Source organism: Bos mutus, chromosome 3 (genome assembly GCF_027580195.1).
Source record: "Bos mutus isolate GX-2022 chromosome 3, NWIPB_WYAK_1.1, whole genome shotgun sequence".
NCBI lineage: Eukaryota > Metazoa > Chordata > Mammalia > Artiodactyla > Bovidae > Bos > Bos mutus.
The window spans coordinates 24116505-24404862 of record NC_091619.1 but is presented as its reverse complement, the minus strand read 5'-3'; the positions used below and the strand labels follow the sequence as shown (position 1 = coordinate 24404862).

Below are 288358 nucleotides of genomic sequence, written 5' to 3'. Positions count from 1 at the left end.
TTATATTTTTTAATACTAAGAATATATTGCTCATAACTTTATAGTGTTTCCCCAGCCATCCCCCAGAGGATCTTTCCAGACTCTTCCTGTTGACTCCAGGGTTGTGCAGTCTGTATCCTAAACACAAGCACCCAGTCCAGGGGACAAGTAAGGGCTGAAATCCAGCCTGAGGTGTGTTTGTCTGGCTGCAAACCCCAGCACCAGGTTGCATACACACAGAGACTCATCTTTCCCTAAATTCTAAAATGTACCATACGGGCTGGTGGCAGCTCTGCACAGCTCTTCATTTTACCTTTCACTCTTTGCAGCACAGTTTGATTTGGTTCTCGCTTCCAACCTGTCCCCCTCAACTTACCTCTTCAGACCATTTTTCACATCCCAGCCGCCTACTGCCTAGTCTAGGGCTCAGTCTAACTCCAGAACCACCCACTGCCATGCCCAGCCTGAACTCAAGTAGCATTCAGGGCTGTAAATGTAGCTATGTACACAGAATGTTCTAGGGAGAAAGCTACTCCAAGCACATGCATATCTGGGCACAGTGGGAGCAGGGGTCTGGGGTTCAAGGTGGGACCGAATATGGCAGGCAGGGGAAGGGTTTGGGAGGTGGCAGAAACATTGCTGGGGCCACCTGAAGGCTTCAAGCAGCTTGGATGGGAGGTCTCTTGACTTACCTGAAATCAAGTTAGCGAACAATTTCATGTTGCCCCAACTTCTGCATGTGAATGTGTCAATATTTATCATGCACAGAGTCAGTTCTTAATCAGCCACACAAACGGCAGTGAGCATTGGCACGTATCATTCAAAATAGCAGATGATCACAAAATTAGGGCTTTGGAGAGCTGTTGTTGGAATGTAATTGGTGATTCTTTTTAATGTAGATGTTTTCCCACCATAGATTTGCTTGAATTACAATTAATGTGTATTCCCTGTTTTATATCTACTGATTATAGTAGGACTGAAGGAAGTTAGAGCAAACCTACCAGAAATTAAAGATTTGTTTTGGATAATCTGCATGAAAGGGCTGAGTTCACTCTATTAAAACATACTTAGGTTTCTCTCTCTATTATAACATAGCAGACTTTCTGTGAAACTAAATATTCAACCCAAGGGCTAAATAGCATTTCTTCAAAATGTTTTTTTGTTTGTTTGTCTTTGGGCTGCGCCCTGTGGCTTGAGGGATCTTTTTTTAAAGCAGTACTTTTCATTTCTTTTTTTAAAAATTAATTTTTATTTGGAGGATAATTATAATATTGTATTGGTTTTTGCCATACATCAACATGAATCAGCCATAGGCATACAGCTGTCCCCTCCCTCTTGAACCTCCCTCCTACCTCCCACCCTATCCCATCTGTCTAGGTTGACACCAAGCACCAGGTTTGAGATCCCTGCTTGAAGGATCTTAGTTCCCTGACCAAGGGATCAAACCTGTGCCCCTATGGTGAAAATGCAGAGTCTGAACCACTGGACCACCAAGGAAGATGCTCTCCAAACCATTTTCTTATCTTTAATAAAATTCTTTTCTGTGTGTGGTATTAGTAAATATGATTTTACAAAGCATCCCAAACCTTCTCTTATTTTAGTCGTATCCACTTGAATCTCTAAGTCTTGTGGAATCTCAAGCCACTTTCTCCGATCTAATCTTCAGAGGGAAGCATCACTAGCTTATGCATTTTTCAGAATGTTGACACCAGATACCACTGAGTAAGACTCGCTGCATTGTCATAACTAAATATAAACAAAACTTCACATTTTACCGTGGATTAGGGTGTCAGAAGAGTGGGATTTTCCAGTATATTGATTGTGTATCCTAGCTCTGTGTGTGTGTGTGTTTACTCACATGTTGTGAAAGTTATGCCTGTCATAGAAAATCGGCACATTTTCTCAGGTAACATACCCACCGACCAATAACTGCTCCTCACATGACAAATTAAGTTCACATACGAATGAATGGACCTATCAGCATGACCCCTCCTCTAAAAAGTATAAAAGCTCATTGCTTTCTATCAGAGTATTATTGCAAGTGTTAATTGCCCAGTCGTTTCCTATTCTTTGCAACCCCGTGGAATGTAGCCCACCAGGCTCCTCTATCCATGGAATTCCCCAGGCAAGAATACTGGAGTGGATAGCCATTCCCTTCTCCAGGGGATCTTCTCGACCCAGAGTTCAAATCCGTGTCTCCTGCATTGCAGGCAGATTCTTTATCCTCTGAGCCACCAGGAAAGTCCATCAGAGCATTGAGAAGCAGTAAGTTTTCCTTCTTTCTCGTTCATATTTTCATGGGGCCTCCACTGCCCCATACCCAGCAGTCTATTTCCTACAAGTGACCCCAGGCCTTATAACTCAGGAAGAGATGGGTAGTGTCAGCCTAGCCCAGATACAGGCACATGACTTGAACACAAGCTGCAGCTTGGGGCACACCAGATGAGTTTGTCAGGAGAGAAATGTCAATTTGAGCAGATGTGTTTTCTGTTTTCATAAGACAATTTAGAGAAATGGAATGATTGTCACAGTGTAGGAGTTTTAGTAAGAGTTTTAAATTCAACAGAGAAGGAACCAAGAGGTACCTACACAAGCAAGGAATGAGAAAGGCGTTGCAGAATTTAGCAAGAAACTGATTCTTCTCCCCCATTCTTCACTGCATAGATTTTTAAGAAGCAGTGATAATAAATCCAATTGCTAACAGCAAATGCCTTGCAGAGGTGACCAGAGTTGTTTTTTTTGATTAGAGGAGACTGGCTTGTTACCAGCTTACTATTTCATAATTGAGAGTAAGAGTGGCCAGGTCAGGTTTGGCTGGATTTAGAGCCAGAATTGGCCACTTACTGGATATGTGATCTTGGACAAGAGTCCATTTCCTTGCCCATAAAATGAGACTAATAATAGTGCCTATATAATAAGGTGTCTAAGAGGATTAGGGATGATAATGTAAAGAGTTTCGCATGGTGCCTAAATGCATAGAAAATGCTCAATAAAAATTTACTTATCAATATGCGTATTTGAGGGCTTCCCAGGCAATGCTAGTAATAAAGAACCCACCTGCCAATTCAGGTAGATGTAAAAGATGTGGGCTCAATCCCCGGGTCAGGAAGATCCCCTGGAGGAGGGCGCAACAAACCACTCCAGTATTCTTGCCTGGAGAAGCCCTTAAACAGAGAAGCCTGGCAGGCTACAGTCCATGGGGTCGCAGAGAGTCCGACTTGACTGACGCTACTTATTACACACGTGCACACATGCATATTTGAAGACAGTACTTCCTCTTAAGTAGATTAATCCGCCTTGAATCTTTTTCATCAAATGGTCTCTTCATAGAATATACACAGATAAGCTCCAATCAATCCCAGGTGAATTGATCATAAATTCCAAGTTAGTGGTGGCTTACATAAATGTGGTGTCGCTGTTTTCTATCATCTGTGTTAACACTTCCCTCTATTTGTACAGATAATTGACAGCTGAATGCAGTCTCAATAAAATGTTAAGGCTGTAATGCCCAAGTGGAACTTATTTAAGGAGTGATTATGGCTTGAAAATGGTCTGTAAAAATAGCTCTCGTCCTTACATCACATCGCTTGTTCCCAGCAGCGCCTTCAAGCCTTTCTGACAAACAGGCCTGCCCTCCTGCAGACCTGGGATTCTATTCTGCCTCACACATCCCCAACACAACTGCCAGCTGAGTTCTAATTGCAGAATCTTCATTACCAGGGATGATTGAAACTATAAAAAGAACCCAGCTGAATTTTTCACATCCTGCTGGGTGAGCACAAGGACCGGCCCTCTGGTTTCTGCCTCCTCCTCCCCCCAGCAATTATCCTTGGTACACGTGTGGTCCTGACTGCAGGAGGCTCCTAGTAGTTGATAGATGTTACCTCCCTTCTGCTCTGAACCTCCTTCCACAGAGCGCAAGCCGATAATCATGATAGATATGCCTAGCCATCCTGCACAGCTGCAGACAGGATCTTCATTTCTTAGCCTTTGCACCTAAGTATCTTGCTTGCCTGCATGCATGCTCAGTCACTAAGTCATGTCTGACTCTTTGTGACCCTATGGACCATAGCCTGTCAAGCTCCTCTGTCCATGGGATTTTCCAGGCAAGAAAACTGGAGCGAGTTGCCATTTCCTTCTCCAGGGGATCTTCTCAACCCAGGGATTGAATCGGCGTCTCCTGCATTGGCAGATGGATTCTTTACCACTGAGCCACCAGGGAAGCCCAAGTATATTGCTTAAAGTGACCTAGACGTGTGAGACCAGAGGGAGATGAGGCATTTCTCCTGTCTCCACAGAGCTTTATGACAACATATCAGTGACTCCATCTGTAAACGAGCATTTTCTAATTATATCCTTTCTTCCTGTTAGTCTATCAACAAGCATGCACAAAGCTCCTACTCAGGGCTCAGTACTGAGTAACTTGCAATATGAAGGGAGATATTCAGAAGCAAGAGGCCACCAAGGAATTTTAAATCTAGTTGAAAGGCAGAACTAGACAGGACTGCTCCTGCTTCTGTAGCTAATAACTATTAAGAATCAAGGGAGTGATGTATGCAAATTTTATATGAAGTTGATGCAAAACTTTCTATCTACAAGAGTATGTGTCTGAGAGAGACAGCCGAGAGTGGGAGGGAGAGAGATGACAGAGCACATGTATCTGTATATCTAGAAACAGAAAGACACAAAAAGAAACATCTGCAAGGATGTTGACCAAAAACATTAAGATGCATCTCTAAGACCTGAGTAGTGAAATACTTCAGAGTGTAGTCTCTGAAGACACAAGTCACGTTTAAATTGACATTCTGCCACTGACTGTTACCTTGTCCATGTTCTATTTAGCCACTCTGAGTTTCTGTTTTCTTAAAGCCGGATAAGAATTGTTGTCTCTCATAGCGTTCTCATCAGGATTAACTAGAGCATTGCCTGGCATTTAACTATAAGCGCTCAATAAATATAATTGTTTACAGGAGAGGATGGGGGGGAGTCTTAGAAAATGCAAGACTTAACAGGTCCTGGAGAACAATGAAGATGTGATAAGCTGGAAGATAGGGCTAGGAGTGTTCAAGGTTAGGGGAACATTCTGAGCAGAGGCAGAGGCAGGAAGGGGCCTTATTTGTTCTCCAAGAAAGAAAATGATTGTGTGAAGTGAGAAACAAGGCTGCAAAAGAAGGGGACCTGATCACGATGGTGTGATCACTGACCTAGAGTCAGACACCCTGGACTGCAAAGTCAAGTGGGCCTTAGGAAGCATCACTACAAACAAAGCTAGTGGAGCTGATGGAATTCCAGTTGAGCTATTTCAAATCCTACAGATGATGCTGTGAAAGTGCTGCACTCAATATGCCAGCAAATTTGGAAAACTCAGCAGTGGCCACAGGACTGGAAAAGGTCAGTTTTCATTCCAATCCCAAAGAAAGGCAATGCCAAAGAATGCTCAAACTACCACACAATTGTACTCATCTCACACGCTAGTAAAGTAATGCTCAAAATTCTCCAAGCCAGGCTTCAACAGTATGTGAACCATGAACTTCCAGATGTTCAAGCTGGATTTTGAAAAGGCAGAGGAACCAGAGATCAAATTGCCAACACCCACAGGATCATTGAAGAAAAGAGAGAGTTCCAGAAAAACATCTACTTCTGCTTTATTGACTATGCCAAAGCCTTTGTGTGGATCACAATAAACCATGGAAAATTCTGAAAGAGATGGGAATACCAGACCACCTGACCTGCCTCCTGAGAAATCTGTATGCAGGTAAGAAGCAACAGAACAGGACATGAAACAACAGACTAATTCCAAATCAGGAAAGGAGTACCTCAAGGCTGTATATTGTCACCCTGTTTATTTAATTTATATGCTGAGTACATCATGAGAAATGCTGGACTGGATGAAGCACACGCTGGAATCAAGATCGCTGGGAGAAATATCAATAACTTCAGATATGCAGATTACACCATACTTATGGCAGAAAGTGAAGAACTAAAGAGCCTCTTGATGAAAGTGAAAGAGGAGAGTGAAAAAGTTGGCTTAAAGCTCAACATTCAGAAAACTAAGATCATAGCATCTGGCCACTACTGAGTTTTCCAAATTTGCTGGCATATTGAGTGCAGCACTTTTACAGCATTATCTTTTGACAATGAAGTTGATGTTTTTGCACTGTGGTGTTGGAGAAGATAAGTCCCTTGGACTCAAGGAGATCTTCCCCTAAAGGAAATCACAATTGAAGAAGGAAAAATGGGCCACCTGATGCACTCTGGAGAAGGAAAGTCCAGTGTTTCTTGCCTGGTGGGAATTCGCACAGTGGACATGGAGGAGCCTGGCAGGTGACAGTCCATGGTACAATTGAAAAGAAAGTCAAACATGACTAATGGAGACTTCACTTTCTTTCACATACAGCAATGATATTTATGGGTTGTGATAAAGCTATTAGCTACCTCTTTGGTCTTAATTATTTTGCAACATAAAAGTGCATCAAGTCACCATTCTGTACATGTTAGAACTAAGGATATTATATGTCCTTAACTAAGGAAATTATATTTCAATACACATGGAAATTAAAAAAATAAAATCACCTAGTTTTATTATCTTTCAAAAAAAAAAACTGACTCATTAGAACTAGGAGGATATTACAGAGGATGAGATGGTTGGATGGCATCACCGAGTCAATGAACATGAATTTGAGTAAACTCTGGGAGTTGGAGAAGGACAGGGAAGCCTGGCATGCTGCAGTCCATGCGGTCCCAAAGAATTGGACACAACTGAGCAACTGAACTGAACTGACCTCAGGGATTTTGGGTGTTGTCCAATAAGGAAAAGAAAGCTAAACTCTTGAAAGTATTTGAGCCATAAAAAATATCATCTGTTTAGTGTATCAGAAAATTTTCCTGTCATTGAGATGAAACAGTGAAGATAGAAGTGGACTAGAGGCAAGATGGTGGCCAAGATGATGTGATCTTTGATTTTCCTGACTATCCCCCCACAACAAAAGTAGAGATGACCCCTAAGATAGCAAAACAAACACACTAGCAGAATGGAAGGCAGCAGAGGGAAGATAGTTCTAAGAGCCAGAAAATGTAGAGATTACTAATAAGTACTCATCTTCACCAGGAGGGGATTTCATAAGGGTGTTAAGTTTGACAGACGTGTGAGGAGCGTTTTCAGACTCCAAATGCCAGCATAGTTGGCATGTGGCCAACTCTCCCCTGAGAGGAAGAGTCAAAGTGAAGAAAACTTTTCCAAAAGATTGCAAAAGAGAAGAGCTTTGAGGTGGATTGTTGCTCACCCCAACATTATTGAGAGACAGGAAAATAGAATCTCAGGCCAGCAGAGGTTTGGGGAATTAACATTATGTGAGTCTAGAAGCCTGGTGTGGGAAGGAGGGAATGGATGGCCATGGAGGAAAAGTTTAGACCAAGGGGTCCATTCTTCCTGCCCTCCTGCTGAGAAAGTAAAACTCCTGTTAAAGCAAAGACAAAGAAAGAAACAAACCAACCAGTGCAAAGGACAGAAGCACGAGGACTCAGACGATGGGGACACGATCACCTTATTAGAAGGCGGCAGTCAGAAACAGTCAAAGCCAGACTCTGATCCACTGATTCTCTTCCCTAGGAGGCCACCTCATCCTCCTTTAAATCTGCAGGAATGACATAAATGAGAGGCTGAGTTTAGGCTTCTCTCCACTAAGGCCACATAAACGAAGAGCTGACACCTAGAAGGTAAATGGAAAGTACCCAGATAGCTAAGGAATGCAGTCACTAATCAAAGAAAAACAATAAACTAAATTATTCATACTAGATGAGATAGATTTTAAAAATTGGAAGAGTATGATATATACAAAGAGGGAAAAATAATATAATAACATGAAGTGAATACAGTAATTTTTTAAAGATCAAGTAAAAATACCAGGTAGGAAAAATATAGCAGTTTAATTAAGAACTCAAAGAGATTAAAAAACAGTATGGATACAGACAAAATTGAACAAGTGAACAAAAGATAAGGTTGAGCAACTATCTCACAAGGCGTTAGGAAAAAATGAAGTGAGGAAAAGTCAGAAAAGGTAAGAATAATGGAAGCCAGAAGTGAGGATTTTAACAGGAGTTCCAGAAGGAAAGATAAAGGTGACTAGAAGGAGATGAGGTAGGTTGTGGGCTTCCCCACTGGCTCAGCAGAAAAGAATCTGACTACAATGCAAGAGACGCAGGAGATGCGGGTTCGGTCCCTGGATTGTGAAGATCCCCTGGGGGAGTGCATGGAAACCCACTCTAGTATTCTTGCCTGGAGAATCCCATGGACTGAGGAGCATGGCAGGCTACAGTTCATGGGGTTGCAAAGAGTTAGACATGACTGAAGTGACTGAGCATACACGCACACATGGTAGGTTGTAACACTGTGGCCCCCATTGAACCACACCTCCCACAATGTAGAATAGTTTCCTCTCACATGGATGCTGAGCTTGATCATGGGCTTTACTTTGACAAATCAGATATCAATAAAGCAAGTAGAGATGTAAGAATCTGTGCTAGAGCACATGTGATCATGTGACTTACCCTGATTTATATCAGTACTCTTGAAGGAAGCAGAGACTTAAGAAGTGCTTGTGCACACTGCCCAGACTGTGTGAGGAAGCCTAGCTGAGCCTCCTTAAGGATGAAAGACCCATGATGAGAGAAGCCTAGTCAGCCCAGCTGACCAGAGGATCCTTGTCCACTGGATTCCCTTCAGCTGAAGGCAGATACAGGAGTATGACCCATAAAACCAATAGAACCACCTGTTGCTGCTAAGTCGCTTCAGTCGTGTCCGACTCTGTGCGACCCCAGAGACGGCAGCCCACCAGGCTTCCCCATCCCTGGGATTCTCCAGGCAAGAACGCTGGAGTGGGTTGCCATTTCCTTCTCCAATGCATGAAAGTGAAAAGTGAAAGGGAAGTTGCTCAGTCGTGTCCAACTCTAGCGACTCCATGGACTGCAGCCTACCAGGCTCCTCTGTCCATGGGATTTTCCAGGCAAGAGTACTGGAGGGGGATGCCATTGCCTTCTCTGATAGAACCACCTAGACAACTCAGAACCTGAAGAAATCATTGTTGTTCCTTTAAGCCACTATGTTTGAATGAGTGAGTGAAGTTGCTCAGTCGTGTCCAACTCTTTGCGACCCCATGGACTGTAGCCTAACCAGGTTCCTCCGTCCATGGGATTTTCCAGGCAAGAATACTGGAAATTCCCTTCTCCAGGAGATCCCTTCTCCAGGAGATCTTCCCGACCCAGGGATTGAACCCAGGTCTCCTGCATTGTAGGCAGACGCTTTACCGTCTGAGCCAGCAGGGAAGCCACTGTGATTGGGGGTAATTTATTATGCAACAATGTATAATTTGTATAGGAAGTATAAGTAAATAGTGATTGAAAATTCCCAGGGTAAAAGATTTTAGACTGAAATAAAAAATATTTCAGACTGAAAGGCTAGAACAGTGCCAAAAGGATAAGGAAAAAGAAGTTATCATCTAAGAATTATAGTGGGTGTAATAACTTCAAGTTCCAAAAGGCAATTCTAAGAGCATGTAGCAATAGAATATATATCTTACAAAATAACCTGACTTCACTTGAAGTAATGCTATTTGCGGCAACATGGATGACCTAGAGATTTAGATATTAAGTGAAGTCAGTCAGAGAAAGACAGATATCATATTTATCACTTATATATAGATTCTAAAAAAAAAAAAGATACAAATGAACCTGTTTACAAAACAGAAATAGAGTCACAGACATAGAAAACAAACATGCTTACCAAAGGGGGAAGAGGTGGAAGGGATAAATTAGGAGTTTGGGATTAACAGATACACACTACTATATATAAAATAGATAACCAATAAGGTTCTACTGTATGAGACAGGAAACTATATTCAAAATCTTGTAATAACCCATAATGGAAAAGAATCTGAAAAAGAATAAATACATATATGTGTCTGTGTATGTCACTGAATCACTTTGCTATGTACCAGAAACCAACACAACATTGTAAATCAATTATACTTCAATAAAAATAATATAAAAAATAAAGCTATAACAATAAATACATGTATACACTGAAAAAAGAAACCTCAGTGAAGGTAGACTGAGAACAGTGAGATCAGTTGCAATCTCGGGTGATTGCAAGAGAGCAGGCAAAGAATGATGAGGGTTGGCAATATCCTGGTGGAACAGCAGTGGGAACAGCATAGCAGGGTGGCTAGGAGGTATATGTTGTAAACATGTCAGGAGGAATATCTGACTGGATGGATGGATTTGGGTGTTAAGGAGAAGAGAAGAATGAGTTGTGATGGGAATAGAGGCTGGCCAGATGGATCAGGGATCAACTGTGTAGATCCTTTGTGAGCTGATCTCGGGTTAGGTGAAGGAAGGGGCAGCAGAAAGGATGAGGAATCATAATAGAAGGAGACCAGTTAGGCTAATTGGAGAAGCACCCATTAAACTATTATGATAGTCAGGTGGAAGGACTGAACTAAGATGGTGGGAACTGGAAGGGGAAGGGAGAACTAAAGACAGGAGCTATTTAAAATGTTGAATCTGAATGTATTGGTAGTTAGTTAAAAGCGGATGGTGAGGGAAGGGAGGGGTTTAAGGAAATTGAGTTTTCTAGTTTTGTTAGGAGGTAAGTTGTAGCAGTGTTAACCAAGACAGGAAACTTAAGAGGCACTGTTTTCGCTAGAAATATCTAATTTTGAATCAGTCAGTACGTTTGTTTCCAATTACACATGTCTAGTGGGTAATTCTGGAGAAGGCGATGGCACCCCACTCCAGTACTCTTGCCTGGAAAATCCCATGGACGGAGGAGCCTGGTGGGCTGCAGTCCATGGGGTCGCAAAGAGTCGGACATGACTGAGTGACTTCCCTTTCACTTTTCACTTTCATGCATTGGAGAAGGAAATGGCAACCCACTCCAGTGTTCTTACCTGGAAAGTCCCAGGGATGGGGGAGCCTGGTGGGCTGCCATGTATGGGGTCACACAGAGTCAGACACGACTGAAGTAACTTAGCAGCAGCAGCAGCAGTGGGTAATTTGGAGAAGGCAATGGCACCCCACTCCAGTACTCTTGCCTGGAAAATCCCATGGATGGAGGAGCCTGGTGGGCTACAGTCCATGGGGTCGCTAAGAGTCGGACACGACTGAGCAACTTCACTTTCACTTTTCACTTTCATGCATTGGAGAAGGAAATGGCAACCCACTCCAGTGTTCCTGCCTGGAGAATCCCAGGGACGGGGGAGCCTGGTGGGCTGCCGTCTCTGGGGTCACACAGAGTCGGACACGACTGAAGCGACTTAGCAGCAGCAGCAGTAGCAGCAGTGGGTAATTAGAAATGTAGGCCTGGAACTTAGAGACAGGTTAGGGCTAAGGATATAGAATTCAGAGTCACTAGAGTTTAGGGATGTAACTAAAGCCATGGCTATGCCTAAGATTTCACAGAAAGTGAATATAGAAAGCAAATGTCAGGTGGTTGAGTTCTCTGAAAGTCTGTGGTCCAAAGACAGAAGTTAGTTCTGCCTTTGAGAGGCGCAGGGAATGCTGGGAACAGTGAGAGCCACATTTGGCAACTGTCAGATCACATCTGCTTTCTGTGGCGTGGTTTCCTCACTGACTGACAATCAGAACACAAAAATATATGCAACACATCAAATAGACAAACCCACTCTGCACGGATCTGCCTAAATATTTAGACACAGCCAGGAAGTGACAGAAATTATTAAGAAATTGAAATTCCAATCACTAAAGGTGATCAGTGAAACAGAAAACATCTCTCATTCCATCCCGACTCTCCTCATCAGACCAGTGGTTGATTTGTCACATGGAGAATGGGGAAAGGACAGTTCAGCAAACATGGAAGGCTCTCTATTGAACTAATACCTCATCCCTTAATTTTTCCTTTGGTGAATTTTCTTCTTAAGATATCCCAACATGAGAGGGTAGCCTGAGAAAGTGAATATAGGTAGAGTTAAAAGGATATTAAATTTGACATCAGAAGGTTGAGTTCAAGTTCCAGCTCCATTGGTTACTACCTGTGTGACCCAGCCTCCCTGAACCTTATCAGGAAAAGAAGAATATTAATTTCTGACATATCTACTTTATAGGGCATATGATAGTCAAGAGCTAATATAAGTCAATTTTTTAATTGCATTCTTCTGGGTTCCAGGTTTCCTGAGTGGTCCCTCAGAAGCTATGGCTTTAATAGGGGGATGGGGCAGTTGGAAGGGAGGAATTATCCTCAGGGAGAGAGCTCTAGTGTCTCACGGTCTGGCTGCACCAGAGCAGCTCCACTTTTATCTGCTTTATATTATGAGATGCTACAGGAGATTTTGTTTGATACTATATATCTGCTGCTAAAAACATCCTTGAAACTCACTCATACCTATGATACATGACAGGTCACACATAAACATGAACTATTATCACTAGAGAGTAAATTCACTGCCCTGGATAAATGTTGGATGATAAAGAACATGTATCTGAAATTAGCTTTTCGGATTATCTGTGCTTTGCAATTCTGGTATCCTCTCTTGAACTTCATTATCAGATAATTAAGAATTCACTGTGTGTGAATTTTTATTACAATAATTATAACTTGGCTCCTACTACTACCCTGAATTACATCTCCTATAAGACCCCTGACTTACTTATCTTGATTACATCTGTGGACTTCTGAGCAGCCAGGCAAGGACTGCAACCATCTTCTATGTTCCTAGTTTAATCACAATCCTCCATCCTGCAGCCCAGGAATTGTTGGGGAGAGGCACTGTGTCAGCCTTTCTCAGCTGCAGATACTGCTCAGGAGAGAAAACTTCCCCCCACAGCTCAGAGCTCCTGTAGGAGAACTCAATTTCCCCCCAAGATCTGGCACATCATTGCACACCATTAGACAAGGCTCTATCACAAAGAAGGGTATCAGGATGAGAAGCAGAGCTTAGGTTTTCTGCAGGCAGATCATTAATGACTTCCCTCTGGTGTGTCTTAATAGAATTCCCAGGAGCTCAGGATCTGAATGGTCTGTAGTGCTGATCTGCCAAAGAAAGGGAAATGGGTTAACAAAGGAAAATTTTCAGAGCTGCTCTGGTTTTCAAAAGAGTGGTATAAATCCTGATTGCGTATAGTGACCCTGGAAGCCAGAGGTAGTTAATTATTATTCATGGATAAGAATATTGTTACCCACAAGTCCCCTCCTTTTCAGCAATAACATCCAAGAAATGCCAGTCAGAAATAAAGGGAACATTTAATTTAAGAAAGCTCTTAAATTCTTAATTATCTTAGCCTCTGAAGACTGCAGGCCTTTCAATCAACACCTCTCTAGGCGGTAGTTTTTGTATTCAACTTTTTCCAAAATCTGCTTCCGCCTTCTCGGGGATGTGTCACATAGCATCTTGTCTCTCTCTAAGTGTTGCTTTCTCTAATGGTACCTGGACATCCAGTCAAGACAGTAGAAGGAGGGATTGCAGAAAGCTGAGCACTGAAGAACTGGTGCTTTTGAACTGTGGTATTGGAGAAGACTTTTGACTATAGACTCCTTGGACTATAAGGAGATCAAACCAGTCAATCCTAAGGGAAATCAGTCCTGAATATTCATTGGAAGGAGTGATGCTGAATCTGAAACTCCAATACTTTGGCCACCTGATGCAAAGAAACGACTCATTGAAAAAGACCCTGATTCTGGGAAAGATTGAAGGCAGGAGGAGAAGGGGACAACAGAGGATGAGATGGTTGGATGGCATCACCGACTTGATGGACATGAGTTTGAGCAAGCTCTGGGAGTTGGTGATGAACAGGGAAGCCTGACGTGCTACAGTCTATGGGGTCTCAAAGAGTCGGACACAACTGAGCAACTTAACTGAGCTGAGAGAAAGGGCAGGATTGCAATAGTGTTTCCTACGCTTGTGTTTAAGGCCTACATGACCTCTGCCATGGTAGGAAAATAATGGGAAGCAGGGAGATCTCATATGAATTGAAGGGAAATCCAGAATTTTTCACTGTAGGTAAGAGAAACAGAGCCCTATTGGGCCCTAGGAGAGTCAAAGGATCCCAGCTCCATCAGCTTATATCATAGAGGTGAGAACAATGTTAAATGAATTCTGGGACAAAAGAATATGGTCCACACTGTCAGAACTCATCTGGGAACTTCCAGGCTTTTACCAGGAACAGCTGATTGCTTCCTCAGATAGCTTAAGAATTGCCACCTGAACCCCAAACATGGTCTACCCAGCCTGGAAGTTGCTTTATCATGAAAATTCTGGAGATGTATATTAGGGGAGGACAAGTGGCCCCAAAGCCTTTAACCCCAATGTTTTTAGTGCCCAGCATGAGTATCTCTAAGAGCTAAGTCTTCATAATTCAGAAGAGCTTTTGTGCAGTGTGAGCTGAGGAAACAAGAAGGAAGTAGGGGAGAAAACCAGTCTTTGTAGAAAATCTATTTTGTACAAAGCCCTCTGATAGGTGCTTTTACACTGACCACCTTAAAGGCTCCCAACAACCTTACAGATTAGGTATTACTACTCCCAATTTTCTAAATGAGGAAACTGAGAATTGGGAAGTTCCTGCACTGTATCCAAGGTCATGTCAGTAACATGCGATGGAGCGGAGTTTCTCTCTCTCACTCATTACGTCCAATTAACTAATTGTTAAATCCTATTAGTTCTGCTTCTTAAATGAATCTCAGATCAGTGTACTCTGACCAGGCTTATAACCATAGTCTAGTTCAGTCTGGACCATTGCAATGACCGCTTAAGGGGTTTTCCTACTTGTTTCGTAGGAAATAAGACCCTTACCAGGAATCAGCAGTTCCTGGTAAGGGTCTGGAAGGTCCCAAATGGGTTCTGACAGTGGGGAGCATATTCTTTGGTTCCATCTGCCTATTCCCCTGTCCCCACCTCCAGCCAGCCCCCCATATTGTCCTCCACTGGCCATGTTTTACTTTCTAACCTACAGAGCTGTCTTATTACTCTATGCCAGCTCCTCCAGCCTCTTCTCTGGCCACACCTATTCTAACTTTAAACTCTACATATGTTAAACTCTCTTGTAATTCTCCAACATGCTGTTTCCTGTCTTGGTATATGTCCTTGAATTATGGTGCCCATCTACCCTAGACTGTCTTGGTAAAATCATTTTTCTCCTTTCAATTCCAACATGGAAGATCACATCCTTTGTGAAGCCTGTTGTGCTACTCAGCCACAAATGCTCCCCCTCCAGGGCAGTAACTTGTAAATAAGTCCTTTATAGCAATGGTGACATTATATCATAATTGGGTTTTTAAGGATATGTCTGTATCCTCACCAGCCTAAGCTTTTTGGGGACAGGATTATATCTCTTCATCCATTTACTGCTTGCATTTAACAGTGTCTTGCCCATCAGATCAGATCAGATCAGATCAGTCACTCAGTCGTGTCCGACTCTTTGCGACCCCGTGAATCGCAGCATGCCAGGCCTCCTTGTCCATCACCAACTCCCGGAGTTCACTCAGACTCATGTCCATCGAGTCAGTGATGCCATCCAGCCATCTCATCCTCTGTTGTCCCCTTCTCCTCCTGCCCCCAATCCCTCCCAGCATCAGAGTCTTTTCCAATGAGTCAACTCTTTGCATGAGGTGGCCAAAGTACTGGAGTTTCAGCTTTAGCATCATTCCTTCCAAAGAAATCCCAGGGCTGATCTCCTTCAGAATGGACTGGTTGGATCTCCTTGCAGTCCAAGGGACTCTCAAGAGTCTTCTCCAACACCACAGTTCAAAAGCATCAATTCTTCGGCGCTCAGCCTTCTTCACAGTCCAGCATTCACATCCACACATGACTACTGGAAAAACCACAGCCTTGACTAGATGAACCTTTGTTGGCAAAGTAATGTCTCTGCTTTTGAATATGCTATCTAGGTTGGTCATAACTTTCCTTCCAAGGAGTAAGTGTCTTTTAATTTCATGGCTGCAGTCACCATCTGCAGTGATTTTGGAGACCAAAAAAATAAAGTCTGACACTGTTTCCACTGTTTCCCCATCTATTTCCCATGAAGTGATGGGACCGGATGCCATGATCTTCGTTTTCTGATGTTGAGCTTTAAGCCAACTTTTTCACTCTCCTCTTTCACTTTCATCAAGAGGCTCTTTAGTTCTTCTTCACTTTCTGCCATAAGGGTGGTGTCATCTGCATATCTGAGGTTATTGAGATTTCTCCTGGAAATCTTGATTCCAGCTTGTGTTTCTTCCAGTCCAGCGTTTCTCATGATGTACTCTGCATAGAAGTTAAATAAACAGGGTGACAATATACAGCCTTGACGTACTCCTTTTCCTATTTGGAACCAGTCTGTTGTTCCATGTCCAGTTCTAACTGTTGCTTCCTGACCTGCATATAGGTTTCTCAAGAGGCAGGTCAGGTGGTCTGGTATTCCCATCTCTTGCAGAGTTTTCCACAGTTTATTGTGATCCACACAGTCAAAGGCTTTGGCATAGTCAATACAGCAGAAATAGATGTTTTTCTGGAACTCTCTTGCTTTTTCCATGATCCAGCAGATGTTGGCAATTTGATCTCTGGTTCCTCTGCCTTTTCTAAAACCAGCTTGAACATCAGGAAGTTCACAGTTCACATATTGCTGAAGCCTGGCTTGGAGAATTTTAAGCATTACTTTACTAGCGTGTGAGATGAGTGCAATTGTGCAGTAGTTTGAGCATTCTTTGGCATTGCCTTTCTTTGGGATTGGAATGAAAACTAACCTTTTCCAGTCCTGTGGCCACTGCTGAGTTTTCCAAATTTGCTGGCATATTGAGTGCAGCACTTTCACAGCATCATCTTTCAGGATTTGGAATAGCTCAACTGGAATTCTATCACCTCCACTAGCTTTGTTCGTAGTGATGCTTTCTAAGGCCCACTTGACTTTACATTCCAGGATGTCTGGCTCTAGGTCAGTGATCACACCATTGTGATTATCTGGGTTGTGAAGATCTTTTTTGTACAGTTCTTCTGTGTATTCTTGCCATCTCTTCTTAATATCTTCTGCTTCTGTTAGGTCCATACCATTTCTGTCCTTTATCGAGCTCATCTTTGCATGAAATGTTCCTTCGGTATCTCTGATTTTCTTGAAGAGATCTCTAGTCTTTCCCATTCTATTGTTTTCCTCTATTTCTTTGCATTGATCGCTGAGGAAGGCTTTCTTATCTCTTCTTGCTATTCTTTGGAACTCTGCATTCAGATGTTTATATCTTTCCTTTTCTCCTTTGCTTTTCGCTTCTCTTCTTTTCACAGCTATTTGTAAGGCCTCCCCAGACAGCCATTTTGCTTTTTTGCACTTCTTTTCCATGGGGATGGTCTTGATCCCTGTCTCCTATACAATGTCACGAACCTCATTCCATAGCTCATCAGGCACTCTATATATCAGATCTAGGCCCTTAAATCTATTTCTCACTTCCACTGTATAATCATAAGGGATTTGATTTAGGTCATACCTGAATGGTCTAGTGGTTTTCCCAACTTTCTTCACTTTAAGTCTGAATTTGGCAATAAGGAGTTCATGGTCTGAGCCACAGTCAGCTCCTGGTCTTGTTTTTGCTGACTGTATAGAGCTTCTCCATCTTTGGCTGCAAAGAATAGAATCAATCTGATTTCGGTGTTGACCATCTGGTGATGTCCATGTGTAGAGTCTTCTCTTGTGTTGTTGGAAGAGGGTGTTTGTTATGACCAGTGCGTTTTCTTGGCAAAACTCTATTAGTCTTTGCCCTGCTTCATTCCGTATTCCAAGGCCTGTTACTCCAGGTGTTTCTTGACTTCCTACTTTTGCATTCCAGTCCCCTATAATGAAAAGGACATCTTTTTTGGGTGTTAGTTCTAAAAGGTCTTGTAGGTCTTCATAGAACTGTTCAACTTCAGCTTCTTCAGCATTAATGGTTGGGGCATAGACTTGGATTACTGTGATATTGAATGGTTTGCCTTGGAAATGAACAGAGATCTTTCTGTTGTTTTTGAGATTGCATCCAAGTACTGCATTTTGGACTCTTTTGTTGACCATGATGGCTACTCTGTTTCTTCTGAGGGATTCCTGCCCACAGTAGTAGATATAATGGTCATCTGAGTTAAATTCACCCATTCCAGTCCATTTCAGTTCACTGATTCCTAGAATGTCAACATTCACTCTTGCCATCTTTTGTTTGACCACTTCCAATTTGCCTTGATTCATGGACCTGACATTCCAGGTTCCTATGCAATATTGCTCTTTACAGCATCGGACCTTGCTTCTATCACCAGTCACATCCACAGCTGGGTATTGTTTTTGCTTTGGCTCCAACCCTTCATTCTTTCTGGAGTTATTTATCCACTGATCTCCAGTAGCATATTGGGCACCTAATAGGTACTAAATAAGAACTTACTGAACACAAGAAATTGATTAAGTAATAAGTGAAATTTTAAAAAACTCAATGAGTGAAATAAGTGAATAGGTGGAATTAAAACAGGTGTCTCTGACTCAAAAGCTGCACTAATAAAGGAATTCTGAATCATTACTGGAATGTTTTATTTCTTTTATAAACATAAAAGGAACAAGAAAAATAATTATATAATAAACCTGATGTGTAAATTTTGAATTTATAATAGACAAGGTAATATTATTACTTATTTCAGTTCACACAGGGTATACACAGAACTGTGATAAATTATATCATGTAAGATTTCATAGTCTTCAAAGGATACTTTAATATTCTACTTTATTTGAGCTTAATGGCAACCCATGGGGTGAAATAGAGAAGGTATTTTTCAGGTGAGGAAACCAAGGATCAAAGAAGAAGAAAGGACACAGCCAGAGTCGTATAGAGCCAGGGAGAGAACAGAAGCCAAGAATTCTGAGTTCAGGTTCAGAATTCCTCCCTCTCTACGGGTGACCTCTGATGGCAGGCTTCAGTCATTTGACTGATGGTGAAAATGTACTGTGAGTTTTATTTCCTGTCTGATAGACTTCCTAAATCCCTTTCTGACAACAGGTAGTAGGGTCCCAGGCCTCTCAAGACCCAAAGCAAGGAACCCCCTTCAGAGTCAAGATTCCATTCCCTTAACCTTCCTAGCAAACAATTGGCCCTGAGATTGATTCAAAGGCCTCACTGTCTCAAATTTTAGAGTCACCTTTCTGAAGACTGTAGCCAGAGAGGGTTTAGGCAGGGCAAGGACAAAGCAAGGTGGGGAGAGAGGTAGTGTGAAGGGGTATAGATGGAGGCAGACAGACCTAGGGTCAAATTCTAGCTCTGCCTACTCACTTTTCCATACAGATGTCCAGTTATTCCAGCATCATCCCTTGAAAACAATTCTCTTTCCTCATTGGGCTGTTATAGTGCCTTTGTTGAAAATCATTTGACTGTATAAATGGTCTTATTCTTGGGCACTCTGTTTGGTTCCACTGATGTATTTTTTCTCTCTTAATAGTACTTTGTCTTGATAGTGTAGCTTTATTCTAAGTATTGAAGCCAGTGTCAGTCCTTGAACTTTTTCTTTTTCAGCATTTTTTGGCAATCTAGGTACTTGGTATATAAACTTGAGCTAGTTTGAGAATTTCTATGAAAAACAGCCTTGGTGGGGATTATGAGTGGAATTGCTTTGAGTTGATAAATCAATATGGGGAGAATTGACATCTTAATATTAAATCTTCCAATTCTTAAACATGGTACAGCTATCCATTTATTTAGATCTTTTAAAATTTCTCCTAGCAATGTTTTGTAATTTCTGTTGCAGAAATCTGACACATCTTTTGTTAAATTTGCTCCTAAGTATTACACTATAAAAGCTAAGTGTTACAGCTTTGGCTGCTATTGAAAATGGAATTACAGGTTTTTAGTTTTTTTCATTTCCCAGTTCTACATACTAAGAATAAATGTGAATTTACCTTGGGATTAATTACAGCTAAGCTTCAGAGTCCTCCCTTACAGAGATCCTTAGACTTTTGGAGGTACCCTAGCAGTTTAGTTTCATAATCATAATTTTGTACATTTTTCCTAAATAGGGTACTTTCTTAAACTGTAAAAAGTTCAGACCGCACAAAACTTAGATTCACCCCCTGTCTGATGGCAATTTCCTTGATTTCTCTTAGCACCTCAGTCTTCTTATCTGTAACGTTGGGATAATGAAACCTACCTCCTAAGATTATATATGTTTTTTATTGTGATAAATGACATATAACAAAATGTACCATTTAAACCAGTTTAAAGTGTATAGTTCAATGGCATTAAGTACATAATGTTGTACAATCATTACCTCTATCTATTTTCAAGAACTTTTCATCACCCCAAAAGGAAACTGCCTCCATTAAGCAATCACTCCCCATTCTTTTCCCCTCTAGCTTCTGGCAACCACCAGTCAGTTTTCTGTCTCTATGGATTTGCCTGACCTTTCACTTAACATAATGTTTTTAAGGTTTATCCACATTGTAGCACATATCAGTATTTCATTCCTTTTAATGGCTGAGTAATATTCCATTGTAATAGACCATATTTTGTTTCACTGTTCATCTGTTTATATACACGTGGGTTGTTCCCACCTTCTGGCTATTGTGAATGGTGTTGCTGTGAATATTTGTGTACAAATTTTTATTTAAGCACCTGTTCCCAGTTCTTTTGGGTATGTACCCTGGAGTGGAATTTCTGGGGCATATGGTAATTCCAAGTTAAACTTGTTGAGGAAACACCAAACTATCTTTCCTTGAAGGATTATTTTCAGGATCAAATGAGCCAACACATTTGTAAAGCTTTTAGTATAGTGCCTGGCACATAGGACTCAATAAATCACTGCTGAAAGATAAAATTCAAATTGCTTACAAGTTATTGGCAATAGAGTACATCTGTTGTAAAATATGTTATGTGTTGGAAGGAACAATTAGTCCCTACTCTTCATCTTTTTGTGTGGAGGGACTGCCGTAAGGATAACATACCAAGTCTTTGCTCCATCCCTTTTCTTACCTCTTCCAGGAAAATAGGCTTAACTTTCTATCTGGCAGATTTTCCCTCTTCCTAGGGAGCTACATGTCTGCAGGGAGCAGGCACTCAGGCTCCTATAGTCTGCCATAAATTTTAAGGGGCAGGCCCCTGTGACAGAGATCTGTGGCTGTTCCGTTTTGACTAAGGCTGCCATAGCAGGGTGATGGGCAAACTTAATCTGGGGCACAGTCTCAGCAAGCACGCTTGTTAACCAACCTAAGCACCTTTTCCAAACACCTTCCTCATGACTAATAAAGATTTTATTTTTGACTACTTAGCCATAAAAAGGAATGAGATAATGCCCTTTGCAGCAACATGGAAGGATCTAGAGATTATCACACTAAGTGAAGTCAGACAGAGAAAGACAACCACCATATAATATAACTTATATGTGGAATCTAAAATAAGACATGAATGAATTATTTATGAAACAGAAACAGACTCACAGGCATAGAAAACAAACTTCTGGTTACCAAAGGGGAAGGAGTGGAGGGAGGATAGATTAGGAGTTTGGGATTAGCAGATATAAGCTACTATATATAAAATAGATAAACAACAAGGTCTTACCATATACATGGGGAACTATGTATAGCTTAATGACTTTGCTGTATACCAGAAACCAACACAACACTGTGAATCAACTATGCTTCAATAAAGATAAGTAAATAAATACAGATTTTATTCTTTATTCACATTTGCCTGACCCTCATGTGTCTCACACAATTTGTTCTTATGTCAGTGAAAAAGATAAGGGTTTTATATATTTTGTTCTTCTACCTCAAACATAAGTAGGTTAAAAGACAAACTTTAAACTGAGATCAAATATAATGAGTGACTATTTGTGCTTTTCAGAGAGTCTTTATTATTTGATCTTGGAAAATTGGGAATTAGAATAGAAAACCTTTGGACTATTCTGTGGTATTGTTATAGTAAACTTTGATATAGAAAATGTTTTGCAAGCAATTCTCCATTGTGGAGAGGTTTCATTTCAGAGTCCCCACATTCTTAAATTAACAACCTTGAGATGGTATTTGTTTTCATTTTTGCACTTAATAGAGCATAACATCACATTTATTCTTTTTTTCTCTGGGGGTGAGTATAGAATTGATAAGTAATGAATGTTTTCTTTTTAATTCAATTCAATAAACATTTATTGAGCACCTGCTATGTGCCAGGCAATGCGCCAGGCATTTAGCAGGAAACCAAGATGAGTAACCTTCAGTGTTATATGCAAGGAGCTTTTAATCTAATGGCAAATGAAGGAAGATGTTTACGTAAACAAACATGAGGCAAAATTTAGCTGATCTGGCTTTCAATGGGTTTCAGCCATTTGGTTTAGATGATTAAAATCTAATACATCTTACCAAAGGAAATTGGATTCAGAATTTTTATTTTATTATCTATTCCCATGTTGGTTATCCTCCCTTCTGTCAGGCTGCATTTCTCTCTCCCTTTGGAAAATGACGTATTTCCTATAGCTGCAGACATACCGTGGACTATTCAACAAACAGTTTATCATCATGAGCCATCCTTTAAGTAGCTTAATTGTTTAGTTTTTGCTACTGCTTCTCAAGGAGGTCACAGGCAACATCAGGCTGATGAACGAACACACTAATGAATAAATGGAATCCTGAACTGAGACTCAGAGACTGTGAATTTTAATTTCATCTCATCTATATCCTTACAAATTCCTTTCTTGAAAGCCACTTCCCAACTCATACTGCCTAACCTCACACAATGGAAAGGAAGAGAGAGCAATGACATCAAGAACATCTATGTCCAGGCAAAGCTATGCGTGAACGTATCCTGAAGGACAGATATAGGTAAAGTCAAGTTCCCAGAGAGAGGCAGCTGAATGATTTAGGATGAAGTTTTGAAGCCAGACTGCTCAGCCTTGATGCTTGGCTTCTTTGCCTATTAGCTGTGTGATCTTGGGCAGGTGAGGTGACTTGATTTTTTCCATCTGGAAAATAAGGGTAATCATAGTGTTTGCTTTTTAGGTTTGCTGTGGGGGATAAAAATGAGTTAATATTTGTATGCATGGTGATGGGCTCCTGGCACAAGGTAAGGACCCAGCGAGATCACCTGAAACACAGTCATATGTGTGGAATCCAGGAGCAGGGATGAGAACGGAGCCCCCAGAGGACACCGAGGGGCAGAATGAGGGGGAATGAAGTGAAACAAAAGAGTGGTCAAGATGAAGGGAAAGTTTTAAGATGGAAAAGAATATGAGAAAAGACAGGCTCAGAGTGAGGTGATGACCCCATTGCAGAGTGGAGAAAGAAAAAATGTCACCCTTCTGCTTCCTGTTCCATGGCATCTTGTACAACTCAACCTTGCTACACTTCTGAATTTTTCTCTGCAAAACAAATGAGAGGCAGTGCTTCCCTGGTGGCTCAGACGGTAAAGAGTTAGCCTGCAATGCAGGAGACCTGAGTTCAATCCCTGAGTCAGGAAGATCCCTTGGAGAAGGGAGTGGCTGCCCACTCCAATGTTCTTGCCTGGAGAATCCCATGGACAGAGGAGCCTGGCGGGCTACAGTCCATGTGGTTGCAGAGAGTCAGACATGACTGAGCAACTAAACACAATAGTGATTAAATGCCAGTGTCACCACTGATCAGCTGTGTCAGGAGTCCTCAACCCCCAGGGTCATGGACCAGTGCAGAGGATACACAACAGGAGGTAAGCAGCAGGTGAGCAGCAGGTGAGCAAGCAAAGCATCATCTGTTTACAACCATTCCCCATCACTCAAATCTGCCTGAGCTCTGTCTCCTATCAGATCAGCCATACCATTAGATTCTCATAGGAACATAACCCTAATCCTAAAGTCAAAGCAGAATATCCTGAGGTTGCCACAAAATCAAATAAAGTGTACAATAAATGTAACGCCCTTGACTTATCCTGAAACCATTCCCCCAACCCCGGTCCATGGAAAAGTTATCTCCACGAAACCGGTCCCTGGAGCCAGAATGATTAGGGATCACTGAGCTATAGAAACTTGGGCAAGTCACTTAATCTCTCTAGGCCTTAGTTTCAACTGTTCCATGAGGATACTAATAGTTCCTACCTTTACAGGTACTATGGGATTGGGAAGTGTGTATTTAACTCGAGGTCTCAGGATATGTTTGTATATAAAGGCATTTTATAAACTTCAAAAAAGCTCATCCACATAAATGTTAGGAATTATGATGGCCTTCAAATTTACTTACTAGTTTTCATTTTGAAAGCTCTATGGCCTAAATTTTCTTTTTCTCTTCATCCAAGTGATTTTTTAAATTAATTGAGAATCTCGGTCAGTAGAGAGATTTCATAGCTTCCTTCTCCTCTCTGTGGGTTGACTTCCTAGCTAATTCTCTCTCTCTGGATAGCTGTAAAAGCAAGAAGCACTGCCAGGACAGCTCTTATCAAAATATTTTAGCACTTCTGCATCTGGTCCTGGCCATAAAATAGAAGTGAAGAAACACTTATGTAAAGCTTTCAGAGCTGTGAAGGAAAAAGAGAGCTCTTACTTTATTGGCTTTGGTTCATATATCTCCAGGACAAGAAGGAAAAAAATAACTTAAAGATTGAAAGCAAAAAGGCAATCAGTGAAAGAAACTTAAAGACATGACATGAGCACTAGCAGCTAAGATAAACAAGAGAGGAAAAAAGAATGAATGCTGTTGAGTGAATTATCTTTCCCCTGGACTCTGTTCAGCTTTGTGTACCAAGTGAACTAATGAGCTGGGCCCGTGGGAGAACTCAGCAACCCATATGCTAACAAATCAGCTTTCCATGCCAGCCTTCCCACCCTTGCCCACCTGCTGTGCTGGTGGCCCACATCCATCCCAACCAGTCTCCTCGGCCCCAAACCTTTTCCTCCTATTTTCTTCTGCAGCCCAATTCTTTCTCTCCCAGCTTTTCCCATGATCAAATAGGAAATGGGTAAGAAAGACAGTATTCCTTTAATATTTATTAGGCATCTACCAAGTTCCAGACACTGAGCCAGGATCTGGGGTATGAAGATGAATAAGACAAAGCCCTGCAGTCAAAGAGTTCCCCAAGTGATGGGAGAGACATGTGCAATGCTCATGGCAAGAAATAGCCCTGGGGGCTGGGGGATGCCCTGGGGCACAGATGGGGTGTTAACACTCCCTGATGGCCTAGGAAAGACAAAAGCTTTTACTTGGCATTTCTCATATCAATTGTCTTGTACAGTCCTCATATCCATAATGTGGGAGGCGCAGGTTTGTTTTTTTTTTTATAGATTAGAGAACCAAGGCTCTGTGTAATTAAGTAACGTATTCAAGGTCGCAAGTGACTAAAACTAAACACAACACCAAAACCTCTGTTCCTTCCAATAACCTTGTGTCATTGGCATCAAACAGGATGATAATGCTGTTGAGATTCGGAGAACAGGGAGGAAACCCTAGGTGAACTTGTGGGTGACACGTGGCAGAGAGGAATGCTGACTGCACAAGAGAGGGAAGAATGGAGGGAGGGAGACTGCACGCAGGAAGAGAGAGGAAAGCGATTGTGTGCTGAAGCCTGGTCGTACTGATTCTCACATTTAGGAATTTTGCTGGCAGAATCTGCCATAGTGGGAGGATTTATAGAACAGAAATTGCCAAATGTTACAAATCAGTTCTTTTTTTCCCCCAAAGAAGCCAGTTTACCAGCATATCACTGGAAAGAAGGCATGAGAGAAAGAGTGACTGGTCACTGGAGAATTTACTGTAAATGTCTTTGTCGCAGAAACTGAAGTCTCAAGTGATACACATCCCATCTGTTCGCATACCCTATTTCTAGTGAGAAAGCCTAGAGAATGTGTATAAATGTCAACAGACTTTCCTTTCCCCTCTTTAACATACTGTAAGAGCCAGGATGGGCTTCCCTGGTGGCTCAGTGGTAAAGAATTCACCAGGAGACTCAGGTTCAATCCCTGGGTTGGGAAGATCCCCTGGAGAAGGAAATGGCAACCCACTCTGGTATTCATGCCTGAGAAATCCCATGGACAGAGGAACCTTAGCAACTAAACAACAATAACAACAGTAGTCAGAATTCTTTGGTTTGTGAGTGACAGAAACCAAATTCAAACTACTTTGAGCAAAAAAGAGACATTTATTTGATCAGGCCCTCCAACCACGAAGTCTAGGAAGAAGTTGGCCTCTGGGAGAGTTAGGAAGTGAGGAAGTGTGTCAATTGCTAGCTCTAGATCGTTTTCTCTCTCTCCATTTTCAGCTTAATTCTGTGTGTTCACCTTATTCTTCCCAATTACACAGTGACTCTATGCAGAGGTGAGAATAGAAGAAATCTAGAGTAGGAGAGGGAAGAAGTGGTCACAGATGTTGTCATGCTTGCATCATCCCTGTTTGGTGACCCCAGAGGATGGAGACAGTTTTTCCCATCCAGCATCTACCTGTATTAGGGAACAAACGTGATAGCTCTGGCTTAAATCATATACTCCTGCCTGGGCTAGTCCCTGTGGCCAGAGGAATGGGACCCTGATTGGCCTGACTTAGGTGATATGTGCATTCCTGAGGTCAGAGAGAGTCAGGTTCTGTTCAGTAGGTGTCCCTGGTTTGGGGTAGGTCAAGTGGCTACAGTTACCAGAAGAAATGGGAAAGGTTAGTTAAATGGACAAAACAAGAATATGTCCTCTCTACCTGCTACATTTTTTAATTTTTTAAAATTTTTATTGGAGTGTAGTTGCTAAACAGTGTTGTATTAGTTTCTACTGTACAGCAAAGTGAATCAGATATACATATTACCTGCTAATCTTATTTCCAGGCACAGGCACAATCATTTGATTTCAAGCTTATTTCTCTATCAAAGTTGATTTCCAACTACACTTAGAACAAAATTCAAAATCCTGTAAGGACCTACAAGATCAGGCCACCTGCTTCCAACTGCGTGTCTAATCTCTATCATTCACTAGCCACTCCAATCTCTCCTTCATCTACTCCATTCCAGTCACATGAACTTTCTTTCTGCTTCTAGAGAAAGCTAAGTTCATTCACATCTCCCAGATTTCTAACTGCTATTCTTTCTGCCAAAAATGCTCATCCCCTATGCTGGCTTCTTCTCTGAATACCACCTTTCAGAAGGACTTACTTTAACTATCATAGGTAAACGAACTTTCCCCTGACTTTAAACAATATCTACCTCTATTCTGTCTAATTTAACTCACATATATCACCACCTCACACTGTTTTCTTTTTTTTGATGACTTGTTTCCTTGTTAAGCAACTGTCTCTCTAATAAAAGGTAAGCTTAATCAGAGCAGGAAACATGTCTGTCTCATCCACTGCTATGCTCCCTTGCCCTGGCACAGTGCCTCATATAGAATAGCGCTAAATAAATACCTGTGGAATGAGAAAATGAATGAAATTGTCTGTATTATAGTACTCCAACCAGCAGAAAGAACACAGAGCAAGAAAAGAGGTTCAGGCTTTGTGAGATGTTAACTCCATTTCCTTGGTACAATCCCCACCCATCACTTCTATCCTTATTTCTGCTCCACTTAAACTGCTCAAAAGTAAATGATGCTCACTTTCTGATGAAATCTAATGATGTCTCTTTGATTTATTCATCTTGTTCTTTCTGCTGCCTTTGGCACCGTTGCCCAACGACTCACTTGATTTTTCTCTTTCTAATTTCAGACTCCACAACTTGATTTTCCTTTCCTTTCCTTTCTACCTCATCTGCCTTTCCTCATGTCTCATTTGCTGGATGCAGTCTTCCCATTAAATCTGGACATCCATCAAATCTCAGTCTGTTTTATTTGCATATTCATCATCATGTGACACAATTCAGTCCAAAAGAAACTTCCAGAAGCCAAAAGATTTACAGGAACCAAAGCTCAGTAAACCAAGTAAAAGCAGGAACCGGAATTCACCAGTGTCATTGACATGAGCCTGTAACAATTCTTCCAGGAACTTTAATATTGAAATAATTTATATACTGACTAGAATAGATTTAGGAGTATTACTAAGAGAATGTCAATCTAGTCACAAAATCTGACATCAGGAAATATGACCTTAACACAAAGAAAAAAAATCAGAGATGAGCACAAGTATTTATGCCTAAAGTTCTGCATCAAAATCTTATTCATAATAAGAAAACACTTGTAAGAAAAAGTCAGAATTCAAAAAAGGGGGGAAGAAATTAAGATGTTTTTAAAATCTAGATTGTTTAAAAACATGCAATGCATGTTTATGCATATAATCACATTATATTATTGAGTGAAAATGGACACAAAAAATGTAAACATATATATGTACTTATTCTTATATTTGGTATATGTATGTATACACGTATAGATCAGTTCAGTTCAGTTGCTCAGTTGTGTCTCTTTGCAACCCCACGAATCACAACACGCCAGGCCTCCCTGTCCATCACCAACTCCCAGAGTTCACTCAGATCCACGTCCATCGAGTCAGTGATGCCATCCAGCCATCTCATCCTCTGTCATCCCTGTCTCCTCCTGCCCCAATCCCTCCCAGCATCAGAGTCTTTTCCAATGAGTCAGCTCTTCGCATGAGGTGGCCAAAGTACTGGAGTTTCAGCTTTAGCATCATTCCTTCCAAAGAAATCCCAAGGCTGATCTCCTTCAGAATGGACTGGTTGGATAGATAGAGATGTATATATATGTGTGTGTGTGTGTGTATATAGAGAGAAAACAATGAAAGGTAGATTTATTTGTGGGTGATTTTCAGTTATGTTATTAGATTTTTAACTTTCAACATATTTTATAAACTGTCTATAATAAGCAAGTGTGATTTTATGATACCATTAATTTTTGAAAGAGCAAATCACTTTTCTGTAAACCCTTATATATATTTTGTCATATATAATATATTTCTCAATGTAATTTTTAAAACCTTGACTTTGGATCATTTGTGAGAACTGCTTTTCCTTTTTTTGTTTTTTTAAAAATGAAATACATATAAAGTTTTGCAGGACTGTGCCCAACACAGAGGTCAGGGGGTTGTCAGTGCTCATATAAACAGGGTAGAGTGGCTATAACGACACTAAGGCATGGGCACCAAATGTCCAGGTATAGGGAGGAAGTCGCAGGGTTAACAGAGAATCAAATTCTGTTTCCATCAGTGAAGACCGGCCTTGTTCAATTAGTGAAGGAAATTGTTTGTCAATAGTAGTTTCCTGAGTCTCGTAAACAAGCCTCGAGATTAGAAAACAACTAAAATTACAGATGATGGGATGAATATTTAAAAGACAAAAAGAGCTGATATGTAGAAAATGAGATGCTGATTCACAAGTTGAAATGAATAGTTTAATTATTAGAGATAATCAGTAAATCTATATCCACTAATGAATTACATAGTCAGCACAATTGAGTGCTTACAAGCTATGAGGATAATGCAAAACAATAAAGAACAGCTGCTAAGTTAATTGACCATTTCCATTTTTATTAATTGGAGAACTATATGGTAATCATTTAAATGGAAAAGAAGTGTGTTTTGTGGATAATATGTTTAACCATTCCAGATACTTTCTTCAGTGCAACATTTATTTTCATCCTATTATCAGATTATTTTTATTTGGGGGACATTTCATGTTAAAAGCCCAAGTGGTTTTACACAACACCTCAAGGGCTTCATTTCCTTATTAGAAAAATAAGGATGTTGGAACACTGGTTCTAATACTTCATTCTATGGCAGTGGGGCTGCCGGGGCTACAGAAGTTAACACTGCATGGAAGTTGATGCTACCTAAGAATGTGATGATCATCCATATCTTTTCAGTTCTAATTTTTCTTAATCAAGCAGCCTGAGTGAGAGAGTGAAAGTCGCTCAGTCGTGTCCGACTCTGAGACCTCATGGACTATAGCCCACCAGGCTCCTCTGTCCATGGGGTTCGCCAGGCAAGAATACTAGAGTGGGCCATTACCCATAGGACCTTCCCGACCCAGGGACTGAACCTCGGTCACTTGCGTTGTAGGCAGATTCTTTACCATCGGAGCTACCAGGTCAAGCAGTCTTAGTGATCTCATTTACTCTGATGTTTTAAAATTGTTTTACTTACTGGGTAGAGATCCGTGTAAGATTTTGTTGGGGGAAAACATGGCTTTACTGTTTTAACAATTTTGAAAACTTATGAGCTAGAGGAGCTCAAGATTATATGTAAGAGCATCCCAGCCTTCTGGTTTCAGAAAGTATTATTAACAGATCCAGGCCTTGCCCTAACTTACCTCATCACCTAGAACTAATACCCTTGCAAGACCAGGGTCCATTCCCTACACTACTTTTCACTTTAGAAAAATCACTCAAACAATCTACTGGTCTCTTTGCACTTTTAAAACTTTCATACAAGGAAAGAAGTTCATGTAATGTCATTAAATGAAATAAAACAAGCTACAAAGAAATAGGAACACTTCTTTCTCACTTGATAAAAATAGCTGAATCTAGATAGATGAACGCTAAATAAAAAGAAGTAATATTATTTTTTACAGATCTTACCATGCAACATCACTATTCAAAGCACTTTGTGTATATTAACTCACATTTTGCCCTCACTGTATGAGGTAGATCATATTACTATTATCTTCATTTTACAGATGAGGAAACTGACATACAGCAACTAATTACATTACCTACTTGAGATTATACAAACACAGAGAAAGAAATTTCTGAAAGTATTTGCTTCAAAAGTTGTAAGACTATGGGTAATGTTTGCACTTTTGCCTGTGTGTAATTTCTAGACAAGAATTTGTATTATTTATGTAACAAAATAAGAGACTGTCAGAGTTCCCATGCTTATCTTTCCTGGAGAAGCTCGCATTTGGAGTCTGGGTGGTAGAAGAAACCCCAAGATCATAGACCTGCTCTATTTGGGAACGGGGCAATGATCCATTAGGATCTGCAGACATATCTTTGTTCTGCATGTACAGAATGGTAGCAATTTTTATTTAGTTGGCAGGAAATGGTTATGATAAAACGTCCTTGGAAAGAAAACTTGCTCTTACGGGCTGTCTCCCTTTTAGTAAGAGGGAGTCTTCAACCTGCCCTACCAGGCTTCAGTGCCAGCCCCAGATAAACCAGGCTTGCAGAAATGATGTCTTCATCCACTTGGCTCCACGAAAATCGGGCATCTGGCGCCAGCTTGCACCAGAATTGTGTTGAACTACTTATTTTTAAATTGTATTTATTGCTTTTAAGTCTCTGTGTTTAATTTCCCCAGTGAGACTGTGAACTTGTGAATGTCAGTGATGCTCTGGGAAATACTTTGTTTTTCCCAGCATGCATTAAGCACAGAAAATGTTTGATAAATGGTAGCTGAATGAAATAGAGTCAAATATATTAACATATATGTATATATATGTATAGATTTTTGGCACCCTAGAATATTTATTTTCTATTTTAAACCAATGGGCAGCACATTCTTAAGTACATTCATCATTTCAAATAATACCCCATTCAAAAAAGGTCACTTGGATATGTGTTCTAAAAAACAACAACACAAAGCCCTGGTTGAACTGACTGGGCTATGCCAGGTCACACTGTTGCTGTCAGCTGTTTTATTGGTGTATGTGTCTGCTCACTCAGTGGTGTCTGACTGTTTGTGACCCTATGGACTATATAGCCCGCCAGGCTCCTCTGTCCTTGGGAATCCAACTGCAAAGGTGGATCACTCTGATGCACACTCAATAAACAAACAGAAATAAATAAACAGAAAGGGCTTTTCTTCTTTTCCTTTCCTCTTCTTCTTCCTTTCCCTTTTCTGATGAATTCAGTCCTAAAGCCATCATATGGGGCAAAGCAAGGTAGACATTGATTCAGATGTATGGCCTGATGTTGGGTATCAGAACTCAAGTAGGATGAGAAGGGCTCTATTCAGAGAAAGGAACAGCCAACATAATGTGAAGATGATCAAATAAATAAATACATCAAAAATAATGAAAAAAAAATAATGAGAGCTGTTTCTCAGTGTCATACAAGAGACTTAAAAATAAGGTAAAGGAGAAATAAACCCTGTGGTGTTGAATTGATATTGGAGGTATCAGCATTAGCTCACAGATTTCAATAAATATATAGATATGGAAATCAATTTAAATGTGTATATTCATATACCTTGGGGGCCTCCCAAGTGGCTCAGTGGTGAAGAATCCACCTCCCAATGTAAGAGCTATAGGAGACGTGGGTTTGATTCCTGCATTGGGCTGATCCCCTGGAGGAGGAAATGGCAATCCACTCCAGTATTCTTGCTGGGATAACCCTATGGACAGAGGAGCCTCATGGGCTACAGTCCATGGGGTTGCAAAGAGTCGGACATGACTGAGCAACTGAACATACATAAACCCATTCATATACCTATGTGCATGTGTATTAAGTTGCTTTAGTCGTGTCCAACTTTTTGCAACCCTATGGACTGTAGGCTGCCAGGCTCCCTCTATTGAAGGGATTCTCTAAGCAAGAATACCGGAATAGGTAGTCATGCCCTCACCCAGGGGATCTTTCTGACCCAGGGATCTAATCCGCATCTCTCTGTGTCTCCTGCATTGACAAGTGGATTCTTTACCACTAGTGCCACCTGGGAAGCCCTCTTACACATATATGTATATGTATACATATGTATATACCTATTCCTTATCTAAATAGTTTTATGACTTTTTATATTTTCAGCTTCACATTAGCTTTATCTGGAATTTACTTTTGAATACAGTGTGAGATGGGGTGCCACATTTTTTTTTACCACAAAACCAGCCAGTTTTATCAACAATATTTATTGAATAATTCACCTTTCCTCATTGATCTGAGATACTTCCATTTCTATATTTTATGTTGACTTTCAACATCTTTAAAAAGCAACTTTGATCATCTCATTAATGACAGGTGAATGCTGACATGTCTCTACTTCTTCTGACATCTTCTTAGAGATCAATGCCCTATTTCCAACTGAGTGTCCAGAAGACATGCTTAAATTCAACACTTCCCTGACCAAACTGACCCTGTTTGTCTTCCTGTATTTCTGACCTCAGGAAACATCACTTAACTGCCTAGCAGACTCTCAACTACCTCTGACTCTGCGCTCCCCTCACTTTTCATCTCTTCTTCCTTCCCCATTCCTCGGCAGCTCTTGAGTTTAGACTGTGAGGACATCTCCCCTGAGTTCTTACAACAGCTTTTAAAATGCTTACTCCTACTAATTCATCTTTTGCACTGATTTCTGAATAATGAACACAAATAATGAATCAGTAAACCTAATATCAATAACAGTCTGCCCCTATGACTCAGCAACTTTAAAACCTTCAAGTATGTGAACTGTCAAACGCTACAGTGGAACACTCAAGGTAGCCATGACTGACCTTCCAGATACTCTTTCTTCTACCAGACTTGCACTGTCTTTACTCACACTAAGCTCTGGTCCTGGAATATTACTTACAAACACTTATCCCATTTTGTGTTTTTCTTTCCCCCCAGCCTAGAAAATCAATTCTCTTAAAAAAAAATCTATTTTCTTTTAAGGTCCAACATAAACATAGCCCTCTTCCATGAAATAAGTCCCTAATCCTCTAGTTGAAATTCATTATTTCCCACTTGCCCCCAAAGCACTTTATTTCTTCCCTGATAGCTCAGTTGGTAAAGAATCCGCCTGCAATGTGGAAGACCTGGGTTCGATTCCTGGGTTGGGAAGATTCCCTGGAGAAGGGAAAGGCTACCAACTCCAGTATTCTGGCCTGGGGACTCCATGGATAGAGAAGCCTGGCAGGCTACACTCTGTGGGGTCACAAAGAGTCAGACACAACTGAATGACTTTCACTTCACTTCACATGTGATACCATGGATTTTGTTATGCTTCATATAGAAGTGCTATACACCTTAGCTTCTAGATCCAGATTCCAACCTCAGAAAGCAGGACCACATTTTTGTTACCTCTGACCTCCACTTAGAGCTAACAGCTGTAGCTACTTACTAATTGCTCTAACTCCTTTCCTTCCATCCACCCATCCTTTCTTCCTTCCTTCTATACTGATTTAATAAGTGGCAATTGCACACCAAGCACTGTCCTGGCATTGGGGATAGATACTGTGATTAACAAGACAAAGTTCTTGTCCTCATGGAGCTTGCAATATGCAAGGATCCATAGGGGCTGTTATTCTCCCCCTTTAAGCTATTCCTCAAGAAAAGTCACATACTTGGTAAGTGGCAGAACTAGAATTCAAACTCACATCTGCATGGTTCCAGTTGTCCCAAGCACCATAACTTGCTGAAATATTTGGGGAACCAAAAAGATAAAGTTTGATACCTCAAGAGGATTAAATAAGATAACTGAAGAATCTGCCTGCAATGCGGGAGACCTGGGTTCGATCCCTGGGTTGGGAAGATCCCCTGGAAAAGGGAAAGGCTACCCACTCCAGGATCCTGACCTGGAGAATTGCATGGACTGTAGAGTTCATGGGGTCACAAAGAGTTGAACACAACTGAGTGACTTTCACTTTCACTTTCTTAAGCACTGACCAGAAAGGAAAACAATTACATGTCATTGCTGAAAAAGCCATGACTCTTTTGCCATGTCTGTGTGCTCAGGAACTAAAGAGAAACCAAATCAAAGACCCCAATTTGATGCTTGTTCTGAGGGCCTACAAAATTTTTTCTACAAAAAATGCTTTATTGTACAAAATTGAACAGAAAGAAATTGTCATTTATTGAGGTAGAAGCATCTCCATATTTTGCACTTAAAATCTTCACAAGACTGCTGCAAGGTAATGTAGTCTTGATTTTTATAGGTGGGGAAACAGACTGAGGAGGAGCATTTAAACAACTGTCCACAACCACATAGCTGTTTCGGTAATTATGTTTTAAAAAGAACCTTTATAAATGCATATATAGAGCTTATATAAATTGAATCATATTAAAATGTACATGGGGAAGTTTGCTATTTAAAGGACTTCTTTAAAAGGTAGATTATTCAATAAATGGTAATCGGATTGACTAACTTGCCATTTTGGGTGGGTGGGACAAGTAAAACTGGGTCCCTATCTGAGTTCTTATACCAAAATAAGTTCCAGATGGATCAAAGATATACATGTAGAACATAAAGTCACAGACATCCTATAAGAACACATGGATGCATATTTTTGTGATTCTAGGATGGGCAAGATTTTTAAAAATATAGCACAAATCCCAGAAGTTATAAAGAAAAGATTGATACATTTGATTACATAAAACTTACAGTTTTATATAGCAAATTTGGGTCCCTTAAAAGAAGGCAAAACACAGATCTCATAAAAGAACTGCAAAAGCATTTGGAGCCCAAATCTGCTATAAATACAGGACTGCATGGCCTGGTATGTCTTCTGTACATCAGTCTTGCATGATAGACTCAAGTGATGGGGAATCGAATTTGGCCCACAGCAGTGAAAGTCCCAAATCTTAGCCACTAGATCACCGTGGAACTATATCTACACACATATAACAAGGACTAAACTTTCCTTCTAAGAACTAGAGGGAATTGGTAATCGGAAATGGCAACGACTTTGCGGGAGATCTAAATAGGTGTGCATTCTCTGTTTGTGAGTGCCAGTGAGTAGCAAGAAAGTTGACTTTAAAAACGCCTGACAGTCTTCTTTAAGGATCCTGGAAAGGGATAAAGTGCTTGGCAAGTTTCTTGGAAAGGAAGAGGAAATAAATGCAGCTTTGCTGGAGCTTAATTATTTTGCACCCCTTGGAGAGATAAGTGTTGGGGAGTACTCTCTCAGTCCTCTCCTCTCTACCTTAAATACTGAATTTCTATAGAGACTGAACTTATTCCTGGATCAAGACATGCAATAGATGTCAGACATGACCAGAGTCCTTGGATAGAAAGTTGACCAATGGATTGAAAACCCAATTGGACCACCTGCCACCATACATGTATAAGCTCATGTTCTGGGACAGACAGTGGTGGAATCCATGGGGGATGGGGACAAAAGGTGGCATATTCCTCAAGAGTATTACCATAGCACTGGGGGAAAAAAATTAGACTCTGGCTAGGGAAAACCACTTAGACACTGCAAAAATGGCAGGTATCAGAAGTGAAACAGCAACAGCACCAAACACAGTAAATGTGACAATAGCTCACATTTACTGATTCCTTACTAAGTGTCAGGCATTGTGCAAAGCACTTTACAAGCATTGCCTCATTTAGGAAATTGAGTAACGTTAACAGAGAGCATTCAAAGCTTGACAGTTGAGATTCATAGATAAATTAAGTCATGTGGTACTTTGGAAAGACTGCCTAATGTTTGAGAACTCGAGCAGGTATTTGGGAGTATTATCAGCTGTAGAGCTATGCAGACAAAATTGCTAAATCATCGGTGAGCCAGAAAAGGGGACAAAATAAAGCTTACTTATTAAAATTGGAGACCCTATGATGGTAATAAAGAAGATATAGATCAGGCTCTCTGTGATCAAGTAATTATTGGGGCTGCCTTGAAAAGACTGCATCAGTCAAACTCCAGCTGCCAGTCTAAGAACAAGCTCCTAATTTCCTCCAGCTGCCAAGAGTAAGGACAGGAATCCAGGGATCACCCAAATCAACTGGGACAGATACTGAACTGCCAGGAAAGCAAAGTCTTGACCTCAGATCTAAGGCTTCTGAGAAGACCTATAGGTGGCCCTTTGCCAGTCACAAGGCTCAGTCTTCAAAGAAAAAATGCAAGAAACGGTGCTCAGAAATCTATGAAACATAGTTGCCTTTTAATGGGCTGTCACTGTAGGGAGCAAGGCTACACTGCAAAGACTGCCATCAGGAAGAAAACCCATCTTTAGTATTCCCAAGGTAAAAGCAGCGCAGAGAGTCAGACACGGCAAAGCAGCTAAAACAAGAACTGGCCCTACCCCTCACCAGAGCAGTCATTAGGCGTGCAGAGATTTAAAGATATCAGAGTAGACGCAAAAAAAAAACCAACAAGGATGGATTTGGTGTCAAGTGGTGTGGGACAGTGGACCACAAGTAATTATTACCTTGCAATCACTCTATGACCTATGCCTGACCCACTTCCTCTTACAAGAATTAGGTGGGTTATGGTTTTAACACAAAGGTTTGACCTGTACCTACTTTGGAACCATGAGGGCAAGGCCTGACTTTTTTGGAAGGAAAGGAAGAGGTGGGTGTGGATGGCAGGGACTCTGTGCCTGAAAGAGAAGGCGGGACAAGGATCAGCTGCATAGATGCCAACCTGGTCTGGTTTATTCAGAGGGCTTGCTCTATACTGGGCAGCAGGTTGGAACGGAGATCGGGAAGTTCTCTCCCAATGTCTGCAGACTGAAGCCCACCTAGATATTTTCAGGGGGTGCCAAAGGCCTCTGCTCTTGAGGATGATCCAACTGGACCTCCAAAAATAAACTTAGACATCTTAGAGAGTTTTCCTGCTGGGTGAACAGAGAGGTGGAGGAGAATATTATTCTCTAAGACCAAAATTTTCCTTTCTATAGATGAGATTGAGTAGTCTTCAAAAGACACATGACCTTTTTCTCTTTAGAGAAACATTGCAGAGTTTGCATTGCTTGGGATTAGTGAGATCACCTTGAAGAATTCTTAATAAATGTCAAACTCTTAAAATCCTATGGCTTTATCTTCTGCCTCATGGCAGAAGAGGGAGGATGATTTTTTTTTTAATAAGTACAGATTGTAGAACTCTAAATAGTTAATTAAACCAGAATACTTGCCCTAGTCTGCCAAATGGAACATCAGTGATTTTCAGTGTCTATTTGAAGAGAAGCTTGTCAAAACCCTGTGACTAAAGGGAGTTAAAAGAGACCATGATGTAATCAGTGTATAATTTCAACTGGAGAAATTCAGAAGTAGAATGACTTGTGTCTAGACCTGGATATTATTAACAAGTATGCTTTGAAAATGAACTATAATTCTGTAAATCAAGAAAAAAGTAACAAATGTTGAAGAAGTGATTCTAAGCCATTATCTCCCAAACTTTAACTGTTCCCATGCTACCACCCTTAATATTTTTTCCATTTCTTTGTGCTTACTTCATTTAATGTTTTTCTTTCAACCATTATGCATTTAAAGTTACATATACTCTTTTAAGGACTTCCCTGGTGGCTCAGCAGTAAAGAATCTGCCTACAATTCAGGAGATGTGGGTTCAATCCTTGGGTTGGGAAGATCCCCTGGAGAAATACATGGCAACCCACTCAGTATTCTTGCCTGGAGAATCCCATGGACAGAGGAGCCTGGTGGGCTATATAGTCCATGGGGTCACAAAGAGTCGACTGAAGTGACTGAATGTGCACACATACTCTTTTAAAGAAGAGACTTTATATCATAACTGTTAAAAAAAAAACTTGCCATAAATAGGAGGTAACAAGAAGAAAAAGTATATATTTATATAATAAAAACCAAAACAATCCTTAAAAAAACAACTCTAGCTAGGTACTATCTCATGCCACAGGCTTTCAGCTTGAGGCCTGCACTCTCTTAAAATGCTGCTGCTGCTGCTGCTAAGTCGCTTCAGTCATGTCCGACTCTGTGCGACCCCATGGACTGTAGCCCACCAGGCTCCTCCATCCATGGGATTTTCCAGGCAAGAGTACTGGAGTGGGGTGCCATTGCCTTCTCCGCTCTTAAAATGGGAGACTAGGAAATGATAGATGAAGAGAGACCAAATGGAAACTTTCCCTTGAAGTAATCAGCAAGACTAAGAGAGAACTGGAACAACTTGCTCACTGTGTGATTCAGTGTCATTGAATGTCAGCATCTGGGTATGACTGATCAGTCTCCAGGGCCACTTAAGCCCACATATAGTTTGTATGCTGTGTGCTTTGGGAAACACAGTTCTTGACCCTCCCAAGGTGACCTAAACCACATCCACCTTGAATGGAGTAGAAATTAGATAGGGAATCAGAGAAAAGAAGGTATAAAAACTGTCTAGAAAGCAGATTAGGAAAATTATGAAGCAGAAACGAAGCAGAAGCAAAAAATGAACAACCATAAGGCAAAGTATAAAAAAGCTGGGAGGATAAACTCATTTGAATGCAAGCAAAGACAACTAACAAAAGGAATATGGAAAACTCTTTAAAGACTGAAAGCAGCTACCAAGTGACATCACATCTAACCAACACTCAACCAAGATGAGCAAGAGAAGAAATTATCCAAATAAGCATGGGGACTGACTCTGTAGGCCACATCAACTGTCATCTGTTGCCCTCCTTTCTTTTTTTCTAGATTAATTAGCTATTATTATTCTATTTTTATTTTTTGTTGGGGTATAGCAGCTTTACAATGTTGTGTTAGTTTCTGCTGTACAATGAAGTGAATCAGCTCTATGTATACATCCCCTCCCTCTTGAACCTCCCTGCCACAGCCCCTTCTCACCCCTCTAAGTCACCACAGAGCGCCAGGCTGAGCTCCCTATGCTATACAGCAGGTTCCCACCAGCTATCTCTTTTACACATGGTATTGTATATATGCCAATGCTACTATCCCAGTTCTTGCTACTCTCCCTTCCCACCCTGTGTCCACAAGTCCATTTTCTCTATCTGTGTCTCTATTCCTGCCCTGCAAATAGGTTCATCTCTACCATTTTCTAGATTCCATATATATATGTTAATATATGATGTTTGTTTTTATCTTTCTGACTTATTTCACTTGCTCTCTTTTCTTGAAAGGGAATGGAGGTGATATTGGCAAGATGGCCCACATACCACTCTGACTGTCCGCTGGTATTTTTTCTCTTCTGGCTGTGCTACAGGGCTTGTGGGATCTTAGTTCCCTGACCAGGGACTGAACCTGGGCCTTAGGGGTAAAAGCACTGAGTCCTAGCCACTGGACCGCCAGAGAATTCCCTGCCCACTGTTACGTCATCTCAAGTAACAGCACCGACTGTTAAGTCACCTATTTCAGCTACTTCAAAACAAACACATTCTTCATCCCTTTCCCCCTTCTCCCCGCTCCCATCAGTGGGAAGAATGGGAATTTGTCCAGCTGAGTCTTACTTCTCAGTTTAGCCATTTTGCATATGGAATGTGAATTGCCCATCAGTTAATTTGTTTTTCTAGAAGGTAATAAAATGTAATTTATAACTGGTAGGCTCAATGGCCAGAGAGAGTGATAAAATTCCAAACCCAAAACATTGGTATTCAGTACCTTTAGCTATTCTGCTATATAATCGAGTTTATAGCAAAGCAAAAATGGGTCAGTTGGGGCTCCTATAGTTGTCATTTATGCCTCAGAAAATAATTTCTAAGGATTGGGGCAGGGTAAATAAATAGAAGACCAATAAAGCTCAAGGTAAAAGATATGTTTATATCACATCAGAAGCTGCACGTATGCTAACTAACATAAAACTGTGTTTTGTTGCCTTAAAAATTCCACCGTCTGGGTTATAACAGTGACTCAACATAATAACCATAAATATATAATAATATATTTAATATATACATAAGAAGATGTACATATGTGTATAGTTTTAAAGCTTCAAAATAGTGTTTCTCAAGTACTATTCCAAACGTGATTTTCTGAATTTTCAAAGTTCCTTGTAAAGTTGGTTTGACCTCACACTGACAGAATGAAGGAGAATGATAAGACTTCCTAGATTTTAATGTAAATTAAAAAGAAGTAATCAATTACACTTACACAGCGCTCTGCAGTCTGTGGAATGTTTTCACCACTGATCGCCACTGTGACCCTGTGAGATAGGTAGACTGTACAGAGAAGGTAACTGGTCCAACAAGGTTTAGGGACTTACTCGAGCCCACAGAGCCAGTAAACGACACTACCATTCAAAATGAGCATGGGTTGAAGCTGGTGCATTCTCTAGGGAGGAGAGTCTGTCTGTCTCCTCAGAGACCTCACAGGTGTCCTGACTCTATCGAGTCAGCAAGTTGTAAGATCTGTCCCTACCTGGTCAACGTCCCAGAATTGTGCTCTCAAAGTCAACTGAAGTGCCCGGACCAAACCCATGAGGGACCAAAGTCTACACCAAAGGGTTGATTATTATTGTGAGGAGTGTTCTACCATCTGAACCAAATAGAATGCAGTTGCTGGCAAACTACCATACCCTCTCCCTGTGGCAGCATCACGTGGGCTGACAAACTGCAGCCACGGGGTTCGATGATGGGCATGAAGGGAGGGGAGGATGTTGAGAAATGGGCAAGGAGGAACATATACCCACATGTCCTGGCACAGTGTGCCTAGCATTATTTCTAATTCCATCATTACCAGTATTTATTATCATCAACTGTTCCATTCTAGAAAGGGGAAAGATTAGACACAGGTTAATTAACTTGCCCATAGTCACACAACTATTATGAGAGACAGGTTCAAACCCAGGTCTATTTGCCTTCAAGACTCTCAGACCCTCTAAAAGGGAATGTGGTAGTGATGATAAGGATGGTGGTGATGGTGTAGGAGGCAGAAGAAGGAGGGGAGGTAAAGGAAGAATGAGAAAGGAGGTGAGGGGAAGGAAAATGGGGAGAAGGGGGAGAGGGAAGAGGGAGGGAGAGAGAGAGAAAGAAAGGGGATCGAGAAAGAAAGGAAAGTGGACAAAGAAGAGACAGAAGGGAAAGAGAGGAAGGCCGGGATACAGCCTCTAATGGATGTAAATATCAACATTTCCAATGGCATCTCACAGTAACCCACGTGTGAGCAATTGGTTGGACGGGATGGAGAAAGTATACCTCTGTTAGTCTAGGGAGCATGGCTGTTCTTCTGGGGGCTGAGATGGGTGAGAGGATTAGGGGACAGAGCCAGGTAAGCACTGCAGGAGGTGGTGCCAGTGTGCAGACCTTCCTCCCATTTGGAGAGAAGACTGGACTAATCAGCCATTTAGGGATGTGCAGAACAACCAGTGACAAGAAGCAAACTGTAGACCATCTCCCTTAGAAGTAACTGCACTGTATCACTATACTACTAATACGAGATTCTTGCCTCATTATTTTCTAACTTAAATTCATCATTACTTCAACTCTCTAAGCCTCAGTCTCCCCATCTGTAAAGTGGAACTAAAGCTATTTGCCCAGTTGTACTTATTGTCCGTAGCATTTCAGAAGCCCTCACTGGGGCCGGCAGTACACTCAGCACTCTCTCTACAGGCATCACTGTTCTAAATACTTAGAACAATCTAGTGATTTATTAAATAAATTATGACTTACTTGTTTTATAAATGATTAAAATGAGGCTTAGTGAGGCTAAGGATCTTGATGAAGGTAGGGTTAGGGTATCTCTGTTAGGAAAATCTCAAAGATTTAGCCTGAAAGATTTTTTGAGTTTTAAGTGTAACTTAAAAAAATTCTAGGACTTCCCCGGTGATCCAGTGGTTAATACTCCACACTTCCACTGCAGAGGGTGCAGGTTCAATCCTTGGTCAAGGAAGTTCTGCATACTTCATTGTACCGCCAAAAACTTAAAAAAAAAAACAAAAACAACTCTAGTTCATGGGACCACTGGAACCTCATAAGGAATAAGACATTTGTTTGATCTCAATTCTAGGTACTGCCTCTCCAGATGGTGTTGTCATACTGGAGCCAGAAGCACCTGCTCTGAACTGCAGCAGAAAAAAGTCAGGAAAGAGCTTTTCCTAGAGCAGGTTGGAACCTAGAAGCTTGCAAGGAGTAGGTCTCTCTATGGGTAAAACCCGCATGTTAAGGGCCAGGTTGATTCCCTTTGACTCTCGACTCTTTGACTTGCAGCATCCTTGAATTTTTTTAGTAGAACTCTTCATACAAAGGGCTTCCACAGGCAGCTCAGTGATAAAGAATCTGCCTGGCCATGCAGGAGATGCTGGAGATGTGGGCTCAATCCCTGGGTCGGGAAGATCCCCTGGAGGAGGAAATGGCAATCCACTCCAGTATTCTTGCCTGGGAAATTCCACAGACAGAGGGGCCTGGTGGGCTACGGTCCAGAGGGTCACAAAGAGTCACACACGACTGAACAACTGAGCACAAGCATGCTTCATAGAAAGCTGAAGACACTTAAACGATCCCCTCCTAGGTAGCGCTCTCTCGGAGTGCCCGTTGGTAGTGAAACAGACAAGAAGTGGTTCAGGATTTGGATTTAAAGTTTAAAAAAAAAACTTCTTGACATTCCTTTTTAAAGAATGACATCAATACCCTATTACCAACATAAAATTTGATGAGCTGTAGTAGGGAACTCTGATCCCTTCTCCTTTTGTCATTTTACAGCTTCCACATTGTTTTCTAGAAGTTTAAATATATCATCACTTCAAGACTCTGTAGATTTTAATTATCAAAGCAGCTACATCCATTTTTTGCCAAAAGCAGAGTGACCTTATTTTATAATGGAAACAAAGTCCATAGCTTGGTCCCAGCAGCAAGCAGTTAATAGGTCATTCCATAAAGATTTATATATACTTTGTGAACAGAGAAGAATTTCAAATAGGTAAGTCAAACTTCCGGACTCACTTATATTTAATCACTTTAGGAAAGTTAGATTTACTTCAATTAGAGGCTTACAGCTTCACTAAATGAGGTTTGTTTTTATAAAGACTCCCCCAAACACTTGCCATTAAACAATTTAGAGAATAGGAAATTCAGTAACTAATTTTAATATACCTACAGGGGAAAACCAAAACAACAGTCACATTTGTTGTTGTTATTGTTTTAGTATGGAGATAGCCTCACCGTGCGTTAGAGAAACGGGCAGTGTTTCGTAATTGGATTTATATACCTGCCGTAACAGAACTGGGCATGGAACAACAGACTGGTTCCAAATCGGGAAAGGAGTACATCAAGGCTGTGTATTGTCACCCTGTTTATTTTACTTATATGCAGAGTACATCATGTGAAATGCCAGGCTGGATGAAGCACAAGCTGGAATCAAGATTGATGGAAGAAATATCAATAACCTCAGCTGTGCAGATGACACCATACTTATGGCAGAAAGTGAAGAAGAACTAACGAGCCTCTTGATGAAAGTGCAAGAGGAGAGTGAAAAAGTTGGCTTAAAGCTCAACATTCAGAAAACTAAGATCGTGGGCATCTGGCCCCATCACTTCATGGAAAATAGATGGGGAAACAATGGAAACAGTGTCAGACTTTATTTTCTTGGGCTTCAAAATCACTGCAGATGGTGACAGAAGCCATGAAATTAAAAGACGCTTGCTCCTTGGACAGCATATTGAAAAGCAGAGATATTACTTTGCCAACAAAGGTCCGTCTAGTCAAGGCTATGGTTTTTCCTGTGGTCATGTATGGATGTGAGAGTTGGACTGTGAAGAAGGCTGAGCGCCGAAGAATTGATGCTTTTGAACTGTGGTGTTGGAGAAGACTCTTGAGAGTCCCTTGGACTTCAAGGAGATCCAACCAGTCCATTCTGAAGGAGATCAGCCCTGGGAATTCTTTGGAAGGAATGATGCTAAAGCTGAAACTCCAGTACTATGGCCACCTCATGTGAAGTGTTGACTCATTGGAAAAGACTCTGATGCTGGGAGGGATTGGGGGCAGGAGGAGAAGGGGACGACAGAGGATGAGATGGCTGGATAGCATCACTGACTCGATGGATGTGAGTCTGAGTGAACTCCGGGAGTTGGTGATGGACAGGGAGGCCTGGCGTGCTGCAATTCATGGGGTCACAAAGAGTCAGACATGACTGAGCGACTGAACTGAACTGAATTGAACTGCACCTTGGAAGAAAAGCTATGACCAACCTAAACAGCATATTTAAAAGCAGAGACATTACTTTGCCAACAAAAGTCTGTCTAGTCAAAGCTATGGTTTTTCCAGTAGTCATGTATGGATGTGAGAGTTGGACTTTACAGAAAGCTGAGAGCCGAAGAATTGATGCTTTTGAACTGTGGTGTTGGAGAAGACTCTTGAGAGTCCCTTGGACTGCAAGGAGATCCAACCAGTCAATCGTAAAGGAAATCAGTCCTGAATATTCATTGGAAGGACTGATGCTGAAGCTGAAACTCCAATACTTTGGCCACCTAATGTGAAGAACTGATTCACTGGAAAAGACCCTGATGCTAGGAAAGATTGAAGGCAGGAGGAGAAAGGGACAACAGAGGATGAGATGGTTGGACGGCATCACCGATTTGATGGACATGAGTTTGAGTAAGCTCTGGGAGTTGGTGCTGGACAGGGAAACCTGGTATGCTGCAGTCCATGGAGTCACAAAGGGTCGGACACGACCAAGAGACTGAACTGAACTGAATTGAACTGACTTGCCGTAAGAAAATTTACACACCTGGGGCTTCCCAGGTGGCACTAGGCGGTAAAGCATCTGCCTGCAATACAGGAGATATAAAAGATGCAGGTTTGATCACTGGGTTGGGAAGATCCCCTAGAGGAGGGCATGGCAACCCACTCCAGTATTCTTGCCTGGAAAATCCCATGGACAGAGGAGCCTGGTGGGCCACGGTCCATAGTGTCTCAAAGAGTCGGTGACTAAGCTGGCACACACACATGTAAGAAAATACTCCTTCAAAGTGAAAGCAAAACCTTGAACAGAAATAGTTGGAGGGAGGTGGGTATGTGTGTAAGAGAGGGTGAGGGCACTCTTTTATTACCTTTTGGATTCAGCAATATCAACGTATCTGCTCACTTTAATGCTGTGAAATTCTGGGGGAAAAAAGTTAAAAATCTGTGTTTCAAATCCTCAATCTCTGCATCCCTATTCCCACACCTGCTATCCTCTTTTCTCAAAAAAAAAAAAAAGAAAGAAAAACTACTGCCGGTGCCTTGGCTGTGATCCTTGCTTGTGTGGGTGTTCTCTCTGGAATAGCAGCTAAATCAAGAAAGGTCTTGGCTGTGGCTCACTGCATTGGTGACTGCCTTGAGGCCAGCCAGGGACAGTCTCAGACTCTGGCCAACGGCCACAGATGCAATTGCTTTGAGAAGCAGGTCTCATCACCACTAACCCCGTGCAGAAAGATGAAAATGGGAAACACAGTGATATTTTATTCAGTTTCCTCCTGCTCATTCTAGGAAGTAGAACCAAGGCAACGTAGGATAGGAATGAAAAGAGGTTTTTCTTAGCAAAGAAACAGTCCACATGCAGAATCAGTACAAAAATGTGGCTTAGAGAATTTTCTCAAAAATATTAAATGACCATTCTTTATCTTCCTATCAGTGAGGGGGTTAATCCTAACCTTAATGCTAATCCTAACAGACTGGATGGCGGTGGGGTGAGATGAGGGTTGAGCGTGGGTCGTAAGTGGTTGACACTTAGAGAATAAACCACGTTAATCTTGTTTTTGAAACTAGCAAGTCAAATGCATAAAAGCTTTATAAATTGTAATGTAGTTATTATAGACAAAAGTATCCTATAAGCATGATTCGGGTGAGACATGAGGAAATGTGATTGTTATGATATTTTGAGATCTCTTAATTAAGACTAAATTAGAACTTTTTGCAAAATAGAATATTCTTCACGTGCAATGTGAAGCCCGGAGCAACTTTCCTCTGCTGGAGGGAGCTCAGGAGTCAGTGGGCCTCTAAGTGAGAAAGACACCCAGTGCAAATATAATGGAAGTGGCAGCTTGCTACCAACTATAGTCCACACTCTTGTAGCGCTGACTCAGTGAATGCATGTCCCTAACAACCCGCCTTGTTCCTGGCTCTCTTTCTCCCCTAGAGCTCATGCTGTTGGTTAATAGGCTCTTTTATCTGCCTGAGTGGCTGTGTTCCCTCAGTAAGGAAGCATGCTGGAGACTGCTTGCCTAAATAAATAAGCAGAGAGACGAGTTATCCCCGTGGAATCCTGCCATGAAATCACAGCACTCTCTTCACCATGGGAAGGGCAAGGGCCAGCCTCCCTACAATTCAGATGTGTCATGAACCTGCAGTAAATATCAGACAGATTCATCAGACTAAGAGAGAGATTACTAACCTCAGGGACCAGAAGAGCTCAGCCTCAGGAAGACAGACACCAGAATGAGATGGGAAATCAAAATGGGGACCAGACCTGCCCGGTCAGCTGGGGAGAAGGCTAGTTTCTGATGGGGCAGTTTAGTGCAGTAGGTACGAGTCTAGGCTGTGTGTGTGTGTGGAGGTGGGGTGGGGGTGGTGGGGTGGGGACAGGCTGGTTCTTATTAACCAAACAATCTGGGGCACATTTCTAAACCTCTACACTTTCAACAGTGGCCCTGAGTTTCCTTATCTCTAACATGGAAATAACTGTGTTCTGATAGTTATAAGAGAGAACATATCAAAATGGTCTGTAGTAGGCACTCATTAAATGCTAGATATTATCATCAAAGGCAAGATGGATTTGCAACATTCGTTAGTCAAACCATTATACCATACACCTTAAACTTACGCAGTGATGAGTGTCAATTATCACTCAATAAAAATGGGGGAAACTGAATAAATAAATAATGATGCATTATTAAGAAAAAAAAAGCAAAACAGACACAGATTTTTCAAATGACATCTGATGTGTGCTTGATGATCCTTTTGTCCCTGACCCCAGATTCTCGAATAGGGAAGAGAGACAAATTCAGCTGAGCTTTAAATTATGTCTTATACTCGAGTTCTGCAAATGTTGATTTTGTGTTGGATTAATTTCTGTGCAGAGGAGCTGGTATGAAAGTAGGCTGAGCTCTCAGTTGGCCATTTTCCCTTTATGCTCTACCTGGTCTCTACAAGTTGTTTAATGAATATTAATTAATCAGAATTCATTAAGTGTCTACCTGAGAGAATTAACCTCTGACCTTTCATCCTGTCTCCCCTGTTTTCTGGGGTTTTGATGGTGACGATTATGGTTGTAACATCCATTTTTATTAAATAAGGAAAGAGACAAAATTAGGAAAATAAAAAGCTTGGGTGCACTTGGCTGTGTTGCTTTTCTAACTGTGTATTAACTATCAATATTAACTTTGGTCTGAGCATTGTGCCAGCTGCTTTTCTTATGCTCTATCCTTTAGTCATTGCAAGAACCTACAAGGAAGTAATCTTAGCTTGACTTTGCTGAGGATCAGAGAAGTCAAGTAGCCTGCTCCAAGTTTCACAGTAGCAAGTGGCAGAGTCTGAAACTATCAATACTGGAGTGGGTTGCCATGCCCTCCTCCTGGGGATCTTCCCAACCCAGGGATCAAACCCAGGTCTCCCACACTGTAGGTGGATTCTTTACTGTCTGAGCCACCACGAAAACCCAAACCATCAATAGCTAGATCCCTCCTCAAATGTTTTGGAGTGTTTGCTGTACAAATTCTGGAAGATAAACCATGGGTTCATTCTCTGGCAATATATAGAATAAAACCATTTACAGGCAATCTTGTAAATAAATTTCCACCACCCACCCCACCCTGAATGCTTTTGACTCATACACCCTACACCTTCATCAAACAATAGGGCATTTGTAAAGCTTGTACTTTCAGAGCAGCAGTAACCACCCAAAACTTGGCTCCTCAGAAATGAAGGGTGTCTGCAAGAGGGTGTCTTTTTCACCCAACCTGGAATCCTGGCTCATCCTCAGGAGCTCTAGAAATCCTCAGTCTAAGGTGGATGGCAGTGTTGCAGGAAAGAACCAATTCTGACTCCTTGTTGGATCTGTTTCTTTGACTTTAACCTTTGCTTTTCATTCCTTTTCTTATTATAATCATACATGATGCCTTGCCTCAGCGAACCCTGTCCTTCCGGCTGACTGTTAACTAAAAGTGCTTTTGTTCAGCTCACAGGGAGATAATCTAGCCCTGCCCACCTGTGAATGGCTGCAAGAAAGAAGAGGTGAACACATCCCCTCCCTGAGGCTGGCCATTCCAGGAGATATTTGCAAGATAATAGCCTTTTTGCTTTACTTCCTCAACTCTTCCCCAGCATACAGACCCCAACAAGATGGCTATTTTGAGACATTAGTCTGCCATCATCTCAGTCAGCCTGCTTTCCAAATAAAGTTGTATTCCTTGCCTTAATATCTCATCTCTGATTTTATTGGCCTGTCGTAGCAGACCAAGCTTGGACTCAGTAACAGCAGGGATGCTACAAAAGACTTTTGTTCCAGGGAAGTGTTTTAGGGTTCATTACATGACCATGTCCTGCCCTCAAGCAATTCTCATTTAGTGGTTCAGGGAAGGAGGGCCTTGCAGATTGAAATCACCTTTATCAGTAATTATGACCTACAGCTAGAATTGAGAACCCAGGGAATTGGTTAATAAGATGGGAGTCATTAATCTCTCTGGTTAAAAGAAAAAGGTGAAGAATGCTTGACATCAGTAATGGTGAGGATATGATAATAGTAATAAAATTAGTTGAATGAATGAATGCTTCAGTGAAATCTTGGGACTTAAATGCTCCCAGACTATTTGGTTATTTCATTAGAAATAAACATAGTTCCCTACCTTTGCTGTGCCATAGTCTTGCCAAGAAACCCATCTCATTTTTGGAGAGTAACAACTTGGGACTTCTGTGTCTCTTACCCATAATTGACTTGCAGCTCTATGCCCTTTGGTCCATCTTCCCTCCAGGTTTTATTTAGATTGCTCTCTGGTGTTCTTTTTTCTATATTTGTGCAGTACTCAGTTTGATTGCTTGGGGTTAATGGTTTCTCCCCAGCTCTGCATTTATCTCTATGAGGAATTTCCACTTCTCTTGTTACATCCACCTAAATGAACCTGATACCCAGGAGATCCTGTGACTATCATTTTCCCCTTGGCCTATAGGAATCCCTGGTAGAGAAGTTAAGACAGGAAAGAATTTCAAGTTAGATGCATAGAACAATTTTGTATAAAAAAGCAAGACAGCCATTTGAGGTGTCTTCATCCTCCTCCGATTCGTAAAAATCAGATAGTCAATGTCTTATGGGGACACTGTACATATTTTCCTGAAAAATAAAAGAAAGTACTAAAGACTTTTTTCAGGTTCTTTGGCATTACATTAATGTAATGATTAATATTGCTATTGTGAGAATGACACAATTAGTTTTTGTCCTGTCAGCTTCTGATCCTATCTTCAAATCTTAATGTAGTTGCAGAGGTAGTAGTAATTGTTGTGGTCTGGGCACGGGTGGAAAAGAATTTCCAGACATTAGACAGAGGGAGAGGAAAATTAAGTTTATTAGAATGGGAGATGCTGTTAGAACAGCAGGGTAGCTCAAGGGAGAACTGACCTTGAACAGGGTCCTTCGTCCACTTTTATACCCAGGGTACAAGGAGTGGGATAGGGGTCTTGCGGGTCACTTGCTGATTGGATGAGGCAAGTATACTGGGTGGCGGAAGAGTAAGGCAAATACCTTCTCCCCATGTGGTAGGAGGGGAGACAGGTTATACTGCTTTTTACTCCTTGGGTCACCACTTTCCTCCCTCTCTTTATTTTTAGGGCCAATTCTTTTGCCCCTCTTGATACCCTGATCATGTTGAACTAATTCTTTCCCTTCTCAGGCATTTGAGAATCCAGTCTCAGGGGAAAGGGGGTGATGACCACTCTGGCTTTGTCAGGCTGTACAGGGGCATCATGGGGCTCTGGATTCCCTTTGCCTGCTCTCTCAGGGTGCATTTAAGGAGGGAGATGAGAGTCCATGGAATGATAAGGTGACTTGTTTCAGCATCCTCTAAGTGTTGGTCAGGGAATATCCTTGTTGTACTACCACTTGGATATCTGTTGTATTCTAGACGAAACAAATTTAACAAGAAAGTTAAATGTTCAGTTCAATTCAGTTGCTCAGTCGTGTCCGACTCTTTGCGACCCCATGGACTGCAGCATGCCAGGCTTCCCTGTCCATCACCAACTCCTGGAGTTTACTCAAGCTCATGCCCATTGAGTCAGTGATGCCATCCAACCATCTCATCCTCTGTTGTCCCCTTCTCCTTCCACCTTCAATCTTTCCCAGCATTAGGGTCTTTTCAAAGGAGTCAGCCCTTCGCATCAGGTGGCCAAGGTATTGGAGTTTGACTGATCTCCTTTAGGATGGACTGGCTGGATCTCCTTGCAGACCAAGGGACTCTCAAGAGTCTTCTCCAACACCACAGTTCAAAAGCATCAATTCTTTGGTGCTCAGGTTTCTTTATAGTCCAATTCTAACATCCATACATGAATACTGGAAAAACCATAGCCTTGATTAGAGGCAAAGTAATGCCAAGAAAGTACTTTGTTGGCAAAGTAATGTCTCTGCTTTCTAATATGCTGTCTAGGGTTATAACTTTCCTCCCAAGGAATAAGTGTCTTTTAATTTCATGGCTACAATCACCATCTGCAGTGATTTTGAAGCCCAAAAATATAAAGTCTGCCACTGTTTCTACTGTTTCCCCATCTTTTGCCATGAAGTGATGGGACTGGATGCCATGATCTTAGTTTTCTGAATGTTGAGCTTTAAGCCAACTTTTTCACTCTCCTCTTTCATGTTCATCAAAAGGCTCTTTAGTTCTTCACTTTCTGCCATAAAGATGGTGTCATCTGCATATCTGAGGTTATTGATATTTCTCCCAGCAATCTTAATTCTAGCTTGCAGAATTAAGATGTTGAATTCTTAATGGCAGAATCATCCAGCCCAGCATTTCTCATGATGTATTCTACATATAAGTTAAATAAGCACGGTAACAACAGCCTTGACATACTCCTTTTCCTATTTGGAACCAGTCTGTTGTTCCATGTCCAGTTCTAGCTTTTGCTTCTTGACCTGCATATAGATTTCTCAGGAGGCAGGTCAGGTGGTCTGATATTCCCATCTCTTTCAGAATTTTCCACAGTTTATTGTGATCCACACAGTCAAAGGCTTTGGCATAGTCAATAAAACAAAAGTATGTTTTTCTGAAACTCTCTTGCTTTCTCGATGATCCAGCAGATGTTGGCAATTTGATCTCTGGTTCCTCTGCCTTTTCTAAAATCAGCTTGGACATCTGGAAGTTCACAGTTCCATACTGTTGACGCCTGGCTTGGAGAATTTTGAGCATTACTTTGCCAGTGTGTGAAATGAGTGCAATTGTGTAGTAGTTTGAGCATTCTTTGTCATTGTCTTTCTTTGGGATTGGAATGAAAACTGACCTTTTCCAGTCCCATGGCCACTGCTGAGTTTTCCAAATTTGCTGGCATATTGAATGCAGCACTTTTACAGCATCATCTTTTAGGATTTGAAATAGCTCAACTGGAATTCCATCACCTCCACTAGCTTTGTTCGTAGTGATGCTTTCTAAGGTCCACTTGACTTCACATTCTAGGATGTCTTGCTCTAGGTGAATGATTACACCATCATGATTATCTGGGTCATGAAAATCATTTTTTGTACAGTTCTTCTGTGTATTCTTGGCACCTCTTCTTAATGTCTTCTGCTTCTGTTAGGGCTATACCATTTCTTCCTTTATTGATCCTATCTCTGCATGAAATCTTCCCTTGGTATCTCTAATTTTCTTGAAGAGATCTCTAGTCTTGCCCATTCTATTGTTTTCCTCTATTTCTTTGTACTGATCACTGAGGAAGGCATTCTTCTCTCTCCTTGCTATTCTTTGGAACTCTGCATTCAAATGGGAATATCTTTCCTTTTCTACTTTGCTTTTCATTTCTCCTTTTCACAGATTCTCCTCAGACAGCCATTTTGCTTTTTCGCACTTCTTTTTATGGGGATGGTCTTGATCCCTGTCTCCTGTACAATGTCACAAACCTCATTCCATAGTTCATCAGGCACTCTGTCTATCAGATCTAGTCCCTTAAATCTATTTCTCACTTCCACTGTATAATCATAACATATTTTATTTAGGTCATACCTGAATGGTCTAGTGGTTTTCCCTACTTTCTTCAATTTAAGTGAGAATTTGGCAATATGGAGTTCATGATCTGAGCCACAGTCAGATCCTGGTCTTGTTTTGCTGACTATATACAGCTTCTCCATCTTTGGCTGCAAAGAATATAATCAGTCTGATTTCACTGTTGACTATCTGGTGATGTCCATGTGTAGAGTCTTCTCTTGTGTTGTTGGAAGAGGGTGTTTGCTATGACCAGTGTGTTCTCTTGGCACAACTCTATTAGCCTTTGCCCTGCTTCATTTTGTACTGCAAGGCCAAATTTGCCTGTCATTCCAGGTGTTTATTGACTTCCTACTTTTGCATTCCAGTCCCCTATAATGAAAAGGACATTTTTTTTAGGTGTTAGTTCTAAAAGGTCTTGTAGGTCTTGATAGACCCATTCAACATCAGCTTCTTCAGCATTACTGGTTGGGGCATAGACTTGGATCACTGTGATATTGAATGGTTTGTCTTGGAAATGAACAGAGATCATTCTGTCATCTTTGAGAGTGCATCCAAGTACTGCCTTTTGGACTCTTTTGCTGACTGTGATGGCTACTCCATTTCTTCTAAGGGATTCCTGCCCACAGTAGTAGATATAATGGTCATCTGAGTTAAATTCACCCATTCCAGTCCATTATAGTTTGCTGATTCCTAAAATGTTGATGTTCACTCTTGCCATCTTCTGTTTGACCACTTCCAATTTGCCTTGATTCATGGACTTATCATTCCAGGTTCCTATGCAATATTGCTCTTCACAGCATTGGACCATGCTTCTATCACCAGTCACATCCACAGCTAGGTGTTGTTTTTGCTTTGGCTCCATCTCTTCATTCTTTCTGGAGTTATTTCTCCATTGATCTCTAGTAGCATATTGGGCACCTACCGACCTGGGGAGTTCATCTTTCAGTGTTCTATCATTTTGCCTTTTCATATTGTTCATGGGGTTCTCAAGGCAAGAATACTGAAGTGGTTTGCCATTCCCTTCTACAATGGACCACATTTTGTCAGAACTCTCACCATGACCCATCCGTCTTGGGTGGCCCTATACAACATGGCTCATAGTTTCATTGAGTTAGACAAGGCTATGGTCCATGTCCTTAGATTGGTTAGTTTTCTATGATTGTGATTTTCAGACTGTTTGCCCTCTGATGGAAAAGAATAGCTTATGGAAACTTCCTGATGGGAGAGACTGACTGAGGGGGAAACTGGGTCTTTTTCTGATGGATGGGGCCATGCTTAGTAAATTTTTAATCTGATTTTTCTGTTGATGGGTGGATCTGTGTTCCCTCCCTGCTATTTCAGTTCAGTTCAGTTGAGTCACTCAGTCATGTCCAACTCTTTGCAACCCCATGAACTGCAGCACTCCAGGCCTCCCTGTCCATCACCAACTCCCGGAGTTTACTCAAACTCTTGTCCCTTGAGTCGGTGACGCCATCCAACTATCTCATCCTCTGTCATCCCCTTTTCCTCCTGCCCTCAATCTTTCCCAGCATCAAGGTCTTTCCATATGAGTCAGCCCTTTGCATCAGGTGGCCAAAGTATTGGAGTTTCAGCTTCAGCATCAGCCCTTCCAATGAACACTCAGGACTTATCTCCTTTAGGATGGACTGGTTGGATCTCCTTGCAGTCCAAGGGATTCTCAAGAGTCTTCTCCAACACCACAGTTCACAAGCATCAATTCTTCAGCGCTCAGCTTTCTCTAAAGTCCAACTCTCACATTCATACACGAATACTGGAAAAACTATAGCTTTGACCAGACAGACCTTTGTTGGCAAAGTAATGTCTCTGCTTTTTAATATGCTGTCTAGGTTGGTTATAACTTTCCTTCCAAGGAGTAAGCATCTTTTAATTTCAAGGCTGCAATCACCATCTGCAGTAATTTTGGACCCAGAAGAATAAAGTCTGACACTGTTTCCACCGTTTCCCCATCTATTTGCCATGCAGTGATGGGACCGGATGCCATGATCTTAGTTTTCTGAATGTTGAGTTTTAAGCCAACTTTTTCAATCTCCTCTTTCATGTTCATCAAAAGGCTCTTTAGTTCTTCTTCACTTTCTGCCATAAGGGTGGTGTCATCTGCATATCTGAGGTTATTGATATTTCTCCTGGCAATCTTGATTCCAGCTTGTGCTTGATCCAGCCGAGCATTTCTCATGATGTATTCTACATACAAGTTAAATAAGCACGGTAACAATATACAGCCTTGACATACTCCTTTTCCTATTTGGAACCAGTCTGTTGTTCCATGTCCAGTTCTAGCTTTTGCTTCTTGACCTGCATATAGATTTCTCAGGAGGCAGGTCAGGTGGTCTGATATTCCCATCTCTTTCAGAATTTTCCACAGTTTATTGTGATCCACACAGTCAAAGGCATAGTCAATAAAGCAGAAATAGATGGTTTTCTGGAATTCGCTTGCTTTTTCGATGATCTAGCAGATGTTGGCAATTTGATCTCTGGTTCCTCTGCCTTTTCTAAAACCAGCTTGGACATCTGGAAGTTAATGGTTCATGTATTGTTGAAGCCTGGCTTGGAGAATTTTGAGCATTACTTCACTAGCGTGTGAGATGAGTGTAATTATGCGGTAGTTTGAGCATTCTTGGCATTGCCTGTCTTTGGGATTGGAATGAAAACTGACCTTTTCCAGTCCCATGGCTGCTGCTGAGTTTTCCAAATTTGCTGGCATATTGAGTGTAGCACTTTAACAGCGTCATCTTTTAGGATTTGAAATAGCTCCACTGGAATTCCATCACCTCCACTAACTTTGTTCATAGTGATGCTTCTTAAGGTCCACGTGACTTCCCATTCTAGGATGTCTGGCTCTAGGTGAATGATCACACCATCATGATTTTCTGGGTTGTGAAGATCTTTTTTGTACAGTTCTTCTGTGTGTTCTTGCCACCTCGTCTTATCTGTGTTTTACTTACCACCCTGCTATTTACCTGGGGCCAAACTATGGTGGAGGTGATGAAGATAATGGTGACCTTCTTCAAAAAATCCCATGCATGTACTGCTACACTCAGTGCCCCCAACCCTGCAGCAGGCCGCCACCAACCCCTGCCTCCGCTGGAGACTCCTGGACACTCACAGGCAAGTCTGGGTCAATCTCCCATGGGGTCACTGCTCCTTTCTCCCGGGTCTTGGTGCACAAAGTTCTGTTTGTGCCCTCCCAGAGTCTATCTCCCTGTCCTGTGTTAGTTCTGGCAGCTCTTTGGTGGGGTTAATGGCAACCTCCTCCAAGAGGGCTTATGCCACACCCACGTTTGCTGCACCCAGAGCCCCCATCCCTGCATCAGGGACTCAACAAACTAAAATGGACTGGAATGGGTGACTCTTACTCAGATAACCATTATATGTACTACTGCGGGCAAGAATCCCTGAGAAGAAATGGAGTAGCCATCATAGTCAACAAAAGAGTCTGAAATGCAGTACTTGGATGCAGTCTCAAAAACAACAGAATGTGTACATGGCCCAAAGATTAATAGAAGCAGAAAAGCTGCTCAGGGGCAAGTCAGGAGAGCCAGGACAAGACAGTGGTTCATGACATTAGTGTCTCTCTAGGTGTAAGAAGATGCAAGAATTTGGGCTCATAAAATCTTTACCTGAAAACATCTGACTATCTGAAGGCCAGTTCTTCTGGGTTTTTCCCAGAGCAGAGTGCCTTATTTCTGATCTCCACCCTGAACTCCTTTCAGGGGGTGTTGAAACTCAGCAGCTTGCAGTGGTCATGATGTAATCTTTGTAGAGACAGCTGGCAAGTGCCAGGTGTCTGCAAGTCAGCAGGGTCCGTTTATAGCCACACATATTGACCAAGCCTTGGGGGCATTTCATGGCCGTTGTGTCCCGTGGTGCTGGGAAGGCTCATTCACAGGTCTAACGAAGATTCCATTGACAGGCCACTCAGTGTGCTGTTACTAGACCAGACCTTGCAAAGTAGCAAAAGTCTCTGGACCATACCTGTCTTACTAGCCTCTTGGTCCAGGAAAATATTCCCTCTTGTTCTTCTTCCCATATCTAGAGTTATATTGTCACAATCATTGATCTCATATGGAGTAAGGTAAGAAACAATCCTCTGAAACAAATGACATGGAAAATAATATAGCTAGCAGTTATTAGTAAGGTCACAAGCAAGAATTTAAGTCAGGAACTTTCATCAGATATAGCCCAGTATACCCCAGGTCATCTGACTTAGTTAAATGATTATAGCCAGGTATGAATCTCCTGCTTGTATATCATGGAGCATCTGACCTTTATCCAAAGATTGGTTATTGAGATAAGCTTTAGAAACAAACTTATAGTGTCCTTTTTAATAACTTAATTAATTAAACCTTTTAGCAATATAACATAAAAACAAGGAACTATCTCAAAAATGAGTCATAGTAAACATAGACCTTAATTAACAAAACTAGAACTTAATATTAAGTGATATATAATTTTTTTGTCATTGTGAGGGCATTAACCCTGTAGTCAGGGAAGGCTTTAACCCATCAAATAAAAATGAGGTTTGTCAGGGAGCCAGGAAAATCCAAGTGGCCGTCTTGGATTTCCCAAAGCCCTGACTCTATGACTTACAGCTATTGTTTACCCATTTTTAATTCCTAAGTTTAGGAGTAGACTTGTCATAGTTTAAGGACATCAGAATAGCAAAAGTCTAACAGTGAGGGTTTATTTTTTATAGAAGCAGAAGGAGCTTTTACATGTAACATTATCTTAAATAATGGTTATTTACTTTACCAAAGTAACAAAAGACTTTAAAAAAACAAATAGAAATCACTTAAAGGCAAAGAAAGCTGCATTCTAAGAAAACTTTTCGCTTAACATAGAGAGTAAGAGTTGGACATGACTGAAGTGACTTAGCAGCAGCAGCAGCAGACTAAATTCCAGTCTGTTACCAGTTTACTGGATAACAAACAAACAAAATTTGTTTATCAGTTAATCTTAGAAACGTCTTTTCCATAAATCTTGAAGTCAGTGTTCTTGCCTGGAGAATCCCCAGGACGGGGGAGCCTGGTGGGCTGCCATCTATGGGGTTGCGCAGAATCGGACATGACTGAAGTGGCTTAGCAGCAGCAGCAGCAGTATTCTTGCAAAGGCATCGGAGTGAAACCATACAAGGCATGTTTAAAATCTGATTAAATTGCAATTGACAAAGTAGCACTTTAATATGATAACTAGAATTATAATTGACCACATTTTATCAGAGCATATCAGATCTATATGAATTCCACAGAATTTTAGGATGTCTACCCAGGGATTGAACCTGGGTCTCCCACATTGTAGGCAGACGCTTTGCCATTTGAGCTACCAGGGAAGCCCATATTAGTAATATCATACAGTATAACCTGAGAAGATTTATCACCCCTTCAATAGTACTTTGCATATAATTTAACATGTCCAATGAACCCATGCACTTTGGGATGTCTCAGGGACCCTCTGAAGCATCCCAACGTTAGCTAGAAGTCAAGTTATTTAGGAAGCTTTGTTGATAAGTATCAAAAGGGTTTATAACACTCAGTCAGATGGAATCATATAGATCACTGTGAAACAATATATTCACTTAACCAAAGTAACAAAGATTTCAAAGGTAAACAGAACAGATCACTTCCGAGGTAAAGAAACTTAAAATCCATTATCAAAGGCAGTTCAACATCTCAAGAAAACTTTTATTTATGCATAAAACTCTTGGGGTTCACTTTCCATAAAACCTTCTTATCACTTTCTGTACCCATTACTTCATTCTCCCATGAAACAGTCACCTGTATGTCAGACCTACTTCCTTTTCCCTCCATAAAATGTAATTTCATTCCTCATACCTTCTTTACTGAAAACACACATCCAACTTTCCTTAAGCAACCAAGAACTTACCTTTATATTAGCATTCTATAGATTGGTGAAGATAATTACCAGTGATAATTTCTAAAAAAATTCTAGAGAACATCTCAGGATGGCATCAAACATTATTCATTAATAGTCCAAAATCTCTAGTTTCTCTGTAAGAGGAAGTTAGTTTTCAGTAATGAATGTTTCAGAATCTTATTTTATTTCAAAGTGACCTAACTATTCAATAAACTTCCATCGCTTAGTTTAGCACAACCCTTGAAATTCAGGTTACCAATATCTAGAGAGACTGTTTTAGGCAGAAATTTCTAAAGTATAATTATTCTTAATAGTTTATCTAAAAGCTCTTATCTCATTTATATATATATTTAAAGTTTCTTCACTAGAATTACTTTCCTTGCTGACAAACTTGTAACAGATATAACAGTTTAACAATATTTAACTTATGATAAACCTAGGCACAATGAAAATATATGCTTAATGTTAATGACTCTTAGACATGTCTACATTAGATTAGCAAACAACATTAATATTAGATATTTAGTATTGAATATTTCCCAGTTTACATAAATTTGAAATTCATTTAAGTTAATTTCTCTTGTATTTAGAATTGTCTGATTTGTAAATGCTTACTTTTCTTTAGGCCAATTAAATTAGTGCTCATCTACAACTTCAGCAATATTATTAAAAAAAAAGAGACACACTGAAACATATATAAATCCAGACAGACAGGCAGAGATTTCATAGTTTTCTGCTTGAGATTTAAAATATCTCTTTGATTCCCCCCCAACTCCCTGTTTTTTTTTTTTTTGAAGTTCTAATTTGTCCAAGGCTGAGGTCTCAGGCAAAGTGGGCTGTGTATTTCAAGGACATGGAAAGGGTTAACTTCAAACATTTCCCTAGGCAGGCCTTTTAACAAGCTAGTTGTTTTTAATTGCATATGCAAAAAGAACCAGTTTTGCAGTTTCCAAGAAACAAATTTCATTTTAACCAGTTTTCTCCAGAATCTAAAGAATATCATGGCCATCCTGTGTCAAAAAGTCATCTTTCCTTTCTGTAGTCATAGTTTCATGGCTAAAATATAGACCAAATGGTGCTCAAATTGACTCTGATATCAGGGGCAGATCAGCTGATAAAAATCTTGGATTGTCCCTCTGGTTGAGAAGTGAGGTCTTTATTCCATCAGGAGATGGAAGGGTTAAGGGAATTTGCAGGAGTGGGAGAAGCTTGGTCCTTCTCCAATCTGAGAAACAGGAGTAGTTAGAAGGGAATTCTTTAGAATGTTAGGAGAGTTTTTTGATCCCTCAGGCTTTTGAAACTAGGAGAAGGACCTGAACCAAAGGGAACCTTAGAATTCTTTCCTAGAGGTCATGTGGATATGAAAGATCAAGTAGAGGTCATCTGGGAAATCTGATGGAGAGAGACAGAGGGGGACAGGAGATAGGGAGGCAACAGAAAGACACATGCGACATGAGTTCCTGAAATCCGGATTCTGACTGAGGGCCATGAAGGACTGAACATAAGGAAATTCTGAGTCCTTTCCCTGCTTTTGGCAAAAGCTAGTGTGCCATTGAGAGGCCATGTTTTTTGGGTCCCCCAGTTTGTATTGGGGCCAAGCCTTTTGCAGGGTCAAAATATTCCAGTTTCTGAGAATGTAGCCAAGGAGTGAGCCTGAGAGAGTCTCCTGAGACATACCAGAACCCATCCTTAGCCTATATGCCATAGAATGGGGGTACTGAGAGTCACCAACTGGCAAAAAGGCGTCCCTTTTTGTCTCAGGGACATCTCTGTGCAACTAATGGCACAAAAACGGGCAACCGTCCCAACAGTCACGTCCAACAATGAGATGTGACCTCTGAGAACCATGTGACTAAGACATCATGTGACCCAGGCAGAGAAAGACAGAGATTCCTGGGAGCAATCAGGTGACTCACCATTCTGGGATTCCCTGAAACATGGAAGGCACTCTTGGGATGGCTCAGAGGCAACACCTAGGCTCCTGTAAATCAATCTGGAAGGAAAGGTAAAGAAGTGAAACGGATAAGGAAGAAGGCTGAGGAATCTGCCTTACAATCCTATTGGGAGGCGGTGGCCAGGGGAAAATGGTCTGTTTTGCTTCAACACTGACATGGTGTTTAGAAGTTGTCTTGCCAAGGGCAGATGCCCTTGTGGCCTGATCCGTTCCGTGTCCCCCTCATCCTCACACGGGAGTCTTCATGTGGCAGGCGCCCTAATGGATTTTCAGTACCTGACCTGTGCCCACACAATATTGGTTTGCCTAGTCCTCAGTTGGAAAGAAGTTGAAAGGAGAGACCCTCAGCCATTCAGACGGCAGCTACTGGTGAGAGTGGGGCCTTTGGAACACAGCAGAGGGTAACCCTGGCCAGAGTTCCTCAGTTTCTTCCACAGCACTTGCCTGTTCTCAGAGGGTCCCTGTGAAAAAGGAGAAGTGAAGATGTGGGGGAAGAGACCCCAAGTTCCCTGTACAGTTCACCAAAAATGTCATGGTCCAGGCGTGGGTTGGAAGAGAATTTCCAGACATGAGACAGAATGAGAAGGAAATAAAGTTTATTAGAGTGGGAAATGCTGTTAGAACAGCGGGCCAGCTCAAGGAAGAACCGACCTTGAACAGGGTCCTTAGCCCACTTTTATACCCAGGGTACAAGGAGTAGGGGTCTTGTGGGTCATTTGCTGACTGGATGAGGCACATATACTGGGTGGAGGAAGAGTAAGGCAAATACCTTTTCCCTATGGGGTAGTCAAGGCTATAGTTTTTCCAGTATTCATGTATGGATGTGAAAGTTGGACTATAAAGAAAGCTGAGCACCGAAGAATTGATGCTTTTGAACTGTGGTGTTGGAGAAGACTCTTGAGCGTCCCTTGGGCTGCATGGAGATCCAACCAATCCATCCTAAGGGAAATCAGTCCTGAATATTCATTGGAAGGACTGATGTTGAAGCTGAATCTCCAATACTTTGGCCACCTGATTTGAAGAACTGACTCATCTGAAAAGACCCTGATGCTGGGAAAGATTGATGGCGGCAGAAGAAGGGGACGACAGAGGATGAGATGGTTGGATGGCATCACCAACTTGATGGACATGAGTTTGAGTAAACTCCGGGAGTTGGTGATGGACAGGGAGGCCTGGTGTGCTGCAGTCCATGGGGTCGCAAAGAGTCGGACACAACTGTGCAACTGAACTGAACCGACTGATGGGGTAGGAGGGGAGACAGGTTATACTGCTCAGGAGGACCTGAAATCCATTAATAGTTACAACATGGGGGAGGGAAAGATGATAAGGGACTGGTTTTTCCATTCCTGCATTTCAAGACCCTCCTTGGTTTTATCTACTCTTTAGTCCTTGGGTCACCTCAGTAATTTCTGTGTACCATGTTTAAATCTTCAACGTTATTCACATCTTCTGGTGCATCAATTCTCTCCTTCCTTGCATATGTATTTCCAGGAAGTGTAAAGGTTAAAAAAATTACCTAACACAATAACAGAAATGAAAACTGCCTTTAATTTTAATACATATCTGGCTCATCTAGAAATATAAAGAATTATAATTTTATTGATGTGGCCTAATTTTTATACTATTTAAAACTAACAAGTTACTATAATTTTAATTAATATTAGGAAAGCATAATACATCCGTTCTTTCAACTTCCATGATAGGGAAGAACCCTACAACATCTTGGTAGTGGAATCTCTGATTATAGCATTTCTCCATCAAGACAGAGATGTCTATATAGCATTATGGTAACCAAATTATGTTTTAAGTAGAGTGATACAGCAACTGGCCCAAAAGGAGAAGAGCCCAGTTCACTATTTTGCTTGCATTGCTCCTGAATGCAGGGTGCTGCAATTGAAGAAGCAACGTGGTCTGAACTGAAACTAAAATGATAATGGCTCATAATAAACAGCAGAATCTGTGTGTAAAATTTAATTCAATATTAGCATTAATTAGCTCAAATAAGTGTTAACTTTAAAAACCAGACACAAAAAGGGTTTTGTCTTTTCAAAACACATCCTTGCCATCACTTAAGAGGCAATACTGGAATCACATATCTCCTTATGGCTCTATCCCTACCAGGAATCTTCCAGTCTGCAGACTTTCAGGCAGATTTCCTGTAAGGATCCAAAGGGTTTCTCGACAGTTCAAATAGTCCTGTTTCTGTATTATAGGCTCACACTCCATTCCATGCATTAGAATACTAGGCTGAAATTGCATAGCACATTTGGAACTCTGAACCTCATTTGCATTTGGAATGACTATAAAAGAAATACAAAACCTTAAAATTCATAATTGGAAATCTGTAAGTTCTTTAAACTTTTTCATGCTTGTAGATACTGAATAAAGTGCCTTTGGAAAAATAGCTCCTTAATTTCCAGCATTTGTAAGTAACCTCAGTTTGGCTGTACAATATGTACACCCTTCCCAGCTTCAGTCAGTGCAGAATCATTGTTCTCTGAAAGATAAACACACACTGTAAACTTGGAATTAGCTTAAGATAATTAAGAACAACCAGGAAAAGAAAAGGAGTTATGTGCCATGAAATCTATGACTCTGTAAAAATTCACAGGTCAATAGATTGGAATTCCTTGTTCAAATTACCAGCTGCACACTAAGGAAAGCCCTACCGACTGTATAATACTGTTAATAGTTGGGCAAATTAAAGTCTATTATGTACAGAAAAGCATGAAAATCTGCAATAAAAATATAAATAATCTTAAAGGACTATTATTATGTGAAAAATGATTATTTCAAATATACACATAGTTTTCTGATATTGTTAAAGTATCATTTTTGCCCAGATTATTGAAACATTCCATAAGCACCAATAATTTAAAATAGTCTATTTTTTGGTAGACACCTTTTAAAATTGACTTGTATACCACTTGTATATTGAATATAATTTACTCCCTTTTTTTTGTCCCCATGCAGCATGCAGAATCTTCCCCAGCCAGGGATCAAACCTGTGGCCTCAGCATTGACAGTGCAGAGTCTTAACCACTAGACGGCCAGGGAAATCCATAATTTAACCTTTTTTAAAAATGTATGTATTTTGTGTATTTCTGGCTGTGCTGGGTCTTTGTAGCTGCACCGGGCTTTTCTCTAGTGGCAGAGGTGGCGGTGCTACTCTCTAGTTGCGGTGCTCAGGCTTCTCTTGTTGCAGAGCGAAGTCTCTAGGGTATTCGGGCAGTGCAGGGGCTTAGTTGTCCTGTGGCATGTGGAATCTTCCCAGACCAGGGATCGAACCTGTGTCCCCTGCATTGGCAGGTGGATTCTTAACCACTGTCCGCCAAGGAAGTCCCTATAATTTAACTTTTTAATGAATCAGTTTGAATGTCAAAACTGACAGACTAAGAGTTAAACAGCGTAATCAAAAACAAGGACACAATATCTCCACCTTTCCCTACCACCCCCACTTCCTCTCCCTATCCTTGGCAAAACCCTGCTCCTCCTCTTCCTTGCTATGTATCAGGTTTTGTAGAACACAGATACAGATATTGTCTTTGATCCGCCTCCTCTGCCATTTGATCAACAATGCCATCTGAATGTCTCTTGAAATGTCTGGGACATTTCACCAATGACTTTTTCCTTTACCAATGACTCTATTATAGTTCAGGTTTAATATCTCTTGGCTAGAGGGTAGGAAGAGTTTTCCAAAATAGTCCTCTTGTCTTAATGAGTCTGATCATCCTGAAGTCCATTCTCCATTTTATAGCCAGAGTGATCCTTCTAAAAAAGGACATCTGATGTAATCATTATTCTGTTTAAAATCCTTTAATGGCTTCCTATTGCTCTCAGAATAAAACCCAGCTCCTTAATGTAGCCTCTTAGAGGCCCTTCATGATTCAATCCCTATTACCTCTGTTTTGTTTGTTTTTTTTTTTTGGTCCGCTTAATCTATTAGGTTGGTGCAAAAGTAATTGCAGTTTTGCATTGTTGAACTTCCGCATTTCATTTGGAATACATTCTTAAATAAATGTGCTTATGTTAGACATAATTTTAATGCACATTTCTCACTTTTTTTTTTGCTAATGACATTACTTATTGTTTATTTTATATTTATTTTACACTAGGGAAATGATGTTGGGCAAAAGCAAATTTGAGTACTTTTCTTATTCAAATTCAAAATAGATTGTAAAGCAGCAGAGATGACTCGCAACATCAACAATGCATTTGGCCCAGGAACTGCTAATGAACATTCAGTGCACTAGTGGTTCAATAAGTTTTGCAGAGGAGACAAGAGTCTTGAAGATAAGGAGTGCCATGGCTGGTCATCAGAAGTTGATGACAACAAACTGAGAGGCTCATCGAAGCTGATCCTCTTACAGCAACAAGAGAAGTTGCTGAAGAACTCAGCGTTGACCATTCTATGGTTGTCTGGTATTTGAAGCAAATTGGAAAGGTGAAAAAGCTCAATAAGCGGGTGCCTCGTGTGCTGACCCAAATCAAGAAAATTGTTGAAGTGTCATTTTTTCTTATTGTATACAACAATGAACCATTTCTCAATCAGTTTGCGCAATGAAAAGTGGATTTTATATGACAGCCGGTATGTCCAGCTCAGTGGTTGGACCGAGAAGCTCCAAAGAACTTCCTAAAGCCAATGTTGCACCAAAAAAGATCATGGTCACTGTTTGGTGCTCTGCCACTGGTCTGTTCCACTACAGCTTTCTGAATCACAGTGGAACCATTACATCTGAGAAGTATGCTCAGCAAATTGATGAGGTGCACCAAAACTTCAACACCTGCAGCTGGCATTGGTCAACAGAAAGGACCCAATTCTTCTCCATGACAATGCCCGACCACACGTCACACACCAATGCTTCAAAAGTTTTACAAATTGGGCTATGAAGTTTGGCCTCATCTTCCATATTCACCTGACCTCTCACCAACCGACCACCACTTCTTCAAGCATCTTGCCAACTTTGTGCAGGGAAAATGCTTTCACAACCAGCAGAAGGCAAAAAATACTTTCCAAGAGTTCATGAAATCCTGTAGCATGGATTTTTATGCTACAGGAATAAGCAAACTTAATTTCTTGTTGGCAAAAATGTGTTGATTATAATGGTTCCTATTTTGATTAATAAAGATGTATTTAAGTCTAGTTATAATGATTTAAAATTCACAGTCCAAAATTGCAATTATGTTTGCACTAACATAAAGTTGTGTCTGATAGATTAAAATCTCCCACTCAGACAGTGGGCTTGTCAATTTCTCTTTGTAATTCTGGTGGTTTTGCTTTATATAACTGAAAACTATGTTATTAGGTACATTCAACTTCTTGGTACTGATACTCTTAATTAGTACATTTGATTCAAAATACTTTTCTGTCTCATATTAATAATTTTCATCAACTTTTTTTTGACAGTATTTTGATAGCTTCTTTTTTTAAATCTCTTTTTATGTAATATTTCTGTGGTTTAGTTTTGTGTTTTTTCACTAATGTTATATGTCTGAATATTATTCCAAACAATCTGATAATCAGTCTTTTAATAAGTAACTTAAATCTGTTTAGTTATTGCACTTGCTGATAATAGGATTTAATTCTACTATTCTATTTAATTTGGGGTTTTGTTTGACATGCTTTTTTCTTCTTTTCTGCCTTCTATAGAATGATCAGTTTTCCATATCAAATCTCCCCATCCCTTGCTACTCTTTTTTCTTTGCAGGTTTAGAAGCTCTAGATCAGTTTTTTATTAATAGAAAATATCTTATAGACAAAGCATTCAAACACAATCATTTATATTCCTCTTCCAAACATGACAAAGGACTTAGCATGTTTTAACTACCCATTGAAAATATTTCTTTTCTTCTTTTTCAATACTAAAGTATTATTTTTTTTAATTAAAGTATAGCTGATTCACAATATTGTGTTAGTTTCAGCAAAGTGATTCAGTTATACATATGTATTTTTTCAGGTTATTTTCCATTATTGGTTTTTATAAGATATTGAGTATAGTTTCCTGTGTTATATAGTAAATTCTTGTTGCTTATCTATTTTATGTGTAGTAGTCTGTGTCTGTTAATACCATACTCCTAAAGTAGTTATTTTCAATTCTACCATCACATTAATTTCTTCCCACACTAGAATCTTTTGTATCCTATGCTTTCCCTCTGGGCTTAATTTTCTCACTGGGGGAAGTAGTTCTTTTAGTTTAGGTCTGTGGGTGAAAGACTCCCTAGTCTTTTATGGTTGAAAATGTCTTTGTTCTGCCCTCTCCTGAAATGGTAGTTTATCTGGAAATCAAATTCTTGGTTGATAATGTTCCATTCAATACTTCCAAGATACTCAATTGTTTTCTTTTTTCTGTTGTTGCTTTGGAGAACTCTATAGACTCTTTAGGAGAAGGCAGTGGCAACCCACTCCAGTACTCTTGCTTGAAAACCCCATGGACGGAGGAGCCTGGTAGGCTGCAGTCCAGGGGGTTGCGAAGAGTCGGACACGACTGAGCTACTTCACTTTCACTTTTCAGTTTCATGCATTGGAGAAGGAAATGGCAACCCACTCCAGTGTTCTTGCCTGGAGAATCCCAGGGACGGGGGAGCCTGGTGGGCTGCTGTCTACGGGGTTGCACAGAGTCGGATACGACTGAAGCGACTTAGCAGCAGCAGCAGCATAGACTCGTTGAAGGTAATCAGTATTTTCCTCTTGGTAACTTAAGATCTTATCTTTATCCTTATTTCTCTGTAGTTTCACTATAATGTGACAGAAGTGGTCATTTACTTTTATTTATCTTGCTCAGTACACATGGTGTTCTGATGTTTTTATTAGAAAACCTTCAGTCATTTCTTTATTTTTAAAGTATAACTTGTCCACTTTTCCCTTCAGTTTTTAGTATTTCCTTCTGGAATTCTTAAGAGACATATGTGGAAGCCATTCAATATAATCCCATGAATACCAATTTTTTTCACATTTTTAAATAACTTTATTTTTCTATGTTATGTTCTGGGTGAATTCTTCTCTACTATGTTCTGGGTGAATTACTTTTTCTCTTCAACTTTGGCCAGCTCCAGGGTTAACCTGTCCATTGATTTAAAAAAAAAATCTCAATGACCATATACTTATTTTCAAGATTTCTATTGTCTTTTCCCCCCATATTTACCTCATTTACCTGTTCTTCATGCAGCTTGTATCTGTTTCCTAATTTCTTTTCCTTTTAAAATGAGTGCTGGGCCTTCATTTATCACTTTGATAATGCGAGACATTAATTTAAAAAATCTTTGTCACATAATATCATAGTGTAATTTTATTTGGAGTAGGTTCATATTCTGAGTGTTCATTTTGTTGGCCATCTTTCTTAGTATGAGACTTCTGTATATCTTTGGAATTTGGTGGTCAGACTCATTTTGAGTGAAGTTTTTATTTGCTTTTTTCTGTCTTATTTTAATTTAGTATGCTCCCCCCTCCCCTGCCCTCGTTGTGGTCACCCCTTCAGGCTCAGTGATTTTTGCTTCCAGATGCCTGCATGAACTTTTGTTCTGGAATCAGGATTACTGTTGGCATTTTGTACTCCTACCCAACAGTGGTGTTGGGGGTATTGCAGAACTAGTCACTTGGCCACCTACTTGGCTTAGCTCCTGATGCCAAGGCTGTGCCTTTTTGTCCTTCTGCTTCCCCAGGCAGTGGGCTGGCAGCAGTTTATTTTCAGTATCCTCTCATAAGTTCCTGACTTCAACAACTAAGACTGTCCTCCACCTTTTGGAGCCTATTTAGTTGCTGTCACTTCAAAGGAGACACAAATTTTGGGTTTCAAACTTTCTACCTCAGTGGGTCTGTAGCTTCAGACTTGCTAAGTGCTTTCTGTTTCAACTCCATTTCTGATCTAAGAAAAGAGTTATTTTATTATGGAGCTTGGTTACATCATTTTGGCTTTCTCTTTCTGTATTTTCACTATCATTACTATTTGTGTGAAGTAAAGTTTGTAGATCAAAGCATGACCTTACTATACCAACTTGAGCAGAAATCATTCTAACGTTTAATCTTCTGGCTTTCAGTTCAGTCCAGTTTAGTTCAGTTGTGTCTGACTCTTTGTGACCCCATGGACTGCAGCATGCCAGGCTTCCCTGTCCATCACCAACTCCCAGAGCTTTCTCAAACTCATATCCATCCAATCGGTGATGCCATCCAACCATTTCATCCTCTGTCATCCCCTTCTCCTCCTGCCTTCAATCCTTCCAGCATCAGGGTCTTTTCTAATGAGTCAATTCTTCACATCAGGTGGCCAACGTATTGGAGTTTCAGCTTCAGCATCATTCCTTCCAATGAATGTTCAGGACTGATTTCCTTGAGGATTGACTGGTTGGATCTCCTTGAAGTCCAAGGGACTCTCAAAAGTCTTCTCCAACACCACAGTTCAAAAGCATCAATTCTTTGGTGCTCAGATTTCTTTATAATCCAACTCTCCCACCCATACATGACTACTGGAAAAAAACTAGCTTTGACTAGATGAACCCTGGTCGGCAATGTAATATTTCTGTTTTTCAATATGCTGTCTGGGTTGGTCATAGTTTTTCTTCCAAGGAGCAGGTGTCTTTTAATTTCATGGCTGCAGTCACTACCTGCAGTGATTTTGGAGCCGAAGAAATAAAATCTGTCACTGTTTCCATTGTTTCCCCATCTATTTGCCATGAAGTGATGGGACTGGATGCCATCATCTTAGTGTTTTTAGTGTTGAGTTTTAAGCCAACTTTTTCACTCTCCTCTTGCACTTTCATCAAGAGGCTGTTTAGCTCTTCTTCACTTTCTGCCATAAGGGTGGTATCATCTGCGTATCTGAGATTATTGATATTTCTTCTGCCAATCTCAATTCCAGCTTGTTCTTCATCCAGCCCGACATTTCTCATGATGTACTCTGCATATAAGTTAAATAAGCAGGGTGACAATATACAACCTTGACGTACTTCCCGATTTGGAACCAGTCTGCTGTTTCATGTCCGGTTCTAACTGTTGCTTCTTGACCTGCATACAGATTTCTCAGGAGGTCGTAAGGTAGTGTGGTATTCCCATCTCTTGAAGAATTTTCCACAGTTTGCTGTAACCCACACAGTCAAGATTGCCAGGAGAAATATCAATAACCTCAGATATGCAGATAACACAACCCTTATGGCAGAAAGTGAAGAAGAACTAAAGAGCCTCTTGATGAACGTGAAAGAGGAGAGTGAAAAAGTTAGCTTAAAGCTCAACATTCAGAAAACTAAGATCATGGCATCCGGTCCCATCACTTCATGGCAAATAAATGGGGAAACAGTGGAAACAGTGGCTGACTTTATTTCTCTGGGTTCCAAAATCACTGCAGATGGTGATTGCAGCCATGAAATTAAAAGACGCTTACTCCTTGGAAGGAAAGTTACGACCAACCTAGATAGCATATTGAAAAGCAGAGACGTTACTTTGCCAACAAAGGTCTGTCTAGTCAAGGCTATGGTTTTTCCAGTGGTCATGTATGGATGTGAGAGTTGGACTATAAAGAAAGCTGAGTGCCAAAGAATTGATGCTTTTGAACTGTGGTGTTGGAGAAGACTCTTGAGAGTCCCTCAGACTGCAGGGAGATCCAATCAGTCCATCCTAAAGGAAATCAGTCCTGGGTGTTCATTGGAAGGACTGATGCTGAAGCTAAAACTCCAATAATTTGGCCACCTGATGCGAAGAGCTGACTCATTTGAAAAGGCCCTGATGCTGGGAAAGATTGAGAGCAGGAGGAGAAGGGGACGACAGAGGATGAGATGGTTGGATGGCATCGCTGACTCAATGGACATGGGTTTGGGTGGACTCCGGGAGTTGGTGATGGACAGGGAGGCCTGGCGTGCCGTGGTTCATGGGGTCACAAATTGTCGGACACGACTGAGCGACTGAACTGAAACTGAAACACAGTCAAAGGCTTTGATGCAGTCAATCAAGCAGAAAAGAAAGAAAGAAAGAAAGAAAGTGAAGTTGCTCAGTTGTGTCCAACTCTTTGCGACCCCATGGACTGTAGCCTATCAGGCCCCTCCATCCATGGGATTTTCCAGGCATGATTACTAGAGTGGGTTGCCATTTCCTTCTCCAGGGTATCTTCCCAACCCAGGAATCGAACCATGGTCTTCTGCATTGTAGGCAGACCCTTTTAACCATCTGAGCCACCAGGGAATTCAATAAAGCAGAAGTAGATGTTTTTCTGAAACTCTCTTGCTTTTCCTGTGATCCGATGGACGTTGGCAATTTGATCTCTGGTTTCTCTGTCTTTTCTAAATCCAGCTTGAACATCTGGAAGTTCACGGTTCACGCACTGTTGAAGCCTGGCTTGCAGGATTTTGAGCATTACTTTGCTAGCGTGTGAGACGAGTGCAATTTTGCAGCAGTTTGAACATTCTTTGGCATTGCCCTTCTTTAAGACTGGAATGAAAACTGACCTTTTCCAGTCCTGTGTCTGCTGCTGACTTTTCTAAATTTGCTGGCATATTGAGTACAGAACTGTAACAGCATCATCTTTTAGGATTTGAAATAGCTCAACTGGAATTCCATCACCTCCACTAGCTTTGTTTGTAGTGATGCTTCCTAAGGCCCACTTGACTTTACATTCCAGGATGTCTGGCTCTAGGTGAGTGATCACACCATCGTGGTTATCTGGGTCATTAAGACCTTTTTTTCTATAGTTCTTTGGTGTATTCTTGCCATCTCTTAGTATCTTCTGCTTCTGTTAGATCCATACTATATCTTTCCTTTATTGTGCCCATCTTTGCATGAAATGTTCCCTTGGTATCTCTAATTTTCTTGAAGAGATCTCTAGTCTTTCTCATTCTATTGTTTTCTCTATTTCTTTGCATTGATCACTGAGGAAGGCTTTCTTATCTCTTATCTCTTATCTCTATTCTTTGGAACTCTGCATTCAGATGGGTGTATCTTTCCTTTTCTCCTTTGCCTTTGGCTTCTCTTCTTTTCTCAGCTCTTTGTAAGGCCTCCTCAGACAACCATTTTGCCTTTTTGCATTTCTTTTTCTTGGAAATGGTCTTGATAACTGCCTCCTGTACAACGTCATGAACTTCTGCCCATAGTTCTTCAGGCACTCTATCAGATCTAATCCCTTGAATCTATTTCTCACTTCCTCTATATAATCATAAGGGATTTTGTTTAGGTCATACCTGAATGGTCTGGTAGTTTTCCCTAATTTTTCAATATGTCTGAATTTTGCAATAAGGAGATCATGGTCTGAGCCACAATCAGCTCCCAGTCCTGTTTTTGGTCACTGTACAGAGCCTCTCCATCTTCAGCTGGAAAGAATATAATTAATCTGATTTTGGTATTGGCCATCTGGTGATGTCCATGTGTAGAATAGTCTCTTGTGTTATTGGAAGAGGGTGTTTGCTATGACCAGTGTGTTCTCTTGGCAAAATTGTTAGCCTTTGCCTTGTTTCATTTTGTACTCCAAGGCCAAATTTTCCTGTTACTCCAGGTATCTCTTGACTTCTTACTTTTGCATTCCAGTCCCCTATGATGAAAAGGACATCTTTTTTGGGTGTTAGTTCTAGAAGGTCTTGTAGATCTTCATAGATCTGTTCAAGTTCAGCTTCTTCAGCATTACTGGTTGGGGCATAGACTTGGATTAGTGTGATATTGAATTATTTGCCTTGGAAACGAACAGAGATTATTCTGTCATTTTTGAGATTGCACCCAAGTGCATTTCAGACTCTTTTGTTGACTGTAAGGGCTACTCCATTTCTTCTAAGGAATCTTGCCCACAGTAGTAGATATAGTATTTTTATTTGTGGCTTTCTCTCTCACCAACCTTCCCTCTACCATCTATGTTACAGCCATAATTAATTATTTGAGAGGATCAGTAAATTGCATGTCCCACCCTTTTCCCCCACTGATTTTGAATGAAGACATACAGGATAGTCAAGTGGAGGGTTTTTTTTTTTTTTTTCAAATGTCAGCTCTATTACAGATAAGCTAGTAAAGAACAAGGTCTAGATCTGTAATCCAAAAAAGCTTCAGACACTCTCAGCTGACCGCTCACTCCCACAAAACTTGGCCTCAGGACAGCCCACCAAAGGGGAATGCTGGGTCTGCCAAGCAGACATGTTCACAAAAGATGGTTGCACTAGTTCTGGGGCAGAAAGGGAACAAAAGAATGAATCCTCAGTAATTGGGACTTTTTAATAGATTAGTCCCATTCAGTCAAGGCCTATGAGCCAATGAATGTTAGAGTACTCCCCAGTCAGGTAGCTCACTCCTGAGTGTGAAGGGGTGTGATATAAGTACCCAAGTGGTGGCAGTGGTTTGCCTGTCAGACTCCTCTGTCCATGGGATTTCCCAGGCAAGAATACTGGAGTGGGTTGCTATTTCCTTCTCCAGGGGATCTTCCTGACCCAGGAATTGAACCCATGGTCCTGCATCTCCTGTGTTGGCAGGTGGATTCTTTACCACTGAACCACAGTTTTGCTGAAAGTTTTCACTTTTGTCTCAGGTTCAAAGTTTTTAACAAAATAAGCCCCTCATTGTGTTCTGCGTGCTTAGTCGCTTAGTTGTGTCTGACACTTGCGATCCCATAGAAGCCTGCCATGCCAGGCTCCTCTGTCCATTGGATTCTCCAGGCAAGAATACTGGAGTGGGTTGCCATTTTCTTCTCCAGGGGATCTTCCCAAATCAGGAATCGAACCCAGGTCTCCTGCATTGCAGGCAGACTCTTTACTGACTGAGCTACGAGGGCTACAAGCTACTGAGCTACAAGCCACTCATTACATATATTTAAATAATCCAAATACTTATTTGAGAACTATCTAGCTTACTTTCAATATACTAACATTAAAAGAGAAGTAGAAAGAGCAGAGGATACATCACCAAATCGGCTTTTGACCAACATCCAGACTTAAAACAGCACTGGAAAGTCCCATGTCACAGCACATCCAGAGTCCAATTGGGAAAAGGCCCCAGGCAGCGCATCCACTCCCTGGGTGAGACTTCAAAGATTGCAGTTTGAGGTTCCCCCTTATAATCCCACAAATTAATATCATCATCAGTCTGTGAGCAAATTGCAAGCCTGGTTTCATGTTAATGCTGTTTGTTTTGTCTTGTAAAAACAAGGGTCTTCCCTGATGGCTCAGATGGTAAAGAATTTGCCTGCAGTGGGGGAGACCTGGTTTCGATCCTTGGGTTGGAAGATCCCTTGGAGAAGGAAATTCTCCAGTATTCTGGCCTGGGGAATTCCATGGACTGTACAATCCATGGGGTCACAAAAGTCAGACAAGACTGAGCAACTTTCATTTGTCTTGTAAAACTTGGAATGTTGCTAAGCCTGGGGCTTGCTTGACCAGACCTCGTGCAGGGGCTAAACAATCTCAAAATTAGTTCCCTATCTTCTCTATGGTGCTTCCAGTGTTAAACTCACAGCAGGCAGTCACCCACAGTCACTCACAGTTGGGGCAAAGTCCAGGCAGGTTAGAAGCAAGGTCAGAGGCCTACTCTGCTTTGTTTTTGAAGCCTAAACATGACTATTTATTTAATTTCTCTAACAAGCACCAAGGAAATCCAGGAGCCCCTATGGAACGCTTCAAAATTGGATACTCCCATCCACCTTTATAAAGAGCAATCTGATGCCGAAGGAGGTTAAGCGTTCTTTGTAAAGCCTCATATTAAAGCTGTTTTTAATCCACTCAAGGCAGTTATCTTGACAATATATGTCACTGATTTATACATTCATTCATTCATTAAATAGTATTGCACATCCACTATCAGTGATATACTACGTTCTAGATATCAAAAGATAAAGGAAATATGGAAAGCAGCTACATATAATGAAAAAAATCCAGGCTCTGGAATTGGAGAATCTTGGACCTAATCCCGCCTTTGCCACTGACCTGTGTGAACCTGGAAACACTGGAAAACTTTATTCCTATTTCTTCATCCATAAGATTAAAATAAAAATACATACCTCATAGGGTTGTTATGAGAATTAAATGAGATCATGTACCTGATAGTGCTTCCCCCATAGCTGGGATTCAGTAAATATGAGTGATAGTTTTTACTATAGGCATCAGGAGTTGGCAGGTGAAAAAAAGTGGGAAGAACCTGTGAAAAGGTTGGAGGAAGGAGAAAGAACATGGCATGTGTTAGGGGCAACTCCTTTCCTTTGGCCCCACTTTTCCTGTGGTAGGGGAAGGGTGGGTAGGAATGTTTCATTAGAATACAACTCCCTGGTATACAACACCCCGCAGGACTCTTGCCTGGGACATCCCATGGATAGAGGAGCCTGGCGGGTTACAGTCCATGGGGCTGAAAAAAGAGTCAGACACAACTTAGTGACTAAACAACAACAATAGGGGCTGCTAGTTTGAGATACCTTCGCTGTCACTTGTGTCCAGTCCTTTCCATTTTAGGCCTTCTCCCCACTTTCATCCCTGACCCAAGTCTGATGGTTGCTTGAAAGAGTTCCTTCTGGTCCCTTATCCTTTTATACCTGTGGAACTATTGATGCGTCATATACTAGAGAGAGCCACAGCACCTCCATGCAAAGATATCCTGGGTATTCTTTACATTGTGCGTCACAGAAACTAATTATGACTGTAAAAGAAATTTACAGGTTTGTGTAACTCAGAACTTTAAAGGATGAACTAGCCTTAGGTATAGCTGGGTTCACAGAAGAAGCAGATTTACTATGTGGCCAGTGATGCTGAAGCATCTGGCTTCCTCATTGCTTGGCCCTGATTTAGGCACTGGTAGAAGGCAATGGCATCCCACTCCAGTACTCCTGCCTGGAAAATCCCATGGACGGAGGAGCCTGGTGGGCTGCAGTCCATGGGGTCGCTAAGAGTCAGACACGACTGAGAGACTTCACTTTGACTTTTCACTTTCATGCATTGGAGAAGGAAATGGCAACCCACTCCAGTGTTCTGGCCTGGAGAATCCCAGGGACGGGGGAGCCTGGTGGGCTGCTGTCTATGGGGTCACACAGAGTCGGACACGACTGAAGTGACTTAGCAGCAGCAGCAGCAGCAGCAGCAGCAGAGGCCTTAGTCATGTGTTTACATAGTCACGTTTTTCTAAAATTTGAAAATTTCATTTTCCTTCTTCAAGAGTATTGGGCTTCCCAGGTGGCTCAGTGGTAAAGAATCTACCTGCCAATGCAGGAGACACAGGTTCAATCCCTGGGTCAGGAAGATCCCCTGGAGAAGCAACCCACTCCAGTAATCTTGCCTGGGAAATCCCATGGACAGAGGAGCCTGGTGGGCTATAGTTCATGGAGTTGCAAAGAGTCGGACATGACTGAAGTGATGGAGCAAGTATGCATGGTTCAAGAGTATTGAGAGTTTAGGTCAAGCAACATATTTACTGTAACAGAGCAGGGAAGTATCTGATTAAGCGGCAGTAACAAGTAACTCTGGATGCCTGTGCATGTTCTGCATGTTCTGGATGCCTATGTTGGAACACTAGCCTTCTTCCCTGTTGCTTAAAGGCTCAGCTCAAACATTTGATCAAGAAACCATCCTTGACATACTTCCAGTCGCCCTCCCCTCACTTTGGTGCCCTTTCAGTGAACCCATGGGCCCTTGAGGCTTTAGTTTGTCAGGTAATTGTCAGTGCTTACCTATTTCTGCACATCGGACTGTGTGCTCATTGAAACAGGGATTCCAACTTATTTCTCCAAACCTCTAGCACCTAGTAGAGGCTATAGTACATGGTAATCCTTCAACAAATGTGTCTTTCATAAGCAAATGTGCCTCAAATATTTTGGCTCAGACAGGTGAAGTTTTTTGGACTCTCCTGACTTGTTTAGTCACCAAGTTGTGCCCAACTCATCTGCGACCCCCTGGACTGTAACCCACCAGGCTCTTTTGTCTGTGGGATTTCCCAAGCAAGAATGGGAGTGGGTTGACATTTCCTTCTCCAGGGGATCTTCCCAACCCAGGGATGGAATCCAATCCGCGTCTCTTGTATTGGCAGGTGGATCCTTTACCACTGAGCCAGCAAGGAAGCCCCTAACCTGCTCCTTTACCTTTATCAAGGTAAAGGATATCAACAAGTCAGGAGAGTCCAAAAAACTTCACCTGCCTGTCTGAGCCAAAATACTTGAGGCACATTTGCTTATGAAAGACGTATTTATTGAAGGACTGCCATGTAACATAGCCTCTACTAGGTGCTAGAGGTTTGGAGAAATGAGTTGGAATCCCTGTCTCAATGAGCACACAGTCTGGTGTGGGGAGATAGGTGAGTATTGACAAGTAGCTGACAAACTAAAGCCTCAAGGGCCCATGGGTTAGGGGCTTCCTTGCTGGCTCAGTGGTAAAGGATCCGCCTTTAGTTAAAGGATCCTTTATCCTTTAGTTCCAGAGAGCTAACTTGAGAGTTTCATAACCTTGAATTTCAGCTTATCCCTGATCTCTAGGGAAAAAACTTTACAGAAGAATGCAAGAGTGGAAAGAGCTGACCAAAACTTGGTAATTTTTCTACACATTTAATGGTGATGTTGTAATTTCTCCTATAACATCTTCCTTGGGAATCAGTTGAAACTAAGAAGAAACAGGTTATATAAGTAAATCAAAAGCCTCTTTTTGCATTCCAGCTATATTTTTTCTCTGTAGTATATGACTTCAGTTTCACTGAAAACAGAGCTAGATGGTGTATATATATGTGTGTGCTAATAGATGTATGTGTTAATAGATGTTAAATTGTTTCAATAATGGAAAAGGTATGATTGAACAAATAGCTGTTACACTGTAATACATAAGTAGATCTCAGTAATGGTCCTATAAATCTGAACCGTCGGGATAAATTTTGTTTTATTATGAACTTAATAATTCCTATTTCCTAAAATATTAATTTATATGGATTTATAAAAGGGAAATTCATCTGCAATTTTGGAATCTTGTCTATGTCTGGGTGCATGCTCAGTCATATCTGACTCTTTTCGACCCCATGAACACTCAGGTATTCTTGCCTGGAAAATCCCATGGATGGAGGAACCTGGTAGGCTACGGTCCATGGGGTCCCAAAGAGTTGGACGTGACTGAGCACCTTCACTTTCTTTCTTTCTTTCTCCAGGGCATCTTCCTGACCCAGGGATTGAACCCCGGTCTCCTGCATTGTAGGCAGATTCTTTACCATCTGAGCTATAGGGAAATGCCACCTGGGAAACCTATATATATCTATATATCTATCTCATGTGGGCTCTGCTTCCTGTTGATTGCCCTCAGATGTGTGTTCATCTTGATACAACTGTGTCCACTTATTTGAAATTTGACTTTAACTTTCTCAAATATCAGTCTGTTTAAAAATTTTTATTTAATTATAAAAGTAACACAAACAGAGCACATGTGGAAAAACCATATATACCATCTTAACACAACAGGTAGTCTTTTTCAAATATTCCCTTTAAATTTTTTATACACATAATTTTATATACTTGTAGTCATAATTTATGAATATATTTTTGACTTGCTTTTAAAGATCAACAAAACAAAACAATACTGATTCTTTTAAAAATCACTTCAGGGACTAGTCTCTAGAATGAACACACACACACTTTTGGATGCTTGTGCAGGATTACAGTAAGATAATCAACAGCATCATCAATGGACTTAGATTGCAGACTGCATTTGCAATAATCTCGAACTTAAGTAATGATGTTTTTACTGTCCTGAAGGAAAAGTGAATTTTTCAAAACAGCCCAGGGCAAGAAAGAGGGATACAGATAAGTCTTCTCCACCAGCTATGAGTCATACCTGTCTACTAGGTTAAAGCAGGTTTCATGATTGATATGTCTGTGGTTAACAATTTGGTGTCAATATAGATAATATTTATCCTTTAAGGTTCATATAACTTGCTATTTCATTTAGAAATCAAATTTATTTCCCCTGATCTTTCCATGGAAAGTAATGACCTCAACAGTTGGAAAAACAAGTGTTTCTTTTCCTTTGGCTTACAGAGAGGCTCAGCATTAGAAACTTATTCATAAAATTGGCACACTTTATAAAGAAACATTGGGAAGGCAGGGAGTTTCTTACATCTACTTTTCACAATTGTCCAACACAAATCTCACTTTGGATTGGGCTGCCAGCCTGAATGGGTGAGAGGTGGCACATAACATTTTTATGTCTTTGTTTCATTTGGTGAATCAATGACAATGACTTCTTTTGTCATATGGTAGGTAGTTAGATATGCAGAACTTCTAGAAATAGTGCAGACTGGAATGTACTTTGAATTGTGTCAATGAATGAGGATTTTTTGTTTGATTTTTAGCTAAGGCTGACCTTTTGTCCCTGCCATTTAAGGGACTCCTTTCCAATTTCCAGTTATCACTAAGGATGTGTAGAGGGAATGACATCTTAATATCAAACACAATCTCAAAGTTGGAAGTAAGAGTATTTGTGTATCATAGACATTTGTTCTTAATCACAACACGGGGGCTTCCCTCATAGCTCAGTTGGTAAAGAATCCACCGGCAATGCAGGTGACCGGGGTTCAATTCCTGGGTCGGGAAGACTCCCCCTGGAGAAGGAAATGGCAACCCACTCCAGTATTCTTGCCTGGAGAATCTCATGTACAGAGAAGCCTGGCAGGCTACAAGACTTAGCAACTAAACCACCATCACCAATCACAACATGGTTCTTAACATTATGGATAACAGAAATCAATTCAGGTTGCTTTTCAGGCTTAAACAATATTGTTGTCTTTTGGGGTTCTAGCACCTCCTTATCTATACTTATTATCTCTTTTGCAGGAGCGGTGGTGGTGAGGAGTGTGAAGATGATGGGAGAATGTCTTCCAGAAACTGAACGACGACAAGGCTGCTGTCCTGTGGGGTCCTATGGACTGCTGCAGGAGACTCCTCAACCACGACACCTAAACGAAAGGTCGCCATTTTAAACACAGAGCCAGGCACTTGGTTGATGCTCAACAGAGATGACTCGAGCCTCGGGGGCCCAACGACGTGCATAGGGGCTGCAAAGAAGTTGGAGACCCAGTCTTTGGGCCCTAAGGGATCACGGTCCACAACTGAAGACATGATTTCCACAGAGCAAGATTAAACGTTAACCTTGGCCATGAGATCCTTTGAGTCCCAGTAACTTGATTGCAGCGAAGCCTTGGTGACCTGAAGCCTCCCCGCCCCCGCCCCAAACGCTAGGTCAGTCCCACGAGTGACGATGGCAAAGCCCAGCACGGCGGCAGGACGCTTCCGGGGGGCGCCCCGGCGGCTGGCTGGAGGGCGGCGCTGGAGCCCGCAGCGGCGCGAGGCCGGAGCGCGGGCCAGGCGGGGCGGGGGAGGGGCGGCGGCGGGGCCGGGAGCGTGCGCGCGCACCTCACACTCCGCCGCCCGGGGACGCCCACTCGCGAGTCAGGGCCGAAGGCCGGCCCGCGCCATCCGTCCCACTCCAAGACGCCGGCTCCTCTCAGGCGTGTGCCCAACGGTGAAAGCCCCCGGTGGCTCCGCGCCTTCGGGGCCCAGAGTGCCACAGGGCGAGGACCGGGCCGCAGCCCCGCACCGCGTGGACGCGCTGCCTCTCCCGCAGCCGCCGCCACCGCCAGCAAGAGCAGCTGCGAACGACCCGAGGCTGCGCGGCGGAGGCCCCCAAGGCCCCTGGCGGTCGGGGAGGAAGGAGACGGAACTGACCTCTGCCCGCCTGAGGCGCGGCTGCTCCCGCGCGCCCGGGGCCGCCGCCGCCCCCGGGCTGAGGGAGGAATGAGCAGGCGCCTGCCCCGGGCTCTCGGACCTGAGGGCCGCGGCTCGGCTGCTTCTTACGCCTCCGGTCTGCGGAGGCTCGGTCGCCGGGCCCGGGTGCGGCGGGGTCAGCGGCGGCCTCTCTCGGGGAGTCGGCGCCGGGGTTAACTTAACCGGCCGCCGAGAGGAGGAGGAGCCGCGCGGGGGCGGTCGACGCACCTCCCCTCCCCCAGCACTCGCCGGGGCGTCTCAGAGGCCGCGGAGGAGGAAGTTCCGCTCTCTGACAGACCCGAGCGGTAGCAACAGCGGCCGCGGCTGGGAGGGCGCAGGTATTTTGGACGCGAATGCCCTTCGCGCCGACTGTCGAGGGGGCAGCGTCGGAGCTGTCGCCTGTCCTCGGAGCCGGGGGACAGGGTCGCGAGGCGCGGGCGTAGGAGCCCTCTTTCCTGCTTTTCACCCAGCGTCGCGCTGAGGCGGGAGACCTCTCCTCTCGGTTGGCCGACTTCCAAAGAGCCCCTTGTTTTTCAAGCACTGAGATTAAGAAATTCTCCAATCGAAGCATCAGAGGAGCCCAAGTGAACCTTCTACAACTCTGGGATCACGTCAGTCACCCTTTTGGGGCGGGAGACCACGCTGGAGCATCTCCCTGAGGTGCAGGAATGGAAGCGCCCACCTTGCATCCTTTCTGCGGTGTTGTTTGCCTCATCTACCCTTGGGAATGAAGAGGAGACTTGTAGTCACCCGGTGAGGTACCGAAAGCCAGATGGCAAAAGAAAATATCACAGGACTTAAACTAGTGATCGTTTGGGGCCACACGCGTTTCTGCATGTAATTGAATGAGCGTGAAAGAGGTGCCCTATTGAAAAGCACAACAGTCCTTTAAGAGGAGGAAAAATTGAATTTCCCCATTTTTGCCAAGATTCCGAAGACTGTTCAATGTATCGTACGTTTGATATAAGATGAGAACTTTATAAAATATTTTGCCCAAGAGCTTAAACGATGACTACCCCAGCGCTGCTGCCCCTCTCTGGACGAAGGATACCACCTCTGAACCTGGGGCCGCCTTCCTTCCCGCATCACAGGGCTACCTTGAGACTTTCTGAGAAGTTTATCCTCCTCCTTATTCTAAGTGCCTTCATCACCCTGTGTTTTGGAGCATTCTTCTTTCTTCCAGACTCTTCAAAACACAAACGCTTTGATCTGGGTTTGGAAGATGTGTTAATTCCTCATGTAGATGCCGGCAAAGGGGCGAAACACTCTGGAATCTTCCTGATCCATGGACCAGATGAACATAGACACAGGTTTGTTTATTTCAGAAGTTCTGGTATTAACGTTTGGCAGAGCGAGGTATGGTTTATTGCATCAGATCTGTTATTTTTTGGCAGTAAAATGTAGCTTTCCCTGAGTTGTGAGAGCTGTATTGTGATTTCACAACTAGTTAAATAGAGAACCACAAACTGGAAGGACTCCAGAGCCCCATCCAACGTCCAGCTCCTTCCTTTTATGTAGGAGGAACATTTGTGTTCAGGGGTGTTGGGTCTGATGTGAACAGTTGGGAGTGGAGGTATGAAAACTTAACTTGAAGAAATAGTGAAATAGGCCGTGCCTTCATTTATTAAGAAGGTGTTGCTTTATGTCATTGTGCCACCCTGTGAAATAGATCCGTGGAATCCTGACATGCTACGGATTTGTTGTCTCTCAAAGGGCCCTCGTTCTCTGGCTGGTAGTTAACCTCAGTAGTGAAGCTTAAGCATTTTAGTAGGACAAGCGCAGGTACAGTAGATGTATTTTGGTGCTCTGTGTGCAATCAGTTAAGTTAAAGGTCTCACTGAATCTTAAGTCACTCACTTTCTGAGTCTTGTAGACAAGATTTGGTTATGTTTTTAAATATAATTTTGTTCTCACCTTCCCCCCGGCCCCTTCCCCCCCCCCCCCATGTGGAAGGTAGTGTTTATCAAGTAACTCTTGAAATTTGCTTAATTTAAAGGGTTCACATTCTTTCCAGTCACTAAATCTGAAGTGAGCTCTTGGGAGAATATATCCAAATTAGGATAAAATGGGAGCTCTAGCTCTCTTTAAATCTTTTATTATATCAAAAGAAGAATCTGGGAAAGTAGTTTGCTTTCTTTAAACCTACAGTTTTGTTTTGTTCTTTTTTCCCCTGCTCCATCTTTCCCCCTTCTGCTCTATTTCTTAAATTAATTTTTGAGTATGTTTTAAATTAAAAAAAAAAGGCTTATATTCTGTTCTCAATTGATGTTAGTTTTAACTTTTCCTCAAGCACAAAGTTTTTGAAAAACCTTGTGTTCAAATGTTATCCAAAATTAAATACTTTAGGAATATGTACTGTTGTAATGAGAGCTGATTTTTCCTTTTTCTCAGTCTAGTCTTTGCTTGCTGTTTCTTTGACTTTTGGCTGAACCTTATGGAGTAGTTACTTCTAAAATTATTTCATACCATTCGTCTGTAGCCAAATTAATTTGAAATTTTTGCCATCATCTTCAACTTTTGTACTCTTTTCATTTGTTTATTTTCTCCTTTGCTGTTTGTGACTTGGAGAAAAATCTGATGTGATCTGTGAAATACGTTGCTGAAAAATTAACACTGAAAATTAACACTGAAAAATTAACACTGCTTTCCTTGAAAACCTTATTTCCCATGGTAATTATAATGATGTTTTTTTTTAAAGATGGTAAAACTGACTTCAGAGTTCTTTGAAGCCACAAATTAACATTATTTAACTCTCTTGTAGTTATTTGTCATATACTTAACAGTTTCCTTTATAGTTTAAATTGGTTTAAAAGTTAAGAAATGTGGCACATTCTAGTTTAAAAATGTTCACATAGAAAAATTCTGTTAAGTGGAGTTTAAATTTCAAATTTGAATGAAAATACATATATGTGCAATATGTGCGTTTTTTCCACATCTTAAAAACCTATTTAAATCTGTTAAAACAAGAACTCTTAAATTTATATAGCCCTTGAATACATATGCTTTTTGTTTTGCTGTACAAAACTGTTGGATTTCTGAGTTTGGAGTGAGAGATTGGTTATTGAGTTCTCTTAATAAGGTATGGCGAGTGAGCCATATCTTAGGTTTTGGATAGTAAGAGTCTGGACGACAAATCATTTATATGAGACACTTATTCAAATCTGTTTGGTTCTTGAGTTTTGGAAAGCACGAATTGGAATAGAGTTCAGGTCTTAAAGGATCCCTTTATTATCTCTGAGCATATTTTATGTGGTAGTTTATTTTTATATTGATTGTCACCATATCTGAAAACAGTGTATAGTTATAAGTAATTTTTTTAATTTGAGCAACAAAATACATTCCAAATAATATATCATTCAAATAATCAGATTTCAATGTAAAATATGAAACATTAATGTATAAACATTAGCGTTGTTGTTCAGTGACTTGGTTGTGTCCAACTCTTGGCCACCCCATGGACTACAGCACCAGGCTTTTCTGTGACTGTCTCCAACAGTTTGCTCAAACTCATGTCCGTTGAGTTGATGATGCCATCCAACCATCTCATCCTCTGTCTGTTAAAATGATGTCTCTCTGAATTAACATTAACATATTCAAAAGTAATTCAGGAAGAGGATTTTTTTTTTTTTTATGCTTTAAGGTTAACAAGTCATTTAATGTATTAACATTTTCACTTATAAGGAAGATGACATTTTTTTAACAGATACTTTTGGTACTAAGTTCATGCCTATTTTGGATGTGGTCAAAGGATCATCTTTCTTAGTTGAGAAAATACAAATGATGATTTATCTTAATTTTGTGTGTGTGGAGAAGAGTGTAGGATAGAGGGATGAGGAGCCTTACTTTAATGGAGAAGTAATGAGAAATAAATCTTGGCCATTATTTCTTATTCACAGTATTTAGCGGATACTTGTTGAATTGGCTTTTCTTGATTACTTAAGTTTAGTGTAGTAGTTTGGTGCTTAAGCTCTGGAGTCAGACTGCATGGATTCATACCCTACTTTTTCATTGATTAGATATGTGATTTGGAACAGATTTTCAAACTCTGTGCCTTAGTTGCTTCCTCTGGATTACAGATTGTTATATTGAACGAGATTTAGTGCATGCAAAGTGCTCAGTGTAGTTCCTAGCATTTAGTAAATGCTCAGTAAATAGTAACAATTATTAATAATTATATTTTGAGTATTTTAATTCTGAGTCTACTTACATGTACCTTTAAATATTGTACATGTTTCTGAAAAGTTGGGTGCAGATTAATTTTTAAAAGTGCACCAGAACCTTATTATCTAAAGGAATATTTTATCATCAAATTATTTAGCAATAAATGTGTGTTGCATGTCTGCTGTGTATTGGGCCCTGCTTTTATGGCACTTCCCACCTAGGGGGAGGGGAGGGAAGGGATGACAAACATTAAATGAACAAATTTATTTTTTGGGTGTGATGAGTGTTACGAGATACATTCAGTGTTGTCAGAGCATAGAATGATGTGAGTTAGCCTGTGGAGTGGGGGACAGGCAGTGGGAGCAGGGAAGGCTTTTTGAGGAAACAACTGCTCAGAAGCATACAAGTAGGAGATTGCTAAGTCAGGTAGAGTTGTGGGGGAAAAAAAGATCAAAGCAGAGAATATGACATATGTGAGAGCCCTCAGTAGTATTACTGTCGAACCCAAGTTCATGTGCCTGATGCACAATGAGGCCGAACAAACGTTAAGAGTTTGCAGTGGAGAAAAGTTTACTGCAAGGGCCAAGCGAAGAGGATGGGGCAACTCATGCTCCAAAGACTCAAACTGCCTGGTAATTTTCAGGGAAGAGTTTTATAGGCAAAAGTGCTGGGGAGAGGGCTGCAGGTTGTGTGACTTCCTCTTAATCTGTTGGTGGTGAGGTAACAGGGTGGTGTTCTAGGAATCTGTCATCAGCCTTCTGATTCCAACCAATTAGGGTTGGAGCCAGAACATGCTTGTGTTCAGCCTGAAGATACCGTCTTCCACCTGGATGGAGGCCCTACTTCCTGTCAGAACTGGGAGATTTGTGTCATATTATGCACCTCCCTGAGGAGGATCACTGCTGTGTTGTTTCTTTCTGCTGTTCCCTCACTTCCCTGGTTAGTAACTGAATCTGCCCTGTGGACTTAGGAAAGGTCATGGAGGTGAAAAGCCTTTTTCCTACAAACAAGGAATGGGACCCTGAAAAGGGTTTTGTGCCCTGGAGGGCTGTGCAGGATCCTGGTTGGTTTCAGCATTGTTGAGGATCTGAGAAATACTCAGTGTGGCTCGTATGGCTCATATGGAGATTAGTGGTGTGGGGCTAGGTGAGGAGTCATATTCGGCTTCCTTATTGTTTGAAAAGTTTGAATGAGTTGCCAGCATTGACATATGAGGGAAATTTCACACAAAGTCTGGATTTCGAATTTCTCTTGAAAAAGTAGAGGATATAGCAACATCCAAGTCTGTATTTTCAGATGGCAGTGCTCAGCTGGATCCAGGCAGCTGCTGCTCCCTCTAGAGGGGCATTGGCTCCTCATTTTGTGCCACTCAGTTAAGTTGCCAGATAAGTAAATTTAATGAATCAATATTTAACCTGGTTGTTGTTGAGTTCGGAATCCCTAGGCAGAATTCTGTAGTTTTTAGTCAAGTATTCTGATCTTAAGTACTGTGGGAAGTCATTGAAGAGTTTTCTTTGAAGCAAGGGACTGTTATTGTCAGTCAGTATTTAAAAAATATAAACAGTCACTTTGGTTACAGTGTAAACACTGGGTTGGAGGGGAACAGGAGGAAGTGTAGTGAAATCAGTTAGGAGAGCATAAGTCACAGAGAATATTGGCTTAGACCACAGTGGTGAAAGTGGAGGAGAGAAATTAGTGGAGAAAAGCACTTGATTCAAGAGACATTCAAACTGTTAAGTTGTGTGGAAATTGGTGGTTGGTTGAGTATGGAGTCTAAAGGAGGAGGAGGAGGTAGTCTCAGGTAACTGTTTCTAAGTGACATGGTTGTGGATTGCTAAGAAATATACACTATATTTAACTAATACTTTATATAATTGATATTACATGAATTTAAGATAAAGTGTTTTCCTGAGAAAACCTATGTGTTCCCTCCCATTAAATGGTTCATAAATAATACAGAGTTTTCAAACAATATATACTTTGCAGATGATAATGACATAGAATGTATCATTTGATGTTCATGATACATGTTTAGCATCTGTGATTTTAGTCATATTTAGCATCTGTGGTTTTAAAGTAACCAAAACATTTAGCTAGTGGTTATAGTATACATGAACTATTATAAATACACACAGATATACATAAAGTATCATGTTCATAATTTGTGTACATAACAGGCCCATCTAATAAGAATTTTACTTATTAATTTTCACTTTTGACACTGACATTTGTTTTATATGTTGGCATTATATAAATGGGCTTTGTGTTTTTATTTTTTGAAATATTTATTTGAACTACCAATAAATTTCATCCTCCAGTCAAAATTTGCAAGTATAAATTGAATTCTTGGGGTTGGGTGTATGTTAACTTCTGATAGTTTGCTCAAAAGGAAAGATTTGGAGTCAGAAGGACTTAAAGTTGCATCTTGGTTTTACTAACTAGCTGTGTGACATTGTACTAGACAGAATCACTTTAAACCTGTGTGACATTGTACTAGACAGAATCACTTTAAACCTGTGTTGGACAATATCGTAGTCACTAGAGTCCTGTGGCTTTTGAATGTGACATGTGGCTAGTCCAGATTGTAGCATGCTGTAATGAGAGTTCCTCAAGTTTTTCATGTTATGTTTGTATTTTTGGCTTGATTCACTTTTCTTTTCTGTTGCAGGAGTAGAGATTTTATATCTCACCATTATGAGTTTAGCTTTCTTAGTACCTTTTCTCATCTCATCTCCCATGCCTCCTCTCCCTGCATCCTATTCTTTATTTAGGGCTTACTGCTTCTGTTTTAGAGAGGTTGCACATTTATTTTATCCTGTATGTCCTCTGGGTTTTCCCTTGTAATATATTTCCCTAATTGTCTTGTGGTTATTTTTCCTACTTCCTTTTTTTTTGGCTGTTGTTCGGTCACTCAGTCATGTCTGACTCCTTGAGACCCCGTGGACTGCAGCATGCCAGGCTTCCCTGTCTATCATCAAATCCCGGATCTTGTTCACACTTATGTCCATTGAATCGGTGAAGCCATCCAACCATCTTGTCTCCTCCTTCTGCCTTCAATCTTTCCCAGCATTAGGGTCTTCTCTAATGAATCGGCTCTTCACATCAGGTGGCCAAAGTATTGGAGCTTCAGCTTCAGTCAGCATCAGTCCTTCCAATGAATATTCAAAATTGATTTTCTATAGGATTGACTGGTTGGATCTCATTGCAGTCCAAGGGACTCTCAAGAATCTACTCTCAAGAATCTTTTGAATCTGCAGTTCAAAAGCAGCAATTCTTCAGCGTTCACCTTCTTTATGGTCCATCCATGTGTGACTACTGGAAAAACTTTAGCTTTGGCTATTTGGACCTTTGTTGGCAAAGTAATGTCTCTGCTTTTTAATATGCTGTCTAGGTTTGACATAGCTTTTCTTTCAAGGAGCAAGCGTCTTTTAATTTCATGGCTGCAGTCACCATCTGCAGTGATTTTGGAGCCCAAGAAAATAGTCTGTCACTGTTTGAGTTGTTTCCCCATGTATTTGCCATGAAATGATGGGACTGGGTGCCATGATCTTCATTTTTTAATTGTTGAGTTATAAGCCAGCTTTTTCACTCTCCTCTTTCATTTTCATCAAGAGGCTGTTTAGTTCCTCTTTGCTTTCTGTCATAAGGGTGGCATATCTGCATATCTAAGGTTATTGATATTTCTTCTGGCAATCTTAATTCCACCTTCTGCTTCATCCAGCCTGGCATTTCACATGATGTACTCTGCATATAAGTTAAATAAGTAAGGTGACAATATATAGCCTTGACGTGTTCTTTTTCCACTTTGGAACCAGTCCGTTGTTCCGTGTCCTGTTCTAACTGTTGCTTCTTGAGCTGCATACAGGTTTCTCAGGAGGCAGGTCAGGTGGTCTGGTATTGCCATCTCTTGAAGAATTTTCCACAGTTGTGATCCACACAGTCAAAGGCTTTAGCATAGTCAATGAAGCAGAAGTACATGTTCTTCTGGAATTCTCTTGGTTTTTCTGTGATCCAATGGATGTTGGCAATTTGATCTCTGGTTCTTCTGTCTTTCCTAAATCCAGCTTGAACATGTGGAAGTTCATGGTTCACGTATTGTTGAAGCCTGGCTTGGATAATTTTGAGCATTCCTTTTACTAGCGTGTGAGATGAGTGCAATTGTGCAGTAATTTGAACTTTCTTTGGCAGTGCCTTTCCTTGGGATTGGAATGAATTCTGACCTTTCCCAGTCCTGTGGCCAGTGGCAGAATTTTCTAAATTTGCTGGCATATTGAATGTAACACTTTAACAGCATCCAGCATCGTCTCTTAGGATTTGAAGTAGCTCAGCTGGAATTCCATCACCTCCACTAGCTTTGTTTGTAGTGATGCTTCCTAAGGCCCACTTCCCTTTACTCAGATGTGAATAAGGTAAGATCAGTTTATACCGGACATTTATCAATAATCTGTGGTATAGATGTCTTTGATGCTTTTTTTTTTGGATCTGCTTATATATTGAGTGAATACTTGTTTGAGCTCCATAGTTGGAGGACAGAGTGATTTATATAGCTTTCAGTCTCTTTTCTTCTGCTCTAATATCTTTAGTCCTCTCAACTTGTAGCACTAGAGTAGATTTCACAATTTTGGGTACAGTTGACATCATAGACAGCTACTGAAATTCTTCTTGTTCTCTTACCAGCTAGAATACAGTGTTTCATTCTGTTTCCCCTATCCTCCAGGAGTTGTTCTCTGATATAGCCTAGCTAGGTAGATAATAAGGAAAGAATTGGGAAGATACTGTGGGGAAGGCAAGTTGAACAGTGCTCAGACGACATGAAGGTTTCTATCCCATTTTATGATTAGGTCTCTGTGATAAGTTACAGTTGGGGTAGTGTAGTTTGGACATTTTTTGTTTAATGAGTAAGATATGGTTATAAATTACTGAAAAATTCTTCCAGATTCTGACATAATGGCTCTTATTTCTTTGATAGCCTGAGTTTTATTCTCTTCTGCATCTTTCCTAAGTATTAATAGTATACTGTATTTTGGGGCTGCTTACCAGATGACATTTGTGTACTCTTATTTAGAATCTAATTTTGATCCTAAGCAAAGTGACAGTGACTTTGCTTTTACATTATAAAATCACTGTTATAAAATGAGTATGTTTTTCATTTTTCTCAGAAATGAAAAAAGAACTAGTATGGTGTGATTAAAATGCAGAATGCCAAGGTGTAAGTCCTGATTTTCATGTTGGTCAGCATGTACTAGAAATTGCTTGCTGTTCAGTGCCCCAGAAGTTGAATGTTAATAAGTAAGCATTATTTATTAGATGAAGTTAAATGTTTTAAGGAAATAAAATTTGTTCAAATATAGTTTATTTGCTTTAAGCTGTAATAACCATTCCAAAATTTCTTTTGGGTTTTATAACAAGTGTTTTAGGCTTATGAAATGTTTATTTACTCTTATTTATTAATATTTCTTTTGATTTTTCTTACTAATGGATCAAACATACAATCTCAGAATATTCCTTCCATATTATGAATATTTACATAGACTTATGTAGCTTATGTAGCATCTATAATATTAATATGTAGTCTAAGATTAGATTTTGTCATTATTTAATATTATAAATCTGTGCTTGAATTACTTTGATTTGCCTTTAATTTTATTTTGTAATAGTGCTCTCTGATCTGCAGCTTTCTGGTTAATACTAATTTACCCATTAACATCTGAGATTGCCAACACCCAAGAATGAGTGACTTTCACTTTCACAGACAAATTTATTCCTTTACTGTTCCTGCCTTTGGGTTGTCTTTTTCCCATGTACTTTTATCTTTCTCCTATATTGTCTGTGATTGCATGTTTACAGTCATTTGCTTACTTGTTGCTCCCAACAGAACATGGGTTCCTTGTGAACAGATGATTGTCTTTTAATTATTTTTGTCTCTCCAATGCTTAATGTTCATTTGACCCTTAATGAAAGTGTATATATATTAAAAAAATTGAATTGTAGTTGATTTACAGTGTTGTATTAGTTTAGTTCCTGGTGTACAGCAAAGTGATTCAGTTATATATATATATATATTCTTTTCTATTATGGTTTATTACAGTATATTGAATATAGGTCCCTGTGCTAGACAGTAGGGACATTTTGTTTATCTATTTTATATATAGTAGTTTGTATCTGCTAATCCCAAACGGTAAGTTTGTTTTCCATGTCTGTGAGTCTGTTTCTGTTTCATATATAAGTTCATTTGTATCATATTTTAGATTCCACATATAAGTGATATCATATCTTTCTCTTTCTGACTTACTTCACTTGGTATGATAGTCTCTCTAGGTCCATCCATGTTGCTGCAAATGGCATTATTTCACTGTATTTTATGGGTTAATAATATTCCACTATGAAAATATACAACATCTTTTTTATCCATTCATCTTTTGATGGACAGTTTAGGTTGGCTCCATGTTTGGCTGTTGTAAACAGTGGTATTGTGAACGTAGGGGTCCATGTATCTTTTCAAGTTAGAATTTATACATGCCTAGGAACAGGATTGCTGAATCATATGGCAGCTCTAATTTTAGTTTTTTAAGGAACCTCCATACTGTTTTTCATAATGGCTGCATCAGTTTACATACCCACTGACAGGACAGGAAGTTTCCCTTTTCTCTCTTTCTAACATTTGTTATTTGTAGATTTTTAAATGAGGTGGTACATCATTGTAGTTTTTATTTGCATTTCTCTAATAATTAGTGATGTTGAGCTTTTTTCATATGTCTGTTGGCATCTATATGTCTTGGAGAAATGCCTGTTTAGGTCATCAACCCATTTTTTGATTGGGTTGTTAGAATTCTGAGTTATATAAGCTGTTTGTATATTTTGAGATTGAAGCCCTTATCCATTGCATCATATGCAAATATTTCTCCTAGTCAGTAGGTTGTCTTTTTGTTTTGTTGAAGGTTTCCTTTGCTCTGCAAAAGTTTGTTAGTTTGATTGGGTCTCCTTTATTTTTGCTTTTATTTCTATCGCCTTGGGAGACTGACTTAAGAAAACTTTGCTAACATAAATTGTTTTGTGCAAAGAAAATGCTTTGCCTGTGTTCTTTTATAGGAGTTTTATGGTATTATGTGTTATGTTTAAGTCTTTAAGCCATTTTGAGTTTGTATAGTGTGAAGATGTGTTCAAACTTCATTGATTTACATGCAGTTGTACATCTTTTCCAGTATCGCTTCCTGAAGAGACTATCTTCTCTGTTGTATTTTCTTGTCTCATTTGTTGAAAATTAATTGACCAGAGGTGTGTGGGTTTATTTCTGGGCTTTCTATTCTGTTCCATTGATCCATATGTCTGTTTTTTGTGCCAGTACCGTGCTTTTTTCCCACCTTTTTGGCCACGCCACCTGGCATGTGGGATCTTAGTTCCCTAATCAGGGATTGAACCCTGCCACGGCAGTAAAAACACTGAGTCCTAACCACTGGACTTCCAGGAAATTTCCAGATCCACACTGTTTTGATTGCTGTAGTATTGTAGTATTGTTGGAAGTCTAGGAGACTTATGCTTCCAGCTTTATTCTTTTCTTTAGGATTGCCTTGTCAATTCTGGGTCTTTTATGGTTCCATATAGATTTTAGGATTATTTGTTCTAGTTCCATGAAAAAGTCATGGATAATTTGATCAGATCAGATCAGTCGCTCAGTCGTGTCCGACTCTTTGTGACCCCATGAATCACAACACGCCAGGCCTCCCTATCCATCACCAACTCCCGGAGTTCACTGAGACTCACGTCCATCGAGTCAGTGATGCCATCCAGCCATAGGGATCATATTAAATCTGTAGATTGCTTTGGGTAGTATGGCCATTAGTTAAAATGGCCATACTACCCAATTCTACTACTACTACTCAATTCATACTACTAATTCTTCCAATCCAAAAGCATAGGATAGTTTTCTATCTTTTAAAATCATCTTCAGTTGCCTTTATCAGTGTTTTATAGTTCTCAGCATATAAATCTTTCTCCGGTTTGGTCAGGCTTACTTCTAAGTGTGTGTGTGTGTGTGTATATATATATATATATATATATATATATATATGTATATATGCAGTTTTAAAAGGTATTGGTTTTTAATTTTTCTTTCTGATATTTCATTGTTAGTATAAAGAAACTGATTTCTATATATTAATGTTGCATCCTGTTCCCTTGCTGAATTTATTAGTGCTAGTAGTTTTATTGTTGAGTCTTTAAGATTTTCTGTATATAGTGTCATCTCATCTGCATATAATGACAATTTTACCTGTTGTCTTCCCATTTGGATACCTTTCTTTCTTTTTATTGTATGATTGCTATGACTAGGACTTCTGATACTAGAAAGTGGGCATCTTTGTTTTATCCGGAATTTTAGCAGGAAGGCTTTCAGCTTTTCACTATTGAATATTATGTTAACTGTAGATTTGTCATAGAAGAAAGTGTTAGTCGCTCAGTCATGTCTGATTCTCCAGACAAGAATACTGGAGTGGGTTGTCATCTCCTTCTCCAGGGGATCTTCCCGACCCAGGGATCAAACCCAGGTCTCCTGCATTGCAAGCAAATTCTTTACCATCTGAGCTCCCAGGGAAGTCTAGATTTGTCATAAATACGCTGAGAATGTATTAATAAATGCTGTTATGTTGAGATACACTTTCTTTATACTCACTTTGGTAAGAGTTTTTATTCATAAATGGATGTTGAATTTAACAAATGCTTTTTCTGCATCTGTTGAGATGACCATGTGATTTTTGTCTTTTCTTTTATTGATATGGTGTATCATGTTGTTTGATTTGTGTATTTTGCACCATCTTCATGACCCTGGGATGAATCCAGTGTGTTCATGGTGTATGATTTTTTTATGTCTTACTGAATTTGGTTTGCTAATATTTTGTTGAGAATTTTTGCATCTATATTCATCAAGGATACTGTCCTATAGTTTTTTTTCTTGGTGTTGCTTTGTCAGGTTTTGGTATCAGGATGATGATGGTGGCCACATAGAATGACTGTGGGAGTGTTTCCTCCTCTTCAGTCAGGAAGTAGAGAAGGATCAGTATAAGTTCTTCTTTGTATGTTTGGTAGAATTCCCCATTGAAGCCATCCAGAATAGTATGTATCTTGAATAAATGATGTCCATGGCGAGGTGACGAATTCTGCAAAAGGAGATATAAACAATGTAAGACAATATTGAGAGATAAGATGCAAAAGTAGGATGAATAATGTCTTAAAGTGAAGACAATGTTTAATAGAGGCCCTTTATTAAAAATAATTAAAAAAAACTTGCAAATTATTCACTTTGGCCCTCTCTAGAAAATACTTATCCATACACATGTATCTAAGTTATTTTGGATGCCCTTACATTGAATTTTTCCTTCTTTAGGAAAAAAAGAGAAAATAATAGTATGTGATGAATATTTTCACATATTTAGCATTTATTCTTTACATCAGACCTGTAAGTTAGGTATTAGTAACCTTATTTTTACAGATATAGTGATCATGACAGTGTTGGAAGTTGGTATCACAGAAACTAAACATCTATATGAAATCTATAGTACATGGTAAACATTGATTTAATTGATTAACTGGGCAAATGTTATGTTTACTATTGTTTGAAAGTTATGAAAAGTATTTAAATTATGGTTTAGGCTGGCTAGGTAAATCATTTTGCTCTTTTATTTTTCATAACTGTGCATGTTCTGTCAGAAAAGTTTATTTAGATTACCATTAAATTTTTGCTGGAATTTTTTCCTTTTAGAACACAGTTAAAATAAAGCATGGATGAAGATTTATATACAGATTGGCTTTTAGGATTTATTATAAAGGGAAAATCTCCTTTAAAGGCATTCATTCCAATATCTATCTTGGAATTTTATGTAGTCCAGAACGAAGACATCATTGTATATTTAAAAGGGCAGTGGGCTCAGTGTTAAGAGATAGGGGCTCTAGTTTCAGTGTTGTCCTTACTTGATGTATTTCTTTGAGCTCTTTAACTTCTTTGTGCCTTGTTTATCAAATGAAGGAATTGATTGAACCTTCAAAGATTCCTTCCAGCTCATGCATATGAAATACCAGTAATTTTATGAAGTGGGGACCGAAGAATGCGTAGTAATTTAGTTCAAGGCATGACAAATACTTTGAAAATAAGGTGCATTCTGAGTAGGAATTAGTGTTATTTCTATCTATAAAAATTAAGGTTTGAAAAATAATTTTATAAAGGTCTAATTCATTTATAGATATTATGGTTATTTTTATAATGAAATGTGTGCCAGTTTAAAGAGTGTAAATGACTGAAATGGTGTTTTTATGCATTATTTCGCATAAGTTTAAAAGTATAACTTACTGAACATTTTTTTACACCAGCCTGAAGGTAATTGGTGTATTTACAAAAGTATTTCCAGATGTCATTTTTGAGCTCAGTTAACAGTTACATATAAAGTTTTATATAACCATTTAATTTGTTATATAAAACTTTAGGATAGATTCTATGGAAGGCAAGAGTTCTTGAATAATTCAGGCCTCAGACCCTGTAGGGCTCTTATTACCCCAGTGCAGAATTTTCTTTGAGATAATAATTTCCTAACCTTAATGTGGAAAGATGCCATTGAAAGTGTCTGTTCTTTTGTCTTCCATATCAATAGGAACTTTAGAGATAAGTTATATAGTTTTAAAAAAGAAAGGATATGATGTAATCTGGTGCAAAGAAAAACATGTGTCTCGTTTTTCTTTTTACTTTTTGACATTTACATATTTATGGTATCAACTGCTATTACTTGTGCAGATCTCTTGGCCTCTCCCTAGTGATAACATATTTCATTTATTCAGCAAGCGGTTTTTTTAAGTATTTAGGATGCACCAAGCATTATACTAAGTATTGGGGTTCAGTTCAGTTCAGTTCAGTCGCTCAGTCGTGTCCGACTCTTTGCGACCCCATGAATCGCAGCACGCCAGGCCTCCCTGTCCATCACCAACTCCCAGAGTTCACTCAAACTCATGTCAGTCGAGTTGGTGATGCCATCCAGCCATCTCATCCTCTGTCATCCCCTTCTCCTGCCCCCAATCTCTCCCAGCATCAGAGTCTTTTCCAATGAGTCAACTCTTCGCAGAGGTGGCCAAAGTACTGGAGTTTCAGCTTTAGCATCATTCCTTCCAAAGAACACTCAGAACTGATCTCTTTCAGAATGGACTGGTTGGATCTCCTTGCAGTCCAAGGGACTCTCAAGAGTCTTCTCCAACACCACAGTTCAAAAGCATCAATTCTTTGGTGCTCAGCTTTCTTTACAGTCCAACTCTCACATCGGTACATGACTACTAGAAAAACCATAGCCTTGACTAGACGGACCTTTGTTGGCAAAGTAATGTCTCTGCTTTTGAATATGCTGTCTAGGTTAGTCATAACTTTCCTTCCAAGGAGTAAGTGTCTTTTAATTTCATGGCTACAATCACCATCTGCAGTGATTTTGGAGCCCCCCAAAATAAAATCTGATACTGTTTCCATTGTTTCCCCATCTATTTCCCATGAAGTGATGGGACCAGATGCCATGATCTTAGTTTACTGAATGTTGAGCTTTAAGCCAACTTTTTCACTCTCTTCTTTCACTTTCATCAAGAGGCTTTTGAGTTCCTCTTCACTTTCTGCCATAAGGGTGGTGTCATCTGCATATCTGAGGTTATTGAGATTTCTCCCTGCAATCTTGATTCCAGCTTGTGCTTCTTACCGCCCAGCATTTCTCATGATGTACTCTGCATAGAAGTTAAATAAACAGGGTGACAATATACAACCTTGACGTATTCCTTTTCCTATTTGGAACCAGTCTGTTGTTCCATGTCCCGTTCTAACTGTTGCTTCCTGACCTGAATACAGGTTTCTCAAGAGGCAGGTCAGGTGGTCTGGTATTCCCATCTCTTTCAGAATTTTCCACAGTTTCTTGTGATCCACACAGTCAAAGGCTTTGGCATAGTCAATAAAACAGAAGTATTGGGGTTATTGGAGAATATTATAGAAGATAAACTTTTAGTTGGACACTACTGAAAATGTTCAACCTGAGATTCACATCTTAACATTGTCTTCAAGCATAAATTATCTCTGGAGTCAGATTCTAGGGATCTTAAGATACTTTTTCACCTAGGTGAGGCTCAGGTATGCATTTAGGTCGTTGTTATTTTTTGAGAGTTCAGATAAGTAGTTGTCTTTTTTCCTTTCTTTTTTCTCCTAATGAACATTTGTGTCATTAATTTATGCATTTCTGGCATATGGACTGGGTTATCTGAAAGTGAGGTGAAGTGTTCTGAAGCTTTTTTCAGTAAGGAACCAGACCCTGTCATCTAAAAAAGTATGCCAATCATTGTGCTAAATTGAGATCTCACACAATTATATATCTTCAGGTATCTAAAACTATATATATATAGCTGTATAGAGTTATATTCATAAGTCTATTTAAAATGTTTATGTATGTACATGACTTCTTCCATTACTTTGCAGTAAGGTGGCATCTGATACAAAGTTTATATCTTTTTGGTGTGTATAATAAATATAAATTATTTTTCTATTAATTTGTGATGCTGTTAATCAACATTTACCTTTTCATGAGCTGGGGTTTTTTTTCCTCTACTTAAAAAGATTGTTTATATCGAGGGGCAGTGTATATTGAGCAGGGTGGCTCCACTTGCACTTACACTGTTGGTGAAGGTGTAAAGTAATAGAATTTTTGTAATGAACAATTTAGTAATCAATTAATTTAATAAATACCAATCAATTTAAAGTACATATTCTTTGATTTAGAAATTCTTCTAAGAACTAATCCTAGTAAATCTTTACATCAGTGCACAAAGAAATGTTTAAGAATGTCCCTGGAAGCTGTAACAGGACATATGGCGAACGATCCAAATGTCTGTCCTCAGGGAATTGGTTAAATAAAAAATCATGTATCCCAAGGATTTCCCTGGTGGTCCGGTGGCTGGGACTCTGTGCTCCCAATGCGGGGGTCCAGGGTTTGATCCTTGGTCAGGGAACTATAATAGATCCCACATGCTGCAATTAAGAGATCACATGCTACAACTAAAAAATCCTGAGCACTGCAACTAAGATCCAGCAACCCCAATAAGTAAATAAACAAATACTAAAAAAATAAATAAATAAAAAGCTAATAAAAGATAATATATCCCAGAGTATACAGAGTTCTTTTTTTCTTTAAACCCCCATGGATCTTTCTGATTACTCCCTAAAGTAACCACCATTTGAAGTCTTACAGTATGTTTTGATATCAGGTATAAGTCCTCTCATTCTTTTTTGTTTGTTTGTTATAAGCATACATAAAAGTCTTTTAACAGCTAACATTGTCACTGTAGCCACTGTTTCAGATCTTGACATTTTTCTGTTTTAGCTGAAGATTACCCTTCTTGAGATAAACCTCTATTCTGAGTTTTGATACTGTCTTTCTCAATACATGGTTTTATAATTATGCTCCATATATATTGATATGTTATATATACAAACAATTGTAAAATATATAATTATATTCTGCATGCTCTTAAACATTGTATATCTCCTTCAGCAAATTTTTTTAATTCAACATTTAAAAAATGATTTATATATATTATCATATCGGGCTCTGGTTCAATTATTCACTTAGATATTCTATTGTATGACTAAACCTCAGATTATTTACATATGCCCCTGTTGATAGATTTTTTTTTTATGTTAATTCCGTATTCTAACTGCAGAAGCATTCTTGTACATGTGTACTTGGGCACATGTGTTTTTTCCTCCAAGGTAAAAGCTTAGTAATATAATTATTGAGTTGTAAATTATATGCATCATTGACTGCATGTTTTGCTGCTAAGTTAGTCTCTAAAGGGCTTGTACCAATTTACCTCCCACTTGCATCTTTGTAAACCGTGGCTTTGTTAAATTTTAGAACTCTTTAGCAATTTGATACAAATTTTAGTTTTTATTTCTTGATTACTAGTAAGATGGAATTTTTTTAAAACATATTTATTGATTGCTTGAGTTTCCTAGTCTTTGAGTTGCTTGTTCACTTTTTGGCCAATTTTTCTTTGAGATTGTTCTTTTTCTTACTCATTTGTAGGAATTATTTATATATTCTAGATGAATTCTTCATTACTTATATGCATTAAAGATAAATTCTTGCAATGGATGTCTGATTTTCATGCTTTGTTTATTTTTATACTCCAGTTTTATAGAAGTTTTAAATTTTAATGCAGTTGATATTTTTCCTTTATGATATTTTGCTTTTTGGATTTTTATGTAGTTAGTGTCGTGTCCAACTCTTTGTGACTCCATGGACTGCAACACGCCAGGCTTCCCTGTCCTTCATCATCTCCCAGAGCTTGCTCAAACTCATGTCCATTGAGTCAATGATGCCATCCAACCATCTCATTGATAATAATTTTTCATATTATTATCCTTGTTTCTGGTTTCTCTATGTCCTTCTGTATATTTGTTTAACTAGCATAGCATTCTGTTTAAATAATAGAAACCAACCTGGCTGCATACTAGGAGGTAAGGAGCTGGCGAGCAAGTGAAGCTTCATCTGGGACTCCCTATTGCTTTTTGCATTACCACCTGAACCATCCTTCCCCCTCACCCCTGCACTGCCCCAGTCCATGGAAAAATTGTCTTCCATGGAGGAGCCTGGGTGCCGCAGTCCCTGATGCCAAAAAGATTGGGGACTGCATTTAAGAGGCTGCCTTTGCTCCATCGTGTATTCTTGCCTCTTTTGTCAAAGATAAGGTGCCCATAGGTATGTGGGTTTATCTCTGGGCTTTATATCTTGTTCCTTTGGTCTATATTTCTGTTTCTGTGTCAAAATACAATATTGTCTTTATGACTGTAGCTTTGTAGTGTACCCTGAAGTCAGAAAGATTGATTCCTCCAGCTCTGTTTTTCATCTCAAGAATGCTTTGGGTATTAGGAGTCTTCTGTGTTTCCATCAGGTATTCTCTTTTCAATTAGGAATTCTTTAATGGCTTGCTTTGCCCTTCAGTTGCAAAACAAACTTTATTCATGGTTGAACTTTTCTTCTCTGGTTTTCTTACCATGCCCAGTCTGTTCTACACTACTGCACCTTCTCCACTCTGCACACTATATTCTAGTGGTCATACCAACTTATTTCCTAACTGGTATATTGTTTTGTTTCTTCTTTGTACACTATCACTTCTATCTAGTATGCCCTTGTTTTCTTGCTCTGCCTGGCAAATTTGCTTTTTTCTCCTTTTAATTTCTATTTGAAGAGTATGCCTTTCTAATGCTGTTTTCCTATGTAAATCTATTTTCAAGTCATGCTCATGTTGTTGTTCAGTCGCTCAGTCACGTCTGACTCTTTGTGACCCCATGGACTGCAGCACCCCAGGCTCCTCTGTTCTCCACTATCTCCTGGAGTTTGCTCAAATTCATGTCCATTGAGTTGGTGATGCTGTCTAACCATCTCATCCTCTGCTGCTCCCTTCTCCTTTTACTTCAGTCTTTCCTGGCATCAGAGTCTTTTCCAGTGGGTTGGCTCTTTGCATCAGGTGGCCAAAGTATTGGAGCTTTAGCAATAGCCCTTCCAATGAATATTCAGGATTGATTTCCTTCAGGATTGACTGATTTGATTTCCTTGCAATCCAGGGGACTCTCAAGAGTCTTCTCCAGCACCACGATTTGAAAGCATCAATTCTTTGGTGCTCAGCCTTCTTTATGATCCAACTCTCACATCTGTGCATGACTACTGGACCATAGTTTTGACTATATGGACCTTTATTGGCAAAGTGATGTCTCTGTTTTTAATACACTGTCTATGTTTGTCATAGCTTTTCTTCCAAGGAGCAAGCATCTTTTAATTTGATGGCTGCAGCCTCTCTCCACAGTGATTTTGGAGTTCAAGATGTTAAAATCTGTTGCTGCTTTCACTTTTTACCCTTCTATTTGCCAGGAAGTGATGGAACCGGATGACGTGATATTCATGTTTTGAATGTTGAGTTTTAAGCCAGCTTTTTCACTCTCCTTTTCACCCTCTTCAAGAGGCTTTTTAGTTCTTCTTCACTTTCTTCACACCTTAGGTTGTTGATATTTCTCCTGGCAATCTTGATTCCTACTTGTGATTCATCCAGCCTGGCATTTTGCATAATGTATTCTGCATATAACTTAAATAAGTAGGGTGACAATATACAGCCTTGTCTTACTCATTTCTCAAATTTGAACCAGTCAGTTGTTCCATGTCTGGTTTTAGCTGTTGCTTCTTGACCCACATACAGGTTTCTCAGGTGATAGATAAGGTGGTTTGGTAGTCCCATCTCTTGAAGAATTTTCCAGTTTGTTATGATCCACACAGTCAAAGGCTTTAGGGTAGTCAATGAAGTAGACATAGATGTTTTTCTGGAATTCCCTTGCTTTCTCAGCGATCCAATAAACATTGGCAATTTGATCTGTGGTTTCTCTGCCTCTTCTAAACCCAGCTTGTACATCTGGAAGTTCTTAGTTCATGTACTGCTGAAGCCTTGTTTGAAGGATTTTGAGCATAACCTTGTTGGCATGTAAAATGAGCACATTTGTACAGTAGTTTGAAATGTGTTCAGTTCAGTTCAGTCACTCAGTCGTGTCCGAGTCTTTGCAACCCCATGAACTGCAGCACGCCAGGCCTTCCTGTCCATCACCAACTCCCGGAGTCCACCCAGACCCATGTCCATTGAGTCTGCGATGCCATCCAACCATCTCATCCTCTGTTGTCCCCTTCTCCTCCTGCTCTCAATCTTTCCTAGCATCAGGGTCTTTTCCAATGAGTCAGCTCTTCGCATCAGATGGCCAAAGTATTGGAGTTTCAGCTTCAACATCAGTCCTTCCAATGAACACCCAGGATTGGTCTCCTTTAGGATTGACTGGTTGGATCTCCCTGCAGTCCAAGGGTCTCTCAAGAGTCTTCTCCAACACCACAGTTCAAAAGCATCAATTCTTCTGCACTCAGCTTTCTTTATAGTCCAACTCTCACATCCATACATGACCCCGAACAGTTTCCTTTTTATCTTTGTGTCTTAGTGTTTTCCTATTAAGATGGAGAACAGTGTTAAGTATAGGGTGCCTCATAAATTGGTGTGAGGACTAAATAAGGTAATCTTGTATAGGGAAAGAAAAAATAAAAACAAAACGAGACAACAACCTAAAAAAATGCAAACCTAGTATTATTTATGGCATATTAAAAAGTGATTTAACTCTTACACATAGGATATAATTGAAAAAGTAATTTCAAATCTCATGCAAACTTGCAGATATAAGATTAGATATTTTTTGGAAATCTTTGAAGGTACCCATAGTTAGCCATTCTGCAAAGTTTGAGGGCACAGTCCTGCACAAGACTACCCTTACTTCTGATACCACCTAAAATTTCAGGGGACTCCAAAGTCACCCTCAGGTTTGATAATTTGCTAGGACTCCCAAAACTCACTAAAAGTTATCCATTATAGTGAAGGGATGGAGTTTAAAATCAGCCAAGGGAAAGAAGCACATAGCATATATTCCAGGAAGGTTCCAGATGTAGAGCTTCTAGTGTCCTCTTCTTATAAAGTCAGGACATCAAGTTGTGACAGTGTGTATTGTCACCCAGGTAAGCTCATGTGAGCTTTGGTGTCCAGAGTTTTTGAGGAATGAGTAACTGATTGTCTCCATGAATGAGCAACTTAGTCTCCATGTTGGCTGATACTTTATGATGCAGAACCTCACCCTAAGTTGTTTTGTTGGACTTATTTTGTTTTTTTTTTAGTATGGCTAGCCCCCACCCTGAGACTGTTGGATGTGGCCAACCCCACCCTAAAAGCTGGTGTGGCCAGTACCCACCATAAATAAACAAGGACACATGTATGAAGTAGACAGATTACCTCCCATAAAGTGGCCAGACTTGTCTTAGGACAATGCAGAATTCTTTACTACACGGAAAGATATAAGGCACTGATGAAAAGCAAGAGACAAATGGAAGTTCACCATGATTATCTGTTGAAGATATCAAAGTTACAAAAAAAAAAAAATCTTAAAAAGATGTAAGTAAAAGGTCATTCAGGTGAAAATAAACATCTAGAAATTTGATCCAACTGATGAAATTTAAAATCTAGAAATTTGGGCACTAAAGTAAAATTTGAGGAGCCTCTTGAAAATGAAATTGAAGTGAGGACAGATTACCTCAAGATGGTGGAGTGAAAGGACATGCGCTCACTCCTTATAAGAACACTGGAATCACAACTAACTGCTGAACAGTCGTCAACAAAGTCAATTCTGGAACCTGCCAGAAAAAATACCCTACACCCAAAGTCAAAGGGGAAATCACAGTACGACGGTTGGAGGGGCATAATTGTGATAAAATCAAATCACATACCCACTGGATGAGCAGCCTACAAACTGGAGAACAATTGCAGCACAGAAGTTCTATTGGAATAAAAGTTCTGAGCCCTATGCCAGGCTGTCCAGTGTGGGGGTATCTGGCAACAGGAGGAAGAGTCCCTAGAGAATCTGGCTTTGAAGTTTAGTTGCAAGACTTCCTCAGGACAGGGGGTGGGGGGAGGGAGACAGAAACTCTGCTCTTGGAGGGCACATACAAAGTCCTGTGTGCACCAGGACCCAGGGGAAAAAAGCTGTGACTCCATACAAGACTGAGCCAGACCTACCTCACCTCAGAGGTGAGGGGTATCTGGTGGCTCATTGCTGGGACCAATACACTGGTGGCAGCAGTTCTGGGAATTACTCATTCATGTGGCCCCTCTAGAGGCCACCATTAGCCTCACTAAACAGCCTGTAGGCTCCAGTGCTGGGACACCTCAGGACAAACAATGAACAGGGAGGGAACACTGCCCCATCCATCAACAGATAAGCACATTAAAGTTTTACTTAGCACAGCCATGCCCACCAAAGGGATAGGGCCAAGCTCTAGGGTACCACCAGTCCCACCCATTAGGAAGCTTGTACAAGCCTACAAGATAGCCTCATCTACCAGAGGGCAAACAGTAGAAGCAAGGAGAAGTACAGTCTTACAGCTTGTGAAACAAAAACCACAATCACAGAAACTTAAGACAAAATGTAATGGTAGAGGATTATGTCCCAGTTTAAGGAATAAGATAATAGCCTAGAAAAACAACCAAGTGAAGTGGAGATAGGCAACCTTTCAGGAAAAAAATTGAGAATAATGATAGGGAAGATGATCCAGTCTTGGACAAAGAATGGAGTCAAGGATTGAGAAGATGCAGGAAATGTTTAACAAAGACCTACAAGAACTAAAAAAAGGTGTTTTTATTCCAACCCCAAAGAAAGGCTATGCCAAAAAATGTTCAAACTACCACACAATTGCACTCATCCCACACGCTAGCAAAATAATGCTCAAAATTCTCCAAGCTGGGCCTCAAAGTATGTGAACTGTGAACTTCCAGATGTTCAAGCTGGATTTAGAAAAGAGGAACCAGAGATCAAATTGCCAACATCCATTGGATCATTGAAAAAGCACGAGAGTTCCAGAAAAACATCTGCTTTATTGACTACGCCAAAGCCTTTGACTGTGTGGATCACAACAAACTGTGGAAAATTCTTCAAGAGATGGGAATACCAGACCACCCGACCTGCCTCCTGAGAAATCTGTATGCAGTTCAAGAAGCAACAGTTAGAACTGGATATGGAAGAAGACACTGGTTCCAAATTGGGAAAAGAATATTGTCACTCTGCTTATTCAATTTATATGCATCATGTGAAATGCCGGGCTGGATGAAGCACAAGCTGTAATGGAGATTGCCGGGGGAAATATCAATAACCTCAGGTATGCGGATGACATTACCCTTTGGCAAATAGAAAAGAACTAAAGAGCCTCTTGATGAAAGTTAAAGAGGAGAGTCAAAAAGTTCGCTTAAAACTCAACATTCACAAAATGAAGATCATGGCATCTGGTCACATCACTTAGCAGATAGATAGGGAGACAGTGGAAACACTGACAGACTATTTTTTTGGGCTCCAAAATCACTGCAGATGATGACTGAAGTCAAGAAATTAAAAGACACTTGCTCCTTAGAAGAAAAGCTATGACCAACCTAGACAGCATATTAAAAGGCAGAGACGTTACTTGGCCAACAAAAGTCCATCTAGTCAAACTAGTCAAAGCTATGCTTTTTCCAGTAGTCATGTATTGATGTGAGTGTTGGACTATAAAGAAAGCTGAGCACCAAAGAATTGATGCTCTTGAACTGTGGTGTTGGAGAAGACTCTTGAGAGTCCCTTGGACTGCAAGGATATCAAACCAGTCAGTCCTCAAGGAAATCAGTCCTGAATATTCATTTGAGAGACTGATGCTGAAGCTGAAACTTTAATACTTTGGTCACCTGATCCGAATTGACTTAATTTGATAAGACCCTGATGCTGGGAAATATTGAAGGCAGGAAGAGAAGGGGATGACAGAGGATGAGACAGTTGGATGGTATCGCTGACTTGATGGACATGAGTTTGAGCAAGCTTTGGGAGTTGGTGATAGGGAAGCCAGGCGTGCTGCAGTCCTTGGGGTCACAGAGTTGGACATGACTGAAGGACTGAACTGAAAAAGAACTAAAGAACGAACAGAGATAAACAATACAGTAAATGAAATGGAAAATACACTAGAAGGATTCAACAGTAGAATAACTTAAGCAGAAGAACAGGTAATTGACCTGGAAGACAGAATGTTGGAAATCACTGCTGAGGAACAGAATAACAAAAAGAATGAAAAGAAATGAAGACAGTATAAGTGACCTCTGGGACAACATTAAATGTACTACCATTTGCATTATAGGAGTCCCAAAAGGAGAGGAGAGAGAGAAAGGATCTGAGAAAATATTTGAAGAGAAAATAGCTGAAAATTCACTTCCCTAACAAGGTCTTCCCTGGTAGCTCAGCTGGTAAATAATCTGCCTCCAATGCAGGAGACCCTGGTTCAATTCCTGGGTTAGGAAGATCCCCTAGAGAAGAGATAAGCTACCCACTCCAGTATTCTTGGGCTTCTCTGGTGGCTCAGATGGTAAAGAATTCGCCTGCAATGTGGGAGACTTGGATTTGATCCCTGGGTTGGGAAGACCCCCTGGAGGAGGGCAAGGCAACCCAGTCCAGTATTCTTGCCTATAGAAATCTCATGGACAGAGGAGCCTGGTGGGCTACAGTCCATGGGGTTGTGAAGAGTCGTACATGATTGAGTGACTAAGCACAGCACAACATTTCAAAGGAAACAATCACCCAAGTTCAGAAGGTGCAGAGGGTCCCAGGTAGGATAAACCTAAGGAGGAACATGCCAAGAGACACATAGTAATCACATTGACAAAAATTAAAGACAAATTTAAAATAATAAAAGCAAGGAAGGAAAAACAACAACATACAAAGGAACTCCCATAAGGTTTTCAGTCGATTTCTGTCCTGAAACTGCAGGCCAGAAGGAAGTGGCTCAATGTATTTAAATGATGAAAATGAAGAACCTACAATCAAGAATACTCTACCCAGTAAGGCTCTCATCCAGATTTAATATAGAAATCAAAAACTTTCAGGTAACAGGAGATGAGGTAGCTCACCACCAACAAAATCACCTTTGCTGAAAATGCTAAAGGAACTCTTTAGCAGGAAAGATACCAGCAACTTAAAACAGCCTTGTGCTACATATATAGATTGCTATATCAAAACCTCACATAAACAGCAAACCCAAAAACTATATATACACAAAAACAGAGATGAAAAGATTTGGTATAATTAATGGCTTACATTTGTATAGAAAATTACAATTTACTAAGTCCTTATACTTACCTTGGATATCACTAGCCAAATGTTCAGTTCAGTCGCTCAGTTGTCTCCGACTCTTTGTGACCCTATGAACCGTAGCACGCCAGGCCTCCCTGTCCATCACCAACTCCCATAGTCTACCCAAACTCATGTCCATTGAGTTGGTGATGCCATCCAACCATCTCATCCTCTGTCATCCCCTTCCCCTCCTGCCCTCAATCTTTCCCAGCATCAGAGTCTTTTCAAAAGAGTCAGTTCTTCACATCAGGTGGCCAAAGTATTGGAGTTTCAGCTTCAACATTAGTCCTTCCCATGAACACCCTTTAAGATGGACTTGTTGGATCTCCTTGCAGTCCAAGGGACTCTCAAGAATCTTTTCCAACACCACAGTTCAAAAGCATCAATTCTTCTGTGCTCAGCTTTCTTTATAGTCCAACTCTCACATCCATACATGACTACTGGAAAAACCATAGCCTTGACTAGACGGACTTTTGTTGACAAAGTAATGTCTCTGCATTTTAATATGCTGTCTAGATTGGTCGTAGCTTTCCTTCCAAGGAGTAAGCGTCTTTTAATTTCATGGCTGCAATCACCATCTGCAATGATTTTGGAGCCCAGAAAAATAAAGTCAGCCACTGTTTCCACTGTTTCCCCATCTATTTCCCATGAAGTGATGGGACTGGATGCCATGATCTTCGTTTTCTGAACGTTGAGCTTTCAGTCAATTTTTTTGCTCTCCTTCACTTTCATCAAGAGGCCCTTTAGTTCTTCTTGACTTTTTGCCAAATGTATTAGGTTAGTATTACCTGTCTTGCTATCTTTATTGAGGAAAGTACTGGTCTTGGAGGTTTTTGAGTGATGTGTGTCAGGTTACAGAGTGAGTTGAGAGCAGAGATGGAACCAGAATCCTAGTCTCCTGACTTTTTGCTTAATTACTTTTACTGCAAGTACCTTTTTCCAACTGCAAAATGATTCTTCTTGGATATGTTCTCTAGGCCTAGGCACAATGTCTTCTGTTGGTAAGCAGGGGGAGAGGGATTGGAAAGCAGTTTGGTGGTACCTGCATATTTACCATAGTTATCTTATCTTTGGAAAAGAGAATGGCAACTCACTCCAGGATTCCTGCCTGGGAAATCCCATGGACAGAGGAGCCTGGTGGGCTACAGTCCATGAGGTCCCAGGAGTCAGACAGGCTGGAGCAACTATCACTATCTTATCTAAGATTTCATTCAGTGCTTATCTGCTGCTGATGCCCTCATCTGCCTGAGTCTCCTGAACAGATCAGCCCAGAATTATCCTTGGATGCATACTGGGGCCAACCTTGTTTCTTCTCTGCCATACTTTTCCTATATCTAGTCTTTCTGCAGATGGATTTTTTTCTTGCTACCCAGACGACCTTGTTTGTTCCCAGTTGTCTGGCTCTGCTGTGATTCCTCCTTTTTTCTCTTGTTTTTTCTCATTAGCCCCTTTTCATAGTGAGCTATCCAATTTTATTTTTCTCTAAATGTTTAACATTTTAAATACTAGGCTGTGAATTGTTTTTTTTTTTTTCTCTTGATATATAATTCTGTGGTTTTCAACACATGTTCACATTTGTGTAAGCACAGAAATTAGGGTATGTAACAGTGCTACAATCCAGAAAAACTGTCTTGTATTATTCCTTTATAGTTAACCTCTCCCCTTTCCATAACTCCTGTCATCCACTGATATATATATAAATGTATATATTCATTATTCCTCTGTTTTTGTCTTTTTGAGAATGTCATGTAAAAGCAATTATATAGAATATAACTGTTGATACTGGCTTCTTTCATTCACATACTACCTTTGAAATTCATTCAAGTTGTGTGTTTGAATAGTTTTTTTTTTTATTGCTGAGTAGTTGGCACCCCACTCCAGTACTCTTGCCTGGAGAATCCCATGGATGGAGGAGCCTGGTAGGCTGCAGGCCATGGGGTTGCTAAAAGTCGGACATGACTGAGCGACTTCACTTTCACCTTTCACTTTAATGCATTGGAGAAGGAAATTGCAACCCACTCCAATGTTCTTGCCTGGAGAACCCCAGGGACTGGGGAGCCTGGTGGGCTGCCGACTATGGGGTTGCACAGGGTCGGACACGACAGAAGTGACTTAGCAGCAGCAGCAGTATTCCGGTGGCGACCCACTCCAGTACTCTTGCCTGGAAAATCCCATGGATGGAGGAGCCTGGTAGGCTTCAGTCCATGGGGTTGCTAATAGTCGGACACGACTGAGTGACTTCACTTTCCCTTTTTACTTTCATGCAATGGAGAAGGAAATGGCAGGCCACTCCAGTGTTCTTGCCTGGAGAATCCCAGGGACGGGGGAGTCTGGTGGGCTGCCGTCTATGGGGTCACACAGAGTTGGACACAACTGAAGTGACTTAGCAGCAGCAGCAGAAGCAGTATTCCCATAGGGTGAATGTACCACAGTATAAACAGTGGTTTGTTTAACCATTTACTTTTTGAAAGACATGAAGGTTATTTCCAGTTTTTGCCTGTTACAAATAAAGCTGCTATAAACATTTGTGTATAGGATTCCATCCTCCCCCATTTTTGAAATTGTGGTAAAATATGCATAACATAGGGGCTTCACAGGTGGCATTAGTGGTAAAGAACCCCCTTGCTAATGCAGGAGACATAAGAGATGCAGGTTCAATCCTGGGTTGGGAAGATAACCTGGAGGAGGGCATGGCAACCCAGTCCAGTATTCTTGCCTAGAGAATCTCATGGACAGAGGAACCTGATGGGCTACAGTCCATAGGGTTGCAAAGAATCAGACACAACTGAAGTGACTTGGCGCACACACACATACGCATAACGTAAAGTTTACCATCTTAACTATTTTCACATGTACAGTGCAGTGGTATTAAATGTATTCATATTACTGTGTAACCATCACCACCATCCATCTCCAGAATTCTTTTCATCTTGCAGAACTGAAACTGCTTATCAATTAAACAATAACTTCCCATTTTTTCCTTTCCTCAAGCCTCTCCTAACCATCGTTCTGCTGTTTTTCTGATTTTAACCTACCCTAAGACTCTCACGTAAGTGGAATTAAACGATATTTTTCTTTTTGTGACTGGCTTGTGTATAGGTTTTTATATGAGCATAAGCCTTAATTTCTCTGGGTTAAATGCCCAGGGAATTGCAGGATTCTATGATGGTTACATGTTTAGTTTTTAAAGAAACTGCTAAAGTTTTCCAAAGTGGCTGTACCATTCATTTTACTTTCTCACTAGCGACGTTGTAAGTCTAGGGTTTGAATTAAATTTCTAGAGCGGTAACTCTGGTGACCCCTTAGAGTAGTCATCATTGGATGATTTGGAAAATAGTAACTAACACTCCTGTATTCACTGATGTGGATTGTGGTGGAGGTGGAGAAAAGATTCAGGGCTCGATAGAAACCCAGTAGGTATCTACTGTAGTAGTGGTTTCTAAACTTGTATGCATACCAGAATCATCAGGGGAACTCTTTATAATTCAAATTCATGGATCTCATACAGACATGCTAAGTTGGAATCTGTATTTTTAACAAGGGCTAAAGCAAATTTTAAGTGATCATGCCCACAGTAGTTTGTCCATTGTGTTATAAGGTCTATGGAATTTACAAAATGTAAAAATTTCGGGAGCATATGGGGCTTCCCTGGTGGCTCAGTGGTGAAGAATCCACCTGCCAGTTCAGGAGACGTGTGTTTGATCCCTGGGTTGGGAAGATCACCTGAGGAGGAAATGGCAACCCAGTCCAGCATTCCTGCCTGGAGAATCCCATGGACAGAGGAGCCTGGTGGGCTACAGTCCATGGGGTCACAAAGAGTTGGACATGACTTAGTGACTAAACAACAACAACGTAATGGATATTCAACAAATAAGAAATTTCCAGCCCTCTTATTATCTTTTTCCTTATCTCTCTTTGACCCTATGTTTATATCTCCTTGTCTCTTTTTCACATCAGTTTATGAAGTGATCTTATGTATTTAAAATTTTTTAAAAATTGAAGTAATGTTGATTTACAGTGTTCTGTTAATTTCCAGTGTACAGCAAAGTGATTCAGTTATACACATATGTATTTTTTCATATTCTTTTCCACTTTGGTTTATTATAGGGTGTTGAATATTGGGAGGCCTGGTGTGCTGCAGTCCATTGGGTTGCAAAGAGTCAGATACCACCTGGTGACTGAACAGCAGCAACAACTGAATATAATTCCCTGTACTATACAATAGGACCTTGTTGTTTATTATATGGTCCCCTCTGATACTTAATTCTATTTTTTCAGTTACAAATAATCTCACCTTGGATAAACCTAATTGGCTGTGATACTGCCACTGTGCAAAGCTTAATTCTGTGTTTTATTTTCTCTTCCCCCATCTAGTTTTTCACTGGTCTTTCTTTTTTTTTTCCCCCAATGTGTCTAATAGGTTATTGACTACTACTTTCTCTGTTTTCACTTGGCCCTTAAATTGTAACTTACTAGGTTCCCTCTTCCTACTATGGAAAGTGTTTGCTGCTCAGCATCTGGGGCTTATTTTCTTTCTCATACAAAGATATATTTATCCTGCTCTTGGGGCTTCCCTCATAGCTCAGTTGGTAAAGAATCCGCCTGCAATGCAGGAGACCCCTGTTTGATTCCTGGGTCAGGAATATTCGCTGGAGAAAGGATAGGCTACCCTCTCCAGTATTCTTGGGCTTTCCTTATGGCTCAGCTGGTAAAAAATCTGCCTGCAATGCAGGAAACCTGGGTTCGATCCCTGAGTTGGGAAGATCCCATGGAGAAGGGAAAGGCTACCCACTCTAGTATTCTGCCCTGGAGAATTCCATGGACTGTATAGTTCTGCTGTTGCTGCTGCTGCTGCTAAGTCGCTTCAGTCGTGTCTGACTCTCTGTGACCCCAAAGACAGCAGCCCACCAGGCTCCTCTGTCCCTGGGATTCTCCAGTCAAGAATACTGGAGTGGGTTGCCATTTTTTTCTCCAATGCATGCATGCATGCATGCTAAGTCGCTTCAGTCGTGTCCGACTCTGTGCAACCCCATTGACAGCAGCCCACCAGGCTCCTCTGTCCACAGGATTCTCTAGGCAAAAATACTGGAGTGGGTTGCCATTTCCTTCTCCAACTGTATAGTTCATGGGGTCTCAAAGAGTCAGACACAACTGAGAGACTTTCACTTGTATAGGGAGATCCAAGTCTCTCTCATGGGTTGTTCTTTCTTTTCGATGGCAGGAGTAGAAAACAACTATCAAGGTTTGGTGAAGGAAGCTTTAAGTTTTGTATTTATTTTTCTCCTCTTCTTACAGGGAAGAAGAAGAACGTTTGAGAAATAAAATTCGAGCTGATCACGAGAAGGCTCTAGAAGAAGCAAAAGAAAAATTAAAAAAGTCAAGAGAGGAAATCCGAGCAGAAATACAGACAGAGAAAAATAAGGTAGTCCAAGAAATGAAGATAAGAGAGAAAAAGCCACTGCCAGCAGTTCCTATACCAAACCTTATAGGAACACATGGTGGAGACCCGGAAGATAATGACCTAAGAGAGAAAAGGGAAAAAATTAAAGAGGTAATAAGCTGAGATTTGTGATATGGGGTGGTTAGGGATATAGGTATGCATTTGACTGGGTGTAAGTTTATCTGTCTGTCTGTATTTATGCCATCTGTGGTACAGACTTTGTCATACTTTGATCAAATTGTTTGTTTTGAGGTCAGAATTGTAGTTCAGTTTACAAGATGGCATCAAGTGCTAAAACTCTCTTAATATCAATCATAATTACAGGATACTTAAAATTTTTGATATGATGTTGATTGGATAGTTAAGCTGCTTATCTTGTGTTCAGAGAACTTTTGATACTCAATATTTTATAAATAATGTAGAATAGACCCATAAACAGTTTATCATTTAATAAGAAATTTCATAAATATCTGTTTTCAAGGACCTCTGCTTGTTACTAGTTTCTGAAGAGTTAGCAAGTTTCTGAAGAGCTAGCTTTATGTGTACCATCTTTCAAGGAACCCGTCGTGATACCACTTAACCATACTGCAGATTAAGAACACATCTTTCCAAAGAGTCTCAATGAATTTAATGGGGAAGGATTGATTTCAGCATTATTGAAATTTGTTTGGTCTCAGGAGTCTTTCAGTTTTGTTATTCTAAGGGTTCTTTGGAGATAAAATACCAGAATGAGAAGGAATCTAGTGAATGTTTTAGTAGAACTTTGTTAATTAGAAATCCTGCTAATGCTGGGTAGAGTTTTAGTTTTACTGTTGTGAAGAAACAGATTTTGAAATAGCATAAACAGTATTTAAAATTGATTGTTTATCATAACATAAGACAATACGTTTAGTTCAAATAGGTATCTATTAGGATATATTCTAGTTGTGAATATGGAAGATTTGCAGGTATTTTAGCATCCTTTATGAATTAGTATAAGATATGTACTTTGATTTTACCTTACTCTGGATTCTATGTTTTGTGCTCAGGCTGCTTGAGCCACTTTCTTTGGGCAGTGTTGAGGAAAAGTCAGTGGCACCCCACTCCAGTACTTTTGCCTGGAAAATCCCATGGACGGAGGAGTCTGATAGGCTGCAGTCCATGGGGTCGCTAGAGTCAGACATGACTGAGCGACTTCCCTTTCACTTTTCACTTGCATGCATTGGAAAAGGAAATGGCAACCCACTCCAGTGTTCTTGCCTGGAGAATCCCAGGGACAGGGGAGCCTGGCAGGCTGCCATCCATGGGGTTGCACAGAGTCGGACACGACTGAAGTGACTTAGCAGCAGCAGCAGCAGAGGAGACTTTGATAATATTTTTTAATGTCATTAGAATTTATTGAAATACTTTCTGATGTACGTAATAATTCACATAGATAACACTGTGTGTTTCAGTTCAGTTCAGTCCCTGAGTAGTGTCTGACTCTTTGCGACCCCCTGGACTGCAGCATGTCAGGCTTCCCTGGGGACCTACTACCACCCACAGGTTCAGTGATACACTGGGAGTACTCATAGAACTTAGCAAACTGTTATATTCATGGTTTATTCATTGAAAGCATACAGATTAAAATCAATAGAAAAGGCATATAGGACAAAGTCCAGTAGACCAGGCAAAAGCTTCTCATTGTCCTCTCACAGTGGAATGATATCAGTTCAGTTCAGTTCAGTCACTTAGTCGAGTCCGACTCTTCGTGACCCCATGAATTGCAGCACGCCAGGCCTCCCTGTCCATCACCAACTCCCAGAGTTCACTCAGACTCACGTCCATCGAGTCAGTGATGCCATCCAGCCATCTCATCCTCTGTCGTCCCCTTCTCCTGCCCGAAATCCCTCCCAGCATCAGAGTCTTTTCCAGTGAGTCAACTCTTTGCATGAGGTGGCCAAAGTCCTGGAGTTTCAGCTTTAGCATCATTCCTTCCAAAGAAATCCCAGGGCTGATCTCCTTTAGAATGGACTAATTGGATCTCCTTGCAGTCCAAGGGACTCTCAAGAGTCTTCTCCAACACCACAGTTCAAAAGCATCAATTCTTTGGTGCTCAGCTTTTTTCATAGTCCAACTCTCACATCCATACATGACCACAGGAAAAACCATAGCCTTGACTAGACAGACCTTTGTTGGCAAAGTAATGTCTCTGCTTTTGAATATGCTATCTAGGTTGGTCATAACTTTCCTTCCAAGGAGTAAGCGTCTTTTAATTTCATGGCTGCAGTCACTATCAGCAGTGATTTTGGAGCTCAAAAAGATAAAGTCTGACACTGTTTCCACTGTTTCGCCATCTGTTTCCCATGAAGTGATGGGATGGGATGCCATGATCTTCGTTTTCTGAATGTTGAGCTTTAAGCCAACTTTTTTTCTCTCCACTTTCATTTTCATCAAGAGGATTTTGAGTTCCTCTTCACTTTCTGCCATAAGGGTGGTGTCATCTGCATATCTGAGGTGATTGATATTTCTCCCAGCAAACTTGATCCCCGCTTGTGCTTCTTCCAGCCTAGTGTTTCTCATGATGTACTCTGCATAGAAGTTAAATAAGCAGGGTGACAATATACAGCCTTGACGTACTCCTTTTCCTATTTGGAACCAGTCTGTTGTTCCATGTCCATTCTAACTGTTGCTTCCTGACCTGCATATAGGTTTCTCAGGAGGCAGGTCAGGTGGTCTGGTATTCCCATCTCTTTCAGAATTTTCCACAGTTTCTTGTGATCCACACAGTCAAAGGCTTTGGCATAGTCAATAAAGCAGAAATAGATGTTTTTCTGGAACTCTCTTGCTTTTTCAGTGATCCAGTGGATCTTGGCAATTTGGTCTTTGGTTCCTCTGCCTTTTCTAAAACCAGCTTGAACACTTGGAAGTTCACGGTTCACGTATTGGTGAACCCTGGCTTGGAGAATTTTGAGCATTACTTTACTAGCATGTGAGATGAGTGCAATTGTGCAGTAGTTTGAGCATTCTTTGGCATTGCCTTTCTTTGGGATTGGAATGAAAACTGACCTTTTCCAGTCCTGTGGCCACTGCTGAGTTTTCCAAATTTGCTGGCAAATTGAGTGCAGCACTTTCACAGCATCATCTTTCAGGATTTGAAATAGCTCCACTGGAATTCCATCACCTCCACTAGCTTTGTTTGTAGTGATGATTTCTAAGGCCCACTTGACTTCACATTCCAGGACATCTGGCTCTAGGTGAGTGATCACATCATTGTGATTATCTTGGTCTTGAAGATCCTTTTTGTACAGTTCTTCTGTGTATTCTTGCCACCTCTTCTTAATATCTTCTGCTTCTGTTAGGTCCATACCATTTCTGTCCTTTATTGAGCCCATCTTTGCGTGAAATATTCCCTTGGTATCTCTAATTTTCTTGAAGAGATCTCTGGTCTTTCCCATTCTGTTGTTTTCCTCTATTTCTTTGCATTGGTCTCTGAGGAAGGCTTTCTTATCTGTTCTTGCTATTCTTCAGAACTCTGCATTCAGATGCTTATATCTTTCCTTTTCTCCTTTGCTTTTCGCTTCTCTTCTTTTCACAGATATTTGTAAGGCCTCCCCAGACAGCCATTTTGCTTTTTTGCATTTCTTTTCCATGGGGATGGTCTTGATCCCGGTCTCCTGTACAGTGTCACGAACCTCTGTCCATAGTTCACCAGTCACTCTATCTATCAGATCTAGTCCCTTAAATCTATTTGTCACTTCCACTGTATAATCATAAGGGATTTGATTTAGATCATACCTGAATGGTCTAGTGGTTTTCTCTACTTTCTTCAACTTAAGTCTGAATTTGGCAATAACGAGTTCATGATCTGAGCCACAGTCAGCTCCTGGTCTTGTTTTTGCTGACTGTATAGAGCTTCTCCATCTTTGGCTGTGAAGAATATAATCAATCTGATTTTGGTGTTGACCATCTGGTGATGTCCATGTGTAGAGTCTTCTCTTGTGTTGTTGGAAGAGGGTGTTTGCTATGACCAGTGCATTTTCTTGGGAAAACTCTATTGGTCTTTGCCCTGCTTCATTTCATATTCCAAGGCCAAATTTGCCTGTTACTCCGGGTGTTGCTTGACTTCCTACTTTTGCATTCCAGTCCCCTATAATGAAAAGGACATCTTTTTTGGGTGTTAGTTCTAAAAGGTCTTGTAGGTCTTCATAGAACCATTCAGCTTCTTCAGCGTTACTGGCTGGGGCATAGACTTGGATTACTGTGATATTGAATGGTTTGCCTTGGAAACGAACAGAGATCATTCTGTCATTTTTGAGATTGCATCCAAGTAGTGCATTTCGGACTGTTTTGTTGACCATGTTGGCTACTCCATTTCTTCTAAGGGATTCCTGCCCGCGGTAGTAGATATAATGGTCATCTGAGTTAAATTCACGCATTCCAGTCCATTTCCTAGAATGTTGACATTCACTCTTGCCATCTCCTGTTTGACCACTTGTAATTTGCCTTGATTCATGGACCTGACATTCCAGTTTCCTAAGCAATATTGCTCTTTACAGCATTAGACCTTGCTTCTATCACCAGTCACATCCACAACTGGTTATTGTTTTTGCTTTGGCTCCATCCCTTCATTCTTTCTGGAGTTATTTCTCCACTGATCTCCAGTAGCATATTGGGCACCTACTGACCTGAGGAGTTCCTCTTTCAGTATCCTGTCATTTTGCCTTTCATACTGTTCATGGGGTTCTCAAGGCAAGAATACTGAAGTGGTTTGCCATTCCTTTCTCCAGTGGACCACATTCTGTCAGACCTCTCCACCAGACCCACCCTTCTTGCTTGGCCCCACGGGTATGGCTTAGTTTCATTGAATTAGACAAGGCTGTGGTCCTAGTGTGGTTAAATTGACTAGTTGTCTGTGATTATGGTTTCAGTGTGTATACCCTCTGATGCCCTCCTGCAACACCTACCATCTTACTTGGGTTTCTCTTACCTTGGACGAGGGGTATCTCCTCACCGTTGCCCCTCCTGACCTTGAACATGGAGTGATATGGACGGTGCTTAATTCTCCCAGAAATGATATGTGGCAGTATGTGTGATGTATTACCAACCAGAGAAGTAAACCTGAGCCTTGGTGTCCAGGTTTTTGGTTTTTTTAATAATTATTTTTTATTCAGTTCAGTCACTTAGTTGTGTCCGACTCTTTTTGACCCCATGGATTGCAGCATTCCAGGCTTCCCTGTCCATCACCAACTCCTGAAGCTTGGTCAAGCTCATGTCCATCGAGTTAATGATTCCATCCAGCCATCTCATCCTATGTTGTCCCCTTTTCTTTCTGCCTTCAATCTTTCCCAGCATCAGGGTCTTTTCCAGTGAGTCAGTTCTTCGCATCAGGTGGCCAAAGTATTGGAGTTGGAGCCTCAGCATCAGTCCCTCAAATAAATACTCAGGACTGATTTCCTTGAAGACTGATTATTTGATGTCCTTGCAGTCCAAGGGACTCTCTGAAGAGTCTTCTCCAGCACCAGAGTTCAAGAGCATCAATTCTTTGGTGCTCAGCTTTCTTTATAGTCAAATTCTCACATCCATACATGACTACTGGAAAAAACATAGCTTTGACTAGACGGACCTTTGTTGGCAAAGTAATGTCTCTGCTCATTAATATGCAGTCTAAGTTGGTGATAGCTTTTCTTCAGGGAGCAAGCATCTTTTAATTTCATGGCTGCAATCACCATCTACAGTGATTCTGGACCCCTAAAAAGCCAAGTCTGTCACTGTTTCCATTGTTTCCCCATCTATTAGCCATGATGTGATGGGGCCGTATGCCATGATCTTTGTTTTTTGAATGAGTTTTAATCCAGTTTTTTCACTCTCCTCTTTCACTTTCATCAAGAGGCTCTTTAGTTCTTCTTCACTTTCTGCCATAAGGGTGGTGTCATCTCCATATCTGAGGTTGTTGATATTTCTCCTGGCATTCTTTAACCCAGCTTGTGCTTCATCCAGCCCAGCATTTTGTGTGATGTACTCTGCATATAAGTTAAATAAGGAGTGTGACAGTATACAACCTTGACATACTCCTTCCCCAGTTTGGAAGCACTCTTGTTCCATGTCCAGTTCTAACTATTGCTTCTTGAGCTGTGTACAGATTTCTCAAGAAGCAGATCAGGTGATCTGGTATTCCCATCTCTTTCAGAATTTTCCACAGTTTGTTGTGATCCACACAATCAAAGGCTTTGGTGTAGTCAATAAAGCAGAAGTACATGTTTTTCTAGAACTCTCTTGCTTTTTCTATGATCAGTGGAAATTGGCAATTTGATCTCTGGTTCCTCTGCACATTCAAAATCCAGCTTGAACATCTGGAAGTTCACAGTTCACATACCGTTGAAGCCTGGCTTGGAGAATTTGGAGCATTACTTTGCTAGCGTGTGGGATGAGTGCAATTGTGCGGTAGTTTGAACATTCTTTGGCATTGGTCTTCTTCGGGATTGGAATGAAAACACCTTTTCCAGTCCTGTGGCTACTGCTGAGTTTTCCAAATTTGCTGTCATATTGAGTGCAGCACTTTCACGGCATCATCTTTTAGGATTTGAAATAGCTCAACTGGAATTCCATCACCTCCACTAGCTTTGTTTGTAGTGGTGCTTCCTAACGCCCACTTAACTTTGCACTCCAGGATGTATGGCTCAAGGTGAGTGATCACACCATCGTGGTTATCTGGGTCATGAAGATCTTTCTTGTATAGTTCTTCTGTGTATTCTTGCCACCTCTTCTCAGTATCTTCTGCTTCTGTTAGGTCCATACCATTTCTGTCCTTTATCGAGCCTATCTTTGCATGAAATGTTCCCTTGGTATCTCTAATTTTCTTGAAGAGATCTCTAGTCTTTCCCATTCTGTTGTTTTCCTCTATTTCTTTGCATTGGTCTCTGAGGAAGGCTTTCATATCTCTCCTTGCTAATCTTTGGAACTCTGCATTCAGATGGGTATATCTGTCCTTTTCTCCTTTGCCTTTAGCTTCTCTTCTTTTCTCACATCTTTGTAAGGCCTCCTCAGAAAATCATTTTGCCTTTTTGCCTTTCTTTTTCTTGGGGATAGTCTCGATCACTGCTTCCTGTAGAAGGTCACTAACCTCTGTCCATAGTTTCAGGCACTCTGTCAATTCTAATCCCTTGAATCTATTTGTCACTTCTACTGTATAATCATAAGGGGTTTTGTTTAGGTCATACCTGAATGATCTAGTGGTTTTCCCTACTTTTTTCAGTTTAAGTCTTGAATTTTGCAGTAAGAGATCATGATCTGAGCTACAGTCACCTCCAGTCTTATTTTTGCTGACTGTATAGAGCTTCTCCATCTTCAGCTGCAAAGAATATATTTAATGTGATTTTGGTATTGGCCATCTCATTATGTCCATGTGTAGAGTAGTTTCTTGTGTTGTTGGAGGAGGATGTTTGCTATGATCAGTGCATTCTTTTGGCAACACTGTTTGCCTTTGCCCTGCTTCATTTTGTACTCCAAGGCCAAATTTTCCTGTTACTCCAGGTATCTCTTGACTTCCTACTTTTGCATTCCAGTCCCCTATGATGAAAAGGACATCTTTTCTGGGTGTTAGTTCTAAAAGGTCTTGTATGTCATCATAGAGCTGTTCTGCTTTACCTTCTTTGGCATTAGTGGTTGTGTCATAGGCTTGGATTACTGTGATGTTGAATGATTTGCCTTGGAAACAAACAGAGATCATTCTATCATTTTTGAGATTGTACCTAGTACTGCATTTCAGACTGTTGACTATGAGGGCTACTCCATTGCTTTTAAGGGATTCTCGCCACAGTAGTAGATATAATGATCGTCTGAATTTAATTTGCCCATTCCAGTCCATTTTAGTTCACTTATTCCTAAAATGTCGATGCTCACTCTTGCCAGCTCCTGTTGGACCACTTCCAATTTATCTTGATTCATGGACCTACATTCCAGGTTTCGATGGAATATTGTTCTTTACAGCATCAGACTTTACTTCCATCACCAGTCATATCCACTAGTGGGCATTGTTTTTGCTTTTACTCTGTCTCTCCATTCTTCCTGGAGTTATTTCTCATTCTTTTCCAGTTGCATATTGAGCACCTATCAGCCTGGGGAGTTCATCTTTTAGCATCATTTCTTTTTGCCTTTTCATACTGTTCATGGGGTTCTCAAGGCAAGAATACTGAAGTGGTTTTCCATTCCCTTCTCCAGTGGACCATGTTTTGTCAGAACTCTTCACTATGACTTGTCTGTGTTGGGTGGCCATGGCTTATAGTTTCATTGAGTTAGACAAGGCTGTGATCCATGTGATCAGTTTGGTTAGTTTTCTGTGATTGTGGTTTTCATTCTCTCTGCCCTCTGACGGATAAGGACAAGAGACTTATAGAAGCTTCTTGATGGGAGAGACTGACTGGGGGGAAACTGCGTCTGATTGGTGCGGCCTTGCTCAGTAAATGTTTAATCCAATTTCCTGTTGATGGCTGGGGCTCTGTTCCCTCCCTGTTGCTTGGCCTGAGACGAAACTGTGGTAGAGTTAATGTACCTGGTAATGGCAGCCTCCTTCAAAAGGACTTGTGCACATATTGTTGTATTCTGTGTCTCTGACCCCATAGCTGACCCCATAGCAGGCCACTGTTGATCCACGTGTCTGCTGGAGACTGCTGGACACTCATGGGCAAGTTTGCTCCTTGTGGAGACTCTTCCTTTCTTCTGGCTCCTGGTCTGCTAAAGGTTTTGTTTGTGTTCTCCAAGAGTCTGTTTCCCCAGCCCTACAGAAGTTCTATAATCAAATCCCACTGGCCTCCAAAGTCAGATTTCCTGGGGGTTCTCAGTCCCTTTGCCAGATCCTCAGGTTGGGAAATCTGTTGCTTTGTGCTGTGCTTAGTTGCTCAGTTGTGTCCAACTCTTTGTGATCCCATGGACTGTAGCCCACCAGGCTCCTTTGTCCATGCGGATTCTCTCAGTAAGAATACTGGAGTGGGTTGTCATGCCCTCCTCCAGGGGATCTTCCCAACCCAGGGATCAAACCCAGGTCTCCCTAATTGCAGGCAGATTCTTTACCATCTGAGCCACCAGGGAAGCCCATGTAGGCTTGGCCCATGTAGTCTTAATTAAGCCCATGTAGTCTTAATTCTCCAGTCCCTCCAGAGATCAGGCTGATTCCATGTGTTTCAAGGTCCCCACCATAAATCACATTATTAGCATAAACTGTCTGACATGACTCAAGGCTTTAGGTAAACAAAAATGCTCTTCACAGGCAGAATAATAAAAGTTTAGAGGTTATTTTCCAGGAGCCTGGCTTAGGCCAAATCTTTTCTGAGGATGTGTAAGGTTTGGACAACCCAGACCTGCTGAGTGAATCCTTTAGATAACATCGCGTTATCTAGTGTTCTTGTAGATTAACATAAAACTTAAGAATCCCTGTGCAGGGTCCTGTTAAAAATTATGGTTGACGCCTTAGCAAGGAGAGAAAGTTGAGACCTAACCTGCAGGGGAAGATGCTAATAAGAGGCAAGGTGATGTGCATTACCTGCAGAATATCTGAAAAAGTTTCAAGAATTAAAGCACTATTTACTTCTGAAGGCAGGGGTATAAAATAGAGCTGGAAAAGGATTATTTGAAAGTTTTAAAAGGAGCTTTTAACCCCTAAATCTCCAATTCTGTCCTCCCTTTCCTAAAAGAAAACTAAAAGTTTACTTTTGGATGGATAAATTAGAGAAGATCTAGATTTGGGAAATACCAGGTATGGTATGGCTGAGGGGAAGGGGCAGAAGTTATTCTAAAAAAATGAAGAGTGCTGGAGGTAGAGAGCATTAAGTGAAAAATGGATTCTGAATATTGAGACAGCTTTATTCTGCTAGACTTTTAAAATTCTGCTAATCAAATTTATTTTCAGTAAGCAGGAAAATGAAGGATTTTTCTCTGGGGAGACCTGACTATGACTGGCACAAGAGGAAAGAGTTACTCTGTTCTTCAGTAAAATGCCCCATGGGTTTCACCTGATCTCCCTAAGATGAAACTCAGTCAACAAGTCTAGCCTGTTCATTGACAGCCTTTGATTATTTTATAAGTGCTTTACTCATATGTGAAGAGCAAACCAAAGAACACCTGACATGTATAGAAAGTTTGTTACATGAGAGAAATGGAAGAAAAGAATTTAGAGCATACAAAAACCATGCAGGGACCAGAATACATGTATCTAAAAAGAATTAACATCTTTAGAGTGCCAAAAAACTAAATTTATAAAATGCGAATTAGTTATAAAAAGGAACATTTACAGAATAAGAAAGAGTTCTTGGAAAATAAAAATGTGATAGTTTTAAAATTCAAGAGAAGAATTGGAAGATAAAATTGAGCATCTTTCTCAGAAGGACAAAATTCAGTTCAGTTCAGTTGCTCAGTCGTGTCACAAAAGGTTGAGAAAATAAGAAAAATGATAAGATCAGTCTGTAACATCTAATAAATGATTGATTAGTGGTTTTGAAAAGAGAACATGGAAAATAGAGGGGAAGAATTCAGAGACACAGTTCAAAGGTTCCTACTGAAATTTTAGAACGAAGTTTTAGAAAATTTTAGAAAAAGTGGCATAACAGATCCTAAAAGTTTATAGAGAAAAAAATAGTTCCACCCAAAAGATTGGGATTGTGTATAATGGCACATTAGATTCTTCAACAATAATATTAGAAACTGAAAGAGTGTGGAGCTAAGGCTTAGAAAGAATTATGTATTCAGCCAAATTATGACTCAAATCTGAGGGAAAAATATTTTTAGACATTTTGTCAGATTGCTACTAGAAAATATGCTTCAGCATAAAAATAGGGATATAAAGTGATTTTGGAAACAGGTGATCTGTCACTAGAGAGAGAAAGCAAGGGCACTGTCAGGATTGTGAAAATGGGAATCAGGAGGATGCTGGCTGTACTTCAGGTAGAGGGAACGGAACTCCCCTTTAGAGTAGGAGGAAGGAGCCTCAGAAAGGATTTATCAGAGAATAAACTGAAACTGATAGTTTTCTGGTGTGTTTGATAATTTTGAGAGAGGTTTTGAAACTCATTTAATTTGGAAGTAAATTAATAATTTTTACTAAAACTACATCAATAATAAACCCCACCAAACTTCAGACCAGTAGTTAACAGCAGGGAAAACAAAAATTGAACAAATTAATATATCAATAGTAATATAAGAAAAAAACTGTTAACTATATTGAAAGAGTGAGACAGGGAATATAAATGGAAAAGTATATATAGGGGTGGGTTGATAGTTTATAAGAAAGCTAAATTAACTACAGGGGCATATAGTAAACAGCTAAAATTTTTTTTTAAATCAAGAACTCACCCTGTAAACTATACAGGGGTAAATAGAAAAACGGGTGAAAGTTTAAGTAATTGGCTCAGGAAAAGGGGAAGTTAGGAAAGTGGGGAAGATAGGACAGGCTATTAGAATTTTTAAAAATTCAACATCATTGAGACATATTTTATGTACCGTAAAATGTGTCTATTTTAAGAGTTCAGCTTGATGAGTTTGGACAGTTGTACACACCGGTGTAACAATTGCAGTCAAGCTGTGAATACATCCATCATCTCAAAATAGTTTGTGTCCCTCTTCAGTCAGTTCACCCGATTCCTTGGCCCCAGGCAACTACTGATCTGCCTTTAGTCATTTAAGATTAGATTTGTCTTTTTTAGAGTTTCAATCAAACGGTCATCCTCTATCGTTCCCTTCTCCTGCCCCCAATCCCTCCCAGCATCAGTCTTTTCCAACACCACAGTTCAAAAGCATCAATTTTTCGGTGCTCAGCTTTCTTTATAGTCCAACTTTCACATCCATACATGACTACTGGAAAAACCATAGCTTTGACTAGATGGACTTTTGTTGGCAAATGTCTCTGCTTTTTAATATGCTGTCTAGGTTGGTCATAGCTTTTCTTCCAAGGAGCAAGTGTCTTTTAATTTCATGGCTGCAGTCACCATCTACTGTGATTTTGGAACCCTAAAAAATAAAGTTTCTCACTGTTTCCATTATTTCCCTGTCTATTTGCCATGAAGTGATGGAACCAGATGCCATGATCTTAGTTTTCTGAATGTTGAGTTTTAAGCCAGCTTCTTCACTCTGTTCTTCCACTTTCATCAAGAGGCTCTTTAGTTCTTCACTTTCTGCCATAAGGGTGTTGTCATCTGCATATCTGAGGTTATTGATATTTCTCCTGGCAATCTTCATTCCACCTTGTGCTTCTTCCAGCCTGGCATTTTGTATGATGTACTCTGCGTATAAGTTAAATAAGCAGAGTGACAGTATATAGCTTTGACATGCTCCTTTTCCTATTTGGAACCAGTCTGTTGTTCCATGCCCAGTTCTAACTGTTGCTTCTTCTTTTTTTTTTTTTTTTCTTCACTTGATATTATCTTTAATTACAAAGACTTTTCCAATCACATCACATAGAGATCATTTTATCCACTGCTCTGTTTGGCTGCCAATCTCTTATCTCTCTCCTCAGCAATGGTAAGGTGAATACCCTTTCCACGGGGAAGAGAGATCCACGGTTTGTTGCCTTTGCCAATAACGAAAATGTTTTGAGAGCCGTTTGGCAAAGCTGTTGCCATTCGCATCTTTCACATGAACTACATCAAAAGAACCTGGATGCCTCTCCCGGTTTGTAATCATACCAATTCTTCCCAGGTTAGCACCTCCAGTCACCATGCACAGGTTACCAGTGTCAAATTTGATGAAATCAGTAATCTTGCCAGTCTCCAAGTCAGTCTGAATGGTATCATTCACCTTGATGAGGGGATCAGGGTAATGGATGGTACGAGCGTCATGGGTTACCAGATGAGGGATTCCTTTGGTTCCCACAAATATCTTTCTTACTTTGCACAATTTATACTTGGCCTCCTCAGGTGTAATACGATGAACAGCAAAGCGACCCTTGGTGTCATAGATCAAACGAAAATTCTCTCCAGTCTTATCAATGCTGATGACATCCATAAAACCAGCAGGGTAGGTTATATCTGTGCGGACTTTGCCATCGATCTTAATGAAATGCTGCATGCAAATCTTCTTTACTTCATCTCCAGTTAGGGCATACTTAAGTCTACTCCTTAGGAAAATGATTAGGGGGAGACACTCCCTTAGCTTGTAGGGGCCGGTAGATGGACAAGGGGCAAACACACCAGTCAGTTTATCCAGCATCCAATGTTTTGGAGCTGCTACGCGTTTCAGGTGCTTCTTGGGACCCCGAGCCATGGCTGCGCTAGGCACGAAAAGAACCTAACTGTTGCTTCTTGAGCTGCATACAGATTTATCAGGAGGCAGGTCAGGTGGTCTGGTATTCCCATCTCTTGAAGAATTTTCCACAGTTTGTTGTGATCCATCCAGTCAGCTTTGGTATAGTCAGTAAAGCAGAAATAGATGTTTTTCTGGAACTCTTGGGCTTTTTTGATGATCCAACAAATTTTGGCAATTTGATCTCTATCTTTTTAAAATCCAGCTTGAACATCTGGAAGTTCACAGTTCACATACTGTTGAAGCCTGACTTGGAGAATTTTGAGCATTACTTTGCTAGCGTGTGAGATGAGTGCAATTGTGTGGTAGTTTGAACATTCTTTGGCATTGCCTTTCTTTGGGATTGGGATGACCTTTTCCAGTCCTGTGGCCACTGCTGAGTTTTCCAAATTTGCTGGCATATTGAGTGCAGCACTTTCACAACATCATCTTTTAGAAATAGCTCAACTGGAATTCTATCACCTTCACAAACTTTATTCGTGGTGATGCTTCCTATGGCTCACTTGACTTCACATTCCAGGATGTCTGGCTCTAGGTGAGTGATCACACCACCGTGATCATCTGGGTCATGAATATAGTTTTTGGATAGTTCTTCTGTGTATTCTTGCCACCTCTTCTTAATGTCTTCTGCTTCTGTTAAGTCCACACCATTTCTGTTCTTAATGGTGCCCATCTTTGCATGAAAAGTTCCCTTGGTATCTCTGATTTTCTTTCCCATTCTATTGTTTTCCTCTATTTCTTTGCATTGATCGCTGAGGAAGGCTTTCTTATCTCTCCTTGTAATTCTTTGGAACTCTGCATTCAGATGGGTTTATCTTTCCTTTTCTCCTTTGCCTTTTGCTTCTCTTCTTTTCTCAGCTATTTGTAAGGCCTCATAAGACAACCATTTTGCCTTTTTGCATTTCTTTTTCTTGGGGATGGTCTTGATCACTGCTTCCTGTACAATGTCACGAACCTCTGTATTCTTCAGGCACTCTGTCTATCAGATCTAATCCTCTGAATCTATTTGTCTCTTTTACTATATAATCATAAGAGATTTGATTTAGGTCATACCTGAATGGTCTAGTGGTTTTCCCTATTTTTTCAGTTTAAGTCTGAATTTTGCAATATAAAGTTCATGATCTGAGCCACAGTCAACTCCCCTGTTTTGTTTTTGCTGACTGTATAGAGCTTCTGCAACTTTGCCTGCAAAGAATATAATCAATCTGATTTTGGTATTGACCATCTGGTGATGTCCATGTGTAGAGTCTTCTCTTGTGTTGTAGGAAGAGGATGTTTGCTGTGACCACTGCGTTCAGCTTATCTCTTATTTAGCACCAGAGGATTCATACCAGAGTGAAACCTTATAAATGCAGTGAATGTGGTAGAACCTTCAGCCAGAATGCAAACCTCAGAAAATACCAGCGAACTCATATCGGAGAAAAGCCTTGCAAATGTACTGAGTATGAGAAAGCCTTCAGTGACTGTTCAACAAGTGACCCTTGTTGGTTTTCTTTAATTTCTCTTAGCAGCAGTGTTTTGTAGGTCTTAGTGTATAGTTCTTGCACATATTCTATTTCATGTTTTTTGATGTTTTATAGATGTAATTGTTTTTGAATATCCATTTCTGATCACAACTAGCATGTAGAAATGTATTTGATTTTAGTTTGCTGAACTTGAATTTTTTTTTTTTTACTGCAGTCATCTGTTAGTTTATTGGCTTTTTAAGATTGCTTAGGGTTTTCCTTGTACATAGTCACATGCTTTGTGAATAGAGGTACTTTTTCCTTTTTGATTTTTATGCCCTTTGTTCTTTTTCTTTTTGCACTGGCTAGCACTTTCAGTAGATTATTGAAAAGAAGTGGTGAGCATGCATGTATTTGATTTGTTCTCAACCTTAGAAGTAGGGTCTTCTGCCATTACGTATGATGGCTGCTGTAGGGTTTTTTTTGAAGATGCCCTTTAGTAAGTTGAGGATGTTGCCTGTAATTATAGTTTTCTGAGTTTTTTTTTTTTTTTTTAAGCATGACTGGGTGTTGAATTTTACAGATGCTTTGTCTACATCTAAAAAGATGATTGTATGTTTTTTTCCCTTTTATTTGTTAACATGGTGAAATATGTTGATGGGTTTTTGAATGTTAAATTCACTTATATTCCTGACTTAAATTGCACATGGTCATTGTGTAGTATCCTTTTTATGTATTGTTAATTTTTGTTAAGGAATTTTGCATCTTTGTTTTTAAGATATATTGATTTTTAATTTCCTTGTAATATTTTTGCCTAGTTTTCAAATGTCTGAGTAGGCTGCAAAAAAAGTTGAGAAATGTTTTAATGAATATTATGTTTGATACACCATAAGCTACTATTACATAATTAAACTGATATTTAATTAAATACTCTGCTGTTGTATAGGTTAGTACTCACTGGGTTGAAAGAAACCCAGTTCAAACTAATTGATATAAAAATATTTATTAGCCTAGCGCTCTAAACCAGGGCTTCAAATTTGGCTCAGTCCAACCCTGTAGATGTTATTGTCAACAGATATGTATATCTCTATTTTCTTTTGTTACTTCATTTCTCCATGTTGGGAGAGTTAGCCCCCCTCAGCTCCAGGATTATATATTGCATAGGTCTTGAGATTGCAAAACAAGAGAGTCCTTTGTCTCATGGTATCTGTAACAATATGTGTGAAAGGACTTGATTGCCTTTACTGGATCACATGTACCCAGTCACTTAGTGTAGGTCAGGGATTGATTGGCAGGCTGCAACCTGCTGGCCAAACTCTGCCTGCTTCCTGGTTTTTAAAAACACAGTTTAATTGGAGCCCAGTCATGCTCATTTGTTTACATATTGTCCAGGGCTGCTTCTTGCTGCAGTAGCTGAGTTTAGTGGTTAGCATATATACCGTATAGACGTCAAGGTCTAAAATACTTTATAGGAACAGTTTGCTGATCTTTGGTCTAAAGATTAGGGATACTCTAGCCAGGCTGTGTTCATTGATTGTGGAATCAGAGCCCATTTTTGACAGCTCTGTCATGGTTACAGTGAGGGAAGGGGAGCTGTTTCTGAAAGGATTATGCTATGCTATGCTAAGTCACTTCAGTCGTGTCCGACTCTGTGCGACCCTGTAGACGCCCACCAGGCTCCCCCGTCCCTGGGATTCTCCAGGCAAGAACACTGGAGTGGGTTGCCATTTCCTTCTCCAGTGCACGAAAGCAAAAAGTGAAAGGGAAGTCACTCAGTTGTGTCCGACTCCTAGCGACCCCATGGACTGCAGCCCACCAGGCTCCTCTGTCCATGGGATTTTCCAGGCAAGAGTACTGGAGTGGGGTGCCATTGCCTTCTCCATCTGAAAGGATTGGCAGTTCCTAAAAGGAAAGAATGCCAAATAGATACTTTGCTCCCCAATAAAAAGAGCTTCTTTATTACACCTATTTTTTTGTTCTGTTGTGTAGACTTAAGTTAAACATGATTATATATGTTTTCACATTGACACCGATGTTAACAGAATAATATACTAATGTAGGAGATACAGGAGAATGTGTAAGGATATAGTAATAGAATCTTTAAATTGCATGAAATGTAAGGATAACAGTCTGTGAAAAATGTAAATTGATGGGTTATAATTTTTCTTTTCTCAGATGATGAAACATGCCTGGGATAATTACAGGATATATGGATGGGGGCATAATGAACTCAGACCTATTGCAAGGAAAGGACACTCCACTAATATATTTGGTAAGGCTGCTTTTTTACTGTTTTTATTTTAAAAATAGGATCTAACTATTTAGTTACTTTCTAAAACCTGAGTACAGTAGTCCCTGCTTATCTAAGCTTTTGTTTTCTTTCTATTTCATTTACTTATGGTCAATCTCAGTCTGAAAATATTAAATGGAAATTTTCTGAAATAATTAATAAATTAAAATTTTGTGCCTTTTCCAGCCTAGGGTATGAACCATCTCTTTGTCCAGTGTATCCTACTTGTTAGTTAGCCATCTGTCTGGGCATCAGATCAACTGTGGAGATAGCGCAGTGCTTGTGTTCAGGTAGTCCTTATTTTACTTAATAATAGGCCCACAACACAAGATTAGTGATGCCAGCAATTTGGATTTACCAAAGAGAAACTGTGAAGTGCTTTCTTTAAGTGAAAAGATGAAAGTTCTTCACTTAATAAGGACCATATGCTGAAATTAAGATCTCAGGCTAAGAATAAATATTCTAATCATGAAATTGTGAGGAAGTAAATTTGTGCTAGTTTTACTGTTGAGCTTCAGACTGCACAGGTTATGGCCGTAGTGCAATTAAGTGCTTAGTTAAGATGGAAAAGTCTTTACGTTTGTACAGTAAGATCTTTTAAGGAAGAGAGAGACCACATCTACATAATGTTTATTGCAGTAAATTATTATAATTATTCTATTTTATTATTAGTTATTGTCAATCTCATACTGTGCCTAATTTATAAATTAAACTGTATTATACATACGTATGTATAGGAAAAAAACATGTAGAGTTTGGTACTCTCCAGGGTTCCAGGTATCTGGGCACCTTGAGATAAGGGGGGGGTCTTCTTTATTTCTCGTGGGCTTCAGTCCATGGGGTCACAAAAGAGTCGGACACAACTTAAGTGACTAAACAACAGTAACAACTGTATTTCTATAGAACTGTAATTTGAAGCAAGGTGTAGTTTTTTGCAAGTTTTACTCAAGATTTAGTTATCACAGATAAGTGATAAATTTTGTATTTGCATACAGATGTTTTAGTCATTTATTTGTATTTTGAAGCTTTTTCTGCATTGTTTTTCTTTAGTGTAAGAAAGATACATACCTATTTGTAATTGTTTTTCTTCAACATAGTCCCAATTCTGATACTGCAGAGGACAAAAAGGATAGGAAATTCCAGTAGTGTTAGCTATGTATGTTAAAAAAAAATAATAATAAGTAACATGCCCAAGGTGATTCAGTTGATAAATTGAGTAAATGTACAGTATATTCACAGTTCCAAGGGAGAAATTGACAGTCTGTGTGTGGATGAAGGTTTGGGGAAGAGCTTTTTGTTTAACTTGAATTTAATAACTTTCTACCTCACGTGAGTTCAGTTCACTTGTTAAATTTCTCAGTTTAAAAGAGTGTTAACTACCTTAACAACTTTTATTTAACTTAAGAATAAGTCTTAAATATTATCAAGTTGTTCTTTAGAGTCTTCACATCTCTCATTTTAGGTGCTTCTTGATGTGATGGGTATCTTTTAAATAGCAGTAGGTAAAGACAAGAAAGTACTAATAGAATCAGAAAGCACATTTGTCAGTCACATGAAGTGCAGTCATCTTTGCTAATTGTAATGCAACACCACAATAATAACAATTTTTTTATTGTGACTAAGGAAGAATTTTTCCTGTGCAGTGATATCTCATAATTTTTTCAATGCTTGATTGTTTCCTGTCAAAAAAGAAAATGACTGAAAAGATAATTTCTCCTGGGTTTGAGAGATGTTGGGATGGAGGAATAATGGAAAAAATTTTCCTTTAGGTAATGAAAGACACCCAGAGATCTCACATATGACATTTAAGTTTGCATCTATCACTTAATGAAGTATAGTTTATTTCCTTAGCAGAGGTTACAGAATTAAGAGTTACTGTTGCTTTGTGGAGGCCACAGTGAGACATTAGTGCAGTAAAAGATATTTAATGATTAATTAAAATTAGATCCTCTCTGCAACTAACCATCCGTTTGTATTAAACTCAGTGGTAAACTCTGAGCCCTTTGAAAATGAGTTGGATGTTAATTTTCTGTTTAGTTTTTTAAATCTTATTTCTCAGAACATCTAATATAGTAAGACTTATCAAATAGTATGGTCCTAGGCGAGGTAGTAGGTAAATAACATACATTTGTTTTACTTAATCATGACTGTAATCAATAACTTAATTTACTTAATCAGTAACTGTAAGGTATGATTATTTGCTGAATTTAAAGATAAATGAGCTTTCAGGTAACGTCTTAAAATTTTATTCCTTATGAGTCAATATAATTCATTTAGTGAGCAAAATGGTTGTTTCTTTTTTAAAGTCTGAAAGAGTTGCTGTCTTGTGTCAAACTCTTTGCGACGTCATGGACTACATAGTTTGCCAGTCTCCTCTGTCCATGGAATTCTTCAGGCAAGAATACTGGAGTGGGTAGCCATGCCCTTCTCCAGCCAATCTTCCCGACCCGTGGATCGAACCCAGATCTCCCCCATTTCAGGCAGATTCTTTACCATCTGAGCCACCAGACAAGCCCATTTCCTTCTTAAATAAATGTGACTTTGTTAAAATCCTAATGGGTACGTTTTGACTTAATGTTTTCTCTTTTTAAAAATAGCATTTTTATGAAAGGGGTTTTGCTATTTATTTATTTATGGCTGTGCTGCTTGCCACGTGGCTTGCAGGATCTTAGTCCCCAGACCAAGGATTGAACCCAGGCCCATGTCAGTGAAAGTTTGGAGTCCTAACTACTGGGCCAACAGGGAATTCCCTTATGAAAAGTGGTTTTAATTTGTGGTACTTTTTGTCAGACTTCTTCACAAGTGACCTTTGTAGATCACTATTTGGTCAGGTTGGTAAATGATGACCAGGGCAATGACAGGTTCAGATTATTGTCAGGTGAGTTCTTACTGACTGGCCATTAGGAACACTTAAACTGGTTTACTGGATAAACAAAGTTATTTGTGAGATCATAGAAATTAAAGGAGCCTAGAGTTGGAAATGGAGAAGGAAATGGCAACCCACTGCAGTATTCTTGCCTGGAAAATCCCATGGACAGAGGAGAGTTGGAAAGGGTGACTTTACAAAATTAGTCTTTTCATTTGGTACAGAAGCAATATTTTGTCAGTTTTGATTTGGTATTTCTGAGGGATCATCTTGTAATGAGTATCAATTAAGTATTTTCCAATAAAATTTTTACCTTTTTATTGAGGTATGAGGTCAGTTATTTGCTTTAGAGATTCTGTAATTGGGTTTGTGAATAAAACTGTATTTTCCTTTGTATGTGTGTATGTTACATACACATTACTAGTTACATTACTAGTAACAATAGTTACATACACATTACTAGTGGCAGCATCAATAGTATTTATACAGTGCATACTCCTGAAGGCTGAATCTTGTGCCCCACAAATTCACCTGTTGCAGCTCTGCCTCCCAATGTGACTGTATTTGGAGATAGAGTGTTTGGGACGTAATTAAGATTAAACTAGGGGCCTGAATCAGAAAGGGATGGAACCCTTAAAGAATATGAAGAAGCACCCAAAATCTTTTCTTCCGCTGCACATACACTAAGAAAAGGCTGAGTGGGTATGATATAGCAAGAAGGTGAACATCAAGCCAAGAGGAAGTTGTTCCTCTAAAGATTGGAAGCTTGCTCTTGGTTTCTAACCTGCAGAACTGTGAGAAAAGAAATTTTGTTGTTTAAGCCCCGTAGTGGTTGGTGTTTTGTTATGGTAAGCTGAGCAGAATAATAAGCATACTATATACCAAGGACTGATATAAGTGGTTTATGTGAGTGGGCTTATTTAGTACTCAGACACTAAGAGGCAGGTACTATTATTATTATTCCCATTTTACAGAGGAGGAAACTGAAGCACAATTAGGGTTAACTAACTTACTCAAGGTTGTACAACTAGTAAATAATGGAGCCAGATTTTTATTATAGGCAACTTCATGCTGAAGTTCATGCTTCTAATTCTGCTTCAGCTAACTTTAGGGACAGGGAAAAAAAATACCAGCACATGGGAAAAATCTATTATGACAAAATTGTACCAAAAATGTAGAAAAAATGAAAATGCAATCTATATTATTTTCAGTAGTCAAAAGTAGGTGCTTATATTGATACTTTTAGAAAAACATTTGAGGGGTTACATTTTTCTTCCAGTGGAATAAACTAAGTGGGAATGAATCTTTTATTGTTTGTTTTGTCTGATAGTTTCAGTTATGAAGTTAGTTTACTAAAGGATTAATGAAGAGTTTGACTTTTTCCTACTTTGTTCCTTTTCTACATCTCATATTCTTGCTAGTGAGTATTATTTGGGATTTTTTTTTTAAATCTGTTTTTAGGTTTTTTGTTGAAGATCTTTCTAAGGGAAGGATCATAGGGTCTCATTTGACATCCCAGATTCTGTATGCCTTTATAAAATTAGAATCGTAAAAGTTGGAAGAAACTTTAAAAATCTTAACCTATTACTATAGGAGCATATAGGCAGGAATTGAACCTTCTTGGTGGCTTAGATGGTAAAGAATCTGCCTGTAGTGCAGGAGATGTGTGTTTGATTCCTGTGTTGGGAAGATCCCCTGGAGAAGGAAATGGCTACTTGCTCCAGTATTCTTGCCTGGAGAATTTCATCAACAGAAAAGCCTGATGGGCTACTGTCCAAGGGGCTGTGACGAGTCAGACACGAGTGTGACCGACATTTCTGCTTTTCACTGTTCATAATATTCTAGATTATAAGGAAATTTAAAATGTGTCCATTTTCTTTTTCTTAGCCTTGATTATTAAAACATTCTTTATATGGTAACTGAAATCATATTCCTCTGACTTCTGTCTAGTTTGTACTTGGTTGGCATCAAGGTTTCTTTTTGTACATATAACAGGAAATTCATTTCAAAATGGCTTAAACTAAAAAAGAAATTTAATGAGATCAGTGATGTTCTAGAGTAGATCTGATTCCAGTTAAGCTTTTTTCTTTATCTCTTTGCTCTGTTTTCCTCTGTGTGTTTATATTTTCAGATTGACATCTTAGCAGGATAAATTGGTTTGATTTTGTCTAGTTGGGGCTCAGCCCTGGACCTTGTGAGTGGAGAGAGGAAAATGTTGCTGGACATAGGTTACCACTGATAATAATTTTTCCAACAGTGATTAATAGAATAAATTAGGTTTACTTAGATACTTTGGAGAATTGAAAGATTTTTGTTAGGGATAGTTCTTCTTACATTTGAAAGAATTTTGATTTGGAAAAGAATATTGTTTTTACAGTGCTTTTTTGAAATGTGCCTTTTATCTTCCAGGTATGTATAAGTTCTTTCTGTTATTTCTAACTTGCTAATTATTTCTAATATTTTGTTGGGGATTTTGCATTCATATGTAGGGAAGGATATTGTTTTGTATTTATCTTGTACTATCTTTGTCTTGTTTTGGTATCAGTGTAATAAAATGAATTTGGAAGTTTTCTCTGCTCTTCATTTTTCTGTACTGTTGATTTGATAGTCTTTCTTAAGGTTTTTATATAATTTGCCAGTGAAACCATCTGCATGTGGAGCTTTTTTTTCTGGGAGATTTTCAACTACAACTTCTACAATCTCAGTTTCTCTATTTCAAATCCCTATAAGGGCCATTCACTATCTGTTTCACCTTAGGTTCAGTCAGTTCAGTTCAGTTGCTCAGTCGTGTCCTACTCTTTGCGACCCCATGAATTGCAGCACGCCAGGCCTCCCTGTCCATCACCAACTGCTGGAGTTCACTCAAACTCACTTCCATCCAGTCGGTGATGCCATCCAGCCATCTCATCCTCTGTCATCCCCTTCTCCTCCTGCCCCTAATCCCTCCCAGCATCAGAGTCTTTTCCAATGAGTCAACTCTTCGCATGGCCAAAGTCCTGGAGTTTCAGCTTTAGCATCATTCCTTCCAAAAAACACCCGGGGCTGATCTCCTTTAGAATGGACTGGTTGGATCTCCTTGCAGTCCAAGGGACTCTAAAGAGTCTTCTCCAGCAGCCCAGTTCAAAAGCATCAATTCTTTGGCGCTCAGCCTTCTTCACAGTCCAACTCTCACATCCATACATGACCACTGGAAAAACCATAGCCTTGACTAGACGGACCTTTGTTGGCAAAGTAGTGTCTCTGCTTTTGAATATGCTATCCAGGTTGGTCATAACTTTCCTTCCAAGAAGTAAGCGTCTTTTAATTTCATGGCTTCGTTTTGGTAATTGATGGTTTTGAGGAATTGGTTTGTTTCATCTAAGCCATTGATATTATGTGCATAGAGTTGTTTGGAGTAATATTACCTTTTTGATATCTATGGTAGCTGTAGTTATAATCCCCTTTTATTCTTAATATTGGTAATTTATGTTTTCGTTTTTTTCCTTTGTCAGTTTTGCTAAAAGTTTTATCAATTTCATTGATATTTTCAAGGAAGCAGCTTTCGGTTTCATTGATCTTCTTATGTTTCCTTTATGTTTTAATTTTCTTTGATATCTGTTCTTTGTTATTTCTACTCTTCTGCATGATTTGGGTTGCTTTTGTTCTTGCTTTTCCAATTTCTTGAACTAGAAGCCTAGATTATAGATTCTAGATCCTCTTTTCCAATGTAAGCATTTAGTGTCAAATAGTTTTCTGCCAAGTGCTGCTTTAGCTGCATCTGAAAGATTTTGATATATTGTATTTTCATTTTTACTCAATTCAGTATGTTTAAAAACTTACCTTAAGTTGTTTAATTTCTAAATGCTTGGAGATTCTTCTTTTGTCTTTCTGTTACTGATTTCTAATTTAATTCCATCATGGTCAAAGAATGGACTTCCCAAATGGTGCAGTGGTAAAGAATCCACCTGCCAATGCAAGAGAGACAGGCTCAATCCCTGGGTCAAGAAGATCCCCTGGAGAAGGAAATGGCAACCCACTCTGGTATTCTTGCTGGGAAAATTCCATGGACAGAGGAGCCTGACAGGCTATAGTCCATGCAGTTGCAAAATGTCGGAAGTGACTGAGAGTGAGCACACACACATACTCAGAGAATATACTTTGTGTGATTACAATTCTTTAAGTCTTTTAAATTATTTAAGAATTACCTTTTGACTCAGAATATGGCCTGTCTTGGTGAATGTTCCATTTATGCTTGAATAGAATGTGTATATATGTAGTGATGTTATTGGGTGTAGAATGTTCTATTAATGTCCGTTGGATCTCATTGGTTTATGGGTTTGTTCAGGCTTCCTCATCCTTGCTGATTTTCTATCTAGTAGTTTTATTAATTACTAGGTGAGGGGTGTTGAGGTTCCCAACTATATTGGATTTCTTTCTTGTTCCTTTCAGTTCTGTCAGCTTTTACTTTATATATTTTGAAGTGCTCTTGTTAGGTGTTTATACCTAATAGATACATCTCCTTGGTGCCACCACTAAATCTCTTAATACCAAAACCAGACAATGGTATTACAGTGTAAGGAAACTTATAAACCAGTGTTCCTCATGGTTCCTTTATGAACATGGACATAAAAATCTTTGACCAAATTAGATTTATTTTAGTAAATCTTACTCAGCAATATGTAAAAAGAATAACACCTCATGACCAAGTGGGGTTTATCCTAGGAATGCATGGTTGGTTTAACATTTGGAACTTAGTCAATATAACTGAAGATATTAAGAAACTAAAAGAGGAAAATTATATGATCATCTCAGTGGTTATTGAAAAAGCATTTAACAACACTCAACATCCATCCATAATAAAAGCATAATAAAAACTTTCAGCAAACTTGAACTAGAGGGGAACTTTCTTAGCCTGATAAAAAGTATTAAAACATACCTACCCTCGCTCCCCTGACACATACCCAAAACCAAACAAATAGAAAAAGAATCCCCACATACTTAATGTTGAGGGGCAAGACACTCTCCCTGAAAACTGTGAACTAGGCAAAGATGTCTCTGCTGTCCAGCTTCTATGTAACATTATGCAAGGAGCCCTGGCCAGTACACTAAAGTAAGAAAAAGACAGAAAAGTACAAAGGTTATTAACGAAGAAGTACAACTGTCTTTATTTATAGTCAATATGATTGCTGATGAAGAAAATACTAGGGAATCTGTCAAACAATAACAACAAAATTCTAGAATGAAAACAAATTTAGTAGTGAGGCCATTGGATACAAGTTCAATATACAAAGTAAATTATATTTCTCAATACTAGCTGTAAACAGTTATAAATAAAATAAAAATAATATCCTTTGCAGTAGCATAAAAACATGAAATACATGTGGATGAATTTAACACACTGTGCACAATCTGTACACTGAAAACTGTGACTATTGAGAGAAATTGAAAATAACTTAAATGAAAGACATGCCATGTTTATGAGTTGGAATACTCAATATTGTTGAGATGTCAGTTCTCTTGAAATCTGTCTTTAGGTTTAAAGGAATCCAAGTAAAAATGACTTCTCCATAAAAATTGATAGGCTGATTCTAAAATCTATATGAAAACTCAAAGCATGTACAATAATCAAAATAGTTTTTAAAAAGAACAAAGTTGAAGGATTTATGCTGCTTGATTCTAGATTTACTGTGGAGCTTCAGTAATGAGGACAGTACAGTTTTTAGTGTAAAGATAGACATCGAAATCACTGGAAAAGAATAGAAGTAGAGCTACACATACATTTTTAATTGATTTTCAACAAAGATGCTTTCAATGGGTTATAGGAAAGTCTTTCTAATAAGTGGTGCTGGGTCAGTCATATACTCCTACAGAAAAAAACAAAAACATTGACTCTTCAACACTGTACAAAAATGAACTTGAAATGGATCATAAATCTAAACATAAAAACTAAAAGTATAAAATTTCCAGTAAAAAACATTTGAGAAAATCTTTGTGACTTTGAGGTGAGCTAAGAGTTTTAAGAATACACAAGGAGTAAACCATTAAAGAAAGAAATTGATAAATTGGACTTCATGAAAATTAAAAATCTCTGTTCTCCAAAAGACATTAAGGAAATGAAAAAGCAAGCCCAAGAATTGGAGAAAATATTTGTGGTACATGTATAAGCGTGTATTCAGAATATGGAAATAATATGTCACCAAAGAAGATAAATGAATGGTCAATAAGCACATCAGTCATCAGGGAAATTAAAATTCAAACTATAATACAAAATCCTATTATTCATACCCACTAGAATGAGTTCAATTAAAAAGGGCAGCGATGTGTCAAGTATTGAGAAGGATGGGAGGACAATCAGTGAGTGCATGCTCACTTTGGTTGTGTCCCACTCTTTGCGTCTCTATGGACCGTAGCTTGCCAGGATTCTCTGTCCATAGGATTCTCCAGGCAAGAATACTGGAGTGGGTAGCCATGCCCTTCTCCAGGGGATCTTCCTGACCCAGTGGTCTAACCCGCGTCTCCTGTGTCTCCTGCATTATAGCTGTATTCTTTACCCACTGAGCCACTAGACTTTTTATATTGCTTTGGGAGTATATAATGGTACATTCTGGAGAGCAGTTTGTCGGTCTCTCATCAAATTGAACATAAACTCACCATAAAGTGAAAGTGAAAGTGAAGTCACTCAGTCGTGTCCATCTCTTAGCGACCCCATGGACTGCAGCCCACCAGCCTCCTCCATCCGTGGGATTTTCCAGGCAAGAGTACTGGAGTGGGGTAAGCAAGTCCATATCTAAATATTTCCATGATCTTCACAAATGAGATCAGACAATAGTTTTATTTTTCTTACTAAGTTATATTTTTGCATCAGTGGTATGCAGAATTAATAAGTTTTTTTATCCCCCTATGTTCTATCAAGATTTATGTAGTATTTGTCATCCTTAAAATTAAAAGTAGAATTTATTCTATGAAACTTCTATAGTACAGTTCTTGTATTGTGCGTAGCTCTTTGAAAATTTTTCAATTTCTTATTTCTTGGTCTGTGTTTAGATTTTTCTGTTTCTTTTTTCATGAGTCAAAATAATGCTCATTTTCTTAGAAAATTGTCAGTTCCACTCATTTTCAAATTTATTTGGAAGATACAACTAAAATTTTTTTTTGTTTTCTTAATTTCTTTTATATCTGTCTCGTAGCATTCTCAGTTCCTTTTTTGTGTTTATATATTCCCATTTGTTGTTCAGTTGCTAAGTCGTGTCTGACTCTTTAAGACCCCATGGACTGCAGCACTCCAGGTTTCCCTGTCCTTCACTATCTCCCAGAATATGCTCAGACTCACTTCCGTTGAGTCAGTGAAGCCATCCAACCATCTCATCCCCTATGAACCCCTTCTCCTCATGCCCTCAATCATGGTCTTTTTCCAGTGAGTCGGCTCTTCACGTCAGGTGGCCAAAGTATTGGAGCTGCAGTATCAGTCCTTCCAATGAATATTCATAGTTGATTTCCTTCAGGATTGACTGGTCTGATCTCCTTGCTGTCCAAAGGACTCTCAAGAGTCTTCTTCAGCACCACTGTTTGAAAGCATCAATTCTTACGTGCTCAGCCTTCTTTATTGTCTAACTCTCACATCCATACATGATTACTGGAAAAACCATAGCTTTGACTATATGGACCTTTGTTAGCAAAGTGATGTTCTGCTTTTTAATATGCTATCTAGGTTTGTCATAGCTTTTCTTCCAAGGAGCAAGCATCTTTTAATTTCATGGCTATAATCATCATCTGCAGAGATTTTGGAGCCCCAGAAAATAAAATCTGCTGCTGTTTCTACTGTTTTCTCTATCTGTTTGCCATGAAGTGAGGGGACTGGATGCCATACTCTTAGTTTTTTGAATGTTGAGTTTTAAGCCAGCCTTTTCACTTTGCTCTTTCACCTTCATCAAGAGGCTTTTTAGTTCCTCCTCACTTTCTGCCATTACAGTGGTATCATCTGTATATCTAAGGTCTTTGATATTTCTACTGGCAATCTTGATTCCAGTTTGTGCTTCATCATTTTGCATGCATGATGTACTTTGCATGTAAGTTAAATAAGCAGGGTGACAATATACAGCCTTCATGTACTCCTTTCACACTTTTGAATGACTGCTTTAAAAAAATCAGTTATAAATTTATTGTATAGTTCTTTTCATAGAATCATCTCTTGAATTTATTATTCTGATAGTTGTTTATTACTAATTCATTTACTTCTGCCTTTAACTTTTCTGATTCTTCTACTTTGTTGCTCAAGTTTATCATTCTTTTTCGTACTTTGTTAGAACAGAGTGCAATTGTTTTCATTTGTTCTTATTAAATAGTACAAAATTTTCAAGTTAGGAGTTTTCCTCAGAACTGGTTGATTTCTGTGTTCTCATAATAAATCTTTATTAATATTTTATATCTTCTGTAGGGTCATACTTTAGTGTTTATTTGACCCAAGAGTAGTTTTAGACCCTTTAATTTTTTCCAGTTGAAATCTTCAGTTGTCGTCTAGGTAAAAGTCATAGGGATAGCCAGTAATTTCAATTTTGCCTTTCACTTTTTTGTGCTGCTTAGCCTGTGGCACAAACCTCTCCTTGTGGAACCAACCAAAATCAGTACATATATGTGGGTCTGGCCTTTTTCCATTTCAGAATAGTCAACACCTCAGAGCAACATGTATTTAAAGGACTAAATAAATAACTAGAGAACTGAACATAGCTACCTATAAAAATAGAAATGAGAACAAAAACAGGGACTCCTAAGGATTTAAAATATGCATGATATATATTGTGGACAAAATACTAAAATAAATAGAGATACATATTTGATTCAGGTGATTATGCAAGTCAGTCAGTTCAGTTGCTCAGTCGTGTTCAACTCTTTGTAACCCCATGTGTGACCTGGTGTGACTGCAGCACACCAGGCTTCCCTGTCCATCACCAACTCCCGGAGCTTGCTCAAACTCATGTCCATCAAGTCGGTGATGCCATCCAACCACCTCATCCTTTGTTGTCCCTTTCTCCTCTCACCTTCAGTCTTTGCCAGCATCAGGGTCTTTTCCAGTGAGTCAGTTCTATGCATCAGGTGGCCAAAGATTATGCAAGAGATAGTGATATATGGGTGATTAAATAGCTTGATAACATTTTTGTTATCTTAATAGGAAGCTGAGAAACAAAAAAGAAATGGAAAGTATGTCTGTAATAACCCAGAACAAATGTTATAGTTGATATCAACATGAAGGGAACTGAGTGGGGAGAAGACCAAGGAATTTATCAAAAGTGTGGTGGAGTACTCATTTTGTTAGTAGAAAGATATCCTTCTTGGTAAATTGAAATAATTAGGAGCACATGAACAAGAAAGTGTGATGTAAGTTAAAAACAAGCGTTATAAGAACAAATTTGTATAGCTTAAAACCATCCTAAGAAAACATTTGGGGAAAAAAGTATGGAATTAAGAAGGAAAGTAAAGGGCTTCCCTGGTAGTCCAGTGGCTAAAGAGTTTGAGCTTCTGCTACAGGGGGCATGGATTCGATTCCTGTTTAGAGAAGTTCTACATGCAGTGCAGTGTGGCCAAAATAAATAAATAAATAGAAGGAATATTAGATGGAAAATATGAACCTAGATAGGCTTCAGTGGTAAAGAATTTGCCTGAGCCTCGTGGCTCAGTGTTAAATAATCTGCCTGTCAATGAAGGAGATGTGACTTTGATCTTTGTGTCTGGAAGATCCTCTGGAGAAGGAAATAGCAACCCGTTCTAGTATTCATGCCTGGAAAATCCCATGGATAGACAAGCCTGGCAGGCTGTATTCCATGGTTTTGCAAAAGAGTTAAGACATGATGAATGATTAAACAACAACAACAATGAACCTAAGTAGTATTGAATACAGATTCCTAAAATATCACCAAGGTAACTTGTTGATAAGACAAAGTGAAAGTTGCTCAGTCGTGTCAGACTCTTTGCGATCCCATGAATTATACAGTCCATGGAATTCTCTAGGCCAGAATACTGGAGTGGGTAGCCTTCCCTTTCTCCAGAGGATCTTCCTAACTCAGGGATTGAACCCAGGTCTCCTGCATTGCAGGTGGATTCTTTACCAGCTGAGCCACAAAGGAAGCCCAAGAATACTGGAGTGGGTAGCCTATCCCTTCTCCAGCGAATCTTCCTGACACAGGAATCAAACCGGAGTCTCCTGCATTGCAGGCGGATTCTTTACCAACTGAACTATCAGAGAAGCCCTAGCTGAGGATAATGTTTACCATGGTAAGGGAGATCACTCCCTCAGCAGAACCTTAGTAGCCTGTTAGACAGGGAAGGACGAAGTTGAGATATATATTGAGATTTTAAGTCTTTCTTAGTAAGGGCCCTTCAATTGGTGGATTATGGTTGATTATATCTTGGTTATGATTGGAGAAGGATCATTATGTTATGTGCTTACCTAGTGGCTCAGTGAGAAAGAATCCACCTGCTAATTCAGGAGATGTGAGTTTGATCCCTGAAAGATCCCCTGGAGATGTAAATGGCATGTAAATACCTCAGTATTTCTTGCCTGGGAAACTCCATGGACAGAGGAGCCTGGCGGGCTACCATTCATAGGATTGCAAAAGAGTCAGACATGACTTAGCAACTAAACAACAGCAACATGATCAGAGAATTTAAAGGAAGGAGGTTTAGAGTTTTGAAGTGTTAGCCATCATTTGATACTTTCTGTTAAAGAGTTGATGGATCTTTGAAGAAGTTCCTGGAATGAACAATAAACTTATTTTGTAACTTCTGTCTTTCTGAGTATGTTTCCTGTAAGAATAAACTCATTGATGAAGACAGTGTAATAATAAAGTTATGTTAATATAGGCAGTAAGCTGTGTGGGTGATTTTCATTCTCAGAAGGTAGAAATAATAATCTCATTCCTGGGGCTAGGGAGAACCCAGTTGCTCCTTGTTATTGTTCTTTTACTCTGCTACCGGATTTGTCTTACTAGTATCTTATTCAGAGTTTTTGCAGTTCTGTTCATTAGTAAGATGGGCCTGTTCTGTTTTCTTGTGTGTCCAGTACCTGGTTTTGGTATCAGTTAAGCTAGTTTTGTTCAATTAATTCCTCCCCCCCCGAAACATTTTCTTTAAGATCAAGATGATCTCTTTTTGAAGATAGGCAAATCTTAGTACACATTTTATGACTTCCTTCTTTTAAAATACATTCTATCTGCTTTTTGATTGTTAAGGATTATTATACTTTATATTCCCACTACAGTCATATAGCCTTGTTATACTTTAATTATTATTTTAAGTATGTTTTTTGCCCTTTTTATGAATTTGGATCAAAAGAGCATGGTTCATGGTTGTCTTATGACTTAGCTTGCCATCTTGAACCACCCTCACCATTTCTTAAATTAATCCTTTTTTTTTTTCTTTGATCTATCTCAGTTAAGCAGAGAGATCTCATTTTCTGAACCAGGAAGAAAATTAAGAATTACAGTTTTAGTTTTCCTTTGTCTTCCTATTAGTTATCAATGTGTCTCTTTAGAAAAATGTTTTAAACAATGTATATTGTCTATTCTAATGGAAAAGTAGATGGTGTTGGATATTTTTTTAATCCCTATATTCCTACTCTGGTTTACTTTCTATATATATGAAAAATGAAAATAAGTCTTGTACGAAGGGTATCTTTTTAATGACATTTTTCTCTGTAAATATAGGAACTTCACAAATGGGTGCTACTATAGTAGATGCTTTGGATACCCTTTATATCATGGGACTTCACGATGAATTCCGAGATGGGCAAAAATGGATTGAAAACAACCTTGATTTCAGTGTGGTGAGTATACAGTTCATAATTTATTCAGTTGACTATAAAGAAAAGCACAGTCTCTAACAGTAGTTTTGAGTATTATACTGAGTTTAAGGAAATCCCAAATCTCCCTTCTTCTTTTGCAGTTGTCAATTGTTTAGTTTTTGCATAAAATAGACACCTTTTCTCAGCATTTTCCGTTTACTTTTCTTACTCTTATCATTTAAGGTAACATGTTGAGTGTGTTAAAAGCAAGAGTTAGGGGAAAAAAGCACATTGAACTGCAAATATAGGAAAATCATAAATTAACTTTAAAATAAATATTTTATTGTTTTTTAAAGATACAGTGATTTGGCGCAGTTTTTTTAACATCTTTTAAAAATGTTATTTTTTAAATTGAAGTATAGTTGAATCGTGTGAATATGGCACAGTTTTGATGAGTCTTCATAGGCATGTGCTCATCATCCCAGAATTTTGGCATAGTTGTTAAGTGGTACTGCTTAGGTTTGAAGCCCAGCATAGCTACATTCTAGTACTCCTTGGGAAATCTACCTGTAAGTAAGTGCTACTTTCTAAACCTGTCATAAAATTGCTATCCTGTTGCAGTATTGTGAGGATTATTTGAGATAATCTGGTACATATTCAGTGTTCAGTAAATGATAGCAGTTATTTTCATTGCTACCAGTCTTCACCTAAAAGATGTGTGAGCTACTTTGTCATATTCATTATTATCTTTCATGATATTTGTACTTGTTGTTCCTTCTGAGTGTAGTGAGAAACCACTCCTTTATGTGTTTTTCTCTTTGGCAGACTCTGTATCATTCAAATTATGATTTAAATCTGTAATCATTTCTTTTCTGATGCCTTTCCTGATGCTAATTAGACTAAAACTGATTACTTTCTTTTGTATTATTTTAGCACTTTGAGCATATATAACAACAGTTTTTATTATCAGGTTTAGGTTTGGCTGTGCATAACAGAAAATCTAGTATGAAATAGCCTAAGCAAGAGAGAGAATTTGTTTCTGTTTCCTGGAAATCAAGTGCAGAGTTAAGCAGTTAGGACTGATTTGGGTAGCTCCTCAGTGATCTAGGATCCATTGTCTTACTGCTCTGTCAACTGCAGTATAAAGCTTCATCTTCATAGATGATTCCTCAAGATAAGGTGGATAAGTGCTCAGTGGCAGAAAGGAGGAAGGAAAGGATAGAGAAAAGATATATGATTGTTTAGAGTCGGTTACCCCATTTTTGCTTGTGTATTAGTGAGTGAATCTTACTCATGTGGCCACATCTTATTATAAAGGGGATTGAGAAATGTAGTTCATCCACTCCTCTCCACACCACCCCCTGCCGCCGCCCACCCCGTATTTAAGTAGCCCTTAGAGATTATGCTTTTTGCATCTTATTTAAGAAATCCTTACTTCATGGTCATGAAGATATATTCCAATGTTTAATTCTAAACTTCTAAACTTCTGCATTTGGGTCTATAGTCCTTATATAATTGAATGTGTAGGTAGAATATGATAGGCAATTATCAGTTGATCAACAAATAGTTGATTCTATTTATTAATATTTCCCTGCTATTTATACATGCCACATTAGTCATGTATTAGTTATAGTCTGTTGTTTTCTACTTGCTCTTCTGTTTATTCCTACATGAATATTTTAGCAGTCTAAATATTTATTGTACTCTTAGCCACAGTATTTTTATAAGACAACTTGATACCTATATTTGAATCTTGGTATTATTAATGTCATTCTACTAGGAAATGATCTTAGCAGTTCTCAGTTCTTTGTTCTTTTAAGCTCTGGAAAACCCTGTTGAAATTTTGATGAGGATTGCATTCAGTTCATAGATGAATTTGGAGAGAATTGGCATTTGTGACTCTCAGACCCTCCTGTTTGTTAACATGGCAATTTTATTATGCCTGATAATTTGTTGGTGTATTGTGTCAGTTGGCTCAATCAAGAACCAAAACTGTACAGTTTTTTAAATGAGAGGATTTATTGTTTAGAATTGTTAACCAAATAATGGGGCACTGAAAAGACAAAGTAGAACATTATTGTATTACAAGAGGTAGTATTAATAACTGCAATAGATAGCTGCCATGCCTGGAACTCTGAGAACAATCAGAAGAGGTTGAGATCATTAAAATTTAGTAGCTTGGGGCTCTGTTTTTGATAATTTAGGAGTTCTTAAAAGGATCCTCTTGGAGCTAGGGCCCAGACATCTGAAGAGGGGGTACCTAGCTAGAGCTTGGTATCTCAAAAGAGCATAAAGAGGCCAATTTGGAGAATGTGTCTGTGACAGGGAACTGTAACCTGGAAGCAAATGCCAGGGTGAAGAATCATGGCTGGTTTGACACTGTCAGAAACCAGAAGTAAACTAGAAGAAATAAGTTCCTTTTCCTTCCTTCATCCTTGTATTATCTTTATAGCACTTCTTGTCATTGGCAGGGCCTCTTGGGGAGCCCACTGGCAAATGAGAAATGCATTTGAAGAGTTCTAGTTTCTATATACCAAAGTAGAATGTTTAAGGATGGATTTGAAGCTGAGGAAAAAATAGCTTAATAATCAGCACAGTTATTTTTCATTCCTTTACTTTTAGCCTTTCTGTGTCATTTGTTTTAGCTGTGTATTTTACATATGATGTGTACTTAGATTTTTTTACTTTTATCCAGTCTTGGAATCTTTTAACTGTTAAATTTGAAATATTTGCACTTAGTATGGTAATATATTTTTGGAGTTGGATCTTCCATCATTATTTTGCTACCTATATTATTATTGTGCTTCTCATTTGCCTTTACTTTCTCTCTTTCTTATTTTAGATTAAATTACTTCATGTCTGTTTTTTCCTCTATTATTTTTTAGTTTGTATCTCTTTTTACTTCTACTAGTTTGATTATATACTTTCCATTTCTGTTTATTTTGGGGTTTCTCTTGAAATTTTAATAGATATACTTACCAAAGTTTAAAATTAATCAGTTTCTCTTTCTTCTGAAAAATATAAAGATCTTAGAATGTTTTAATTTAGCTCATCTCCTTCTTGTCTTATGTGTAATTGTTGTCTAGTTGGTCCCAGCTTGCATTTAAAGTAATGAATAGAAAAATTAGGTAATGAATAGAAAAATAATGAATAGAAAAATAAACGTATTTATTGAGTGCTTTCTCTGTGACAGACACTGTTCTGGATCTATGGATACAGGAATGAACAAAACAGAGTTTTATCTCTGGTTTATACTAGTTTATATTCTAGTTGGAGAAGGCAATGGCACTCCACTCCAGTACTCTTGCCTGGAAAATCCCATGGATAGAGAAGCCTGGTAGGCTGCAGTCTATGGGGTCGCTAAGAGTCGGACACGACTGAGCGACTTCACTTTCACTTTTCACTTTCATGCGTTGGAGAAGGAAATGGCAACCCACTCCAGTGTTCTTGCCTGGAGAATCCCAGGGACTGGGGAGCCTGGTGGGCTGCCATCTATGGGGTCGCACAGAGTCAGACATGACTGAAGTGACTTAGCAGCAGCTAAGCAGTTACGCAAGAAAAATAGTAAATGCATATTCAAGTTATATATAACATATCAGGTAGTGATAAGTTCTTACTCTTAAAGAAGAGTAAATAAATAGGATTGGTGAGTAAATTGGTGAGTAAACAGGAGTAAGCAGTGGTGAAAAGTTGCTGTTTTTATATCTGATGACTATTGAAGGTAATAACATTTCTGAGAAGACACCCAAGGGAAGCCATGTGGATATGAGAGAGCCAAGCTTTCTCCTAATAGGTATTATAGCTGAGTATAAAATTAGAGGTTGGTGATTATTTTCTCTTAACCTTTTAAAGATACAATCTCATTGTCTTTCTAACATGCTGTTGAAAAGTATGCTGTCAGTTTAATTTTTAAAAGGTAATCTGTCTTTTCCCCCCTTGTTAATATTTTCTTTCTTTGCTTTGTTTTTCTGCAGTTTCTTTACCATTCTGTATTTAGATCATTCTGTAAAGGATGCATAATATTCTTTAGTCTGAGGACTTTTGTTTTCAGCACTTTAGGAAGATTCTGTCTTTACTCCTGTAAATAATGTTTCTTCTTCATGCTCTCTGTTCTGTTCTCTAGACCTTCTCTTCTGTCTCTTGTCAGGAAAGGTTTAAATTTTACAAATAAAGAATTATACCATATTAAGATGATGATAAGTGTTAATTGGGGAAATAGTACAGAATAAAGACTATTAGTGATGAGGGATTACTTCACTATTTTATATTGTGTGGTCAGAAAAACTTTCTAAGTGAAATTTGCTCCTAGAGATGTGCAAGTGGTGTAAAGACTGACACAGAAGTGAATTCGACAATTCTCAAATGGCAGGTAGGCCCATTTGGTGCAACCATAAAGTGAGTCAGAGGGATATTTGTTAGGAGATAATGTCAGAGAGGTTGTGGGGAATCTTATTATGTCTAATAAGTCATTTTATCCTGAGTATAACCAGAAATCATTGTAAAAGTTTGCACAGAGTGGTAATCTATGCTGACCTAAGATTGAAAAGTTACATTACGCTCTAGCTATACGGTACTGAACAAATAGAGTGCTGGGAAGGATGAAATCAGGGAAACTGGTTAGAAGGTATTATTGTTCCAGCGAGTGACAGAGACCCTCTCTCCCTCTTTCGCTTCCTCTCTATATTTAGTGAATGTCTACTATATATCCTGCAGTATGCTTTATATTGGGAATATATGAAGTAGTGTAAATGCTTTGCTTTTGAGGATGGGATAACAGTTTATGTTATTAAAATAATTATATTGTGAAAGTTCTATATTAGAGAATTATGCTTGTGTTAGCAAATGATGTCTTCTGCCTGTGAATATTGGAAAGCCTTCAGGGTAATACATATTTCCTTTTAATTTTTATTTAAAAGTTAATTAGAAATATTATTTTTCTATTAGTCAATTTTGTATATTCTGTGGATTCTTTGGTCATGTTCTTTGCTACTTCTTCACTTTTCTTTCCATGCATTAGAATCTGTCTCAGCAATATCTTTATCCATATCTAAATACAAACCTGTAGACTATATGTGGTAAGTTACTCTATATTTGTGGCAGATATCCTTCTGTTTGTTTCTTGCCTTTTAATTTTGTTCATGATTTTTTTGTTATAGGTAATTTTCATTATGGGGAAATTCAAGTTTTTCTATCATTGTTTGTTATCAGTGCCATTGATTATATGCTTATAAAGTACCTGCTTTCTCAAGGGAGTATAGATATGTTGTCACATTTTCTCCTACTTTTTTTTTTGTACTTCTGTGTTTACTTCTAAATTATTTTGATTTCATTTTGATAAATATGTATATATCATATATATGAGAGTCAAATTAATTTCTCATCTAGGAGTTAGTTTTTCAACATTATTAATCGAAAAATCTATTATCTTGTCATTACTTTTTGGTACCTCCTTTAACATTGATTAAGTTATACATACTAGAAAAGTATTTAAAATTCATGAGAAGAGATAGAAGTAAAAATGGACATACAGTTTACTGAATATATATTATAGTGTAGTGAATATAGTATAGAACAGAAAGGGGCCAGTGGATAGAGCACTGTTTCAAAATTTAAGAAATGGAGGCTTTCATGAGGGAGAATAGTCAAGTCATCAAATATCTTGCTAATTTCATAATCATATGTAAGGCACATGAAAATGGCCCATTGGTTTGGCAACTAGAAAGCTGTGCTGATAGCAGTAGAGGAGTTTCAGTAACATTAACAAATGGGAGGTGAGATTTCAGTTGCATGAGAAATGAAGATGTAGAAAGTGGAAAAAAAATATTCTCCCCAGTGTGTTTGTGAGAAACATATGAAGTATTGAAGATATTTCGAAACCTTTACAGCTTTGTGTATATGTGAGCATTTTCAATATGTTTTCACAGAATTCAGAAGTGTCTGTGTTTGAAGTCAACATTCGATTTATTGGAGGCTTACTTGCAGCGTATTACCTTTCAGGAGAGGAGGTGAGCAAAATCAAGTAATAAATTGTTTGGGGGAAAAGGTTGTGAATTAAATTTAGTAAAATGAAATATTTCCCTAGCAGCATGTCATCTTTTTAAATTGTCTAATATTGAACTAATCTACAGGTTTTCTGAAATAACTAGATCTTCAGATAGAGCTCTGTTCCTTGGGGTTAATGATTTTTTTGTTTTGAGAATATCAGTAAGACAAATTTATCACAGATCCTAACATTGTGTACACTATGTCTCCTCTGTAGGAGTAATCCTCTAGAATTTGCCATTGCAGTTAATTACATGGTTGAAACAAAAGGAGAAAATGAGTCAATAAGATTAAAATTAAGGAATGAATCAGTAAGATTCATTTTGTTTAAAGTGCCTATTTGGAAATTGAATGCAATTTATTGCTGTGAATTAAAAAAATAAAACACCAACAACTCTAAATTCTCCTTTTTGGAAGTCTTGGACTGAAATTCAGTTAGTTTGAAATAGAGACCATTATTTATGTTTTTAAATACTCCTTGATAAAGGTGTACTTATTAAGTATGTTTCAAGTACTCCTTGTTAAAGGTGATTTTTGGAAACGATGGTTCTGTACTTTGAGAAATTCTGACCCAGCTTTTAGAGTTTAGAGTTTCTCAAAGTACAGAACCATCATTTCCAAAAATCACCTTTAACAAGGAGTACTTGAAATATACTTAACAAGTACACCTCACTTTTATCAATAAAATCATAGTAAGTTAATGCTGCTGCTGCTGCTGCTAAGTCGCTTCAGTCGTGTCCAACTCTGTGCGACCCCACAGACGGCAGCCCACTAGGCTCCTCTGTCCCTGGGATTCTCCTGGTAAGAATACTGGAGTGGGTTGCCATTTCCTTTTCCAATGCATGAAAGTGAAAAGTGAAAGGGAAGTCACTCAGTCGTGCCCGACTCTTAGCGACCCCATGGACTGCAGCCTACCAGGTTCCTCTGTCCATGGGATTTTCCAGGCAAGAATACTGGAGTGGGGTGCCATTGCCTTCATAGGATTTTTTGGTCAGACTTAATGAAGTGTTACTTACACAGTAAAATTCACCCACTTCAGTGAATACTTATATGAATTTTTACAGTGCATACAATCTAGTAAGCACAAGTAAGAGACAGAGGAATTTATCATCCCATAAAATTCCCTTTTACCATTACCACCAGCCTCTGGTAACAATTGATAGGTTTTCCATTCCTACTGGCTTCTTTCTGTAGTACAATGCATTTGAGATTTATGGAAATTGCAACCCACTCCAGTGTTCTTGCCTCGAGAATCCCAGGGACGGGTGAGCCTGGTGGGCTGTCGTCTCTGGGGTCGCACAGAGTCGGACACGACTGAAGCGACTTAGCAGCAGCAGCATATATTTAGTATCTTTTTTTTTTTTTTTTACTGCTGTATATAGTATTGCATTGTGTGACTCTAAGGTAGTTTATCCATTCACCAGTGGATTTGTTTTTAGTTTTGGAGGTTATGAATAAAGCCGCTATAAATATTTGCGTTAGGTTTCTGTGGGATCATAAATTTTTATGTCTTTTGGGTAAATATCTAGAAGTGAGATTGTGGGATCAAATGGTTAGTAAACTTTGGAAGAACTCACCAGACTCTTTTTCCAACAATTGTCTTCTATCATGACTAGTACTTGCTATTGAGAGTTTCTTTATTATTTTTAGCTATAGGTGTGTAGTAGCATCTCATTGTGGTCTTATTTTCCTTCTCTCTAATGACAGATCATGTTGAGCACCTTTTCATGTGCTTGTCATTCATATATCTTTTTTAATTGTTCAGTCTTTGGCCATTAAATTTGTTTGTTTTATTATTTTTGAATGTTGAGAGGTTTTTTGTTTTTTTGTTTTTTGTATATTCTGTATATTCTGGACTTAGGACTTTTCAAGTGTTTTCAAGTGTTTTCTCTCTCTGGCTTTTCTGTGACTTAACAGTATCTTTTGAAGAACTGGAGTTGTCACATCTTGAATTAATCCAGTTTATCAGTTATATCTTTTATGGTTCATGTATTTGATATTTTGTTCAAGAAATGTTTGTCTAATCCAAGGTCACACAGATTTTCTCTAAATGCATTATAGTTTTACTTTATTATACTTTTAAATCTATAGTTGTTTTGAGTTAAATTTTACATGCTGTGAGGTAGAGATTGAGATTCATCTCTTTCCATATAGATATCCATTGCTAGAATTTGAAAATCCAACCATTGTTGAAAAGACTAGTCTTTCTCTATTTAATTGACTTTGCACCTTTTTTGAAATTAATTGACCATATATGAAATCTATTGACCAAGTGTGGATATACTTCTAGACTCTGTTCTGTTGATCTGTATGCCTGTCCTTTTGCCATTACCATTCTGTGTTTGTAATTATGAATTTTTGGTCTTTATGGTCTCATAATTAGGTTGTATGAATCCTACAACTTTGTTCCTTTTTGGAATTATTTTGGCTATTCTAGTTTCATTTTCTATATAAACTTTAGAATCAGTTTCCTGATTGTCACAAAATAATCTTACTGGAATTTTGATTGGGATTATATTGAGTCTGTCAGTAAGTTTAAGGAAAATTGATAACTTCCAATGCATGAACATAACATATCTCTACATTTATTTAGTTCTTTAATTTTGTTTATTGGTGTTCCTAGATTTTACAGATCTTATGTATATTTTCATGGGTTTATATTTCATGTTTCTTGATGCTGTTAAAAGTGGTATTGCATTTTTAAATTTTAATTGCTGATTGTATAATGTCAGTATATATAAATACAATTGATTTAAAACAGCTTTTAATAAAAGTTTAAGTTTGCAGCTGGCTCAAGACATTTTTTTCTTTTCTGAATAATTTTCCTGATGCTATTTTTTTTTTTTTTTTTTTTAAAAAAAAAAATCACATGCTCCCCATCCTGAACCCTCCTCCTCCCAACCTCCCCATACCATCCCCCCTGGGCCTTCCCAGCGCACCAGCCCCAAGCATCCAGCATCGTGCACTGAACCTGGACTGGCATCTCGTTTCATACATGACATTTCACATGTTTCAATGACATTCTCCCAAATCTTCCCACCCTCTCCCACAGTGCTGTCTCGTACACAGGGTTATCGTTACCATCTTTCTAAATTCCATATACATGCGTTAGTATACTGTATTTATGTTTTTCCTTCTGGCTTACTTCACTCTGTATAATAGTCTCAGTTTCATCCACCTCATTAGAACTGATTCAAATGTATTCTTTTTAATGGCTGAGTAATACTCCATTGTGTATATGTACCACAGCTTTCTTATCCATTCATCTGCTGATGGACATCTAGGTTGCTTCCATGTCCTGGCTATTATAAACAGTGCTGCGATGAACATTGGGGTACACGTGTCTCTTTCCCTTCTGGTTTCCTCAGTGTGTATGCCCAGCAGTGGGATTGCTGGATCATAAGGCAGTTCTATTTCCAGTTTTTAAGGAATCTCACACTGTTCTCCATAGTGGCTGTACTAATTTGCATTCCACCAACAGTGTAAGAGGGTTCCCTTTTCCACACCCTCTCAGCATTTATTATTTGTAGACTTTTGGATCAGCCATTCTGACTGGTGTGAAATGGTACCTCATAGTGGTTTTGATTTGCATTTCTCTGATAAAGAGTGATGTTGAACATCTTTTCAAGTGTTTGTTAGCCATCTGTATGTCTTCTTTGGAGAAATGTCTATTTAGATCTTTGGCCCATTTTTGATTGGGTCATTTATTTTCTGGAGTTGAGCTGTAGGAGTTGCTTGTATATTTTTGAGATTAGTTGTTTGTCGGTTGCTTCATTTGCTATTATTTTCTCCCATTCTGAAGGCTGTCTTTTCACCTTGCTAATAGTTTCCTTTGATGTGCAGAAGCTTTTAAGTTTAATTAGGTCCCATTTGTTTATTTTGCTTTTATTTCCAATATTCTGGGAGGTGGGTCATAGAGGATCCTGCTGTGATGTATGTCAGAGAGTGTTTTGCCTATGTTCTCCTCTAGGAGTTTTATAGTTTCTGGTCTTATGTTGAGATCTTTAATCCATTTTGAGTTTATTTTTGTATATGGTGTTAGAAAGTGTTCTAGTTTCATTCTTTTACAAGTGGTTGACCAGATTTCCCAGCACCACTTGTTAAAAGATTGTCTTTAATCCACTGTATATTCTTGCCTCCTTTGTCAAAGATAAGGTGTCCATATGTGCGTGGATTTATCTCTGGGCTTTCTATTTTGTTCCATTGATCTATATTTCTGTCTTTGTGCCAGTACCATACTGTCTTGATAACTGTGGCTTTGTAGTAGAGCCTGAAGTCAGGTAGGTTGATTCCTCCAGTTCCATTTTTCTTTCTCAAGATCGCTTTGGCTATTCGAGGTTTTTGTATTTCCATACAAATTGTGAAATTATTTGTTCTAGCTCTGTGAAGAATACTGTTGGTAGCTTGATAGGGATTGCATTGAATCTATAAATTGCTTTGGGTAGTATACTCATTTTCACTATATTGATTCTTCCAATCCATGAACATGGTATATTTCTCCATCTATTAGTGTCCTCTTTGATTTCTTTCACCAGTGTTTTATAGTTTTTTCTATATATAGGTCTTTAGTTTCTTTAGGTAGATATATTCCTAAGTATTTTATTCTCTTCGTTGCAATGGTGAATGGAATTGTTTCCTTAATTTCTCTTTCTGTTTTCTCATTATTAGTGTATAGGAATGCAAGGGATTTCTGTGTGTTGATTTTATATCCTGCAACTTTACTATAATCATTGATTAGTTCTAGTAATTTTCTGGTGGAGTCTTTAGGGTTTTCTATGTAGAGGATCATGTCATCTGCAAATAGTGAGAGTTTTACTTCTTCTTTTCAATTTGGATTCCTTTTATTTCTTTTTCTGCTCTGATTGCTGTAGCCAAAACTTCCAAAACTATGTTGAATAGTAATGGTGAAAGTGGGCACCCTTGTTTTGTTCCTGACTTTAGAGGAAATGCTTTCAATTTTCACCATTGAGGATAATGTTTGCTGTGGGTTTGTCATATATAGCTTTTATTATGTTGAGGTATGTTCCTTCTATTCCTGCTTTCTGGAGAGTTTTTTATCATAAATGGGTGTTGAATTTTGTCAAAGGCTTTCTCTGCATCTATTGAGATAATCATATGGTTTTTGTTTTCAATTTGTTAATGTGGTGTATTACATTGATTGATTTGCGGATATTGAAGAATCCTTGCATCCCTGGGATAAAGCCCACTTGGTCATGGTGTATGATCTTTTTAATGTGTTGTTGGATTCTGATTGCTAGAATTTTGTTTAGGATTTTTGCATCTATGTTCATCAGTGATATTGGCCTATAGTTTTCTTTTTTTGTGGCATCTTTGTCAGGTTTTGGTATTAGGGTGATGGTGGCCTCATAGAATGAGTTTGGAAGTTTACCTTCCTCTGCAATTTTCTGGAAGAGTTTGAGCAGGATAGGTGTTAGCTCTTCTCTAAATTTTTGGTAGAATTCAGCTGTGAAGCCGTCTGGACCTGGGCTTTTGTTTGCTGGAAGATTTTTGATTACAGTTTCAATTTCCATGCTTGTGATGGGTCTGTTAAGGTTTTCTATTTCTTCCTGGTCGAGTTTTGGAAAGTTGTACTTTTCTAAGAATTTGTCCATTTCTTCCTCGTTGTCCATTTTATTGGCATATAATTGTTGATAATAGTCTCTTATGATCCTTTGTATTTCTATGTTGTCTGTTGTGATCTCTCCACTGTCATTTCTAATTTTATTGATTTGATTTTTCTCCCTTTGTTTCTTGATGAGTCTGGCTAATGGTTTGTCAATTTTATTTATCCTTTCAAAGAACCAGCTTTTGGCTTTGTTGATTTTGCTATGGTCTCTTTTGTTTCTTTTGCATTTATTTCTGCTCTAATTTTTAAGATTTCTTTCCTTCTACTAACCCTGGGGTTCTTCATTTCTTCCTTTTCTAGTTGTTTGAGGTGTAGAGTTAGGTTATTTATTTGACTTTTTCTTGTTTCTTGAGGTGTGCCTGTATTGCTATGAACTTTCCCCTTAGGACTGCTTTTACTGTGTCCCACAGGTTTTGGGTTGTTGTGTTTTCATTTTCATTCGTTTCTATGCAAATTTTGATTTCTTTTTGATTTCTTCTGTGATTTGTTTGTTATTCAGCAGCGTGTTGTTCAGCCTCCATATGTTGGAATTTTTAATAGTTTTTCTCCTGTAATTGAGATCTAATCTTACTGCATTGTGGTCAGAAAAAGATGCTTGGAATGATTTCTATTTTTGAATTTACCAAGGCTAGCTTTATGGCCCAGGATGTGATCTATCCTGGAGAAGGTTCCATGCGCTTGAGAAAAAGGTGAAATTCATTGTTTTGGGATGAAATGTCCTATAGATATCAATTAGGTCTAACTGGTCTATTGTATCGTTTAAAGTTTGTGTTTCCTTATTAATTTTCTGTTTAGTTGATCTATCCATAGGTGTGAGTGGGGTATTAAAGTCTCCCACTATTATTGTGTTATTGTTAATTTCTCCTTTCATACTTGTTAGCATTTGTCTTACATACTGCGGTGCTCCGTGTTAGGTGCATATATATTTATAATTGTTATATCTTCTTCTTGGATTGATCCTTTGATCATTATGTAGTGACCTTCTTTGTCTCTTTTCACAGCCTTTGTTTTAAAGTCTATTTTATCTGATATGAGTATTGCTACTCCTGCTTTCTTTTGGTCCCTATTTGCATGGAAAATCTTTTTCCAGCCCTTCACTTTCAGTCTGTATGTGTCCCCTGTTTTTTGGTGGGTCTCCTGTAGACAACATATGTAGGGGTCTTGTTTTTGTATCCATTCAGCCAGTCTTTGTCTTTTGGTTGGGGCATTCAACCCATTTACGTTTAAGGTAATTACTGATAAGTATGATCCCGTTGCCATTTACTTTATTGTTTGGGGTTGAATTTATACACCATTTTTGTGTTTCCTGTCTAGAGAATATCCTTTAGTATTTGTTGTAGAGCTGGTTTGGTGGTGCAGAATTCTCTCAGCTTTTGCTTATCTGAGAAGCTTTTGATTTCTCCTTCATACTTGAATGAAATCCTTGCTGGGTACAATAATCTGGGCTGTAGGTTATTTTCTTTCATCATTTTAAGTATGTCTTGCCATTCCCTCCTGGCTTGAAGAGTTTCTATTGAAAGATCAGCTGTTATCCTTATGGGAATTCCCTTGTGTGTTATTTGTTTGTTTTTCCCTTGCTGCTTTTAATATTTGTTCTTTGTGTTTGATCTTTGTTAATTTGAGTAATATGTGTCTTGGGGTGTTTCGCCTTGGGTTTATCCTGTTTGGGATTCTCTGGGTTTCTTGGACTTGGGTGATTATTTCCTTCCCCAGTTTAGGGAAGTTTTCAACTATTATCTCCTCAAGTATTTTCTCATGGTCTTTCTTTTTGTCTTCTTCTTCTGGAACCCCTATGATTGAATGTTGTAGCGTTTAATATTGTCCTGGAGGTCTCTGAGATTGTCCTCATTTCTTTTAATTCGTTTTTTCTTTTATTCTCTCTGATTCATTTATTTCTACCATTCTATCTTCTAATTCACTAATCCTATCTTCTGCCTCTGTTATTCTACTATTTATTTGCCTCCAGAGTGTTTTTAATTTCATTTATTGCATTATTCATTGTATATTGACTCTTTTTATTTCTTCTAGGTCCTTGTTAAACCTTTCTTGCATCTTCTCAATCCTTGTCTCAAGCTATTTATCTGTGATTCCATTTTAATTTCTAGATTTTGGATCAATTTCACTATCATTATTGAATTCTTTATCAGGTAGATTCCCTATCTCTTCCTCTCTTTTGTTTGGTTTGGTGGGCATTTATCCTGTTCCTTTATCTGCTGGCTATTCCTCTGTCTCTTCATCTTGTTTAAATTGCTGAGTATGGGGTGTCCTTTCTGTATTCTGGCAGTTTGTGGAGTTCTCTTTATTGTGGCTATTCCTCACTGTGTGTGGGTTTGTACAGGTGGCTTGTCAAGGTTTCCTGGTTAGGGAAGCTTGTGTCAGTGTTCTGATGGGTGGAACTGTATTTCTTCTCTTTGTTCAGTCGCTGTGGGGAGGGAGGGAGGGATGCTGCAAGCAAATAACACTGGCGTGCGCTCGCAGTGCCTCAGCCACACTGGGTCTGCCCCGCTCACTGCGCGTGTAGCCTCCCTGCCCACACTGCTCGGGCTCTAGGTTGTTCCCGGGAACAATCCAAGGCTGGCCCTGGGTTGCATGTACCTCCCAGGTCCAAGCCGCTCAGGTTCAGGCACTCGGATAGTCCTCAGAGGCGCAGACTCAGTTGGGCCTGAGTATTGTGCTCTTCCCAGGTCCGAGCAGCTCAAGTGATGAGGTGTTTGGCGGCGCCAATGCTGCGACTTATCGCCTCCCGCCACTTTCGGTTATCTGGGCGCAAAACCGGCGCACCTTCTTAGGCAGATGTTAACCGTCCAGACCCCAAGAAGTTTTAGTTAGCAAAAAGCCTGCTTACAGTTTTATAGATAATGTCTCTCTGGGGCTGCGATTGCCCCCTTCCGGCTCTGGCTGCCTATCACGGAGGAAGGTCTGCAGCCCGGCTATCTCTGTTCAATTCTTTGTTCCGTGCGGGCCTGGCGGTCTTAGGTTGGGGCTGGCTTTTGGCGTAGTAGATATCCCACAGTCTGGTTTGTTAGCCCAAATTATTTCGCTCAGATAGTGCTCAGGGTATTCAGGCCAGATTCTTACTCTAAGCGATGCAGCCGGCGCTCGCCTCCCTGCCCAGCCCCGCTTGTTAATGGCGCCTGCAGGCGTCTGCGCTTCTTCTCCACTGGGGAGTTACCGTAGGACTCGCAATCTTGAGTTTTAATTGTTTATTTATTTTTTCTTCCTGTTCGTTGCCCTCTGTGCTTCCAAAGCTCGGCACAGATTCGGCAGTGAGAAGGTTTCCTGGTGTTTGGAAACTTCTCTCTTTTAAGACTCCCTTCCGGGACGGAGCTCCGTCCCTCCCTCTTTGTCTCTTTTTTGTCTTTTATATTTTTTCCTACCTCCTTTGAAGAGTTGGATTGCTTTTCTGGGTGCCTGATGTCCTCTGCGGCATTCAGAAGTTGTTTTAATGGAATTTACTCAGCGTTTAAATGCTCTTTTGATGAATTTGTGGGGAGAAAGTGTTCTCCTGTCCTACTCCTCCGCCATCTTGGCTCCTCCCTCCTATCATTTTTTTAAAATGTGGTAAAATGTACATAATAGAATAGCATTCACATTGTTGTGCTCTGTGCAGTTGATTTTCTCATTGACCTTGTGGCCTGAGATTATCCTATATTAACTAGTTAATTCTGGTCACTTTTAAATGGATTTTTAATAGATTCTTTGGGGCTTCCCTGGTGGCTCAGCAGTAAAAGATTCTTCGGGCATTTCTTTTTAAAGAATCATGTCATCAGGGAACAGAGGTGTTTTATTTCTCTATATAGAGAACTGTTTTATTTGTATAGTTCTTTTATTTTTTCTTTTTCTTGCCTAGAACCTACACTAAATACAAAGTTAAATGGGAGTGATGAGAGTGTATTCCTTTTCTGGTTCCTGATATGAGGGGAAGAGCATTTAGTTTTTCACCATTAAGCATAATGGGTTTTTTGGTAGATGCCTTTCATCTTGAAGAAATTCTCTGCCATTCCTTTTTGCTGAGATTTTAAAACTCATGAATAGGTATTGAATGTTGTCAAATGTTTTTGGCATTTAATTAGATGATTATATGATGTTTCTTCTTTATTTGCTGATAATGTGAATTATACTAGTTGATTTTTGAAATCGCCTTGCATTTTGTGGAAGAAATTTCACTTGGTCATGTTGTATTATCCTCTTTAAATATTGCTGGAATTGATTTGATAATGCATTGTTGAGAATTTTTTGCATGTATGTTCATATGAGATATTGATCTATAGTTTAAATATCTTTTTGTGTATGTGTGTGTTTCGTGTAAGAGTAATGCTGACGATGTAAAATGAGTTTGGAAGTGTTTCTTTCTACTGGAGAAGTTTGTGTATTGTTGTTGGTTAGTCTCTCAGTTGTGTCTGACTCTTTGTGATCCCATGGACTGTAGCCCACCAGGCTTCTTTGTCCAGGGGAGTTCCCAGGCAAGAATACTAGAGGGGATTTCCATTTCTGCTCCAGTGTTTGGTAGAACTTCCCAGTGAAACCAGGTGAGGTTGGAGATTTTTTGTTTTTTCCCACTAAGTTTTACAATGTATGTATTCTGTTTCTTTGGTAGATAGATATAGTACTATTCATGTTTTTTCTTGTTAGGTGGCTTTTGTAAGTTTGTGTGGCTTTTGTTGTTTATTTCAGGGAATGTGTTTCTACTAAATTGTGGACATAATTTGTTATTATCCTTTTCATATCTGTAGGGTCTTTAGTAATGTTCCCTGTTTCATTTTATCTTTGGTTGTCAGTCTGGCTACAAAGTGTATTAATATTATTTCAGGCTTCCCTGGTGGCTCAGGCAGTAAAGAATCTGCCTGCAATGCAGGAGACCAGGGTTCAATCTCTGGGTTGGGAAGATCCCCTGGAGAAGGGAATGGCAACCCAGTCCAGTATTCTTGCGTGGAGAATTCCATGGACAGAGGAGCCTGGTGGGCCAGAGTCTATGGGGTTCTCATCTTCTTTTTGGCTGTCAGTCTGGCTACAAGTTTATTAATATTATTATTTCAGAGAATTGGTTTTTGTTTCATTGATTTTTCTCTACTTTTGTGTGTTCAGTTTTATTAATTTTGCTTGTATCTTTACTTCTGCTTTCTTTGGGGTTAAGTTGCACCTTTTTCCCTACTCCCCACCCACCCCAGTTTCTTATGGTTGAAGCTTGTTAGATCATTAATATGGCACCTTTTCTTATTTTGTTTTTATCTTTTTACTGAAGTAGTGTTCACTTACAATATTCTGTTAGTTTCAAATGTACACATAGTCATACAATATTTTTATAACATATACTTCATCAAAGTTATTTTAAGATATTGACTATATTCCCTGTGCTGTACATTACATCCTTGTAACTTAATTTTTTCCTAGTAGTCTATAAGAATTAATCATCAAAGATTTGCTTCTCAGCCTTGCTTTAGTTGCATCCTATGAATTTTGATATGTTTTTGTTTTCCTTTTATTCAAAATACTTTCTCATTTCTCTTCCTTTTTATTGCTAGTTATTTAGAAGTATATTGTTAAATTTCCAGGTATTTGAGAATTTTCCACATATCTTTGTTACTGATTTCTAGTTTGTTTAATGGGCAATGAATAGATAAAAAAATCTGTTGAGTTTGTTAAAGCTTGTTTCATGAGCCAAAATAATGGCCTATCAAAAAAATGTGTGCTTGAAAAGATGTTTATTCTGCTGTGGTTGGGTTAAAACTTCAGTTAGGTCAAACTGGATAATTGTGTTGCTCAGAACTTCTGTAAATTTACTAATTTTCTGTTTACTTGTTCTGTCAAATACTAAGTTGAGGAGTCTTGAAGTCTCTGACTAAAATTATGAATTTGTTTGTTTCTCATTTCAGTCCTACCAGTTTTTACTTTATGTATTTTGGAGATCTGTTCTTAAGTGTGTACATATTTAGAATTGTTGTCTCCTTGGTGAATCTGGTTTTTTATTGTTTTAAAGTTTTTCTCTTTATCCCTGTTCATATTCTCTCTTATCTTTAGTTTGTCTGATTCTATTATAGTTATGTTTCTTTCAGGTAATGTCACATGGTGTATCTTCTAACCTATGAGTGTGTTGGAGGCATTTTTCATCACTATTTTATCTTGATTTTTAAAATTATTATTTTTAATACTTCATTTGACCTTTACAGTTTTCATTTCTCTGCTAAAATTCCTCATTGTCTTTATGCATGTTTTCCACCTTATCTACTAGGTCTTTTAACATAGTAATTATAGTCATTTAAAATTCTTTATGATTATTTCAACCTTATTGAGTCTGGATTGTCAGTTGCTTTGTCTCTAGAAAGTGGATTAACTTTTCTTGCTTTCTTTAGTGTTTAATAATATTTTGTTTAATGCAAAATACCATGTATGGGTGGGACAGTAAAGACTGAATTTAATAATATTTGTGCCAGAATAGCATGTCTGTGTTGTTAGTGTTAGGAGCTGAGTAAGTTTAGTCCGAGTTGAAACAGGTTTGGGACTTTTATTGCTAAGATAACCTGCAGTGTACCACTGGCTTCAGATTCCTCTCACACTACCTTGTAATTACAGTGATCCTGTTTTGCAGGCAAGTTTTTCTTTATGCCCTTGCTCTGCCCTCTACTTCAGGTGTTTCCTGCATGCCTGTGCCTCAGGGAGGGTCTGCCTCTACAGCCTATCCCTCTCCCAGCCATGAACCCCTGTTACTTGCTACTCCATTCTTCCAAGTCTTTACCAGGTTAAACACTATATGATGTCATTGAGATAGAGCATTTTTTTCTTATTTCATGCTTGTCTGACTATGTAGAGGAAATACTAAATGTTTTGTTTGTAGTTGACTAATTTTTATACCAAAAGGCATATGGTTCAAAATTAATTATGAACAACTTATGTAAAAGAAACCTCAACCTCTGTTTCATTAGGCTCTTTATCTGAAGGTTGAAACAAAATGTTGAAATTTTGGTTGCTATTATCACAGGAAAACACTAAAATACTTAAAAAGTATGCAGTGTTATCAGTATTTCCATTTTTGCAGTTTTAATACCTCAGACTTCAGAAAGAAGCATTGTGAAGTAGAGGGAAGCACAAGTACTTTGGAGCTATAGGTTTGAGTCTCTACTCTGCCCCCTTTCATAATGGTTATTTGTCAAGCTGTTTACCTCCTGTAATTTAAGTTTTGTTATCTATAAAAGAATGAAAGTTCACTTGAGAGTTGTTGTGGGGATTAAATTATTCGAAAGTGCCTAACAATATTATCTGATACTGCTTTATTTTTCCTCCTCCTTGGATTTTTTCCTGTATGGTAAATCTATTGTTTGGGAAATCCTTTTACTTAACTGAAAATAGATTGTTGTTGTTTAGTCACTGAGTCTTGTCCAGCTTAGTGAGAAAATTCTTTTACTTATTTGAAAATAGATTGTTAGTGTTTAGTCACTATGTCGTGTCTGATTCTCTATAACCCCATGGGCTGTAGTCTACCAGAGTTCTCTGTCCATGGAATTCCCATGCAAGAATACAAGAGTGGATTGACATTTCCTTCTCCAGGGAATATTGCTAACCCAGGGAGGAATCGAACCTATGTTTCCTGCATTGCAGGCAGATTCTTTACTGCTGAGCTACTGGAGAAGCTCCTTGAAAACAGGTGAAAGTGAGGTTGCTCAGTTGTGTCTGACTGTTTGCGACCCCATGGACTGTAGCCTACCAGGCTCCTCCATCCATGGAATTTTCCAGACAAGAGTACTACAGTGGGTTGCCATTTCCTTCTCCAGAGGATCTTCCCAACCCAGGGATCGAACCTGGGTCTCCCACTTGTAGGCAGACGCTTTACCGTCTGAGCCACCAGGGAAGTCTGATATCTGAAAACAGATATCATAAATTAATTTCTTTGGATAGAGTTTACTGTCCATAAAAGTAAGAACATGTTTTACTTTTCTTTCTCATAAAATCAGATTTTACTGACCATTTTACTTTTCTACTTCATCATTTTACATTGAAAGCTCTGATCCATGTCTATTCCAGAAGACAAACAATAAATCCTTGAGATCTGTTAATAATAAATAAAACACTGAATATAAGATTATTCTAATACTGGATAGATAATAAATCCCTATATCTCAAATAAGACAGAAAATTAGCTATAATTTATAACATGCCAAAGTACCTTTATTATATTTAGGAAGAGTGTAACTAGAATAAAGAATATTTTGCATACATTCTATTAATACGTTCTTGTATGGTGAACCAAATGAGGGTTATATGCTATCCTAACAAAGTGTTCCTCTGTCCTATGATTTATTAATATTATAAATGTGAAGCTTTATCATTTTATTTTCTCAGAACAAGACTATTTATTTTAAATATTCACGTTTAAAAATCTTGATGATTTATTATGTTTACTTGATGGTAGCCTCAAATATATGACATTTCTTTAACAATATTGTCTCTTCTCATTTTTTAATGGTTATCAAAGTGATATCCTTCCCTGAGTAAGATAATAATGTAATATATGTGGATAACAACATCTGAAATCTGTCAGATAAAATAGAGAAATGGTTATGTAGAGTTTAATACATGTTTCACAGAATATAAAAACAAAATAAACAGCATCAACAGCCAAATTTTTCTTTAATAAAACACAAATGTGTACTTTGTTGTCTGCAGGTAAGGTCATTTCTGAAAAAGTTCAGGGATATTTTCTAAGACACATAGAGGTCCCTTTTTTGGCCCTAAAATTCTAAATAAAAAAAGAGAAACATTAGAGTGTTAATTTTTCTTGGTTTAAATGTTAGCCATCATTGTTCTTACTGCACTAATTTTCATTTTATTTTTGCTTTAGAAGTTACTGCAATTTCCATTCAAAATTTGACCTCTGCATTTTCTCTAGATGTGTTAGTAGTTGGACAAAACATTCCGCCAAGCTTTGGTATCCCATTTTAAATACACTCTCCAACATTTCAGCTTATATGTGTGAATTCATCTACACATTTGTATACATTCTTACATGTTCAAAGTCACAGTAGTAATACCAATTCACAATTGATTATGGTTATGATTACCAGTTTGATCAGAAGATAGAGTTTACCATATGATCATCCCAGTAGATGCAGAAAAAGCAGTTGGTGAAATTCAGCATCCATTCATGATAGAAACTCTCACCAAAATAAGTATAGAGGGAACATACCTCAACATAATAAAAGCCATTTATGACAAATCTACAGGCAATGTACTACTCAGTGAAAAACACTGAAAGTCTTCCTACTCAATTCTGAAACAAGACAAGGATGCCCACTCTTACCACTTCTGTTCAACATTGTATTGCAAGTCCTAGCTATAGCAGTCAGACAAGAAAAAGAGATAAAAGGTGTCTAAATTGGAAGGTAAGAAGTAGTAAAATTGTCATTATATGCAGATGGCATGATACTCTATATAGAGAACCTTAACGTATCCACACAAAGACTATTAGAACTAATAAATGAACTCAGCAAGGCATCAAGATACATGATTAATATAAAGAAATCTGTTGCATTTCTTCACACTAACAGTGAAATATCAGAAAGTTAAAAATCCTGTTTAAAATCATGTCAGAAGACAGAGTTTAGAGGTACTAGAAATTTAGGCCTAAGATCCAGGACAGAAGAGAGCCACAGAGAAGCCCCAAATTCTGCATGCACTAAACTATGTGTTTAGATTACATTGTTTTATTTCCCTTTGTGGTTTTAGAGCTAAACCTTAAATTTTTGCCTGAAAAAGACTTTAACCTTCCACATTCTCTGCCTGGTAAAGCACTTAAAAAAGCTTACGAGCTTAAACTTAGAAATTTGTTTATGTTAAACAGCTCTGTTGAAGTTAATTTATATACAATAAAATGCATCCAGTTTAAACGTATAGTATATAATTATATTTAAATTTTGACAAATGTCTGATATACTTTTGGAGGGAATACAAATGATACAAACTTCTGGAAAATAATTAAGCTTCTGTCAAATAAACGTTTAAAATTCTGTGACCCAATAACGTACTTTAGTAATCTTATTATCTGAAAGTAACAACATGGATACATAAGATGTACTCAGAAGCATTCTTTCACAGCATTAATGTTTCTTACAAATTGTTCCAGTAAAAATAACTGGGAGATTTTACATAATGGATGATGAATACATAAAAGTTTTTTCTATAAATAAATGTTTTAGAAATCTTCATTTAAATGTTGAAACTCTTAAAACACTTTCATCATCTTATTAGTCAAGAGTTGTAGTTGCAGAAAACAATGTATTTTATCTAGTGATTTATTAGAAGGTACTGACCAGCTAACAGAATCTTTGGGAGGGTCATGAAATCAGACACTTTTGTTATATAGCTAGAAAACATGCAGCCAGGAGAAATGCTCAAACATCAGTTCAGTTCAGTTCAGTTTCTCAGTCGTGTCCAACTCTTTGTGACCCCATGGACTGCAGCATGCCAGGCCTCCCGGTCCATCACCAACTCCCGGAGTTTACTCAAGCTCATGTCCATTGAGTCTGTGATGCCATCTAACCATCTCATCCTCTGTCGCCCTCTTCTCCTCCCACCTTCAATCTTTCCCAAATCAGGGTCTTTTCAAACGAGTCAGTTCTTCACATCAAGTGGCCAAAATATTGGAGTTTCAGCTTCAGCATCAGACCTTCCAGTAAATATTCAGGACTGATTTCCTTTAGGATGGATTGGGTGGATCTCCTTGCTGTCCAAGGGACTCTCAAGAGTCTTCTCCAACACCACAGCTCAAAAGCATAAACTCTTTGGTGCTCAGCTTTCTTTATAGTCTTAACTCTCACATCCATACATGACTACTGGAAAAACCATAGCTTTGACTAGACGGACGTTTGTTGGCAAAGTAATGTCTCTGCTTTTAATATGCTGTCTAGGTTGGTCAACTTTTCATCCAAGGAGCAAGCATCTTTTAATTTCATGGCTGCAGTCATCATCTGCAGTGACTTTGGAGCCCTCGAAAATACTCTGTCGCTGTTTCCACTGTTTCCCCATCTATTTGCCATGAAGTGATGGGACCAGATGTCATGATCTTAGTTTTCTGAATGTTGGATTTTAAGCCAACTTTTTCACGCTCCTCTTTGACTTTCATCAAGAGGCTTTTTAATTCTTTATCACTTTCTGCCGTAAGGGTGGTGTCATCTGCATATCTGAGATTGATATTTCTCCCGGCAATCTTGATTCCAGCTTGTGCTTCATCCATCCCAGCATTTCTCATGATGTACTCTGCATATAAGTTAAATAAGTAGGGTGACAGTATACAGCTTTGATGTACTCCTTTTGCTATTTGGAACCAGTCTGTTGTTCCATGTCCAGTTCTAACTATTGCTTCCTGACCTGCATACAGATTTCTCAGGAGGCAGGTCAGGTGGTCTGGTATTCCTATCTCTTTAAAAAATTTCCAGTTTGTGGTGATCCACACAGTCAAAGGCTTTGGCATAGTCAATAAAGCAGAGTAGATACTTTATTGGAATTCTCTTGCTCTTTTGATAATCCAGTGGATGTTGACGGTTTGATCTCTGGCTTCTCTGCCTTTTCTCAAACCAGATTGAACATCTGGAAGTTCACAGTTCATGTACTGTTGAAGCCTGGCTTGGAGAATTTTGAGGATTACTTTACTAACGTGGTTAAAGCATCTGCCTGGAATGCTGGAGAGCCGGGTTCGATCCCTGGGTCGGGAAGATTACCTGGAAAAGGAAATGGCAACCCATTCCAGTATTCTTGCCTGGAGAATCCCATGGAGGGAGGAGCCTGGTAGGCTACAGTCCATGGGTCGCAAAGAGTCCAACATGACTGAGCGACTTCACTTTCACTTTCTTTCACTTCACTAACATGTGAGATGAGTGCAATCGTGTGGTAGTTTGAGCATTCTTTGGCATTGCCTCATAGTTTGCCCCTGTGTAAATAACAGGGAAGGAACACAGCCCCACCCATCAACAGAAAATTGGATTAAAGATTTACTGAGCATGGCCCTGCCCAGCAGAATAAGACCCAATTACCCCCTCAGTCAGTCTCTCCCATCAGGAAGCTTCCTTAAGCCTCTTATTCTTCTCCATCAGAGGGCAGACAGAATGAAAACCACAGCCACAGAAAACTAACCAATCTGATCACATGGACCACAGCCTTGTCTATCTCAGTGAAACTATGAGCCATGCCATGTAGGGCCACCCAAGACAGACGTGTCATGATGGAGAGTTCTGACAAAACGTGGGCCACTGGAGAAAGGAATGGCAAACCACTTCAGTATTCTTGCCTTGAGAACCCCGTGAACAGTATGAAAAGGCAGAAACATAGAACACTGAAAGATGAACTCCCCAGGTCAGTAGGTGCCCAATATGCTACTGGAGATCAGTGGAGAAATAACTCCAAAAAGAAAGAAGAGACGGAGCCAAAGCAAAAACAACACCCACTCGTGGATGTGAATGGTGTTGAAAGTAAAGTCCAATGCTGTGAAGAGCAATATTGCATAGGAACCTAGAATGTTAGGTCCATGAATCAAGGCAAATTGACAGTAGTCAAACATGAGATGGCAGGAGTGAACATCAACATTTTAGGAATTAACGAACTAAAATGGACTGGAATGGATGAATTTAACTCAAGATGACCATTATATCTACTACTGCGGGCAGGAATCCCTTAGAGGAAATGGAGTAGCCATCACAGTCAACAAAAGAGTCCGAAATGCAGTACTTGGATACTTAAGCATACCTTGTGGCTTTTATGGTATGATCCAGACCCATTCCTTCTGTTGCCCACATGTTATCTTTGAAACTTGGGACTAATCAATAGAACTTCTGTCAGAGCTACCATTTAACAATCAGGCACCTGTGCATGAAAGACCACTGCTTCAAATTGTTTACTTCCATCCAGATATTGCTTATTTATGTATATTTACCAATGCCTAGGCCTTATCTTGAAGTTTAGGTGGGATGGAATCTGGGGAATGTTATGTATAATTTTCCATCCTCTGCAGTGTATGAATTTTGCTTGAAAAGACACTTGAGTGAGTGTTGAATATTACTCCTTGGAAGGAAAGTTAGGACCAACCTAGATAGCATATTAAAAAGCAGAGACATTACTTTGCCAACAAAGGTCCATCTAGTCAAGGCTATGGTTTTTCCAGTGGTCATGTATGGATGTGAGAGTTGGACTGTGAAGAAAGCTGAGCGCCGAAGATTGATGCTTTTGAGCTGTGGTGTTGGAGAAGACTCTTGAGAGTCCCTTGGACTGCAAGGAGATCCACCTAGTCCATCCTAAAGGAGATCAATCCTGGGTGTTCATTGGAAGAACTCATGCTGAGGCTGAAACTCCAATACTTTGGCCACCTCATGCGAAGAGTTGACTCATTGGAAAAGACTCTGATGCTGGGAGGGATTGGGGGCAGGAGGAGAAGGGGACGGCAGAGGATGAGATGGCTGGATGGCATCACTGACTCGATGGACGTGAGTCTGAGTGAACTCCGGGAGTTGGTGATGGACAGGGAGGCCTGGCGTGCTGCGATTCCTGGGGTCGCAAAGAGTTGGACACGACTGAGCAACTGAACTGAACTGAACTGAATATTACCACATCATATTAAAAGAAATGAAAATAAAATTGACAGTGAAGTAGTCTTTTTCAACTCTCAGGTTAGCAGCAATCAAAAGTTTGACAACTCTTATGTTAACAAAAATACAGAAAAACAGCTGGTCATAAATTCTGATAGAAATGTAAATATGTGAAAGATGTGAACAGGTTGGCACTAATTATCAAAATTACAAATGAATGTATCCATAGCTTCAGTAATTCCACTCTTATAATTTATCTTACAGAGGTACATAGTTTTGGAAACATGTCTATGAATAGAAGACTGATTAAGTAAACTGCAGTACTATCTATCCAAGGATAAATTTTGCAGCCAATAAAGAGAAAGAGGTGGAATGATATGGAAAGATCCCCGATATACAATAAGTGAAAGAAGCACGTTAAGAGTAGAGTATATGATATTCTGTTTTTGAGAGAGAAACAGAGGCAGAAGACTGTGTGTGTGTAAACTGTAATAGAATTTCCATTCTGAGAAATGGAAAATGAGGATTGATGTGACATGCTAGGAGTCATGTATACCTTGGAACTGATTATAGCACAAAATATTACTAGATACTTAAGAAATTAATAGCCATTTGCATTATAGAAGGAATTGTGTGGTCAAGGGTTAGGACTAGAAAAGAGATTTACCTTTTACTTTGATACGTTTTAGATTTGTATTATTCTCCTGCATTGCATACTAGCTAATTTGTTTTAAATTAGCTGTTGCTGTTGTCTGCCAAAGTGTTTCTGAGACTAGGAACTGTAAGGCTGTGGTATATTTATCATTAAAGATTTTGTATTTTCCTGAATAAATTAAGCCTTCTAGGTAAGGAATTTTTTTTCCTCAATGACATTGGGATGGTGCTTTCATTGAGTTGTGTATTATTATTATTGGTACTATGTAAGTTAACTGACATAGGTAGTTGAAAATTAGAAAATATGTCACTAATTACTTCTTGAAGTAAAATAAGAATGCTTTCTATTTAGAAAAAAGCTTATGTTTGTAAGTTATTTTACTGTTTGGAATATTAGTTTTACATGTAAAAGATATGATCAGCAAACACATGTCATTAGTGTTAGTTCTTAGTTAAGAACTTGGTCCCTTTGCCCTGCTGCTAAAGTGTGAGATAAAGAAGCAGTGCTCTTCACTAATAATGTAATGTCTCTCTGTGCATGTTAGTCCCTCAGTCATGTCCGACTCTGCGACCCCATGGACTATAGCCCGCCAGATTTCTCTGGAATTCTCCAGCAAAATATTGGAGTGGGTAGCCATTCCCTTCTCCAGGGGATCTTCCCAACCCACGAATCCAACCAGGATGTCTCTCATTGCAGGCAGTTTCTTCACCGTCTGAGCCACAAGGGAAACCCTCAATTTCTCTTTACTAACATATAACTGTTAGTAGTATTTATGTAGGTATTCAAGGAAGTGGTTAATTGTAGATGTATAAGAATATCTAATTTGAAACTCTGCTAAAAATTTCCTGTTATTTAAGAAACTTTGCAAAATATATTAATGTCATATTGCTTTGTATACTTGCACGTACTCCTCTCTAGTTTATACCCCCAGTAATGTAGGTGTGCTTTGTTTAATATCATCTCAACTTAGAACTTTGATCTAGGCCATGCTTTCAACTACTTACTTATTTGAAAAATCCAATAATATTTTATCAACAGTACTTGACCACAGTGAAAAGATGGAGCCTTGAGTATCGGATGATTTTGAGAGGGTAGCCTTGAGGCATGTAGAAGAATATGCCACTTTTCTTAGCAGGGTGTTTTGAGTCTCTAAGTCAGTAGCCTCTAAAGTGAAATACATGTTAAGAATATTAGAAATTATACTATAAATGTCTTGGTAATAGTACCTTGATTTTAAAAGTTTGAGAACCACTGATATTTAGGCAGCTTATTGTTTTGTATACCAAAAAAAAGCAGTAATTGGGACCAAGAGTTGAAGCATATAACTCATAAAATAAGCTTGGAATGTGAACATAAATATTTTCTTTTCATTTAATAATTATGAGTGAACCTTGATGGAGAATGTCAAGATATAACGTGTAAGATAGAAACATGATTATAGTAATTCAAGGGCATTTATGAAATTCAGTGGCATCTCTTTCTCTTAATATTTGTTCTGAGCTTGATACCATGGGTGAATTTCATAGCCTAGTGTTTTCTCTCAGATTTTTTGCCAGCTGAAAATACAGATATTAACACCAAAACCAGTCCTTCCCTTTCAATTAATTGTAGTTTCAAGCCATTTCACTTTCAGCTTTTTCTTCACTATCCATCCACTTTACAACAATTTCTCTGATTGCTGTATACTCCACGGTACCAAGAGATGCCATTTTTCCCTCTGTACTTTCATATATCCATTATGTTGTGGTATGCATCGTAGAAGAGATCAGGAAATTTTATTGACAGCAGTAATTTCATAATTTATGAATGTTTGTGTGTTTGTCCCAGATATTCAAGATTAAAGCAGTCCAGTTGGCTGAGAAACTCCTTCCTGCCTTTAACACACCTACGGGAATTCCTTGGGCAATGGTGAATCTGAAAAGGTAAATTCTATTTTTATATGGTTATTCTTGTTCTGAATATATTAGATTAACTGATTTTTTGAACCTTCACCATACTTTTTAAGACTTAAAACTGTTTTTCTCTGCATGTATACAGAAGCATATTTCTTTAAAGCATTGCCTGATTTTTAAAATACATTCTTTGCTTTGAAACAGTAAAACTATATTTCATTTCTACTGCTTGTTTCTGTAAGTCTAGATTTCTCTCCCACACCTTTATTGTTAACAGTATAGTTGTTTCTTTAAGATTGCTTATTTATGTCTACTTAGTGCTGGAATGGATTCAAAGTGCTTTCCCTCTCTTCCTTTTTTGTACACTACTTGTTTTTTTTCTAAGTCAGAATAGAACACAACATACCTTAAAATCAGGGCTTCCTGTTGCTGAATGTCTTACTAATGATAAGAGAAGACATAACTCATGATATTGACTGTAGGGTCCTTTTTATGATATCCAAATTATAGAGGTTCAAAGTGAAGCATGATTCTCTGACAGGTTTATTTGGGAAAATGAATCTATTGTAGTCATTTCTTTTTAATGGAGAACTTGATTAAGTTTTGATTTTCATTAAGAAATCATTATTTTATGCTGAACATGAAATCTAACTTTACTGTTCTTTGCTGTCATACACTATATATAATGTAAACTAACTCTTTGTGAGGAAAAAGCTAGCTAGAGTTCCATACCAGCCTCCACAAAAGGATATGGCCTAAGGTGTTAAGAACATACCTGTTCTCTTTTGTTCATAGTTTCATTCCAGATTTTCTGGTGTTTCCCTCAGTAGCAGTGTCAGTCATGTAACTTTCTTATATGATTAGAATTTTAATTAACTTACAGTTTAACTCTGAGATGAAGAAATATGCAGGATATTATTATTATCTAGATAAAAAATAACCAAAAATCCAGCATTGCAAAACTTCAAATTTAGATTGAGACAAAAAAGTAGTAGAGTTTTCAAAGACCATGTCTTGAACATAAGCTTAATTTTCATACTATATCTTTGTATATATTCATACAAAATATTTATTTTACTTGAGTTTATAGAGCATAGATAAATAAAGGTTTTTGGTTTTGTGTTTTGATTGAGTTATACATATCTCTCACGTAGACTTTATTCCAGTCTAGATGTCTGAAATCCAACCTATGTTAATAATCTAGCATTATTTATCTCTTACAATATGATTAGCACACAGAAGCACACACATACATACATACTGGTGGAGCTTTTAAAATTTTATATGATTTGTTTGGATACTTGTTTTTCTTTCTTATTTTTATTTTCTTTCTACTTCTTATTTTTCTCACACAGCAAAATCTCACGGAAATACTCTTCCTGGTCATGCCACAGAGCTTTAAATCAAACTTTGTGATAACCACAGAGTAGAAGATAGGATATACTGTAAATACATAGGTTATACCATGATTTATTTAATTATTCCATATCAGTGGTATTAGTTTATTTCCATTATTTTGCTACCATAAACGTTACAGTAGCATCCTGTTATATATGTCCGTCCCTTGTAGCTCACTCAATAAAGAATCTGCTTGCAATGCAGGAGACCAGGTTTGATCCCTGGTTCAGGAAGATCCCCTGGAGAAGGAGATGGCAACCCACTCCGGTATTCTTGCCCGGAGAATGCCATGGACGGAGGAGCCTGGCAGGCTACAGTCCATGGGGTCGCAAGAGTTGAACACGACTTAGTGACTAAACCACCACCATATATGTCCTTGTAGAGAGAGGAAGTTTTTCTGAAAGTGATTCTGAAGAATATGATTGCTATATCAAAGGGCATATATCTTTTTTTTTGTAGGATAGATTTCCCAAGTGTGCAATTGCTGGATCAAAGGCTATATGTATTTTTCAGTTTAGTAGTTACTCCCCACGTATTTTCCAAAAGGCTGTAATTCATCATATTTCCACCAACAGTATATGAGAATACCAAAATGTCTATATGTTCTGTTTAATTTTCAAGAGAATAATGGCTATGAAATGTTACTATTGTTATTTTCATTTGTATTTTCTGCTTAGTGAATTCAAGCACCTTTTCATAAATTTATTGGACATCTAGATTGTTTTTTGTGAATTGTCTATTCCTAAGTGTTGATTGAGTTGTGTTTTTCTAGTTAGCTTATAAAAGAGCCTTACAGATTATAGAATTACTTTTACCCCTGTTCTACTACTTGTTTGTTGTTTTTATAATAATTTTTCATCCTTAAGTTTTGATTTTTATATATTCAAATATGTCTTTTTAACTTTGAGGTTTTCAATCATGGTTAAAAAGATTATCTTCACCTGTGTTTTATAGTCTCCTGGATTTCTGTAAAATGTTTATATAGTATTGTTTTTTTTAAATTATCAATATGATGTTGGCTGTAGCTTTTTTTTTTATCAGTTGCCTTTATCAGATTGAGGAAGTTTTTTTCTCTAGATAAACTGTTAAAATAACTTAGAATAAAATTATTCAAAAATTCATGAGATACTATTCTTACTAGACTCTTTGTGAGGTTTAAGATTGTGTTTTCACAATCTTAAATGTCTTTAATTTTCCTAACAGTCATGTGAACTAGTTATCATAAATTCTTATGTTATGTATGAGGAAACTGAGTCTCAGAGAAGGAAAATACCTTGCTCAAGGTCTTTCAGTTCATTAATGGCAGGAGTAGGAGCCTATGTGCTACATTAGTATTAAGGTTATATCCTTATCTTCGGCATGTACTTCAACTTCTCTACCAAATCATGTATTACTCTTTTCTGCATACATTTTAGTGGTAATTTTAAGATTCTTATCTCTAAAAAAGCTCATATTTATTCTGTATTTGTCATTTGACTGACCTAATTTAATATTATTCTAGGTGATACAGAGTTTAAATTAAAATCAACTAGTTCTAAAAGAGCTGAAACCAAAAGTGTCCATCTTTCTATGAGAGAAAGATTTATATTTTTCACTTCCTCCTAAAAGTAGAAACGACCCTAGAGAATGGTTTTAGAGTTCTAGTGGGAATAACCATGACTTTCTAATGAATCTAGACTTCCAGTTCCAGCCCTGAGGTAACTTATATCAGGTTAACTCTCCCATCAAAAGTAATCATAAAAGCCCAACAGAATGATTTGAAGGGATTGGAGAGCAACACCTAAGGGAGAACCCAAAGGGCCTACTTGAAGCCAGCTGTAGAAAGCTGGCTTTTCCCCTACGGGTATATTCTAAATTGAGTGTGATTGAGGCCAACCCTAAAACAGTGCTCATGTAGAGCAAAGAAGACTGTGGTCAGGTCTTGGAACTGCCAAAAGGGCTGAGATGCAAGGGATGAGTATCTCAAATCAGGAAGGAATTGCAGAGGAAAAGCCCCAAAATTTATCTACAGATTTTCCTCCTGTTGTTGGCTGATTCTGTGCCAGCACATGCACGGGACAAAAATATAAAGAAACTAGAAAACAGCATTTGGAGGCTGAAGGGCAAAGGAGAAAATTTAACAGCTACTTGGTATTGGAAAAGTTGGCTTAAAGCTCAACATTCAGAAAACTAAGATCATGGCATCTGGTCCCATCACTTCATGGGAAATAGATGGGGAAACAGTGAAAACAGTGTCAGACTTTATTTTTGGGGGCTTCAAAATCACTGCAGATGGTGACTGCAGCCATGAAATTAAAAGACGCTTACTCCTTGGAAGGAAAGTTATGACCAACCTAGATAGCATATTCAAAAGCAGAGACATTGCTTTGCCCACAAAGGTCCATCTAGTCAAGGCTATGGTTTTTCCTGTGGTCATGTATGGATGTGAGAGTTGGACTGTGAAGAAAGCTGAGTGCCGAAGAATTGATGTTTTGAGCTGTGGTGTTGGAGAAGACTCTTGAGAGTCCCTTGGACTGCAAGGAAATCCACCCAGTCCATCCTAAAGGAGATCAGTCCTGGGTGTTCATTGGAAGGACTGATGCTGAGGCTGAAACTCCAATACTGTGGCCACCTTATGTGAAGAGTTGACTCATTGGAAAAGACTCTGATGCTGGGAGGGATTGGGGGCAGGAGGAGAAGGGGACGACAGAGGATGAGATGGCTGGATGGCATCACCAACTCGATTGACATGAGTTTGAGTGAACTCTGGGAGTTGGTGACGGACAGGGAGGCCTGGCATGCTGCGATTCCTGGGGTCGCGAAGAGTCGGACACGACTGAGTGACTGAACTGAACTGAACTGGTATTGGGAAGACAGGTTAATGTCTAAGGCTGCCAAGGTGGAGGGCCCTGTGAGGTTGTATGTAAAAATATGAAAAAATTTTTTTTAGAACTTAGTGTTTTGATAGTGCTTATATGCACTATGAATAAAACTTTGAGATAGAAAGTTTTTACATGGAAATGAGATTTGGTATTTATACTTGACTGTGCTATAATCCATTCACCTTGCTGATGCCTAGGTAATGTTTCTAAATGGTATGCTCTATCCTTTAAATATTATGTTAATTCATTAAAATTGTATATGATGTTCCTTCATACTTAAATTTAAAATTTCACCATAGCCAACAGAATTTCTACACGGTCTAGATTATACCCAGCTCTCTAGCCTCATCCTATATCATCATTTCTCCTTCCTGAGCTCCAGCCAAACTACACTGTTATTGTTGTTCAGCCAGGTCTTCGCGACCTCATACAGTGTAGCATGCCAGGCTCCTCTGTCCTCTATTATCTTCTGGAATTTGCTTAAATTCATGTCCATTGAATTGGTGATGCTATCTAACTATTTCAACCTCTGCCACCCACTTCTCCTTTGGCCGTAAATATGTCCCAGAATCAGGGTCTTTTCCAGTGAGTTGGCTCTTTGCATTAGGTGACCAAAATATTCAGCAAAGTCAGTTTCAGCAACAGACTTTGCATTGAATATTTAGGGTTGATTTCCAATCTAGCCACACTAACCAAGTTTTTTCCTCAGGGCCATTCCAACTGCTATTTCCTCTACTGAGAATTCTCTTCTTCCAGATCTGTTCATCACTGGCTCCTTCTCATCATTCAGTTCTCAGTTTAAATTGTGTCATTTTAGAAACTTTTTGAACATTATACATAAAGTCTTTAAACTCTTCCTCTATCGCTAGTACTCAGTATTCTATTCAACTCAGTATTTTATGTTTAATTTTCTTCATAACAATTATCATTTATTATGGGAACAGGAATGTTAGATGTTAGAGAAGAGAGAAGTCGCTTAGTCGTGTCCGACTCTTTGCGACTCCATGATCTGTAGCCTACCAGGCTCCTACATCCATGGGATTTTCCAGGCAAGAATACTGGAGTGGGTTGCCATTTCCTTCTCCAGGGGATCTTCCCAACCCAGGGACTGAACCCAGGTCTCCCGCATTGCAGACAGACGTTTTACCCTCTGAGTTCACTGTTATATCTCCCAGATAAGAATAGGTACTTTATATTTGTGAAATGAATGACTGTCCTACGTAGTTACTGTATCCATATTTCTTCTTTGATTCTCATGTCTGGCTTCAGAAAAATCTGTTAGTGGTATTTGCCTTTCATAATTTCAAAAACAGTGCAAAAATAGCACCAAAAAATTAAAGAACTTTAAGGTAGTGGTATCCTGATACCTATTTCAATGTTTTCTCCACACAGATAAATACAACATAGCATAATGAATTGCCAGTATACAAGTAGGTATAAATAAGAAAGTTTAACAACTGTATGGTACTGGCAACTACATGGTACTGAGGAAACAGAGTTAGTATTTGAAGCTGCCATGGTGAAGGGCCCTTGGTAAACACCCCAGGCTTTCAGCTGACATCCCATAGGGCCACTTCCTGGAAGTACAGGTAAAACTAGAATAGTTTTAACCCTTAACAAAGCTCAGAGCCAAGGTTATCTGCCTGTAACTCAGTCTATGTTTCAGAGGAAGATTAACCTTCTGGGAAAGAGGATAGCATCCAAAGAGTCTGTACTTTTCATTTATATAGTTTGGCTTCCAGTAAAAAATTAATAAGGCACCCTGGAAAAAAAAAAGAAGATATCCTAGAAATATATCTGCACAAATGAAGTACACACAAGATTATTCACTATAAAAGTTTTCATAATAGAAAAATCCTAGAAATGTGCCCGAGGACCACTAATAGAGGATTGATTAAAGTCTTTTTGTATAATGTAGTAGTTTTCATACACTGTCAGCAGTGGAGGCAAGACAGTGCTTTGTCATGATACTGTCCTGTGACATCAGTGGTCCCAGCACAATAAATGTGAGTTGTACTTTCAAGGTTTGAAACAACTTAGAATGCTCTCACACATTTTTGTGTGGATGAGACATTTCAATTGAAAATCGTTAATGTCTTGGAATTCTATGCATTTGTAAGTAAAAAATATAAGAAATTTGTTTATAAACTTTGGAAAGCCTACATCTTAATAGTTAAAATCTAACATACAGAGCAGTAAGTATACTTTGCTGTATTTTAAGAAAGAAGGGAAAAGAAGAATATGTATTTGGATTGCTTACTTATGCATAGAAATTTCTATGCTAACACATAAGAAGCTAATGAATGATTGTATTTGGGGCCTGTAAGGGGAAGAGAGATGAGAGTGGGGTGAAATACTTAACATATACTTTTTATATTGTTTTGATTTTTAGGACATGTGAATATTCTATTCAAAATAATTTTAAAATAGTAAGATTTTAGGTACAATAATCTATTGTGTTTGCGATAATTGCTGAGAGAGTTATTTAAAAGTTATATACTCTTTGAAAAATGTTTTGGTCTTTCCCCGATTCTGTTTCCTTTTACCTTTTCATTCATTCAGTGGAGTAGGACGAAACTGGGGCTGGGCATCTGCAGGAAGCAGCATTCTTGCTGAATTTGGCACACTACATATGGAGTTTGTCCACCTCAGCTACTTGACAGGAAACCCAATTTACTACAAAAAGGTTAGTATTCTTGCTTTCTTTTCTTTGTTATAAGAGAATCCTTTAGGTTTTATCCCAAAGATTTGATTAATGCTTAGAAAATATTTGCCTTTTAAAAAATTATATTAAAGAAATGTATCTTATATTTAGAACAGATTTGATATATTTTCTGTTATCTAAGAAGATATAATCACTAGTAAGTTTTCAAGAAATTACATTATAGTCTCTATTTAGCATTGTGCTGAAGTTCCTAGTCAGTATGGTAAAATAAGACAGAGTGAACAAAAAGGTAAAGATTGAAAAGGAGAAAGAAAACAGTAATTACTCACAGATTAAATGATTACCTAAAATATTAAGATAATCAGAGGAACCTTGCGGGTTACAACCCATAAGGTTGCAAGAGTTGGACACGACTGAGCAACTAAGACTTTCACTTTCACATTTAAATTATTAAACAAGAGCTTAATTTATATTTTGAATAAAAGATCAACATGATGTGCTGTGCTCAGTCGCTTTAGTCGTGTCCTACTCTTTGCGACTCCATGGATTGTAGCCCGCCAGGTTCCTGTGTCCATGGGATTCTCCAGGCAAGAACAGTGGAATGGGTTGCTGTTTCCTCCTCCATGGGATTGTATATCTCCCCCTAATAGCTCAGTTGGTAAAGAATCCACCTTCAATGCAGGGGACCCTGGTTCAATTCCTGGGTTGGGAAGATCCCCTGGTGAAGGGATAGGCTACCCACTCCAGTATTCTTGGGCTTCCCTTGTGGCTTAGCTGGTAAAGAATCCGCCTGAAATGTGAGAAAGCTGGGTTTGATCCCTGGGTTGAGTTGGGAAGATCCCCTAGAGAAGGGAAAGGCTATCCTCCCCAGTATTCTGGCCTGGAGAATTCCATGGACTGTATAGCCCATGAAGTCGCAGAGTCAGACATGACTGAGCACCTTTCACTTCACTTTCTTATATCACTTTCATTGGCAGGCGGTTTCTTTATCACTAGCGCCACCTGGGAAGCCAAAAGATCAATATACCTATTAAAAATCAGTAGTATTTCTCTATACCAGCTGTAGCAGGCGAAAATGTATCACTTATAAAAACATATCTTATGTGGTAGGAACAAAAGTATAAGTTTTCCACAAGTAAATCTAACAACAGATAAGCAAAGTTCAAAACTACTAAATGACATTGCTGCTGCTATTGCTGCTAAGTCGCTTCAGTTGTGGCCGACTCTTTGCGACCCCATAGGTGGCAGCCCACCAGGCTCCCCCGTCCCTGGGATTCTCCAGGCAGGAACACTGGAGTGGGTTGCCATTGCCTTCTCCAATGCAGGAAACTGAAAAGTGAAAGTGAAGTCGCTTAGTCGTGTCCGACTCTTAGCGATCCCATGGACTATAGCCTACCGGGCTCCTCCGTCCATGGGATTCTCCAGGCAAGAGTACTGGAGTGGGTTGCCATTGCCTTCTCCGAAATGACATTGAGCTGGCCCTAAGTAAATGGAGAGATGTATTATATTCATATATAGGAAAACATGCAAATTTCAGTTACCTCCAGATTTATCTGTAGCCTCAATTCAATGCCAGTCAGTTACTCGGTGTTTTTTTTTTTTTTTTAAATGAAACTTGATTAGACATTTCTAGAATTTAAACAGGAGAGAAACATTCAAAATACTTCTGAAGAAAAACATGATGGATGGGTTTGTATTACTCAGTTATCAACACTACCAATATTAGTGTTGGTGCATTGAGACAAGTAAAACTGATAAACAGAAGGCTACTGCTGCTAAGTCACTTTAGTCGTGTCTGACTCTGTGAGACCCCATAGACAGCAGCCTACCAGGCTCCCCCGTCCCTGGGATTCTCCAGGCAAGAACACTGGAGTGGGTTGCCATTTCCTTCTCCAACGCAGGAAAGTGAAAAGTGAAAGTGAAGTCGCTCAGTTGTGTCCAACTCTTAGTGACCCCATGGACTGCAGCCTACCAGGCTCCTCCGCCCATGGGATTCTCCAGGCAAGAACACTGGAGTGGGTTGCCATTTCCTTCTCCAACGCATGAAAGTGAAAAGTGAAAAGTGAAGTCGCTCAGTTGTGTCCAACTCTTAGTGACCCCATGGACTGCAGCCTACCAGGCTCCTCCGCCCATGGGATTTTCCAGGCAAGAGTACTGGAGTTGGGTGCCATCACCTTCTCCGGATAAAAAGAATAAATAGCCCTTAAACAGCCCGACATATATGTGGAAGTGTGACAGTGGTACCTTTGTAGATGATAATGATTCTAGGAGCATTAAAGACTTAAATTTAAAATACAAAATCTAGTAAAGCTGAAAATACATATACTCTATGGCCCAATAATTCCAGTCTTTGGTATGTACATTTATATCATACATATAAAATCATTGTTTGTATTAGCAGTTTATATGATAAGATTCAATACAGCAGTGAAAATAAATTAATTATGGTCACATTCATTAATCAAAAGAGTATATATAATACAATTCTTAAAAAATTCAAAAGAAGCAGAGCTGAAGAGAATATTGTTTAGGGATTCAAAAGTGATTTTAATAGAATCAAGGTAATAATGAATGTAAAATTTAAGACTGTGACCACATCTCAGAAAAAGTCAGTGATATGTGAATGTGTAATGGTAAACAGAATAGCAAACATTATGTTGTGTTGTATTTCTTAAATTGAATATGACTAGAATCTCTCTATATAGTCCTTTCTGTGTATGAAATATTTTATCAGTCAAAAGAATTTTCAGATTCTTCTGAAAGATAGCAAAAGGGAGCCAAATCACAGAATTTTCCCTTTCTTGATTAAATTAGCAATAACAAGACAAATAATAAAGACCAGCAAAAATTAATCAGTAACAATGAAAGAAGGAAAGGCTGAAACCTTATGTCATAAACGTGATAGCCATAAAAAATAGAAGATTTCTGCTGTGATATCTTAAGTCTGTCTCTGCCCTATCCTGAATCCTTACTGGGCAGAGAAAGTCAATAAATTCCTGATATTCTCTGTTAATCTTACAAGGGAGACCAGTGCCATAGTATACAACTGCCCACAGCTCCAAATGTGTTCTCACCCTCCATCCTCCATGAGCACTTAGGCCTCAGGAAATGAGCTAGTACACTAGTATTCCAAATCTTAGTGTATCCTGGAGGGGAGATGCGCCTCCCCCTGCCCCACCCCCACCCCCCACCACATACACACAACAGGAAGGAATTTGAGGACTGTTCAGCTCCACTGTATCAATCCGAAGTTCAGGTCAGAGCTGACCCAGTTAAACATGAACGAGATGAAAGAGAAAGCATGGCAATTATGCAGACATACTGCGGGAAACAAGAGCAGGGTGGTAGAGCGCATGTAAGAGACAAAGAGCTCAGCTTGAGATTTTACAAAACCAAAAATAATACAGTAAGATAGTAGAGCTAAAAAATCAAATTGAGACCTTACATATTTCTGTAAAATAAATGAAAAATAACAAGTAACCTGTACATAGTTGAAAACTGAATCATTGGCATGAAATAAAGGCCAAAAGATAATCATTGTGAAAATAAGGAAAAACATAAAGAGACTTTTTAAAAAGATAAGTTTGTAAAACAGAGATAATCTAGCATATGATATTTCTTAAGTGGAGAAATCCTAACCTCACGCATAGAGATCACCTGAAAACAACAAAAGGAGAAATGAAACTATTAACTTGTTTTTAACAAAATTGAGATACTTAATATATCATGTCACAGAATAGGAAGAAAGGTTGGCATAAGCAATCAAGGTCAGAGCGCGGTTTGCGTAGCTGAGGAGAGGATATTGGTGGCTGTAGCTTTCAAAAATAAAAGCTCATAGAAAAGTTCTTTAAAGTAAGTGATACATCTTGAGGTACAAAACCAAATCCTCATTAGCAGCCGTGGGAACAGACTACAGACTGATGTAGACTCTTGTTTGGACCCCACTAAATATGATGTGTTGAGAACCTGGAAAAACAATTCAGTTAAGGATCTCACTGACAAGCTGTATTTGTACTTGTATACTTTAGTGACAGAAGAGTAATGAATGACAGTGATTCTCTAGTGCTGCATTGCTGGTTTCAGTTGCCTGATGAGAAGCAAAGGCTTAAGAAACCACATTCACATCTGGACTTTACTTATCCTTTTATGTCAAAACTCTTGTGAATTGCTGGTTCAAGAAAAATAGTAATAAGTCATCAAAAAAGAACACATATAGAATTTATACAAAAATATTACCAAAAAAAAAGGGAAGGAATGTGAAAAATAAATGATGGTCAAAAGATATTTATCAGAAAACAACAATTGAAGACCTGACCAAGCATCACCATGAGAGAGAAGATAATGAGGCTCTCATTTATGTGAAACCAGAATATAAACAGAGATACAGGTGCGCAGAGATAATAAGATGCCATATCAGTAATAGAGTGTAATAAAAAATTAAGTTATAGTCAAAATGAAGGACAAAATGGAAGCAATACAAAGAACGCCTTCAAAACATAGTGAGAGACTTGGAAGGCAAAATGGAGACAAGCTAGTGAACATGGAAATTAAAAGATAGGTAAAAAGGTTTGCAAAGGAAATGATAGATGTGGAAAAGAAGCAGAGGGGATTCAATGTATGCATAATTTTCAGAAGGCGAGAGAACTGACTAAACCTGGTTCATGGAATTATTCAGATTGAGATTGTTGTACCTAGATTTGGTCTCAAAGATGTAAGAACACAAGTAATAAGCATCCCTGAGCCAATTCCTAAAACTCCGTGATGACAGAATCCAGTTGAATAAAAGATTGGAAACTGTGAGTTAAAGGGTTGGTGCTATGCTCAAGTCCAGAAAATAGTGAAGTGTATATATAAGGCCCTGTGAATAAAAAAATGTTTCCTCAAGTCATTTATGCCAACTAGGTTATCATTCAGATGTGATGATAACATTCTGAAACAAGAATACAAGAAAGAACACGTTTGTGCTTAAAAAAAATTTTTTTTTAAGCACTTAAAAAATCCACCATCCAATCTAGAGATGAATCAAAATAAAGTCCCTGGAAAAGTCTCCAGCTTCTTAATGTATTTCGTGATTTTCTCCCCTTAACTTAAGGAATATCTTTTAGGAATTGAAGTTTAGGAATTCTGGGAATTTAAGGATGTCTATTATGGGATCAATATTTAAAGTTCAGCAATTTAGTTTTACTTTTTCATCTATTAACTTCAGAGTGGTTCATACTTTTTATTACAAATGTTCTATTATGATTATATTTTTATGAAATTGTTTCTGTTCTTAACATTTAGTTATGTACATATTGAATATGTCTAGAATAATGTTTACCAGTGGTGTTTCTGATGACTATTTCTGGAGAGTAGAATGTTGAAATTTAAATTGGTTTCTATGCCTTTTTCTTTGTGCTTTATTGTTGCTTATTTATTATTTTTAAATAATGCTCATATTCTATCTTATAAAAATAATGAGTCATTTAAAAAAGAGAAGCCTTATTGTCTATCTCACACACACACAGTAGGGGGGTAGGAATGTAGGTTCTGAGTGAGAGAAAAAAAACAAAGCCCAGATTAATATAAAACTTTAGTGATTTTTTTTCATGATTGCATTCTTTATTTTGCTTAGGTCATGCACATTCGGAAACTGCTTCAGAAAATGGATCGTCCAAATGGTCTTTATCCAAATTATTTGAACCCAAGAACAGGTCGCTGGGGTCAATGTAAGTATTTCTATTACCACTGATGCTCTGTTGAAATATAGTCTGAAAACTTGTGCTTGACATAGTGATAAGTACACTACATGTAGTATTAGAAACTCCAGATTGTATATAACCCTCTGATCTGCTAGTCCTGTAACCTGTGGCAAGTTTCTCGTGTCTTGTAGTTTCAGTTTTTATACGTTTAAAATGGAGATATTAATAACCCATCTCACAAGAGTATTTTATTTCACGTATGTGTAAGTACTTAGCTAAAATATAGTGTGGCATTTGCAAAGGGTTATACTTTGAAGCCCTTGTTTGTGAACTATATCTTGGTATAAATAAGAGCATTGCTTGAGATAAGTATTTAGTCAAGTAATATGAAGAAGAGTTGTGTGTGTTAAATGACTGGAAGATAGTGTGCTTGCTCTTAGATAAGCTACATCTGATCATTCATTTTAAAAGGTAACAGTGACAGACTTTATTTTCTTGGGCTCCAAAATCACTGCAGATGGTGACTAAAGCCGTGAAATTACAAGACACTTGCTCCTTGAAAGAAAAGCAAGCATCTATGACAAACCTAGACAATATATTACAAAGCAGAGACATTTCTTTGCCAACAAAGGTCCATGTATTCAAAGCTATGGTTTTTCTGGTAGTCCTGTATGGATGTGTGACATGGGCCATAAAGAAGGCTGAGTGCCAAAGAATTGATGGTTTTGAACATCAAAAGCATCAGTTAAAGTGTTAAAGAAGACTCTTGAGAGTCCCTTGGACTGCAAGATCAAATCAGTCTATCCTAAAGGAAATCAGTACTGGATATTTATTGGAAGGACTGATCCTGAAACTGAAGCTCCAATACTTTGGCCACCTGATGCAATAAGTCAACTCATTAGAAAAGACCCTGATACTGGAAAGATTGAAAGCAGGAGGAGAAGGGGGCGACAAAGGATGCGATGGTGGGATAGCATCACCGACTCATTGGACATGAGTTTGAGCAAGCTCTGGGAAATGGTGAAGGACAGGGCAGCCTGGCGCGCTACAGTCCATGGGGTCACAAAGAGTCGGACATGACTGAGTGAACAACAGCATCACTGTCTGTTATTTACCAGACTTTTGGATGAGACTGGAGATTGGGAAAGAATATATAGGATTTTGAATTCAGGCAACTCTCGGGCTAGCAGGCAGGGTTTATATAATGAAATAAACGTTGTAGTAAAGGAAATGTACCAGTTGTTAGGTGAGACTGTGGTAGAAGTGATTTCCTCTGTTTCAGGAGACTGTGTTTTGTTTGTGAAGGGGGTGATGATATCTCATTAGAGTTTTAGAACTGATCTTTGAAGGAACTGATTTTTTAGAAACATTAAATAAAGTTTTCATGAAAAACATGAAACTGAAAAACATGAAACTAATCTCTTGTAGTTAGTTTATGAAAGAGCAAAACACAAATGGACAGAATACAGATGTTCCTATTTAATCCTAAGAGTGGTGCTAACGAAGATAAGTGACACATAGAGACAGTGCACTTCTTCTGTGCTGCTTTAGTAGAATGTACAAAAGACTATGTTTAGTACCATGTTCGTAGCATCTCCGTAGTTTGGTCATCAGAGACCTTTGTTGCTGTCTTTCCACTTTACTGTGTCCCTAAGCAAATCAGTGAAGCTTTTAAACAGAAGATACTGTTCTTTTTCTATTAAATTAATAAACAGAATGGACATATCCCAATATATCCAGTGCTTCAGAAAATACGAAAATTTGTATGACCTTTGAAGCAGTGACTCATTTCTAGACATTTATTCCAAAAAATTTTCAGACCTCTGTGTGTGTGTGTGTGTGTGTATACAGACACACACACACATATATATAAAATAGGGATAATTTGGAAACATTCTAAAGGACTCCTTTTCAATGGAACGAACTTTCTGTGATGAAGAAAATGTTCTATTTAATTAGCTATTTGTGACTAAAGCCTACCACATTGGACAGTGCAGTTTTTAAACTTCTTGTGAAAGAGGTTTGGTTAAGTTATAGTCCCTCCAGGTGTGATATACTATATAGACATTAAAAGTTATGTTATTAGAATGCTTGACATAGAATATGAAGTACCTAGAAAGATATTTGGGAGAAGGAAATGGCAGCCCACTCCAGTATTCTTGCCTGGAGAATCCCGTGGACAGGGGAGCCTAGTGGGCTGCCGTCTTTGGGGTTGCACGGAGTTGGACACGACTGAAGCGACTTAGCATGCATGCATGCATGCATTGGAGAAGGAACCAGCAACCCACTCCAATATTCTTGCACGGAGAATCCCGGGGACAGGGGAGCCTGGTGGGCTGCCGTCTATGGGGTCGCACAGAGTCAGACACGACTGAAGCGACTTAGCAGCAGCAGCAGCAGCAGCAGAAAGATATTTAGGAAAAGAGAGAAAACAAACACCACAAAAATAGGAACCAGAGTGTTCCCTGTGTTTTTTTCCTGAATGTTTGTTTTTATTTTCTAATTTTGTTTACCTCTGTTAACCTAATCTGATAATGGATATATGTTACTTTTGAAGTAAAAGCATTTTTAAATAAGATGCTCTCTTGTACACAAAAATCTTAGAATACTGAAAAATAAAACACTGTTTGAGAATTGCCAGCCTTTCAAATGACCAACAGTATCTCATTGATGGCATCTTAATTAAAATTATAACTCTTTCTCTTCATCAAATGGTATTGTGAAAATTGGATAGCCACATGACAAAGAATGAAGTTGGGCCCTTACCTTATACCAGATTCAAAAATTAAGTCAAAATGCATCAAAGACCCTAAATTTAAGAACCAAAACTTTAAAACTTTTAGAAAGACACATCTTCATGACCTTGGATTTGGCAGTGACTTCTTCAACAGTACAGGCAACAATAGAAGAAATAAATTGGATTTCATTAAAGTTAGAAACATTTGTGCATCAAAGGATATTGTTATGAGATTGAAAGACAACCCACAGAATGAGAGTTTATTTGTAAATAAGTAATACTTGCAAACCATATATCTGATAAGGGTTTAATATCCAGAATGTATAAAGAACTTCTCAAACTCATGTTCAAACTCAACAGCAAAAAGACAAACACTCAATTAAAAAGTGGATAAAGAACTTGAATAAAGTTTTCTCCAAAGAAGATATTCAAATGGAAAATAAACACATGAAAAAAATGCTCAACATCATTATTCATTAGGAAAATGCAAATCAAAGCATAATGAGATATCACTTCACACCTGCTAGGAAGATTGTAATCAAAAGGACAGATAATAAGTGTTGGTGAGGATGTGGAAAAATTGGGACCCTCTCATGCTACTAGTGGGAATGTAAAATGGTGTAGCCACTGTGAAAAACAGTTTGGTGGTTTCACAGAAAGTTAAGCATAAAATTCCATATGATTGAGCAATTCAACTGCTAGATAGATACCCAAAAGATTTGAAAGCAAAGACACAGAGATATTTGCATGCCAGTGTTTACAGCAACATTATTCACAATACCGGTGGAAACAGGAAAGTATCCTTCAAATGGATAAATAAAATGTGGTATATACATACAATGGTATGTTTTTTAACTGTAAAAAAGAATGAAGTTCTTATACATGCTACAACATAGATGAACCTTGAAAATATTAATCTAAAATGAAAGCCAGTTGCAAAATGACAAATATTATATAATTCCAATTATATCAAATAGCTAGAGTAGTCAAATTTAGAGAGACAGGAAGTGTATTGGGGGTTGTCAGGGGCTTGGTTGAGAGGAGAATGGAGTTATTGCTTAATAGGTGTAGCATTTCTGTTTGGGATGATGACAAAGTTTTGGAAATAATGACAATGTTTGTACCACATTGTGAATGTAATTAATGCTACTGAATAGTACACTTAAAAAATGGTAAAAATGGCAACATTCATGTTATATGCATATATTTACCATAGTAAAAATTGCAGTAAAAAACATTTCTTTTAGTTATACTTGCTTTTTTCCCACAAAACGAATCCAGATTACTTCTTTAGAATTTCTTCACCCACAGCAGTTATTAATTTTGAGAATGTTATAAAAAGAACCATTCACTGGTTGTTTTGGCAAGAGGTCTTTACAATTTTAGGGGAGCTACCCTGATATCCCTTTAGCAGCTGCAGTCCTTATTAAATTGTCCAGTTTGTTCCTTTTAGTATTTCTGTATATTTCATATCAGCTTCTGAAAAGTATATCAAATTCTATTATTATCTTTGAGCAGTAGGCATCTGTCATAACTATAAATAGTCTGCAAAACAAACAGTGAACTGAACTGAAATTTAACAATTCAGCTTTGGCTAACTGTATTATAATTAGAGTAATGATAATGTCTGTGACATGCACACAGCAATCACAGAAGAATTATGGTAATTACCTCCAGGAAAAGTACTTAGCAACAGATATAAAAGAATGTAGTAAGCAACCTAGATTTAAAGGCACATCATTAATATCTTTTTTTTTTTTGCTTCATTTTTTCACTAGTTTTCTATGTACAGTGCTTAACCTATGCCATTTAATGACTTAAGTGAAGAAGATATAGGAAACTTATCATTACTGATTCATTAAATTTCATACTACTGATTTAAAATATGAAAAAAGTAAGAATGGGTATAATACTTGGAGTTGAAAGACTAATCCAGGTTTTTCTGCCTAATAATTTAGATAAGTTAATTAACCTCATGCCTTTGTTCCTTCATCTGTTATTTGTACTTATTTTATTAAGACAGTTATGTGAATCATATTTATGAGATAATGAATATATTTAAAAAATAAAAAATAAATAAAAAATACTTCATAAACTATAAAGCATATGATACAGATCTGTTTATTCTAGAATTTCCTATAAGAACACTTCAAGAATTAGCTTCTTAGAACCTCATTAACTTTATGTTAAGACAGAAAATGTAACCATTGGTAATTTAAAACAGATCATGGAGTGACATGGTACATCAAATTTGACACCAAGGCGGGCATGGGTTAGTGGTTCAAATAAAGTCAGACTACTGGGTGATAAATTCCATAGTTAACTAAGGATCTCAGGCTTCTGCTGTGAATTTATTTATTGAATATATAAACATCTACTGAAATGACATTCTAGAAGAGCTGATAAGAACCTGTTAGGCAGGACTGGGACTGCATCCTATAACCTAAGTAACCTGTAACTAAATCTGTAAACCCTGGCAATAATTCACATATCTAAAAATCATTGCCTCTAAATTGTGATGACAAGACATATACCTTTCCAAGGTTTTTCTCATTAATTCATCTACTTTAATTTTTTATGTTTTCTTCTCCTGATCATTTGTTAATCCTTAGATCTACAATATATTGAGAAATATATGTGTGAGGCAAAAGTGCAAAATTTTAAAATGCCCTACATATTATTTTAATTACTTTTGTAATTGTTATGTTCCAAAGGACCATTTGTGTCCTTTGATCATGTCTTACATGCTGTCTGGGTGAACTCCATGATGGCTTAGATACATTTTTATAAATCCCAATTTTATAACTCCCAAAGGTATACTGCTAACTTATCTCTGGATTTCCATGTTTGTTATACCCATTTAGATATCCATTTAGTCCCTCAGATTTATCATGCCCAAGATTCAGACTCCTTCCACTTTAAGTCATTTCCCCCTCTAGTATTCCCAATTTCAGGGAAGAGGGCCACTGTTCATTCAGTCATTTGCCCCAGCAAGAAATCTAGAGTTCATCCATGACTTCTCTTTCTTCATCCTTTCAGTAAATACCTGATAGATAACAAACCAAAAGATTATGGTAGAGTCAGAAAAGATTAGATTATTTTAAGGTGTTAATAATAAGAGGTAGTTTCAGTTGACAGGTAGAAGTTAAAGATAAACCAAGAGAGAGATTCCTGAAAAGGAAACAGAAATGGTTAGTGTTCAGAGCTAGGTAGAGTGCATAGAGTAGAGAAGGAACATTTTTTCCTCTTTAACAGGCAAAAGAAACAGATAAATTAGTAGATGGGGGTACAGATAGTTGAAAGATGCATTTTTGGGGTTAGTGATCTGTAGTTTTTCTATGAATTTGAACTTTTGTTTGTCTGCTGAGATTAAGGAAGAGGTAGAGCTGTGGAGGTCTTTTTTATTATTATTCTTTATTTAGTTTCCCATGTTGCAGCACACAGATCTTCATTGCAGAGCACGGACTCTCAAGTTGTGGCACGTGAGCTCTAGAACACACAGGCTCAGTAGTTGCAGCATGCGGGCCTAGTTGCTCCGTGGCACGGGGATCTTAGTTCCACAACCAGGGATCAAATGCACATCCCCTGCATTGCAAAACAGATTCTTAACCACTAGACTGCCAGGGAAGTCCCTTAGAGGTCTTTTGAAAAAGAGATTTAAAATCCCTGCTTTAGGGAATGGGAAAGATCACAAATCAAGGGGTCGTAGAAAACTTGACAAGCAATGCAGAGGTTCTCATTGATGGTGAAAGTAGACTCTCAGTTCAGTTCAGTCGCTCAGTCATGTCCAACTCTCTGCAACCCCATGAATCGCAGCACGCCAGGCCTCCCTGTCCATCACCAACTCCTGGAGTTCACTCAGACTCACGTCTATCGAGTCAGTGATGCCACCCAGCCATCTCATCCTCTGTCGTCCCCTTCTCCTGCCCCCAATCCTCCCAGCATCAGAGTCTTTTCCAGTGAGTCAACTCTTCACATGAGGTGACCAAAGTACTGAAGTTTCAGCTTTAGCATCATTCCTTCCAAAGAAATCCCAGGGCTGATCTCCTTCAGAATGGACTGGTTGGATCTCCTTGCAGTCCAAGGGACTCTCAAGAGTCTTCTCCAACACCACAGTTCAAAAGCATCAATTCTTCAGTGCTCAGCTTTCTTCACAGTCCAATTCTCATATCCATACATGACCACTGGAAAAACCATAGCCTTGACTAGACAGACCTTTGCTGGCAAAGTAACGTCTCTGCTTTTGAATATGCTATCTAGGTTGGTCATAACTTTCCTTCCAAAGAGTAAGCGTCTTTTAATTTCATGGCTGCAGTCACCATCTGCAGTGATTTTGGAGCCCCCAAAAATAAAGTCTGACACTGTTTCCCCATCTATTTGCCATGAAGTGATGCGACCAGATGCCATGATCTTCGTTTTCTGAATGTTGAGCTTTAAGCCAATTTTTTCACTCTCCTCTTTCACTTTCACCAAGAGGCTTTTTAGTTCCTCTTCACTTTCTGCCATAAGGGTGGTGTTATCTGCATATCTGAGATTATTGATATTTCTTCTGGCAATCTTGATCCCAGCTTGTGCTTCTTCCAGCCCAGCGTTTCTCATGATGCACTCTGGATATAAGTTAAATAAGCAAGGTGACAGTATACAGCCTTGACGTACTCCTTTTCCTATTAGGAACCAGTCTGTTGTTCCATGTCCAGTTCTAACTGTTGCTTCCTGACCTGCATATAGGTTTCTCAAGGGGCAGGTCAGGTGGTCTGGTATTCCCGACTCTCAGGTCAGCTGATATTTTACTGGCTGGGTGCAATAGGTGAACAGTGAAATAAAGATCACCTGTTGCTTCCTTTCCTATCCAGCCTAGACTGCGTAGTATCTGAACCAATGTGAGAATACCTTTAGTCTTCTGTGTTATCTGTCCTACAAATCCAATGCTTGTATCAACTCAGCCATGTACCTTTTCCATTCATCTATAGTCAGCTGAGCATTGCTCATGAAAATCATCAATAATAAAGGTTAAAGTCACTACAAATTTATAACAAAACTGGGCCCTAGTGGCTCGGACAGTAAATCTACCTGCAATGCAGGAGACCTGGGTTCAATCCCTGGGTCAGGAAGAGCCCCTGGAAAAGGAAATGGCAACCCACTCCAGTATTCTTGCCTGGAAAATCCCATGTACAGAGGAACCTGGCAGGCTTGCAAAGAGTCAGACACAACTCAACGACTAAGATGACTACAAATTTATAATTTCCAGTTCTAACTGGATCACCAGTACCCCTGACAGCTCTAACTTTGATCAGTTTACTTTCTTTTTCTTTACTCTCCTTAAATCTTCTGTATAAAACTCCTATCCATCCTCATCTGTCTTTTCACCATTTCTTTTTAATTTCCTGCACAATTTTAGTATTTACGTATGTCTTTAGTAAAAAGTATTTATATAGATTAAGAAGATAGAACTAAAAAAAATTGCAGAGTGAGTCTCAGTTTATTTTAAAAGGTGAATTAAAACGAGTTAAGTTTGTTGATATTACTGATCGATTTGGACTGATTCCAAATATCCTTTTTATTTTGTTTACTTGCTTTTGTAAAAACAGTTTTACTAAGGTAAAATTGACATACAATAAGCTGTATGTATTTGAAGTATACAGTTCAATAAGCTTTAAAATAAGTATAAACTTAAGAAAACTATCACTACCATCAAAATAATGAACATATGTTCACCCCAAAAGACTTCCTCATAATGCCTTTATGATTTTTTTTCCTTACTCCCCTTCTCGCTCCTTTCTCAAGCAACCAGTGATCTGCTTTCTATCATTATAGATAGGTTTGTATTTTTTAGAATCTTCTATAAATGCAGTCCTTTATATGTACTTTCATTTTTTCTGGCTCCTTTAACTCAGCATAATTATTTTGAGCTTCATCCATGTTGTGTGTATTAGTAGTTCTGAATATAATCCCACTTTGTGGAATACCACAATTTGTTTATCCATTCACCTGTTGATGGACGTTTGGGTTATTTTCACTTTGGGGCTGTTACAAAAAAGTGCTGTGAACACACAAGCCTTCTAGTGGATGTATGTCCTTTTTTTCTCATGAGTAAAAATCCAAGAGTGGAATATTTGTATTTTATGGTAGGTATATATGTTGATCTTTTAAAGAAACTGCCAAATCGTTTTCCAAGGTGGATGTACCATTTTACATTCCTATCAGTGGTGTTCTTCCACGTACTCATCAATAATTGAAAAAGACTACTAACCATGTAAAATATCACATCCAGCAGAAAAAGATTTCCTAGAAAATTGGGTTCAGATGTAGAGAAGAGTGATTATGGTACCGTCCTACTGGATTAAATTTGAAGTATGTTGGCAATAGGGCTGTCAATATAATGTTCAAATTATTGCTATGTAATATAGTCATTGTAATTAAAAAATATTATTTTTTGTCCTCTATCTTCTCTTTTTTCCACCTCCATCCTTATTCTGTTGCAGATCATACATCAGTTGGCGGGCTAGGAGACAGTTTTTATGAGTACTTACTAAAAGCATGGTTGATGTCAGATAAAACAGACCATGAAGCCAGAAAAATGTATGATGATGCTGTTGAGGTAATTATTATCGGAACATTTACCTGCTTAACATCTCAAATATATTATGTATTTGATAGAAATTGATGAACATCCTGTACATATATTATTATTTACATTCACTTAGAGTTTGTTAGTATTTCAATATAATAGTCATAAATTGTTTTCCTTTATTGTAACACTTTAATTGTTGAAGAATTTAGTGTAGCATATTTATGTATGAAAATTTATTTCAGTTATTTGTAGCTATTTTCTGCAGAGCCTGGAAAAACTTATGACTTAACATACTTTTCCATAAACATTTCTATTTTCAAATGACCAATTAAACCTACACATTGAGAGCCTTATAGGTATGTAAGGACAAAACACTTTTATAGTATTTTTTACATTTTATAGTGTTTGCACTGTTCTGATTCCTTTCACATATGTGAAGTCATTTAATCTTCTCTACCGTTTTACTCGTGAGACCTCAAGGTGCAGAGAAGTAAAGCTTGCATAGCTTAGTTAGTAATGGAACCCATATCTGAACAGTCTAGGTCCAGAGCCTGTACTCTTAACCCCTCTTCTATATTGTTTTATATTTATGTAACCTTGTGCTACAGTGTTGTGGCAATTTAAAATTGGGACAGATTTCATTCTTGGAAACACTTATATGTGGTATTTCCAAGTGTTAGTCACTTTGTAAATTATTTGCTTCTGATCTAGTATAAACCCATATTCCTTTAATAATTTAATCACTTTTAAAAGTTGTATATTTTATACACAGCAACACCATTCTGACTGTAGTCAATGACCCATACTTAGAGTTATAGTTCTTTTGTCTTTAAGTTAAACCAAGGATCTTATTAACCATATATATCCTCACTTTTTAAGGAACTAATCTCTGTAGTTTTATAAAAACACACAGGAATTGAACTGATATGTTGCATTGTACTGGTTTGCCTACCATAGGTATAAATGTTTCTTGAAGGAGTGTGTTGACTAAGAAAATGAACTAAACTATAATCGGGAATCTGTACTTTAGTAGGTGACTTCTAAAATTTTTTATGAAGACTTACATTTTGAAAAGTTGAAGAATTTTATTCTGTTATTAAACTTTAAACCTGGAAATTTTTATGATGCAGGAAAAGTTAATGTCTAGGAAGAATGTAGTATTTTTAGTATCACAGTGTTGAAAATAGCCACCTGTATCAGTCCCACTGGATTGTGGCTTCTTTGAAGACAGACATTTATTATTGTCTTGCATGACCTGAAACAATAGGTATTCAGTAAGTACTTGATAAATGAGTGTATTTAATATTTTTATTTTTGATAAAGTGTGACATATCGTATATTGTGTAATCATTTTTTCTTCATAGTTTGCTGCTTTCTTGTAATAATTTAAACCTGAAAACATTTTCTCTTTTATTTTTAATAATTTTTCCTACAGGGAAAAGAACATTTGTCATTGTTTTAAAATTATATATATTAATACTTTTAAAAGCATGATGCCTGTTTTGAAAGTTAATCTCATAAATTAAAATTTATTTTCCATGAATCATCTGTTATATGAGTTATGTGTCCTAATTTTCTTTCTATATTTGTTTTCTGTATCCTGTTTTTATTAGTCCTTAGTTTGAAAATTGGCACCTATGAAATAACCAGTTAGCTAACTTTCATTTTGAGACATGTATGCAGTTTTTGCAATGTTAATTATCTTTGATAACAGAATTATGTTAGAAGATAGAGTATATACAGATAGTAAAATTAATGACATGTTGTATGCATGGAGGAGATAGGAATGATTATGAATTTTAAGATTCATTCTAATTTAAGATAAGTCATTTGTAAATTTGTCTTTCTAAACTAGTGTATTTAAATTATTCCATCCTCATTTGGCCTTCCTCTACACTTACAAGTATCCATATCCCTGGTTCTTATATCTTAGCTTTCTTTTTAAAAATTGTGTATTATAGATTTTATATTCTGATCAAGTTTATATTTAGTCTTTATTTGAAATAGCAAAAACTATACCTTTTATTCAGTCCTTTTGGAGCATTACTTTCTTGCTCAGACTTGTTCAAAAAATGTCAAACTTCTGAATGGCAGTTACTTTTAAATTGAACTCTTAGGCTTTTGTCACATTTTTAGAGAAAAGGGAGCTGTGCAAGAAATTTTAGGAGTCTGTAAGAGAATTGTTGGTAAAAAGTCCTGTCTTTACCCACCTTCTACTTTAATCCCAGTAGGCCAATGGGGATATGTTTAGATATCTTTTACTCATAACATAGTAAGATTTATATTACTATAAATAGTAATTAACTATAAATTACTATAAATATATTTATATTACTATAAATCTAATATACTATGTTACTGTGATGAGCAGAAATAAAGTGATACAAATATCACACAAAGATTTAGAATCTAAACTATGGATATTGTCCTTTAGGCATTTATTGGGTGCCATAAACACACACACACACACACACACACACACAGAGGCTTCACTCGTAGCTAAGTTGGTAAAGAATCCGCCTGCAATGCAGGAGACTCCAATTCGATTCCTGGGTTGGCAAGATCCACTGGAGAAAGGGATAGGCTATCCACTCCAGTATTCTGGCCTGGAGAATTCCATGGACTGTATAGTCCATGGGCTCGCAAAGAGTCAGGTACAACTGAGCGACTTTCACTTTCACTTTATATATGGAAAACATGCTGGATACCGTGAGGTCCAGAAAGATTAAAAAAACATTGTCCTTGTGTTTAAAAGGAAATAATCTTCATTATAAAAACTAATTTTTCATTTGTGCTTGAGTATTACAGTTAAGGACTTCCCTGATGGCTCAGATGGTAAAGTGTCTGTCTACAATGCGGGAGACCCGGGTTCGATCCCTGGGTTGGGAAGATCCCCTGGAGAAGGAAATGGCAATCCACTCCAGGACTATTGCCTGGAAAATCCCATGGATAGAGGAGCCTGGTAGGCTACAGTCCATGGGGTCGCAAAGAGTCAGACACGACTGAGCAAAGCAACAGTAAATGCTTATTATCATTATGATTATCAGCTACCCCTCTTTGCTCTAATAGGCTTAATAAAATTATCAAAGAGTACTGTTTATTTATAAAATGACTTATTAAACAATCGTTGAAGGCATCCTGCAGGGCTTGTGGAGTATAAGATGATAAATAAGGCATAGTCCTTATGTTTCTGTAAAACAAACATTGTGACAAGGAATATAGAAAAAACATTTGAAAGCTGATCGTTATTGAGCTTGTCAGAGAACAGCCCATAATATGAGTTGAGTCTTAGTATCTTTTATTATCAGAAAAGTATAATATTTAATCATGTATAATAATTTCTACTAAAGAGAATTAAATTAATGCAGTTCCTTATAGTTTTACAAAGAAGGTGAAGAATTAATCTTTAGCTCCTCTCAGCAAAATCTAAGAACATGGGCCAAAGGAACAAAGCTCTTAAAATTTTTCATTTTTAAAATTAAGCATGATTGTTGGACTCTACTTTGTGTTATATTCAGGTTTAATAAAGATTTCTCTCATCATTCCCATTCCTTTCAGTAAAGTTGACATTTCAGAAGAAGTAAAATTGACATTTTAGGAAACTGGATAAAATTGATATTATCTCATGGCCTCTCTTAACCATGGCACAGCCTCCAAAACAAATGCCTAAGTTTTTGAAGGAAGGGACTAAGGAATTATGTTTGAACTTTTCAGTTTATTTTTCTAAGTTTTATAACATTAAGCTATTTCACCTACTAAACCTTCTTAAAATACTTGAGCAATTATATGAAAAAGAAGCCATTTTAACTAATTATCAAAATCATATTTTTCTGCTTAACCTGAGTGTTATTCTTCCTATTAACATTTTGTTGTATGAAATAGAAAATAAATTAGCAGGGTCTCTGAGTTATAACTTGTCATCCTGACCTCAACTGAGTGATTATTATGCATTTCATTTAGAGCAAGAAGAAGAAAAACAGTAATATGGGTAATGTTATGTTGAAAGGTAATTTTCAGGCCAGTCTCCTCTCTCCCACCTTGTCTCATTATAGTAGTGATTGAAATATTTGTTTAAGATTATATGTAACTTGATTGTTCATTCCTAAACTTAATTATTGTAATTAAGTCTTTCAGTTCAGGATAGTTATTGCTTTGTAGAATATCATCTTACCAAGGTTTTGTGCCAGAAGGATGTAGTAAATCTGAATACTAACACTTTGCCTCTAAAATTTGGAATATCTACTCTTTCTTATAGGCTATAGAAAAACATCTTATTAGGAAGTCTCGTGGAGGTCTTACCTTTATTGGAGAATGGAAGAATGGGCACTTGGAAAAGAAGATGGGGCATTTGGCCTGCTTTGCTGGGGGAATGTTTGTACTAGGAGCAGATGGTTCCAGAATGGATAAAGCTGGACATTATTTAGAGCTAGGAGCGGAAATTGCACGTACATGTCATGAGTCCTATGACAGAACTGGTAAGAATATTAATAATGCTAATTGTTTAGTTTAAACTAATCTTAAGATAATATGTCCAGGAATTAGAAGGAAAATAAATAGGCATTTTTCACTTCAAAATAATTTATTCTAACATAGTAAATTATTTTTTTTAAACTTGAATTTTAATTCTAAATACGTGTTCCTGAATCTTTTTTTAAATTATTATTCTGAATTCTGTTTTTTTAAATAAAGATTTTGAATAAGTTGTTTTAAAGACAATAGGTAGGGCTTAATGCATGGGATAACATTATTTTAATATAGAAGAATTAGTTTATTTCCATTTCTATAAATAATGAGTTGCTTAAAAGAATATAGAATTGATTTAGGTTACATGCCTTGCCTATCTTGTGAAAATAGGAATAGCCAAAAGATATTAGTTAAATTGAATGTATAATTGATATCTAGATAACTGGTAGTTTGTCTGTTAGTTCACAATAATTTTTAAGTTGTTTGTGCCTTTAAAAAGAAGCTTTCATGTTGCTTTAGGGAAATAGGTGATATTTCTGGACTTCAGTGTCCTCACCTAAAAACAGTGAGATGATTCTCAGTTTTACAGGTGACAAAAGTTGGTTCCTGAGGGTGAAAAATATTGTTTGTGCATCCACGCACACACACATACACATTCATGCATTTAGTCATAGATAAACAGTATATATGTATTTGTTAAATATAGAATTTCATGGAAGGAGAAGGCAATTAGATTTAAATAAAAGCCTGAAGAATAGCCTTAAGAAACACTGAGCAAGGTCTTCCAAGTTTTTCCTCTGGCTTTAAAAATGTATGTTTCTATATGAAATAATGGATAATGGGCTCCCTAAAAAACTGAAAGCTAGGAATTTCTGTTGTGATTTCAGAAATTGAAATGTTGCTTTAGTTAAATAACTAAATTTGTGTTTCAGGGTTAATATATCATCAGGTACTATGAAACTGATATGATTGGTTTAAAATTTATCCTAGTTTATGAATGTCATATTTTTATATAATAAGTAATTGAACTTACTATGAAATTGACCTTTCAGTTTATCTCAGTAACTAAAGCGAAGATTCCATTTCTTGACAAAATATAACTAAGTCAAAAGGACATTGAGGCACATATCATTTTGTGGTGATTTAACTTAGTACATAATGCATCTGAAGTCAGTGACCTGAGTTACAAATGGAAGTTAAGGTATATTGTAGAATATCAAATACATACTTAAAATATAGCTGAAATTAGTATGACCTCAAGGAACAGAATGGATATTAAGTGTTTGTACTAGGACCCATGATAATAATACTTGTTATGCAGATTTTGACCACAAATCAACTACTGGATCTAAAATAGTAGGATTTCATGCAACACATTAAAATATGGTCTATTATGGTTATTATAATTAATCATTCATTCCATTAAACATGAAGCACATATTTTGTGCCAAGCATTATGCTGGATTCTTATGGGTTAAAGTGTGAACAGATGTCTTCCTTGCCTTTGAAAAATTCATAGAATACCAGAGTTATGAAAGGATTCCTCATATTACTGTACAGTTCTGACTTTCGCATTTCATAGTGATATTGCCAATGCTGATTTGAAACACTGATACTATGAAAAGAACGTGTGAACTAGGTTGAAAAGTCCCATGTTCCACTATTTATTATCTATGAGTCTTAGGCAAATCATTTAACCTTCCTAAGCCTCAGTTGCTCCATCTGCAAAATACTGGGATAATAATATCCAACCTGTCTTCTACAGAATGTTTTCGAGTTTAAATAAAATTTTTAAAAATGCAGTTTATGGTTGTTGTTATGCTTGTTCTGATGTCGTTTTCATATTGCCAGTCAATGAACCTGTGGCTCTTTCCCATGGTATGCCCCAAAAGATTACTATTTGATTTGTATCCTGTATTTTCAACTCTTTCACTGTTTTTACTTATCTTTAATCTCCAGCTTAGATCTTTTAATTAAAACATACAGTCCTAGTTATGCTTACTTCCCGCTAGGTTATTACATCTTCTGCTGTATTTTCTTATAGCTGTGCTGTAATTTTTGGCTAAGTTGTTTAAAAATATATCCACTTCTTAGTAGTTATTTGGGTTAATTTCATGCAGTAATCACTGCCTTGGGATTTCACTTCAGTTTATTGGAATTAGAATTAACATTATTTCAAAATCTGTTATTATTCATATATTCCACTTACTGATAAACATGGCCTACTGCTTAATATTTAGCTAGGTTTGTAGGAAACACTGCTGAATCTTCATGAAACAGAGCAGTAATTTGGTGTTGTGTGCTAGATTGCTTCAGTTGTGTCTGACTCTTTGTGAACCTGTGGACTGTAGTCCACTAGGCTCCTCTGTCCTTGTGAATTCTCCAGGCAAAAATACCGGAGTGGGTTGCCATGCCCTCCTCCAGGAGATCTTCCCAACCCAGGGATCGAACCCATGTCCCGTGTGTCTCCTGCATTGGCCAGTGGGTTCTTTACCACTAGTGCCACCTGGGAAGACATTATATCCGCATGGGAAGCTAGATTGATACATTGTTTTAGTTTATTCATACCTCAGGTATGAAAAGTGAAAGTGTTGGTCACTCAGTCATGTCCAACTCTTTGCAACCCCATAAACTATAAGCCTTCTGGTTCCACTGTCCATAGAATTCTCCAGGCAAGAATCCTGGAGTGAGTTGCCATTTCCTTCTCCAGAGAATCTTCCTGACCCAGGGATTGAACTCGGGTTTCCTGCATTGCAGGCAGATTCTTTACCATCTGAACCACCAGGGAAGCCCATATTCTGAGGTATAATGCAAAATAAATGCCAAACCAGATCTTAAGACTTCCAGAATATAGTACTTTCTCTATCTGGGTTTCTAGATTAAAAAGACAGACAAACTGCTGAACATTATTAAAATAATGACTATTATATAACTTAATTTACTTCACATTGAAATTGGATAAAGCCTTCCTCAGACTATGTGCTGTCACATCTGGGGGGAAATTTAATCTGTTTAGACAAAACATCCATTGAACATGGAGAAATGGACATATTTTAAGAGTTTTTACAGCTATTGTTTGCTTAAATTGATAGGAAAGGATACAGGAAAATAGTTTAAATTCTTCTCTTGCTATTAGACCATTGACACTGTAGTCAGATTGCATGTCCAAGAATATTCTTCGTGCTTTTTCAGTTCAGTCAGTCAGTCGTGTCCGACTCTTTGCGACCCCATGGACTGCAGCACGCCAGACTTCCCTGTCCATCACCAGCTCCTGGAGTTTACTCACACTGAAGTCCGTTGAGTCAGTGATGCCATCCAACCATCTCATCCTCTGTCATGTGCTTTTTAGATTTTGTTAAATATCTTTTGTTGACTTAAGTGTAATTATTTTTCCATCTGTACAGATTCTACCAGCCCTGAAAGATGCGTATGAATTTTATTTCCCATGACTTTACAAACCTGTGCCTGCTTTAAAATTATCTCTTACTGTCTTACAACTGACTTTTTATTTCAATTGATATTTTACTTTCATTTTTAAAATTTGTGCGTGTCTCTTTCCTTCACCTTCATTATATGATTTTTGCATCCTCTAGATTCTTTTTACTCAAGTACTAAATTATTTATGATTTTGACTCAATTTTTACTTGTTGGATTAGTTATTTTCCTTTTAGAAATGATGTATCGATTGTAAGTGAGAAATTTTAGGTAAGGAATAGAAATTAAGTAGAGGTAGAATGTTTTGAAATTATTTTTTACAACATTGCTTAAGCAAAAGAGCACCTGAGAATTAATGCCCTCAGAAACGTCAAAACAATGATTTGGCAAAAATAATGGCTATGGTATGTGTATTAGATTTGCATGTTTTTACTCACCAACTCCTCATGAATGAAGTTATAAATGATTAATCAGTGAAATAAAAATTTTACTAAGAAGTCTAAAATATTAGTTCCACACAGCCAATGTCTACTTTAACTCAAGTGATATTATTATGATTATGGGATTATTATCTAATTTAAAGTTAGCCTTAAAAGGTTAACATTTGAAAACTCCATACAATCACTTAACACTCCTGGTCTTTGAGAAAAGGAAAACATGAAACCCAGAGTAAGTGACTTTTCTTCCTATTTATTGGATTACTCTCATTTTGGTGCCTATGATGTTTGTTTGACTTTTCTTATTTTAAAAACATTTTTAAATGACAAACAATATTTGATTGTATGCCAGATCTTGTCAGTAAGCTGAGTAGAAGTTTTCTTACAATATATTGATAATTTCTTGGTTAGTCCTTACCTCACATCCCATTGAGGAGGTGGTCAGAACTATATGAGCACACATAAAGTTTTGCATGCAATTTCAGAGGCTTCTTAGACACAACATTATCTCCCTCTTTGAAAGCCTACCATAGAGTTATGTCCTCAGGTTAAAAACGCCTGCTTCGGTTCTACTTTAGTTCTCCAAGACTTAGCAATAATAGCTTGGTTTTCAGCTCTCTTCTGGATCATGGTTTGCTTTTAATAGAGCTACCATCACTACAGTGTTTTTTGGTTTTGTGTTTTTTCTCCAGTGTGGGCAGTGGTATGAAATGCTTTATTTTAATTATGATTAAAGGAGTTTATGGTGTCACCCTTACAATGCTAAAATTTGGCCACTGCAAACGTCATGCCAACAACTATGGCATGCTTTTGTTTTGGCATGGTTCTTATGCTACCTTTTCTGAGAAAATATAAAAGTACCTAGCATTTCTTGGAAGAAGTGAGAGACCTTGAAATTATTTGGCACTGATACAAACTAGTAAAAAAGAAAGGTGACAGCTGAGAGTGGTAATTGTGTGTGACTCCAGCATCCCAGTGCAGGGTGATTTTGTATTGCCCAGGTATAGAGTGCTGGGTATGATTAGAAAGAGGTTCTTTAGAAGTCTTTCATGTAGTACTATATTCCAGCCTGAATGGAAATCATAATTTAAGGTATTTTATATAATGTTGTATATGTGTAATGGCAATATTTCTTTTAAGTTTTTTCTTTAACTGTAGTTGATTTACAGTATTGTTAGTTTCAGGTATTTATTCAGACTGATAAATGGGCAATTTACTGATGAAATTCTTAGTGGTTGGCGATTTGAACCTCTTCCTAGCTGTATATACAGAGGTTATAGAAGAGAGATGATTTTTAAAACTAGCTTTAAGTTTTAAAATGTATTGCTTCTTAACGTACTATGGTATACTTAAAAGATTATAATCTGCAACTAAATCTAACTCAAAATCTGAGCTCTGAAATGTTTTCTTACATGTATGTGTTATGTTAAAAAGACTTAAATTGTCTTGACTTTTAAAAAAATAATTTTGCACAATACAGTTATTTATCTGTTTTATTTGATTTTGGACCAAAACAGGAATGTAATGTGCTTATGTCTAGCCTTAAATTTGTTTCTAAAGAATTACTAGACTCTTGTCACTTTAGTTAGATGTAGCAGTATGTTGATATACATTATGAAAAATATTTCATGTCAGAATAATAGAAATATTTATAAGAAAATGTGGAGCTTTTAAAGTCACTGATTTTGCAAAACAGCAGCAATAAAACAGCTATAAAATTACTTTATACTGTATTCTTTCAAGGGAGGAAAAATTTCTGGCAAACCCAACAAAAATGGTTTACTGTGCTCATTTATTTCTTTTGTCATGTTACAGCATTAAAGCTTGGTCCTGAATCATTCAAGTTTGATGGTGCAGTAGAAGCTGTGGCAGTCCGGCAGGCTGAAAAGTATTACATCCTCCGTCCAGAAGTCATTGAAACCTATTGGTACCTCTGGCGATTCACTCACGATCCAAGATACCGGGAGTGGGGCTGGGAAGCAGCCCTGGTAAATAAGCCAGTATTTCATTTTATGTGCAAGACTGTTAAATCAGTGCCATGTGTCCTCATCCATGTTACTTCATGTTTAGAATCATTTAAATGGCAGTTTTTCACTATGATTATAAAATTTCTATACTTGACTATTAATGCTTAACCTCTAGAGTAAACTAAAATCATTGTAAAATTGCCCAGATTCACAGCCTAGGTAAATTAACCCCCATTCACTTCAGTTTGTGTTCAGAGTAATTCTTTAGTGGCATCACAAGAAGGATTATTGAATTGTTAAAATTTTTCTACACTGAAAGATAATGCCAACACACACACACATACTCTGTCTCTCCATATATGTGTGTGTGTGTTGTGTGCATGCTCAGGCATGTCTGACTGCAACCCCATGGGCTGTAGCCCCCTAGGCTCCTCTGTCCATGGGATTTTCCAGGCAAGAATACTGGAATGGGTTGCCATTTCCTATTTCAGAGGATCTTCCTGACCTAGGGATCAGACCCACCACCTCTCTTGTATCTCCTGCATTGCCATGCAGATTCTCTACCACTGTGCCACCTGGGTGTGTGTATTCACATACATATATTTGAAAAGAGGAATTTTTAATGGTTAGTAAGTAAAGAAAGCAAATGGTTTACTTGTAAAACGCTAACCTTTCAGAGAATTCCATTGTCATCAGTACCTGGGAGAAAGAAAAGTCAATAAGATTGTTCATGAAAGTATAGCTTATCACTGGAAGTGAGGAGGTGTTTTATTCTCTGAGACATACTAATTATGATAAATAGTACTAATTACAATGGATAGTCATATTCAAATTATTTACCTTAAACTTGGAGTCTAGATAGAACCAAAGACATTCTAGGTGAGATAAATAGTGTTAATAAATTGTGCAGACAAGAATGTGTAAGATGTATTTTAGATCAGAATGTAGCCCAATTTATGTAAAAAGAAGGTTTCACGGGTCAACTAGACAAAAGTTTGGTGCCATTATGTAGATAGTCTTGCATGTTAGGTCAAGGCATGAATACTTTACTCAGTGTTTCAGATGTCATACACACACACTTTTCTCATGTACTATGCAAGTGTTTCTCATTTGCAAAGTAGGGGTAGAAGGTCCTTTGCCTAGCTCACAATCTCTCTGATCTTCTTTTTCTTCTCCATCTCTTACCCACTAAAACTCCTTAACTTTAAGAGTCCATCCTGGGACTACTAAAGGTTTTTGAAAGGGGAAGGAACTGTTGAAGACTTTTTAGTGGGGACTAACACAACAAAAGGATCTGATTGTAATCTGCAAGTTGGTGGGTTTTGGAGACCACTGCAATAATGTAGAAATGATGTGATAAAGACTTGAACTAAGGTGAGGACACTTATGTGTCATTTGCCATTCAGACATAGATGTTCTTTATGGAGTTTAAGAGACTATTAATAGAAGCAAGGTGATTACAAATACAGAGCAGGAACAGGCAAAGCATTTATTGTTGCTGCTTTTCTCTGCCTGGGTCCAAAATTGGAACACAGCTGCTAGGGGAACTTTGTGCAGGAGTGTCCTGCCACAGTTGAGAAAGAGACACAGTGTTGGCACAGTGGTTTGAGAACAGGACACACACACACACTTCTGTTGTGTAGTAACGGCTTACTAATGCTGAGGTAAACCAATATATAGGAGAAGTGAGTGTTAGTCGCTCAGTTGTGTCCGACTCTTTGCGACCCCATGGACTGTAGCCCGCCAGGCTCCTCTGTCCATGGGATTCTCCAGGCAAGAATACTGGAGTAGATTGTCATTCCGTTCTCCAGTATAAGGGAAAGAGGTAAGGTAATCCTGCAATGAATATGACTTGAATGTCCCCTAACATTTATTGCTTCTTATTTAGAGGAATTATGTAAAAATGAATAGTGTAAGTGTTAATTAGCTCTTCTTCAGAAAGGAGGAAGACCATATAAGTAAGAAAAGTAGCAAGGCTAGAAGCAGTAAGCCACAGCATAATGATGAGTTAAATAACCATACCTTCATTCAATTTCTCTGGGTTTGGTGGAGTAGAGAAAGAAAAGAATCATATGTGCTTTCAACTCTTTCTGTATGGCTTAATTGCAAAGAGTAATACATCTACAAAAGCAGAATGTTTGATAGTTTTGAATTAACAGGGTTTTGAATAGATTCTGTTTAATTCAGAATATTTTATTCAGACATGTTCAAAGATGAAGAAAGATAAATTAAGAATATGAACTCCCCTTTGGGCAGTAGAACATAGTAGTTAATAATAATGTGGAGCAAATTACTCTTTGCCTCAGTTTTCCCATCTGAATAGTAAAGCTATTAAGATAGCCTCACAGGGTTGTTAGAAATATAATTGTTAATAGATTTAAAGCTCTTAAGCCTTCAGCATATAGTAAATTCTTAATGATTGTTAGCTCTCAATATTTGTGATTATTATTGTAATAGGTGTGAGGGTGGGCTCTTCCTGCCAGTTTATACCAACTATAATGCTTAATTCATAGGATTATAATACACTGGCATATAGTGTGTTTACAGTAAATATCATATTGCTGTTGCTGTGGAGAGCTCCTTCAGTAATACACTTTTTAGCATGAGTTGGATTGTTGTTTATCCTTGGAAATGATAAAATTGCTTTTAAAATTTTTAGTTCAAACTGACTTCCCTCTTGATTTGTCAGAATTAATGAAGTTTTATTGTACCAGACAGATCTCTAACTCAGTGTGAATAGACTAAATTTGACTCCTAAGTTAGGAAAATATAAAATATCTTAAAAAGATTAAAGAGTTTTGGAGAGACATTCTACATCAAACAGGATGCTTCAGTTAATTTTTCCAGTGCAAGGCTACTTCCATTTGATTAAAAAAGTCTTATTCTGAAACTGTAAAATTTTCATAGAGATTCTCTGAACTTTTGACTATGGTTCCTTAACTTGTCCTTCAAAACTTGAAATTCTATGGAACTGACTCTTGTCTGATCTCTTTCACAGGCTATTGAAAAGTATTGCCGAGTCAGTGGCGGATTTTCTGGGGTGAAGGATGTGTACTCCTCTACTCCTACGCATGATGATGTACAGCAGAGCTTCTTTCTTGCTGAAACATTAAAGTAAGTAGATGCTGTAAAATTTTTTTAAACTGTAGGCTGGTTTTGCTATGTGGTCACTATGTGATCAATTGTGACTATGTTTTATTCCAGTAAATTTTATTCCAAATATATAGTGAAGTCTTGTATAGTTTACTCTTCAATTTTTAGTTTCATCTCGTGGAAGAATGACTTAGACTCTTTGTCAAATAAGAGTACCTTTATTTTGTCTTTAGCCCTTTACTATGCATTAACATTGTCTTCTTAACGAATTTACTATTAAAAAAGAAATGCATAAAATCAAGACCAACTTACTATGGTGTGTCTGTTTTCTCTGGTATCAGGATCTCTGAGGCAGAAATTGTTTTGCATATGTGCGCCTGTGTATCTTGCTTGTGTGCTTTTTCACCCTATCTTAAAATTCATAATTTGAGTATAATGGCAGAATTCTGGAAAGCTCTATAAGAATATATCAATACTCTTATATAGTCAAGGCTATGGAAAAAGATTTATGTACATGAATGTTTATTGAAGGTTTATAAAAAGTTACTCTTGGGTTAGTATTAGTTGGAAAGTTAAATAAGTTATTGTACATCCACAATGGATATTATAGACTCTTCACTGTATAATATTAAGTAGGCTATTAAGTGCACATATACATATATAGATGAATATCTTGATAAGTATTTCAGCAACATCAAAATGTATACTGTCATGTACCTTAATTGGTGTTATTCTTTTAGATGCTTTTCTGGTTTTGCTTTTGTTATCAGGTAAAAATAAATTAAACTGCTAATTTTCCTGCCTCAAATTCAGTTGCTGTCTTTATGCCTAGAATCAAAAGAAATTTTTTGAGCTGCAAAAAATTTAGAGATCCAACAAACACCATTCCAGTCCATTCCTCCTCTCTACATACGGACATTCCCAGTGCTACAGATCTCTTTACAACATAAAGAACAGTGTGTCATAAGGTGTTTTGTTAATCTCATTAGATGATAAAGCACATCACTGCCTTATAAGGCTAACACTGCATTGTTCAGAAGCTTTTATTATTAGAAGCACATTCATGTTTTTAATTTTTTTTTAACACCAAAACATTTTGTATTGGGGTATAGCTTATTAACAATGTTGTGATAGTTTTAGGTGAACAGCAAAAGGACTCAGCCATACATATGTATGTATCCATTCTCCCCCAAACTTACCATCCAGGCTGGCACATAACATTGAGCAGAGTTCCATGTGCTATACGATAGGTTTTTGTTGGTTATCCATTTTAAGTATAGCAATGTGTACATGACCTTCCTGAAGTCCTTAACTATTGCTCCACCCCACCCCTCACCCCCGCCCCGCCAGCAACTATGAATTTGTTTTCTAAGTCTGAGAGTCTTTTTCTGTTTTGTAAGTAAGTTCATTTGTATCATTTCTTCTTAGATCCCAGATATAAAGGATGTCATATTTCTCCTTCTCTGTCTTACTTACTTCACACAATATGACACTCTCTAGGTCCACGCATGTTGCTGCAAATGACCTTATTTCATTCTTTTTAGTGGCTGAGTAATATTTCATTGTCTATATGTACTACATCTTTATCTATTCCTCTGTCGATGGACATTGAGGTTGTTTCCATGTCTTGGCTATTGCAAACAGTGCTGCAAGAACGTTGAAGTGCATATATCTTTTTGGGCCATGTTTTTCTCTGGATGTATGCCCAGGAATGGGATTGCAGGGTCATATGTTAGTTCTGTTTTTAGTTTTTTGAGGAACCTCTGTACTGTTCTCTATAGTGGGTGTAACAATTTACATTCCCACCAACAGTGTGGGAGAGCTCCCATCTCTCTACACTCTCTCCCAGCATTTGTTGTTTGTGGATTTTTTTATGATAGCCATTCTGACTGGTGTGACACGATATCTCATTGTAGTTTTGATTTGCATTTCTCTAATAACTAGCAATGTTGGACATCTTTTCATGTGCCTCTTGGCTGTATGTCCTCTTCAGAGAAATGTCTATTCAGGTCTTCTACCCATTTTTTGAGTGGGTTTCTTGTTGTTATGCTATTAAATGTAATAAGCTGTTTGTAAATTTTGGAGACTAATCCCTTATCAGTCACATCATTTGCAAATATTTTCTCCCAGTCTGTGGGTTGTCTTTTCATTTTGTTTATTGTTTCTTTTGCTGTGCAAAGGTTTTTGAGTTTAAGTAGACCCCATTTGTTTATTTTTGCTTTAATTTCCATTATTCTGGGAGATGGATTAAAAAAGATGAAGCTTCGTCATCTCATTTAAGGAGAAGGCAATGGCACCCCACTCCAGTACTCTTGCCTGGAAAATCCCATGGATGGAGGAGCCTGGTAGGCTGCAGTCCATGGGGTCGCTAAGAGTCGGACATGACTGAGTGACTTCCCTTTCACTTTTCACTTTCATGCACTGGAGAAGGAAATGGCAACCCACTCCAGTATTCTTGCCTGGAGAATCCCAGGGACGGTGGAGCCTCCTGGGCTGCCGGTCTATGGGGTCGCAGAGTCGGACACGACTGAAGCGACTTAGCAGCAGCAGCTGTGATTTATGTTGGAGAGTGTTCTGCCTATGTTTTCCTCTAAGAGTTTTATAGTGTCTGGTCTAGCATTTAGATCTTTAATCCATTTTGAGCTTCTTTTTGTGTATGGAGTTAAGGAATAATCTAATTTCATTTTTTTTTTTTTTTTTTTACATTTGGCTGTCCACTTTTCCCAGCACCATTTGTTGAAGAGACTGTCTTTCCAACATTGTATCATCTTGCCTCCTTTGTCATAGATTAATTGACTGTAGGTGCATGGCCTTATTTCTGGATTTTCTATCCTATTGATCTATGTTTCTGTTTTTAATGTGGTACCTTACTGTTTTGATGAGTGTAGTTTGTAGTATAGTCTGAAGTCAGGGAACCTGATTCCTCCAGCTCCATTTTTCTTTTTCAATATTGCTTTGACTCTTCAGGGTCTTTCATGTCTCATTACAAATTTTGAGATTTTGTTGTTGTTGTTGTTGTTCTAGTTCTGTGAAAAAAGCCACTGGTAATTTAATAAGGGTTGCGTTGGCTCTTAGATTGCCTTGGGTAGTATAGTCATTTTGACAATATTGATTCTTCCAATATACAAACATGGTATACCTTTCGATCTGTTTATATCTTCTTTGATTTCTTTTATCAGCATCTTATGGTTTTCAGAGTACAGATCTTTTGTCTCCTTAGGTAGGTTTATTCCTAGATATTTTATTCTTTGTGATGCAAAGAATGGTGTTAAATGGAATTGCTTCTTGAATTTCTCTCTCTAATGTTGCACTGTTAATGTATAGAAATGCAACAGATTTTTATGTATCAATTTTGTAACCTGGAACTTTACCAGATTCATTGCTGAGCTCTGATAATTCATTCCAGAGCTCTGAGCTCTGATGGTAGTTTTCTGATAACATCCTTTGGATCTTCTGTGTATAGTATCATATCATCTGCAAACAGTGACAGTTTAACTTTTCCAATTTGAATTCTCTTTACTAGAAGCATGTTTCTTATATTGAGTTAAAAATCTGCTTCACTGTGAGTTCTATTCTATGTTCCATGCTTTATCCTTTGGAAATATGGAGTCTTCTACATGGATGTTAACTAACAATATTTGTATATATTAGGCTAAAGATGACAAGTTTCTGAATTATTTGTTTCTGATACCATTCTGGTTGGTTTCTCTGGAGAATGATTCCATGGTTTCCTAGACTGAACACTGTATCAGATGTGATTAAACCAGTGCAGAGTACCAGTCACTAAGTTGCTCATTATACCTTCATTAGTGAAAGATACTATTATATTCTTTCTTAAAAAAACATTTATTTATTTAAACTTTTTATTTTGTATTGGAGTATAGCTGATTGACAACGTTCTGACAATTCAGGTGGACAGCAAAGGGACTCAGCCATACTTATACATGAAGATAGTATTGTATTCTGTTTTATGGTGGCCGTGGTAATATATCTTGAAATTTTACTATAGGTCTTTTTCCTTTTAAATATGAACTAAGATAATTATTTTCTCTCTTATATTGGTATGATTAGCTTTTCTGAAATTTAATTACCTTTTCCCTTCATTCATCATTAAGTTTTATTTTGGTAGATTTAACATATTCTAATTTATTGAAAATTTTTTGAACCCTTGAGTTTTTCTTTTAATGTATTATCTATTCCAGCTTTGTATCATGCACAGATTTAATAGGTATGTCTTTTCTGTATATACACAAGTTAACCAAACATTAAAGACATCTAACCATGTATTCTTAACCAGTTCATATTTATCTGTTTTTTCCCAACTCTTTTTCTTAATAGTTGTGTGACTTTGGACAAATTACTTCATCTCTCTACCTCAGTTTCATCATCTGTAAAAGAGGAATTAATAATAGTATCACCTAAAAGGGTTGTTATGAGGATTAATACAGCAAAGCCCTTAGAGTCATACCTGGCACAAAATACAAGGTAGAAGGTATAAAGTGTGCCTAGGAGCTGGGGAAAGAAAGGCAGATGTGAAGCAAAGGAGAATGAGGACAAGCTGGAGAAGTCACAAGGACAAGCGATCCCACATCTGTCTCACTTCCTCCAGTGTTCATAAGCAAGTGAGTTGCAGAAGTACTTGGCACCTTCTGCCATGGGGCTATACAAGCCTGTCTTAGAAATTGGAGAAATTGATGAGGTGCTCCAGTAGGAACTGCAGAAAATGCAGGTCTGGCAGCTGCCCCACACCTCCAAGGTGAGCCAGTTAATCCCTGACAATATGCATAACTCTTAACAGCACGTGGCAACCCTGCACTGCCCCTGAGAGCATAATGGCTCATGCTTTTTCTTCCTCCGCATCATATATATGTTTTTTGTAGCAAACCCTAACTCAGAATTGTACAGAGAAAGTAATTCTGACAAATATAGTTCCAGCTTAGCTATGCTGACAAAGTATGATCACCATAGGAGACAAATCTTGCAGATAATGAAAAATACAACCTACTTCATATCATATAGTATACAATATTTGTATATAAAATAGATCATTTTAAAAGTGCATTATAAAGCTATGCTAATTAAAAAGGTTTAGAAATGATGTAAGAATAAATTAAACAGTGGAACAGGATAGATTTCAAAAATAAGTCCACTTACATGTGGAAATGTCATCTTTGAAAAAGGCAGTTCAGATCATTGAGGAAAAGTTAAATAATTTAATAAATGAAGTTAGAAAAATTATCCAAAAAAAAACAAAACTGGATTCCTGTAAATACTAAAACTGAAATTATATAGAACATAGCTTTAAATATTAAAAATGAAGTAAAATTCTAAAACAAATCAAAGTTTTTTTTTACTCCCCAGCTGTTGGGATGAAGATGGCATGACACACAACCCAGAAACCATAGAAGAAAAGATTTAAATTTTTAATTGCAGAAAAATAAACATCTGCAAGGGTGGGGGTGGGGTGGGGAAGAACATCAGACAAAGTAAAGTATCAATTGTCTTTTACAGTGTAAATATATTTGCAGTACTTTTGCTTGTCAATGGGTAAATTTTCTTGTAAGGAAAAACTTAAGGCAGTTTACTGGAAAACAGATGGGAAATACCATAAATACATGAAAAATATATATTTGACCCACTCATAAAGAAATGAAATAAAATGAATAATCAAATACCATGTTTCACTTTCAGTTACTTAAGATTTAAGAAGTTCGCATTCTGGTGTTAATAAGAACATATGGATCTAGTCACTTACAAGCACTGGAAGTGACCATGTACATTGTTTGTTGTGGGTGGGGAAATCTTTTTACAAAGAACGTGTTGAAATATTAAGAGCACATTATTTTTGCCTCAGTAATCCTACTTCTAGACATTATCCTACACGTATACTTCCACAAGTGAGAAAGATGGACGAAAAAGTTTGTTTTGTATTTCTGTGTTTTTTATATTCTTTGCTGTTTTACTGAATAATTGAGTTCTGCATGTACCTTTTAGTCACATCTCCTACTACACCACTTTCCCCCTGCATTTATTTGATCCATACCTGCCTACTATATGTTTTCTGTTTCATACTATTTAATTCATTTTGCTATATCTGCATACAGTTTTTATGCTTTAGAGATATCTGTATTAAAAACAATTAATATTAGCCTTGATTTCTTAGGACCTACACAAGGCAGAGGAAATAGATGTTTATCTAATTTTAATGTGACAGGTGCTATACTATTCATTCTGTATATTTCAACAAACATTTGTTGAGTGTGTGTGTCTTTACTCTTGCTTTCACTTGTGCATGAAATTTATCATTTATTTTTTATATCCCTTAGAAAATCCTATTACTTTTTCAAGGTCTAGCTCAAATATCACTGTCTCTGGGAGTCCTCTCCAAAACTAAGACAGGATTAGGCCATCTTTAGGTATACCTACAGTACTTCCTTTGTTTTGATAGTCTGCAAATATTAATACCATCACTGCTTCATGTTTGGGATAGAGTATACATACACTCAACAAATGTTTGTTAAACTGTACAGAATGAAGAGCATAGCACTTGTCACATTAAAATTAGTCAGATAAACATCTGTTTCCTTTGTCTTGTGTAGCTCCTCAGTAATCAAGGCTAGTATGATTGTTTTTAATACAGATATTTTTAAAGTATAAAAATAGTCTGTTGTTGTGTAGTCACCAAGTCATGTCTGACTCTTTGTGAGCCCATGGACTGAAGCACACCAGGCTTCCCTGTCCCTAACCATCTCCTGGAGTCTGCTCAAACTCATGTCCATCAATCAGTAATACCATCAAACCATCTTATCCTCTGTCGCCCCCTTCCCCTCCTACCCCCAGTCTTTCCCAGAATCAGGGTCTTTTCCAGTGAGTTGACTCTTCGCATCAGCTGGCCGAAGTATATCGGAGCTTCAGCTTTAGCATCAATCCTTCCAATGAATATTCAGGGTTGATTTCTTTTAGGATTGACTGGTTTGATCTCCTCACTGTCCAAGGGATTCTCAAGCATCTTCTCCAGGACCAAGGTCGAAAGCATCACTTTTTTGGTGCTCAGCCTTCTTTATGGTCCTTCTTTCACATCTCTACATGACTACTGGAAAAACCATAGCTGAGTTGACAGACCTTTGTTGACAAAATGATGTCTCTGCTTTTTAATATGCTGTCTAGGTTTATCATAGCTTTTCTTCCAAGGAGCAGGTGTCTTACTTTCATGGCTACAGTCACTGTCCACAGTGATTTTGGAGCCCAAGAAAATAAAATCTTTCTCTGTTTCCACATTTTCCCCATCTATTTGCTTGAAGTTATGGGACCAGATGTCATGATCTTAGTTTTTTGAATGTTGATATTTTTAAAGTAGAAAAATAGTCTGTGGATATGGCAAAATGAATTAAGTAGTATGGAACAGAAAAAATGAAAAATAAAAGTTTTTCTGTATGCCACATCTATTTTCACTTCCCAAAGATAATTATAGTTGATCCTAGAATAACTTAGGTTCAGCTGTGCAGATCCACTTATATATAGGTTATTTTTAATAAATATATTGGAAAGTTTTTTTGAGTTTTGTGGCAATTTGAAAAAACTTGCAAATGAACCGTGTGACCTAGGAGTATTGAAAAAATTAAGGAAAAAAATCAGGTACATCATGAATTCATAAAATATATGTACATACTAGTCTATTTTATCATAGACTACCATGAAATATATACAGATCTATTATTAAAATTTCTCAAAACTCACACTAACACAGACTATATACATGGCACTATATTTGCAGTCCAATGATTTGAGTATATGCTTAAAATGAAGAGTAATGCTAATCATCTCCATAGGAGCAGTTCATCTCTCTAGTAAATTGTGTTATCAAGGAAAAAGTGGTCTCTTTTAGTTTTTAAATATTTTTCATCATATTTAGTGCAATATTGTGAACTGTAAATAACACCATGGTACCCCCACAGTGATGCTGAACATGTTCCTAAGAAGTAAAGTCATTGACATTGCAAGAAAAAATTGAATTGCTTGACATTTACTATAGATTGAGGTCTGCAGCTAGTGTTTGCTACTGCATGATAAATGAATCTGTGTAAGGATGATTATATGAAGGAAAAAGAAATTCATGGATTCATCGCTGCAGCTAGATCAGCAGACACAAAAACCTTGCACTTTTTGCAAAATACCTTTTATCTTTCCATGAAAATGCAGCTTTTTATGTGAGTGCAGGATTGCTATAAGAAAGGCATTCCTTTAGACTAGTATAATTTGAGAAAAAATCATTATAAGACAAAGCAAAAGGAAGGTGAAGGATCTGAAGCTGGAGGATTTAATGCCAATAAAGGATGGTTTGCTAAATTTTGGAAAGAGATTTGGCTTTAAAAAATGTCACGATAACAAGAGAAGCAGCTTCTGCCGACCAAGAGGCAGCAGATGAGTTCCCAGACACCACTGAGAAAATTGTTGAGGATAAAGAGTATCTGGCTAAACAGGTTTTTAATGCAGACAAAAGAGCCCTATTCTAGGGGGAAAAATGCCACAGAGGTCATTTATTAGTAAAGAAGAGAAGCAAGCACCAGGATTTAAGGCAGGAAGAGATAGCTCTACTGTTAACTGCCAACTCTGCTATTTTGTGCAAATGCAGTTGGGTTGATCAGAACTGCCTTTATATTCAAAGCTGCTAATAACCCTTGAGCCTTGAAGGAAAAAGAAAAACACCATCTTTTGGTTGCACAATAAGAAGGCCTGGAGGAGAACCCTTTTCTGAATTTGTTCCATCCTTGCTTTGTCCCTGAAGTCAGAAAGTACCTTGCCAGTAAGAGATTGCTTTTTAGAATTCTTTCATTATTGGTCAATGACCCTGGCCATCTAGAACTCCAGAGTTCACCACCAAAGGCATCAAAGTGGTCTACTTGCCTCCACACACAACATCTCTAAGTCAGCCTCTAGATCAGGGGTCATACAGATGTTTTAGGCTCTTTACACAGGGTACTTACATAAAAGACTTAATACTGTGGACGAGAACCCCAGTAGAGACAACAGGAATGGAAGGATTACAGCCTTGAAGATGCTGTCATTGTTAAAGAAAAAGCCATGAAAGCCATCAAGCCTAAAACAGTAAATCTTTACTGGAGAAAACTGTCCAGATGTTATGCATGACTTCACAGGATCTACAACAGAGCCAATCAAAGAAATCATGAGAGAAATTGTGGATATGGGGAAAAAAAAAAAAAACGGAGGTGAAGGGTTTCAAGATATGGATCTTTCAGAAATTCAAGAGCTATTAGACACCACACCAGAAGAATTAACAGAAGATGAGCCCTTCCAAACCAGTGGCAGATGATGTGGAAGAAGCAGGTCCAGGAAGCAAATTGACCCTAGACTACCTGGTAGGAGGGTTCTGATTATTTAAGACAGCTTTCGAATTCTTTTACAACATGGACCTTCTATGATATGAGTAATTGGTACCACATAGAAACATTTTTAGAAAAATGCAAAAGCAAAAAAGTCAGAATTTAAGCTGTATTTCCGTAAAGCTATACTGAGTACCTGCCTCCTTTCCACTTCTGAGACATCAAGACCAACCCCTCCTCTTCTCTTCATCCTCAGCCTACTCAACATGAGGATGATGAGGACGGAGACCTTTGTGATGATCCACTTCCACTTAATGAATAGATCATCATGCTGTATAGTTACTAAACTTACCTGTTGTGCATGTGCTTGTCTCTGTGTGAAAATCTAATAACCATACAGCAAGAACTGTATGGAATGAGATGCTCTTATGTCATTGTCATCATCATTTAAGTATTCTTTGTGTGGAACATTATGTGCAAGACTTGTACTACATTCCCAGCAACAGTTCACAAGGGTTTCTTTTTCTCCCCATCTTCACCAGCACTTGTTATTTCTTGCCTTTTTGGTAACAGTCATTGAAACAGGTGTGATATCTCATTGTGGTTTTGATTTGCATTTTCCTAATGATTAATAATGTCGAGCATCTTTGCATATATAGCTATTGGCCATTTCTGTGTATTTTGGGGAAAATGTCTATTCAATTCCTCTGCCTGTTTTTAATTGGGTTATTTAGTTTTTAGCTATTGAGGTGTATTTTTTATATATTTTGGATGTTAACTCCTGCCAGATACATGACTTGCAATTATCTTCTCCCATTCTGTAGGTTGCCTTTTCATTTTTTGGAGTCTTTTGCATTGCAGAAGCTTTTTAATTTGAGATAGTTAGACTTATTTTTGCCTTTGTTGCTTGTGCTTTTGGTGTCATATCCAAAAAAATCATTGCCAAGACCCCTGTCAAGAAGCTGTTTCTCTGTTTTCTTCTAGGTGTCTTATAGTTTCAAATCTTAAGTAGTAGTTTTTAATTGTATCACTTTATCATTTCTAACTAATTTTTAAAGCATTCCTGATTTCCTATGTAAAATTTCAAATTGTCCCCTTATTCTCTCATTTTCTGTTACTTTAATTTTCACCATAGCATCTATGTTCTAACATAGTATAAAATTTCCCTAGGGATATAAGAATATATGCCTTAGAATATGAACCGACAAGGATGGTGTTTTTGTGTATTTTAGTTATTCTTGTATCCCCACCGTCAATGGTGAAGTCACATATACGTGTTTCAGTATTAAATATTTGTGGGATAAAGGATTGGAATCATTTGATTCCAAGAGAGCAAGAGCAGAAAAATAGCAGTTTTATAAGATCTTGCCAAAATGGGAGTGGGAAGAAGAGAATAATAGACCTGTTTTATTTCCTGCTTTAGGCTCAGTGTGTGAATTCAGTTAGTGCTAGATAATATAGCTAATAATAAGTCAAGAAACTGATAAAGCAAGAAGAAGGCAGCAAGATGTGGAAAGTGAGGGAATCAAGAAAGTTGATCTGTTTTCTGGAGAGTCACAGATTCAGATGCCAACATGAAGGAGAAAAGCAAAAACAGTGCAAACTAAGTGGTGTTAGAAGTTACAAAAATTGGTAAACCGAGGGCAGTGGTTCTTAAACTTGAGCATGCATCAGAGTCACTCGGAAAGCTTCTTAAAACACAGATCCTGGACTCCCTCGCCAAAGTTGCTGATTAGCAGGTGAGAGTGGAGTCTGAGAATCTGCATTTGTAACAAGTTACCAGGTGATGCTGATGCTGCTGTCTGGAGGATCACACTTCGGGAACCACTGACATCTGTGACTCAGGAAACCACTTATAGGAAGCAATTAGAGATCAAGGAATTACCTATCCTGATAAGGAATAGCTAGTACACCATGAGGTCAGGTGGGCAAATCATTGCTCAAGTGTTATATTTATGTAGTCCAGTCTCCTGAAGTGGTGTACTGAAGGACCACAGCATGGTCTCCACATTCTTTAATCCCTCTTAAGACTTAACCTGGGGCTTCCCAGGTGGTGCTAGTGGTAAATAACCCGCTTGCCAGTGCAGGAGACATAAGAGATACAGGTTTGATCCCTGGCTTGGGAAGATTCCCTGGAGAAGGAAATAACAACCCACTCCAGTATCCCTGCCTGGAGAATCCCATGGACAGAGAAGCGTTGCAGGCTACAATCCATAGGGTCGCAAAGGGTCGGACATGACTGAAGTGACTTAGCATGCAGGGCTTACCACAACGTCAGTGCAATCTAAGTATTAGACACTAAGGGACACACACACACAATGGATTTCACTTCACTGTTTAATATGAGTATTTTTTCAGTTTCCAAACTGTATTTTGAAATGTCCTTGCCAGTTTTCTTTTCCTGCAGTAGAGGGAGCTACAACTCAAATTGTACTTATGTAGCAATAACACATAATAAGATTATTTTTCTTTTCCATCAATCTTTTTTCTTAACTTTAAAAATCAGCTTTATTAAAGTATTCTAAGTGTACAGTTCATTGTATTTTGGCAAGTATATAAGCCTGAGTAACTACAACCACAGGTAATATGGAACATTTCTATCCTCATCTTCCAGTGAGTCCCTGAACACATATCTGGTTTGTGTCACTGTAGGTTGCTTATTCTGGAATTTCATATAATTGCAGTCATGCATTATGCACTTATTTTTGTTTGACATTCTTTTTAGCATATTTTATTTTAGACCAATCGGTGGTGTTGCATGTATCAGTATATTCCTTTCTCTCGATAAGTATTCTGTTATATGGCTGGTTAACCACATTTTATTTATTCATTCACTTACTGGTGGTCCATTAATCATATACTTTTGAAAGGAATCTAGAAAAAAAAGAAATATGTTTGACTACATATAAGCATCTTAATCTTAAGTTTTTTCTATCTAGAAATGTTTTAATTCTTCCCTTAAAACTAACTAATGTCATCTATTTTGCAACTATCAAATAATTTGCTATTAAGTAAAATTGTAAATGTTTTAATCTTGGTGCATCTTAAAGCAGAAATGACAGAGAGTTAAAATTTGTGGCAACAATCTTCTTCTCAAAACTTCAGTAAATATTGTTGACTGAAGTGTGTTCTAAGTTTGCTTTGGTTTAAAAAAAAACTCTAGCGAGACTTCTGTTTCTCCCTTCGCAAGCGATTTTTTTAAATTAAATTAATTTATTTATTTATTTTTGGTTGCTCTGGGTCTTTGTTGCTCCATGTGGGCTCTCTCTAGTTGCGGTGCACAGGCTTCTCATTGCAGTGTCTTCTCTTGTTGCAGAGCATAGGCTCTAGGTACATGGGCTTCAGTAGTTAGGCCGTGTGGGCTCTAGCCACGTTCCAGCTTCAGTAGTTGCAGCACACAGGCTCAGTAGTTGTGGCTCTCAGGCCCTAGATCACACAGGCTCCAGGAGTTCTGGTGCAGGGGCTCAGTAGTTATGGTGAGCGTTAGTTGCTCCATGACATGTGGAATCTTCCCAGACCAGGAGTCGAACCCGTACCCCCTGCATTGGTAGACAGATTCCTATCCACTGTACCATCAGGAAGTCCTGTAAGCATTTTTACTGAGTATGTTTTTCTTGATACTTAGCTAAGTTGAATAATTAGATGCTTTTTCTAGGGGACTATTTTAGTAATACATGACTATTGTAATAGATTTGTGATAAGGAGATTACAGAATGTTAATGGTAATATCTAGAAAAAGAATGTATATGGTTTTCACTGTAAAATTCTTTCCAAATTTCTGTAGGTTTGAAAGTTTTATAATATTGAGGTGGGGGGAGGGAAAAGATAATAAATTGTTATCCAGAAGCCAGATATTGTTGCTGATATTGTTGTCATTTCCTGTAGTAGTTTCAGTTAATTCTTTTTATAGCTACTGTTATCTTCCTTTGCCTGTAAAGTTATTCTCCATATACATAAATGAATGTATAGTTAGCCAGCTATCAGACTATTAAAAGTGTCTTTGAAGTAGGTTCAAAGACAGTTTTGATAGTGGTTTTGTCAACAAAGCATCAAGAGTAGTATTCAAGTTTGTTATCAGAAGTGTCTTAGTAATTTATTTGTGAGAGAGGAAGAATCAATGAGATAGATTATTGGGGTGAGGATTCTTACACAGGAAAAATAGTTCAAGAGGGAAGATTGAAAAAACAAAGCCACTATTCTCTTCCATTTATCTTTTATAAACTTATCTGTAACTGTATCTTAAAGTTAGCTTTCTAACAAGAGAGAACTATTTTTCCAGCTAGATGAGAAAAGTAACTTTAAATCTCCTGTTTTCTGCTATTCTCTCCTCACTTAACCCTTGAAAGCTGATTTATAAACTAAGTCAAGTCAAAAAGTATTTATTAAGTAGCTGCGCTCCTCCCAGAATTGTGCTATTTGAGAATTAAATATATGAAACATACACTATACCCACGAGCTTACAATCTGGTTAAGAAATCTCTTACTTCTGGTCATGGGCAAACTCAGTAAAAGTATAAAATGTGTGTGTGTCCGTGTGCACGTATAGTGCTCAAGAGAATATAAATGTTTTGGAAATTCAGAGAAAGGAACTTTAGTGTGAGCTGGAGTAGTCATGACAAAAGATTGAAATGATGCTAAGTAATGCATAAGGTATTAATAAGTGAGGTAAAGCAGAAAGTCATTTCACGGATCCAGCTTGAGAAAATAAATGCTACCTTTCTTTAGAAATACAGGAAGAATACTAGCCTGACTAAAGAATATTCACTAGAAGTAATGGAGTTAAGATTCTAGAATCAAAATTAGGGAGGCAAGAATATGGATGAATGCTGAGCACATTATGTAAACTGAAATAAACCAGTCACAAAAAGACAAATAATGTTACGATTCCACTTACCTGAAATATCCGTAATAAGATTCATAGAAAAAGAAAGTAGAAGATGGAGCTTCTTCCAGGAGGTGGAGTAGGAGGAAAAGAGAAGTTGTTGTTTAAAGGATATAGAGTTTCAGTTTTGCAAGATGAAAAAGTTTTGGAGCTCTGTTTCACAATAATGTGAATATACATAATATTACTGAACTTAAAAATGGTTAAGATGGTAAATTTTATGTTATGTGTTTTTACCCCAATGAAAAATTAGAGAATCAATGGCACGCTACCAAGGGAACTTAAAAAAAAAAAAAAATGCCAAAGTATCTGTACTTTTAACTGCATTTCCTATGGCTTGCCCTGGAATGTAATGAAAGGAAAACAGATATGACAGAGAGAGCCCCAAAGGGAGAAAGGTAACTTGTTATTTTAAATGATTGCAATTATCCAAAGAAATTACACACCAAGGTACTACTACAAATATGATTTTGTAGTCAGTATTAATGTTCTTTCGGGAATGATGGAGAGAAGCACAACAGAATAGATACATAATTTTAAAGAAGGGAAAAGTTGGATTGAGAAAAATGAAGATAGATGAACTTAATGTCCATTTTCACAAAATTCTAGAAGGTCATGGTATGAAGTCTTTAGAGAAAAATCAGTGATCATGAAGAGCCAGAAAGTGTTCCTAACAACAAGTTCTTGCTGGATAAACTCTAATGATCTTTTTAAATTGGGTTAATAACAGAGCGTAAGGGATTCTGTGAGCATAATTGCATGGTGTTCAGCAAATCATTTAACAAAGTATTTGAAAATGGAAGAGTAGGACTTCTGCTTCCTCCAAGGTGAGATAACAAGGGTCCTATTTACCCTTCCCCTTGAAACAAGCAGATAAACTATGTATGAATCAGTAGTTTTCAAAACACTGGACAAACGGCAATGAAGGACTGAGATCTCTGAGAGATGGGACAAAACCCAGGTGAGCCCCGTGTATGTCCCAGCTTGCTGTCTAATGATAGCGTTTCCGGTTTACTGCACAGGAAGGGGGACTTCTGAGGCAGAGTGCAGCAGACTCCTTGAGGAGATGGAGCTGTGATTCCAAGGAAACTATGATAGCTAGTGTTTACAGGAAAGTACCAGAGAGGAAAGAGCTGTACAGAGATCCCAAGAGTCTGTAGTGTTCGGCAGGATGAAGAAACTACCTGAATTGAGGGGGAGAGAGTCATCTGTGAGTAAAGGAAACAGTTTATGGTGATCACACAGGACTAGGAATAGTGTCTGGTTTCAGTAGCCTGACTAGAAAAGCTCCTAATTTATGGGAATCCAAATTGATTACTCAAGAAAGTCCTGCCTCAGTTGTTGTTGTTCAGTCACTAAGTTGTGTCTGACTCTTTGTGACCCGATGAACCGCAGCGTGCCAGGCTTCCCTGTCCTTCACTATCTCCCAAAGTTTGCTTAAGCTCATGTCCATTGAGTCAGTGATGCCATCCAACCATCTCATCCTCTGTCACCCCCTTCTCTTCTTGCCCTCAATCTTCCAGCATCAGGATCTTTTCCAGTGAATCATCTCTTCACATCAGGTGGCCAAAGTATTGGAGCTTCATCTTCAGCATCAATCCTTTCAGCATCAGTATTCAGGGTTGATTTATTGAGGATTGACTGGTTTGATCTCCTTGCTGTCCAAGGAACTCTCAAGAGTCTTCTCCAGCACCATAGTTCGAAAACATTAATTCTTCGGCCCTCAGCCTACTTTATGGTCCAACTCTCACATCCATACATACATGACTACTGGAAAAACCAAAAATCCACATTTGACTATATGGACCTTTGTCAGCAAAGTGATGTGTCTGCTTTTTAATACACTGTCTAGGTTTTTCATAGCTACTCTTCCAAGGAGCAAGTGTCTTTTAATTTCATGGCTGCAGTCACCGTCCGCAGTAATTTTGAAGCCCAAGAAAATGAAATCTGACACTTCCCATGTTTTCCCCATCTGTTTGCCATGAAGTGATAGGACCAGATGCCATGATCATAGTTTTTGAATGTTGAGTTGTAAGCCGGGTTTTTCACTCTCACTTTCATAAAGAGGCTCTTAGTTCCTCTTCACTTTCTCCCATTAAAGTTGTATCATCTGCGTATCTGAGATAGTTGATATTTCTCCCGGCAATCTTGATTGCAGCTTGTGATTCATTCAGCCTGGCATTTCGCATGATGTACTCTACATATAAATTAAATAAGCAAAAATAAAATAAAATAAAATAAATTAAATAAGCAGGATGACAGTATACAGCCTTGACATACTCCTTTACCAATTTTGAACCAGTCTTTTGTTCCATGTCCAGTTCTAAGTGTTGCTTCTTGTCCTGCATACAGGTTTCTCAGGAGGCTGGTAATATGGTCTGGTATTCTCATGTCATTAAGAATATTCCACAGTTTGTTGTGATCCACCCAATCAAAGGCTTTAGCATAGTGAAGCAGAAGTAGATTTTTTTTGGAATTCCCTTGCTTTTTCTATGATCCTGTATATGTTGGCAATTTTATCTCTGGTTCCTCTGCCTTTTCTAAATCCAGCTTGTGCCTCAGTAGAGGGGAATAATCTACAGCTTTGGATCTACATAACAAATCATAAAAACAAGACCTGAAAGGATCAAACTGTTTCCAAGTAACTTAATGATATTCCTGAACAAAACTTTAGATTTATAGTGATAGAAAACTATCCAGGAACAAACACGGAGGTTATCAATTGAAATTAACTTGGAACTCATAGACATGTTAGAATTAGCAGATAATATTAAAACAGTTATTATAACTGTATTCTGTGTATTCAAAACATTAAGTACAGATGTGGAAGATGTTAAAACCCAAATAAAACTTCCAGAAATGAAAACTACAATGTCTGGATTGGAAAATAAATATACCAAATAGGATTAATAGCACATTAGACATTGCAGGAGAAAAAGGTCAGTGAACTTGAAAACATAGGAATAGAAATCAAAATGAAACAAGAACAACAAAAGAAAGAATCTTAGAAAAATGAAAAGAGCATTGTGAGCTGTGTAACAACTGCACATGGTTTAAAGTATGTGAAAGTGGAGTCTCTGGCGAAGAGGACAGCGGTATGGATGAAAAACTGATCCCAGTCTTTTCAAACTTGCTGCAAATACTATACTTGCAGACTAAACTTCAAGGAAAAGGAACATAAAAAATGCTTCACCCAAGGCACATTGTAATCACATTGCTCAAAAATAGTGATAAAGAAAAAAATCTTAAAAGCAACCAGACGGAAAAGACAAGTTAGGCAAAAAGGAGCAAATATAACAATGACAGAGTCTTCGTTGAAAGCAAGACTAATATCCCTCATGAACTTCAATTCAGTTCAGTTCAGGCGCTCAGTCCTGTCCGACTCTTTGCGACCCCATGAATCGCAGCACGCCAGGCCTCCCTGTCCATCACCAACTCCCGGAGTTCACTCAAACTCACATCCATCGAGTCGGTGATGCCATCCAGCCATCTCATCCTCTGTCGTCCCCTTCTCCTCCTGCCCCCAATCCCTCCTGGCATTAGAGTCTTTTCCAATGAGTCAGCTCTTCGCATGAGGTGTCCAAAGTACTGGAGTTTCAGCTTTAGCATCATTCTTCCAAAGAACACCCAGGACTGATCTCCTTTAGAATGGTTGGATCTCCTTGCAGTCCAAGGGACTCTCAAGAGTCTTCTCCAACACCACAGTTCAAAACCATCAATTCTTCGGCGCTCAGCTTTCTTCACAGTCCAACTCTCACATCCATACATGACTACTGGAAAAACCATAGCCTTGACTAGACGGACCTTTGTTGGCAAAGTAATGTCTCTGCTTTTCAATATGCTATCTAGATTGGTCACAACTTTTCTTCCAAGGAGTAAGCGTCTTTTAATTTCATGGCTGCAGTCACCATCTGTAGTGATTTTGGAGCCCAAAAAAATAAAGTCTGACACTGTTTCCGCATCTGTTTCCCATGAAGTGATGGGACCAGATGCCATGATCTTAGTTTTCTGAATGTTGTGCTTTAAGCCAACTTTTTCACTCTCCTCTTTCACCTTCATCAAGAGGCTTTTTAGTTCCTCTTCACTGTCTGCCGTAAGGGTGGTATTTCTCTCGGCAATCTTGATTGCAGCTTGTGCTTCTTCCAGCCCAGCGTTTCTCATGATGTACCCTGCATATAGGTTAAATAACAGAGTGACAATATACAGCCTTGACGTACTCCTTTTCCTATTTGGAACCAGTCTGTTGTTCCATGTCCAGTTCTGTTGCTTCCTGACCTGCATATAGTTAACTATAAAATAGCTAAACAAGATTTTAGCAAATCAAGTCTAACAACATATTAAATAGTTAATACATCATGACCCAAGTGGGTTTATTCCAAGTATGGAGGCTTGATTTAACATTTGAAAATCAGTCAATGAACTGTAAAACAAAAACTATATGCTTACCTCAATAGACAGAAAAATCACTTAACAAAATCCAATATCCATTCCTGATAAAATTCTTAGCAAACAAAAAATAGAAAGGAACTTTCTTAACTTGATAAATGGCATGTATGAAGAATGTATAGTTACATCATACTGAAGAACTAAGATCCTCCTAAGATTAGGAACAAGACAAGGATATCTGTTCTCTTCACTTCTATTTAGCCTTGTAATGGAGGTTCTATCTGCAGCCAGACAAAAGAAAAGACTCTTTTTTTGTAGAGGATGATTGTCATCTTTAAAAATCCTATGGAGTTTCTCAAAAAGTTAGTAGAATTAGTAAGTTAATTTAGCAGGGTTGTGGACAGAAGATTAATATATTAAAATCAATTATATATACTAGCAGTGAGCAATCAAGAAATTGAAACTGAAAAATGTCCCCTTGTAATAGCATATGAAATGATATGAAATTTTAGGGATATCTTGCCAAAACACATTAAAGACCTGTACACTGAAAACTAAAAATCACTGCTGTGAGAAATTAAAGATCTAAATAAATGGAGAGATTCTCTTTGTGGTTCTGAGAATTCAGTATTGTCAACTCTCCCTCAATTATTCTGTAGTTACATAATCCCAATCAAAATTCCTGGAGGTTCTTTTGGGTAGAAATTAATAAGCTGTTTCTAAATTTCATATGGAAATACAAAACTTAGACTAACCAAAACAAGTTTCAAAAAAAGCAAAGTTGAAAGCCTAATACTGCCTGATTTCAAGACTTACTATAAAGCTATCATAATTAGAACAGTGTGGTATTGGTGAAATAGACAGTAATAATTGATGGACAAATATTTGAAACAGGATATAGGAAGTGGTGGGAAGACATTTTTCTGACAAAGGTACAAAGGCAGTGTAATGAGAAACGGGTAGTTTCTTGACAGCACCATTTGCTATACTTGGTTCATTCTGAATTCATAAGGTAACTGGGGAGGCCATGTGTGTTAATTCTCTTTATCCAAAGGAAAAATAATACTTCTATATTTATCACAAGGGGTTAATTAGAGCTTAGAGGAAGTTTCCTAAGCTAACCTCACAGTGAGAGAGAGATTGGGGTGCTGTCTTCCTTGATGTTTATATTTCAGAGGCATGGCTCCCAGGCCTTTTAAGAAAAACATTCCTGAATTGTAACACAGGCAAGAGGTTTATGAAGCTTTAAAAAAAGATTTACATATGTATCAAAGGGACAGTTAGAAGTTTTCTCAAGGCAGTGACCTAAGAAAAGGGAAAAAGGGATAAGGCCTTTTGGCACCTGGAAAAAAATTAATATTTTTTCATTAATCTTTAACCAAGATTACCACCTACATCTGGACTTTTTGTTATATGAAATAATCCCAACTGTTTATGTAGTTTCAGTGTTCTCTGACCTATAGGAAAGTCACCCTAAATTATTTGACCCCTTAAAGGAGAGGAAGAGGAATTTTTCCCAGCCCCTTTGGGTCTCAATATCACAGATGTTCCACTTCCAGTTTATCTTTCAAAAAAATGGATTTGAATCCACAATACTGCCATGTTTGTTTCAATGTTTTTTCCTTCCCCATCCCTTCCCACTAGGAAACAACTTTTAGATTTAAGAAAGGCAGAGAGGGACAGATCTTTTGGAGAGGTTAATAATTGTATATTTTAATGTATCATCTTTTAGAATATAATTTCCACTGCATGTCTTCAATTTATCCATCCTAAGACATTATTTAAACATTAGGAGTATAAATGAAATGGAAGATTTAAGTAAATAATTTTTCAAACAGTCTGAGGTTTTCTTGTGAGTTAGTTGTAGTCCCTAGTGCAAGCCTTTAGGGTTGTAGCATCTATCCATAATACCGTGAACACTGCCCCTGGTAGTTGTGGAAGAGAATAAACAAGTCAGCAAGGCTCATTTGATAAACATAAAGAATTAAGTAAAGAACACAGTAGCTTGGTAGTTGGTTCTTTTTTAGCCTTAGCATTTCTCCATAGACACTTAAATGTTTCTTCTCAGATTTGGTTGACTGTTCTTTCCTGTTTGACTGTAAAACTTTCCTATTTGTTGGTAGTGAATGCTACCAACACTTAGTTGAGATTACTTCTGGTACCATCACCTCCTCTGAATGTCTTGTCTTTATAGATAAAAGAGGTATATGTGAACAGCATTTTAAAATAGTTCTAAAAAGCAAGCAAGACATCCAGTAAAACTGAGGTACTTAATAGCACCTTTTTATATACTTACAGGCCTTTGGCAATGCTGTTTGTCATCTGTTATCTCCAACTTTGAACTGTAGTCATAAAAAATCCTTATTAGAGGATCTGGTAGTCTGATAGCTAATTTGAATTAGACTTTTCTCAACTTTCATAGCAAAGATCACACTTCTCTGGTTGTTCTGTATTTAAAATCCAAGTTAAAAATCTCTGTCAGTAATAATGTACCATGGCCTTGATATGAGTTGTTTAGCTATTTTACTTTAATTTCAAACATTTATTTTGCTATAAAATTTTAAATATATATCTATAGTCTACCTCCTGCTGTCTAGGGCCTATTTGACTCTCCAAGTAGTTCATCCAAACCTCTCAGAATGGCTGCGATCCAAAAGTCTACAAATAATAAATGCTGGAGAGGGTGTGGAGAAAAGGGAACCCTCTTACACCGTTGGTGGGAATGCAAACTAGTACAGCCACTATGGAGAACAGTGTGGAGATTCCTTAAAAAACTGGAAATAGAACTGCCTTATGATCCAGCAATCCCACTGCTGGGCATATACACACTGAGGAAACCAGAAGGGAAAGAGACACGTGTACCCCAATGTTCATCGCAGCACTGTTTATAATAGCCAGGACATGGAAGCAACCTAGATGTCCATCAGCAGATGAATGGATAAGAAAGCTGTGGTACATATACACAATGGAGTATTACTCAGCCATTAAAAAGAATACATTTGAATCAGTTCTAATGAGGTGGATGAAACTGGAGCCTATTATACAGAGTGAAGTAAGCCAGAAAGGAAAACACCAATACAGTATACTAACGCATATATATGGAATTTAGAAAGATGGTAAAGATAACCCTGTATACGAGACAGCAAAAGAGACACTGATGTATAGAAGTCTTATGGACTCTGTGGGAGAGGGAGAGGGTGGGAAGATTTGGGAGAATGGCATTGAAACATGTGAAATGTCATGTATGAAACGAGATGCCAGTCCAGGTTCAATGCACGATGCTGAATGCTTGGGGCTGGTGCACTGGGACGACCCAGAGGGATGGTATGGGGAGGGAGGAGGGAGGAGGGTTCAGGATGGGGAACACATGTATACCTGTGGTGGATTAAAAAATTAAAAAAAAAAAAAGAACATATCTTTGAGGTCCAAATTATCTATGTAAAAAATGTTCTGGTTTTATATACAACAAAATAAAGGTTTTTTGTTGTTAAAAAAAAAAAAAAAGAATGAGGAGAGAAAACCATCTATTTTAAAGAAAAAGTAATCTAGAAATGGAAATTAATATCTGACTATTATTTAAGCATTACCAAAGAATAAAAATTTTTATAAAGTTAAAGGATGAGATAAATGTAGAAAATAAAATATGTTAAAAAAATAAAATAAAATTTTAAATATATATCTATAGTCTACCTCCTGCTGTCTAGGGCCTATTTGACTCTCCAAGTAACAGCCACTATGGGAGAACAGTGTGGAGATTCCTTAAAAACTGGAAATAGAACTGCCTTATGATCCAGCAATCCCACTGCTGGGCATACACACTGAGGAAACCAGAAGGGAAAGAGACACGTGTACCCCAATGTTCATCGCAGCACTGTTTATAATAGCCAGGACATGGAAGCAACCTAGATGTCCATCAGCAGATGAATGGATAAGAAAGCTGTGGTACATATACACAATGGAGTATTACTCAGCCATTAAAAAGAATACATTTGAATCAGTTCTAATGAGGTGGATGAAACTGGAGCCTATTATACAGAGTGAAGTAAGCCAGAAGGAAAAACACCAATACAGTATACTAACGCATATATATGGAATTTAGAAAGATGGTAAAGATAACCCTGTATACGAGACAGCAAAAGAGACACTGATGTATAGAAGTCTTATGGACTCTGTGGGAGAGGGAGAGGGTGGGAAGATTTGGGAGAATGGCATTGAAACATGTGAAATGTCATGTATGAAACGAGATGCCAGTCCAGGTTCAATGCACGACGCTGAATGCTTGGGGCTGGTGCACTGGGACGACCAGAGGGATGGTATGGGGAGGGAGGAGGGAGGAGGGTTCAGGATGGGGGAACACATGTATACCTGTGGTGGATTAAAAATTAAAAAAAAAAAAAAGAACATATCTTTGAGGTCCAAATTATCTATGTAAAAAAATGTTCTGGTTTTATATACAACAAAATAAAGGTTTTTGTTGTTAAAAAAAAAAAAAAAAAATGAGGAGAGAAAACCATCTATTTTAAAGAAAAAGTAATCTAGAAATGGAAATTAATATCTGACTATTATTTAAGCATTACCAAAGAATAAAAATTTTTATAAAGTTAAAGGATGAGATAAATGTAGAAAATAAAATATGTTAAAAAAAAAAATAAAATAAAATTTTAAATATATATCTATAGTCTACCTCCTGCTGTCTAGGGCCTATTTGACTCTCCAAGTAGTTCATCCAAACCTCTGCTTAAGGTCCAGAGGAATCCTCTGGAGGCTTGGCATGAAAGTTGTATTAATTTCCTAGAGCTGCAGTAACAAATCACCACAGACTTGGTGGCATTACAGAAGTTTTTCTGTCACACCTCTGCAGTCCAGAAGTCTGAAATAATTTTCCTCTGAAGGTGTTCTTTGGATGGTGTTCCTTGAGTCTTTGCCTCTGCCTTCACATGATTTTCATGTCTCTGGGTCCAGATCACTCGCTCTCCTTTCTCTTGTACAGATTGAAGCCATTGGTTTTAGGGCCCACACTACAAGGATGGTTTCCTCTTCAGATCCTTGACTAATTATATACCAGAGACTCTATTTCCAAATAAAGTGACATTCTGAGGCAGCAGATGGACATGAGTTGGGGAATAGGGGGGCTACTCAACCCACTACAGTTTTATTAAGATTGTTTCATGATTATTTAAAAATAAAATACCACTTTCTGTTATCTAAAGCTTTTTGTGTATTTACATAAGGTACTTCTATAGCACTTTCCAATGTAAAGAAATCATTTTACAAGAAACTGCATTTTCTCTCTATTCCTTCACCTACTCCTCTCCCAAGAAGTGTTACAATTAGAGTGAGCCTGCTACATTAGCCCACATTTAGCCAAAAGACATGAAACTGCACAGAACATAGCTCTCCTAGACATGTTTGTGCCCAGAACACAGAGAGCGTGTGCTTCTCATCTCCATACAGTAAGCAGACTCAGCAGAGTCTCTTGCTATGTTCATCCAAGCCTTTTTCAGTTCCAGCTTCTCTGCCTGTTACCTGGTGAGTAAGTTAGTCAAGCAGATCTCAAGGTCTGGGATCAGAGTGAAAGTAGAGGCCCTGTTACTCTCTGTTCCAGCTTCACCAGTTACACAGTTGATAAGCAGCCTCCATTTACCTCAGTGCCATATGGTTTTACTCTGTCACCAAGAACTATAACAGTAAAATGAAAAGATGTTAATGTGCCTATTTTTAAAATAAAGAAAGTTTAGCTAAAATACTGTAAAGGAATTCTTCACCAAAGCCTTATAAGTAAAGCCCAGCTACTTACTGCTAAGATCAAGAGTTATAACCCAGATTGCCAACTCTTTATGGTTGTTTTCTGCTCACTTTGATAACCCCGTAATAGAATTCATATTGGAATTTGCCCAATTCTAATATATAATGTGATATACATATGATATTTTTACCTATCATGGTAAGAATTGTTGTGTAAACTATTTTAAATTTCTGAGTTACCCCTGTGCCCTGCAGTGTTCATGGAGAGGTGTAAATATATATGTCTTCATATAAACAATGCTATTACCTATTAAGAAAGACTAATAAATGATTAACCTTCCTGTAAATCCATAATGTTTCTAGAACTTTTTTTGAACAGTTTGCAGTATCTTCTCCAAGAACTATAAAAACTAATGTATTAGGAGTATATAAAGTCATTGCTGTGTCCAAATAATAATGCTTCACTTACTTTCTTTAGTGTTTATTAATTCGGGTTTGATCCCTCAGTTGGGAAGATACCTTGGAGGAGGGAGTGGCAACCCACTCCAATATCCTTACCTAGGAAATCCCATGGACAGAGGAGTCTGTCAGGCTGCAGTCCATGAGGTCCCAAAGAGTCGGACAAGACTGAGCAACTAACACACACACACACACACACACACATTAATTTGTAGTTATACTGTGATCTCTGTAAGTTGCCAAAACATATGATTGATATTATATCTGAACTTTAAAAGAATGTCTGTAAAAAACCATGGATTGGTTTGTTTTATGCCATTTTATAGCATTATTGTTTTATGTGCTTCAGACAGGTATGTGGAATTTGCCTTTTAACTGCCTTCTTTCAGAGGTCTAGTTGTTCATCTTACTGGATTTTATTCACTTTTCTGGAATACATTGCTTTTGTGTTTTTCATCATTTGAATGACTGAGGTTCATTTTCTGGCATGTTTTTCATCAAAGTTCTCAAAATAGGTTACTGGTGTACTCTTCCATTATAACTGAGATCACCTGATCTTGTTGAATTCTAGTTGAAACTCATTTTTTTTTTCTTTAAATTTTCAGGTATTTGTATCTGCTCTTCTCCGGTGATGACCTTTTACCTTTAGACCACTGGGTATTTAATACAGAGGCTCACCCTCTGCCCGTGTTGCATTTAGCCAACACCACACTTTCAAGAAATCCTGCTGTTCGATGAATGCAGCTCCAGAAAGACCATTCTCACCTGTGTTTTGTTTACATGGACCACTACAGAAACTAGTCTGGAGAGGGGCCTTTTGAAAACCTGGACCTCTTAAGTCAACATGGCAGGGTGAAACATGACTATTCCCTGCAAGACTTTTCAACTTGTAGATATTTCAACTTTGAAATGATTCCATTTTATACCTGACCAAAACATATTCTGGTGTATGTAGGACAGAGACCTGATGTGCTTTGATTCTTAATGAGATGGTCACTTGAAAAATTATGCCTGTTGCTGTTGTTTCTAGAGTCCTGGAATCTGGAGGCTATACTTCCTAAGAATAAGCCAAGAATGTGGAGCACCTTGTAGGAGTTGGAGATGGCCTTTGAAACCAATTACACATTTGTTTCCTCCGTGGAGCAGCTCTCAAGTCACAATATTTACACATTGTCCTCTTTTCCCCTCCATTTTTAATAATGGAATGGATTAAAATAAACAAGAGCAAAAGAACAATGTAACTGCATAGGCCACAGGAAGACTCAAAAAAGAAACAGAATACCTATCCCTCTCTGAATTTTCAAGTTCCCATTAGATGCAGACTGGCAGCCATTTCAAATCACAATCTAGTCTGTTAAAATTTCTTGGTTAAATTTGATTTCTCTGGGGACATGATTCACAAAGAATACTCTTCAAGTCTTTGTCTCCATATGGAATCATTGAAACTACTATTTATCATCACCACTACTTACGAGCCTGGGTTTGGAATTCCGTGCATGTTGTTCAGTCTCGTGTTGGTAGCATGACAAAAAGTGGGGAAAATGCTGCAGTTTGTTGCCTTGAAACCTGTTCTAAGAGAAAGCCTTGGTTTTGTTGGTAGGAGATTATTTTTTCAAACCAGCAAATCTACCAAGTAAATTTCATTCACTTTGACCTTAGTAGACTCCCTCAATTTTCAGCTCTTTGTGTGGCTTGGCAAAATTCACTGCACTGTTATGCAGCTCTGAATTTACCTTGATGAACCAGATTACTTTCACAATTTATTAAATCAAAAACAAAATGTATTGAAACTTCCTTAACTGTTTTAGGGATAGGGGATCCTTTATTATCCCATCAGATGAGTGAGCTTTTCATAAACATTTTATGTAAAAAATAAATTCAACTTTTTTTCTCCAAGGATATTTATATAAATCCAAAGAATTAGAGTAGTTTCAAAATAATATTTAGTAATTAAAATGTGGTATAATTTAATTATAATACACTAAATTTGAAATATATCTAAGGGGCTTTCTCTTACCATCAATAGATTTTGCAATATTTATATTTGTGGGGGAATAACTTAAATTTTATCAGGAACTAAAAGGTAAATAAGGCTTATAAATTTTCTGCCCCTTAAATTTATGTCACAGTACAAGATGCTTTTTCTTCCTTACACTTAATACAAACAGCTTCCATTGGCAGTAATAGTTGGGAGTAGTAGTAGTAGTCTACTACTACTAAATATTAGTCTAATATTTACTATGAATTTGAAGATTTCAAAAAGCAATGTGTAGGAAGCCCACTTTAGAATTCTGAAGGTTTATTGTCTTATTTTGATAGTTTTTAAAAAATTTTTTATTAGCATGTGTTAGGTTTACATTGGAAAAAGATTTAGTAAATTAATATGATTAAATATTTTAAGGGTGTTCATCTTATATCACAGATAGTCAAACAGTTCACATAGTTCAGAAGATGATCCATAAATGATAACCCCCTCAAGATTTTCACTATACATAGAAAGTAAGGATGTAGAGCCAGTTGCATTATTTAAATCTTTAGGAAACTTAAATTTTAGTACATATTTTGAAATTGTAATATCTTTTACTAGTTGAAAAACTAAAAATTTTAAATGAAAAGGGTAGATGACTAACTTTAGAAGAGAAAGGGAAAGTGTTTGGTTCTCAAAAAACATTAGCTTTGCTCCTAAAAATAGCACAAGCCCACTTATGAGTCACTTAAAAAAAATGAATAACTTGACTTGGCAAAAGACCCAGAACAGCTCTGTAGATGGCAGTGAACACTTCCTCACTTCATTTAGAAGAATGCAGAGTGAAGGAACCTTTTTGTTCCCCAGGAACTTCTCAAGGAGTGAGAAGACAAAACCCCCACACCAAGTGCTCTGTTTGTCTTTCTGGAGCTCAAGAGAAGACTGAGAGGTGTATGAGCATGGCTAGTTCTGGTACAAACAAAAACTCTTGAGAGGGACAAAGGAAGAGTCTTCATCATCTCCTTATCTTCCTTGTGATGGTGAGAAGACTAGAGCTTATGACATTGCTTCCTTTTTCTTTTTTTTCTTCTCTGAATACCAAAGGCAATTACATTTAAGTCAGCTACGAGTTGCCAGTTTCATGTTTTATTTTTGTTAAGGATTTAAAATTTTCTTTTCTCCAAGATCAATCCTTATCCTATATTATTCTCATATTCTGCTAGTTTCTGAGAGTATTCTTTACTTTTTTCTGTCCTTTACAGTCCTTTGCATTTTGTAGACCTTATGACTCAGGTTAAGCATTTGTTATATTTTTAAGACCTTCTGCAAAGAGCCTAGAAATGCTCCTTTCCAGGTGCCTCCTCAAAAGCAGACACGTTACTTTGTTCCTTTGGCACAAATGTGCACAGTAGATAGATCATTTGGTATACAAGAGAAAAAAATAGATGTTAAACACCCCTCTACCTTATATATTTATTTTTTCTTTCTTTTAGAATTTTAGAATCACGTTTTTGGTTCAAACCAGTATTAAGTTGTTAAAACCAAGAGAATGTGGTCCCAACCAAAAAGAAGTCTCAGTGCAGAAAAACAGGTACCCAGTCACAGGATTCTTACTTTCTGGTGGGTTGCAGAGATGTGCTGTCTTATGTCTGACACTAACTATTGTTGTCTTTGAGCAAATGTTTATGTGTAAAAGCAAAACCTGGGTATTGAAGGAATATATTCCTGTTGTGGAATATTGACCCTGATTCTCTGTGATGTTCTCTAGGACAACCCAGGGCTTTAGTTGGTAGATTTTAACCAAGCAGTTGGAAATTTTGATCATTAACATCTCCTCTCCCATTCTCCATTGCCAAAGTCTTTGTCAGAACTTCAAATTTGTTGGTAAAATTTGTTGTGCTTGCCCTTGGAGTTTCTCCTTAGGCGTGGATTCCTTATGAATGAGTGAGTGAGTGAGTGAGTGAGTGAACAAGCACAGCATACCTAATGTGTGCCAAGCACTGTGCTTGGCACTTTCAAGTGTTAGAACACTTTGTGATTCCAGTGGCATTTTCTGTATAAGAGTTGTTCATACCATTTTAAGTGTTTTTCAGTATGATTCATGTTACAAAGTCCTTAATTTTATATTTCCTTTAAATTAAAGAAGAAATGGTTTATAATATATTTTAAACAATGTGTTACTATATACTACTAACAGCTATAATTGTAGTTAATAACTAAAGTCTCTTGAAAAATGTCAAAAGAAATACTTGATTTCTGATGCAACTTTGACTAAAATATCTACTTTAGAAATAAAAACATTCTTATTTTGCTATTATCACTTTAATTACATAATTAAAAGTTAATGTTTTATAGAAATGCTGGTTATTTTATATTCAAAAAATTTTGTCACATAATTAAATGGGTAAAATTTGCAGTTAGTTGTAAATTGTTTACACTCTGCTGTGGTTCCTAGTAATGGTCTCATGCTGTTAAATATAAAAGAAGAATATACTGAAATATTTCTAAGTTCCTAATAACAGTTCCTAGTAATGGTATTTTGAGTTCTTATTTTTCTTTAGGTTTCCTTACACTCAGATTGGCTAGCTCATATCTTAATGCACTGTTTATGTAGATATATACATAAATACAATGATACACAGAAAGATTTTTAGTATTGTCTCTGTTAATTAATGAACACTGTTGTTAACTACTTTTGGCTGCACAGATTTTAAGCAGAATATTTGAGTAACCAAATATGATCTGGAGATATTTTAATGTACTTGGTTCCAGAACATTGATGAAGATGATTTTCTGTTCCTTCAGCTCATTCAGGTCATGTTGTCTGTGATCTGTGGATCAGCATGCGTTCCTCCAGAGAGCCAGATGGTGAATATTTCAGGCGTTGTGAACCATACAGTCTCTGTCTCTATACTCAGTTCTGCTGTTGAGCCATCAAAGCAAGTATAGAAAACATGTAAAGAAAGGGGTGTCGGTGGCTGTTTTCCAGTAAAACTTTATTTTCTGGAACATGGAGGACTAGATTTGGCCCATGGATCATAATTGTTACCCCTTGATCTCAATTTTAATTTGTGTAAAACCCTGTAATCTTTGATATTCATCTTTTATCTGTTTTGAATACATAATTCATTTTTAAAGCAAAAAAAAGTCATGTATGTATGATCATATGTATTTGTGTAACCTAAAGCTATATATTTGTTGTCTTGAAAATAGCTATCCTCTGGAGGCTGTTCAGGTTTCAGTATGGTACAACTATCTTGAAGGAGGCATTTTGTTTGTTTGTGGGATATGCTGTCAGCCCTTATCCTTTCTTATCATTTAATGCCACAATTCCAGAGTCTCCATGTAAAAGGAAGGATCTCTGTGGTATCAAAATCAGTACATTTGCTCCAGGTTCTGCCTGCTCATTGACCTTTGGACCAGGACTCTGGATGGCTGGAGCTGCAAAAATTCCTCCACTTGAATACTCTTAGGGCCCTATGACAAGAATATGAAATTATATTTCTGACCTTTGTGCTACAGAAGTCAATCTCCTGAAAAAATTTTAAGCAACAGAAAATGGGTTATGTGGCTCAGTTGCCATTTGGCAACTACTCTTCCTTTTTAGACTGCAGAAAGGTACTGTTGCCCTTGTTGCCTCTGCAACAGCCTAAATCTGAGGAATGCAGAGAAAAAGATGTGTCCAGAAGAAGAGTTCCCTTCCTCTTCTTGCACTTGGTCAGTCCTTTTTCAAGTCAAAAGTATTTCATAATGTCAGTGTGCATTATATTTAAATTAAAGCATCCTCAGCCTTTTAACTGTTTAACAACCAATCCACTTTAACCTTTGAGCCCACCACATTGCTAGTATGTATGTACATTGCAGTGCACTGAGCTTCTTGAGGATAGCTTTTTTCACAAAGAAGTTTACCAAATATTTCACTATGTTTGGAAATCCTAGAAGAGGGGAAGCCTGTACTCAGAATGACAGGGGGGACACACACCATAAATGAATTACCTTTCTAGGTCCAGCACACAATACAGATGGCTTTGGCTCAGTGTGACTCAGTGTGAATATAAGTGTGAGTACACAGACACATACACCACATACATACATGTTAATATTCAGAAGATTTTAAATAATTAAATATGTGTTGCAGCTATTTGAAAGCTACAGACTTCTACTGCAAATTATATACCAGAAAAATCCATGGAGATAAGCTCACCTCTTGGGAAAAGTTATTTTTTAGAAAATTTAGAAATTAGTTTTTGTTGGATAGTTTGAATAAAGCATCCTCAGTTTTAATACTGGATTCAGAAGTTGAAATGCCATTTCTCAATCTTACTGGTCTCAAATTCACTGGTATAATTTTTCCCTAAACTAATAAGTGGGGCAAGTATAACCTCCTAAATCGGTACCCACCGGCCACTCCTGAAGTGATTTCCAGTTATGTCCTCCATACGTAATTTTTATAAATTAAAGGTAATATTGTATATTAAAGGTTAAATAAAGATGTTCTTTAAGTGAAAAGTCTGTTTATCCTTTATTTGTACCCATTGATGACAGCACAGTTCAGTCTTCCTGTTTCTAGAACAACTTGGACTTTCAGTTGGGAGACTATGGGAACATTCAGAGAGCATTTCTTTTGGTTCAGCTAATCTTAATATTCCTCAATGTTATAGAAAGATGAAGAGCTTGCCAGATGAAATTTTCATGCCATCTAATTTTAAGAAAACAAACTATAGGCCTGTGTGACTTTTATCTAGTCTAGTCCAACCTCTGAGACCATCAAGCTTAAAAATTACATAATCACTGGATCTCTTTCTGTTATCTGATTCTTCTTAAGTGATTCTTGAGCAGAAAACAGGCCTATGGGACTTGAGGAATAGAGTCAGCTATAATATAGATAGTGGTTTAACCTATCAATACTGTAAAAGCACAGGATATTTAAAACTGTACCCCTGAATCATCAAATAGGATAGTATAAAGCCAAAATAAATCAGTTTACATCCCTGAATTAATCTTCCTGCCACAGTGGATTTTAATGATCAAAATTTTAAACTAGGAAATTTGAACTATTAGATGTATTAAAATTAATTGTGGACTTATCTTTTCAGAAGCTTGAGTGACTATTTTATAAAATCTGAGCCTCTGTCAGGTATCAGATTTTCACCACTATTTCACTGGGTTACGAAACACTATCAACGTGCAAATAGCATTCATGTTAAAGAGTATGGGTTCATAGAAACAGTACATTGGTGATTGCCAGAGTCTGAGGGGTGGGGAGATGTTGGTCAAATGGTACAAACTTCCATTTGTAAGATAAGTTGAAGGGATGTAATGTATAGCATGATGGCTATAGTTAACAACATGGAAAGTTAACAACATGGAAACATACTTGAAAGTTACTAGAAGGTTTAACACCATCTCACACCAAAAAATGTATGTGAGGTGATGAATGTGTTATTGACTTGTAATCATTACACAGTCTATGCATATATCATACCATATACAGCTTCAATTCACAGCATGTTATGCCAGTTGTACCTCATTAAGGCTGTTAAAAAAAAAAAAAAAAAAGGGTCCTGTTGGCTGACCTAACATGTCTTAAAAATTTTTTTGTAATTAAATATAAAGTTTGCCACTTTAGCCATATTTGTGTATAACCCAGTAGTGTTAATAATTACATTGACAGTGGTGTTCAACCATCACCAGTATCTATTTCCAAAACTTTTTCATCACTCCAAACAATCTCTGTAACCATTGAGCAATAATTTCCCATTCTCTCCTTCCCTCAAGAGAATTTCAGTTTCTTAACCCTAAGAAAATCTCAACTTTTTATCTGTAAAAGGAAGATAATACAGATTTTTTAGGAGAATTAAATATGAAAAATCCATGCATCCAGGCTGAAATAAGCTTGCAATGTTAGTTGCTATTTTTTAATTATGTTCATTAGCAACAGATTGGAGTAATAATTCCAAAAGGAGTAGGAAAAATTTAATAAAGAGGTTCAGGTCAGCAAAGAACCAAGAAAACTAGTTCTAAAACTTCCTTGTTTTATATGTAAGGAAATGAAACCAAAATGGGGTAAAATTAGGCATTGGATGATCCCCAAAGTGGTTTTTCAATTTCATCATGTATCATTTCATGAAGTGTTCCATGCAGTTTTGATATTAATGACACACAAATATATTAATATATGTGAACCAATCAGTTTTAAAACTGTATGGTAGAACATTTTGTTAAAACACACAGAGGAAGAAAAAAAAAGTTAACAGCAGTTACCTTTTTGTGGCAAGGATATAAGAGAATTACTTTTTGCCATTTGCTTGTTTAACTTTTATTTATTTATTTTTACTTTACAATATTGTATTGGTTTTGCCATACATTGACATGAATCCACCACAGGTGTACATGTGTTCCCCATCCTGAACCCCCCTCCCACCTTCCTCCCCATCCCCTCCCTCTGGGTCATCCCAGTGCACCAGCCCCAAGCACCCTGTATCATGCATTGAATCTGGACTGGTGATTCGTTTCACATATGATAATATACATGTTTCAATGCCATTCTCCCAAATCATCCCACCCTCGTCCTCCCCCACAGAGTCCAAAAGACTGTTCTATACATCTGTGTCTCTTTTGCTGTCCCGCATACAGGGTTATCATTACCATCTTTCTAAATTCCATATATATGCATTATTATACTGTATTGGTGTTTTTCTTTCTGGCTTATTTCACTCTGTAGTACTTCACTCTGGCTTACTTCACTCTGTACTTGGCTCTAGTTTCATCCACCTCATTAGAACTGATTCAAATGTATTCTTTTTAATGGCTGAGTAATACTCCATTGTGTATATGTACCACAGCTTTCTCATCCATTCGCCTGCTGATGGACATCTAGGTTGCTTCCATGTCCTGGCTATTATAAACAGTGCTGCGATGAACATTGGGGTACACGTGTCTCTTTCCCTTCTGGTTTCCTCAGTGTGTATGCCCAGCAGTGGGATTGCTGGATCATAAGGCAGTTCTATTTCCAGTTTTTTAAGGAATCTCCACACTGTTCTCCATAGTGTCTGTACTAGTTTGCATTCCCACCAACAATGTAAGAGGGTTCCCTTTTCTCCACACCCTCTCCAGCATTTATAGCTTGTAGACTTCTGGATCGCAGCCATTCTGACTGGCGTGAAATGGTACCTCATAGTGGTTTTGATTTGCATTTCTCTGATAATGAGTGATGTTGAGCATCTTTTCATGTGTTTGTTAGCCATCTGTATGTCTTCTTTGGAGAAATGTCTATTTAGTTCTTTGGCCCATTTTTTGATTGGGTCATTTATTTTTCTGGAATTGAGCTGTAGGATTTGCTTGTATATTTTTGAGATTAGTTGTTTGTCAGTTGCTTCATTTGCTATTATTTTCTCCCATTCTGAAGGCTGTCTTTTCACCATGCTTATAGTTTGCTTTGTTGTGCAGAAGCTTTTAAGTTTAATTAGATCCCATTTATTTTTGCTTTGATTTCCAATATTCTGGGAGGTGGATCATAGAGGATCCTGCTGTGATGTATGTTGGAGAGAGTTTTGCCTATGTTCTCCTCTAGGAGTTTTATAGTTTCTGGTCTTACGTTTAGATCTTTAATCCATTTTGAGTTTATTTTTGTGTATGGTGTTAGAAAGTGTTCTAGTTTCATTGTTTTACAAGTGGTTGACCAGTTTTCCCAGGACCACTATTTAAAGAGATTGTCTTTTCTCCATTGTATATTCTTGCCTCCTTTGTCAAAGATAAGGTGTCCATAGGTGCGTGGATTTATCTCTGGGCTTTCTATTTTGTTCCATTGATCTATATTTCTGTCTTTGTGCCAGTACCATACTATACTGTCTTGATGACTGTGGCTTTGTAGTAGAGCCTGAAGTCAGGCAGGTTGATTCCTCCAGTTCCATTCTTCTTCCTCAAGATTGCTTTGGCTATTCAAGGTTTTTTGTATTTCCATACAAATTGTGAAATTATTTGTTCTAGCTCTGAAAAATACCATTGGTAGCTTGATAGGGATTGCATTGAATCTATAGATTGCTTTGAGTAGCATACTCATTTTCACTATATTGATTCTTACGATCCATGAACACGGTATATTTCTCCATCTATTTGTGTCCTCTTTGATTTCTTTCACCAGTGTTTTATAGTTTTCTATATATAGGTCTTTTGTTTCTTTAGGTAGATATATTCCTAAGTATTTTCTTATTTTCATTGCAATAGTGAATGGAATTGTTTCCTTAATTTCTCTATTTTCTCATTATTAGTGTATAGGAATGAAAGGGATTTCTGTGTGTTGATTTTATATCCTGCAACTTTGCTATATTCATTGATTAGCTCTAGTAATTTTCTGGTGGAGTCTTTAGGGTTTTCTATGTAGAGGATCATGTCATCTGCAAACAGTGAGAGTTTTACTTCTGCTTTTCCAATCTGGATTCCTTTTATTTTTCTGCTCTGATTGCTGTGGCGAAAACTACCAAAATTATGTTGAATAGTAGTGGTGAGATTGGGCAGCCTTGTCTTGTTCCTGATTTTAGGGGAAATGCTTTCAATTTTTCACCATTGAGGATAATGTTTGCTGTGGGTTTGTCATATATAGCTTTTATTATGTTGAGGTATGTTCCTTCTATTCCTGCTTTCTGGAGGATTTTTTATCATAAATGGATGTTGAATTTTGTCAGAGGCTTTCTATGCATCTATTGAGATAATCATATGGCTTTTATTTTTCAATTTGTTAATGTGGTGTATTACATTGATTGATTTGCAGATATTGAAGAATCCTTGCATCCCTTGGATAAAGCCCACTTGGTCATGATGTATGATCTTTTTATATATTGTTGGGTTTTGTTTGCTAGAATTTTGTTAAGGATTTTTGCATCTATGTTCATCAGTGATATTGGCCTGTAGTTTTCTTTTTTTGTGGCATCTTTGTCAGGTTTTGGTATTAGGGTGATGGTGGCCTCATAGAATGAGTTTGGAAGTTTACCTTCCTCTGCAATTTTCTGGAAGAGTTTGAGTAGGATAGGTGTTAGCTCTTCTCTAAATTTTTGGTAGAATTCAGCTGTGAAGCCATCTGGTCCTGGGCTTCTGTTTGCTGGAAGATTTCTGATTACAGTTTCAATTTCTGTGCTTGTGATGGGTCTGTTAAGATTTTCTATTTCTTCCTGGTTCAGTTTTGGAAAGTTGTACTTTTCTAAGAATTTGTCCATTTCTTCCAAGTTGTCCATTTTATTGGCATATAGTTGCTGATAGTAGTCTCTTATGATCCTTTGTATTTCTGTGTTGTCTGTTGTGATCTCTCCATTTTCATTTCTAATTTTATTAATTTGATTTTTCTCCCTTTGTTTCTTGATGAGTCTGGCTAATGGTTTGTCAATTTTATTTATCTTCTCAAAGAACCAGCTTTTGGCTTTGTTGACTTTTGCTATGGTCTCTCTTGTTTCTTTTGCATTTATTTCTGCCCTAATTTTTAAGATTTCTTTCCTTCTACTAACCCTGGGGTTCTTCATTTCTTCCTTTTCTAGTTGCTTTAGGAGTAGAGTTAAGTTATTTATTTGACTTTTTTTCTTGTTTCTTGAGGTGTGCCTGTATTGCTATGAACCTTCCCCTTAGCACTGCTTTTACAGTGTCCCACAGGTTTTGGGTTGTTGTGTTTTCATTTTCATTCGTTTCTATGCATACTTTGATTTCTTTTTTGATTTCTTCTGTGCTTTGTTGGTTATTCAGCAGTGTGTAACCTCCATATGTTGGAATTTTTTAATAGTTTTTCTCCTGTAATTGAGATCTAATCTTATTGCATTGTTGTCAGAAAAGATGCTTGGAATGATTTGGTTTTTTGAATTTACCAAGGCTAGATTTATGGCCTAAGATGTGATCTATCCTGGAGAAGATTCCATGTGCACCTGAGAAAAAGATGAAATTTATTGTTTTGGGGTGAAATGTCCTATAGATATCAGTTAGGTCTAACTGGTCTATTGTATCATTTAAAGTTTGTGTTTCCTTGTTAATTTTCTGTTAATTTTCTGCTGCGTCCTGGGGCTGCTCGCCCTCCTGCACCGATAGCGCCTCGAGCTTCTCCACCACCTTCTCGGTGCTGTCATTCTTGCCGGACCCTTTTTTTTCTTTCTCTTCAATCTCTTTCCTGCATTCTTCAAACTTAGTCTTAAATTTCTGTGCATTCTCGGCGTTGAGGAAGCGGATGGCCAGGAGCTCCTGCTTGGGGCACTCGTCGGCAAAGTCGGCATGGGTATTCCAGACCCAGGCACGGTCGCTGCCTGCGTTCGCTTCAGCTCCATCATCGGCGTGATGTAGTGGTTGATCTACAAGAAATTGATCTATCCATAGGTGTGACTGAGGTATTAAAGTCTCCCACTATTATTGTGTTATTGTTAATTTCCCCTTTCATACTTGTTAGCATTTGTCTTACATATTGCAGTGCTCCTATGTTGGGTGCATATGTATTTATAATTGTTATATCTTCTTGGATTGATCCTTTGATCATTATGTAGTGTCCTTCTTTGTCTCTTTTCACAGCCTTTGTTTTAAAGTCTGTTTTATCTGATATGAGTATTGCTACTCCTGCTTTCTTTTGGTCTCTATTTGCATGGAATATCTTTTTCCAGCCCTTCACTTTCAGTCTGTATGTGTCCGTTGTTTTCAGGTGGGTCTCTTGTAGACAACATATATAGGGGTCTTGTTTTTGTATCCATTCAGCCAGTCTTTTGTTTGGGGCATTCAACCCATTTCCATTTAAGGTAATTATTAAAAAGTATGTGAACCGTGAACTTCCTGATGTTCAAGCTGGTTTTAGAAAAGGCAGAGGAACCAGAGATCAAATTGCCAACATCCGCTGGATCATGGAAAAAGCAAGACAGTTCCAGAAAAACATCTATTTCTGCTTTATTGACTATGCCAAAGCCTTTGACTGTGTGGATTACAATAAACTGTGGAAAATACTGAAAGAGATGGGAATACCAGACCACCTGATCTGCCTCTTGAGAAATTTGTATGCAGGTCAGGAAGCAACAGTTAGAACTGGACATGGAACAACAGACTGGTTCCAAATAGGGAAAAGAGTTCATCAAGGCTGTATATTGTCACCCTGTTTATTTAACTTGTATGCAGAGTACATCATGAGAAACGCTGGACTGGAAGAAACACAGGCTGGAATCAAGATTGCCGGGAGAAATATCAATAACCTCAGATATGCAGATGACACCACCCTTATGGCAGAAAGTGAAGAGGAACTCAAAAGCCTCTTGATGAAAGTGAAAGTGGAGAGTGAAAAAGTTGGCTTAAAGCTCAACATTCAGAAAACAAAGTTCTTGGCATCCCGTCCCATCACTTCATGGGAAACAGATGGGGAAACAGTGTCAGACTTTATTTTTTTGGGCTCAAAAACCACTGCAGATGGTGACTGCAGCCATGAAATTAAAAGACGCTAACTCCTTGGAAGGAAAGTTATGACCAACCTAGATAGCATATTGAAGAGCGGAGACATTACTTTGCCCACAGAGGTTCGTCTAGTCAAGGCTATGGTTTTTCCAGTGGTCATGTATGGATGTGAGAGTTGGACTGTGAAGAAGGCTGAGCACCGAAGAATTGATGCTTTTGAACTGTGGTGTTGGAGAAGACTCTTGAGAGTCCCTTGGACAGCAAGGAGATCCAACCAGTCCATTCTGAAGGAGATCAGCCCTGGGGTTTCTTTGTAAGGAATGATGCTAAAGCTGAAACTCTAGTACTTTGGCCACCTCATGCGAAGACTTGACTCATTGGAAAAGACTCTGATGCTGGGAGGGATTGAGGGCAGGAGGAGAAGGGGACGACAGAGGATGAGATGGCTGGATGGCATCACTGACTCGATGGGTGTGAGTCTGAGTGAACTCCGGGAGTTGGTGATGGACAGGGAGGCCTGGCGTGCTGTGATTCATGGGGTTGCAAAGAGTCGGACACGACTGAGAGACTGATCTGATCTGATCTGATGATCCCTTTGCCATTTACTTTATTGTTTTTGGTTCAAGTTTATACACCCTTTGTGTGCTTCCTGTCTAGAGAAGATCCTTTAGCATTGTTGTAGAGCTGGTTTAGTGGTGCTGAATTCTCTCAGCTTTTGCTTGTCTGTAAAGCTTTTGATTTCTCCATATTTGAATGAGATTCTTGCTGGGTACAGTAATCTGGGCTGTAGGTTATTTTCTTTCATCACTTTAAGTATGTCCTGCCATTCCCTCCTGGCCTGAAGAGTTTCTATTGAAAGATCAGCTGTTATCCCATAAGGAATTCCTTTGTGTGTTATTTGTTGTTTTTCCCTTGCTGCTTTTAATATTTGTTCTTTGTGTTTGACCTTTGTTAATTTGATTAATATGTGTCTTGGGGTATTTTGCCTTGGATTTATCCTACTGGGGACTGTCTGGGTTTCTTGGACTTGGGTGATTATTTCCTTTCCCATTTTAGAGAAGTTTTCAACTATTATCTCCTCAAGTATTTTCTCATGGTCTTTCTTTTTGTCTCCTTCTGGGGCTCCTATGGTTCGAATGTTGGGGCATTTAACATTGTCCCAGAGGTCTCTGAGGTTGTCCTCATTTCTTTTAATTCATTTTTCTTTTTTCCTCTCTCTTTCATTTATTTCTACCATTCTATCTTCTACCTCACTTATCCTATCTTCTGCCTCCGTTATTCTACTGTTGGTTCCCTCCAGAGTGTTTTTGATCTCATTTATCGAATTATTCATTATATATTAACCCTTTTTTATTTTTTCTAGATCCTTGTTAAACCTTTCTTGAATCTTCTCAATCCTTGTCTCCAGGCTATTTGTCTGTAACTCCATTTTGTTTTCAAGATTTTGGATCATTTTCATTATCATTATTCAGAATTCTTTATCAGGTAGATTCCCTATCTCTTCCTCTTTGGTTTGGTTTGGTGGGCATTTATCCTGTTCCTTTACCTGCTGTGTATTTCTCTGCCCCTTCATCTTGTTTATATTGCTGTGTTTGGGGTGGCCTTTCCATATTCTGGCAGTTTGTGGTTCCTCTTTATTGTGGAGTTTCCTAGCTGTGGGGTTGGACGGGTGGCTTGTCAAGGTTTCCTGGTTAGGGAAACTTGTGTCGGTGTTCTGGTGGGTGGAGCTGGATTTCTCTCTGGAGTGCAATGAAGTGTCCACTAATGAGTTTTGAGATGTCAGTGGATTTGGTGTGACTTTGGGCAGCCTGTATATTGCAGCTCAGGGCTATGTTTCTGTGTTTCTGGAGAATTTGCGTCGTATGTCTTGCTCTGAAACTTGTTGGCCCTTGGGTGGAGCTTGGTTTCAGTCTAAGTAAAGAACTGTACAAAAAAGATCTTCCCGACCCAGATAATCATGATGGTGTGATCACTCACCTAGAGCCAGACATCCTGGAATGTAAAGTCAAGTGGGCCTTAGAAAGCATCACTACGAACAAAGCTAGTGCAGGTGATGGAATTCCAGTTGAGCTATTTCAAGTCCTGAAAGATGATGCTGTGAAAGTGCTGCACTCAATATGACAGCAAATTTGGAAAACTCAGCAGTGGCCACAGGACTGGAAAAGGTCAGTTTTCATTCCAATCCCAAAGAAAGGCAATGCCAAAGAATGCTCAAACTACTACACAATTGCACTCATCTCACATGCTAGTAAAGTAATGCTCAAAATTCTCCAAGCCAGGCTTCAGCAATATGTGAACCGTGAACTTCCTGATGTTCAAGCTGGTTTTAAAAAAGGCAGAGGAACCAGAGATCAAATTGCCAACATCTGCTGGATCATCGAAAAAGCAAGAGAGTTCCAAAAAAACCCATCTATTTCTGCTTTATTGACTATGCCAAAGCCTTTGACTGTGTGGATCACAATAAACTGTGGAAAATTCTGAAAGAGATGGGAATACCAGACCACCTGACCTGCCTCTTGAGAAATCTGTATGCAGGTCAGGAAGCAACAGTTAGAACTGGACATGGAACAACAGACTGGTTCCTAATAGGAAAAGGAGTTCGTCAAGGCTGTATATTGTCACCCTGCTTATTTAACTTGTATGCAGAGTACATCATGAGAAACGCTGGGCTGGAAGAAGCACAAGCTGGAATAAAGATTGCCGGGAGAAATATCAATCACCTCAGATATGCAGATGACACCACCTTTATGGCAGAAAGTGAAGAGGAACTCAAAAGCCTCTTGATGAAAGTGAAAGTGGAGAGTGAAAAAGTTGGCTTAAAACTCAACATTCAGAAAACGAAGATCATGGCATCCGGTCCCATCACTTCATGGGAAATAGATGCGGAAACATGGAAACAGTGTCAGACTTTATTTTGGGGGGCTCCAAAATCACTGCAGATGGTGACTGCAGCCATGAAATTAAAAGATGCTTACTCCTTGGAAGGAAAGTTATGACCAACCTAGATAGCATATTCAAAAGCGGAGACATTACTTTGCCAACAGAGGTCTGTCTAGTCAAGGCTATGGTTTTTCCTGTGGTCATGTATGGATGTGAGAGTTGGACTGTGAAGAAGGCTGAGCGCTGAAGAATTGATGCTTTTGAACTGTGGTGTTGGGGAAGACTCTTGAGAGTCCCTTGGACTGCAAGGAGATCCAACCAGTCCATTCTGAAGGAGATCAGCCCTGGGATTTCTTTGGAAGGAATGATGCTAAAGCTGAAACTCCACTACTTTGGCCATCTCATGTGAAGAGTTGACTCATTGGAAAAGACTCTGATGCTGGGAGGGATTGGGGGCAGGAGGAGAAGGGGACGACAGAGGATGAGATGGCTGGATGGCATCACTGACTCAATGGGTGTGAGTCTGAGTGAACTCCGGGAGTTGGTGATGGACAGGGAGGCCTGGCGTGCTGTGATTCATGGGGTCGTAGAGTCGGACACGACTGAGCGACTGAACTGAGCTGACTGACGGGAGGCATTTGATGAGCTCCAATCGATTAATGTTCCCTGGAGTCAGAAGTTCTCTGGTGTTCCTAGGATTTGGACTTACGCCTCCTGCCTCTGTTTTCAGTCTTATTCTTACAGTAACCTCAAGACTTCTCCATCTATACAGCACCGATGATAAAACATCTAGGTTAAAGATGAAAAGTTTCTGCACAGTGAGGGACACCCAGAGAGGTTCACAGAGTTACATGGAGAAGAGAAGAGGGAGGAGGGAGATAGAGGTAACCAGGAGGAGAAGAGGGGGAATCAAAAGGGGAGAGAGCAAGTTAGCCAGTAATCACTTCCCTATGTGCTCTCCACAGTCTGGACCCCTCAGAGTTGTTCACAGAGTTACACAGAGAAGAGAAGGAGGGAGACAGAGGTGGCCAGGAGGATAAAGGGGGGTATCAAAAGGAGAGAGACAGATCCAGTCAGTAATCAGTTCCCTAAGTGTTCTCTACAGCCTGGAACACACAAATTCAGAGTTGGGTAGAGAAGAGAAGGGTGAGGGAGGAGATAGAGGCAACCTGGTGGAGAAAAAGGAGAGTCCAAAGAGGGAGAGAGCAGTCAAGTCAGTAATCTCGCTCCCAAGTAAAAATGGGTACTGAAGATTGGGTTCTTAAAGGTAGAAAATTGATAACAAATACCAAAAAGCAAAGATTAAAAATCTAGGGTAAAGGTTGGATTCTCAAAAATACAATAATAAAGAAAAAAAAAGTCACAAAAATTATAATATATATATATATATATATATATGAAGTTTGCTTTAAAAAATAGGCTCTTATTTTTTGCAAAGTAATAGGTTATAAAAATGAAAATTAAAGGAGTAATAGAGGACTTATGGCACCCCACTCCAGTACTCTTGCCTGGAAAATCCCATGGACAGAGGAGCCTGGTAGGCTGTAGTCCATGGGGTCGCTAAGAGTCAGAACGACTGAGTGAATTCCCTTTCACTTTTCACTTTTATGCATTGGAGAAGGAAATGGCAACCCACTCCAGTGTTCTTGCCTGGAGAATTCCAGGGACGGGGGAGCCTGGTGGGCTTCTGTCTATGGGGTCGCACAGAGTCGGATACGACTGAAGTGATTTAGCAGCAGCAGCAGAGGACTTAAAATAAAAAAAATAAAATAAAATAAAGAATTTTATTTTTATTTAAAAAATGATAATAGTAAAAATATATCTAGGACTTTCTCTGGTGTTGTTGTGGACAGTGTGGGGTTAGTTCATTTTCAGAGAGTTCCTTGATCCGGCTTCTACTTCTCAGGATCTATAGGCCCCTTCCTATGTAGTCGGTGCTAACTACATTTTTAATCTATTGCACCTGTCACTTCCAAGGTGGTCCCCTCTGTTTGTTTTAGCTTCTGTTTGCTGGAGAAGTCAGTGGCACCTCACTCTAGTACTCTTGCCTGGAGAATCCCATGGATGGAGGAGCCTGGCGGGCTGCACGACTGGGTGACTTCACTTTCACTTTTCACTTTCATGCATTGGAGAAGGAAATGGCAGCCCACTGGAGTGGGCTGGAGAATCCCAGGGGACAGGGGAGCCTGGAGAATCCAGGGGACAGGGGAGCCTGGCGGGCTGCCGTCTATGGGGTTGCACAGAGTCGAACACGACTGAAACGACTTAGCAGCAGCAGCAGCAGCAGCAGCAGCTTCTGTTTGCTGGTCTCTTCACTGTCTAATTTCCGCCCTGACACAAGGGGGCGGTGGTGGTCACTTTTTTAAGCTCACTTGTTCAGACATGCTATGGGGAGGGAGGAACACTGCAAACAAATATCACTGGCGTGTGCTTGCAGTGTCTCGGCCACACTGGGTCTGTCCCCGCTCATGGCGTGTGTGCTTTCCCAGTCTACATTGCTTAGGCTCTAGATTGCTCTGCTGGGAACTGTCTGAGGCAGGCCCTGAGTTGTATGCACTTCCCAGGTCTAAGCTGCTCAGGTTCAAGTTTTCGGGTACTCCACAGAGGCATAGACTAGGTTGGGCCTGCGTTTTGTGCCCTTCTCAGGTCTGAACAGCTCACGTGACCAGGTGCTTGGTGAGCGCAGTCGCTGTGACTTATCGCCTTCCCCATCCCTGCCACTCAGTTTTCTGGGTGTACAACTGGCGCACCTTCTCAGGTGTTCCATGTGTCTCTTCTGGGGAGCTGATCTCTGGCTGCGACCCTCCTGGCATATGTCGACCGTCCAGAATCCCAAGAAGACTTGGTTAGCAAGGAAGCCTGCTTGCAGCTTGGTAGATGATGCCTCTCTGGGGCTGCAATTGCCCCCTTCTGGCTCTGGCTGCCCTCGCCTGCCTGTCTCTGGCAGGAGATGGGACTGTCCACAGCCGGCTAGCTCTGCTCAATCCTTTGTTCTGTGAGCGGGTCTGGCAGTGTCTTAGATTAGGGCTTTTCACGGGATAGCTATCCCACAGTCTGGTTTGCTATCTCAAGTTAGTTCCCTCGGATTGCCCTCGGGGCATTCAGGCCCGGTCCTTACTCTAAGCAATACAGCCCGTGCCTCCTCCCTGTCTGGCCCCCGCTTGCTAGTGGCGGATGCGAGCAGATGCGCTGCTTTTCCGCTGGGTGTTGCCATTGGACACGTAATCTATGGGTTTTAATTATTTATTTATTTTTCCTCCCAGTTGTGTTGCCCTCTGAGGTTTCAAGGCTCGCGACAGACTTGCCAGTGAGAGTGTTCCCTGGTTTTTGGAAACTTCCCTTTTTTTTTAAGACTCCCTTCCCAGGACGGATCTCCGTCCCTACCTCTTTTGCCTGTCTTTTTATCTTTTATATTTTTTCCTACCTCCTTTTGAAGACAATGGGCTGCCTTTCTGGGTGCCTGATGTCTTCTGCCAGCATTCAGAAGTTGTTTTGTGGAATTTACTCAGCGTTCAAATGTTCTTTCAATGAATTTGTGGGGAAAAAGTGGTCTCCCTGTCCTATTCCTCCGTCATCTTAGGACCACCCTCTTAACTTTTTAAAATTAACAGCTTTATTGAGGTATAATTTACACAAAATAAGGCTTTCCCATTTTAAGTGGGAAGTTTGGTGATATTTAGTAAGCTTATAGAATTGTACAACCCTCCCACAATCCACAAAGATCCTCCATGCCCATTTGCAGCCAGTTTCTATTCCTACGTCAGCCCTGGAGAACCATTAATCTGCCTTTTGTCTTTATGTTTTCTTGCTAAGTCTCTAAGTTGTGTCAGACTCTTGGCGAGCCTTCCAGGCTCCTCTGTCCATGGAATTCTCCAAGCAAGAATACTGGAGTGGGTTGCCATTTCCTTCTCCAGGGGATCTTCCCAAACCGGGGATTCAACCTGGGTCCTCCTGCATTGCAGGCTGATTCTTTACCATCTGAGCCACCAGGGAAGCCCTGGTCTTAATAGATTTGCCTTTTCTGGGTATTTCATGTTGTCTTTTGCAGTTGGCTTCTTTAACCTAATATAGGGTTTTCAAGCTATAGTTATGCTGTAGCAAAGTATCAAGAGTTTGTTCCTTTTTATTGCTGAAAACATTTAATTTATATGGATATTCCATATTTTGTTTATCCATTCATCAATTAATAGACATTTTGGTTTCCACTTTTTGGCTATTATAAACAGTGCTGTTATGAACCTTGCATACAAATTTTTGTATGGGCATTTGTTTTTGTTTCTCTTGTGTATGTACTCAGGGGTTGGAAATGCTAGATAACATGGCAAATTTATCTATAACTTTTAGAGAAATTACCATACTGTCTTTCAAAGTGACTTTTACATACCCAAAGTGGGTTTTTGCATTCCCACCGGCAATGTATAAGGGTAAGAGTACCAGTTTCTCCACATCCCCACCAACATTTGTTATTGTCTGTGACAGCCGTTCTAGTGGGTGTGAAGTTGTATCTGAATACAGCATTCATTGGCATTTTCCTGATGACTAATGATGTTGAATCTGTGCTATTAGCTGTGCAGATGTCTTTGGTAAAATGTCTATTCAAATATTTTTCCCATTTTGAAAACTGGACTCTCTAATTGAGTTGCATGAGTTCTTTATACTGTATCTATTTTCTCTAAGGTTGTGGTTTGTCTTTATTTTTTAATGCTCTATTTCGAATGCAACCTACTTTAATTTGGATGAAGTGTAATATAGCAATATTTTCTTTCCTGGATTTTCCTTTTTTGCCTAATCCAAGGTCACAAAGACTTTAGACCTGTGTTTTCTTCAGTTTTATAGTTTTACATCTTAAATTTAGGTGTATGATTTATTTCAAATTAATTCCTTATATATGATAAAGGTCTCATTTGTGCATGTTAGTATCTAATTATCCCAGTAGTATTTATTGAAAATACTATCCTTTCCCTATTAAATTGCTTTGGCTCCTTTGCAATATATCAACAGATCATAAATGTAAAGTTTTATTTCTGGATTCTCAAGTTTGTCCCTTGATCTGTGTCTTTCCTTATGCCAATACTGGATTTAGAAAGGGCAGAGGAACCAGAGATTAAATTGCCAACATCCATTGGATCAACATCCGTTGGATCATCGAAAAAGCAAGAGAGTTCCAGAAAAACATCTACTTCTGCTTTATTGATTATGCCAAAGCCTTTGACTCTGTGGACCACAACAAACTCTGGAAAATTTTTAAAGAGATAGGAATATCTGACCACCTGACCTGCCTCTTGAGAAATCTGTATGCAGGTCAGGAAGCAACAGTTAGAACTGGACATGGAACAACAGACTGGTTCCAAATAGGAAAAGGAGTACGTCAAGGCTGTATATTGTCACCCTGCTTATAACTTATATGCAGAGTACATCATGAGAAATGCTGCGGTGGATGAAGCACAAGCTGGAATCAAGATTGCTGGGAGAAATATCAATAACCTTAGATATGTGGATGACACCACCCTTATGGCAGAAAGCGAAGAACTAAAGAGCCTCTTGATGAAAGTGAAAGGAGAGTGAAAAAGTTGGCTTAAAACTCAGCATTCAGAAAAGTAAGATCATGGCTCTGGTCCCATCACATCATGGCAAATAGATGGGGAAACAGTGGAAACAGTGACAGACTTTATTTTGGTGGGCTCCAAAATCACTGCAGATGTTGACTGCAGCCAGGAATTAAAAGACACTTGTTCCTTGGAAGAAAGTTACAACCAACCTAGACAGCATTTTTAAAAGCGGAGACATTACTTTGGCAACAAAGGTCCATCTAGTCAAAGCTATGGTTTTTCCAGTAATCACATATGGATGTGAGAGTTGGACTATAAAGAAAGCTGAGCACTGAAGAACTGATGCTTTTGAACTGTTGTGGTGTTGGAGAAGTCTCTTGAGAGTCCCTTGGACTGCAAGGAGATCCAACTAGTCCATCCTAAAAGAAATCAGTCCTGAATATTCATTTGAAGGACTGATGCTGAAGCTGAAACTCCAATACTTTGGCCACCTCATGTGAAGAGCTGACTCATTTGAAAAGACCCTGATGCTGGGAAAGATTGAAGGCGGGAGAAGGGAACAACAGAGGATGAGATGGTTGGATGGCATCACCGCTCAATGGACATGAGTTTGAGTAAACTCCGGGAGTTGGCGATGGACAGGGAGGCCTGGCATCCTGCCGTCCATTGGGTCTCAAAGAGTTGGACACGACTGAGCGACTGAACTGATGCCAATACCACATTATGTTGATTACTTGTAGTTTTAGAGTAGTGGTTCTGAATAAAGGTGTAATTTTTTCCCTGCCTCCAGGACACATTTGACAATGTCTGAAGACATTTTAGATTGTCATGACCTGGAAATTGAGGGCTGGTGCTACCAGCAGCTAGTGGGTGGAAGCCAGGGATGTTTATTCTCTATTTTTTTTTTTTCCTAAAATTAAGTCATTGTCCTGTTTCTTTGCATATATATATATATATATATATATATATATATATATATATATATTTACTGAAAACTGGACATTTTAGATAATATCATAGAAATTCTGGATTCTAATCTGATCTCCTCCACCCAGGAAGGTGGTGATTCCTGCTACTGCCATTTTCTGTTTGTTTAGTGATTTCCTGGACTAATTCCCTTTATAGCTCAGTTAATAAAGAATCCGCCAGACCCTTGTTTGATTTCTGGGTCGGGAAGATCCACTGCGGAAGGGATAGGCTACCCACTCCAGTATTCTTGGGCTTCTTTTGTGGCTCAGCTGGTAAAGAATCTGCCTGTAATGCAGGAGACTTGGGTTTGATCCCTGGGTTGGAAGATCCCCTGGAGAAGGGAAAGGCTACCCACTCCAGTATTCTGGGCTGGAAAATTCCGTGGACTATAGCCTCAGTTCAGTTCAGTCACTCAGTCGTGTCCAACTCTTTGCGACCCCATGAATAGCAGCACACCAGGCCTCCCTGTCCATCACCAACTCCCGGAGTTCACTCAGACTCACATCCATTGAGTCAGTGATGCCATCCAGCCATCTCATCCCCTGTAGTCCCCTTTTCCTCCTGCCCCCAAATCCCTCCCAGCATCAGAGTCTTTTCCAATGAGTCAAGTCTTCACATGAGGTGGCCAAAGTACTGGAGTTTCAGCTTTAGCATCATTCCTTCCAAAGAAACCCCAGGGCTGATCTCCTTCAGAATGGACTGGTTGGATCTCCTTGCAGTCCAAGGGACTCTCAAGAGTCTTCTCCAACACCACAGTTCAAAAGCATCAATTCTTCAGCGCTCAGCCTTCTTCAGAGTCCAACTCTCACATCCATACATGACCACAGGAAAAACCATAGCCCTGACTAGACAGACCTCTGTTGGCAAAGTAATGTCTCTGCTTTTGAATATGCTATCTAGGTTGGTCATAACTTTCCTTTCAAGGAGTAAGCATCTTTTAATTTCATGGCTGCAGTCACCATCTGCAGTGATTTTGGAGCCCAGAAAAATAAAGTCTGACACTGTTTCCACTGTTTCCCCATCTATTTCCCATGAAGTGATGGGACCGGATGCCATGATCTTCGTTTTCTGAATGTTGAGTTTTAAGCCAACTTTTTCACTCTCCACTTTCACTTTCATCAAGAGGCTTTTGAGTTCCTCTTCACTTTCTGCCATAAGGGTGGTGTCATCTGCATATCTGAGGTTATTGATATTTCTCCCGGCAATCTTGATTCCAGTTTTTGCTTCTTCCAGCCCAGCGTTTCTCATGATGTACTCTGCATATAAGTTATAAGCAGGGTGACAATATACAGCCTTGACGAACGCCTTTTCCTCTTTGGAACCAGTCTTTTGTTCCATGTCCAGTTCTAACTGTTGCTTCCTGACCTGCATACAGATTTCTCAAGAGGCAGGTCAGGTGGTTTGGTATTCCCATCTCTTTCAGAATTTTCCACAGTTTATTGTGATCCACACCGTCAAAGGCTTTGGCATAGTCAATAAAGCAAAATGGATGTTTTTATGGAACTCTCTTGCTTTTTCCATGATCCAGTGGATGTTGGCAATTTGATTTCTGGGGTTGCAAAGAGTCGGACACAACTGAGCGACTTTCATTTATCTTGTCTGGACTAATTCTACAGAGATCATCTTTCCTGGGCTTCATGGTCACCGATGTCTCTGCTCAGTGTTGTATGTTTTGAAACTTATTTGTATTTTTAAATACAACCTCCTATGAGTCATTCCTGCATCAGCATAGCTTAGTGGTCAGCCAGTGATCTGTTAGAAGTTTTACTCCAATATATCTTAGCCAGTAAGATCTTCCATCCTTTGCCAGTGGATCTGTGTGTAGGCTGTGGAACATATCAAACTGTGTGCACCTTACAAGTTCAAGTAGCTTTCACTTTACCTTGGGCCCTCATTAGTGAGAGCTGCCTGTGTCCAAGGCCTCACAGTCAGCCAGGAATGTATGCCAGGATAGATAGATAGGGCTCTTTCTTTTGAACTGTGGTTCTGGAGAAGATTCTTGAGAGCCCCTTGGACAGCAAGAAGATCAAACCAGTCAATCCTAAAGGAAATCACCATTGGAAGGACTGATGCTGAAGTTGAAGCTCCAATATTTGGCCACCTGATATGAAGAGCCAACTCAATAGAAAAGACCTTGATGCTGGGGAAGAGTGAGGGCAGGAGAAGGGGTCACAGAGGATGAGATGGTTGGATAGCATCACTGACTCAATGGACATGAGTTTGAGCAAGCTCTGGGAGACAGTGAAGGACAGGGAAGCCTGGTGTGCCGCACTCCATGGGGTTGCAAAGAGTCGGACACAACTTAGCAACTGAACAACATCAAGGCTCTTTCTAGTCTCCCCTGAATATATTCTGCCTTGCTGTTGTTTGCAGGCTTCCCCACGACCAGGGGTATGTCTGGGTACACTATGGTTGTGTCATTCCGTGGACCTGTCACCCTGTTAAGTTTCTGGCTAGTCTGCCAATCTGTTGCTTGTCCCAACCAGAACCAAAATCTCAGGCTAGCAGCATTGATCTTTCCTATTCTTTTGCCACTAAGAGTGCTATTTCTAACAATGCCCAGAAGAATGGAGCTTTAATGCACTCCCTCCACCCCAGCTTGTCCTGCCTGGGAGACCTGCCATGCTGATGGAGCTTTAAGGAGATGGGCTAAGCCCTAGATTGAAATACTACAGACACACTGTTCTTACCTGAAGGTCAGTGATATTTTCTTGAATAAATGCTTCTTGATTTGTTGTATGCCCTGGCTCAATTTCTAGAAAGTTTGTCTATTTTATTCCTTTTGGGAGAAAAGAGTTGCCCCTCACTCTGCCATCTGCCATTCCAGAAATAAATAAAGGATGGATGGATGGATGTTTTTATTGATATTCTTTATAAATTCCTCTAGAAATTTTAGCCTTAAAGTTTACTCTTCTCAGCTGAAACGCCTTTATCCGCATCTATCAAAATTCTACTCATTCTGTGTTCTCACTGGAAATATCACCGGACCTTCCCTGACATTCCTACCTGAGCAATTTCTTCTACACTGTACATCCATTGCTCTTAATCTTCACTCTCTTTTGTTTTATTACATTCTGTCTTAACGTTTACTTGTGGGAATGCCTTTAAATCCCCAACTAGCTTGACAGAGACTTAAGGACAGAGTATGGTAATCATCTTTTAATCTACTTAACAACTTCTTTATCTGTCAAATAAATACCCAGTTCTCAGACCTCACTGCCCTCATCAAGCCAGGCTGCCCCAGTTTAGGGTCAATTTATCTTGATTTGGAGTTTTTCTAGCAATAAAAACATTGTCAAAACCATACACACTAAGAAAAGTCTAGGTATTAGAAAAGGGATTTGTCATATATTGTGTCCTTTTTAATGCAAATATGGGAAAGACACTGTGCAGTTGGTGCAAAGAATGTCAGAAGGCCTAATGGGATAAGCAGAGACCTCTGATTAGTCAAGGGTCCAAGATTGTTATCTGTTATCTTCCTCTGAATGACTGTAAAATCTTATGCAATTTATTCAACTTCTCTGGCTCTCCATGTATTTTCTATAAAATGAGGCACCTGGACTAACAAATTTGCATGTGATTCATGACATAATTAATATGGTTATAATATTGCACAGACATTTATTGCACTTTCACCTTTTTCCAGAAGCTCTAATAAGCTTCAAGTATATAAAAATCAAAATAAAATCTCTATTCCCAAACAGGGATTGGCCCACTTAATATTATGACAAGTGGTCTAACAGAGGGAATGCATTCATATTATAGGGGAGAGTAGGAGGAGCATCTCAGTCAAGCTTAGGAGAGGTTTAGGAGGGGAGAAAATAAGAAAGATTCTTTAAAAACCTAACATTTGAATTTTTCGAGGAAGTAGAGTTTGAAGGTAAGGAGGAAAGGTGCCTATTTGATAAGGCAGAGTTACCTGAGAAAGGAGAGGATATGAGATCCAAAGCACAAATAGGAAGACTAGCCTTGAACTTGAGAAAGGACACCCATTTCACTGAGACCCATAAAACAATCCTCTCATGCAGACCCTTTTAGACCCTGAGACCACATTGTCCATGGTCTGGGCTAGGCAAGCAGGGGCACTCACCAAGATCCCAGGAGTGGCTATCCCTTCTGAAATTCTGGGTTTAGTCATCTACCAATACCAAAGAGCCCATGAGATACACAAAATGAATGTTATTTAGGAAAAGGTTTAAAGAAGTCCCCTGGAAATATCTTTTAAAAATACTCATTCAACCTTCAGATGACTCCAAAACAAATTAGCATGGGCACAGTATTTTGAAGCAATTCAATAGTAAGAAGCCAGGAACATATGCCACCAATGAGTGATAATCTTAGTCATTCTAGGAAAAGAAATATGGTCTTTAAAATGATTATATTTAAGATGCTGAGGCAAGTTGAACATGATACTTTTGAGCAACCAGTCCTTCCAAGCAGGGCTACATGACATGTTTGTACAGAAGGGGAGGGAACCCAAGAGGAGACACGGGCCCAGTCACTGGCTTTTATGATAACTGAGACAGAAGCCCCTGAAAGCCTAAGGGAGGTGCAGTGTGGTTTGCTCTGTGCTTGTAAAGGGCCACTCTGGCTTCTGTGTGGAGAGCAGATTGTTCAGGGCCAGTTAGAGGCTGCTGAAATAATCCAGGTGAGGAAAGGTGGTGATTTACATCAGTGGCAAGGACAGTGATTGGGTCTATGATTTGAAGATTAACGCTCACATGATTTGTCCCTGGGTTAGATATGACTCTGAGAGAGAGAGAGAAGGCAAGTTTGACTCCAGAGTTCTTGACCTGAACAACCAGCAGAATAGAGTTACCATTTACTGTATGGAAATGACTAAGATTTAGGAGGGCTGAATTTGAAATTTGTTTTTGAACACACTAATTTTGCAATTCCTATGAGAGCAGAGCTGCAGAAATCTTGAGGCATGGGTTTAGAGAAGGGGTGGGAGGCAGGGACTCAGGAAGCCAGGACACAGAGAGCCCCTGGCAGGAGGCCACTGTCAGACACAGCCTCCACCATGGAACCATCACAGACCTATTCTTAGTAGCCACTTGCTTTGCAGCCTCGGGCAAGGTTTGAAGTTTGTGTTGGGTGAACAGTGGCGCATGAGTGCTAAGTTGCTTCAGTTGTGTCTGACTCTGGGTAACCCTACGGACTGTAGCCCACCAGGCTCCCCTGTCCATGGTATTCTCCAGGCAAGAATATTGGAGTGGGTTGCCATGCCCTCCTCCAGGGAGTCTTCCCGACCCAGGCACCAAACCCACGTCTCTTACATCTACCTGCGTTGGCAGGCAGGTTCTTTACCACTATTGCCACCAGGGAAGCCTGATGAACAGTGGAGATGTTCATCAGAGTCGCTCACTCTGACTGACAGGGACAAGGAGCTTTCCTCCCACTGAACTCACATAGTAAGGGATTCCCCCAAAACTTTCAAGTTCTGAGTGCTGGCAAGAAATAACAACAGAAAAGACAGATATTCTATAAAGTCAAACATCACGGGTTCAAATCCCAGGTCTGGTGCATATTCACTTGGTGACCACCAGTCACAAATCCAACATCTCTAGGTCTCAATCTTCTCATCTGAAAAATGGGATATTACATACCTCTCTCAGGGTGGTTGGGAGGATTAAATAGCTTGTCCCATGTGACACCACCGGGCTAGACCAGCTGAGGCTCAGACCAGCCTTGCTTCCTGAACAGCTGTTCTGGACAGGAGCCCAGATCAAGGAGCCAGGGCTTCACTCACAGACCCACCACTTGGCTTCAGCCTTGCTCAACAACTCAGACTAACACGGCTTTTATGGGCAGAGGGTGGTTGTTGTACATCCTGTAATGACTATAAATCCCTCTATAATTCAGGCTCTCGTCATTCAGCTTAGCAATAATGCCCTTGTATTCCAAGTCCTTCTAAATTGCCAGGTACCTTGCTAGGACATTGCAGATCTCATCTCATGGTGGTGATGGTTTAGTCTTTCAGTAGTGTCTGACTCTTGCGATCCCATGGACTGTAGCCCCCCAGCCTCCTCTGTCCGTGGGATTTTCCAGACAAGAATATTGGAGTGAGTTGCCATTTCCTTCTCCAAATATTATCTCATATAATCTTCCAAACAACATGGAGTGTAGGGACTATGATCACTTCCACTTACAGATTAGGAAATGGAGCCTCAGACACACTAAGTAGCCTCCCCATGGTCATTTGAAATGAGCGAGTACGCTCCTAACCATCAGCTGCAGCGCCTCTGATGAGATGGAGTCCGCCTACGGGCCCAGTGCTGGCCACCTTAGCTTACAGCATGAAGCCAATCTTCCCTGAGAGCCCCCTGGAAAAGGTACGGGGATCCTGCGGTCTCCGTCAGAGCCAGGTGGGCCGCTTCTTCCACATCGTGGTCCTGGCATGTTGCTTGGCCTGGATGAGTCTAGCTGGAGTGCTGGCTTCCCACCAGGATCTGCACCTAACAGATCTCAGAAGCCTGACCAGCCTCCAGCCTCGGGGGCTCTGCGGGGTGTTCCGAGTAGCCCTGAGGTTCCTGCTTGATCAGATTGTGGCTGATGGGAGCTGTGCTGTCCAGGGTGCAATCCCTGAAGAGCTCCGGAATGAAGAGAGGACTAGAGACTGCAGGAAGCTTCCCAGGCATGTAGAAGACACTCTATTGAAAAGAGCAGTGATACCGTGTGTGCCATTGCCTCTGGGCATTCCAGGCCCAGTATGCTTCAGACCAAATACTGGGAAGTGGGCCCTGTTTGTGGAGGACAGAGGGAAGCAGTTCACACCTGGCTCCAGCAGAGTTGGTGCATTTCATTTGACCTCTTTCATGAAATGTTTCTAAGAAATGCAAAATGAGACATTCTGAGAGTTGGGTATTTTTCCATTTGGCAAACATCTATGATTTATATGGCCCCTGTGACACCTTGCTCACTCTAGTCTTTTCCTTCTTCCTCCACCCACACTCCCTGTCAGCCCAGCTCAGGATGAGGGCTTAGATTGGCTGTTCACGCTTAGCTCACAAGGCCTTGCCCCCTTGGTGCAAGGGGAAACCATGGGAGACTACCAGAGAGAGGAGAATCCCTGCATTCACCCAGAGCTTGCATCATAAGCTCCTAGGCCAGCAAAGGTTCTTAAAAAGTAAGAGGAGGGAGGCAGAGTCCTCCTTGTCCTCTCCAGGAGCCAGGAGATGCCAGAAGGGACCTCAATCGACATGTTTCCCGGTTTCCCAGCAACATTAGCAGAGAAGAGGATTCAAAGGGCAAATTCAGCGCGCCTTCCCCCACACATTGAACTTCCCTTAGCTTTCTCTTTCTTGACTTAACCATCAATGTCCTCCTAAAAGAAGCTAGAATTTCTTTAATGTTTATTTTTATTTATTTGGCATTTTACACATGATAGTGTATATATGTCAAAGAGAAGTCAGAATTTTTTTAAAAATCTAGCTTGAAGGGATCCTAGATACTCCCCTTGGAGATAATTTGCAAATTAGGAAAACAAAAAAAAAGTGGGAGAAAGAGGAGACTCTTCTAAAAATTCATTCATGCAACTTTTGTTTACTTACAAAGCACATTCAGTGATCATCAGTACCAAGCTGCTAGAGTGTTTACAAAGATTAGTTATATTTAGTATCTAGCCTCAAGGACTCTATTGTCATTTCAACTTTGTTCTAAGGATGCTTTGAATCAGGAAAATTGCCCCAGAAAGGGCTTCATTCCGTCTAGTCTTTTTGTTAGTAAAATTTAAATCTGAGGCTTTTTTGGGCAAAAGTGACTCAGCTAACAATTAGGATAAAGAATTTTAAATTAAAGTTTAGCCAATATGGTTTTAATTCAACTTAACAGCATTGAGTGAGCATCTGTTATATGGAAGGTACTGGGCTAGGCACCAGGGGTGTGGAAATGAATAAGATATAGTCCTTGTTCTAAAGGAGATCACAGTCTAAACATATCCAAACTACAAGGTGGATTATATGCCATAAAAAGGCATGACATGCGGTGGCAGAAGAATAAGAACCATAAGAATGGCTGGACATTCTGAAGAAGGTAGCTTGAGAGGGTTAAAACAGCCTTCCTCGATATTGTACCTTCTGCTGTTTCCTATCCTCTCTGTCTTTTCCCAGCCAAGTCTGTTCATTCATTGAATCACTCATCCAGACATTCACCAAATATTTATGTCCCAGGCACTGTTCTAGACTGGGAATGCAGCAATGAGTAGCACAGGTAAAGGCCTAACCGTTTGCATACATTCCAGGAGGGAAGAGAGGGATGACAGATGCCAACAAATGAATGCATAAATATATCACCATGTCAGTGACAATGAGTGCTGTAAATTAAAAGAAGGTGGAGGAGACAAATAGTACAGATGGGGAAGGCGTGTGTATTCCATATCAGACATATCAGAAGGTTTTCTAAGGTGAGGACTTTTGAGCAAAGACCGGAATGAAGTGGGAGATGAACCTGCGCGCGCTGGGGGAAGAGTACCCCAGGCAGAGAGAACAGCAGAGATGGAAACATGTTCGACGGCCAGGTGGCAGGAGCGTCATGAATGAAGAGAAGAACAGTGAGGGGACAAGGAATTGGGAAGGAAGCAGAGGCCAGGTTAGTAGAGCCGACTTTGGAGTTTGGGTCGTGTCCTAAGGGGAATGGAAAGCCCCTGGTGGGTTTGGATGGGGACTCAGATGATCCAGTTTGTGTTTTTAAGAGGTGATTATGGCTGTGGATTGAGAATAAACTTTAAAAGGTCAAGAAGTGAAGCAAGGAGGACTTGTGAAATATTTTCAATTTGAGAAACAAAAATAAGTTGACCTTTCTGATACAGGAAAATAGCAAGAGGAGCAAGGCTGGGGGCGGGGGACTTCAGGGGCTCGTGTCTGAATGTGGTGTGTGTAAAATGTCGTTAGATTGCTGAGTGGGGATACTGAGCAGGCAGTTGGGATGCTTGCATCTGAACTTCAGGGAACAAAATACATAAAAAAGAGATCTGTGTCTGGACACATTGTAGAGAAAGGAGAAAACATCAAAGATGGAGAGAAGACCTTGAAAGCGGCCAGAAAGAGATGACAGATCTCTTTAAAAGGACAGTCAGAATAATGCTAGCATGGAAGGATTTAATGTGAGAGTCATTCATCAGACTCCTCAACAGAACAATAGGAGCCAGAAAATGGACCATAGAGGACTGAGTGAAAATAGCTGTCAACTTAGACTTGTACACGCAAAAGTATTGCTCAAGAATAGGGCAAAGTATTTATAGGAAACAAACAAAATTGAGAACATTTACCACCAAGAGAACTATTAAAAAAAAATAAATTTCAGGAGCTTCTCTGGTGGCTCAGTGGTAAAGAATCCACCTGCCAATGCAGGAGACACAGGTTTGATCCCTGATCTGGGAAGATCCCAAATGCCGCAGAGCAACTAGGCCTGGGCACCACAAATACTGAGCCCATGCTCCCTAGAACCTGTGCTTTGCAACAGGAGAAGCCACGGCAATGAGAAGCTCATGCACCACAGCTATGAAGTAGTCCCCGCTCACCGCAACTAGACAAAAGCCCACACGCAATACCGAAGACCCAGCGCAGCTAAGAATAAATATAAACAAACATTAAAAAAAAGCTTTAAGGAGGAAAATGGGAAGCAAATAAATGGTAATACTATCAAGAAACTCAAAAATGTCTTTGCTGAGTTAAAAAATATTCAAATAGCACTATGTGTGTTCAGAGAGGGAGGAAGGGACCTGAATTCTAGGAGAGGAAGGAAGATGTCAGTTCAGTCACTCAGTCATGTCTGACTCTTTGCGACCCCATGAACTGCATGCCAGGCTTCCCTGTCCTCCACTATCTCTCAGAGTTTGCTCAAACTCATGTCCATTCAGTTGGTGATGCCATCCAACCATCTCATCCTCTGTCACCCCATTCTCCTCCTGCCTGCAATCTTTCCCAGCATCAGGGTCTTTTCAAATGAGTCAGTTCTTTGCATGAGGTGGCCAAAGTATTGGAGCTTCAGCTTCAGCATCTGTCCTTCCAATGAATATTCAGGACTGGTTTCCTTTAGGATTGACTGGTTTGACTTCCTTGCAGTCCAAGGGACTCTCAAGAGTCTTCTCTAACACCGCAGTTCAAAAACATCAGTTCTTCAGCACTCAGCTTTCTTTATAATTCAACTCTCACATCCACACATGACTGTGACTACACATAGCTTTGACTAGATGGACGTTTGTTGGCAAAGTAATGTCTCTGCTTTTTAGTAGGCTGTCTAGGTTTGTCATAGCTTTTCTTCCAAGGAAAAAGTGTTTTTTCATTTCATGGCTGCAGTCATCATCTACAGTGATTCTGGAACCCAAGAAAATGAAGTCTGCCAATGTTTCCATTGTTTCCCCATCTATTTGCCATCAAGTGATGGGACCAGATACCATGATCTTAGTTTCTTGAATGCTGAGTTTTAAGCCAGCTTTTTCACTCTCCTCTTTCACTTCATCAAGAGGCTCTTTAGTTTCTCTTCTCTTTCTGCCATAAGGGTGGTATCATCTGCATATCTGAGGTTATTGATATTTCTCTTGGCAATCTTAATTCCAGCTTGTGCTTCATCCATCTCGGCATTTTGCATGGTGTATTTTGCATATAAGTTAAATAAGCAGGGTGACAGTACACAGCCTTGATGTGCTCCTTTCCCAGTTTGGAACCAATGTGTTGTTCCATGTCCTGTTCTAACTGTTGCTTCTTGAGCTGCATACAGGTTGCTCAGGAGGCAGGTCAAGTGGTCTGGTATTCCTATCTCTTTCAGAATTTTCCACAGTTTGTTGTGATCCACACAAGTCAAAGGCTTTGGCATAGTCAATGAAGCAGAAGTAGATGTTTTTCTGTAATTCTCTTGCTTTTTCTATGATCCAGTAGATTTGACCTCTTGTTCCTCTGCCTTTTCTAAGTCCAGCTTGAACATCTGGAAGTTCATGGTTCACATACTGTTGAAGCCTCTCTTGGAGAATTTTGAGCATTACTTTGCTAGCGTGTGAGATGAGTGCAATTGTGCAGTAGTTTGAACATTCTTTGCCATTGCCTTTCTCTGGGACTGGAATGAAAACTGAACTTTTCCAGTCTTGTGGCCACTGCTGAATTTTCCAAATTTGCCAGCATATTGAGTGCAGCACTTTCACAGCATCATCTTTTAGGATTTGAAATAGCTCCACTGGAATTCCATCACTTCCACTAGCTTTGTTCGTAGTGATGCTTCCTAAAGCCCACTTGACCTCACACTCCAGGATGTCCGGCTCTAGGTGAGTGATCACACCATTGTGGTTATTAGGGTCATTAAGATGTATGATAAACTTTGAAGGTAACCACTGAAAGAACAAAAACAGCATGTGAATATTTCAAATGTGTAAAGAAAGGGAAAAAAATATAGAAAGTAACTTGATGAATTGTTTTAAAAAAGGAAAAATGGAGAAAGACAGAAATTGCTGCACTTAAAAAAACAAACAAACAAACACAGTGATATGCTGTTAATGACCAGCAAGAGTGAGTGGATAAGGACAGGGAAAAGTTAAGTGCCCCGATGAAAGGGTTTGACATAAAGAGAGTGTGACTCATCTGACTTGTGCTTTAGGAAGATGAAGTGGCCTGCACCGTGGAGTGTGGACTAAGGGATGAGATGGAAGGCAGGAATAACCGTTAGGAAGCTTCACCATCGTCTAGGCTAGGAAGGTCTGAGCTGAGGCTGTGGCAGTGACCGCAGGGACAGGCAGGGTGGAGATGTAAAAGACACTGTCAGTTATCCCAGTGGTGGTTGCTCAGTGCGACCCCATGGACTGGAGCCCACCAGGCTCCTCTGTCCATAGGATTTCCCAGACAAGAATACTGGAGTGGGTTGCCATTTCCTTCTTCCCGACTCAGGAATCCAACCCAGTCTCCTGCACTGCAGGCAGATTCTTTACCTTCTGAGCCACCAGTGGTTATCCTAAGATAAAGTCAAAATAACAACCTCAAGCCTGTGATCTCAAGCAGGGACATGTAAGCCATTGTATCAAAACCAGGTGTGAATTCTGAGCTCCATGTGACGGCCTCTGGAACTGCGAGAAGCTTTTTTCACTTACAATTGACATCATTAGTACTCTAAGCGGTCCAGGCCTTCTAAGCCTGCTGTCAAGGGAGGTGGTTGTCAAATTGTCAAGTTGAAACCCTGTCTCTGGGATTGTCATTTGTGGCTCTGCTCTCTCAGTAACTAGAAAAACAGAGAGAGAGAAACACACACACACACACACACACACAGTATCTTAAAACTACCAACTCTAATGTTACTGCAATATATTTTTCTCCCGCATGAACAAAGCTTGGATGATTTCAAAACTGTGCTGTCACAAGCCCTTCACCCTTCACCATGGGAGGCAATATTATTTTACTAGGCTGGATGGGTTACTATTTTGCACATTTCTTTTTACTGATGAGGAGACACCAGTCTAGAAATTGATGTGGCTGGCCTCAACAGTAAGTGGTAAATCTGAGAATGGAAACCAGGTTGTCTGGTGTGGGGGCCAGCTTCTCTTTCTGTTGTCAGGTGTGAGCTTGTTTTGGTGACAGGAGGGAGCCGTGAAAGAGAAACTGGCCAACTCCAGCTTTATTTCCATCCACATCCACCCACTAGTCTTTCTTCTTTGGTTTGCTTTTTTCCAACAAAATAAGGAAAAATTTTAGATAAATATAAAACCTTTCATTTGGGCTTTAACAGATTTCTCAATTCAAGAGGCGGAAGGCAGCTCCTAAGGCGTGGGAAGGACAACATCTAAATAATAGTGGTTCCTGTGAAAGAAAATAGAGGAGGAAGTCATCAAAGAGATAAAGGCGATTGCCTCAAACTAAAAAGCATGCGTCAATACATTGGGAGGGCTCTGAGTGCCCATCACAAGATATGAAAACAGACCACGTATGTGAAACTGACATTTCTGAACAGTGTGAACAAAGAAGAAAATCTGAAGAGCTTCTGAAGAGGGTCAAGTGTATAAAAGTCAGATACAAAGTTCAGGAACAAAATAGATTTGATTTCTGAACAGTAACCCCGGAAACAAGAACATCTAGAGCATTACTCTCAGTATCTGGTGGGAAAATTATTTCCAACCCAGAATTTTATATTTGCTCAAACTATCAGGGAAGAGGCTAAAATAAAGACATTTTTCAGACAAGCCAGCTCTTAAAATTTTACCACCTAAGAAGAGATGCTGAAGAATGGCCAAGCTAAATTGGCTGTTGGCTGAAGCCATAAATCAGCATTTGTTGAATGAACTTTTGAGACACATGACTAAACCAGCAATTTTATTTTTAGAGTTTACTTAATAATTTTTTTTTTTTTTGGCCACGCCACGTAGCATGTGGGATCTTAGCTTCCTGACCAGATATCAAACCCATGCCCCCTGCATTGGAAATGTGGAGTCTTAACCACTGGACTGCCAGGGAAGTCCCGGTAATATAATTTTATTATTAAAAGTCAATTTTTAAAGTTTGACATTTTTTTTGTTGTTTTTTTTCTTTAATAGAAAATTATTTAATTAGTGTACATGTGTTCCCCATCCTGAACCCTCCTCCCTCCTCCCTCCTCCCTCCCCACACCATCCCTCTGGGTCGTCCCAGTGCACCAGCCCCAAGCATCCAGCATCGTGCATTGAACCTTGACTGGCATCTCGTTTCATACATGATGTTTCACATGTTTCAATGCCATTCTCTCAAATCTTCCCACCCTCTCCCTCTCCCACAGAGTCCATAAGACTCTTCTATACATCAGTGTCTCTTTTGCTGTCTCGTATACAGGGTTATCTTTACCATCTTTCTAAATTCCATATATATGCGTTAGTATACTGTATTGGTGTTTTTCCTTCTGGCTTACTTCACTCTGTATAATAGGCTCCAGTTTCATCCACCTCATTAGAACTGATTCAAATGTATTCTTTTTAATGGCTGAGTAATACTCCATTGTGTATATGTACCACAGCTTTCTTATCCATTCATCTGCTGATGGACATCTAGGTTGCTTCCATGTCCTGGCTATTACAAACAGTGCTGCGATGAACATTGGGGTACACGTGTCTCTTTCCCTTCTGGTTTCCTCAGTGTGTATGCCCAGCAGTGGGATTGCTGGATCATAAGGCAGTTCTATTTCCAGTTTTGTAAGGAATCTCCACACTGTTCTCCATAGTGGCTGTACTAGTTTGCATTCCCACCAACAGTGTAAGAGGGTTCCCTTTTCTCCACACCCTCTCCAGCATTTATTATTTGTAGACTTTTGGATCGCAGCCATTCTGACTGGTGTGAAATGGTACCTCATAGTGGTTTTGATTTGCATTTCTCTGATAATGAGTGATGTTGAGCATCTTTTCATGTGTTTGTTAGCCATCTGTATGTCTTCTTATAATGCAGAAATGAAATTTGTCAGCCCATCAAGATGCTCGATTACTCCTATGATCATTATATATGTCATGTAAACAGATGCTGAGTTTCAACTAAGGTAGGGTGGAACAGCAGCTATTTTTAGTTTCCTTGCCAGCATCATGGTGCCTTTGATGGTAATGATGCTCCTGACATATTAATCTTTCCTTGTCTCTGTTGAAACTAAGATAATGCTTATTTTAAGACCTACTTGAAGATTTAGTTGCTGATGAAGATGCCATCTGATTGAAGCAAACTGAAGTTTTGTATTGTAGCTATATTTTCATAAGAAAACTTCAGATTTTTGTTCTCACTTAGATTTGTATTTCTTTAAACCGAGGATAAACAAGTATGGAAATGAAGTAACATAACTGGGTTTCAGAATAATAAAATCTTCTATAAATTTTCATCTGGGAAATTCCCTGGTAGTACAATGGTTAGAGCTTGACACTCTCATTACTAGAGGCCTGGATTCAATCCATGGTCACAGAACTAAGATCCCACAATGCAGCCAAAAATTTTAAAAATAATAAAATAAAAATAAACATGATGCTTTGAAGTTGTTAAAAATTTTTTTTCGTCTGGATCTAAGATTTTATTGCATGCCTACAAATTTTGGCATCTTCCCTGGAAAAAGATGAAAGAATTTCAACAGGTACAGTTTAAGAAAAGGTTGCCCTCTAGAGGTTCATTATTTTGGTTATTTTTTCCAGCAGATCCCAACAAATGAATTATTTCTTTGCATCTAACCTTCAAGTGTTAATGGCTTCCCTGGTGGCTCAGACAGTAAAGAATCTGCCCACAGTGCAGGAAGACCTGGATTCAATCCTTGGGTTGGGAAAATCCCCTGTAAAAGGAAATGGCAATCCACCCCAGTATTCTTGCCTGGAAAATTCCATGGACAGAGGAGCATGGTGGGCTATGGTCCATGGGGTCACAGAGAGTAGGACATGACTGAATGACTAAAACTTTCACTTTTGGGTTGTTAACAAATCCCACTAACTTAGTATTATTATTACCTGACATATAATATTAAGTCACTTTAAAAAGTCAAGTCATTTTTAATATGTAATAACTCCAATTCCATCTTGGTTGACCATCTCATATCTGTAAATGACAGATCAATTTCAAAGTCAGATAGTTTCTCTTTTACAAAGGAAAATGATGAAAATGGCCCACTATCTTTTTGCTTCCGCCTGGAATTCTGTTAAGACATACTGCTAACAACTCTAAATACACAACTTAAGGATGTGAACAAAATTTTTTGCTTGTAATTTCTTCTCTATGGTTTCCCTACTGTCATTCTATAGATTGATTTTCTATTCAGTGACTGTCTTCTATCAGTTTCACCATTCTCTTGGTGAGTCTTCCTTTTCCCACCCCCACTCCTTGGCAAACATTCATCATTAATCCACTGTGGTGACCATTTCTGAAGAAAAAAAAAAAATCTTCTACTTGGTTCTGCTTGTCTAAATGACTGAAGAACAGGCTACAGAAGGAGCACACTGAATTGCATCATTAAATAGTAGTGGTGGGGTGTTTTATTGCATATCAACTCTTCCACCAAGAAAAAGTATAAATAAATAAGAGCAAGACAAAATACAAACATGCATCCTTTTGACAGCATCACAGAGTTAGATCGAAGGTAACTGGGACTTGAGTTGCCAGATCCCTGAGAGAAAAAAGATGCGTAGAGATGAACCCAGCGTTCTGCAGTGCTTTTCTTTGAAACATTTGCCCGTTTGCCAGTTAGGAGCAACATAGCTGAGAAGCTAGGGAGATAAACAGAGTTTTCTGTAGTCTAAAAAGTCTAAGGGAAAAAAGTAAGTCCTGGGATCACCAAGAATAGGCCGTAATAAACACCCTCGGTTTCCATTAGGACCCCCAAGAGCCTGACTCTGGGACAAGAGTAAACCAGAAATAGATGGTGCTCACAAATAACTGAAACCCAAGTACAGCCCTCTCCCACTGGATTAATATAATCTGTCCATCCTCTAACTCTATCAGAAAGCAAAAGTATTAACAACTCCCCTCCAGAGAAATATAACATCATCCAGAGCCTCAAATTCTCTCTACAATTTTTTATGCATACCAATTACCATTCAATACCAGGCTAGGTAGGTTATAGAACTACATAACTAAAATCCAAGAGGAAAAAAACCCTTAAAAACAGTCTCACAGATGACCCAGATATTGGAGTTTATCAGACATGATTTTTTAAAATAATTGATTAATGTTTTTAAGAAAAAGTGACAAGATGGAGAATTTCACCAGCGAATTGGAACCCATGGAAAGAGTCAAATGGAAATTACAAAATGGAAAAAATAAAGTAATTGAAACCAAGCATTACACAGATTAACTTCAGCTTAAGATAGAAGATAAGAGAATTCATGACTAGGAAGATAGGCTAATAGAAAATATATATACTGAAATGCAGAGAGTAGGAAAAAAAAGATTGAAATATAGGGACAAACATGAGACATATGTGAAACACTGGAAGGTCTAATATAAATGCAACTAGAGTCGCAGAAGAGGAGAAAAAAGAGAATGGAACAGAAGCAATATTTTAAGAGTTACTGGCCAAATTTTTCTAAAATTCAGACAATAGATTTAAAAGTTCTATGAAATCAAAATAGCAGAGATATAAAGAAAGTCACATCTTGACACATCACAATGAAAATGACCAAAATCAATGACAAAAGCAGTCAGAGGAGGAAAAAAAAAAGACATCTTCAAAGGAGCAACAAAAATACTGATAGCTGACTTTTCTTTTCAACAGAGACCATGGAGGATAGGAGATGCTGGCATGATATTTGTCAAGTGCTGAAGAGAAAACAACTGGAAACTTAAAATACCCTTCAAAAATGAAGATGAAATAAAGACATTTTATGGGGGACAAAGCTTGGGAGAATTTGATGCTACACTAAAACAAATACTTCCTTAAGAAAAAAGAAAAAAAAAACCTCATATGGAAACCTGGGAATGCAGGAGGAATGGAGAGTAATGATCAGTCTATATCAATGAAGCTAAATCTAAATGAATATTGACTGTATTAAACAATAATAGCAATAATTTATGGCTGGGTCAAAGATATATGTATATGTGTTTAAAATACATAATTAAAGGCACAGAAAGCAAGAGGTGGTAAAAGGAATTAAAATGTTACCTGATGAAAAGGAAAAACACTACAACTCGCACCGTGCTTGATCACCAAATGTGTGGATTTTCTTTGACACCAACCAGTTCTCCAGTGCCAGCTGGGCGTCCTGCAATTTGTTTCTGTTCTGAATCTATCTACATGGAGTTAGCATCATACCCCACAGGTTAAGGCCTCAGCCCCACAAGACTGCCCCCATTGCATACGCCAATCACAACTGTGGGTCCCCCTGGTTACCCACATTTCTATCTGTCTTGGCCACAAATGGGGAGTTCTCATGACCCCCTTCTCAGGTTCAGTAATTTGCTATAGGAGCTCACAGCACTCAGGAGAACAGTTATGTAGTCTCAGTTTATTACATAATAAAGGATATGATAAAGGAGGCATATGAACAGCCTGATGAAGAAATACATGAAGAAATCCAGAGGGCCCTGACAGCAGGACCTTCTGTCTGTGGAGTTGGGCTGTGTCACCCTCCCAGCACATAAGCAGTCTTCATCAGCCTGGAAACCCTCTGAACCACATTGTTCAGAGATTTCTATAGATGCTTCATCATGTAGGCATGTGAAAGTGAAACTCGCTTAGTCGTGTCTGACTCTTTGCGACCCTGTGGACTATATAGCATAATTGATTACAAAATCAGTTTCCAGTCCCTTTTTCCTCCCTAAAAGATAGAGTTGGGGCTGAAAGTTCCAACCTTCTAATCATTTGTTGGTCTTTCTGATGACCAGCCCGTATCCTGAAGCTATTCAGTAACCCACCAAAAATCCCCTCATTGGAACAAAAGATGATGCTATTGCAGGAAATTCCAAGAGGTTTAGGAACTCTCTGTCAGGAACCAGAGTCAAAGACCAAGTAATAGGTGGGACAAAGATGTACCTAGCACCTTCATTACTTAGGAAATTACAAAGAGTTTTAGGAGCACTAACCAGCAACTGAGGATGAAGATCAAACTATATCTCTCATTATATCACAATATTATGCCATATCTGGGAAGTAGTAAAAATATTAATAAAGGTAGACTTTCATAAGTCAAAGACACCTGTTGTAAATTCAAGATCAGATCAGATCAGATCAGTCGTTCAGTAGTGTCCGACTCTTTGCAACCCCATGAATCACAGCATGCCAGGCCTCCCTGTCCATCACCAACTCCCAGAGTTCACTCAGACTCACACCCATCGAGTCAGTGATGCCATCCAGCCATCTCATCCTCTGTCGTCCCCTTCTCCTCCTGCCCCCAATCCCTCCCAGCATCAGAGTCTTTCCAATGAGTCAACTCTTCGCATGAGGTGGCCAAAGTACTGGAGTTTCAGCTTTAGCATCATTCCTTCCAAAGAAATCCCAGGGCTGATCTCCTTCAGAATGGACTGGTTGGATCTCCTTGCAGTCCAAGGGACTCTCAAGAGTCTTCTCCAACACCACAGTTCAAAAGCATCAATTCTTCAGCACTCAGCTTTCTTCACAGTTCAACTCTCGCATCCATACATGACCACAGGAAAAACCATAGCCTTGACTAGACAGACCTCTGTTGGCAAAGTAATGTCTCTGCTTTTGAATATGCTATCTAGGTTGGTCATAACTTTCCTTCCAAGGAGTAAGCATCTTTTAATTTCATGGCTGCAGTCACCATCTGCAGTGATTTTGGAGCCCAGAAAAATAAAGTCTGACACTGTTTCCACTGTTTCCCCATCTATTTCCCATGAAGTGATGGGACTGGATGCCATGATCTTCGTTTTCTGAATGTTGAGCTTTAAGCCAGTTTTTTCACTCTCCACTTTCACTTTCATCAAGAGGCTTTTGAGTTCCTCTTCACTTTCTGCCATAAGGGTGGTGTCATCTGCATATCTGAGGTTACTGATATTTCTCCCGGCAATCTTGATTCCAGCTTGTGTTTCTTCCAGTCCAGTGTTTCTCATGATGTACTCTGCATAGAAGTTATATAAACAGGGTGACAATATACAGCCTTGACGTACTCCCTTTCCTATTTGGAACCAGTCTGTTGTTCCATGTCCAGTTCTAACTGTTGCTTCCTGACCTGCATACAAATTTCTCAAGAGGCAGATCAGGTGGTCTGGTATTCCACGTCTTTCAGAATTTTCCACAGTTTATTGTGATCCACACATTCAAAGGCTTTGTCATAGTCAATAAAGCAGAAATAGATGCTTTTCTGGAACTCTCTTGCTTTTTCAATGATCCACTGGATGTTGGCAATTTGATCTCTGGTTCCTCTGCCTTTTCTAAAACCAGCCTGAACATCAGGAAGTTCATGGTTCACATATTGCTGAAGCCTGGCTTGGAGAATTTTGAGCATTACTTTACTAGCGTGTGAGATGAGTGCAATTGTGCAGTAGTTTGAGCATTCTTTGGCATTGCCTTTCTTTGGGATTGGAATGAAAACTGACCTTTTCCAGTCCTGTGGCCACTGCTGAGTTTTCCAAATTTGCTGTCATATTGAGTGCAGCACTTTCACAGCATCATCTTTCAGGATTTGGAATAGCTCAACTGGAATTCCATCACCTCCACTACCTTTGTTCGTAATGATGCTTTCTAAGGCCCACGTGACTTCACATTTCAGGATGTCTGGCTCTAGGTCAGTGATCACACCATCGTGATTATCTGGGTCGTGAAGATCTTTTTTGTACAGTTCTTCTGTGTATTCTTGCCACCTCTTCTTAATATCTTCTGCTTCTGTTAGGTCCATACCATTTCTGTCCTTTATCAAGCCCATCTTTGCATGAAATGTTCCTTTGGTATCTCTGATTTTCTTGAAGAGATCTCTAGTCTTTCCCATTCTGTTGTTTTCCTCTATTTCTTTGCATTGATCACTGAAGAAGGCTTTCTTATCTCTTCTTGCTATTCTTCGGAACTCTGCATTCAGATGCTTATATCTTTCCTTTTCTCCTTTGCTTTTCACTTCTCTTCTTTTCACAGCTATTTGTAAGGCCTCCCCAGACAGCCATTTTGCTTTTTTGCATTTCTTTTCTACGGGAATGGTCTTGATCCCTGTCTCCTGTACAATGTCACAAACCTCATTCCATAGTTCATCAGGCACTCTGTCTATCAGATCTAGGCCCGTAAATCTATTTCTCACTTCCACTGTATAATCATAAGGGATTTGAATCATTAAAAGAAAAATAAAAGCTAATGGAATGGAAGGAAGAAATAATTAATAAAAATTTATGAGAGAAAAAGCCGCATAATAAGGTAAGACAAATAAAGCACAAATGATGGCATTTAAATCCAAATGCCTCAACATTAAATATAAACAAACTAAATACTGCAATTAAAAGCAGCTATCAGCAGCAGGATTAAAAAATGAAACAAAAACCAAAAAAAAAAAAAAAGCTAAGTTATATGATGCTGTCAAGGAATTCAGTTGAAATACAAGGATAAGAAATATTATAAACAATAAAATAGATAAAGGTACACCATGAAAATACGAATCAAAAGAAAGTTGGTGTTATTACATAATATCAGAAGCATTACTAATATTGTCCTTTTTAAATAACATATATTAGGAGTAGATTTTCTAGTATCATAATATGCTTTTTTTTTTTGATCTGGAATTCATAGCTTGACCAAGTCTCAAAAATGCATCATCTTTAATTACTGAAAATTAATGGCAGTTTACTCAGTTCTTATTTATTTATTTATTGTTGGCTATGCTGGGTCTTCTTTGCTGCATGTGGGCTTTCTCTAGTTGCGGTACCTGGGCTTCTCACTGCAGTGGCTTCTCTTGTTACTGTACACAAAATTACTCTTTAATTATGATGGCATTTCAGTTTTGGAATATATTTATATTCAAGTAATTTGTAGAATTAAAATAGAAGGAGGTTCTCTTTCCAAAACACATCTTAAGGGATTGCTTATATCTAAAGATTAATATTTCTGCTTTATTGACTATGCTAAAGCCTTTGACTGTGTGGATCACAATAAACTGTGGAAAATCCTGAAAGAGATGGGAATACCAGACCACCTGACCTGCCTCTTGAGAAACCTGTATGTAGGTCAGGAAGAAACAGTTAAAACTGGACATGGAACAACAGAAAAGGAGTACGTCAAGGCTGTACATTGTCACCCTGCTTATTTAACTTATGTGCAGAGTACATCATGAGAAATGCTGGGCTGCAAGAAGCACAAGCTGGGATCAAATATCAATAACTTCAGATATGCAGATGACACCACCCTTATGGCAGAAAGTGAAGAACTAAAAAGCCTCTTGATGAAAGTGAAAGAGGAGAGTGAAAAAGTTGGCTTAAAGCTCAACATTCAGAAAACGAAGATCATGGCATCCGGTCTCATCACTTCATGGCAAATAGATGGGGAAGCAGTGGAAACAGTAGCTGACTTTATTTTGGGGGGCTCCAAAATCACTGCTGATGGTGATTGAAGCCATGAAATTAAAAGACACTTACTCCTTGGAAGGAAAGTTATGAGCAACCTAGACAGCATATTAAAAAGCAGAGACATTACTTTGCCAACAAAGGTCTATCTAGTCAAGGCTATGGTTTTTCCACTGGTCATGTATGGATGTGAGAGTTGGATTATAAAGAAAGCTGAGCGCCAAAGAATTGATGCTTTTGAACTGTGGTGTTGGAGAAGACTCTTGAGAGTCCCTTGGACTGCAAGGAGATCCAACCAGTCCATTTTAAAGGAGATCAGTCCTCGGTGTTCACTGGTAGGACTGATGTTGAAGCTGAAACTCCAATACTTTGGCCACCTGACATGAAGGGCTGACTCATTGGAAAAGACCCTGATGCTGGGAGGGATTGGGGGCAGGAGGAGAAGGGGACAACAGAGGATGAGATGGTTGGATGGCATCACCGACTCGATGGACATGGGTTCGGGTGAGCTCCGGGAGTTGGTGATGGACAGGGAGGCCTGGCATGCTGTGGTTCATGGGATCGCAAAGAGTTGGACATGACTGAGCAACTGAAATGAACTGAACTGAACTGAAGATTAATAATTTAATTTTAGCAGTAACTTAGGGACTTTCCTGGCAGTCCAGTGGTGAGGACTCTGTGCTTCCACTCAAGGGGCCTGGGTTCACTCTCTGGTTGGGAAACTATTAATAAGATCACATGCCTTGTGACTCAGGAAAAAAAACCCAGTAATTACTAATTACATCAGTAATTTGGATGCCATGACATATTCACATCGCTGACATTTTTGCACTAATTATATATCATAGTTACTCTCAAAGTCACATGATTATTGATATCAGAAACTCATGAATACAAGGAATTATGCTGAAGTATGCATTTGGCTCTTTGGTCTTTTTAAGGCTGAGGCTTCATAGCAAGGCCAAAATCAAACTAGTATGCACCTTATGCATACTATACCCCATTTCTTAGGAGATTGTCTAGCAAAACAAAGGTGTAAACCAAGAAAGAAGAAAAAATGAGATTCGGGAAACAGGAATTCCAACTTAAGAGAGGGAGGAAGAAATTCACCAAATGATGGTAAAAGGAGATTTTAGGACAGTAGTTGTACAACAGGTATAGCTAGCAACCAGTCCCAAATAGAGCAGGTCAAAAGCATCCAGAGACAGAGCTCTAGGAAGTCAAAATTTACAGAAAACCTGATGGTTTGAATGATCAAGGGAGTTCTAAGTGGACAGATAAGAGCTGGGGTTGCATTAGTAATAAGTATATGGAAAACTATCAGACTCAAACTCTGTGAGCCTTTTCTGGCTATTCCTGTAGCTGAGCCAACTAGACACTCCCTGAGTTTGTCTCCTCCCATCACTTCCGGTGTTGGAGGAAACACCACACCACAGGGCGTGGGATCTAGTATCCCCAGGTGGGCAGCCCACTAAGGAACTAGACAGTGCAATTGGGAAGTACGAGGGAATAAATGAACATGGCGTGAATTTTACCAAATGGAAAACCAGAGGGGAGGAGGAGACAGGCAGATAAATTCTCCCTTATTTTAAATAGAGGACACTGGGCATGGCTCAGCTAGAGAAATGGCAAGTGTGGGTGAGCATATCTGCTGAGCAACCCACTCTGTCCCTTAGTGGCGCTCGTGTTGCCGAGCCTGATAACACAGCACTTTGTATTGCCCCCGCTCTCCTTGTCTCCCTTCCTTCTCCCTCATCCTCACACACCTGGATTTGCATCTCCCAAAGGAGATCTGTACACTTAAATCCCTACTTCCAACTCTACTTTTTGGAAGATCTAGGCTATGGCACCCCATTCCAGTACTCTTGCCTGGAAACTCCCATGGACAGAGGAGCCTGGTAGGCTGCAGTCCATGGGGTCGCGAAGAGTCAGACACGGGACACGACTGAGCGACTTCACTTTCACTTTTCACTTTCATGCACTGGAGAAGGAAATGGCAACCCACTCCAGTGTTCTTGCCTGGAGAATCCCAGGGACGGGGGAGCCTGGTGGGCTGCCGTCTGTGGGGTCGCACAGAGTCGGACACGACTGAAGTGACTTGGCAGCTTAGCAGGCTAAGATTAAAACTGAACAAATGATGAAATGAGAAACTTCAACAAAAAATAAAAGTAGTGCAAGAAAGGAAAAATAATACTAGTATATAGTACATGGCTCAAGCACTAATAGCATAGCATTATAGTAATAGCATTATGAGTGCTAAATAGTCAACAAAACCCAAGATGTAGCCGCCCCGGAAGGATGGGAGGGGAAGAGATGGTATGTGTGGTAGTAGTAGCAGCAGTTTAGTTGCTAAGTCCTGTCCAACTCTTGCGACCCCATGGACTGTAGCCCACCAGGCTTCTCTGTCCATGGGATTTTCCAGGCAAGAATACTGGAGTGGGTTGCCATTTCCTTCTCCATGTGAGGTAGTGATGGTTAAAGAGACCTAAATTCTCATCTTCCAACATGAAAAGTCAGTTAGATGAAAAATATGAAAAACTGAAAGAAAAAAAAAAAAAACTAAAGGAAGCAACAAATAGAATTGAGAAAAAACTCTCTTGGGAAAAGGAAATGGGGAATTGAAGACAATTCTTTTAAAAATATTTTATTTATTTATTTATTTGAATTGGAGCATAATTACAGTACGGTGATGGTTTTTGCCATACACCAACATGAATCGGCCATAGGCATACGTGTCCCCTTCCTCCTCCGTACCAATTCTGGTTTTTATCTTACTGAGTTACTTGACTCTTCAACCATTTACCTTTATAATTTGAATTTTAAAAGATACATTTTTAAATACATTCCAAAGGCAAGGGTATGGTTTTGTTATTGTTCTTCACAAAATAGAGTAACTGTATGTCTAGCTTTCAAAGAAGCTTCCTGTTTGCTGAAGTAGTTGTATCATTTTTTAATTCCCTCTAGCACATGAGATTTTTCCCCTTGTCTCCGCAAAGGCATGGCCCTCTTATTGAAACCTCGTGGCAAATGGCAGTGGGTTGGGAGAGTCTGTGGGGTGCTGCGTCCATCGGCGATGATGCTATGAGCCCCAGGCTGGTGCCATGTGAGTCAGACCTAATCTGTACCCCTCCTTCCAAGGCTACTCTTAGCATCAGACTCCAGGCTTCCACCTGTCCAAGTGGATGTCTGTGCCTTGTAGGTAGCTTGCCAACTGCTTGGCAACTACTTGGCAAACTGCTTGCCAACTCTGGCAGCCAAGCCAATTCAGAAGCTAAACCAAGGCAGGGGACAGTAACTTGGGAGCAGTCTCTGTAGTAATAGCCTCTCATGTGCCAGCTAAGAAGCCTCATGGTTTCTGAGGAGGGTGTTGCCAGGCTAATGCCCAGGACAGTGTGTGAGGGGGAGAATCTTGTTAGATTGCAAGCCAGCAACTGTGGAACAGGAGCATGAATACTTGTGATGCGCCTACTATATGCCCAATGCTCTCTGGGTGTCGTATGTGCACTGTCTCGGAGCCCCCTTAACTCTTCAGGGTTAGGCTTGCTGTTCCATCTTGTAGGAGAGGATCTGAGGTTCAGAGCGGTTAAGTAATCGGCCAAAAGGCACACAGCACTCAGTGGAGAATCAGGATCCACCTACCTTCAGAGTCCCATGTTTCACCACGAACATTCCACTAGCCCCACATCAGAAAGAGGCCGGAGGTGGGCAGCTTCTGGAGGCTGAGAACTACCAGTTGGTGTGGAGGTTCCCCAGGAAAAGTTTCCCAGAATCTGTTTGCTCTCAGATCACTGCCACGAGACTGGATTAGAGGATAACGTGGCCCCACGGCAACATGTGGAGAGCTCCGGCAGATGGCTTTCACCATCGCCAGCATCACCAGCATCGTCATTATGCTTGTTATGCTGCTGAAAAGCTCGCACAGCCCTTCTTGGATTTTTAGCCTACAACACCACGGGCAGGAGGAGGTATTATTGTACCCATTTTTCAGATGAACCAATGACACCCAGAAATCCTTTCCCCTGGAACCCTCCTTTCTGGGAGCTACCTTTGGCCCACAGGGCTCTCAGGGTAGCCCCTCTGAGGGATGGGGTAGGAAGCTCCCCATCCAGGGCAGTGAAGAGCCCTACTAAATATTTGTGGGTGAGTCCTCATCCAGGTGAGGGAGGAAGAAGCCAGGCTGATAGATTACTGAGCATTTGAATTCAGCCTCAGAACAGCAAATATTGATTTAAGAAGCTGCCCAAAGGAGCTGACATTTTTATAGTCAACAAATAAAGCCGAGCCCCTCCCAGCCCCACTTCGTCAAAGGCCCTTTCTCCCCGCCGCTGCCAGGGTCCATTTCTGTCATCAGCACCTGCGAGGAGGAGGAAGAGCCAGTGGGAAAGGCGCACAGGGGCCCTGGCTGACGTCACCACTTCACCTTTAGAGAGAACCCCAGGTCCCAGGCCTTAAGGGTGGGACCCTGGGGAACCAACCGACCAGCCCAGCCCAACAGGTGTCAGAGTCCCCAGGGGCAGAGCAGAGCCTGGCACCAAGAGCCCCTAGGGACAATGGACATGCCTCCCAACACACAGCTTCCTCCTGTGGCGGCTTAATGCAGCTCAAGGGTCTCATTTACCAGGAGGAAGCTGAGGCCCAGAGGGATAGATGGGTCTCCAAGGTAAACAGCCAGAGAACAGTGAGGGTTGTCCAGGGCTTCCGCTTCACAGCAGTGGGGAGGGTCAGCTTTCACCAGGCTGGAAGGGAGAGGCGGTCCTCTGTCCTCCTGGCTCTGCCTGCATGACCTGGAGCCTGCCCTCCTGCAGTTCCCTCTACCTGCATCCCTCCCTTCCCATATGGACCACTCATCATGCAGGGCCTTGCTCACCTGTCACCTCTTCAGGACATCTTCCCAGCTCTCTCCCCTGCCCCCGCCTCCAGGCTGCAGATGTGTTTGCTCCTTCCCTGTGCTCCCGGATCCTTGCTTGCTTCCTGTCCTCTCTTGCTTGCTCACTCAGACGGTTTTATCTTGGCTGGCTCCTTCCTTGGCACTGTCTCTCAGCCCTTCCAGGCCAAGAGCCCCAGCCAGAGCAGGAGTTGTGCAGGATCCATTCCTGTGGCCCCAAAGGGCCCAGAAAGGGCCTGGCACCTGACAGAGGCTCCATCCATGCCTGTGGAATTGAATGAGATCAATCCAAGATTCAGATGCAACTCAGAAACCTGAGGAGCAAATGCAACTCTGTCTGGACTCTGGAAGGAAGCAGACAAGCCCCGGGCGGGCCCCCCTGCAAGAGGGAGGCCTAAGCTTTACTTGCCACCATGCCACTCAGCCTTCCCTTCATCCATCCACCCATCACCTGGGGCTGAGTGTCTGTTCTGAGTCAGGTCCTGATTGGGTGTTGAGAAGGCAAAAGTGGGCAGGGGCTAGGGGAAGGGGGTTCTGGGGGTGGAGAGGCTGGTACCCAGCTCTGCCCTCACCTGGAGCTTCTGGGCATTCTGGGGTATGTGGCCCAGGGAACCCAGGAGGCCTTTGTTCTCCCATACTGATCTATGAGTGTTTGTGAGCCATGGCTCTAGAGGCTGTGGCTTTTGGACTTCATGGAGTGGAGGGCAGCCTTTCTGTGAACCAGCCCAGGCAGAACTGTACAGTAAGCTGTGGTCCTCACTACTGCTATTCGCCACAGGCTCACCACCTTCCAGGTATCTGGTAGGATTTGATTTCCAGGCGCCTTATGATTGGGTGAATGCGTGGAGCTAGTTTAGGGCTAAAGTGACACTGACTCCTTCTGAGATGCATATTACATCACCTGCACGAGACCATCAAGGACTCTGTTTTCTCCTGAGGACACCCAGAGGCCATTCAGGGAACAGTACTGGGCAGCCTGCTACCCTCCACATCCGGTGTGCCCCTCATGTCACTGTTTTTTAGACAGCCGGAAGAGGACAAAAGGGTGTGAAGCTGGTCTTTAGGGAAGTGACCTTGAGTTGTTTTTGTTGACATCTCTCAGCCTAAACTGTCACATGGCCACGCATTCCACAAAGATGCCTGGGAAATTAATTGTTTCTAGTGCAGCAGCCTTGTCCCCAGCCGAAACTAAGCAAGGTTTATTATTCAAATGGAAAATGCATGAGGCAGTGGGAGCAGGGTGGACTGCGGGGGAGACAGGACCTCTCTGATGGTCGAGTGGTTAAGACTTCGCCTTCCAATGCCAGGGGTGTGGGTTTGGTCCCTCTTCAGGGAGCTAAGATCCCAGGTGAAGTGAAGTGAAAGTCGCTCTGTCATGTCCGACCCTTTCTGACCCCATGGACTATACAGTCCATGGAATTCTGCAGGCCAGAATACTGGAGTGGGTAGCCTTTCCCTTCTCCAGGGGATCTTTCCAACCCAGGGATCAAACCCAGGTCTCTGGCATTGCAGGCAGATTCTTTACCAGCTGAGCTACAAGGGAAGCCCAAGATCCCAGGTGACTTGAGGCCAAAAAACCAAAACATAAAATAGAAGCAACACTGTAACAAACTCAATAAAAAGCTTTTAACATGGTCCACATCAAAAAAAGAATAACAAAGTTACATGGTTACATGGATGTTTGGAGTAGTTAGTGATCCACTCAGGGTTCTGCTCTAAACAAGGCCGGAACAGGCCCTGCCTGCCCACAGCCCACCCCTGAGCTGGCTGGGTCTGGGCCCACTCCTCATCCTTCCAGCTCTGAATTTGTTATTCAGTCACTCAGTCTTTTCTGACTCTTTACGACCCCATGGACTGCAGCATGCCAGGCTTCCTTGTCCTTCACTATCTCCTGGAGTTTGCTCAGATTCATGTCCATTGAGTTGATGATACAACCATCTCATCCTCTGTCACTTGCTTCTCCTGCCCTCAATCTTTCCCAACATCAGGGTCGTTTCCAGTGAGTCAGCTCTTTGAATCAGGTGGCCGAAGTATTGGAACTTCAATATAAACATGAGTCCTTCCAATGAATATTCAGGATTGATTTGACACCATTAGAGTGATGTCGTCTGCATATCTGGTTCTGAATGACCTGGTGCAAAACACATCTCTTTCAACCTTCCTTTTTGTCCTCTGTAAAAGAAGGATTTTCAACCAGTGATCACTGAGGTTAAATACTGACATTTGATGACTGTGGTTTGGGGCAAGTTATTTAACCTCTCTAGGTTTCAATTTCCTCATCTAGAAAATAGAAATAAAAATAGCTCTTACCTCAGACGGTTGTTGTGAAATCATCTGGGGTTATGCCTGACATATAAAAAACAATAAAGGTTTGCTATAATCAAAACAATCTGAGTTCCACTTGTCAGCTCCTTAGAATGAATCTAATGACCTTGTTCATGCTAAGGCCCAATACAGAGTCAGTGAGTTTTTGGCACAAGACATTATCTCCTCTCCATAACAGACATCACCAATCAAACAAGAGGCTCCCTACATAAGCCAGGGTGCAGCCTCATGTTCCACAAAGCAGCCCTTCCACAGCCCCCATTCAATCCAAGACACTGTCCCCTCCTCGGGGAAGCCTTCCTGCTTCAACCCCACACCTGTTCCCAAAGCAGGCTTTCCTTATACTGTGCAATTTTTCTTTTTGTCTGTCGGTGCCCGACTAAACTTGAGTTCTATGAGGCAGGGACTGAAATGAATGCTAAGTAACACGGCTGGACTTCCTAAGTGGCGCTAGTGTTAAAGAATCTGCCTGTTAACACAGGAGATCCAAAAGACACAAGTTCAGCCCCTGGGTCGGGAAAATCCCCTGGAAGAGGGCATGGCAACCCACTCCAGTGTTCTTGCCTGGTAAATCCCTGGCGGGCTACAGTCCATGGGGTTGCAAAGAGTCAGACATGACTGAGCACAGCACAGCAAGCGACATGGATGGTCCTAGAGACTGTCATACTGAGTGAAGTAAGTCAGACAGACAAGGAGAAATATTGTATAACATCCCTTATGTGTAGAATCTAAAAAGAAATGAGACAAATGAAATTACTTACAAAACAGAAAGACTCACAGACTTTAGAGAACTAAGGGTTAAGGGAGAAGGATGAAGGGAAGGGATAGTTAGGGAGTTTGGGATGGACATGTACACAATGCTATATTTAAAATGGAAAACCAACAAAGGCCTACTGTATACTACAGGGAACTTGCTCAGTGTTATGTGGCAGCCTGGATGGGAGGGAAGTTTGGGGGAAGAATGCATGTGTGCATGCTCAGTCACTTCTGTTGTATCTGACTCTTTGTGACCCCATGGACTATAGCCCACCAGGCTCCTCTGTTTGTGGGATTTTCCCAGCAAGAATACTGGAATGGGTTGCCATTTCCTCCTCCAAGGGATCTTCCCCACACAGGGATCAAACCCAGGTTTCCTGCATTGCTAGGCGGATTCTTTACCACTGAGCCACAAGGGAAGCCCTTGGGGGAGAATGGATACGCATATATGTATTACTGAGTCCCTTTGCTGTCCACTTGAAACAATCACAACATTGTACATCAGCTTTACTCCAATACAAAATATTTGTTTTTTAAATAAAAAGGAAGAAAACTAAAAAAAAAGAATGAATTCTAGATCCTGTGGCTCGACAGCGGGGGAGAAGTTTGGGGAAGGGCAGTGGGCTATGGGACTGCCTTACCGATGGCCATGTTCCCTGCCTCTGGAAGCTCCTGCAGGGCTGAGGGTGGGTCTCCCCAGCCAGATCTCCCCTGCAGGGCTGACTGGACACTTCTGAGTGTCCACGTCCAGTGCACGTGGAGCTAGAACGAGGTCAGCAAACATGCAGGCCTCCAAGACCTGCCCCACTCCCGCCCCTGGGGTGCACAGTGTCTGCCTACACCTTAGGCTCCAGGCTCCAGGGCACTTCCAGCTTAGTGACTAATGGATCTGAGAGAACTAAGACACCTGCTTTCTGCTCTCACAGAGCACGTTCAGCATCACCTTGGTGACAGAATGGAGAATGGGTGGGGGAGGTGTGGGGAAGGGAGGGTCAGGGAGAGCTGCCATCTGCCTGGGTAGTCCAGAGAGGTGCTGACTGTGGGTTTCAGGTGGGCTGGAGTGGGACAGCAACCACAGCTGTCCTCAGGAGACCCTGTCAAGCTGCGTAGCGAGCACATAGATGGGGCAGAGGCATGGCAGCTCAGGACGAGTTCCCAGTCCTGGCTCAGAGCCACGCAGCGCCATCTGAGTTTAGAACATGGGTCCATGGGGAAGAAGTGTGTGATCTTAGGGGACTGGGAAGGCCTGTGGAAAACCACACATCTACCCTCCAGCCTGAGACAGGTCCTGAAATGCCAGAATCAAAATGACGCTGGTCATCTTCCTAATACCTCCGGGCTACCAGTCTACCATTGCAGCCATTTGATAGATAAGGAACCTGAGAAGTAAAGCTAAGTGACTTCCAAAGGTCATATGGTTTGGAATCCAGGTCAGGTACCTCCAGACACAGGGCTGGTCCCTCCTTCCTGCCAGCCTCTGTCGTGAGGACTTCTTCCTCAAACAACCCTTGATGCCATTGTCCTGCAGCAGAACAGATCTGACAGGCAAGTGTCACTGAAGGATAATTAACAATTATTAAATATTTAACATTTTCTGTCCCTGACCTCCAGTGATCCAGATAGTATCAGGCCAGGGGCTGGGATTAAGATAGGAGCAAGCCTCAGACCCTGACCTCCAGGACTTTGGAGCCAGAGATGGACTCAGGATTGCTCCACTGGAAGCCTTGGGTAATAAGAATAATCATGCATACCTATACCTATTATGCAAGGAGTTTTTGTTCAGTTGATCAGTTGTGTGTGACTCTGAGACCCTGTGGACTGCAGCATGCCGGGCTTCTCTGTCCTTCGCTATCTCCTGAAATTTGCTCAAACTCATGTCTCTTGAATCAGTAACCATCTCCTCCACTGTCGCCCCCCTCTCCTCCTGACAGTGTTTCCGCTCTGTTTCACAGGGAGACACGTGTTAAACGCCATTTGTGGGCCCTCCCTCTCTACCCTACTCCCCATCATGTCTGCCTCCAGCCCTCTCCTGGCTCAGCCAGGGCTGTCCATTGCTTCTGGAACGGTTGGATTGTTACAACAGGAATCGTACATGGCCCCTGGATGGCTACACCAACCCTGGACTCCGAGAGGTGCCAGCCACACCCCTAGACTTGGCTCAGGGCCTCTGACTCCACACGGCAACCCCTGGTCTTCTATGACCCAAGATACTTTGGCATATTCCTCATCTTCCTGAGTCCTTGTTTCCTCATTTTGTGAAGTGGGGTCAGGATTCCGCTTTGTTTTGAATGTCCTGTGTCCTCACCTGCACTTATTCCTCAGAACAGCGGATGTCCGGAGTCAAAGAGTATCTGCATGTCAAGGCAGGCACTACATATTGCCAAATGGTTATCCAGAGAGATTATCCAGAGTTGAAAATTCCACCAGCAGTGGATGAAAGCATTTCTTTCCCCGGGTCCTCTTCAACAAGGAAAGTTAACTTTTCCAGAGTGTTTTCAATGTGATGGGTAAATCCACCCCCCGCCTCATGCCTCCACATACTGTGCTGGTTTAAGTTCAGGTTCTAGGAGCAGACTGGTGGGCACAGCCACAGCTTTGCCCCTAGCGCTGCACAACCCTGCTCACACCAGGCCATGCTCCCTGGTCTCGGTTTCTTTATCTGTAGGATGGGGCTACACCATGGAATTGTTGAGAGGCTTCCATGGTAGCTCAGATGGTAAAGAAACTGCCTGCAATGCAGGAGACCTGGGTTCAATCCCTGGATCAGGAAGACTCCCTGGAGTAGGAAATGGCAACCCACTCCAGTATTCCTGCTTGGAAAATTCCATGGACAGAGAAGCCTGGAAGGCTACAGTCTAGGGGATTTCAAAGTCAGAGACAACTGAGAAACTAATACACAAACACACACCTTAATGTAAGCTATATGGAACATGGTAGATGCTTAATAAATATATTGTCTCCACTTCTTTGGCTAGAGGTAGAGTTGAACTTTCATATTTCTTATCCTTCTTCTCTGATAAGAGAAGATAATGTGTTTGCTATTAGTCCACATTTCTGCTGCAGTACAGGACTTTTTCTTACTGATCTTGTAATAAGTCTTTATCTATTAATTACATGAACACTAGGTCCTCTAACATTTAATTCCAGATGCCCATAACCTATGACCTTTTAAAACTGAAATCCCTCTCTGTGGGCAGGTTCTGGGCCTGTGAATTGTTCACTTTCCTGAGGATTAGGGTTATGGTGGTCTATTTTTGGAGAAGGCAGTGGCACCCCACTCCAGTACTCTTGCCTGGAGAATCCCATGGATGGAGGAGCCTGGTGGGCTGCAGTCCATGGGGTTGCACAGAGTCAGACACGACTGAGCGACTTCACTTTCACATTTCACTTTCATGTATTGGAGAAGGAAATGGCAACCCCCTCCAGTGTTCTTGCCTGGAGAATCCCAGCGACGGGGGAGCCCGGCGGGCTGCCGTCTATGGGGTCGCACAGAGTCGGACACGACTGAAGCGACTTAGCAGCAGCAGTCTATTTTTATGTCATCATCTGCTTGCTAATTTTGTTTACATAAAGGTTGAGATTCAGTCAATTCCCAAGTGGCTCAGTGGTAAAGAATCCACCTGCCAATGCAGGAGATGCAGAGAATGCAGGGTCGATCCTTGGGTCAGGAAGGTCCCCCTGGAGAAGGAAATGGCAACCCACTCCAGTGTTCTTGTCTGGAAAATCCCATGGACAGAGGAGTCTGGTGGGCTACAGTCCATGCGGTCACAAAGAGTTGCTCATGACTAAGTGCACAGCACAGCACAGCTTGAGGTTCAGAAGTTTAAATGTATGAACCATGTTCATCTTTCTTTTCCTTTTTGATTTCTTCAGTATCTTTCACGTTTAAGGGGTAACTCTTGTTCCTCCTGGTTTGCCTTTCCTATTCAGATAGTCATTCATCCTTACTGTTTCTGCAGTGACTGCACCTCTCACTTCCTGTGTGATCTTCATAGGGTGCTGAACCCTTCTGGGCTTCTTTTTCCCCAAAATGAGAGGGTTGGGATGCTTTTTGGGAAAAAAAAAGAAAGATTTCCTGGACAAGTAAGTTTGGAAAATGCACATTATGTCAAAAAGTTCTGAGAAACAGCACAGTAAAGCAGGGTGACCCAGCAGTTACTCTCCTGGGTGTATGCCCAGGAAAATTGAAAACATGTTCACACAGGACTTGTACACAAATGTTCATCGTGGGATTGTTCATAATAATTAAGCAGTGAGTTCAATCCGATGTCCAGGAACTGATGAATGAATAACCAACATAGCCACACAATGGAATATTATTCAGTCATAAAAAGGAACGAAGAGCTGATTCATGCTCAACATAAACAAACCCTGAAAACATTATGCGAAATGAAAGAAGTCAGTCATGAAAGACCATGTAGTATAATTCCAGTTAAACGAAATGTCCAGGTTAGGCCAATCTCTAGAGACAGAAAGTAGATTAATGGTTGCCCTGCGAAGGGGGACCTGGAGGGAAATGGGTAATGACTGCTGGTGGTGACAGCGTTTGTTTGGAGGGGAGTGATAGAATGTTCTGAAGTTAGAGTGTATTGACGGCGGTACAACTATGAATACACTAAAACCACTGAACTGTGCAGGTTAGAGGAGTAAGTTTTATGGCATAGGTATTATGTTTCATAAATGCGTTAAGTAATTTTTTTTTAATAAAGGATTTCCTTGATGGTCCAGTGGCTAAGACTTCACCTTCCAATGCAGAGGGTGCTGGTTCAATCCCTGGTCAGGGAGCTAAGACCCCACATGCCTTGTGGCCAAAAAAACCAAAACACAACACAGGAGCCATATTGCGACAAAT

General features: G+C 39.2%; 1 protein-coding gene and 1 pseudogene across 4 annotated transcripts; one reads left to right on the top strand and one right to left on the bottom strand.

Annotated features, from left to right (window-relative positions):
* The first annotated feature begins 81024 nt into the window (after nucleotides 1–81024).
* Nucleotides 81025–237361, top strand: MAN1A2 (mannosidase alpha class 1A member 2). 4 transcript variants are annotated; one of them, XR_011463622.1, is made up of 14 exons: nucleotides 81025–81326; nucleotides 111242–111497; nucleotides 128252–128348; nucleotides 142908–143026; nucleotides 148909–148989; nucleotides 170700–170794; nucleotides 177586–177709; nucleotides 183303–183396; nucleotides 192589–192704; nucleotides 196933–197152; nucleotides 202829–203001; nucleotides 205979–206094; nucleotides 231492–233892; nucleotides 235658–237361. XR_011463622.1 is itself a non-coding variant. In XM_070367422.1 (13 exons), the coding sequence occupies exons 1-13, from the start codon at nucleotides 81025–81027 to the stop codon at nucleotides 235680–235682; spliced, it is 1818 nt and encodes a 605-aa protein (XP_070223523.1). In that variant the 3' UTR covers nucleotides 235683–237361. The 4 variants fall into 4 exon arrangements, 2 of the variants coding, with proteins under 2 accessions (XP_070223523.1, XP_005902066.1); XR_011463621.1 differs by having other exon boundaries at nucleotides 234346–237361; XM_070367422.1 differs by lacking the exon at nucleotides 231492–233892.
* Nucleotides 123739–124608, bottom strand: LOC102265729 (small ribosomal subunit protein eS4, X isoform-like; annotated as a pseudogene).
* Nucleotides 237362–288358: the final 50997 nt, after the last annotated feature.

Coding starts and splice junctions, on each gene's coding strand:
- MAN1A2 (XM_005902004.3), top strand. CDS start 81,025: ATGACTACCCCAGCGCTGCTGCCCCTCTCTGGACGAAGGATACCACCT. Junction 111,498..128,251: donor AAAGGGAAAAAATTAAAGAG/GTAATAAGCTGA, acceptor TTCTTTTCTCAG/ATGATGAAACATGCCTGGGA. Junction 203,002..205,978: donor GGGGCTGGGAAGCAGCCCTG/GTAAATAAGCCA, acceptor TCTCTTTCACAG/GCTATTGAAAAGTATTGCCG.